The sequence below is a fragment of the Ammospiza nelsoni genome, chromosome 3 (assembly GCF_027579445.1).
Source record: "Ammospiza nelsoni isolate bAmmNel1 chromosome 3, bAmmNel1.pri, whole genome shotgun sequence".
In the NCBI taxonomy this organism is placed as follows: Eukaryota; Metazoa; Chordata; class Aves; order Passeriformes; family Passerellidae; genus Ammospiza; species Ammospiza nelsoni.
In genome coordinates this window covers 114,083,978-114,329,844 of record NC_080635.1, presented here as the reverse complement: position 1 = coordinate 114,329,844, position 245,867 = coordinate 114,083,978, and the positions used below count along the sequence as shown (strand labels likewise).

At 49.8% G+C, this 245,867-nt stretch overlaps 4 protein-coding genes across 5 annotated transcripts; 2 read left to right on the top strand and 2 right to left on the bottom strand.

Annotated features, from left to right (window-relative positions):
* Positions 1-3,691: 3,691 nt before the first annotated feature.
* Positions 3,692-32,139, top strand: SELENOI (selenoprotein I). 2 transcript variants are annotated; one of them, XM_059469082.1, is made up of 10 exons: positions 3,692-3,894; positions 19,292-19,360; positions 19,640-19,748; positions 21,978-22,052; positions 23,325-23,587; positions 25,557-25,665; positions 27,113-27,161; positions 27,552-27,732; positions 28,511-28,693; positions 30,373-32,139. In XM_059469082.1, the coding sequence occupies exons 1-10, from the start codon at positions 3,847-3,849 to the stop codon at positions 30,487-30,489; spliced, it is 1,203 nt and encodes a 400-aa protein (XP_059325065.1). In that variant the 5' UTR covers positions 3,692-3,846; the 3' UTR covers positions 30,490-32,139. The 2 variants fall into 2 exon arrangements, with proteins under 2 accessions (XP_059325065.1, XP_059325064.1); XM_059469081.1 differs by having other exon boundaries at positions 3,712-3,894; positions 30,373-30,438.
* An 8,865-nt stretch (positions 32,140-41,004) lies between these two features.
* Positions 41,005-51,773, bottom strand: LOC132070715 (interferon-induced very large GTPase 1-like). Its single transcript, XM_059467702.1, has 2 exons — positions 44,473-51,773; positions 41,005-41,050 (listed from the first exon to the last, which is right to left on the bottom strand). Exons 1-2 carry the CDS (start codon positions 51,771-51,773, stop codon positions 41,005-41,007), a joined length of 7,347 nt encoding a protein of 2,448 aa, XP_059323685.1.
* A 60,514-nt stretch (positions 51,774-112,287) lies between these two features.
* LOC132071282 (interferon-induced very large GTPase 1-like) lies at positions 112,288-119,644 on the top strand. The gene has a single exon (XM_059468783.1). It carries the CDS (start codon positions 112,288-112,290, stop codon positions 119,611-119,613), a length of 7,326 nt encoding a protein of 2,441 aa, XP_059324766.1. The 3' UTR covers positions 119,614-119,644.
* Positions 119,645-135,085: 15,441 nt separating this feature from the next.
* Positions 135,086-238,516, bottom strand: OTOF (otoferlin). Its single transcript, XM_059467950.1, has 46 exons — positions 238,438-238,516; positions 233,122-233,180; positions 228,838-228,926; positions 220,719-220,818; positions 214,276-214,487; positions 191,159-191,232; positions 189,425-189,551; positions 188,847-188,901; positions 187,864-187,995; positions 187,421-187,483; positions 186,531-186,615; positions 185,266-185,425; positions 183,922-184,108; positions 181,893-182,079; positions 180,513-180,736; positions 178,961-179,069; positions 178,315-178,498; positions 174,086-174,206; positions 173,044-173,144; positions 172,040-172,130; positions 170,763-170,879; positions 168,306-168,458; positions 166,948-167,137; positions 164,207-164,331; positions 163,571-163,705; positions 162,557-162,718; positions 160,963-161,082; positions 159,035-159,196; positions 157,972-158,134; positions 155,612-155,742; positions 154,900-154,929; positions 153,998-154,156; positions 152,933-153,038; positions 150,473-150,570; positions 149,539-149,673; positions 149,286-149,423; positions 146,495-146,622; positions 145,149-145,319; positions 144,429-144,589; positions 143,043-143,185; positions 142,214-142,302; positions 139,587-139,685; positions 137,370-137,611; positions 136,105-136,283; positions 135,872-135,972; positions 135,086-135,266 (listed from the first exon to the last, which is right to left on the bottom strand). Exons 1-46 carry the CDS (start codon positions 238,514-238,516, stop codon positions 135,086-135,088), a joined length of 6,057 nt encoding a protein of 2,018 aa, XP_059323933.1.
* Between the last annotated feature and the right edge of the window lie 7,351 nt (positions 238,517-245,867).

Genomic DNA, 245,867 nt, shown 5'->3' with positions numbered 1-245,867 from the left:
GAAGGGAAATGTGGCCGGGAAATTGGAATAAAAAGGAGGCTGTGTCCTCCAAAAATTGGAGAGACCCCAGGGGAATGACCCATGGCCTCTCCCTTTATTCAAATAAAGGCAGAAAAATGCCAGCCACTTGTTTTAAAGTTTTAAATGTTTAATAGTAATAAAATAGTTATAAAAACATTAATAAAAATTAGAGTAATAAGAATTTGGACAATTAGATTTAGGACAAGAAAGGACAATAGAAAAGCAAAGAATTACAGAAGTTGGTGCTCTGCTCTGCCACAGAACACATTTTGCTAACAAAGGATTAACCCTTAAAAGTAATAGCCTGTTGCATATTCATATATCTCATACATGGTGCAAAAATTATTTTCAATCAAAGGGTGTCTTCTGGTTATTTTCAACCCCCCCCATCTTATAAATCAATTGTCTTGGTCCCTCAAAGTCTGGTTCTTCCCGATTGCGAGGCAATAATTCTTCTCTTGGGATTTTTGGTGTCTTGTTACTGTTATCTCTCCTTGAGCTAGTTAGAAAAAGTATCTTCAATCACACAGTTTTTGTAGCCTAAAACGATATTCACCACACTACTTAAAAATATTAGTATAGCACCACTTAAAAAGGATTTATACAGCATAACTTTCTAACATAACACATATAGTATTGATTTTAATGATTGTGAAAAGCCAATAATATAACATGCATTTTTCACAAAAAATTTTGGACATAAACCTCTGATGTTTGTGAACTGATTTTCCCAACAGGTGTGACTGTAAAGCAAAGCAGGAGCTTTCCAGTGGGGTTTGTCTGCTGCACATGCTGAGAAGGACAGGCCAGGGGTGCCTGGCTGGGAGGAACTGAGATGGGTGTAAAAGATGGACATGATTCGGGCTAAATAAATTGTAACATTTTTCATATTAGAAAATATTTTTTAGAAAATAATGGTAATCCAATAATTAGAAAAAGTATACAATGTTAGCATTAAAGAGCAGGAGGGTTCTCTTACAGATGATTCTTGTGAGAAACAGGATATAGGATGTAAGCAGAATATTCAAAAGTAGAAATGGCCTTGAGGAGGAAAAATTCCCTACACATAGTTGGCAAAAGTTATGAATCCCAAAGCAAAATCGGCCTTGAAATGGACAGAATTGAAATGATTCCAGGTGTCTATGAAATAATAAGCCTTATTTTTGGAATATAATGCTGGCTTCTGTAACACAAGGCTTGGGCCTCGTGCCAGGTTACTCACAGGACAGTAAGGAAGACAATGAGCATTCCTCTGACAAGACCACCAAAGAGCCAGAAGACCCCTTGGAGACAAGTGGAGCACGGGCTGTAGGATGGTGATGTAGATTTCAAGAATCAAAAATAGGAGGAGATTTGTGGGAAAATATTGATGAATATGTATTAGCATGCTGTGAAAAATGCGTATTTTAGGATTGTCTTTTTGCAAATATTAAAATGAATTTTTTATGTGTTATGTTAGAAAGTTATGCTGTATTAATTCTCTTAAGTAGTGTGTTAAATCTAGTTTTAAGTTATAACATAATGTTAAAATCGAAACTATGCTATGTAAGATACTTTTTTTTAAAGAGAGGAAGGAGATACTGTCACTCAGATAGAAGCCACAGGACACGTAAATCTTTCAGAGAAAGAGAATTTATTGCTCCCTTATCAGAAGAAACGAGCTTCTTCCTGCCTTGCTCATCCCTGAAGATCCAGTTAGAATTAAGAGGAAGAAGCTGACACTGACCAGAGTCCTGTGTTTGAACGGAATTTATGCATCATGTATGAGGTGTATGAATATGCAACCGGTTATTGTTTTTAAGGGTTAATCCTCTGCTAACGTTTGTCAATTTTCTGGCTTATTTTGCCCAGAAAAAGTTACCCAGACATCCGTAACTCTTTGTTTCTATTGTCTCACATTGTCCTAATGCAACTTTTCCAAAATTTTTATTACTCTAATTATATTGCTAGTTTTATAACCATTTTATTCTTATTAAACTTTTTAAAATTTTAAAAAGAAGTGATTGGTATTTTTCTCAATGAATACATATTAGCATGCAGTATATAAGCTGTGTTTGGATCCTTTTGCCTTTGTACATGAAGCAGGGTGGGAAGCCCTCCCTGTACCCCAATCAATTGTTTTTTTCCTTATGCTTTTTCTGAACCACTGCCAAATTTCTTTTTGCAACGACTGAATTCTATTTGATTGTATTATTCTATCCCACTTAAAACCGCTGCTAAATTTTAAGTTTGTGGTTTATTAAATTAGACACATGGGACTTCATTTATAACATGGAGATGGAAGGGCAGGTGGGGAGGTCTGAGAAGACCAGTTTTGCTCTTAGTTTCCCTTCCTCCTCTTCTACTCCTTCCTTCCCCAGAGAAGCTGTGGCTGCCCCACCCCTGGCAGTGTCCAAGGCCAGGTTGGATGGGACTTGGAGCATCCTGAAACACTGGAATTTGTCCCTGTCCATGGCAGGGTGTGGCACTGGATGGGCTTTAGGGTCCCTTCCCACATAGAATCCATGAGGACTTAGGGAGATGAGAATGGTACAGGGATACCTTTGAGCCTTTTCTAGTCCCTAAAGGAGATCCAAGAGAGACTTCTCTTAGCAGGGCTGGTGTGAAATGTGCATATTTTATGACTGGCTTTTTGCAAATACTAACATGAATATTATATGTGTTATGTTAAAAAGTTATATTGTATTAATAATGTTCAGTAGCGTGTTAAATATAGTTGTAGGCTACAACATAATATTAAAATAAAAACTATACGATGTAAGATACTTTTTCTAACTAGCTTAAGAAATTTGTCACACAGAGATAACAGCAACAAGACACCAAAATCCCCAAGAGGACACCTTATTGGAAAAGACAAACTTTATTCCACCTCCTTCCCATCTTTGAGGTGCCAAGAGGATTAGGGAGGAAAGTTGAGAATAACCAGAGAAACCCCTAGTTTGAAAGTAATGTATGCATCATGTATGAGATATATGAATATGCAACAGGCTGTTGCTTTTATGGGCTAATCCTTTGTGAGTGATGGGCTAATCCTTTGTGAGCGAGCCACGCTTTCAAGGGGAAAATGTCTGAATATTCATAATTCTTTGCTTTTATTATCCTTTATTGTCCCAATTCTGACTGTCCAAATTTGTATTGCTCTAATTAGTATTACTATTTCATAAACATTTTATTACTATTAAACTTTAAAAGCTTTTAAAAGAAGAGATTGGCATTTTTCACAGTGGAGGCCTAAGAACACCAGTCTTGCTCTTAGTTTCCCTTCCTCCCCATGTTCTCCCTCCCTCCCCAGAGAAGCTGTGGCTGCCCCACCCCTGGCAGTGTCGAAGACCAGGCTGGACGGGACTTGCAGCACCCTGGGACAGTGGAATTGTCCCTGTCCATGGCAGAGGGTAAAACTGGATGAGCTTTAGGGTCTCCTTCCACACGGAATCCATGAGGACTTAAAGAGATGAGAATGGTACAGGGATAGCTTTGAGCCCTTTCTGGCCCCTAAAGGAGATCCAAGAGAGACTTTTTAGCAGGGCTGGAGTGCCAGGACACGGAGAATCTCTCCACACTGACGCAGGCCAGGCCTGGATGTGTTTTTTGGGATAAATTTTCCCGCTTTCCTGGCTCCCCTCACGCGTGGGGCCCTCCCGGCCGCCAGGCGGCGCCATCGCGGCGGGGCGGGGCGCGGTGACGTCACTGCCACGCCGGGTGGGCCGATGCGGCGGCGGCGGCACCGGGAGCAGCGGGAACGGCCCCGGGAACAGCGGGAACAGCGGCACCGGGAGCGCCGGTAGCACTGCGAACGGCGGCAGCGGCAACAGCGGGAGCGCCAGCATGGAGTACGTGAGCCCCGAGCAGCTGGCCGGCTTCAGCAAGTACAAGGTAGCGGCGCTGGCGGGGGCCGGGCTCGGGGCCTGGCGCTGTGAGGGGGGCGCTGAGGGGCGGCCGGGGCTGGGAGGGAAGGTTGGGCAAGGCTGGGGTGCACGGAGGAGGGGAGGCTCCAGCGGGGCCTGGAGCCGTGGTGGGATCTCCGGAGGGGCTATAGGGACAGCCGGGGCGTGGGGAGGGGATGTGGAGGGAGTCCGGGGGCTTGGGGCGGAGGGAGGGGCCGCAGTGAAACCTGAGATTTAAAGGGAGCGATGGGGAAGTGTAGGGCGGTCCGAGTGTTGGGAGGGTCTGCGGTGAGATGCGGGGTTTTGGGGTGAGGGGGTTTGCAGAGGTGTGCGGGGTTTTGGGGGACTGCAGTGAGACCTGAAACCCGGGTGTGGAAGGGGTGGGAAGTGCAGTGAGCCGCAGGGTTTGGTGGCTTTGCAGTGGCACCCAGGGGCTTGGGGACAGGGGGTTGGTGCTGCAGTGAGCCCCAGGGTTTGGTGGCTTTGCAGTGACACCCAGGGGCTTGGGGACAGGGGGTTTGTGCTGCAGTGAGCCCCAGGGTTTGGTGGCTTTGCAGTGACACCCAGGGGCTTGGGGACAGGGGCTTTGTGCTAAAGTGAGCCCCAGGGTTTGGTGGGTTTGCAGTGACACCCAGGGGCTTGGGGACAGGGGGTTGGTGCTGCAATGATACCTGGGATGGTGGCAGGAGGCTGCAGGGGAACCTGGAGTTTGGGGACAGGGTGTTGCAGTGAAATCTGGGTTTTGGGGTGAGGCTCCAGTGAGACATTGGGGTTACAGAGAGCTCTGCAGCGGAACCCCGGTTTGGGGGTGGTGGCAGGGAAACACAGGGTTTGGAGGGATGGCTGCAGTGGGACCCGAGGTTTGTGTGTTGGGAGGCTGCAGAGACACCTGGGGTTGTGTGGCAGAGGAATTGCAGTGAGTGAGAGCTGGGATTTGGGGGGCTGTGGGTGCAGCGAGGACCAGTGTGGTAAAGGTGGGACCATGTGTGACATGGGACCCCCCTTGCTGGAATGATCAGGGTGTGACTGGGAGCTTCTCCTCCTCCTGGGCTGGGGACCAGGGACACAGTGGTGACCTGTCCCTGAACACAGCCAGCTCTGGAGCTGTCCCCCCCAGTGAAGGGACTGGGGGTTTCCCTGGAGCAGGGCCAGCCCAGGAACTGCCCCCATGGAGCTCAGGACCACCATGCTCCTGCCCCGTGGGTGCTCCCTGCAGTCACACCCATGGAATCCACATCATTCCCATCTCCTCATGCCGAGCTGGGTCTTGTTCAAAGTGCTGGGAACCTTGGAAGGAATTGCTGGAAGTGCCAGCAGGCTCTGCCGTGGCGTTTAAATCCCTGGGGCCTGATTTTGGGCCAAAGTAGGCGACATCCTGAACATGGGGGAATGCTGGATCCTGTGTTTATGTGGAGAGGAAGGTTTTCCATATTTTCCATATTTTTTTCTTCTCCCACACTCTGCTTTTGTGAAGTGAAAAGGCTTCACCTCACCTTCTTTGTTTTGCTCTTGTGGGACCCATCATGTTCCAGTCATCCTTCCAGGGTGGCTTGTGGGGTGTCACTTAAAAGTGTGGGACAATCAGGACATGTCTGAGGCCTTCATGGAGCACAGCTCCTCCTGGAGCCATCCATGAGGGCTGGGGTGGCCAGGGCTTGCTCACACTCCTCTTGCACCCTGGTGAGGTGGAGAGAAATGGACCTGGGATGATGTGTCAGGGTGCACGAGATTCCCTGTGGAAGGCTGGCTGTGTGGGGATTCATCAGGAAAATGTCTGCATGTTTAGAAAGGCAGGGAACGACTGTGGGTTTGTGTGGGTGCTGGGGAAAGGTAATCAAAACACTCAGCTGTGAGCCAGGCCTCCCAAAGGGACTGGTTTGGCTCCTGCAAAGACAATTCTTTTGCTTCAAGAGGGAGACTGTTGGATGTTCAGCCTGTTTCCAGTCCTGCTGGAGGGATTGGTGGGGTTGCTGTTGTCCCTCTCAGCACCTGTGCAGGGACAAGGGGGTCCCAACTTCACCACCCTTCTGGATGGTGTGGCAGGGACCAAAACTGCTGCCAGGTTATTTCCTGAAGGCACCTCAGACGGAAACGCTGCTGCAGTTGAATGTGGGAGCAGAACCCTGAAAGGCACCCGGGGTGAGGAGGAAAGTCCCACACAGCACAAAAGCCTCAGCCACTCCCTGACCCAGTTAGGCGCTGCTGGGGTGCTCCCTGGCCTTGCTTTGGGGGCACAGGGCTGGAATGTGGGAGCAGGGCTCTGATGGAGCTGTGCCCGAGGACAGGAGGAGCTTTGCCCCAGAGCCTGTGGCTTTACTGAGTCAGCAGAGACTTGGACAGGAGTGGGTGGGTTCACTGAGTGCTCCAAGGGCAGCATCTGTGCCCCACTCGTGTCTCTGCCCTGCTGCCTTCCTTGATGCTCCGTGTCCTGTTTCCTTAGGGAGCTTTGTTCCTGGCTATTTTAGCCTTGGGAAAGTGGCTGATCCAGCACAAATCTCAGTACTGGGTCACCTATTCCAGCCTTGATTTAGGCATTGAGGCTTGGCATGCTCTGCCATTTGTGGCTTCCAAAGCTGGGTTACCTTGTCAGACTCACACATGGGGCTGGGAGGGACCTTAGAGCTCATCCAGTGCCACCCCCTGTAACGGGCAGGGACACATCTCACTATCCCAGGTTGCTCCAAACCCAGTCCAGCCTGGTCTGGAACACTTCCAGGGATCCAGGGACAGCCGCAGCTGCTCTGGGCACCCTGTGCCAGTCCCTGGCTGTGCCTCAGCCTCTGAGCTGTGCCTGGCAGAAGCTCTCTGGCCACACACCATCGATTTGGAGTAGAGACAGTGGATTTGAGGGAGTGTGCAGGAGGCAGCGTGTCCCCAACAGAGAAGGAGCCTGTCCTTGGAGAGGAGCTGGTGTCCCTGGAGCTGACAGAGCAGGAGCAGAGGAGCTTCATACAGGATGATCCCCAGCCCTCTCCATCCCTGGCTGGGTCACTCCTGCCATGGAGTCAGGAGTGCAGATGGTTTCAGTTTGCAGTGTGCAGGTTCCTGCTGGCTGGGGTGAGGCAGGAGTGTGCTCCTGCTGTGCCAGGCTGGCAGGGACAGAGAGGGAACGGTTCTCTGGCTGCTCCTGAAGGGACACTGAGGATCACCTGAGCCTGAGGAAGCCGTGCAGCACAAGGTGCAGTGCTGGCAGAGAGGGGGTCATGGTTTAATGGTGCTGAAGATTTCCTGGGTCTGCTGGTGTCAGTAGCTGGGCCCGAGCCCAGGTGTGCCAGAGACCAATGGCCCCTGGGCTGTGCCAGCTCTGAGGTGGCAGCAGGGCCAGGGCAGTGCCCGTCCCCTGTGCTGGCACTGCTGGGGCACCTCCAGTGCTGGGGGCAGCTCTGGGCCCCTCCTGCCAGGAGAGACCTGGAGGGGCTGGAGCGTGTCCAGGGAAGGGAACGGAGCTGGGAAAGGAATGGAGCCCCAGGAGGGGCTGAGGGAGCTGGGAAGGGAATGGAGCCCCAGGAGGGGCTGAGGGAGCTGGGAAGGGAATGGAGCCCCAGGAGGGGCTGAGGGAGCTGGGAAGGGGCTCAGCCTGGAGAAAAGGAGGCTCAGGGGGGACCTTGTGGCTCTGCACAGGTCCCTGACAGGAGGGACAGCCATGGGTGGTTGGGCTCTGCTGCCAGGGAACAGGGACAGGACAAGGGGAAATGGCCTCAGGCTGGGCCAGGGCAGGCTCAGGGTGGATATCAGGAGGAATTTCTGCATGGAAAGGGTGCTCAGGCCTTGGCAGGGGCTACCCAGGGAGGTTTGGAGTGCCCATCCCTGCAGGTGTCCAAGGTAGGCCTGGATGTGGCCCTCAATGCTCTGGGCTGGTGACAAGTTGGGGATCACTCACAGGCTGGACTTGATGGTCTGGGTTTATCCAACCTCAGTGATCCTGGGGTTCTGTGCCTGTGACACTCCTGCAGCAGGGAATTCTTTGGCTGGAGGAAATATCCCTCTGGAGACAGGCTCAGCTGAGCTGGGAACAGAGGGACCAAATCCATGCTGTGTAGGTGATGTGTCCCAGCCCTGCCTGGCAGCTGCTGAGGCTTCCCCCTAGGCTGCACAAATGCCAGCTGTGTCTGCTCCAGCACTTGTGACTTGTCAGCCTGGGGTAGGTGATGGCTGGTCCTGGCAGGCTGGAGGTCTCAGTATCCAAACTGCAGTGGTTGTTTTGAGGCCATGGAGCAGGATTTGTGTGTCCACATGCCCAGGAAAAAGCAATCCATGCACCCTGCTCTGGTTGGTGCTGAATGTCCTCTGCCAAACCCCAACACTGTTACTGCCAGGTGTGGGTGTCCCTTGCCAAGAAAGCTGCAGCCAGGCCCTGCTATTTTGGAGTGGAAACTTGCAGTTGGATGCCAGAGGTCGAGTTCTTAATAGCTGGCTGCAGATGGCCTTGTGGCCAGCTTCTGGGCAACCTCCTTCTGTAAATGTATGGGCAAGTGTGAAATGGGGCCCTTGGGAGTGTTCACAGAGGTGACTGCTCTGCTTTGCTTCCTCTGCTGGAGAGGGACTTTGGACATGGGTCTGCAGGGACAGGACCCAGGGAATGGCTCCCACTGCCAGAGGGCAGGGCTGGATGCGATGTTGGGAATGAGGAATTGTGCCCTGGCAGGGTGGGCACGCCCTGGCACAGGGTGCCCAGAGCAGCTGTGGCTGCCCCTGGATCACTGGCAGTGCCCAAGGCCAGGTTGGACATTGGGGCTTGGAGCACCTGGGACAGTGGGAGGTGTCCCTGCCATGGCAGGGATGGCACTGGATGGGCTCTGAGATCCCTTCCCACCCAACCCATTCCATGGATCGCTGTTTCTATGGGCTGCGAGGGCAGCTCAGATTCGTACAGACTGTGCCCCTGCAGGAGTGTCCCCTGTGCCAGCTCCTGCCATGTCCCTCAGCTCCTCTGCCACAGCCACAGTGGCTGTTTCTAGTGAGGGCATCCCCTGGATCCCTGGCAGTGCCCAAGGCCAGGCTGGACATTGGGGCTTGGAGCACCTGGGACAGTGGGAGGTGTCCCTGCCATGGCAGGGGTGGCACTGGATGGGCTTTAAGGTCCCTTCCCATCCAAACCATTCTGGGATTTGATGATTCTAAGTGAGGACACAGCTCTGCAGCTTCACGTGTCCTTGGCAGTTGCAGCCAGCTCTGATGGTTTGTCCCTGTCTCTCTGTATTCCAGTCACGTGCCCTGCCTCCTCTGTAGCCTTTTCTGTCCCAGCCTTGTCTGAGCTGCTTGTGATTCCACGTTGTCCAGCTCTACCCCAAGGGATCCTGTCCTCTGCTGGTGTCTCTGGTGTGATGGAGCCGCAGGTGACAATTCCAGGGGCTGTGATCCCTTTGTGGCTCTTTGATCCAGGTCCTGCAGGAGCAGGGAAGGTGTTGGGGTGACAAGTGTTGTCCAGGAGGCTCTGGCTGCACATGAGTATCTGCTGCCCTGGTTTCCTCCCTGTGAAGCACAAGAACAAGACTTTGTCCTGATGCCATGTGGGCCTCAGGCATTCCTGGGATCTTATCCTCAGGGATCTTGATCTGGGGCAAATGCCAGCGAAGGAGGAGGTGTGAATGCCACTCCTTACCTGAGGCACAGGAGGAATGGAGAGGGCAGGTGATGACACGTGTCATGTTTGAGTCAAAGGTGGACCATGCTGGTGGTTCACCCCAGAAGCTTCTGGAACCAGCGTGAGTTCAGCAAGAGGAAACTGAAATGAAACTTGGGAAGGACCTTTTATAGCAAAGCTGCTGCTCCAAAAACCCTCCATTCTTTGTCCAGCAGGAGCTGGTGGTGGCCTTAAGGGACCTAAAGATGCCCTTTGAAATGCTGTGTATTAGAGCTGACACTCTAAGGAGGGAAAAGTATGGATACTACATCCATTTGGATAGTGGGAATCCTGGGTGAGAGAGCAGCAAATGGGCCTCTGATCCATGGTATTGGCAGGCCTCATCTGCAGAAAATCCTTCCCACATTTGATTATTCAAATTCTTAAAGAGTTTTCTTACAGGGAAACAACTCTATTCCTCATTTCCAGTGTTAGATGGAAAGGATGTTCAGAGGAGAGCTTGGAGACCTGGGACACTGAATGCACCCAAGGGTCAGGCTTCAGGGATTGCAATTTATTGTGGAAAGCATTTTCCTTCTGGATGCTCTCTTCCCTTCCCTGCACCCTTCTTCCAGGTGGGAGCCCAGCTGCTGGTCCCATCTGTGCCCTGAAGAAGAGGGTGCTCTGCTCCTCAACCAGAAATCCCATTCCTCCAGACTTGGAGAGCCACAGGGAACTGGGCTGTGCAGATGCTGGGCTGTGGGAAGCAGATGGCTGGGAGCTGTTCCTGGCAGGATTCTCTAGGCTGCTCTGCAGATAGGAGCCCTGAAGAGATCCCTGCAGGGTGTTCAGAAACACCGATGGCAGCTCAGACCGATGGAACATCAACACCGGGAGCAAGGGAAGCAGGAAAGGGAAGTGTTTTGCTGCTGGGCCATGGCCCTGAGGCTCAAGGCCACAGCGATTAAAGGCCACCCCCCAGCCTTCCAGCTCTGCTTCTCCATAGCAGGCAGGATGAGAAGGAGGGGAAGCCTTTGAGCCCAGCTCTGGAATCACTTAACTCCTTCCCCAAGGGCTCCTCTAATTGCTCTGAGACAGCGGGGTGTGTGCCTGCCATTAAACACATGCAGCTTCCCAAGGTGCTGCCTGGCACCTGCTGAGCACCTCCTAGACTGTGTAATTTCCAAGTTAGAGCTGGTTTTATTCTTTCTTCTCCTTTTCTGTGATTTAATTCAGGGGTTTGAACCACTGCCCAGCTTAGCATGTCCCTTGCAGCTCTCGTGGTCTGAACAGTGCCGTGGCTGGAGGAGACAGCAGCAGCGCTCGTGGATTAACTGGGAGCGACTCAGCTCACGAGCCTTGGCTGAGCTTCTCCCCTGTGCTAAGCAATGAGATGAGGGGAAGGGATTTGTGCTGCTTTCTAGGGACACTTCTGACGTGCTGGAGGGTTTTGATGAGTGATGAGCTGGTGCCACTCCTGGGACTTGCTCTGGCTGTGTTTGCATCTCTTCACCCAGAGCAGCCCTGAAATTGCTGCTGAGGTGCTGCTGGTTTCTGAGCAGTGGCCTTTGCTCTACAGGGTGTCAAAGGTACTGAACCATGTTTTGGTGGGGGATTCCCAAACTCGCCTGTTTTAGCCACACAGTGGTGGTGATGAAGCTCTTTGTGGTCAGGACCTACTGCACCTTCAGTCCCCAGTGGGTCCTGCAGGGTTTTCAAGAGGAACTTCAAACCTTTGTGGGTTTTTGTATGAGACAATGACTCGCCCAGGCACAGGCAGCTTGTGGTTGTGTTGGCTGCCACACCTCCCCTGGACACTTCCAGGGATGGAACAGCCACAGCTTCTCTGTGCTAGGGCCTCACCATCCTCCCAGGGAATATTCCTTCCCAATATCCCATCCATGGCTGCCCTCTGGCAGTGGGAGCCATTCCCTGGGTCCTGACCCTCCATCCCTTGTCCCCAGTCCCTCTGCAGCTCTCCTGGAGTCCCTTCAGGCCCTGCCAGGGGCTCTGAGCTCTCCCTGGATCCTTCTCCCATCCAGGTGAGCACCCCCAGCTCTCCCAGCCTGGTTCCAGCCCTGGAGCAGCCCTGGTGCCTCCTCTGGGCTCTCTGCAGGAGCTCCAGGTCCTTGTGCTGTTGGAATGCCCAGGGCAGGTGGGCTCTCACCTGGGCACAGGGGCAGAATCCCCCTGCCCTGCTGCCCACACTGGGGAATCAGCCCAGGTCTGGGGGCTTCCAGGTGTCAGCACACACAGCCAGGTGCTGTCCATCTTCCTGGGCTCCTTGTCCTGTCCCACAGCAGGAACCCCCTGGGCTCTTCCCTTGGTGAAGGACACAGCTCCTGCTGCACACATCCTGCCGCCTCAGGCCCACCTGAAGCAGGAGGTTGCTGTTCCCAGCTGGTGGCTGGGGCCATCTGCTAAAAGCAGATTTCTCATGGATGTGAGCCCAGGGGAGCAGCAGGAAGCTGCATTGCCAACCCCAGCTGTCAGTGTGGGCACGGAGGGGCCGTGATGAGCAGCCACAGGCCTGTGGAGAGGAAGGAGCAGTTGAAGTGGTGACAAGTGCTGAGCCTGCTGGTGCCTTTGGCCGGGTGGCTTTTCCAGCACTCTCTCCTTGGCATGCAAAGCAGATCTGGGTCCCAGTTTATGCCTTGAGTGTTGCAAGGTGTGCATAACTCTCACTTAAACAGAGCGTGGGCTGCTTGTCAGCCCATCTTGGGGCTCTTTAATTGCGCTGAAATTTTGCTGCAATGTTTACTGGTGTCTGTTGAGTCTTGGCTGCAGGGAATTCCATCAGAAAAGTTACTCATTGCTAATGAACAGCAAGTCTTTGGCTGTCCAGAGGGTTTGGAAGAGAACTGGGAGGGCATTGTGGAAATTCAAGTATCACTTCCCGTGGCTGGCTCCAAAAGTGGCCACACTACAAGGGTTTGTGTCAGTGACCTGACCCACTCTGCCTCACATCTTGCACAAAGCTGGATGTGAAGTGTGGGGTTTTTCCTGTTATTGTGAATTTCTTCTTTGTGGAGAGGCAGGATGAGAGAGAGGCAGAAATGTGCTTTGGAAAAAAAGGTTAAAACCTTTGAAAAATGTTGAAACATGGGGGTAGCATTGCCCTTCTTCCCTGCAGTGCCTTTCTTTACCTGGAATCATCCCCTGATGTGTCTGGGCTTGTGGCTTCCTTGAATAGAAAAGTTCAACTTGATTTCTTTTTCTAGGGATTGTAAGAAATTCCCTTTTGTTCCACTGACTTGTGCATTGACACAGAATCCCAGACTGGTTTGGATGGGAAGTGACTTAAAGATAATTTAATTCCAACCCCTTACCATGGGCAGGGACACTTTCCACTATCCCAGGATGCTCCAAGCCCCATCCAGCCTGGCCTTGGGCACTGCCAGGAATCCAGGGGCAGCCACAGCTTCTCTGGGCACCCTGTGCCAGGGTCTGCCCACCCTCAAAGGGAATAATTCCTTCCTAAGGCCTAATCTCCCTGGAGGCTCATGGCCTCCGTGAGGGGCATCCCAGCCTGGAGGTGCCAGAGCAGCTCACTGACCCTGCAGGCAGCAGGTTTTGGGATATGCCCTTGGGGAGAGCACAGGGCTGTGGAAGTTTGGGGGTGGTGCGAAGCTGCTGCCTTCTCTGCTGTCACTGCCTTGCTCTCCTGGTCCCTCCTGTTCTCTTTGGGCACACAGGGATGGTCTGATCCCACTCTCAGGTACGTCCCCCCTATTTTTTTTGAAGCCCAGACCAGCTCTGGCAACATAGGAAACTCTTCTGGCTGTCCCAGTGTTATTGTAACAAGTTTCCTTTTCCTGCATTTTTGACTCTGCCCTTTTTTCCCCCTCCCCCAAGTCGCTGTTCTGATCCCTGGATTGCCACTCCAGAGGTTCACTGCTGACTGATCCTCTCCCCTGCACCCCTGAAGGTTCATCACTCCCAGCCCTGAGCTCACCATCTGTGCAGCCCTGTGCAGCTGATCACCTCCCACTGCAGCAGAAGCGGTGCTGACCCATATTCATGGATATTTGCTGCTCCCAAGCACAGGGAGCTGCTGGATGCAGCTGGAATTGGAAGGCTGCTTGCCAGAGCCTGCCATCAACATCAAGTGTTGATGTATCCATGGGGAAATGACTTCCCCTGCACCAACACAACAGTGGGATGGGGTCAGGACTTGGTCAGCTCCTTCCCACCCTGGTGTGATTCCAGTGCCAGGACAGAGCCACAGCCTGCTGGAAGGAGAGACTGCCCTGAATTCTGCCCTGGCAGGGTGGGCAGGCCCTGGCACAGTTTGCCCAGAGCAGCTGTGGAAGTGTTCCAGGCCAGGTTGGATGGGGCTTGGAGCACCCTGGGATAGTGGAAGTGTCCCTGCCATGGCAGGGGGTGGCGCTGGATGGGCTTTAAGCTCCATTCAATCCAAAGCAATCTGAGATTCCATGAATCTCCCAGCTGATGTCTGAGAAGCAAGGCTGTGAATATCAGAGTGTGTTGGCAGGGCAGGAATGTGCTTTTCCCAATGAATTAGCACGTGCTGTGGGGGCTGGGGGGGGCTTCTGCTGAGTGTGGCAGTTCCTTATTGAGGAATGGTGCTCTGGCCTTGCTGGGACCCTGCAGGTGTTCACTCCTGGGCTCCTGCCAACAAGAGAGAATTCTCTGCTGTTATTCTTGTAGGGAGCTTTGGGAAGAGAAAGTTGGATCCTGGAGCAGTTCTGGACCCCTCCTGACAGGAGAGTCCTGGAGGGGCTGGAGCGTGTCCAGGGAAGGGAACGGAGCTGGGAAGGGAATGGAGCCCCAGGAGGGGCTGAGGGAGCTGGGAAGGGAATGGAGCCCCAGGAGGGGCTGAGGGAGCTGGGAAGGGAATGGAGCCCCAGGAGAGGCTGAGGGAGCTGGGAAGGGAATGGAGCCCCAGGAGAGGCTGAGGGAGCTGGGAAGGGGCTCAGCCTGGAGAAAAGGAGGCTCAGGGGGGCCCTTGTGGCTCTGCACAAGTCCCTGACAGGAGGGGACAGCCAGGGGACAGGGACAGACAAGGGGGAATGGCCTCAGGCTGGGCCAGGGCAGGCTCAGGGTGGATGTTGGGAACAATTCCCACCTGGAAAGGGCTGTCCTGCCCTGGCACAGCTGCCCAGGATAGGGCTGAAGTATCCATCCCTGGAGGGATTTAAAAGCCTTGTGGATGTGACACCAGGGAATACTGGACAGTGGTGGCCTTGGCCATGCCAGAGCATGGTTTGACTCAATGTTTGGAGAGAACTTCTCCAGCCTCAGTGATTCTGTGACTTTATGCTTTATTTTGGAGCATCTTTCATTGCTGGATGTCTGAACCCTGCACAGTGCAACCCAGGCAGGAGGAGGGACACGCTGAAGCTGCAGCTGGGACACACAGCCAGGACATCCACATCCCTCCTGCAGCTTCCAAAGCCACGGGCTCATGTGGTGGGTGCAGCTCTGCACTGCAAACACTCTCCCTTCTGCTGCCAGCTGAGAAGTGACCTTGGAAAAGGCAAACAGGGCTCGAGTTAATCAGTACCATTAAAGGGTGAGGTGACTCCTCACACGCTAGCCAAGGGTGGGCATAGGGCAAACGTGCCTTGTTTTACCTGGCACGGCTCTGCTCGCTTCCATTTACTGGGATTGGTGGAGTTTTCTGCCTCCTGCCTTATCTTCAGCCTGAGGGGAGAAGGTTCTTAGCCTTGTGCCCTCTTTGTATTTAAGGAGATTTGCAGGGAGCAGCCTTGTGGTCTTGCTGGAGCTGCTCTGCTGAGTGCCCTGATCCTACTTGGAGCAAGATGGGATCCATGTGCAAATCCATCTTTGTTCTGTCCTCAGCCCAGGTGCCACCAGTGCTGTGCTGCCCCAGCCCACCTGGGTGTCACACCCCAACACCTCTGGGCCCAGACAGTGGTGATGGGGTGAATCACACCAGGCACATGGTGGGATTCTTGGCATGTCCTCTGCAGGGCCAGGAGCTGGACCTGGTGACCCACGTGGGTCCCTCCCAGCTCAGGATTCTCCAGGATTCTGTGGCAATGTTTGTTCTGCTGCTGGCTCTGGGTAACCAGATTACTTCAAAGCAGAATTGTTTTTTCCGGGACAGGAAGACCATTAGAAGAATCTGGGCTATAAATCTGTATTTTTTTTTCCTCTTTGGACACATAATTGGATCTCCCAGAGGTGTCCTGGTTGCAGGATTAATGTTGGGTTGAAGCCATACAAGCCATTTGTGTCTGTAAATCCCGTAACGACGCCAGCCAGCTCGTCTGCGATGGCACCACAGCCACCGGGCCTGTCCCCAACCCTTGGGGTGCCTGTGGCTCCCTGGAGCCATCCTGGCATGGACAGGAGGCTCCTGTGTGCTGCCAGGGATTGTTGCTGCTGGTTTTGCTCTTTCCCTGAGGAGCTCTGACCCCAGTCCCAAGGGAGCTGTCTGGGCTGGTTGGCTCCTCCCTGCAGCCGTGAGGAGAAGCTGTGTCTGTGAGCACGGAGCTATTTTAGAGCAGGGCCATTTACAAATACCTGACTGCTTTGGGAAGGAGACTCTGGGGTGTTTGAAATTCCTTCTGGGCACTTCTCCTTTTCCTTTAACCTTCTTTCCCTGAAAAAGGGGCAAAGGGGCAGAAATCCAGAGTCCAGGCTGGTGGGAATCACTGGTCGTGATAGAAGAACGATTTATAGAGGGATGTGAGTCACTAGACCAGTGTGTGGAGGTCCAAAATACAGGAGGTGACACTGATTTCCAGTGAGGATGAGGTGAGGGAATGATGGAGCCAGTGCCAGGCTCAAACACTGCTGGGTTTGGGGTTGACAAGTGAAGAGGTGGAAGGGACAACTTTAGTAGTTTGTAAGGAAGACCCTGCCAGGAAAAGCAGCTGGAGGAGGCTGAGCATGGCCAGGATGTCTTGGGATCTGTCCCTGAAGGTGCCTGGCAGCTCATTGGTATTCTGGGAGCAGCTGTCCTGGGCAGGCATCCGTGTCCTGGCTGTCCAGAGCACTGTCCCCAAGGGTGGCAGCCAGCCTGGCACCAGAGCTGCCCTGGTTCTGTCCCTGTGCCCCTGGATGTCCCCAGAGTGGGCACAGCATGGCTGGCCTTGCTCAGCACACAGAGGAGTGTCCTGGCTGGAGCCTGGCAGGAGCTGGGGGGCATAGAAGGGATCTGAAGCTGTGGCAGAGAATCCAGAGGGGCACAGACCCAATGGGGAAGGGTCTGCAGGGGGCACACAGTGGGCACTTGGCTTGTTCAGCTGGAGAAGAGACTGAGAGGAAGCTCATGGATGTCATCAGCTTCCTCCTGAGGGGCAACTCTATCTCTGGGACAGGGACAGGACCCAAGGGAACTGCTGGAGCTGTGCCAGGGAGGTTTAGGTTGGATATTGTGAAAGGTTCTTCCCCCAGAGGTGCTGGGCACTGCCCAGACTCCCCAGGGAATGGGCACAGCCCCGAGGCTGCCAGAGCTCCAGGAACATTGGGAGATGCTCTCAGGGATGTGCAGGGTGGGATTGTTGGGGGCCTGGGCAGGGACAAAGGTTGAACTCCAGCATCCCTGTGGGTCCTTTCCAACCCAGGATATTCCATGGTTGCATCAGCAAACCTCTGCAGAGCAGCTGCCCTTTCTCCAAGAAAGTGCTCTTGCCAGCTCTTTGAGTTCTGCAAGCAAGGTGGGGACATGTGTGGCCATGGGGAAAGCTGTTTATTGAATATTATCCTCAGCTCTTGCAGGGAGAGAGGGAAACTTCCCAAGCCATGAGTCTGGTGAAATTTCCCTGAGGTACCTTCCAAGCACAGGCATGGAGGCTCTGGAGCTCTTCCCCTGCCTCACTCCAAGCCTTGCATCTGTTTTCTTGTTCCAGGCTGTTTTGGGGATAATGAGATTAAATCAGTCTCTCCTCCTCCCCTAACTGGTGCTTCAAAATCCTATTATCTTGTAAAGCATTTGGAATTCTGCCCCCCAAAATTGCATTAAGCTGAGATTGGAAATTCCTTGCGGCTTAGAGTTGCCTCCATACGGCTTTGGGGTTTGTTGCTTCTTGCTCTGCTGCTCCTGTGGGGACACAGCCTCTGGGGCTGAATCCCAGGGAGATGGACTGGCCCTGCACAGGGAGGGGGTACAGAAATCCTTGCCAAGGATGGGATTCACCCAGGAGGGAGCAAATGCTGTGAAATGGGACCCCAGCGAGACCCATCTTGGTCCCTTATCCCTTCTTGGTCCTGGTGTGTTTCTTGGGGAGGTTTTGCTTTGCCCTTTCCCACCACTTCTGGGCTTCCAGGGAAAAGTGGGGAATGCAGACAAGGAGAGGAACAGGTTGGAGCAATCCATGGGTGCAGTGACAGGGGCTGGTTCAAGGCCATGGGCTGGAGGGATCACTTGGAGCTGCTCTTTGCTGAGGGGTTTCCTTTTACCAACCAAACCAAATGTGGTAGCTGTTGGAATGAGTCCAAAGGAGGCCACAGAGCTGCTCCATGGGCTGGGGTCCCTCTACTCTACTCTGGAGCCAGGCTGGGAGAGCTGGAGGTGCTCACCTGGATGGGAGAAGGATCCAGGGAGAGCTCAGAGCCCCTGGCAGGGAATGAAGGGGCTCCAGGAGAGCTGCAGAGGGACTGGGGATAGAGGGACAGGACACAGGGAATGGCTTCAAAGTGAAAAAAGAGAGTTAGGTGGGATATTGGGAAGGAATTCTTGGCTGTGAGGGGGTGAGGCCCTGGCACAGAGTGCCCAGTACAGCTGTGGTTGCCCCTGGATGCCTGGCACTGCCCAAGGCCAGGATGGATGGGGCTGGGAGCACCCTGAGACAGTGGAAGGTGTCCCTGCCCATGGCAGGGGCTGGCACTGGAGTTTCTGGAAGGTTCCTTCCCACACAAACCACTCTGGAATTCTGTGGCTGGGACTGGACTCAGGCAGATGCTGTGCTGGAGCTGAGGGTGCTGTCCCAAGCAGGTGGGTGAGCAGCAGGTTCTGCCCAGCCCAGCACCGAGCATGTGAGCCCAGGAGTTTGGTAGCCTATGGAATTGTTCTTGGCATTCTTATCAAAGTGTTCCTGGGAGAAGAGGACTTTAGCCAGGGTAATCTGTGTTTGGAAGGGGCTGTGAGAGCAGATAATGGCTCGTGCTGCTCTTGAGAGCCAAATGATGTCAAATTTTAACTTTCTATCTGGATGTTGTTTCATGCCTTGTCTAGATCATTGATTTTTATTTCTATTTCTATTTCCCCTACCACAAACACACCCTGAGCACCTCAAATGATAGGATGAGGGGTACGAGCTCTCCCTCCCCATTCCCAAAGCTGCCTCTGGTGAAATCTCAGCTCCTCAGTGGAGAGGGGACCTCTGAAACCCATCCTGCTCAAGGGGCTCCCAGTCCCACTGCTGGAAGTGAAGATGGAGACTGGGACCAGCAAGGGAACAAAGGGGTCACAGCAGAGCAGGTGACAGATGGCACTGTTGGGGGGACCCAGAGCATTTCTCCTCATCCAGGTGGGGCAGAGCAATTGGAAGCAGTTGAAAGGATCAGCATTTTGCTCCTTGCTTGTGTCCACTCAGAGATCTGGAGCTGGCATTTCCAGAGGTGACAGATGGCCTGTTGGGGGGTAGGACCCAGAGCATTTCTCATCATCCAGGTGGGACAGAGCAGTTGGAAGCAGTTGAAAGGATCAGCATTTTGCTCCTTGCCTGTGTCCACTCATAGATCTGGAGCTGGCATTTCCAGAGGCTGGGGGGTACATCAGGAGTCCTGTGGGGGTTCCACACAGATGTGGCTCAGAAGATTCCAGATGTCTGGCTGTTTCTGTACATTGCTGGAGCCCTAACTGTTGTTTTTTGTTTCCCTTTCCCAGTACAGCGCCGTGGACAGCAACCCCCTGTCCCTGTATGTCATGCATCCCTTCTGGAACGCCATTGTGAAGGTGAGTCCCTGTCCCACCCTGGGCAGGACAGCACAGCCCAGGTCAGCTCTGTAACACCATCAGCTGCTTCGTTTGTGGTGCCACTAATGAGTGAGGGGCTGCCTGCAGCCTGCCCCCAATCCCTGAACGCCTGCATCCCAGCCCCACGCTTCCTGCTGCCCCAGGATGCTCCTGGCAGTGTTGTCTAACACCCAGACAGTGCAACCATGGCTGGAGCAGCACCTGCTCCTCAGTCCATGTTTTAATGAGTTCATCTGTTCTTTTGCTGCTTTCCCATAGATCTTCCCTACCTGGCTGGCCCCAAATTTGATAACGTTTTCTGGCTTCCTGCTGCTTGTCTTCAACTTCTTCCTCATGGCATACTTCGACCCTGACTTTTATGCTTCTGGTAAGGCTGCATGTTCCTGGTCAGGTGGGAAATCTGTCTCACCTCCTCTGCTGGGAATTGGTGAGGCCTCTGGGTCTGGGCCTTCCCAGAGTGACTGGGACAGAGGAGGGGATTGAACTCTCTGGATTTTGTGACAAGGACTTGTCAGAGTGTGACACCTTCCCTCCGGCTGCCAGGGAAAGGTGCTCCTGGCTGGCAGTGGGTGGGACAGGGAGGAGGAGACAACTGGAGTCTTGGGTTGGAATTGGCTCTGCCTGCAGAGCAAGCAACCCAGTGCCCGTGTTTGAAAATCTAACAGGAAAATGTTAGGAAGTGCTGCTTCCCTGAAATCAGCTGGTAGAGCCTTGTTTTTCACATCCCGGCTCGTTCCCCTCTTGGCAAAACCACCAGCACATCAGACTAACAAGGCCAAATCCTCTTTCTGAGCTTCACCATTCACAGCTTTAAACTTTTCTAACAGTCCCCATGTTCATCTGTCTGCGAATCCAATAGTTCAGTCGTGTTCCTTTGCACATGGAGGAGTCCCAGGGAAAGCATTAATGCAGTGTGATAATTCTCAGGAGCTTCTCCTCTGTGTTTTTCTCTCCCTTAGACCCTGCCAGGTCTGGTTTAGGTTGCTCAGGAGAGTTTGTGGAGTTCTAAACTGGACCCATCATCAAAACACAGTTACATGGCAGAAATCTTGCTTTCTTGGGATTGCCTTTATTGGTAGATAAGTCAAAGCTGTTGAAGGTTCAGGTGACACCTGTGGCTGTTGGCCAGGGTTTGGGCTGTAAAGATCCATGAGCCATGGGAACAAAAGCTGTCAGTAGCTCAAGGTGAAAACCCCCAGGGCATCAGACATCCAGAATCATGGAATCCCAGAATGGTTTGGGTTGAAGGAACCTTAAAGCCCATCTAGTCCCACCTCCTGCCAGGGGCAGGGACACTTTCCACTATCCCAGGTTGCTCCAAGCCCCAGTGTCCCATCCATCCTTGCCCTTCGGCAGTGGGAAGCCATTCCCCCTTGTTCTGTCCCTCCAGGCCCTTGTCCCACCCTCTCCAGCTCTTCTGGAGCCTCTTTAGGCCCTGGAAGGGCCTCTGAGAATTCTCTGGAGCCTTCTGTTCTCCAGGCTGGACATCCCTAACTCTCCCAGCCTCTCAAAAATTGGCTTTGGAAGGATGGAGAAGCTGATAGGTTGGGACCCTTTCACATACATGTTTTACATGTCCTGCTTGGAGACAGAACTTCTCCTGGTGCTGCTCCAGAATTTTGTGCCTTCCCTCCTCCTTGGATGGCTTTGCAGATGTGGTACCCTCCTTCCCTTTGCTGCTGGAAGGGCACCATCCTGCTGCCCTGAGGAAACAGGAGGTGGCATTTCAGGGGATCACTGTTCCCCCAGAGACCTCCCTGTGCCCTCCTGCCTTTTCCTGCCCTTCTCTTTGGGCTCCCTGATTGCAGCCTACCACGATATCCATTAGGAAATAAATATTAACAGGGGAGAAAGGTGCTGGACAAGAATAATTAATTGTTACTCTTCTTCTACCACAACCAACACAGTGTGGGTATTAATCAGCATGCTGAAAGTGCCAAATTAGGTTTTATTTTGGGTAGTAGCTTGAATCTGGATCATGTTCACATTCATTCCATTTTTCTCATGATACAAAATACAACATTGTCCATCAGAGGAGAAATTGAAGGTGTGATCCGAGGAAATTCACAAAGCCTTGCTGCACGAGTGTGGGTATGGGGTGAAGTGCAGCCAGCTCTGCTGGCTCCCTGCCTGAGCCGTGCTGGAGGAGGTGGAGGTGCTGTTGGGGAAGAGCTCGGTTTCCATTGGCAGGATGGGACTGGAGACTGGGCGGGGAATCCTGGCATGTTCCTGCGGGGGCAGGGAGCTGCCACATCGAAGAGGCTCCACTTGATGCTCTGTGAGCCAGTGACTGACTGAGGAGTGTCCTCTGCACGCACTTCCACACAGCCTGCAGTGGCACTGCAGAACTGGCCCCAGTTCTCAGGTCCCATGATTTCAGAGAGCTGGGAGCAAAGGACAAATATGTCCTGAAAGGCAAAGTCCTCACTGACCTGGTTTCATGAGCTGATATGGGGCAGCTCTGCCATCTCATCCTGCAAAGCTCACATCCCAGATTCACTGTTTGAGTCCTCGTAGCTGTGCTTTTTGGGCCAAAATAAACCCTCAGGAAGCACATCGTGAACTGTCCTGACTCTGGTCTGTCTGATCCCTGCAGCTCCTGATCACCAGCATGTTCCAAATGGTGTGTGGATCGTGGTGGGGCTCCTCAACTTCATGGCCTACACGTTAGGTAAGAGTTTTCAGGGTCACCCACTCATGCTGTGATTCTTCCCTCTCTCCCCATGGGAAGTATTATGTTGTGTGCTCCCAGCAGTTTCTGGGAGCTGCTTTGCAATGTGGAGATAAGGAAGTTGTCCCTGGGCATCTGATGGGAAAGGAGGAAACTGGAACTGACTTTGAGATGAACTTTGAAACTCTGTCTTGGGTCTGCTCTAAATAATCAGAGAATCCCAGAATGGTTTGGGTTGGAAAGGACCTGCAAAATCCTCTGGTTCTACCCCCTGCTATGGGCAGGGACACTTTCCACTATCCCAAATGTGGGAAATGAATTTGTAGAGAATTCTTAAGGTCTCATAAAGGTTCACATAGTATGTATTTGCTTGTAAACAAACAAAACACGCCTGTGTAAACATGCCTAATCCAACACCAGGTTGCTCCAACCTCCATCCAGGCTGGCCTTGGACACTTCCAGGGATGCAGGGGCAGCCACAGCTTTTCTGGCCAACCTGTGCCAAGGCCTCAGAGCCAAGAATTCCTTCCCAATATCCCACCCAAATTTCCCTTTTTCCACTTTGAAGCCATTCCCTGTGTCCTGTTCCTCTATCCCTTGTCCCACGTCCCTTTCCAGCTCCAGGCACAGGAAGAAACTGCTCTAAGGAATATAAAGGAAACATAAGGGAATAAATATAATCTCATCAGACCTGTTGCATTTTCCAGCCTCCCATGGAGCAGGAGTGGGAAGTCCACTCACTGACTGAGGGTGGAAATGGGGAAAGCTGCTGTTCCCTGGCCCACTGCTTTGTGTGGAGTGTCCAGGAGAGCTCCATGTGTAGCAATGTGCCCCCTGTTGATGGAGTGACTAAATTATTCTTTATCTGCTTAAAAAGGCAAAAAGCCCAGAAGTTTCTCTCCCAGTTTGGTACAAAAGACACCTCATAGGACCTTTTGGACTTCCACTCAAACCTGGGGCTGTCTGATTAGACAGAGGCCAAGAGGTCCCACATAGGTAATTCACTAGATAAAGAAGAGAACAAAGGATGTGGGGTGTTTTAGCAGGAGCAAGAACCTCTTGCCCCTGGCTCATTTTTTCTCCGTAAGAGCTTTGTTAATTTGCCTTTTATTAAACCTTTTTCTGTTTCCAACACTACCTCAGAAGCCACCCTGCTAATTTTATGCCGTTCTGGCTATCTGAGCTATCTCAGGTGTGATGTATTTCTCTGAGAGCTCCTAAGACTTACCTCAAAGACTAACACATCATCCATTTTTCTCTCCCTCTTCCCAGATGGTGTTGATGGGAAGCAGGCACGCCGGACCAACTCCAGCACCCCCCTGGGAGAGCTCTTTGACCACGGCCTGGACAGCTGGGCCTGCGTGTACTTTGTGGTCACCGTGTACTCCACCTTCGGCCGGGGCTCCACCGGCGTCAGCGTCTTCGTGCTCTACCTCCTGCTGTGGGTGGTCTTGTTTTCCTTCATCCTCTCCCACTGGGAGAAGTATAACACAGGGATTCTCTTCCTGCCCTGGGGATATGACGTCAGCCAGGTGGTGAGTTGACGCCCTGAGAAGCTGCTGGGTGCAGTGCTGCCCACTGAGGGGTGTGTTCTGCTGTGGATCCAAAGCATTGTCAGTCATGGAGTCAGTCCATGGACAGGGACTCTCCATGACAAACAAGGCTTGAAGGATGGACATGGCCTTGGCTCTCCTCTCCCTGCTTCCTGCATGTTCTGCCCACTGGAATGGTTGCTTTATGTAGTTCCCTATGTGGTACCAGTGTGGGTAAAGCCTGGAAGTTTGGGATGCCTTTTGGCACTGGCAGCATCTTGCTCAAAAATTCAGCAGAGGTAATTGGTTTGTTAATTGCTGTTCCTGAAGCAAAGATCCCTGGGGAGGTGCCCCTCCAGACCATGGTCCCTGGGCAGTGGGTGTTGAGACTGATGGTGATGGACCCTTGGGGTGTTGGTGTGTCCATCCCTCCTTAAGGAATTCTCTGCAGGAAGCTCTTCCTGAAGAGAACTGGGACCTGGGGATGAGGCAGCTCACCTGGCAGTGCCTTCCTCCAGCCCAGGCTGCTCCAAGCTTTGTCCAGCCTGGCCTTGGACATTTCCAGGGATGAGGGAGCCACAGCTTCTCTGGGCAACCACCCTCATTGTAAAAAAGCTTCTTCCTTTTACCTCATTATCTTATGTCCATTTATTTATCCTCTGGTTTGTCAGATGCTGGGTGGGAAATGCAACGAGCTGGAAGGAAAGTTCAATTAATGCAGCTGCATTAATTGGAATAATCATTTCTCCTACTACAAGCAGACCAGAGCTGGGCCCTGACTGTACTCTGATCCTTTCTCCCAAAATGTTGCTTAACCCAGGTCTTTGAGCTGCCTGCTGGAGAAAGGCAGGGGTGGAGGGCAGAGCAGCGTGTTCCACCCAGCTTCAGGGGACTATTAAAGCTGAAATAGCCCTGGTGAGCTTCTCCCTGTAATCCAGCAGCTGATGGATAAGGAAGAGTCCCTGAATGACCCCTCCGGGGTCACTGCAACTTGTGTAAAACCTGTGCTGTGGTCACCTCGAGAGTTCAAGGCTGTGCTGGGGCATCTCTCCTGCAGCTCCTGGTCATGTCCTCCTCATAGAATCAGTGAGGTTGGAAAAACCCTCTGAGACCATCGAGTCCAGCCTTGTCCTCAGCACTGCCAAGGCCACCGCTGGCCCATGGCCCCAAGTGCCACTTCCACGTGGTTTTTATATTCCTCCAGGGATGAGACTCCACCATGTCCCTGGGCAGCCCCTGCCAGGCCTGAGCACCCTTTCCATGCAGAAATTCCTCCTGATGTCCACCCTGAGCCTGCCCTGGCCCAGCCTGAGGCCATTTCCCCTTGTCCTGTCCCTGTTCCCTGGGAGCAGAGCCCGACCCCCCCCGGCTGTCCCCTCCTGTCAGGGACTTTTGCAGAGCCACAAGGTCCCCCCTGAGCCTCCTTTTCTCCAGGCTGAGCCCCTTCCCAGCTCCCTCAGCCTCTCCTGGGGCTCCATTCCCTTCCCAGCTCCCTCAGCCTCTCTTGGGGCTCCATTCCCTTCCCAGCTCCCTCAGCCCCTCCTGGGGCTCCATTCCCTTCCCAGCTCCCTCAGCCTCTCCTGGGGCTCCATTCCCTTCCCAGCTCCCTCAGCCTCTCTTGGGGCTCCATTCCCTTCCCAGCTCCGTTCCCTTCCCAGCTCCAGCCCCTCCAGGTCTCTCCTGTCAGAGGTGCCCCCAGCACTGGAGGTGCCCCAGCAGTGCCAGCACAGGGCATGGGCACTGCCCAATCCAATCCCTTCTCAGCAGATCTTCCTTCCTACACCTGGTAACATGGGATATTTGTGGATTTGCTTTATTTTCTCCTTCCTGCTGGTGGGTAGGACTGAACATGTCATAGCTTAGAGCTGCCTTTCCCTGGAGCTGCCTGGCACACGCTTGGTGCTGCCAGCCAGGTGCTGCCAGACTTGCCCATCTCATTTCTCACCCCTGCTTGTCCTGTGCTTTCTTTCAGACCATTTCAATTGTCTACATAGTGACAGCCTTTGTGGGAGTTGAGGCCTGGTATGCACCTTTCCTGTTTAATTTCTTATATAGAGACCTATTCACTGCAATGATTATTGGTAAGAAACTCCATGTTGAAGCCTGTCTTTTAAACTTCACCTTTTTCCCAAACCCCTGCTAATGACCTGCTAACACTGCTCTGTTTGCTGCCCCCGGGCTGTTGTTGAAGTGACTAATTGAGGGTGTTCTCACAGCCTGAAAATCTTTCCCAGGATTTCAAAACAGGGTTGTCTCCTGCAGAGTTATTTTGGAGAACTTAACTCTGCTCTGCCTGGGCTGACTTCACTCCAGCCAAGCTTAGTTTGTCCTCAGTGAGAGCCTGGGGGTAAAACCAGTGTGGTAAACCCAGAGTTTCCAGGGGATAAAGCCCAATGTGCAGGGGGTGGTGGGACCTGGCTCTCAGTGGAGCCTCCCCAGCCTTGGGCTGGTTTGGAGGGGTCAGGACACTTTTGTTTTTCTGCTCTGGGGCTCCCTCTCACCCCAGAGCCCAAACACAGCGTGGGAGGGAGGTTGCAGCCATGGAGGTGGGTGGGAGCTCTGCTGTTTGGGGATCCTGCCCTCCATCCACCCACCTGAACATTACATCATTATAATAATAATTATAATAAAATTGAAATAAAGGCCCAGCCTCACTCTCTGAGTGTGGTCAGTCAAAATAAGCCACTGCAAAGGGTAGAGCTGAGCTGATGTTGTTCAATGCCATTGCCTAAATCACAAATTCTGCTCAGTTTATTTTCTGTTTCCCTTCAGGTGTTCTTTGTAATTGCTTAATTTTGAGTTAATTAGTGTGTTAAATGTACTTGCACTTTTATCAGGTAGATGTTCCCAGCTTTCCTTTGACAGCTGTGACTTGACCTGAATAATGAATGTGCTTTTCCTATATGAGAAATGGAGCCCAGTTCCCACACGGGGGAGAGGAGCTGGGTTATTAAAGCAGGAGTATTTCCAGCTCTGTTCACATGCCTTCTGCTGGATAAACAGGGAAGGAGTTGTGCTGGAATATCATGGATAAAGTTGATGGTTCTGATTTAGGTCAGGATTTTTCAGTTATTTGGGTGCTTTGTATCATTTATCCAGTTAAATGACAACTTTTTGGCAAGGTGGCCTCTGGAAATGTCTGCACACAGCCAGAGAAACAGCAAATTGTCTTTCTTGTGAAAACTTTTGTGCCCAGCCATGTCATTTGAGGAGTGTGCACTCGTGTCTCATTAGAGTTGTATTATAATTAAGCTTTGTCACTGTTTAAAAGCACAAACTCCGAGCTCCTTAATGCAGCCCTTTCAAATGGAAATGTCTTCAACTTACAGCAGACTTTAACTTTTAATTACAGCTCTTGGGCCAGACTTGAGAGCAGCTTCTTCCAAATGTGCTGAGCTATTCCTGGGGCACCAGGAGCTATTTTTGGTGCAGGGAATTTAAAGCAGAGCCCAGCCAGAGCCTCCTGTTCGGGGTGCATGGGGTGTCCCCTGTGCCCCGGGGCACTAACGTGGCACTTTTCTCTTCCAGCCTGTGCCCTCACTGTGACCCTGCCCATGAGCCTGTACAACTTCTACAAGTGAGTTTTGTAGAACCCCAGCAGGGTTTGGGTGGGAAGGGGGTGGAAAATTCATCCTGTGCCACCCCCTGCCATGGGCAGGGACAGCTCCCAGTGTCCCAGGGTGCTTCAGGCTCTGTCCAGCCTGGCCTTGGGCACTGCCAGGGATCCAGGGGCAGCCTCAGCTGCTCTGGGCACCCTGTGCCAGGGTCTCACCACCCTCACAACCAAGAATTCCTAATTCCCAACATCCCATCCATCCTTGCCCTTTGTCAGTGGGAAATCATTCCCCCTTGTCCTTTCACTCCAGTCCCTCTGCAGCTCCTGGAGCTCCTTCAGGTACTTACTGCAGGCAGCACCAGGGATTTCTCAGTCATTCCATGCATTTTCCTTTCTTTGCTTGTGTTTCAGGGCCTATAAAAATAACACCTTGAAGCACCACTCTGTGTATGAAATCCTGCTGCCCCTGGTGTCACCGGTGTTGCTGTTCCTGCTCTGCACCACCTGGATCTTCCTGTCCCCCACTGACATCCTGGAGGTCCAGCCCAGGCTCTTCTATTTCATGGTTGGAACAGCCTTTGCCAACATCTCTGTAAGAGCTTCTGCTTTATGCTTGAGGGACTGGAGAATTGGTTAAATTGAGTTTCCACATGTGCTGTGAGCAGCAAAGTGCTGATGGGAAAGGAGTTCCTGCCTCCTTTTGGGGATAAACTTAAAATGGGAGGGCTACATTTTTGGTCAAAATTTAATTTAGCTGCCTAGTGGTAGAATAATGGGAATGTTAAGGTTGGAAAAGCCCTATGAGACCACTGAGTCCAATTGTCCCCCAGCACTGCCAAGGTCACCCCTGCTCCAGGTGCCACATCCAGGGGGTTTTAAAATCCCTCTAGGGATGGGACTCCACCACTGCCCTGGGCCTTTTCCAATGTTTAACAACCCTTTCCATGGAGAAATTCCTCCTGATGTCCAACCTGAGCCTGCCCTGGCCCAGCCTGGGCCATTTCCCCTTGTCCTGTCCCTGTTCCCTGGCAGCAGAGCCCAACCACCCATGGCTGTCCCTCCTGTCAGGGACTTGTGCAGAGCCACAAGGGCCCCCCTGAGCCTCCTTTTCTCCAGGCTGAGCCCCTTCCCAGCTCCCTCAGTCTCTCCTGGGGCTCCATTCCCTTCCCTGAACATTCTCCAGCCCTTCCAGGTCTCTCTTATGTCAGGAGGGGCCCAGAGCTGCCCCCAGCACTGGAGGTGCCCCAGCAGTGCCAGCACGGGGGACAGTGTCACAGATCACACAAGTGACCATCCCCTCTGCTCTGGGGACAAACATCTGTTGCTCCCAGAGCCCACAGCAGGCTCAGGCTCTGTCCCTGTCCCCTCAGTGCCAGCTGATCGTGTGCCAGATGAGCAGCACACGGTGCCAGCCCCTCAACTGGATGCTGCTGCCCATCGCGGCCGTGCTGCTCCTGGTGGTGTCTGGGCTGGCTCCAGGCAGTGAAACGCTCCTGCTGTACCTGCTGACAGCCTTCCTCACCCTGGCACACATCCACTACGGGGTGGTCGTGGTAGGTGACACCTCCTGGGGCTGGGCTGTGGCTGGGAGTGCTGCTGCTTGGGGCAGGGAGTGCTCTGTGTGAAACTGGGAATATGGCTGGGAATGGTTCTGTGAGCCCTGTGGGATATGGGGTGGATTCCTTGTGGCTTGCATGGGATTGAAGGGGACTGCACAGGATGTGGCAGGGGCTGTCCTTCCCCTGGGGTGTGTCAGATGAGTGGGAAACCAAGCACAAAATCCTGGAATTTGGGTTGGGAGTGACCTCAGAGCCCATCCAGTGTCACCCCTGCCATGGCAGGGACACATTCCACTGTTCCAGGGTGCTCCAACCCCAGTGTCCAATCTGACCTTGGGCACTGCCAGGGATCCATGGGCAGCCCCAGCTGCTCTGGGAATTCCATCCCAGCCCCTCCCCACCCTGCCAGGGAACAATTGCCAATTCCCAAGATCCCATCCAGCCCTGCCCTCTGGCACTGGGAGCCATTCCCTGGCTCCTGTCCCTCCATGCCTTGTCCCCAGTCCCCCTGCAGCTCTCCTGGAGCCCCTTTAGGCCCTGCAAGGGGCTCTGAATCTCCCACTGAGGTCTCCAAGGTGCTGAGAGAGCCAGGCTGGAGTGGGGATTTTCCTGATGGGGGCAGTGGGAACACAGCAGCTCCAGGGCCTCCCTTCCTTCTGTCCATCTGTGCACAGATCCAGGGATTGGTTTCCTCCTCATGCTCTGAGTTTGGATTAACAGAACAAACTTGGAGAAGCCCAGAGTCCCACTGGGAAGCTGCTGAGGAAGGAGGACAAGGGGCCACGTGTCCCAGCTGAAGTGGGGACACCCTCCTTGGGAAGCCCCTTCCCCTGGGAGCCCCAGTTCCACCCCAGAGCCTGTGGAGTCGTGTGCCAGCTGTAATTACAGCCAAGGAGTAATAGCCAGGTTGCCTTGTCTTTCCAATTAGTGTAATGAGGCTTCTGGGCAAGAAGGATTTGAATTACTAAGAAGCTTAAATAAATTTGGTCTTGGAATCACAGCTGGAGATGGGGCTGAGCTGGTGGTGTAATCCTCCTGCCCATGCCCTCCTGGGAGATTCCCAGTGCTCTGCTCCTCTCTGCTCCCTCTTTCCCTCCCTCTGCCTTTCCAAGGGCCCATCTGTGCCAGCTCCTCTTCACTTTGAGCTGAAGAGCCTTTAAAGGCTTTGGGATTGGAGCTTAATCCCAAACTGCTCTGAATTTGGGGAGAATGATTAGGATTAAAGCCTCTGCCCTGACTGTGTCAAGCTCAGCCTCCTTTTGCAGGAAGTAAATTATCCAGCTCTGGCTTTGAATGGATTCAGGAATATTTTATAGAGATATCTGAGATGATCAAATGAATTTAAACAGGATAATGAAGGAGGAGGGTAAAATCCTGCAGGCCTGGGCTCAGCATTCCCAACTCCTGCCCCTGTGGAGGGGAAAAGCAGAGGGTGAGCCTGCTCCCAGATGTTGTTTGGGAAGGTTGGGAAGGGAGCAGGGCTGTTCCCTGAGGAAGCAGTGCCTGGGACAGGGATGGGGCTGGGCAGGGGTGGGCTGGGCACAGTGGCTGGCAGGGCCTTGGTGGGAACAAGGAGCAGGTCTGGGGCTCTGCCTGCTCTGCTGCTCATGCCTGGGAGCCGGGATAACCCCCCGGGATCCAGGATAACCCAATCCCGTGTCTGCCTTCCCCAGGTGAGCCAGCTGAGCAGGCACTTCAACATCCGGCCCTTCTCCCTACGGAAGCCCACTCCGGACTGACTGGGAGCAGAGGAGGAGAAAATCGGCCTGCGGGCTGCAGAAGGACTGTAAATACCTGCTGCAAATACCTGTAAATACTTCAGCCATCACCACAGATCAAAGTATCCTCTGGACAGGGCCAAGGACACGCGGGATCCGCTGCAGCCGGGGCGGGGCCGGGCCGGGGCGGCTCCTGCTGCTCTTCCATCCCTGCAAGCTTCGGGTTTTGGGTGGAGCTGGAGGAGGAGGAGCCTTTCCAGGTCGCTGTTACTGTACCTTAGACCAGCTGAATGTTCCCAGAGAAGCCTCTGACTCCGGCCCTTGCTCAGGGAAAGCTGCTTGGGGTTGCAAAGGCTTTACCTGAGCAAAGCACCTTGGCCTGACACCAAAAGCAACGCAGCTGATTCCTCCGAGGGCAGGGGGACATCCTGGTGGTGGGAGTAGTTCCTGGCTGTCCCCTGTGCTGCTGTCTGGACAGCCCCTGTGCTGGGCTGGTACTTTGGGAGCAGATGGTGACAGTTCTCCCACATTCTGTCCTGCCTTCCTGCTTTTGGGCAAACACTTGCTAGCACCTTTGTTGTCTTTTTCTTGTTTTTTTAAGGGGAGGAAAAAAGACACTCAAAACTTGTGATTCAATCCTAAATGGGGGGCTTGGAAAATCAGGGCTCAGTTTCCCATAGGAGTGGGAATGTGGCTTCTGCACATTGTGTGGTACCTGGGACCACATTTGACACGTTCCTGAGTGTCCGTGTGTGTTCCCAGTCTGGGAATGGGGTCTGGGCTGTGGAAGGTGGCTGAGACTACAGAGCCAAGCTCTCCCCATTCCTGCCATCATGGATTTGCTGTCATGGGTCGGCTCTGTGGGTCCTTTCCTGCTGCCTGAGCCCCTTTTCCACATCCAGGAACAGCCTGGCCCTTCCCAACTGCAATTCCACCGCTGGGAGAAGCACCTGAAGCCCGGTGTTGGTCGTGTGTGCACCTTCAGGGTGCTCCCAGGGGTGGGGAACCTTTCAGATCTCCCTCTCTTTGTCCCCAGCACCCGCGTGTCTCAGCCAGGCATCTCTTCGTTTACTGTCCACTTGTCAGAGATGTGTTTGCGTTGATTCTATTTTTTAATTTGTTTTTATAATTGACTTCTTCGAGTGGGGTGGTGAAGACTGAATGCTGATTTTCTTTCCTGTTGGCTTGATTCAATGAAGACCTGTGCTTGAATGAAGAGTGTAGCTTAAACCCAGGCTCTGGAAAGGCTGCATCCGGAAGAGAACAAGCACAGCCAATCGTGCAGGTGGAACTACCATGGGAACAAATTCCTTCAGACACTGATTGTTGTGCAACGTGGGGCATCTGACAGCTTGGTCAGAGCAATTTCCTTCTGCAGGGGAAGCCTCTTCCTGCTCTGGGAAGCCTTCAACGTGTAACTGCTATTTAATGCTTTTTCTTTTGGAAATTGGAATCACTGTCATGCCAAGACTGGAAGCCCTGAGGTTGAGCTCGTGAGTTCACGGGCTGCTTGGGCAGCCCCTGGTCAGCCCTTGGTCAGTCTTGGTCACCCCTGGTCAGCCCCTGGTCACAGTGCAGCCTGTGAGGAGCAAACTGGGCCCTTCCCAGGGCTGCCATCCCTCGTGGGAGGCTCTGGATCTCACGTGTCCCTGTGGCTGCAGCGGGGCTGGGAGAGGGGGCTGATGGTTTTTGGAGTTTATTTAATAAAGTAGCTTCCTCCAATCCATTTTACTGATGTTGTACAGAAAAAAAAAAAAAACAAACCCTCCATGGATAAATGACTTGGGCTGCACCTGAGTTTTTGAATCCTGCTATTTAATGAAATAGAATTATGGAGATAAATTTAAGTCCTGCTCGCACAGGAATTAGAGGGAATCTTCAGCTGGGACACAGCTTCCTGTGGGACTTGTTCAGATAGCAGAGCTGGGCTGGCAACACTGAAAAATGTTATGTTGGATGATTTTCTGTCTAGTTTTGTGTTTGCCCAAGCAGGGAAGAACTGAGCTGTTCCCTCAGGCTTCCAGCTGAACTCTGGGCTCCCAAACCTGGCACTTGCCTTGTCCTGTCTCTTCCCATGGCCATCACTGGCCCCTGGGGACTGGGATGCTGCTGAGGCTGGGAGGAGTTGTCTGAGCTTAAGTCTTGGTGTATAGGAAGAACATCCCTCTCCAAAACTGGAACTGCTTCCTCTGCACAGGCTTTATCTTGGGGGAGTTCTGGCTCTTTGGTGCCTTAATTTATTGCACCTTGAAAGTAGAAAAAAATCTCCTTAAATCAGCACTGGGGTTTGGCCTGGCTTGTACCTGGTGGGGACAGGGATGGGGCAGAGCCCACCCCAGTGCCCAGGCAACTGCTGGGGAGGGGAGTTCTCCTTTGCTCTTAGAAATCCAGTGATTTCTGCCCCTGGATTCTGAGAGAGGAATAGAAAAAAAATAGAGACCAAACCTTGTGTGGCAGTTGAGAACCAACTCTTCTATTGCCCACCATGGGTTTGGGTGTTAAGTATTAAAGTGTTCCTGGGTAACAGCCCCCGAGGGAGATGTTCTGTGCTGGTGGTCACTGGCTGGGCTCTGTCCTTCCCATGGGGTGTGCTCCTGGGGATGGGGAGGGCAGGCCCTGGCTCCTCAGCTCCTCCTGCCTGGTGCCCCAGAGCTGAGCTGTGTTGTCTCTTCTTCCAGGGAGAGGTTGCTCCAAGCCTGGAACCCTTCCAGGGATGCAGGGGCAGCCCCAGCTGTGCCAGGGCCTGCCCACCCTGCCAGGGCACAATTCCTCATTCCCAATATCCCATCCAGCCCTGCCCTCTGGCAGTGGGAGCCATTCCCTGGCTCCTGTCCCTCCAGGCTCTCTCCAGATCTCCTCTTGTTGGTCACAGCTGCCTCTCCTCACATCCCCCTGCCCCAGGGCTTTGCCAGAGCTGGGAGCAGTGCACTGGAAGTGGGAGCTCCCGAGGCTCTGGGAACATCTTTAAGCTCCTTAAACAGAGCTGGACTGGTGTCACCTTCTGGCCTGTCAAGGATCTGCAGCTGGCAGTCAGACAGAGCTGGTTTGATCCAGTGAGGGCCCTGAACTCTTCACTGAGAGCATCCATGCCTGTTTCTGACAGAGCTGGAAAGTCCTTAGGGAAGAGGTGCTTTTGGGAAACCAGCCTTGGCTCCTCCTGGTTTTGCCCACCTCTACCTCTGAGCTGTGTCAAAGCAGTGGCTGAGGTGACACAGAGGCTGCTCTTGGTGGGACAAGGACAGGACAAGGGGAAATGGCCTCAAGCTGTGCCAGGGGAGGTTCAGGTTGGATATTGGGAACAATTCCTTCTTGGAAAGGGCTGTCCTGCCCTGGCACAGCTGTGCAGGGCAGGGGTGGAGCCCCCATCCTTGGAGGGATTTAAAAGCCCTGTGGATGTGGCACTTGGGGACATGGGACAGCACTTTGGCCTTGGTTGTGCTGGGAATGGCTGGACTCGATGGGCTCAGAGGGCTTTTCCAACCCCAGTGATTCCATGGTGACAATGGGAGCCATGCTGACCTCTTTGCTTGTGGAAAAGACCCTCTGGCCTATCCAGGCATGGTCAGACCTGGCTGGAGAAGTCCCCAGGCTGATCTCCAAGGAATTGGCTGGGCCATCCATCCCTGCCCCAGGAGCAGAAGTTTTTGGGGTAATTTGCCTCAGCCCACAGCACCCACAGAGCCCATTTGGTCAGAGCTGGTTGGAGACCTCAAAATCTGCCCCCATCCCTCCCTGCCAGCAGGGACACATTCCTGCTCCTGTCCCTTGGGCTGAAGGGGACACTGGTGCTGGCAGTGGCCCCCAGTGAGGTGCTGTGATCCCAGGGGCCCCGATGGCTTTCCCAGAGTCCAGAGTCTGGGGGTTCAGGTACTGCAGTGGGTGTGAATTCCAGTCTGTTCAATGCTACTGCTGAAATATTTATTGTGTTTAAGCCAAACAGAAAACTAATAAAGTTCGGTAAAGAATAAAATTTTCCACACCTTTTACTGGTGTTTGTCTTTTTTTATCTGCTGAACGTGGTGAAGAGGAAAAGGTGGAGCGGGGAATGGGCTGGAGGGCAGTGAGCAGAGATGGAGTCAGCAAGTGGCAGAGTGATTTGGGTGGGAAGGGATGCTAAGGGCCAGCTCATTCCATGGGCAGGGACACCTCCCACTGTCCCAGGTGGCTCCAAGCCCTGTCCAACCTGGCCTGGGCACTGCCAGGGATCCAGGGTGGCACCCTGTGCCAGGGCCTGCCCACCCTGCCAGGGAACAATTCCTCATTCCCAAGATCCCATCCATCCCTGCCCTCTGGCACTGGGAGCCATTCCCTGTGTCCTGTCCCTCCATCCTTGTCCCCAGTCCCTCTGCAGCTCTCCTGGAGCCCCTTTAGGGGCTCTGAGCTCTCCCTGGATCCTTCTCCCATCCAGGTGAGCACCCCCAGCTCTCCCAGCCTGGCTCCAGAGCAGAGGGGCTCCAGCTCTCAGAACACATCTGCAGGATGTGAGGGAACAGCTGGGCTGGGGAGCAGCACGAGGGACACAGGTGACAGCAGTGACAGGGTGTGAAGGTCCCAAGAGCAGCAGAGCAGGCTGCAGGCTGGGGGCCAGTGAAGCACAGACAACTCTTCAACTAATTAAAGTTGAAAAGAAGTAATAAATAAACAGTAATAAATAGTGATAAATAGTATTATTTGTTATTAATTAATAGTATTATTAGTAATAAAAGAAATAATACATTGTATTTATTACAGCGCTGGATGCATGTGGAATCGTTTCCAAACCCATGCATGAGGAGTTGCAGACTCCTGCTCTCTACAGAAAAGGTTTTACACATCCAAGATGTTTCGAAGGATGCATAATACATAATCATTATGCTTTGTAATATAATCAGCTGAATATCCATGATGGCTGTGCAATTGTCCTCTTTAATTGGGTCAGTGGGCTTCTGGGGAGGAAGTAAAACATCTTCCTCATGGTAAACTCTTCACCCTTGTCAAGTTGGCAGGGCTTCTTGACTTGCTGCTCCAAACCTCTTCTCATTCTTAGAAGCCAGTGGTACTTATGGCTCCTGCACTCTTGGAATGCTTCACCTGTCATTCCCAACCTTGTTTCAGTTATCCCCACCTGGTATTGACTGATTTCCTTGTTAAGCTCTAATCACAGTATATGATTTTTACTAATTATATTTCTAATTTAACCCCTTGACTCAGCCAGCCCTGAGCAGAGCCCAGGAGCCCCGCGGCCTCTCCCGTGCCCTGGGCCGTGTGCTTCCCCCCGGGATAAAGCCTAGGTGTATTTAAACCATGCCTCCTCCTTCCTCATCCTCTCCACGGCTTCCCCTAAGCGGATTGCTGCGGTAGGTGTAATGGAATTAAGGGATTGCGGCTGACAATAGGTTTCGGCAGCGCACCGGGTGCCGGCGGCGCGGGCTGCTCCCACCTTCCCAGGTCTGCTCCCACTCTCCCGGGGATGCTCCCACCCTCTCGGGAATGCTTCCACCTTGCCGAGGCTGCTTCCACCATCCGGAGGCTGCTCCCACCATCATGGGGCTGCTCCCACCTTCCCAGGGCTGCTCCCACCTTCCCGAGTCTGCTCCCACCCTCTCGGGGATGCTCCCACTCTCCCGGGGATGCTCCTACCTTGCAGGAGATGCTCCCGCCCTCTCGGGAATGCTTCCACCTTCCCGAGGCTGCTCCCACGTTCCGGAGGCTGCACCCATCTTCATGGGGCTGCTCCCACCCTCTTTGGGATGCTCCCACCTTCCCAGGGCTGCTCCCACCCTTCCCGAGGCTGTTCCCACCTTCCCGGGGCTGCTCTCACCCTCTCAGGAATGCTCCCACCTTCATGGGGCTGCTCCCACCTTCCCAGGGCTGCTTTCACCTTCTCGGGATTGCTCCCGCCTTTGCGGGGCTCCTCCTAACTTCCCAGGACAGTTCCCACGTTCCCGAGGCTGCTCCCACCTTCTCGGGAATGCTCCCACTTTCCCGGGACTGCTCCCACGTTCCAGAGGCTGCTCCCACCTTCCCGGGGCTGCTGCCACCCTCTTGGGGATGCTCCCATCTTCCCGAGGCTGCTCCCTTCTTGCTGGGGCTGCTCCCACTCTCCCGGGGCTGCTCCCACTCTCCCGGGGTTGCTCCCACCTTCCCGAGGCTGCTCCAACCTTCCCAGACCAGCTCCCACCTTCCCGGGAATGCTCCCACCTTCCCGGGGTTGCTCTCACCCTCTCGGGAATGCTCCCACCTTCCCGAGGCTGCTCCCACCCTCTCAAGAATCTCCCATTCTCTCGGGAACGCTCCTACCCTGTCGGGAAAGCTCCCACTTTCATGGGGCTGCTCCCACCGTTCTGGGACATCTCCCACCCTCTCGGGAATGCTCCCACTTTGCCGGAGCTGCTCTCACCGTCCCAGACCAGCTCCCACCTTCCCGGGGGTGCTCCCACCCTGTCGGGAAAGCTCGCATCTTCCTGAGGCTGCTCCCACCCTCCCAGGCCAGCTCCCACCCTCCTGGGTCTGCTCCCACCTTTCCCGGGCTTTCTCCCACCTTCCCGGGGCTGTTCCCACCCTCCCAGGACAGCTCCCACTTTCCCAGGTCTGCTCCAACCTTCATGGGTGTGAAAAATGCCAATCACTTGTTTTTTAAAATTTTTAAAAGTTTAATAGTAATAAAATAGTTATAAAAATAGTAACACAATTAGAGTAATAACAATTTGGACAAATTGAATTAAGACAATATGAGACAATAAAAACAAAGAGTTAAGGACAGTCCAGATACCCCTTTCTGGGCAACATAAGCCTGAAAAAGGACCCATGTTAACAGAGGATTAACCCTTAAAAACAATAACCTGTTGCATATTCAACATCTCATCCATGATGCATAAATTCCATTCAAACACAGGATTCTGTCTGGGCAGTGTCAACTTCTTCCTCTTAATTCTAACTGCATCTTCAGGGCTGAGCAAGGCAGGAAGACGTTTGTTTCTTCTGATAACGGAGCAATAAATTCTTTTTCTCTGAAAGATTTAGGTGTCCTGTGGCTGCTATCTCAGTGAGAGTACCTCATTCCTCTCTTTAAAAAATATCTTACATGGCATAGTTTCTATTTTAACATTATAACTTAAAGCTATATTTAACACACTACTGAAAAAATGAATACAGCATAACTTTCTAACATTACACATATAATATTCATTTGATTATTTGCAAAAAGCCAATCATAAAATACACATTTTTCACACTGGGCACAGTGACCATGAATTGACTGAAATTTTCAACTTTCCATGAAATAAGGAGAAGCTTCAACAAAACCTTGAACTTCAACAAAACCTTCAGCTTCCAGGGGATGGGCTTTGTCTTGTTTAGGATACTGATTCAGAGAGTCCCTTGGGAAATAATCTTCAATAATTGAGAAGTGTGGAGGCTCAAAATCTACCACTGAGGCTACAACACCTCAATCCTTCAGTGGCAGAAAAAAGCTGGGAGAAACTTTCCTCTAAGGTTGGGGTGAGAACAGCTTCCCTCCCATGGGCCTCTGCAGGGACATGTTAATATTTCAAGTTTCATTGGTTCTCCCAATTGTTCCACCCCAGCCCAGCCCCCTATTCACCCTATATGTATATCCCCTAGAATGTTCTGCCCTTTCTCAATCCCTATTGGCCCCAGTTTGCTGCAGTGCTCCTCCCCATCATCCCATTGGTTCTTCTATTTGCTGCCCCTCCCCTGCACCATTTTTCCCTGTTTCCATTGGCCCTTCTCCCTCAGATCCACCGCCTTTCCCCCATATTTAGCCCTGTGCCCTCCGCTCTTCTGGGTCTTTTCTGGACCCTCTTCAAAGTGGTAGACAGCCCTTGGTTCTCCAAACAGAGACTTGTCCTTCATCTTTCTTTCTTAGCTCCTTTTAACAAGTGCTCCAGACCCTGAAAAGGCAGATCACTCTCAGGCATTTGCTGAAGCACAGAGCTTCAGAGAGGTTCAGGAGGGCTGGATGTGCTTTAAGAAGGAAAACTTCAAGGCACAGGAGCTGCCCATCAAAAGATGAGCCAGAGGGGGAGGAGCCCAGCCTGGCTGAACATGGAGCTTGGAACTCGGAACTCTTTCGGAGGAAGGGACAGGGAACTTGGGAAGAGTGCAAGGATCTCGTGAGGTCATGCAGAGAGAAAATTGAAAAGGTGAAAGATCAGCCAGGGCACTGCTGGGAAAGGTAATGTGAAAAGTCCTTATTATATGGTTGGCTCTTTCAAAATGTTATGTTGTATTATTGATATTAGTGTATTGACCTTTTTTAAATAGTGTGGTAAATATAGTTTCAGATTATAACATAATGTTAAAACAGAAATTATGCATTGTGAGATATTTTTTTAAACTAACTATAAGATAAAGAAATTCTTCACACAGAGATAACAGCAACAAAACACCTAAATCACCAATAAAAGAATTATTGCCTCCTTATCGGAAAAGACAAACTTTCTTACACCTCCTCGTTTCTGAGGCGCCAATAGGATTAAGGAGGAGAAGTTGACAATAACAAGAGAAGACCCTTTGTTTAAAAAGAATTTATGCATAATGTGTGACATATGAATATGCAACAGGCTATTGCTTTTAAGGGTTAATCCTTTGTTAATGTGTGTGCTTTTGGGGTTTAATTGCCCAGGAAGCATTCAGATGTCCATATTTGATCTTTATTGTCCTAACTCTGATTGTGAAATTCTTATTGCTCCAATTTTTATTACTATTTTTGTAACCATTTTATTTCTATTAAACTTTTAAAACTTTAAAACAAGTGATTAGCATTTTTCACAGTAACAAAGAGCATTTTAATAAATGTATCAACAACTAAATGAGAGCCAAGGAAAATTTCCATCCTTTTTTGGGATGCAGAGGGGATCATTGTCACCAAAGAAGAGGAAAAGGGTGAGGTACTTAATGCCTTTTTTGCCTCAGTCTTTAATATTAAGACCAACAATCCTGGGGGCAAACGGGTCTCTGATCAGGCAGCCAGGGATGGGGAGCAGAACAGATCCCCTGTAATCCAGAACGAGGCAATTGGTGACCTGCTGAGACACTTAAAAGTCTACAGGGCTGGATCAAATTCATCCCAGGGAGCTGAGGGAGCTGATGGAAGAGCTCCCCAAGCCATGCTCCATCATTTATTATCCATCCTGGCTCACCAGTGAGGTCCCAGAAAGCTGGAGGTGGGGCAGTGCAACACCCATCAACAAGAGGGCTGAAAGAAGGATCCAGGGAAGTACAGACTTGTCACCCTGATGTTGGTGCCCAGAAAAGCCATGGAACAGATGAGCTTGAGTGAAATCTGCATATACAGGATCACAGAATTACGGAATTATTTAGGTTGGAAAAGACCTCTGAGACCAAGTCCAACTCGTGACTGATGCACACCTTGTCACCAGCCCAGAGCACTGAATTCCATATCTGGTCCTTCCTAGGACACCTCCACGGATGGACACTCACTCCAAACCTCCCTGGGCAACCCCTTCCAAGGCCTGACCACCATTTCCAGGAAGAATTTCCTCCTGATGTCCAACTTTCTTGTAAATCACTTATGCAGAAGTCAGGACCAATGGAAAGTTATGTAATAGTGGTGGAATGCTGAGAGCTCTGGAACAAGTCAAACCACCCCAACCCATTTGGTTCAGAAACACCTTTGGCAGCTTTACAAAACCTGGGCAAAAAACACCATCTATGGAAAATCACCAAGGAACCCCAAGGACCCCCCAAGAAGACACCAAGGCAAAATAAAAAAAACCCCAAAGACATAAGGAAGATCCTGGAATCTCCTCTAACCACCTATGTAATGAGTATGGATTTTTCAGGTTAATAAGCGCCTGTAACCCCTTGAGCCAGGCAGGCACTTTAGGTGGGGTTATGCCCCTGCAACCAGTGCTGCAATAAAGTGATGCTGCTTCTTAATGCACACTGGGGTTTTGAGGGCTTCTTTTGGTGACAGTTTCTGGTGAATCAGATGGGACAGTGCTTCTGACACTCTGTGGTTTCACAGGATTGAAAGGACTCCAGCACTTACTGAATACTTTTTTGGGGAGATCCTCCATTGTCTGGATCTGGCGAGATCAGGGCAAGGCCCCTGTAATTTTACAGCATTACTAAACAGGATGAAGGGTGCACTTGTCCAAAATCATGGTGGAAAATCCTCACAGGATTGGATTAAAAGGAAGAGTAAAGGGAAGGCACATTATGAGTTGCAGTAGTCTTCCCTCCCAAGGTGCAGAAAACTGTGCTGGCTGTTGTGTAGGGAGCTTACACAGGTGCCTCGTTTCAAGCTCTGTGGTGTGTGGGTGGTAAATTTTATATTGCTGTAGTTTTGTATCATGGGATCAGGGCAATCTGTTGAAGGGGGAATTCTAAAGAACTTCCCTTTGGGCTGTATATTGAAACACTGGGGAAAGGGAGTAGGTGGAGATTACTTGGCAGGAAAACAATTGGTTGAATACTGTAACCATTGGTAGCCAATTTATGCATTAGACAATGAAGAAAAAAATCCAAAGAATGGTTTCATATTTAACACCTTATTATAATAAAAGTTGTTTTGTCACTGGGTAGGAAAATGGGATGGAGTATTGTATGTCGATTTATTTCTTACAGCCGCATTATCCAGTACAGCAGAAGGATGGTGGTGTAGTACCTAAAGATGTCATGGGGTTATCAGGGGAAAAAAAGCCTGAAAGATTTTCAGCCTGAGCTATAGGAGAGTGTTGTCTCGAAGCTGGAAAGATAGAGTGTCCTGGTTTAGCAGAGAGATGTCTGCCAAGGAAGGTGAGAACTTTCCTGGAATGGAAAGATGAATCCCTTACTCCAAATTATTATAATTTTGAAATTATTTGGCTTCTAGGCAAAGATATGGGGAAAGGAATACATGTTCTTTACTAGGAAAGACATGAACATAGACATAGACATAGACATAAATGTAGATATAGATATAGAAAAACAGTGTGGGAAATGTAAACTTAGAAACTACCACAGACATTGAAGGATTTGATTTTCAGTCTTGAAAGAAGCTTGGATTGATGTAAAAATAAAAGTACACAGACATTAAGCAGAAAAATTATAAACTCATGTTTCTATAGTTGCAAGTAAGAATATGCTTTAAGTAAGTAAGAAACTGTATTGGATAAGATGGTGAAGGGTTTTATAATGTAGTAATGTAATTGTATAGAGTAAGCTAAGAGTTTAGATGTTATAATAGGAGTATAACTGTGTGCGTGTAATAGTTGCCCATTGGATAAAAGTATCCACAGTGCAGCAGAATTAAGTAAAGGTGATAGGTTAGAAAAACAAAATAAACTTTGTGACAACTTTCCATTGGATGAGAACATCATGTTTTGCCTTGCAATGAAGAAACTTGTGACTACTTTGACCAATGGCCGACCATTTACTCCATTAAAATCTGTTGAATTTTGAGGCTGATGTTTATCTGAGTAATAAAACTGTTTTTTGCCTGACAGTAGTTCCATCCCTTCTGTAAGGCAAGAGGGACAAAAAACCAACAACCAAAACCAGCCTTTTCTTACTCATAAATTTCCTTTTGGTGTAGTTACAGCTACAACCAGCAGGGAGCGCTGTTGGCTCAGTCGAGGCAGTGAGGCTGCAGTGATTCCCCTGCAGCTCTAGGGGGCGCTGCTGGCTCCCAGCGAGGCGGAGGGGCCACAATGGCTCCCCTGTGGCTCAAGGAGCGCTTGAAGTGGGCTCAGAAACCTCCGGAGGTGGTGGCTGGGAGATGGTGATTGGCATCTCAAGCAAGGGGAAAAGATGGGAGATGGCTGTGTGTGGTGTGGGCATCGGGTGCCTGTCTTTCCTAATGTGAAAAACGACATTTGCTTTTGTTGAAATTTTGAAAGTTTAATAGTAATTAAAATAGTAATTAAAATTGGGACAATAAAAATTAGGATAATAAAAATTAGAACCATAAAGAAAATAAAAGAAAATAGAAACTAAAGAATTATGGATGTCTGGATGCTTGGTATTTTGCTAAAAGGCACACTTTGCTGATAAAGGATTACTCTCTAAAAGTAATAGTTTATGGTATATTAATTTATCTTATATTTGATTTAAACATTCTTTTCAAATTAGAGTGGTTTTGTTTATTTTAGCTTGCCCCCGATCCCTTCTTGTAAATTCAGTTATTTGGTTTTTGGAAGTTTGATTTTTCTCGATAAGCAGGTAATAATAATTTTCTTGGGATTTTGGTGTCGTTATTTTTATCTAGATAGGATTATGTGAAGAATTTCTTGGCTATATTTTTAAATATTTGAGTTAGTTACAAAAAGTATCTTATATAGTTTCTATTTTAATATTATGCTACAGCGTAAAAGCTGTATTTACTACACTGCTTAAAAGAGATTAACACAGGACTACTTAAAAGAGATTAATATAATATAACGTTGCAACATAACACATATAGTGTTCATTTCAATATTTGCGAAAAGCCAATACATATAATATGTATTTTTCACACCTCTGTGCCCCGCCTGTCTGCAGCACACAGAGCTTGAGTCACCACCAACTGTGGCTCCCCTGAACACAAAGGAGACACAGAGCAGTCCAAATCAACTCCTTTATTAGCACAGTGTGAAAAATGCCAATCACTTGTTTTAAAATTTTAGAAGTTTAATAGTAATAAAATAGTTATAAAATAGTAATAACAAATTAGAGCAATAAGAATTTGGGCAATCAGAGTAGGACAATAAAAGACAATAAAAAGTAAAGAGTTACAGACATCTGGGTGCATTCTACTCCTTCTGCCAAGCAAAAGCACACCTTGTTAACAAAGGATCAATCCTGAAAAGCAATAGCATATTGCATATTCATATATCTCATACATGATGCAAAAATTATTTTCAAACAAAGGGTCTTTTCTGGTTATTGCCAACTCCCCCACTCATCTTGTAAATCAATCATCTTGGTCCCTCAAAGTCTGGTTCTTCCTGAAAAGGAGGCAATAATTCTTCTCTTGGGATTTTTAGTGTCTTGTTGCTGTTATCTCTATGCGAAGAATTTCTTGATTCTCTTATCCATTCCTTGAGCTAGTTAGAAAAGTATCTTCCATCACCTAGTTTCTATTTTATATTATGCTATAGCCTAAAACCTAAATTTACCACACTACTTAAAGAGATTAATACAACATAACTTTCCAGCATAACACATATACTATTCATTTTATTATTAATGAAGAGCCAATGATATAATATGCATTTTTCACACAGAGCCTGCAGGGGATGAGGCTGAAGCAGCCCTTCAGCAGCTCTCCAGGAAGGCCTTGGCCCTCCCATTGCCAGCAGGGTTTCAGCACATGCACAGCAAAAGCCCCCACAGCTCCCTGGGGCAGAGCCAGCTGGTGCCACCTTCTCCAGAGCACGGCTCTGGTGCCACCAGCCTGCCTGGGCAGCACCAGCACTGCCCTGATAGCTGCTGCTGAAGGTGCTGCAGACAGGATTCTCCACATGGGGCATTCCAAAGGCTTTTGCTCAGCAGAGAGGCCAAGGGCAGGAGCAGCTCCTGCTGGGAGAACAGCCTCAGTTGATCCAGGAGGCTGCAATGAAGGAGGGAAGGATGACACCCAAAAGCAAATCACCCCAGCCTGCAGCCATCATGGAGCTGGCCGCAGGTCCTGTAGCCCTTTCTCCGAGCAGGACAGCTCCTTGCTGCAGGAAAACTGCCTTTGGGGCACTGTCCCTTCTTGTCTCACAGCAGCTGATCCAAGGGTTGCTTTGAGTGCTGCCTTTGCTCCATCCCTGCCCTTGGGCTCAGGATGGCCACAAGGCCGATTGCCCCATGGAGGGGGTTTGGTATAGCCCTAGGACAAAGCTGAGGGAAATGTTTATGGCAAGAAGGCAAGAGGATTCTGACTTTATCACAAAGGAACAAGTCAATGAGTAAGGGCTGCAGTAATGTATCTTACTAATGAAATTTAGGAGGAATAGGGAACTATAGTTTCTACGTGACATGAGAGTGTCCTAATGTGATTTTATCTTTTGGAGAACGTCATAAAAAGCTGTTTGAATTGTTGAACACCTCTTGTTTCTTCTTTTCTGTGGACACGGTCTATACTTGTCAAGATCAGACAGTACTTCCTGCTTGGTAAAACTCCTCCATGCTTCAGGGATTTCTCCTTTACCCTGAAATTTCCCATTATACAAAGCCTCCAGCTGTGTCCTGAAATGAGACACAAACCATTTCCAGTATGCCTGCATGGATGAATCAGGAAGAATATTCCAAGTGGAATAAGGAGGTCCAGCATCACGGTATTTCTTGTAGGGGATCAATTTGGTGTTATCAAACGTGAATTTGAGTTTACTTGTAACAAGGCTGGAACAAATATCAATGACCAGATGGTCTGTCCCAGGCCACATGGCTCCCATCAAAGCTTGTGGGCGATGTAAGACCACCTGATGGTCTCCATCATGATTCTGCATTGTGTTTGTGCAGACAGTGCCACAAAATGGACACTGTGCCCAGCACCCAGAAAAATGCTCTGCCAGGATGGTGTGAGGTTGCCTTGGAAATGAGCTCAGGTCAGCACCAGTCAATTCTTTCATGAGCCTTTCCCTCAGGTCATCCAGAGCTTCTGCCATGGCACTGCTCAGGAACTCAATGTCTGTGACCTCCTGGTGCTCGATGCCCTTCAGGTCACTTCTGGGCAAGTTGATCACCTCTGTCAGTTGCCTACAAAATTCATCCAGCCAAAGAGAGACTTTGTCTTTTCTGTCTTTTCTGTCTTTGACAGCTCGAGTTGATGAAGAAACAGCTGACAGGATGTTTCTATATAGATGATCAAGGCAGGAGTCTAAAAACATCCACAACATCCTGCTCCCATCTAAACAGTAATTCCTGACACGTGTCTCAATGTAACTCTCACAAAACTGTTTTGGAGATCTAAGGTACCATTTAAAATACTCAAAATTTTCCTGTTCTGCCAGGTATCTCAGGATGCAAACTTCCAGATTGGCTCTGCTGCCCCTGAAATCTGGGAATCTGCCCCTCATGTCCTCAGCGATGTCTTTAGCTGTCCCCTCATAGACTGCCCGGCGAAGAGCTGGTTCAATCTTGTCACAAAGGAAAACAGCAAAAGTTGTGACAGAAGTGGCTCCTTGGCAGGAAATCTGGAAACATTGGAAGAAATCTTCTCTCTTGCTGCTCAGGTACACAACTGGGTCATTTGCCGTGTGGAATGCTTCGTGCATGGCTTTAAACCTTTCTGCTGCCATTGTGCACAGATACAGAGACAAATCTATGCTGTACTCTTTGTTAAAAGTACATTTTGCATTGCTGGGGACAGAGTTCACACCTTTCTGTACTTCATTGAGTATTTCATGAATAAAATTTTGACTGTAATCCCGTTTCTCTTCTTCCTTCTTATCAATGTTTGCCTTCACACATGCTATGATATTTTCTGTGATGTGCTGAAAGTTGATCCTGTCAGCATTGAAAATGCTCCTGGGATCTGTGATAAAGCCTAAATACTTTTTCTTCATTATGTGTTTTTCTGGATCAAAAGAAAACCCTCTGCCTCTGGGAAATGACTTGATCCGCTCAGGGAAACCAGGCTCCTTAAAGTGCTCTAGAAGGACACCTTCAATTTCTGCATCAATATCCACCCCTTCTGGAGAAGGAGCACCATGGGAAACTTCAGCAATCCACTGGTTCCAGACAAGAGTAAAGTTGTCCTTCAGTTCTCTCTCACTGAGGCTCTTCCCTTTCAGAGTCACAGCCAGATTCCGACTCCTTTTCAGGAGCTCATCTTCATACTCCAACTTCCTCGCATCCAGTTTCTTCTGCTCCTTCTGTAGCTCAATGAGATTCTCACATTTCTTTTTTGTTTCATTAAGAAGAGTCTCTTTGAGTTCTTTCAGCTTCAGCTCTGTGCTTGATTTCCACTGGACCAATGTCTCACGATCTTTGTCTTCCCTAAAATACTCTTCAACTTTTTTCTCAATGTCATCACTTGTCTCTTGCACCAGTCCTTCAAGGTGTTTTATGGTGACATTTTCCAAATCCCCATTCCAAATTTTGTTGTCCAGTCTCATCTGTACCTCTAAGATTTGACTCCTCAGCCTCCAGGTCCACTGACTAAAGGCACTTTCCAGTCTCCTGTACACAGCAATCTCCAGGGAATTCTTGAAGCTGAACACAAAGTTTTCATTCAGCAAAGCATTCCAGAGGTCACCAATACGATCTTTCAGGCTTGAGAGCCTCAAAATGCTGCGCTGTGACTGCTCCTTGGCCTCTTGGAGGATTTTGCTCTTGAGCTGCTGGATATTCTGGCTGTAGTTTGGGTTGGGTGGTGCCATTGGGGGGTTTCCTTCCCACAGGTGAGCAAAGTAGTGAATGTGGGTGTTCACATCAAAGCGAATGACATCGCTGAAGGAGGAGATGTCACAGAATTCCTGCTGAGCAGCGACCACAGTCATTTCATCCAGCTTTTCCTGCAAGCGCCTTCGTCCTTCCATGTTCTGCTCCTTGGCATTTGCCTCTCCCACGTTTTGGTGGACAAAGAGGCAGCTTGGGGAAAGATTGACTTGCTTCATCCTCAGGAAAGCCTGCACAGCAATCTGGAGAACATCTTGCATTTCTGATGGATTTTCTCCAAAGATATTGATCATTGTCATATTGCCAACACCGATGACAAAGGTGGCCAGCTCGTTGTCATGGTTCAGGGACTTTTTATTTGCCATCTCGATGGCACGAAGTCCCTCTGTGTCAACCACCAGCACAAAATCAAAGCCCAAGTCTTGCTGCAGCTCCTCGGCCACTGGGATGAGCTGCATGAAGGCTCCGCGGGTGCATCTCCCTGCGCTGACGTTGAACTGCAGACCAAACATGGCATTCAGCAGGGTGGACTTGCCTGTGCTCTGGATGCCGAGCACGGAGAGCACAAACACTCGTTTGTCCCCCAGCCTCTCAATTAAGCTGTCAAAGATTGCTCCCACCCAGTGCAAGGGCAGGTAAGAAGCATCCCCATCAATCAGCTCCACGGGGCATCCTGAAACCATCAGATCTGCTGCAAGTTCTGGAAGTTTGCCAAAATTGTCATTCGTAGAGTTCATCAATTCCAGAGCTTCATAAATCTGCCCTACCTCCCTCAGAAGGTGCTCCAGGCCAATGGATGAATCATTGATTTCATCAGAGAGGGCATCCAAGCGACTCAGCGACTCATCATTGCCACTGTTTTTTTTCTTGCTTTTCTTTTCCATCAGGATTTTAGTCCATATCTTGTGATACTCTATCCCCAGTTCTTCAAGGCGACCACAAGACAGCTCGTCCATAAACACCTTCATCCAGTGCAGGAAGTATTTTTTCGTGTCTGCTGGCTGGGCCTGGAGAAAGCCAAGGAATGATTTCATCAGTGGTTTGAGAGGGAAAGCTTGCTCAAGTTGCTTTCTTCTTATGGCTTTCTTCTCATTTTCAATTTGGCTCCGATGATGCTCAACGCTCTTGTTCCTCTTCTCCTGTAAGCGAGTGAGTTCTTTGTCCTTTTGGCACCACTGGTACCACAGTTTTCCTTGAAGTGGCAGGAGCTGGGATTTGATCTTAGACAGCTTCTCTTTCTTCAGAAGCTCCACCAGCTCCTTTGCCTTTGCTTTGGCTGTCACACACGCATCTCGATCTGCATCCACTACGAATCCGTTCTGGCGAGCTTTGTCCACACAGGCCTCCAGGCTAAAACATGGACTAGAACCTTGCAGGAGATTCCTAATCGTATTGGTCAGCTCATCCACCAGTTCTGCTTCATTTCTGTTCTTGATCCCTATTTTTAAGGTTTTGCTTGCTTGTCCAGCTGCAACGTTCTCTTTTTCTGTGAGAAGACAAACCAAAGGCCTTTGTGACTGCCACAGGTCCTGCAGAAGCTTTCTCCCCCTGTTGTCCATGTGCTCCCAGTCAGACACAAGAGCCACGTTGACAGAAGATATCTCCTGCAGGAACTGCAGCTGTGCTCCATGATCCCTGGCGTCTCCATGCAGGTTACAGAAAGCCACGCAGCGCTCAAAGCTGTCATCAGGGATTCCATGGGGACAGTACCAGGCGATCTCCACCAGCCCTTCCATCAGCAAACGCTCTCTGGTGCTGCCTCTGCAGTGGCGGTGGAAGAAAGTGTCGTGTTTGCGTTTGCTGAGCAGAGCGTTCAGGAGCTGGGACTTGGAAGAGGAGGGTGAGCTGCCAATGCGGATGAAGGACACAATGGGTGTGTGTGCCTGAAAGATGAGTTTGTTGCTGAAACTCTTTGTTTGGTCCTCCTTTCCTGACTTCTCCACCTCTTTCCAATTCCTTTGGATTTGGCTGAGGGCGTAGAGTGGGAACTCGATGTGTGAAGTGCTTGGGTTGGGCACCAGCAGAGGCAGCGCCAGTTGGCAGAACGCCAGCTTGGTTGCCAGGGTCTGTCTCAGGAAGTCATCAGCACAATGGAAAATGGCCATCTGCAGGTCCATTGGGTGCACATGGCCGTCCCTGCTTGTGTGTTCAGAGGCTGCTTCCACCATATCATTAAAAAACTGATCAAAGGTGTCTGAGTGTTGGTGCTCTTTTGCTTTGGTTTCTGGCAGGCCTGCATGTTTTGAGTTTCTGTCATCCCAGCAAGTCAGATACCTCACTCGGTAATCCACAGTTAACAGCTTTTGCAAGAAATATAATTGCAGTTCCTTGTCCTGGCTGGGCTGGCTGTCCTGCAGAGATGTCTTGCAGATGGTGCGGAAATCTCCCATCCCCATTTTCCTTGGATAGTGACTTTCCAGTCCAAGGCGCTTGAGCAGCTGGAGAAACTCCTGGTTTAAAATGGCTTCATTTTCATTGGATTCACTGCTCTCCGACTTGGATTGGGACTGACTGGGGACATCAGGTGTTGGAAAAGTATCTTCCAGGTCACTGAGTATGTTCTGCATCCTCTGTTCATCCCATTTGTCATCCAAGCACCCACTGATCAAGGAGTTCAAGTCCCGTTCCAGCCTCTCCCAGTCTTCGTCTCCACTGTGCTTTTGGAGGAGATTCTTTATCCGTGTGGACCACAAGCCTTTCATGTGATCTTCCATGAAAGCTAAACGCTCCCTCTTCTGCTCAGGGGACAGCTTTTGACTTTCAGGTGTCACAGTCAGACCTGTCAGCAGGAGGGAGGCCTCAGCTCTGTCGGCATCTTGCTCCTTCAGGTTGACGTACTCTTCATGTGCTGCTTCCATTTCCTTGGCCATGTAGTGAATTTCTGGGTGTCCAAGGAGGTGCTGAAAAGTGCTGCTTTCCACCTGGTATCCTGTGCTGGTCACAATCAAGAGCACCAACAGTTCTATGTCCTTCTGAGCCTGTTCCTGGAGAGACTGGAGTAAGGAATAAATGGCCAGGCTGATGGTCAGGGTGGCTTTTATCTTTGCTTCATGAACATCAGAAGCAGAGTTTCCAGGTGCATAGGTGACAGCATGGATGTGCTCCTGCATTTGCTGCAGTGTTTTGATGAGCTCTTGAAGCTCAGAGACTTTGGGAGATCTGGGAAGTGGGTGCTCAGTCTGGAAGACCCATTGCATAATGAAGGAAGCCTCAGGGAAGTCCTTGACAGAGTAGATATGAGGATTCAGGAGGCTCCTCAACATTGCCTTGATAGTGGTGGTGTTTTCTGGAGGTGATTCCTGGCAGCCCCGCACAGTGTTCACCAGGAAGTCCTGCAGGGCTTTGTCTGACAAGCACATGTTGATCCATACACTGGGATTCCTGGTTTTGGCACTCAGATCATCTTTTAGCTCCATCAGCATGAGCAGCTTGTTTTCATCCACTTTTGTCACCTCCCAGGCCTTCACAGTCTCCATGAAATCTCTGGCCTCTTGCACTGCACTGCCCAGTTCCTCTCCAAAAACAGTGTCAATGCTCTGATTTGTCAGTGCTTTGTACCCAGCCCTGAGGGCTGTGCTCATCTGACCAACAGACTTAAAATCCCCACAGTGATTGTACAGGATGATGTCCCACACTGGGATCAGCTGAAAGCCACGGTCGATAACGCACCACGTTGTATTATCAGACACAAGCCCCGTTTTCCACTGAGGAAGGGAAGATGTGTCTGCTGGGCCCCCTGTGTTGACCACGCACAGCTGAATTTCTGTATGAGAACTTTCTCTAGCTCTTCCTTGGAGAGAAACCTTTGATCTGGGTTTGGAAATATCCAAGGCCCCTCCAGCACTAGCCAGAAAGTCACCATAGCTCTTCCTGACAAAGCTGTTCAGTGCTTCAAACGTTTGTCGCTTCATCTCTTCCCGCTGCTCAGCTCGAAATCCTTCTGTAGATGCCTTCCACCACAGTATCCCCCCAAAGTGGATGGGACCCTGGTTTATGTGGGACCCAAACCTGCTGAAGAAGCTCTCACACATCTTCATCAAGGTGGAGTTGTCTTCTTCCCAGCTGAAGCTCAAAAGCTGCTCCATGTCTTGCAGCTCTCGCAGAGCCGCATCCGAGAGGCGAAGGTGATGCCTTTGGAAGTAGCAGGAGGCCAGAGGGATGTACTGGTACTTGGTGATGCAAAAGTAGCTCTGCTCAGAGTGGGACTGGTGGGTGTCCTGTGACTGCAAGGAGCTGCTGTGATCTACACCTGCTCCCAGATTAATCCCCCAGAATGAGGATTTGGCAGAAACGCTCATGCTGAAGCCCAGCTGCTCCATGGACTTGGTGAAAGTGGATTCTGCTGCAGAGGAGGAGAACTCCTTCCTCTCAAGCAGCGATCCTTGCTCTGGACTGGCAAGCTGGAACCCCTCAGGAACCCTGAGGAGCTGCTCTCGCTTTGCCAGCACATCTTCAGGTCTGCTGGTTCTGTAGATGCCCCGCAGGGCCAGTCCCCCTGATGCCCGCCTCAGCACCTCTGTGTCCGGGATGTTCTCCCTCCTGCCTGCTGACAGCTCCTGCTGCTCCAGCTGCTTCTGGATGCTCTCCAGCATATCTGCCAAGGGTTTCTTTGGTGCCGGCCAGAACTCTTTGGGAATCTCCATGGCTTGCCACAGAGTCTCTGCTTTCTCCCTCAGAGCATCCTGGCTGCGGCTGTGGCTGTTGAGCATTTCTGTCAGATCATTCAGAGCTTGTTTGGCCACTTCTTGTCTTTGCTTTGTCTTCTCCAAGTGCTCGTTCTGCACCTCTTCAGCGGTTGTTTTGTGATCTGTTATTTTCAGGAGTTTCTGGAGTGCCTTTTTCTCCCAGGGGTGCTGTACCTCACACTCCAGCCTGAGGTAATCTTCATATTCCAGATGTTGCAGGACTTCTCTGCACTTGATTCCCAGGATCTGTGAAGCTTTGGGCAGCCAGTATCCAGCATCCAGTTTTTCCTTCTGGAATGCCTCTGCCAGTTGTTGTGTCTTTGCATCCCCTTCCTGTGTGTCCGCCTCTGAAGCCATGGCTGTGGAGGAAGAACAGAGACTTTCCCTTGAAATGGAGGTTTTGGGAGTTCTCTTAGATTAGCAATATGTGATAAAGATTTAAATTTTAGCTTTTAGCATTTTAACCTTTTACTTAAGAAAGCTCTGCCACTTAAGAAATCTCTACAAAAGTTAGTGGAAAATGCAAATTTCTGAAGCTTCTTGCGATAATTAACAATTTTAGGAAAAGACAAGAAATGCAAGAAACCCACATAAAAGAGCTCCTCTGTCTCCAAACTGATCAAATTGACAGATGTACTCAGATAAGCACCAAGGGACTAAAGTGCACATGCAAAGGAGAAAAGTTCAGAAGTTCAGTCATGAGGAAAACCATGGCCTTCAGCCTCAGAGACAACCAAAAGAACTCTGCACAACCACCATTGTGAATAACTCCCGCCCAGAAGGTTGTGGATCCAATTACCATGCGAGGCAAGGACAGGCAGAGCCAGGGGTTGAATATGCATGGGAAGGTTGTGTAATGTATTGCATATGGAACACCTTTGTGAATAAAAATGTAGCTCAGACCAGGGCTCGGGGCACAAGTTTTCATGAGAGCTATCTCACTTGTGCCCATGCCAAACCTCCTTCAGGTTGTGGAGTCTATTTTATCCGCGTATCGGTTCACCCTAAGGTGAAGGTGTTGTCAAAGGCCCCAGGCTCCTGGCAGAGTCTGCAGCAGCTGCAGCTCTGGAGATTGCTCCCACCCGGCTACTGCAGCATGGCCTGGGATGGCACAAGAGCCAGGGTCTCCTTCCCAGCACCCTGGATGTGCCTGTTGCTTTCCTGTTTGCAGGATCAACCCTGAAGCTGAGTGTGTATTCCAGAGACTACACAGAGACATAGAGACTCAAACACCGACACAGAGACACATACAGACGCAGACACACAGACACAGACAGACACACACACAGATTCACTCAGCCACACAACCTGCCATGGACAAGGTGCTGCCTTCACCATCACCCACATCCTCCCAGCACAACTCCTCCATCCACAAGTGCAGACAGCCAGGGCCATTCCTGGCTCCCTGGAGCACTGGCACAGCCCCTCTGCCCATCCAACAGCCCTGCCTGCATCCTGCACCCTCTGCCCAGCCCACGGCTGCCCTGCTCGCTGCCTGGCCCAGCCTGCTGCTCCCAGCACCCGGAGGCAGCGCTCACACACTCCCACCATGGGCACCCCACACTCCCCAGACACACTCCCCCCATGTCCCCCACGGGCTCTGAGCTGTGCTCCTGCTCCAGCTGCCAGCGCAGCCCTTCCCTTGCCCCTCTCCGGCCTCTTCCCAGGAGCTGCTTCCTGGCACCCTCAGGGGCCCACCCCAGTGCAGGGGGAAAATCCACCTTGTCCCTGCCCACAGCTGTGCCTGGGACATCCTGATGAACCATCAGAAGATGCTGGGATCCAGCTCAGATAGGTGTCCTCTGTGATCTGCAGCTCCTTAGCACAGAGGGTCTCATCAGCCAAGTGCCCATTGGTGGCCATCTTGGCTACAGCCACCACAGAGACATCAAATATAAAATCTCTGGTGATAGGAGGAAACGTGCCCAGCAGACCTTTAGCCCTGGCCTTGAGGGGAGTAGACTTCACGCTTCTCAGGAGCGAGTTACAAAGGGCCCCTGGAAAACTGTTCTGAAATTTGCTGGGATTCATCAGTGCTGCTGCTCACTTTTGATGGAAAAATCTCTGAAGGACAAGTCAGTCATGGGTCACAATAAGCACAGGCTCAGGAGGTGAACTTCTTCTTGTCAGACTGAATTTCTTTTTGTTATAGATGAGTAATAGGATGGTTGGCTCACACAATTAAGGTGTGAACATTACATGTATGTTAAGAGAAGTTTCATAGATGTATAATTATGTTACTGTAATATGTGTCCCGTCCTAGTCCCCATGTGGTATCATGGTATGGCCTTGGTAGTCAGGGCATTTGGGGAAGGTTGGCTTGTTCCTATGGTAACACCTGACCTCCAGTCAAGATGGAAGAAAGTGATCTCTACCACTAGACAGCAAGGAAGGAGTTGACTGACAAGGCTCTAGGAGGAGCTCAAGATATAAAATGGAGAGCATCCATTCTGAAGAGGAGCATGTGGCTGGTAGTCACAGGGGTTCCCACTGTTGAAAACCTTTTCCTTATTCATTCTTTGTTGTAATTTTTATTAAGGTTAAATAAACCTTTTAAATTTTAAAATTAAGCAGTTGTTTCTCACAATGGTCTCTTATCTGGAATAAAAACTTCATCTCTGTGGCTGTAGGAGATTTCAAAAGAGAAGCACACCCTGCCACAATTTTGGCAGCTAGGTCAAGTTCTACTGTGACCACCGGTGAGTGCAGCTATCCCCAGGGACAGCAGAAGACTAAATAACAGAAAAGAAGAAGGGTACAAAAAAGCAGACAAAAATTGTGAGTATTTGCATGTGTGTGAGGGTCAGAGAGTGCGCTTGGAGTGTGTGTGAGTGTTACCAGACTCAGAGGTGCTTAAGAACACCTGGGATGTGCCAGACTGAGAGCCACAGGACTCAGGTGTGCTCGAGAACACCCAGGGGAGCCAGGTTGAGAGCTGCCAGACTTGGGGGTGCTCGAGAACACATGGGGGACCAGGTTGAGAGCTACCGAACTTGGGGGTCATCTCACCATATTTGTGCAAGAGGTAAAAGTTCATTTAGGGTTCCACGTAGTGTAGTGGCTCAGGCAGCACCCGGGGTGGGAGCTGACTCCGGTGCACAGCTTGTGTATAATTTTCAGAGCCAGCCAAGGCTGGAGTCATGGTGGGTCAGCTGCTGAGTGGGTATGGGGGCGGAGCAGCCACTCACCGCAATGGAAGTGGGGCAGAGATGCCGCTTGCTGATCTGGAAGCAGAGCCACAGCTTGCTGAGCGGGGAGAGGGGCAGAGCAGCCACTCTCTGCTATGGGAGTGGCACAGAAATGCCGCTCGCTGAGCTGGAAACAGAGCCACAGCTTGCTGAGTGGGGAGTGGGGTGGAGCTACCAATCATCGAGGGGAGCGGGGAGTAGGGGGAAGATGCCACTTGCTGAACCTCATCTGGGGTGGGGCCGCCACTTGCTGAGAGAGGAGCAGGGCAGACGCTGGGCTGTACCAGCTCCCCTGTAACACCTGCTGACATAAGGCCATGGGACCAGAACATCAAGCTGAGGAGGACAGGAATGGTAGGGACGAATCCAGTGATATGGAGGCCCCTGGATCATAGGCAAGGGGATCATTTTAACTTTTTGGAAGAGAGATAAAGTTTTTTTCTCTCTTTTCTTTCCTTTTCTTGCCTCCTTTCCTTGTTTTGTTCCCTCCTTTCCTTGTTTTCTTCCCCCTCCTCCCCCCCACCCCTTTCCTTTTCCCTTCTTAAGAAGGTGGGCCTTGCTTGGAGAGCTTGTGGTTAGCCAACTGGGGAGGTGGGCTCTGCTGGGAGAGCCTGCGGTTGGAAAGGCAGGCTCTGTCAGGGGGAAGACCTGTGATCAGCCTGTCAGGATGGGACTATGGGTACATAGGATATCCCCAAGCGGAGAAGTAGAAATTGAGGAGGTACTAATAGGTATACCTCCATTTAGCTGCTGGGAAGGAAACTAGCCTGGCAGAAATATGACCCCAATACCAGAGATAAGGGCAAGCTGAAAATAATTCAATGCTGCATAGTAAAATGGACCAGAAAGGAAATTAGGAACAATCATGTATACTGGCCAAGATGTGGTTCAGAAGAAGGATGGCTATGTCGACCATTAAACATATATATAAGAGCTAAGAAACCATTCAACCAAGAAGACAGAGCTATGCTGCCTGCTGGGAAAGAAAGGCCTCACCCTTGAAGGTGAGCATATTTAAAGTATCAGAGAATAAAGAATGGGATGCTGTTGTGGTGCTTTTTTATTTTATGGATTGTTGAAGTCAATAGCCTGTTCTGGTTCACTCCCTCTATTTTGTATTTCCCTAAGCTGGACTATTCCCACGTTATATCCCTCCCCTTTTACCCTTCAATCATTGCAATCCCCACCCAGTATTCCAGTGCCTTCCCTATCCATCACTGTAAACTCTGCCCACTGTCTGAACCCTTCCCTGTCAGTCTCCTGCAAACCCTTCCCCCATCAGTTTTGCCTCCTGGAATTCCCCTAATGTACCATGCCCCATTGGTCCATGTGACCTTCCCTCTCCACCCCCTTATTCCCATTGGTCCCTGAATTTTATTCCCCTCCCGTCGCTCCTCCCTCCCGGATTCCCTATTGGTTTAGAGATTATACTCTCCCCCAGTTCTAGTGCTGTATAAAATCCCAAACACACTGGTGCTTGGGGCTCTTCAATTCCTGTTGCCTTTGGTGAATAAGTCTTTCTTAGAATTTCACACCAAAGGCCTCCCTCTCCTCTTTTGTCCACTCCCTGACACTGACAACCATTCTAGCTGTAGAGGAGACGGTTCTAAAGTTCAGCTCTCTCTATTTTGAGGGGAAGCTATTCCCCACTCATGGCACTGCATTGCCCCTGAGCTAGCTGAGGACTCCAGTGCAGTATTAGCTGGTGCCCAACATGAGGCCTCCCCTCAGGTCCCAGACCCCACAAAGAGATTTTGTGCTTGTCTGTGGATTACAATTAAACCCTTTGGCCATCAGCTGTCCCAGTTGTAGCAGGCTGGTTTCTGCCCAGCAGTGCTCCTGGGGTGGAGATGAGAATCCTTAAAGCACTGAGGACCATCTCTGGGAGAAGAACTTCATCTGTAGTGCCTCTGTCAGGTCAAGACTAAAGGTGAGTATACCTCAGTGGGGAGGGATCTTTAGGCAGGGAAGGGTATTTCATTTCAGGGAACCTAAAAGCCACATTGTGTAGTTGGCTGTGGAATATACCCTATCCTTTGGGATAGTCCCCTGGACCCACATTTTGTTGTGACTGGAGTTAGGCATTGCTAAAATGGGTGCTAGGTTATCCATGTGGCATGGAGGGGCTTGACAGCAGGCCTGCAAGCAAAGCTGAGTTAACAGAAGAAATAACAATTGATGATTTTTGAGTGTATCCCTAGCAAAGAAGAAGACACGAGTCAGCATGGAAACAGATTAGAAAAGATACATGAAAAGTTTTGTAAGCTAGACTATGCGCATAAGTAGATGTGTATAGGTGCATTTTTAAATTTCTGTAAAACTTTTGCTAATTATATTGATGCTATTTGCTTTGCACCAATGAATATCATAAGTTATTGTGATGTAGTTAATATATTAGGATCACCCATTGTTAAGAGTATATTAGCTGGAGAACATGGAGAATAAAAACTTCTTTCTTTTTGGACCCTCATCACGTGTGTATGTCACGTCAGACATACTAGTGACATTTGGTGACCCAAACGTGATGGAACTGCCGGGCGAGGGGCAGTGAGGTTGCAGCCCAGCAAAGCTGACAGCTGCAGGGTGCAACTGCCAGTCCAGACCTGATTTTCACACTTGGAATAGAGGTGGAACGATTGAAGAATAGGAATATGAACAATAGGAAATAATTTAACAAGCAAAGAACAGGTTGTTTTATCTCCATGGAAATCTTTGTAAAAAAGAAAAAAAGAGGTAAAACTACAGACTAATTACAGAGATTAAAAAGTCTGAATTAATGCATACTTCTGTTTGCTGTAAAACTGGTAATAGAGATAAGCTTGGTAAAACTAGTAATAGAAATAAGCTTAGTGTTTTAAAAACTCTGCTTTCTGATTATGTTATTGTAACTGTTCGTCAGTCTTTTTGGTGTTGAGAATATGTTAAAAGGAAAGCAGTTTAGACAGGACACTAAAATTTAGTAAAAAAAATAAGCCCACCAAAAGGCTCAGTTGCTTTTGATATAGATGTTGCAATGGTAAAATAGCTTTTCCTGTGTTTAAAACAATTCCTAATCCTATAATAGCACCTTGTGTTATCCAGGTGTTTTGAGATCTCCCCGATGTGACAGGCGATTCCTTCAGCTGGACTACAAAGGATTTTGTCTCTACGTTTGGTAGCTCTATTCCTCTCTCTCTCTTTCTCCCCCTTCTTTTCTATTCTTTTCCTTTCTCTAATTCCTTTAACGTATTTGCTGTGGCCATCCAATAAAGGTGCATTTGTTTTGATTGATGCTGAAATCCCCTTTCTGTGTTGGTTTTTGCATTCTGAGATCAGTAAAATGAACCATTGCGACTCCCTGCTCATAGAGCGGATTGTGACACAATGGGGGGAACCATAAATTCCCTAGGAAGACCACTAATTGGCACAGACTGTTACTCACTCAAGACTGTGTGAAATATCTGGATTTAGAGAAGAAGAACAGAGACACAAGGAAAAAAAGAAGGGAGGAGGGGGTATACATTAGAAGGGGATCTGTATCAGGCATTTCGGGAAGTCTGTACAATTCAAGTTCCTCAGTCAATGGGGAAAGAGAGAGGGAAATGCAGCTGGAAAATTAGGATAAAAAGGAGGCTGCGTCCCCTAGAAGTTTTGAGAGACCCCAGGGGAAATGCTCAATGGCCTCTCCCTTTATTGGAATAAAGTTACAGGACTCTGTCTCACTTTGGACATAAACCTCTGGTGTTTGTGGGTCAATTTTCTTGAGAACACAGTAATACAACTCTAAGAATTGTGCCAGTATCAATTCACTCAGATACTGGAGAGATTTATTTAATGCACCAACCCTTTCCTAGAATTCAGCCTTCCATCCCACCAAGGCCACAAAGACTGTTACCAGCGCAAGAATAAATTCCAGGGACTTGGACTCATGTATAGATTTGAGGGCTCCTGCACCCTTCCAGAGCCTTCAGGGGCAGCTTTCCCTCAGGAACCCCTGCAGATTTGGGCAATCTGAGCAAGGGCTGTGGGCTCTGATTCCCCTCACCCACCTCACAGCAGATGCTCCCGTTGCTCCCAGCCTTGGCTTCCCAGCAGACACCGGCAGCCGAGGGCCCCAGCTCAGGGGACACAGCACCGCAGCAAGGGCAGGCCTGGCGTACACGGTGGGTGTGGAGAAGAAGATGGGAACCCCTTGGGAGCTCAGGGCAACAAGCAGCAAGAGGGAAAGGCCCAAAGCCTAAAGGAGAAGAGCAGGCAGTCAGGAGAAGGCAACCCGTGAGCAGTGAGGATTCATTCCAGGGAGGACTGGAGGCCAACCCTTCTGCTCTACTAGGGATTGTCCAGGCAGCAGAGACTCCAGAGGGCTTTTCTGGGGAGGTGACCAGAGCAGGGTTTCACCTGGGACCTACATCCATGCTCCCCCACCAGAAGGAAGCTGGACATGCTGGAGAGGTGGGACAGAGCAAAGCCCCTGGAGGTCACCAAGGCCAAGTGCAGGTGCTGCCCCTGGGTCGGGGCAATTCCAGGCCCAGACCCAAGCTGGGAAGAGAATGGATTGAGAGCAGCCCTGAGGAGAAGGACTTGGGGGTGCTGATGGGTGAGAGGCTGTGTGGGAACATCTGTGCTCTGGGGGCAGCAGACAAGGTGAGGAGGGGGCAGAGCCAGGGGAACAGCACTGCCAAGGGGGCAGCAGGGCCCTGTCCCACCCTTGCCCACATCACGCAGCTGCTGCTGGGGGGAAGCTCAGGGCCCCGCAGAGGGGGGAGAAGCAGCGCTGGGCTTGGATCCCAGCAGGCCCTGAGCCCCCCCAGCATCTGTGTGCTCCCACCAGCAGGATGGGGACAGGAGGGGGACAGCAGAAACAGGAAAAGACCCTGGCTCAAGACAAGGGCAGTTCAGCACCAGAGGAAAGCTGATGTGCTGGCAGAGCACAGGAAGGATTTCAGACACCAATTGTTTTCCTAGCTCATGTGAAAAGTGCATATTATATGGCTCTACACAGATATTTACTACATGTATTCTGTTGTATTGATTAGTAGTGCTGTATTAACATTTTAATTGTATAGAAAATGTAGTTTTGTAGTTAAAACTATGTATGTGGGATATTTTTTTAAGAAAGCATTGAGGTACTTACACCAGATAGCAGCCACAGGACACCTAAATCTTTCAGAGAAAATGAATTTATTGCTCCATTACCAGAAGAAACAAACTTCTTCCCACCTCGCTCAGCTGTCAAGATTAAGAGGAAGAAGTTGACACTGACGAGAGAGTCTTCTTTGTTTGGATGAAGTTTATGTATTGTGAGAAATAAAACCCTGGAGATGGGAGCTCTTTTTCAGAGTGGTAATTGCTAGTTGATGTTGACGAAGTTGATAGGGTCTTAATTTGAAGTGTTGGTCTGTTGTTGAATATTGAATGTGAGAGTTCTGGGACTTGCCTTTGGTCGCCATTGTTAAGTGTTACTATCTTACCCTGTATTTGTATCCCTTTACAACAGGAACCACTTCCCCTGCTCCTAGAAGGATTTGCACCCAGACTGAATTTAATGAGGGGCTGTTGGTACTATATGGACCCTCTCAAAAACAACAAACCAGCACATAAATTATGACTTTAACCTGGAAGAACCACAGGAAATCACCCACCATTGATGAGAGCCAGATTCCCTCCTGTCACCATAACTTTAATAGTACTCAGTTTGGATGACACCTCTAAATTATGAGCCAACTTTGTCTTCCTGGGCATGTCCATGAGGACCGAAGTCCCAGTTCTGCTGTGAAGCAAAACTGTTTAACTCCTCCTCTGTGTCGCCAAAGGGAGCAGTGGCGGTGTGCACAACCCCCTTGGGCCCTCACCAAGAGCTAATCACTTAATAAAGGCATTCAAAAAGAGTAGGTTTCCTTGCATATTTCTTTCATGTATCATGTATGAGATGTATGAATATGCAACGGGCTATTGCTGTTAAGGGTTAATCCTGTGTTAATGTCGGTCCTTTTTCGGGCTTATTTTGCCCAGAAAAAGGTACCTGGACCATCTGTAACTCTTTGTTTTTATTGTCTCGTGTTGTCCTAATCCAAAATTTTCAAATTTTTATTACTCTAATTATATTACTATTTTTATAACCATTTTATTACTACTAAACTTTTAAAAGTCTAAAACCAAGTGATTGGCATTTTTCACAGGCTCATGTCCAGCTGCTCCCTGGGCAACAGAGCCTCAGTGCAGGATGGCTGCTCAGGAAGGGAACTGCTGGCTCAGGGTCACTTGTCCCAGCCCTGTCCTCTCCCACATTCTCTCACACTGGAGCACTGCCAGAGCTGGTTCAGTCTCAGGAGCCAGAGGCTGCCATGGACAACATTAACTCCAGCGCAGCCATATCCTGAACCTTCCACCAGGTTGGGGGCACTCCCTGCACGGCTTCCCAGAGCTGCAGGAATAGGGAAAAAGCCCCATGCGACTGTGTCAGTGCTTGCAGAGAGGCTCTGAGCACATTCAGGGCGTAACTCGGGACCGAATTCCTCCTTGGAAGCAAAGGAGGGAGGCAGCAAGGCTGGCAGCAGGACCTGCCATGGGAATGCCTGCACCCCGTTTCACAGGAACTGCCCCCCGAGAGTGTTTTCCGCAGCCCTGGCCCAGGGAAAGGGGCTCTGAGAACACTGCTGCCTTTGTGGGGCTGTCCCAGGGACCCGAGCGCTCGGGGTGGTGATGCTTAGAGTGTAAGAGAGGAGAATCCCACCCTCCCTGCAGGGGCAGGAAAAGGAATGATCCCCCCGGCTCCTGCCCTCAGGGGAGCGCAGCCATCCGGCCCCGCCGCGGGGCTGGGGGTGCCCGGGCCGGGCAGGGTCGGCCCCGCCTGCGGGGAGCGTTTCCCGGCCGGGCACGGGCTGGCGGCAGGGAAGGGGCTCCGCTCGCCATCTGTGCCCGGCCAGCCCCGCTGCCGGCTCTCGGGACAGCCTGTGCGCCTCTGCAGCCTTCCCTGTGCCCCTCCATCCCCGCATCCCTCCTCCTTCCCCCGCCGCTCCGCTCCCACCGCTCTGAGCCCGGGGCCCTCCCAGCTCAGCCCCCGCAGCGCACACGGCTCCCCCGAGCTGCCCAAAGCGGTGCCAGCAAAGGCGGCTCCCTGCAGCCCACGCTCGGAGCGCACAGCGCCCGCCCGTGCCCTCAGCCCCCTCTGCTCCTGCCCTGCCATCTCCCCAGCCCTGGCAAAGCACAGGGAGCAGGAGGCAGGAAAGCAACAAGATCCCGCTCCCGGCTGCTCCCGGCTCCCAGCCCCGCAGCTCATCCCCATCCCCATCTCCATCTCCATTTCCATCTCCATCTCCATCATCTCCATCTCCATCTCCATCTCCATCTCCATCTCCATCTCCATCTCCATCTCCATCTCCATCCCCATCCCCATTCCCATCTCCATTCCCATGCCCTACCTTCCCACTCCGGGCCCTGCAGGTCCTGGGCTAGGAGAAGTCCAGCACAGCCCAAACAGCTCCGGCTCTTTTGTGGGGAGCTATACCCCCTTTTATGGGGGCAGTGGGCGAGCAGCTACAGCTTTCCTGTAAATCATGTGATTTTCTGCAGTAGTGTGAAAGCAAAACTGCTGCTGCATGTTTTGGGGTGAAAACGTTTCTTGTAAGAGGTTAACTTGAGGATGTTGGAGGTCTTTTCCAGCCTTAATGATTCTATGATTCCATGGATGGCAGCAGGAGCTGGGCAGAGCCTGGGGATCCTGGCTGGAAACCACTCACCCTGCTCCCTTTAGCCTGGACCATGGAATCCCAGAACTGGACATCCTGTTCCAAGGCCTGTCCACCCTTACAGGAAGGAATTCCTAATTCCCAATATCCCATCCTGGAAACCCTTCAGTCCCTGGAAGGGGCTCTGAACTCTTGTTGGAGCCTTAATCTCTCCAGGTGAACACCCCAAGATATGAAGTGAGGAGGGATGGGGGGGATGCATGTTTGTGCCATCACATCAGCTCTGTGCTCTGAACAACTGAGGGACACCAGAGGCAACCTCCAAAACCATCAGCCCCTGAGCTTGTGCAGGAATTCTTCCCTGGGAGATTTGTGAGGGGCTGGGATGTTATTCCCAGAGAAGCAGTGGCTGCCCCATTCCAGGACAGGGACACCTTCCACTGTCCCAGCTTGCTCCAGGCACTGTCCAACCCAGCCCAACCACACCAGCAGAGGAAGCAAAGCAGGAACAGGGCCTGGCTGCAGCTTTCTTGGCAGGGGACACCCCACACCTGACAGTAACAGAGCACTGGGGTTAGGCAGAGGACACTCAACACCCAACCAGAGCAGGGTGCCTGGATTGCTTTCCCTTGGCATGTGGACACACAAATGCTGCTCCACGGCCTCAAAACAAGCACTGGAGTTTGGATACTGAGACCTTCAGCCTGCCAGGAGCAGCCATCACCTGTCCCAGGCTGACAAGTCACAAGTGCTGGAGCAGACACAGGTGGCATTTGTCCGGCCTCAGGGGAAGCCTCAGCAGCTGCCAGGCAGGGCTGGGACACATCACCTACAGAGCATGGATTTGGTCCCTCTGTTCCCAGCTCAGCTGAGCCTGTTTCCAGAGGGATATTTCTTCCAGCCAAAGAATTCCCTGCTGAAGGAGGGTTACAGGCAGAGAACCCCAGGTTGTAAAAGCCCTCCCAGATAATTGAGTCCAACCTGCAACTGATCCCCATCTTGTCCCCAGCCCAGAGAACTGAGTGGGATGTCCAGTCCTTCCTTGGACATCTGCAGAGATGAGAGTCCACCACGTCTCTTGGCAGCCCCTGCCAAAGCCTGACCACTTTTTCCACGGAGAAATTCCTCCTGGTGTCCAACCTGAGCCTGCCCTGGCCCAGTCTGAGGCCATTTCCTCTTGTCCTGTCCCTGTTCTCTGGGAGCAGAGCCCGACCCCCCCCTGGCTGTTCCCTCCTGTCAGGGAGGTGTGCAGAGCCACAAGGTCCCTCCTGAGCCTCCTTTTCTCCAGGCTGAGCCCCTTCCCAGCTCCCTCATCCTCTCCTGGGGCTCCATTCCCTTCCCAGCTCCCTCAGCCTCTCCTGGGGCTCCATTCCCTTCCCAGCTCCCTCAGCCCCTCCTGGGGCTCCATTCCCTTCCCAGCTCCCTCAGCCTCTCCTGGGGCTCCATTCCCTTCCCTTCCCAGCTCCCTCAGCCTCTCCTGGGGCTCCATTCCCTTCCCAGCTCCCTCAGCCCCTCCTGGGGCTCCATTCCCTTCCCAGCTCCATTCCCTTCCCTGGACACGCTCCAGCTCCCGCAGGTCTCTTGTGTCAGGAGGGGCCCAGAGCTGCCCCCAGCACTGGAGGTGCCCCAGCAGTGCCAGCACAGGGGACGGGCACTGCCCTGGCCCTGCTGCCTGCCCAGAGCTGGCACAGCCCCATTTATGAGCCTGACAAGGTAACCCAGCTTTGGAAGCTGCAAAGGGCAGAGCATGCCAAACCTCAATACCTAAATCAAGGCTGGAATACGTGACCGAGTATTGAGATTTGTGCTGGATCAGCCACTTTCCTAAGGTTAAAATAGCCAGAACAAGACACAGCTTGGCACCAGAAGATGGGAATGATGTGGATTCCATGGCTGCGACTGCAGGGAGCACCCATGGGGCAGGAGCACAGCAGTCCTGATCTCCATGGGGGCAGTTCCTGGGCTGGCTCTGCTCCCAGGAAATCCACAGCCCCTTCTGCAGTCCCTTCATTGTGGGGGACAGCTCCAGAGCTCACTGTGTGCAGGGACAGGTCACCACTGCCTCCCCGGACCCCAGCCCAGGAGGAGGAGAAGCTCCCATTCACACCCTGATCATTCCAGCAAGGGGGGTCCCATGTCACACACGGTCCCACCTTTACCACACTGGTCCTCACTGCACCCACAGCTCCCCAAATCCCAGCTCTCACTCACTGCAATTCCTCTGCCATACAACGCCAGGTCTCTCTGCACCCCCCCAACACACAAACCTCAGGTTTTAGTGCAGCCATCCCCCCAAAACCTGTATTTCCCTGCAACCAGCCCAAACCAGGGTCCCACTGAGGAGTTCTCCGTACCCTGAAACTCCAATGCCTCATTGGAGTCTCACCCCAAAACCCAAATTTCCCTGCAATATCCCATCCCAAACTCCTGGCTCCCCTGCAGCCCCCTGCCAAAATCCCACGTCTCACTGCAGCACCAACCCCCTGTCCCCAAGACCCTGGGTGTCACTGCAAAGCCACCAAACCCTGGGGCTCACTGCCCCCCCCACCCCCCTTCCAAACCCAGGTTTTGGTTCTTACTGCAGCACCCAAAACCCCCAACAGTGCACTGTCAAAAAAAATCCACAAATGCCGGAGGTTTATGTGTGAAAAGAAGACAGAAGCAGCCCCAAGGGTGGTAGGCCAAAGCTAGGGGTGAAAGCCTCAGCTCTTCACAAGTACACGTACACCAATGCACACAGCATGCATAACAGGAAGAGCTGGGAGCCATGGTGCAGCAGCAAGGCTATGATGTGGTCACCATCACAGAAACATGGTGTGGGAAATTAATTTGTAGAGAATTCTCAAACCTGACAGCAGGTTCACATAGTGTGCATCTGTATGCAAACCTTCAGATAAAGAATGATGATTTAGAAATGTTGTGGAATTGGAAATACATTGTTGAGAGAGAAATGGAACTAGAAACAAGTTTCGAAAGATGGCCTTGGAAATAAGACTGGATGCTTTGGAGAAATGGAACTGTGACAGATGCATTGTAGTAAGACCCATGAGGAGTAATTTTAGATTTTTGGTTTTAAGGCAACTAGAACATGGTGTGGCAAAAGCTGATAGGCCAAGAAACACAGTGTATTGTGATTAGGGAATAGTTGGCTTCTGATTGCAATGGCATGAATTATAACATCGGTATTGTCTCACCCTTCACATGAGACTGAAAATGGAGTAAAAGTTTTTAAAATGCCTCTCAGTTGCCCCATCTCTGGGTCAGAAAAGGGCACAATCTGACATGGTGGGACGACTCCCACAGCTGGAGAGCTGCACTGGATGTCTACAAGCTCTTCAGAAGAGACAGGAGAGGGACAAGAGGTGGAGGGGTGACCCTTTATATTAGGGAGACTTTGGATACCGTAGGTATTGAAACTAATGACAATAAAGTTGAGTCTCAGTGGGTAAGAATTAAGGGGAAGGCCAGCAAGGCTGTCATCCTACTGGGAGTCTGTTCTCATTCACCCAACCAGGAAGAAGAGGTGGACAATTTGTTCTACAAGCAGCTGGAGGATGTTTTGGGATCACCAGCCCTTGTTCTTGTAGGTGACTTCAACCTTCCAAACATCTGCTGGGAACTTAATACAGCAGAAAAGAGGCAGTCCAGGAAGTTCTTAGAGGGTGTGGAGGACAATTTTTTGTTAGGATTATGGGGTTATGGAATTATGAGATAATGGGATTATGGGATTATGGAGTTATGGGATTATATGATTATGAGATTATGGATTTATGGGTTTATGAGTTTATTGGATTACAGCATTATGGCATTACAAGATTATGGGATTATTGGATTATGGCATTATGGGATTTATGGGGTGGGATAAAGGGATAATGGGTTCATGGGTTTATTGGATTATGCGATTATGGGATTATGGGATGGGATAACTGGATTATGGGATTATGGGATAATGGGATTACAGGATTACGGAATTTGGTGTGAGAACATCTGCGAGGGGGGAACAGGAACAGAATGGGATAATTGGATAGTGGGATAATGTAATTATGGGATTACAGTATTATGGGATTGTGGGATGTAAAGACCCAATCTTCTGAAGACCAATGTGGTGGTTGGAGGCTGTTTGGAGCACAGTGATCATGAAATTATAGAGTTCTCAATACTTGGTGAAAGAAGCAGAAGCATCAATAAAACTTTCACAATATAATTGCGGAGGGCTGACTTTGTCTTATTTAGGAGACTTTTTCAGAGAGTTCCTTGGGAAGCAGCCCTTAAAAACAAAGGAGTCCAGGAAAGGTGGGTGTGCTTCAAAATAGAGATCTTGGGGGCACAGGAACAGACTGTCCCTGTGTGCCCAAAGAGGAGTGGATGAGGCAGACATCCAGCCTGGATGGGCAATGAGGTTTTGGAGGAATTTAGGCATAAAAAGAGGATCTATCATCTTTGAAAGGAGAGATTATGGGATGATGGGATAATGGGATTATCGATTTTTGGGCTATGGGATTATGGGATTATGGGATCATGGTATATTACAGTGACCTGATGAAGGTCTTCAGGGTGAGAGATGGACAAGAATCTTGTTTCATGATCAGAAGGCTAGATTTATTGATATATGATATATAATACATTATTACTATACTGAAAAGAATAAGGAGAGAAGTTGCAGAGGCTGCTAAACTAAGAATAGCATAGGAAAGAATGAAAAACAAAGTTCTGTGTCCAGCAGAAAGCAAGGACAAACTCTCCTGTGAGTGGTCAGCAAATCCAAACACTCACAGAAGCCCAATCACTGCTGCACCTGTTGCATTCCACACCAGCCGATAACCATTGTTTACATTCTTCTTCTGGGGTCTCAGCTTCCCAGAAGATGAACAAATCCCAAAGAAAGGATTTCTATGAAAAAATGTCTGCGACATCTCAGCTTTCTAAATTGTATAAATTAAAAAGAAAAATGCTGATGTGAAATGAACAGGAAATTTCTTCACCTGTAAAATATACAATACTAACAAATCACTAAAACAATCCTACAATCTAAGAAAATGCAAAAAACAATGCAAAGAAAATTCAAGTCCAAGCAGCTGAGTTTCAGGAACAGTCCATGAGCTGAAGTTGTTTCTCTTGGACAAATCTGAAAATCCTTTTTGGTCCTGAAACAGACTTGCTGCAAAAGTCCCATCAATAGTTATCAAAAACCATTGACAGTCATAACACAATTTCACACAATTTCAAACAATTTGAACAACTTTAAGAATGTCCTTTTCTGGCCCTTCAATTCTTCAGTGCTTCAGAGCTGCTGCGCGCTATTTTCAATCTTTTTTATTTAATTTTTTTTTTTTTTTTTATTGAAAAGGAAAAGAGCAGCTGCCGAGCAGAACAGTGCCAGAGAAGGAAAAGGCCCTGGGGGCCCTGGCCCATGATGGACCAGGAACCCCAAAACTGGCCCACAAAAGGGGGGCCAGGACCGGTAGGAGAAACCCCAGAAACATCAGGAGGCCAAGTGATGGCCCTGGCCCAAACCCATGACACAGGCTCTGCATTCCCACAGGCCTGCACCCTGCTGCCAGTACAATGGCAGCATGGGTGGTGACACGCTTCCTTTCCCTAAAATCTCTGAGGCATGCCAGCAGCAGGGAAATAGAAGCATTCCCCAGAAATCCCATCTGGGGTCTGGAGATGTTTGTTCCCCACAGCAAACCAGCTATGGTCTCCTCCATCTGTGCCCTCTTCCCCTGCAATGCAAGTGCATCAGGTGTATTTTCTATCCGCCCCATGGCACCATCCCCACTGGGCTGGGGACCAGAGGCAGAGCTCTCAGGACCCACCTGCCCCCTCACCACTAGGGCGCAAGAGAGGCGGCAGAGATGGCAGCCTCCATGGGACAATCCCCGAAAAAACACCCCCAACCCGCCAAGAATGCTGATCTTGAACGCAGGCAGACACTGCCCCCACAGTCAGCTGGCGGGCACCCCCCGCTCCACGGAAGGGGAGGCCAGCCTCTGGGGCTGCTGCTACAGAGGCAACCGGACTGGGATGGTCCGAGCTCAAACAAACAGCCATTTCCAGGGCAGTCTCTGATGCCGACACAGAGGACAGAGTCTCCGACAGTGGCAGAACTGCTGGGGCAGCCGGTGTGAGCGGCGGGGGGGCCAGAACCGGGGAGGGAATCACGCTGGATGTAGGAGCGGCCGCGGGCTGTTCCAAGGTCCCGGGGGTTCAGCGCTGTCTTCAGCACCATCCTGAACAGGGACCGTCTCGGCTTGAGGTGGTGAGGAGGCCGGTGGAAGCGGCGGGGGGGCCAAAGGGGCCGGGGAGGACCCCTCCTCTGCTGAGCAGGAAACTGGAAACGCGTTGTCATCACCTAGCAAATCAGCAGGCATAGGAAGCGCTGTTTCTGCATTCTCAGACGCAGGCGGGGAAGCCGGTGAAGCCACAGGCGGGACCGCCTGGAGAGGCGGAGACGGGATCGCCCGGAGTGGCGGCCGCGCCGGCGGAGCGGGTCTTGGAGGCGGCTGTGGGGCTTGCAGCACAGGTCTTGGAGGCGGCCGCAGGGGCCCGGCAAGCGGGGGTGCCTTGGGAACCAGGGCCACCCCCATCTCTGAACGCGGTGGGGTCCGAGAGGCCGACTGGAGAAAGGCCTGCCGGGCTTCCAGGGGCGGCACCAACGGTGCTGGCTTGAGCGGCGCCGCCTCCTCCCATCCCCCCTGCGAGGGAGAAGGAGGGGGAAGAGAAGGTTCCATCTGCGCATGCTCCGAACAAAGAGTAAAAAAAACTTCTTTGCGTGGCGAATTTTCATCCCCCCCCACCGTGAAGCAGGGGGGGCTGGGAAGCCCCAACTCATCTCCCACCGGGTCTTCTCCCACTGGGGACGGTGGAAACGGGGCCAGCCCATAGCAGTTAGAAATCCATGGAAAAACAGCTGCTCTCCATTTCAAAACTGGGAAGAGCTTTCTAAATGCTGGGTAGATAGGAGGGAAGTCGCGCCTCTGACCCCAAACATATCGGAAAATGGAATCCATGCACTCCCACACGAAAACATCCAAGGCATATAGGATATCAGTAAAGAACCCAAAAAGCTTTGCCCATCGAAAGAACTCATAGAGATCTGTTGCTGACAGAAAACATCCATCTTCTCTACACCATTTTTGCCAGAGGGCAATAAGCTTCTCCTCTGAAGGAGAGAACTGAACCTCTTCCTGCAAGGCATGTGTCCACCATACGAACAGCCACAAACTACGAAGGGCTGAATCCTCAGGGATAGAAAAGCCAACGGTACCTTTTGAAAGAGTCCAGCATGCTCTGGCCCGCTCCATGGTTCTGCTGCTCTTTCCAAACATCTCCCAGAGGGTTTTCAGGTTCTCTTTGTGGTCAGCCTTGGCTGTGAACTCTGTCCAAATCAGGATCTTCAGTTCTTCAGCTCCTGGCTTGAATCCACTTCTGTGGTCACTTCAAAGCAACCATCACATGCTACACATACAGGATTTTACCCAGTGCAACAATTTTGCTCCTCTGGTCTTATCAAATTAATTTTTGCTCTGACACGAGGGGTCACCAAATATTACAGCAACCTGATAAAGGTCTTCAGGGTGAGAGATGGACAAGAATCTTGTTTCATGATCAGAAGGCTAGATTTATTGATATATGATATATAATACATTATTACTATACTGAAAAGAATAAGGAGAGAAGTTGCAGAGGCTGCTAAACTAAGAATAGCATAGGAAAGAATGAAAAACAAAGTTCTGTGTCCAGCAGAAAGCAAGGACAAACTCTCCTGTGAGTGGTCAGCAAATCCAAACACTCACAGAAGCCCAATCACCGCTGCACCTGTTGCATTCCACACCAGCCAATAGCAATTGTTTACATTCTTCTTCTGGGGTCTCAGCTTCCCAGAAGATGAACAAATCCCAAAGAAAGGATTTCTATGAAAAAATGTCTGTGACAATGGTATTAAGGGATGATGGGATCATGGTACTATGGGATGATGGGATTATGTGTGTATGGTATTATGGGTTTATGGAATAATGGGATAATTGGATTATTGTTTATGGGAATGTGAAATTATGGGATAGGATGATGAGATAATTAGATTGTGAGACAATGGGATTATGGGATTAAGGGATTATGGTATAATGTAATTATGGTATCATAATAGAATTATGGTAATACAATGATGGAATTATGGTATTAATACCATAATGAAATTATGGTACTAATTAATTAATTAATTATGGAATTATGGGATTGTGCCATTATGGGATTACGGGATTATTGGATTATGGTATTATGGGAAAATGGCATTATGGGATTATGGAATTATGGGCTGGTTTTCCAGGCAGAAAGGGACCTGGGGGTTATGGAATTATGGGGTAATTTTCCAAGAAGAAATGGACCTGGAGGTCAGCAGACTCAGCAGAGACATGAGGACCCATTTCAAAGACATTAAGACCCATACCTTCACCCACCAAATTATTTGTAAAGACATGAGCACACATCTTTCCTCTCAATCCCTCCTTTTCCTGTTTCTCAATTTGTCTTTACAAACTGTGGTGGTGCAGTCTCCCACAATTTTAGCACAATTTGTTTGGCACAAAACCCCTAGTTCTTATTAACTTAACCCTTTTTAAGGTTAAGTTAAAAGACCTAGAATGTTTGTAATACCCCATCCCCACTTTTCTACATCTCGTCCCTACACCAGGTGTGGCAAATTCTGTTCATTTTGCACAGCCCAGTTTTTGATAGCTGGAGGCCACATGTGTGTCTTCCCTGAGAAGCTGCTAGAAACTTCCACCATGTCCAGCAGAGTCAATCCCTGATAGCTCTGAAGATGGACATGCTGCTGGCCAAAGCTGGGCCCATTAGAGAGGTTGGTGATGCCTCTGTGATAACAGATTTAAGAAGAAACCCAAACCAAAGTGGGGTACATGCAGTTTTCTCTAGCCAGAGAGGAGGAGAGAGTATGTGAGGGAAACAACATGGTCACACCAAGGTCAGTGGAGAAGGAGGGAAGAAGGTGCTCCAGGCACCAGAGCCAGGATTCCTCTGCAGGCTGTGATGATGACCATGGTGAAGCAGATTGTCCCCTTGCAGCCCATGGATCCATGGGAGATGCAGAGATCCACCCACAGCACATGGAGGAGGTTCCAATGCCAGAGTGGGTGGATGCCTGGAGGCTGTGGTCCAGTGGAAGACCTGGATGAGAGAGGAGGCCCCTGCTTCTGAATCCTAAGCGGTTTTGTCCTGTTTTAGGTCAAATTTGGGAGAAAACCTCCAAAAGGGGGCGCCTCCAGAAAGCAAACCCACACAGCTCTTCCCCCCAACTGGTTTGGGAAGCATTCCTCAGAGAGAAGTGGAGAGAACCTGTTTATTTAACAGGCACAGCACCCCCCAGCACACAAAATGAACAATACTGGATGACACCATTCTTTCACTGCTCTGAAAATAATGACAAATTCAGAAAGTCTCTCTTGGGGGTGGTCACTCTGTTCTCCGTCCCTCCAGTGCTGGGGATGGCTGCTGCAGCCACAGGGTGCAAACTCTCAGTGTTTCCCAGGTCCCAGTCCAGAGCAGGTTCGAGTAGGTCCAAAAAAGGGAAAGGAGAAACAGTCCAGGAAAAAATTTGGACTGCTTAGCTAAACTAACTAATGAGCAGAAGCAAAAACCAAGAGCAAAGCAGGAGCAAAGCAGAAGCAAGAGTGAGAGCAAAGCAAAAAGCAAAGCAAAAATCAAAAGCCACACTATGTACTGCCTCATCTGTGTATCCTGCCAGCCGTGGGGGCTGATAACAAAACCCAAACAAAACTTTCACTCTTCAAAGCCAGTCTTGAAGGCACACAACACAATATCCAGCACAAACAGACCACAGGAATGGGGATACAGGCATCATAATGTCACCCTAGGACAGGTATGTTGTAGGAAAGACATTCTGTGCTGTTCTTGTGAGCCAGCAAAGGCCTGAAGATAAAGGGAAGCCCTGTATCTCTCCTGAGGAAGACACCAAGGTTGTCACCATGGAGATGTGATGAAGGACAGAAAGTTAAGAGATACGGACTCTTGCTGGCTCACAGAATGATGTGGCTCCTGGGTCACCCACTGAGAACTTTGTTTCTTTCCTATAACCAATGGGCAGTAAATGTGTATGTTGAGGGAATGTAAATATCTTGAAATAGTATAAAAGCAGCATGTTGCTATAATAAATCTGTCTTGCACCCTTCTGATGGAGTCATGGTACTTAGTGCTGTGTCATGCTATATAGCGACATCTGGTGACCCCAAAGTGATTGCAATGGGACTGTAAAATGAAAAAAAATTAAAGGATACCCTAAAAATGAGTGATGGCAGCAAGGATGGTATGGAGGTCCAGACCTAATTCAGATGTCTGATTCGAGGTGAGTGATTAGGAAAAATAATAGGAAATACTTTATCAAATGAGGAATAGACTGTTTTGTCCACGTGGAAAACCTTACTGAAAAGAAAAAATGTTCAAGGTTCTGATTATGCTCTTCATAGCTTACTGGTATGGTGTAAATCACAGGTCTTTGAAGCTGATGCCAACACTGCCTTCACTGTCTGGGCTTGAAAAAATGTTGGGAAGAGCCTATGGGAAGTGATATCTAAGGGGCATAAGACGGTTGTCATTTTGGCTACTATCTGGAGACTTGTATGAGGCATTGAAGGAATGGAAAGCAGAACAAGATAGAGGAGAGGAATTGGAGGAGCAGGAATTAGAGCAAGAAACTGAAGTAGAGGAATAGGAAGAAGATGAGGCTGAGCCTGTTGATGAATCTCCCCCTGAGGAGTCTGCTGCAGTTGCTGTGGAGCTTTCCCCAGAGTTTGCTATTGTAAGAATCAAACAACCAGGCTAAGATTATTCCTCAGTATTTATATCCAAAAGACTATGTTAAACCTGTGTATACTTCGCCTGCTCAGCAGTTAGCTGAACTGACTACTAAACCAAAGTATCTTACACTTGCACCGTAATTACCAAAAATGAAGTTACAGAAGAAGCAAAGTGAAAAACAGGCTGGGTCATCATCCGTTCTGTCTCTCCCTGGGCCGTTTTCTCCCTCCTCACCCTCCTGCAGATCGGCTGCTCCACCCTTACCCGTCCCTCGGTCAGCTGCTCCTCCCCCACCCTTGTGGTTTAGTTGCTCTCCCCCTCCCCATTTTCCCTTGAGCCATTCACCCCTCCTCTGCCCTCCTTCAAGTCATCTGCCTCCTCTCCATATTGCCTTGAGCCATCCACCTCCAGTCTGGCCCCCTTCGAGTCATCTGCCTCCACTCCACCCCCCTTGGGCCATCTGCCTCCTCCCTCCCTCCTGTACTAATTGAACAAATGCAATCTTTAACAGTGTGTCCTTCCTTGTCTAGTGATAGTTCTGTCTTGGTTTGAAAAGACAGGAATCTGCTAAGGAAGGCAAGAGCCTCCCCTGAAGTGGAGAATGTGAACCCTCCCCACCCCTCCCAATTGCTATAAATTTTAAATTAAGGAGCTCTCAGGCAAAAATATGGGAGCAGGAAATAACAGTTCTTTAATAGGTAAGAAAAAAAAGGATAAAATAAACAATGCAGCATACTGGAACAACACTGACAGAGTCAGAACCTCACCTGACACCCTGTGGGTCAGGGTGTTGGCAGCAGTCCCATTGGAAATGTGGCTTCAGTCCTCCTGGAGTGTCAGATGTGGTTCTGTTGGAGCAAGGGGGTCGTGTAGAGAAGGATGTATTCTTCCTCTGAAGATCCAGTGGAAGAAGAGACAGGTGCTGTTCCTCTGGGGAATCCCATGGAGAAAGCCATGCTGGTGTCTCAAAAACCTCTGGATTATAGCTGGGTAGGAATGCTTGGCTCCTCCCTCTGGGTGGAGCATCTCACAATGGGATGTTATAGCTCTTATCAGTCATGCAGTGACATTCAATAGCCTGTTATCAACAGATGTCTCCTCTGATGGGAGGAATAAATGTGGTCAATCAAAGAGAGAGACAAGATAATCTTGATGAGATAATCTGCCATACAGATGGTAATAGAAAACATCTTGCATCGCAATCTGGAACAAATTCTGATGATAAACTGCCGATTATAAGTACACCTAAAATACGCAGGAATCTGTTTCTGTTAGACCTCGTAGCAGATCCAGGCCTGCTATTTCTTGGACTTTGCCTCCTTGCCAGGTGGCTATGACTCCTCAACACCCTTTGCAGTTTTGGGAACATGTGAGAATGAAAGCAGCTGAAGTGGGAGATTGGAATTTGTTAGAGAAAATAGGTCCACCTAAAAGATGCAGATGGTTGCTGCTGCTGCTTCTGGTGGGCCTGTGGCTTTTCCTGTTTTCAAAGCTGCTCCTAATTTGGGACAACAAGATAGCCATCAGATTTTTGCATGGAGGGTTGTGCAGGATCTCCTGTCAAAAGCAGATCAATATGGTGTTAACTCTTTGCAGGTGATGCAAGTGATTCGTGTTCTAAATGCTGATGTACTTGCGCCTTATGATATTGTTCACCTTGCTAAGATTCTGTTTCAGCCAGTGCAGTATGGTGTGCTTCAAGCTACCTGCAAACAAATGGTTGAAAGAGTAGCATTGGACAATATGCAGTTACCTCAGCACGATCCACATCATGCTATGGCAGTTGATGCCTTGCTGGGCAATGGACCATTCTCAAACCCAGATTTACAGGCAAGATGGGACCCCCTGGTTCTGGCACAGGCCCAGCAGCTGGGTATGAGTGCCTTACTTAAAACAATGGAGATGGCAGCTCCTAAACCAAGGTGTATTACCATCCAGCAAGAAGTGAAGGAACCTTTCCAGTAGTTTGTGTGGAGAGGGTTGCTGCAGCCCTTGAGAAGCAAGTAGAAGATGATAAGTTGAGGCAAATTTTACACAGACAGCACAGGACAACGCAAACGATGATTGCAGAAGAATTACTGATTCTTTACCAGGAGATCCCTCGCTGTCTGGTCTTGTAGTTGCTTGCTCAAAGGTTGGTTCAGTTGAGCATAAAATGGCTGCTTTGGCAAAAGTCATGAAGTCCTCACCAAGATGTTCTGCTTGTGAAGAATCAGGGCATGTGAAGACCCAATGCCCTCAAACTGCTGGACCATGTGTAGACTCTAGTTGGTTTGGTTATTGCCCCAGAGAAAGTTCAAAGAAGGATGTATTAGAAATATTTGGGATTGGTAATCACCAATACACAAATTGTGCCTCAACCTGTAAAATTGGAAACTGAAATTAAAACCATTGGTGACGTACAGAAATTGGTCGATGCAATAGTTGGCTTAGGCCATATTTGGGGACGCAACATTTGTTTGGCTTATTATCAGGGATTACCTCCTTCACCGATGAGAGACATTTGACCGCTGCAGCAAAAAAAGCTGTAGAAGAAGTTGAATTGGCCTTGACATCCAAATTTGTTACCAGGATAGATGTTTCTGTTGGTGTGTAATTATTTGCTTTGAGACATGATGAAAAACCTTGGCGATTGTTGCATCAATGGAATGATAAATAGGAAGATAAATTGCATATTTTGGAGTGGATATTTTTGTCTTTCAGGTCCCAAAAACAGCTGCAGGTCTGTATGAGCTTTTTGCAGACATCATTATCAAAGGTCGCAGATGCTGCCATGAAATCTTAGTCCATGACCCTGAAACTGTTGTCATACCGGTACAACAATGGTATTTTGAGCAGTTTTCAAAAGAATCATGACCTGCAATCTGCTTTATCTTCCTTTACAGGTCAAATAGCATACCATTTACCTTCTCATCCTATTTTGAATTACACTAAGAGGATTTCCTTTCAGGGGAAACAACTTTGCTCTTCCTTGTCAATGAAAGGTGTGACAGTTTTTACAGATGGATCAGGAAGAACTGGAAAAGCTACTGTAGCCTGGAAGAAGGACAACCACTGGGAATATGAAGTAATGGTTCAATAAGGGTGTCCTCAGTTAATTGAACTTTGTGCCATACTCTTGGCCTTTATCTTATTTCCTAGTTCCGTAAATACAGTTACTGATTCTGTTTATGTTGCTAATTTAGTGAAACAGTTGGATCAAGCTGTATTGTATAATGTAAAGGAGAAATCATTATTTGTTATGTTGTTGAAATTGACATTTGCCTCCAGTTCGTCTTTATCAGAAAGAATTCCTGGGTCAGGCCGGCCTGCCCTTGCAGTAGTTTCTGTTTTTCTTAATCTGTCTCACCCTGTCTCCTCATTATCTCTGTCCTGCAGTTTTCCCTTTAGCTTCGGCCTTACAGACTTTTCACCCTTTCTGGACATTTCACCTGATTCAAAATGGATTTTTACTCTGGGGGATTTTTCACTCTGTCTCATTCCCCCCTTTCCTAGAAAATAAGTAAATTTTTTACTTAATGCAAACCCTTACAACAATAAGTGTCTCTTAATGCTTTACCATGTACGTTTGATGAAGAAGTTAATACAGCTATTCATTGTAGTATTCTCCAATTCCAAATTAGCCATATCATAGATAATCTTAAACTTATTCCAACTAATATTAACAAAACTACAATGGGATGACACAACTTATTAAAGATTCTGTTTGCAGTTGGTGACCACCTAAAGATCACATCCCACCAGAGATGATACACATTTTGTTTTATTCTTTGTAGAACTGTGGTTATTTCTTTTGTGTCATGTTGGACAGTAATTAAGGTTTTCTTTCCACTTTCTTGGATTTCCTTCAAGATCTCCAGTAGGTCTTGATACTTAATTATTTATTTTACCAATGTAAGATCCATCCCAATAGGGGTAGGTGATAGTCCGTGATACATTGTATAATTGGTTTTAATCAGCTGGTGGGATGTCACAGGGGCCAAGTACGAAAAATCACACTCGATAATCTTAACAAAATTAAAAATACAGAAATTAGAATGATTTCTACTAGACAAAATAACATAATTGCTATCAATTTTTACAGCATCACAAGCAGTTCTCAGCCATACACCCCCTTTTCCAGTATATACGGGCACAGTTTTCTGGTCAGTGACTGGATGAATTTCAAAGTGGCAAATACTCTGTTCAGTGTCTAAACACATATCTTGGGCATTGATAGTATTGCTTTCACAAATGAATCTCATCTGTTCTCTGTGGGATCTCAGCACCTCAGGATGGAGGTGCAGAGAGGCCGAGACCACCCTTGGGGGGCTCGGGAATCCTGGAATGTTGCCAGAAGTGTCTGGTGGCAGGATTTTGATCCTACACAGGAGATGAGACCTGTATGAAGACTGGGAGGAATTCACTGGGTGAATGGTGAAGGGATAAGTTAGTTAAAGTGTAAAACACAGGGTTTAGGATTTTGGTACAGGGGGGTCTAAAGAAGTAAGATGGAGGAATTGGGGCGTGTCCTGTCCTTCTTCTTCTTCTTCTTGGCCTCCATCTTCTGTGGTGGTGGTGGCACTTGGGGATTGGTTGTTACTAGAAGTGCACAGGTTAATAAGAGTAGAAAGTATTGGAGAAAAATGATAAATATTGTACACGTAACTTAGGGTATAAAGATAAGTGACCGCCCGGGGGCTTGGGGAGTGTGCCCATGGCTGACTTGCTGTGCAGACCTCTGTCGGGCTGAAAGAAAATCTTTTAGATAAACAATTAATAAACACCGAGACCGAGACAAGATCAGAAGTCTCTCCTCGTTCTTTGAAGCGTCGGCTTCCCAAGGACATCCTTGAGAATTCCAGCACACCTAAACAGCAAAAAAACACAGAAAACTAACAAGCGGCGTCCCTGAAATAGCTCTGGACATAAATCAGCCCAGCAAAGAGAAAAGAAGAACGCCAAGAAATTTACAAGTGGCGTTCGCTGCGTGGGCACCCCCCACCAACCCTTTCGGGGGGGGATCAGCCCTGAAGAGCTGAAGAGCTGAAGAGCTGAAGAGCCGAGAGAGTAGTTCCTGAGGAGAGAAGCTTGAGAAAAAAAAAAAAAAAAAAGGAAAAGAAGAAAGAAGAAAAAAAAAAAACAGCCAGAAGAGTCTGCAAAAAAACAGCAGTCACTGAGAATTCCATCTCTCAGCTTCTGCCGAAGGCAGTTCGCAGAGCAGCCCGGATCGGAACCAGAAGGCGCCTCTGGATCCTTCTCCTGTGACCTGCTGGACAGAGACAGGAGCCTCCGGACAGCTCTGACGACAGAGTCGGTGAGAAGGCCAAAAAATAAGAATATGGGGGGTACACTGTCCCAGGAGCAAAAACAAATTTTGTCCGCCTTACAAGGCGTGGCTCAAACATATACAGAAAGGATCTCAAAAGAAAGAATTAAAACAGCTGTTGTTGTGGGCAAGGCTTAATTACTCACTGGCCGAAACATGCCTGCTATTCGAAGTGGGGTTTTGGCAGGAAATTAATAGGCACTTATATTTTTTAGCAACAAAGAAGGACGAGACAGCGTTAAAGCTGCTCTCGTCGGCAAGATTGATGCCAGAAAGGCATCATCTCGGCGCAGTCGAAAAGACTGGGAGAGCAACGAAAAGTTGCCGGCACCCTCAGAAGGAGGGTGGGGAGCAAAGCTCCAGGAGAAAAAAAAAAAAAAGAAAAAATTTTAATTAGTTCTGGCCTCAAGAAGCCAGGGGAAAGGGCTCTCGAGAAAAGAGAGCAGGAAATAATATTAAAGCCCCCGGTCCCAAAACCCAGAAACCCCAAGAAGCTCCTAAAGCGTCCTAAAACTCCGGAGAATACAAGGGAGTCAGGATCGGAGGGGGGGGTGCAGGGGGAAGAGAAGGGATCGGGGGGGGAGGCGCTTCCTCGCGGGGGGCACGGCGCGGCAGCGACGGAGCTGGCGGGGAGCGCGGGTGAAGAGACAGAAAAGGGAGACATGAGTGCAGACGCGGCTTTTATCAGCGCGGCGCCGGGGGGTGGCGGCCGCTCCGGCCGGCCGGCAGAGTAGCGGACACGCGCGCGGCGGGCAAAACTCGCAAAAACCCGGGAGCGAAGTCGGGTCGAATTGCGGGGCGGGCCCGGGTGCCGGCGGGGGGCGGGCTGTACACACCGGCGGGAGGAGCCAGGGACACAACGTCAGAGGGAGAGGAGACAGAGTCGGGACAGACCGAGGGGAGGAGATTCGGAGGTGGAACGAGGGGGAGAGAGTGACGTCTCGGGCGAGGAGGGGCCGTGCTCGGGATCCTATGTCCCAGCGGCTCCACACCCTCCTCAGACTTGATGCCTCTGGTATAACCCTCGGAGTCCCAGTCCCTTCCCTTCAAGGGAGACGTTCTGGTGTTCAAGCTCCATTTTCAGCTGAATTAAAAGCCAAGCAGACATGGTCTCAAATGAGATCACGAACACGGCAGTCGACAGGACAGGGGCGGTAGAGCTCATGCTGTCATCCGAGCTGGGGAGGCCGGTGACAGCGCCACCTAGTGGGGGGCAAGGGTTTCGCTTGTATCTCCACAGATCGAGACGTGGGTGTCGGCACGACACGTGAAACCATTTCGAGTGCGAGAACATGAAAATGCGGATCCCAGAACAAAGATCCAAGAAAAAAAAAAAAAGAGACGAGTACTCAAACAGGGGTCGAGACTCAGATTGCCAAGACGACTCGGAAGAGAAATAAGAAGAAACTAAGGACTTTGGGGGAATTCTCTGTTAAGGTCCTGAATGAAAAGCAAAGCAATGATCTCAAACAAAAGTGAAGCCATGAGTTTCATGATGCTTATGCGCATCATTCTTTCATTCATTGAAATAAGCAATGGGGGTAATTTACCTATTAATCAGCCAAAGCAAAATGTAGGGTAGACTTCTTTGACATCTCTCCCATTTGGAGAGGAATTTTAAGAGTAGGATTCTATGTTTTAATAATTCTCCTATTCCTCATACTTGTCATCCCATGCATATTTGCATGTTTAAAACACGCTATGAATCGGATAGTAAAAGAGATCTTCCTGGTGCAAACAGAAGGGGGAGATGTGGGATCTCAGCACCTCAGGATGGAGGTGCAGAGAGGCCGAGACCACCCTTGGGGGGCTCGGGAATCCTGGAATGTTGCCAGAAGTGTCTGGTGGCAGGATTTTGATCCTACACAGGAGATGAGACCTGTATGAAGACTGGGAGGAATTCACTGGGTGAATGGTGAAGGGATAAGTTAGTTAAAGTGTAAAACACAGGGTTTAGGATTTTGGTACAGGGGGGTCTAAAGAAGTAAGATGGAGGAATTGGGGCGTGTCCTGTCCTTCTTCTTCTTCTTCTTGGCCTCCATCTTCTGTGGTGGTGGTGGCACTTGGGGATTGGTTGTTACTAGAAGTGCACAGGTTAATAAGAGTAGAAAGTATTGGAGAAAAATGATAAATATTGTACACGTAACTTAGGGTATAAAGATAAGTGACCGCCCGGGGGCTTGGGGAGTGTGCCCATGGCTGACTTGCTGTGCAGACCTCTGTCGGGCTGAAAGAAAATCTTTTAGATAAACAATTAATAAACACCGAGACCGAGACAAGATCAGAAGTCTCTCCTCGTTCTTTGAAGCGTCGGCTTCCCAAGGACATCCTTGAGAATTCCAGCACACCTAAACAGCAAAAAAACACAGAAAACTAACAAGCGGCGTCCCTGAAATAGCTCTGGACATAAATCAGCCCAGCAAAGAGAAAAGAAGAACGCCAAGAAATTTACAGTTCTCTAGTAATGCAGGATTCTAAGTTACTGTTTGCCGCTCTTCATTCACGTTTTGTGCCCACACTTTTTGTTCTGAAGGGGAGAGTATTGTTTTTTCATGGTTTAATCCTAGTGCAATGATGGGATGGATAACATAAACACTGGCATTATGTATGGTAAGCACAAAGGCAGTGGCCACATTAGAAACAGGATCATAGGTGAAATTTACCTTAGTCCACCAGGATTGAAACTTCCTTTCAAAATCAATCACATTATCTCAAGCAATTTTCCAAATTTCAGCTGGAAAATTACCTTCACCTCCTTCCTGTATGATCAGGGCTGCTGTTGCCTGTATCCATAACTGTGCTTGTATACAACTGAAAGCTAAAGGCACAAAATGTACTAAGTGCTTCTACTATCAGCTTGTGGTCTTGGTCTCCAGCTGTTTCTCACTTTGGCAGTACTTTTGAAATCTGCCACTGGCTAGTTCCTAATGCTAATAGAGATGACTGTAAAGGCCGCTTCAATTTTGTTAAGAGACTGGCTGCAGTGTCCAGTTTATTCATCAGTATTTCTGAATCAATTCCATTTAAAACTCTTAATACTGTCCCTAATATCCCAGTTAGACCCTTTCTTACTCTTCTCCTGAGATATGCCTGTCTTTGTAACTACATTGTCCAGCTTCAAAGGATGTTTTTAGGACAGAAGAGCAGGCTGGTTGGATTTTTGAGATGTTAATTTGCATTATCAACTCAACAGGCTTGAGAGGCCATTCTGGATTGAACAATAGTTGTTGTTCACCCACATTCCTCACTACGTAGGGGCCTATTTCATACACTTCAGGTTCAAGTTTGGGTTGAGTCTGAACTATTTGAATCCTAGTGTGGGTTGTATAAGGTCCTGCTGTTGTAAAAAGTGCAGTGTCTAATTTGAATTTAAATGAAAGCCCGAAAGCATCTCGAGGTCAAAGGCAAGTCACTTCTACTGGCTGTATCAAAGTGAAATTACACCAACAGTCTGATTCACTTAGGCTATCACAAACTTCCTGGTGTTGGTATACACTAGGAGAGGTTACGACACTAATTTCATCTGTGTCCCATTGATCATCCAGCACTCTACATTCATTTCTTCTCCTCTGATCCCTTGAAGTATCTACAATTCCCGTTCTTGCCGTTCCTGCTCCTCATATACCTGATCTCCATGAATTACTACAGTGGATATGTTTAAGTCTTTTATCTCAGAAAGCTCTCCCATGGATCCAGTATACTGATTAAACACCTGGGACCAAGGCCATTCAGCATTGCTTTGGATAGAGGTACTCTCTAGCTCTAAAACTTCAGTTATAATTACATACAAAACAATTCTGTAAACCCAAGTATGAACTACCCCCAACCGCAATATACTCATTTTGCCTGAGTAAGTTTTAGTTTCAGCACATTGTCTCCTGGTGTCACTTGCCAAGGGGCTTCTGTGCCTTCTTCACTCAAGAGTGATGGATCCAGGCTTTCTGCTCCTTGATTTTGATAGCAGTGAAGGTGGTGAGAAGCACTTGGAACAGACCCTCCTACTGTGGTTCCAAAGTCTTTTCTGTAAGAGACTTAACATATACATAATCTCCAGGTTGTATGTTATGTACTGGCCCATCTAGCTCCCTGCTCTGAGTTCCAGCCACATGTTTCTCAATTTCTCTGAGCTGTTTGCTTAAGGCCACCATGTAGGTGGCCAGTGTTACTTCTCCAATGTGGGTGGACATTCCCTTTTGTATTTCATATGGTTATCCATAGACTGTTTCAAAATGGCTCAACTTTTCTTTAGCTTGAGGTTTAGTTCGAATTCACAATAGTGTCAGTGGAAGAGCTTGGGGCCAGGGTAGATTAACTTTCTGCCCCAGTCTTACAATCTGCTGCTTAATCAAATGATTCATTTTCTCCACCTGGCCACTTGATTGGGGGCAGTATGGAGTGTGAAGTTCCCAATCTATGCCCAGGTGGCTACTAATCTGTTGCACTATTTTGGAAATGAAATGTGATCCTCTATCCGAGGATATTGTGGCTGGAACTCTGAAGTGTGGTATTATTTCTTGTAATAATACCCTGGTCACCTCTTGAGCTTTGACAGTTCTGGTGGGGAATGCTTCTGGCCACCATGAAAATGTGTCTGTCAACACCAGTAAATACCGATACTCCCCTTTCCTTGGGAGTTCTGAAAAGTCAACTTGCCACTGCTGTCCAGGCCCATGGCCTCTCCCAGTCTGACTGGGTCTTGGCCTGGGGGTATTTTTGGGGTTAGTCTGGAGGCAAGGATCACACTGTCAGGTCACTTGAGTAATAGTGGCATATAAATTCCTAGCAACGATTCGTTCAATCAAGTAGGTGCATAGGGCATCAATTCCCCAGTGTGTTTTCTGGTGTTCTTCCCTTACTAGTGACCACAATAAATGGGAAGGGATTACCAGCTTCTTTTCAATGGTAACCCACCCTTCCTGGTTATATGTCCCTCTTTGATCTTCAATCAATTTTCTATCTCTCTTATTATATTCTGGCTTACCTTCAATGGAAATTTGTCCATCTGGAATTAGGACTCCTTCAGTAGTTACCTCACCTTTTGCTGCTTCTTTTGCCTCTCTATCTGCCAGCTCGTTTCCTTCTTCCAATTGTGAGTGCTCACTCTCTGGTGTGCCTTAATGTGCATAATTGCTACCTTTTCAGGCAGCTGAACTACTTCCAGCAGCTGGATTATCTCTTGTGCCTGTTTGATGTTCCTTCCCTGTGAGTTCAGCCGTCCCCTCTCTTTCCAGATGGCTCCATGTGCATGTACAACTCTGAATGCATACCTCGAGTCTGTGTAGATGTTTATTCTCTTTTCTTTTGCCATTTCCAAGGCACGGGTGAGGGCAATTATCTCAGTCTTCTGCACAGAGATACCTGTTGGTAAGGGTCTAGACTCAGTTACCTCTCTGGAGGTGGTCACTGCATACCCAGCATGTCGCTTCCCATTGGCAACGTAGCTACTTCCGTCAGTGAACCAAGTGTCTGCATCATCCAAAGGAGTGTCCTTTAAGTCTGGGTGGCTGGAGTAGGTAGCTTCAATGGTCTCCAGGCAATCATGGTGTACTGCTTCTCCTTGATTTCCTCTGCGAAAGGAAGCTGGGTTGACAATATTAGTTACAACTATCTCTACATCATCTTGCTCTACCATGATGGCCTGGTATTTCAGAAACCTCTGTGGTGAAAGCCAGTGGCCACCCTTTACTTCCAGTACTGCGGACACTGTGTGGGACACTACTACAGTCATTTTTTGTCCGAGGGCAAACTTGCGTGCTTCTTGAATATTCAGCACAACTGCTGTTACAGCTCTGAGGACACCTGGCCATCCTTTGGCTGTTGCATCTAGTTGCTCGGAGAAGTAAGCAACTGCCCTCCCATATGGACCCAAGTCCTGAGCCAGTATTCCCAGGGCAATTCCCTGTCTTTCATGGGAAAATAGGAAGAAAGGTTTACTTACATCTGGAAGTCCCAAAGCTGGAGCTGACATGAGAGCACTCTTTAGCTGGTGAAAGGCCCGTGTGGCTTCTTTTGTCCACTGGAGATCTCTGTTTCCATCGGCAATAAGAGCACAGAGGGGTCTGACAAGCAGTACATAATTATAAACCCACAGTCGGCACCACCCTGCCATGCCTAAGAAGGTTTGGAGTTCCTTTATTGTCTGGGGTTTCGGGGTTTGGCAGATGGCTTCCTTGCGAGCCTACCCTAAAGTCCATTGCCTAGCACTCACGTAGATTACTTTCTGTTTCACTACCTGTGCCTTTTTCTTTGATACTCTGTATCCTTGGAGTCCTAGGAAATTCAAAATTCTTACCGTCCAGGCCACACATGCTTCCCTCATCCAAGTGGCCACTAGAAGATCATCCACATACTGCAAAAGCCTTCCTTCTTCCTGTGGAGCTTCCCAGGACTCCAGATCTTTTGCAAGTTGCTCCCCAAACAGAGTGGGGCAATTTTTGAAACCCTGAGGCAATCTCGACCACATGAGCTGGGTTTTGCGCCCACTTTTAGGGCTTTCCCATTTGAATGCAAAGATTTTCTGGCTGGCTTCATGGATGGGGAGGCAAAAGAAGGCATCTTTTAGATCCAAAACAGTAAACCAGGTTAGCTCAGGTGTTAGACAAGTTAATAAAGTATATGGATTGGCTACCACCAGATACAAATCTTCTGTTATTTTATTGACAGTCCTCAAATCCTGTACTATCCGGTGTGACCCATCAAATTTCCAAACAGGTAAAATGGGAGTACTGAAATCAGATTGGCATTTTTTCAGTAACCCTGACCACAGAAAATTTTCAATTATTGGGCTGATTCCTTCCCTGTCCTCTTTCTTTACGGGGTACTGCTTAATTCTCACTGGTTGTGTCCCCTCCTTAGTTTAATTATAGTTTAATTACTATAGGGGAGGCATTTTTTGCTCTGACCAGTACATCAGAGGCCCATACCCCGTGAAATACCTGACTTAGTATTTCTTCATCAATTTCTTCCTTGATTTCAATAGCTGTTAAACTTAATACCTCTATGTACTTTTGATCATTCACCTCCAGATTAACTTCTCCATTTTTGAATGTAATTGTTGCTTGTAACTGCTCTAATAAATCTCTGCCTAAAAGTGCCTTTGGTGAATTGAGCATGCACAAGAATTTATTAATACCCCATTGTTTTCCCAATTTATACCTCAAAGGTTTGCAAAAATATGCCCTTTCAGACTGGCCCGTTGCCTTTTGCACTACAACATAATCATTTTCCTCAGGTACTAAAGCTTTATTTAAAACTGAATATGTAGCTCCTGTATCAACCACAAATTCTACCCTTTTCCCTTCTTCCCCCAGGCTCATTGTTGTAACTAGTGGATCCGCTGGGGCAGAATCCCCCGGTCCTCCTCAGTTGTTTTGTATGTGTGCAGCCATTTGTTGGTCACCCCGTCCCCGTTCTGGGAATTGGTCTTTCCAGTGAGCAGTTCTTTTGTAGATTGCACACTGGTTTCTGCCCAGCCGAGGTGGTCCTTGTCTCGGTGGTCCTTGGTTGTCTTTTCTTTGCCTTTCCTCCTGTACCACTGCCACCAACCTTTTCATTCCTTGTTTATATCCTTCTTCTTGGTTACTAAATACCCTCCAGGCTTCCTCTAGCAAGCCTTTGAGATTTCTCCCTTCTGGTCCCTGAATTTTCTGAAGTTTAAGTCTAATATCTCCAGCAGACTGCCCCAAAAATGAATTAACTAGTTGATTTATCCCTATCTCAGACCCTGGATCCAATGATGTATTATGATGCACAATATCCCTTAAACGCTCTAGAAACTCAGATGGAGTCTCAGAAGGCCCCTGCTTAAGGGAATATAAGGCAGACCAATTTATGGTTTTTGGAATAGCTCTTTCCACCCCTGTTGCTATCCGCTCTTGATAATCTGCTAATTTCTTTACTTTTGCTGATACATTAGGATCCCATTCTGGGTCTTGGAGGGGGAAATGTCCATTTACATCTAGCTGTGTGGCCTTGCAGTAATCTTCTGCCAAAGTCCCTGCTGTCTTTAAGATCACCTGTTTTTATGTTTCAGTGAAAGCATCTAGTAGTAGCTGGATGTCAGCCCAATCTGCATTGTGTTGTTTGATAACATATCGTAGACGTTTGGCAGTAAGTATCGGATCAACACAGTAATTCCTAGCAATCCTTTCCCATGCCTCTAAATCAAGAGTGGTAAATGGCACTTTAATCATTAATTTCCCTCCTTCTGGTCCCACTGCCTCTCGCAGAGGGGCCTGCAACACTACTTGCCTCCTAGTTCTAGATGCAACTGGACTACCAGGGGTGGGGTGGGTTCTAGTGGATGTGCCTTCCCCACCTGAGTCCTCCTCCTTTTTGAGAAAGTTCCCTTCCCCTTCATCCTCATCCTCAGCTTCAGCCTCAACCTCCCTCCTTCTAGAAGGAGTTTTCATCAACTCAAATGTATCTCGTTCTTGCTCCTCAGAATGATAAACCTTATCTGATCTCATACACCATTGTCCTATACTACATGCTGAACAACAACGTTTGATTTACCCTCTTTTTGCCTTGTTTTCCTTTTCAAGAGCCAAGACCAGTGGATCTGAAGGTGGCTTGATCCCACAGTCCCTTTGCCATTCTTGGTGATTTCTTAAAACAGAAAACATATCAACATACGAAACCTCATCCCATTTACCTTCCTGTCTTAAAAACAGCATTGACTGCAGTAAGGTATCATACTCTAGGGTTCCAGTGGGCAGCCACTTTACTCCGTCCTCTAACCTGTATAAGGGCCACTAGCATGTGCAATATTGGATTAGATCCTTTTTATTCTCAGAGCCCCCCTTGCTGGTGACTTCCTTCCAGTGGGCCAAAATGCACCCCAAGGGGCTAGCCCGAGGAACTTCCTTGCTCTGGTTAGTTCCCATTATCTACTTCTCCTTGCCCTATCTCGCTTCCACACAAACCTCTCCTCACAGAGCTTCACATTAGTTTCCCAGTCTTCCTGGGAAACACAGCTCCAGGTGGCAGGTATCATATGTGATTTCCCACACACAAGCTTTAAGACCTTAGGTTCTGAATCAGCTTGATCAGGAAACTTTAATTTACACTTGGGACATATGCCCTGAGCCTTATAAGAACAGCAATACCAATATCTCTCACAAACACCGCACTGCAATAATACCAACGCAGCGTGCCAGCCTCTTGATGCACCAAAGGCTCCCAGGAATTGCCCGCAAAGGCAGGCTATTCCATTCATTACAGGGAATGCTAAATCCTCTACGGCAGGCTGTTCCCAGTCCAGACTTGCTATGGTACCAGCTGAAGTCCGGTAGAGCCCCTCTAAATAAACTCCTTTGTCTCCTCTATCTATCCAATAATTCACAGGATTCACAAATTCACAGGGTTGGAGTCCAAACCGCCAGGGCAGAGGAACCCCTTGGGTTCGTCTAACCATGGTGAAAGTATGCACGATCTACACCACAATTTACCACCTTTACTCAATAAACGTCCTCACCCATCCTTTTCCACTGCTTGCTCTATTTTTCTCTGCCAGGCGCTTGCCGCTCCCACAGCCTGCCCCGGCCGGTGCTCGCTCGGCCCCTCCAGTTGCGGGTAGGAAACTCCCCCCCGCACTGTAGAGCACTGTAGATCTACTCTTTTTTATGCACCATACACTTATACACTTGCATGATTACAAACACAGTGCACTGACCACACAATGCATAAACCATAGAGTGATACAGTGTCTGGACACCACACACACACACACACAAACACACAGAGAGGGGTTCACTCCACCCGCCCCCAGGGTCGCTAGTGGTTCGCCGTATCAGAACAATGAACTCCTGTCTCTAATCCAGCTGCTCCATCAGCTGCACCCAGATGTCTCTGAGTGATTTACTCCCTATCTCTCTCTTTTCACCCAGGGGCCCCTCAATACATACCGTATGCTCCTCTGCATGCCAGCAGGTCCTTGTCTGTCCTCGCAGCAGGCAAATTGGGACGAGTGGAGCCTTCTCCAGGAAAATCCTGGGGTGCGCCTAGGAGTGCTCTCCGTTGCCCCTGCGGGGACAGAGACAGAGACGGAGACCTCCTCCTGCAGCTGGCTCGCCAGAATGTTTTGCGGAGAAAAGAAAAGAACTCCACAACTTCGTAAATGTTGTAAAGCTGGTATGTTTATTGCAGCACTGGATGCATGCGGAGATTTCTCTCCCTAAAAGGGCATGCGTGCATCTGAGAACTTCAGATCTCCTTTAATCTCCCCTTCCAAATACATATGCATACAGTTTCATAATAGGCTCATATATATTCATTTTTATGGACTCTGTGTGACATTTGCCTCCAGTTCATCTTTATCAGAAAGAATTCCTGGGTCAGGCCGGCCTGCCCTTGCAGTAGTTTCTGTTTTACTTAATCTGTCTTGCCCTGTCTCCTCATTATCTCTGTCCCGCAGTTTTCCCTTTATCTTCGGCCTTACAGACTTTTCACCCTTTCTAGACATTTCACCTAATTCAAAATGGATTTTTACTCTGGGGGATTTTTCACTCTGTCTCAGCACTACAGCAGCAATTTAAATTATCACATAGTGATGCAAAGTCAATTATTTCTTCTTGCCCAGGTTGTCATACGTCTCATGTTTCACAACATTACGGTACCAATCCTAGAGGTTTACGCTCTTTGCAAGAATGGCAAACAGATGGTACAAAAATTGCCTGGATTTGGCCATCTAAAGTGTGTTCACATTACAATTGACACCTTTTCTCATGCCATGGTTGCCTCAGCATTGGCAGGTGAAACAACTCAGGATGTTATTAATCATTTTTGCCACGCCTTTTCCATCATAGGGGTTCCATCACATGTAAAGATGGATAATGGCCCAGTGTATGTTTCAAAGAAATTTCAAGTGTTTTTTCATGCCTGTGGTGTTGGTCATTCTTCTGGTATCCCTCATGCTTCAACAGGCCAAGCAATTATTGAACGTGCTCATGGTGTGTTGAAGCATAAAAACAAAAAGGGAATGCAGATGGAGTCACCTCAAGTGAGATTAGACAAAGCCACTTATGTGCTGAACTTTCTGTATCCTCTACCTGACTTACAATTGCCTCCTATTCTATCATTTTTGTCTTTGAATTCAAAACAGCCAAACTTTCAGAAAGGTATTAAGGTATGGGTAAAAGATTTTATCATGGGAAAGTGGACTGGCCCAGTGGAATTAGGAACATGGGGAAGAGGATATGCACGTGTTTTAACAGAAAATGACCCTCCTTGGTCTCTGCCCATTGTGTTAAATCTTATTTGGAGCACACAGAAAAGGACAGGATGGGTGGTTCTACAGTCGAAGTAAGATGAGTAGGTAATTGCATTGGTTATTAGGTAGATGGAAGCACGGACCCTCAAAGAATGTGTGGTAAAGATGGTAATTCAGGACACAGTAAAGGGAATCATAGGCTTACGCTGAAAATCCAAAATTGAAGTTAGTGGATGTTACTTTTGTTTCTTTCCCTTGAATTCTCTTATAGAGAGGTTGGTAGTCCTGAGAAATGTATCTTGTACCATTTCTTTTTGCAGGGCTCCAACAGTCCCAAAATAGGGGAATTTGATGTACCTAAGGGAGAAGTGTTGCCTTTGCAAATTAGTAGCTGAAGTCCACACTTTGAGCAACTAGGTTGGTTGCCCATTGTGATAGCAGTAACCAGTTGTAAAGTTAAGTGTGTGGGAGAAAGTTATTTGACTAGAGGTGAAGGTGTCATTCTGCTACAAATATGTCATGTGGAAATTGCCAGGTCCATAATGGTATTTGGAAATCTATTTTTATGTGCCTTGTTTGTATATGCATGTTAAGATTGTGAGGGTGTGTTGTGGAGTTGTTAGAAGTTGATTATCTGTAAGTGAATGAAGAACGGATCCTCCATCTGCTTGGATTTTTGCAAGGCCCCTGCAGAAGTCCTTAGCAGTTGTGTTTGCTGGTCAAATACAAAAAGGGGGAATTGTAGGAAAGACATTTTGTGCTGTTCTTGTGAGCCAGAGAAGGGCTCCTGATGATAAGGAAAGCCCCTTGTCTCTCCTGAGGAAGACACCAGGTTGTCACCATGGAGATGTGATGAAATAGACAAAGTTATGAGATACAGACTCGAGTTGGCTCACAGAATGACGTGGCTTCTTGGTCACCCACTAAGAACTTTATTTCTTTCCTATAACCAATGGGTAGTGAATGTGTATGTTGAGTGAATATAAATATCTTAAAAAAGTATAAAAGCAACACGTTGCTATAAGAAATCTCTCTTGCACCCTTCTGATGGAGTCGTGGTACTCTGTGCTGTGTTGTGCTCTATAACAACAGAATGTGTAGGAGTTCCAGATGCTGAGAATTTTAGACTTTCTGTGCTGACAGACTCTGAGGCCCAGGAGAGCCCTGCATTTGACCTGAGGCCATGGAGAAGGCTTCCAGAATTGATTAAGAGCACTGAGATTGCCGGTGTGGAGTTGGTTAGAAGTGTGTAATATCACAGTGTGGAAAACTTCAAGTTTGGGGTTTTAGAATACAGTAATATATATAGAGCTAAGATGGAGGGTTTAGGGTGGTGGCTGGTCCTTCTTCTTCATCACCTTCTTCATGGGTTTTGGATGGTATATTGTAATTGGACAGAAAAGTCCACATGGTGGACTTCAAGTGATTAGTTATTGGGTTAAAAGTGGAAACAATTTAGGTTTCTTTTTTTAATTGGATAGTTTAGTCTTAAAAGACCTTGTAGGGAAAGATAGTTGGCCATTTTGTAGCTTGTTCAAAGAATGCTGTAGAACTCACAATCTGTAATAGAGTTAAGAAATAATAAACATCTGAGTCCGAATGCGAACTATCATCTCAAGTGACTTCAATCCCAATCTTGAAAAAGAAAAAGGAAGCTGAAAACCAGCCATATGTAACAAAAGGTTAACCACAAGTAGTATTGTATCAAGAAGTGCAGGTAAAGCAAGCAAGATAGCAGAGCAAATGAGATAGCAGAGCAAACAAGATAGTGGAACAAACGAAAGCAGAGCAAACGAGATAGCAGAGCAAACAAGATAGCAGAGCAAATGAGATAGCAAAGAAAGCAAAATAGCATGGCAAGGAAGATAACAAAAGCCATCAAGAGCAAGATAGCTAGTTTAATAGAACTTGCAAACTGCAAAATTAGCTAAAAACAAGTTAGACTGAAAAACAAGAAGCACCAGGCATGCACTGAAGATAGTAGTAAAAAGATCAAACATGAGGAAGACTACAGAAGCCTTCATCAAAAGACCACCAGAAGACTGATGACCACCATAGAAGAAACTGACATATGTGAAAGCAACAAACTGTTATAAAACCATGACATACCTTTATGCAATGATGAGTATGCTAATGATACGTTGTAATTGTGACATTGAGTGGAAGGACTTTTAAAATGTAACCATAGGCTAAAGAAAATTGACTAAGTTTTTGGCGGAGAGATCCCCTCCGTGCCAGCACTAAATAAACCAGTACCTGCTCTGAAGCTGTCTGACTAAAGATTTTTATTTTCTTGCCCAGTTTTGGGCCTCATGAGCAATGATTGAAAATACTGTTTTCTCCAGGACCCTAAAGTGCCCATAAATTGTTGTAATTCTTTCTGAGCTGATCACGATTCCACATGCATGGTCCCACCATTCAGTCCAGACTGAAGACATCGTGTGGAGGAGCACTGGGGCTAGACTGGGAGGGCTGTGGGGAGCAGGGAACTGAGATGCCATAGTGGGGGAGCAGCTGCTGCTTTTCCAGCTGTGCTGTGATGTGGACAAGCTTGTCCGCACCCATTAAGAGGTCTGGGAGTAACAGAGCCCTGGGAATTCTCCTCATCTCCTCCTTCTTTGTGACAGACACCAGAGAGCCCTGACTTGGGAGTCCCTGCCCAGCTGCCCCCTGGCCCAGGGCAAAGGGAGAGGCAGCAGGAATTCCAAAAGGACATGTTCAGGAAGCAGTGGGACAGAGCAGACAAAGACAAAAGGCCTGGAAAATTGGCCAGTGCCGAGGGGGTTTCCCCACTGTATTGGGTTTTACATGGCCTAGTTTTTGGTAGCAAGAGGGCCACAAGGTTAGTTTCTGTGAAAAGCCCCTGGAAGGTTGTGATAATCACATATTCTCTAAACAGAGACATAGCTCTCTCCCAGGATTTTCCTGGGAAGCTGTGAGAAAGCTGTGAGAAAGCTGTGAGAAAGCTCAGAGAAAAGAATGAGAAACAATTCTTATCTCCACATGCTGCACCTGTTGCTGTGCACATGTGAAGTGTGTTATGGAGATTATTTACCAAAGGGTGGTTTCTTAATTGGACAGTGGCTGGTGTTTGATTGGACTGACCAGTTAGGTCAAAGTTGTATTGGACTGTCTGTAAGGGTTATGAGCTTCTTAATAAGTATAGTATAAGACACAGTTTAATAGAATAAAGCAATAGATCAGCCTTCTGCAGTCAATGCTAATTATTGCCTGTCAGGGGTCTGCAGCGACAGAAGCTTCCACCATGTCCGGCAAAGCCAATCTCTTCTGGCTCTGAAGATGCTGCTGGGCCAGTAAGACAGGTTGGTAATGCCTCTGTGATGACATGTTTAAGAAGAAATTCAAAACAGCACTCAAGCAGTTTTTTCCAGGGCTGGTGCAGCAGTCAGGAATGTGTCCTCCAGCTGTGATTTTGGCAGGGCCTATGGGGAGCTTTGTCTGGCAGGCCGCCCTTAGCCAGCCACTCTGTGGGCAGAAGGGCAGGGGCAGCGGTGACTTTTCCTTCCCAGCATCCCACATGAAGAGAGGCGTTAAATAGCACCAGTGCCGCAGCACCCATCAATACCCATACGGTGGTGGCAGGGTCCATGTGGTGGCTTGTTGGAACCCAGGGCACAGGGAATATTTCTCTGCCTGCCCTGAGGGGTCCTGACCCCCAGGAAAGCACTGCTTTTAACCTTTGCCCATGGAGAAGGCTTTCAAGACTTTGGGATTGTCACGAACCATCCTTACGAAGGGGTTTTGTGATGGTTCGTGGATTGATCTCAGAGTGCTAAAAGAACCGACATGGCACAGGGAGTTTGCAGTGATAATCAAAACAAATGCACCTTTATTGAATGACCACAGCAAAATGTGATAGATTATGTGAGAGAAAAAGGTAAAGAAAGAGAGAGAAAAGAGAGAGAGAAATAGGGGGATATAGCTACCAAACGTAGAGACGAAGTCCTTTGGTCCGGTCCAGTCGAGAATCTGCCTGTTATGTTGGGGAGATCTCAAAATCTCTAGCTAACTCAGAGGTTTTTATTATGATAATTCTATTGAAAATTGTGAAGGAGGGGGAAACAGATACAATAAGGAATAGATGTAACAGGCAGTCCATGTTGTCAGCAGTAAATGAGAGCCTTTGTTTTCGTGGTCCAGTGGTGACAACCTGCAGGCAAACATCTCACTTTGGTCAGCTTGCCTCCCCCCCAACACGTCCCCCGGCTTGGGGGTTTCAGTCCCAGTCCTTGGAAGGAGGAGAGGGGCCTTTTCACACAGGTGTTTCATGTCTCAGTCCTTGATGGAGAGGCTTCTTATATGTCAGTCTGTCTGTCGCTGTGGTTGCAAACGAGTGAGAGGGGTCTTCTGCAGGGGACCACCCAGAACTCAGGAGAAGTCCAGCCAGGCCGAGAGGTGGGACAACTTCCAAGGCTATTGTTGCAAAAGGGTATGGTGCCCCCTTCTTTGGGCTCAGCGTAGCATACAGCACACAACACCTGTGAAAACAATAGCTTAGCACTGTGCTCAGGTCTCAGGCCTGTGGCATCTGTAACTTTCTCCTACAGAGAAGACAGGGGGGTCTTCTCTTCAGTGGTCCCCAAAGGATGATCATGAGGCAGATGAGGGAAAATTTGGACACACTGTCACAGCTATAGCACCACAGGACACAGCGCAGGTGGCAAGAGCTGTCCCCGCTCCCACCAAACAGCTGCTTCCACGGAAAACCCATGGCTGAGCCTAAGTAGTGTCAGCCCACAGCACCAGGGCTGAGGATGGGCACGCAAGACCAGTGGGCTGGCAGTCCTGCTGGGGGATGGCTCAAAACCGCAGTCCTGTCAGCGAAACCACTGCCCCCTGCCCACTTGCAGGGCCCAAGCCACTGCCTCTCCTCTGGAGGCCCCACTCTGACAGTGCCTGCAGGCCTCAGCTGAGAGAGACCCCCGAGAAAAAGCCAGGTGTCAGAGCGGCCGTCAGCACTGGGAGCAAGACGAACCCCGCGTGGCAGTGCACCAACATCAATAGCAACAACACGTCCAGCAACACAAACACAAACCCACTGGCAAAGGTAAAAAAGTCCTTGCCGTGAACATTTTGGGGACAATGAAATGGTTCAATGTAAAAAGCAGATATGGCTTCATAACCTGGAATGATAACAAAGAAGATGTGTTTGTTCATCAGACTGCTATAAAAAAGAACCCCTGAAAATACCTCTACAGTCTAGCAGATGGAGAAATTGTGGAATTTAATATAATACAAGGAAGAAAAGTCCCCCAAGCAGCCGATGTGACAGGACCTGGTGGAGTTCAAGTGCAAGGTAGTAAACATGCACCAAACTGTGAACCTGCAAAATATTACCCACATCATAGGAGTCTTCCACACTCCTACCAAGGAAATAAAACCCAAAACCAACAACCAAGCCCCAGCAACAGCCTAAAAGCTGAAAGAGCACAGAACACCAATGAGCCGTCCTCCATCCAAGAGTCCACCACCATAATGAAAGAACCTTCTAGTCCAATAAGTCCCACTTCTTCTATTACCCTTCCCCAATTCCTGTGGCCTCCCTGCCCCTCTCCCATTTTCCCCTTTGCCTTTCCATTATCCTGTTACCCCTTTTTTATGTTCCCACAAATTCCTACCACTTTTTCCCCCTTTCCATGGCCTCTCTCCACTAATCCCTTCCCATTGAGTTCCTTCGTAATACCAGAGGGAGGGTGAGTGGGAGGGAAAGAAAGGAAAATTTCCCTAAAATAACTGTCTTTTTCTTAAAGTTAATGATTCCTACTTGGAGTTTCCAGCAGACACACCACCACTTACTTTACCTTGCACAGAGCCAATTATAGCCAACATTGCCACAAGTGGCAGAGAACCAGTCCCTGCAGGAACTGGCTCTCTGCCACTTCTCCCGACTCCGGAGAAGTCAGGACAATGAATTTCTCCTGACTTGGTTTCCTGATAAGCCGTGCTAAGAAAACCCCACATTCTTCCTGCCAGCTCTAAGACACTCCAGGAAGTCTGTTGGGGCATTGGGAACTCAGAATTGTTTGCATTTTGAAAAATTGTCTTATGAGTGCTTTTGATTGTTTTTGTCATTTTGTGTTGATTCAGTGGATCCTTCAGAGAAGCTTTCTTAATAATATAAAAACCAGGGAACTGTAGAGACCCTGGAGAGGCATTCCCTGGTCTAGGGAGACACAAGAAGCTTTCCACAAAAAACTGTTAGGCCCCATTGGCTCCTTCCCCTGTTCCTATGTCCCTGAGACACTCCCCAATTCCCTGATTGTCTGTTATCTTTGTACTGTCCCAAGAGCAGGGTCAGCCCCCGACCCCTGGGGAGAGAAAGCTGGACTCTGAATGTGTGCGTGTCTGGGACCTGATCATCTCATCCCGTGACTGAATTAAATATCTGTGGATATTATGAAAAGGTCGATTTTGCTTCCTTACTGTGGACTATGCTAGCAGCAATTCAGCATGCTGCACCCTGGGGTATGGACTAGTGTGGACAGTTTACCTTAACGTGACTTTGTGTCCTGGTTTTGCAAGGGAGACATTTACAGAAGTGATACAAAGCTTTTACCCACTAGAAAGCAGTACATGTCTCTGTGAAAAACCCATGTTAAAGACTAAAGAAACCTGGGAACTTCCTCTTCTCCTTCTGGCCTGGGAACAGAAACAAGTCCTGGCTGGCCTCTGTCTCAGCTGGGCCAAATTGGGGAGGCTCTGCCACAGATCCAGGCTGCTTTGCAGTGAGCCCACCGAGCTCCGTCCTGGCTTGGCCAGGCCCTAGCAGCTGCCAGGCAGGGAGTGGGAAATCTGTGGGGGCTCTGGCTGAGACAGGACTGGGCTGTGGCTGTTAATATCTTTTTGCCAGGTCCCCTCCCCAGTGCTGCCACCTCATGAGATCATGTGGCTGAGACCAGAGGCAGTCCTGCAGCCCATGCAGAGTGGCCCTGCAGCTGGAATAGAACAGAGCAAAAACCAAAGACCAGCCATGCAGCCAATCCTGACACAGCCCCAGCTGCAGCTCCTGCCCCAAGCTACTGGCCAGGATCAGGTGACCATCTGCAGGCCCTGGGGGAGATGTTAACTCTTTCAGTGCTTCAATCCTCCCTCAAGTGAGGAAAAGAAACAGAATGCAGGCACATAAAGGAGCAACATGAAGACATCGAGGTCAGTGAAGAAGACATTAAGTACCAGATGGGAGGGATGAGAAGATGCCTTGGTCTTGGGGCTGAAATCCCCTTGTAAAGCTATGGAGAAAAGACTCTCTTTCCCTGTAACTCATGAAAGCATGGGGACATGAAGGGTTCAATTTGATATCGAGCAAAGGCCTCCATGCCAAAGTAAGCAGATGTTAAGGTAGCTGTGATCCTTCAAGAAGTTTAAACAGAGAAGGAGGGAAGAGTAACCCTGTGCCTCCAGGAGGAGAAGACTTCTGTTCCTAGAGATGAAGATGATTGTCGAGATAGATAATGAGAACTTTTACCTTTGAACAACTAATCTTTAAAACACAAGTTAACAAGGCCCATAAACACAGCTATGGGAAAAGCTTGTGGAAAATGGGAGGGACTATGGCCAGCAGAGCCAATCCCTGAAGGCTCTCATGACAGACCTATTGCTAGTCAATGACAGAAGTTTGTAATGCCTCTGTGCGGACATATTTAAAAACTAAAAAGAATGGTATATACTGTCTTTCTTCTCTTATGACCAGGTCTCATCCGGACGCAGCTGCCGGGGCCCATCTGGTTGTGGCTGCCAGGGGACCATCTCAGCACAGCCCCCAGGGGCTGTCCCAGCACCATGAGTGGCCATGCAGCTGGGACCACTGTGGTAGACAGGGAAAAGGCGCTGCGGAAGATCACGCGATGTCACAGAAAGCCAGGACCCTTTGTTCCTCTAAGATAAGAGATTACCCTAGGAATGTGGCCCCACTAACAGTAGGAATGTTGCCCCACTAACAGTAATGCCAGTAACTTTCCATTCCTTACCCAGTACTTTTCCATTCCCTACTAACCATAGATAAGAAGGACAAACCCCCTTTTGACGTAAAGACCCCTTAGACTATAAGACCCCATGAGAAGAAGTAATAAATGCCTTTTGACCGTCCACCATATTGGTGTCTGCGTGTGTCATTGGCCCGAACGGCCCTGGAGAGTGGGCCGTCGTGCTGTACCTCAGAACCAGGTCGCCTGCCTTGATCCAGAAGGCAACAGACCACACAGCTGGAGTCAGTGCCAGGAGTCCCCATGCAGCTGTGGCTCTCTCAGCACGGTCTGTAGTGAACTGTGCCTGCTTGACCACTTTTGACCAGCTGTGCTGTGGACAGAAGGGCAGGGACAGTGGCAGCAGCTTCTCCTTTTCAGTGCCCTGCATGAAGAGAGGTGCTGAATGGAGGCAGTGCCATGGCAACTGGCACCACCCAAATGGCAGTAGCAGGGACAATGAGACCCACAGCAAGGGGCATGATGAGTAATTCCCCAGTACAATGCGCAAGCGAGATCAGCCTTTCAGTGGTGCAAACCCCTAGAAGATCTTTTCAACTAATTGAACCTGAGAACAAACAAACCTACGGATAACATTTTTCTCTGGAGCCACAGAAAAGGAAAAGGTGAAGACACATGAAGAGAACAACGTGACGACATTAAGGTCAGTGAAAAGGAAGGAGGAGGAGGTGGCACCCCAAATGAAAGAGCTAAGATTCTTCTGCGAGCTGTGGTGAGGACTATAATACCACAAACTGATTTTCCCTGTACTTCATGAAGTGCATGGAGGGATGCAGAGATTCACTCGCAGCCCATGAGAAAAGGTGGTCACACTGCAGTGAGTACATGCTGAAAAACTGTAATCTAGTGGGAAACTCACAGTCTCTGGATGCCCCTTAATTTTCTACGAGCATGGACTCCCACCTTGGGCTCCCCATTCTTCGATACTGAACGGGGGCAGCCAGGGTCTGCAATCTCCCTGCCATCTCCCAGTCACCCTCCCTAGCAGCTTGTTCCTGCACTTCTGCCCAGTGATCCTCAAGCCCAGCATCAGAATCTGAGGAGTCACTGCTCTCATCCTCCAAGAAGGATGGAGGGCACTGTATTAGAGCACAGGGCTTTGTTGGGCAGACTGGATTTGCCACATAGTGAGCGCCACTGGAAACCAAGATGGATTCCTTCCAGTCACTATCACTGACATGTCTGGTCTGGATGCTATAGGGACCAGGAGGGGCTGGCAAGTGGGGGGGGACCTAACAAAGGAAGAGAAGGATACTGAAGGAGGGGTGAGGTCTGTGATGGGAAGGGAATTTCTGGTGGAAGGGAAGGGTCCTGACGCTGTTACACCCATTGACGTGGAGGAAGAGAGGAGTCAAGCACAATGGATGGAAAGAGTGGAGGAGAGGCAGGAAAGTGGCTATTTTGAGATGCCACAGTGGGAAAACTTGGAAGAGGAGACAAGATGGCTGGGTTGGCCATGTTGTCAGCGCCATTTTGTGGGATAACAGTAGCATGGGGAGATGGAAAAGGGTACATGAACATAAGGAGAAGGTTGAGGGGAAGCTCCAAGGTGGCATGGCAAGTGTCCTCCTGGCAAGGGGAGAGAGGGGGTCAGGAGGTATCAGGGAGATGGTAGTAACCCCTGTGCAGAGTAGCAACATCCACCTGCCGATCACCCCTCTGAAGGGAAAGCTTGGGAAAAGGATGAAGGGGAAGGGGTTTTGAACTGGAGACCTGAAACATTTCCTGAATCATTCCCCAAATCATTCCCCATTTTTACCTTTGTATTAATGATAATGTGAAACAAAGGGTATAACTTCCCAAAATGAATGAGAAAGAACAGAGTCATAGTAAAGGTTAGAAATCTCTTATGATTCCTCTTAGAAAAAATAAATTTCCCCTTGACAAGGGCACCTGCAACTTGGAGATAAATGTCCCTCTGAGAAGAGCTAAGTTTAGGATGGGTAAGTTGGTTGCCCATCCTCAGGCTTCTCTCCCAGCAGTAAAAGGGGAGAAAGAAAAAGTGAAAAACGTGACCCCAATATATTTAGGAAGCTTACTGTCTTTCTTCAGGTCAAATTCAATCTGCTGGGTGAATGGTTGCTTATTGACCAGCCTCTGGTTCTGTTTCTGGCTTCTTTAGAGGTCCCTGGTTGCCCTGTGGATAACACTCACTAGAACACGAGTGGTTCCCCTCAAGGAAGTGGCTGTCCCGAAAGCAGCTTGTGTCCAGCAGCACAGGGCGAGTGGAGATGCTTCTCTAGGGACCCCCTAAACAGGGTCCCTGTTCGGGCGCCACTTGTCATGGCAGGCAGAAAAGGTAGAGTGCCACGACATTTTCAGAAAGGCGTCTTTAAAAATGATGTTCTGGGTGCACAGGCACATCTCACTCTCACTGAGTGATTTCAGCTCATGGGTAAATTCAGACACAAATGATGCAGAAGGAAGGGACGAAGCATTTGTTTGGGATTCCATGGAGGGCCTTTATTGAGCTCCCACCACAAAGGGGTCCAGGGACAAAGAAATCTCCAGTCAGAGAGAGCAGGAGTGTATATAGGGATCCGGGGGGGGGGGGGGGAGGGGGCAGAACATCAGAAGAGATGAGATGAGATGAGATGAGATGAGATGAGATGAGATGAGATGAGATGAGATGAGATGAGAGCACAGGGGTGGAACAAAAGGGAAGGGCCAATGGGATACATAGAATCAACATACAGCAACAATGCAATCTGGGGGAAGATTTTTTTTTCCTCGCCAATGTTTTGCAGAGAAGGCGAAAAGAACTCCACAACTTTGTGAAAGTTGTAAAGCCGGTATGTTTTATTGCAGCGCTGGACACATGCGGAGATTTGCCTCCTAAAAAGGCATGCGTACCTCTGAGAACTTCAGATCTCCTTTTATCTCCCCTCCCAAATACATATGCATACAGTTTCACAATAGGCTCATACATATTCATTTTTATTGATTTTGGTGACATTTGACGCTAGTTCCTCTTTATCAGAAAGAATTCCTGAGTCAAGTTGACCTGCCCTTGCAGCACTTTCTATTTTTCTTAATCTGTCTCACCCTGTCTCCTCATTATCTCTGTCCTGCAGTTTTCCCTTTAGTTTAGGCCTTACAGACTTTTCACCCTTTTCAGACATTTCACCCAATTCAAAATGGATTTCTACTCTGGGGGATTTTTACTCTGTCTCACCATGACTAGGGAGGTTGTTGCTTAAGGGTTCTCCCTCCAGGGGAGTGTGGTAAGCTTCTCCTCAGCCAATTTACCACCCTCCACATTTGCCCCTCCTCTGCTCAACTATAGAAGAGGAGAATGAGTGAATAGTTTTCTTCATGGGTGCCTGGTTTTTGGCTGGTATCAAACCATGACAGGAAACCAGGGTTTGGTGTGAGGCTCCAGTGAGACATAGGGGTTTCAGGGTATGGGGAGCTCTGTGGTGAGACCCCAATTTGGGAGTGGTTGCAGGGAAACAAAGGGTCTAGAGGAATGCCTGCAGTGAGATATGAGGTTTGTGGGTTGGGGGGCTGCAGGGAGAACCAGGGTTTTGTGGCAGAGGGTGTGCATTGGGACCTGGAATTGGGAGAGCTGCCCAGGGACATGGTGGAATCTCATACCTAAAGGTGTCCAGGGAATGCCTAGACATGGCACTCAGGGCTCTGGGCTGGGGACAAGGTGGGGATCAGTCACAGGCTGGACTTGAGGGTCTGGGAAGTCTTTTCCAACCTCAGTGATCCTGAGGTTCTATGCCTGTAACACTCCTGCAGCAGAGAATTCTTTGGCTGGAGGAAATATCCCTCTGGAGACAGGCTCAGCTAAATGGGGAACAGAGGGACCAAATCCATGCTCTGTAGGTGATGTGTCCCAGCCCTGCCTGGCAGCTGCTGAGGCTTCCCCTGAGGCCGGACAAATGCCACCTGTGTCTGCTCCAGCACTTGTGACTTGTCAGCCTGGGGTAGGTGATGGCTGCTCCTGGCACACTGGAGGTCTCAGTATCCAAACTCCAGTGCTTGTTTTGAGGCCATGGAGCTGCATTTGTGTGTCCACATGCCCAGGACAGAGCAATCCAGGCACCGTGCTCTGGTTGGGTGTTGAATGTCCTCTGCCAAACCCCAACACTGTTACTGTCAGGTGTGGGGTGTCCCCTGCCAAGAAAGCTGCAGCCAGGCTCTGTTCCTGCTTTGCTTCTTTTGCTGGAGAGGTGTCCAAGGAAGGCCAGGTTGGACGGAGCCTGGAGCAAGGTGGGACAGTGCCTGGAGCAAGGTGGGACAGTGGAAGGTGTCCCTTTTTTGGAATGGGGCAGCCACTGCTTCTCTGGAAATTCTGTCTCAGCTCCTCACAACTCTCCAAGTGAATAATTCCTTCTCAATATTTCATCTATCCCTGCCCTGTGGCAGTGGAAAGCCATTCCCCCTTGTCCTGCCCCTCCAGGCCTTTCTCCAAAGTCCCTCTCCTCCTTTTTTTACATGTATGCCTATCCAACTATCACAGTTTACAGCATTATTATCAGCAATCAGTACAGCAGTTAACAATCAGAGGTCTGCAAGTGTTGACTGTGAATTAGTGTGGAATTTCGACCCTAATTCAATTATCTGACTCCAGAAGAGTGGTTCCACTTTCACTGCTGCAATAAAACACATGATTTCCTGGAATTACCCCACTGCCTTTGGAACAGAGCTGGGAACCTCACAACCACCCGAGAGCCAGGGCTGGAAAAAGAGGGGCTGGGATGGGCTCCTCCCAGCCCAGGAGCTCTGATGTATAGAGACCTGTGGGGGAATTTTAATAAGAGAAGAAAGAGCTTTTTGCTAGGAAACAATGAACTCTTAAGTCATGGCAGGAAAGATGTAATCAAGTTTCTAAAATTTGACAAGTAGCAGAAGCAGGGTAGTTTTTCAGAAGAAATTTTTATACAAGCGCTTGTCATACAGAAAAAAGAGCTGATGTCGCCACTAGGGAATTGATCATGGATATTATTGGTTAGCAGACATTTGTACATTTATAATACTGGCTATGCAGGCTTACACTATTCTCACCTGATAGTGAAAATATCATAAAGCTGTGTATGCTTCTAATAAATGTTTCTGAATGCACCACATCTGGGGACTGTACATCATTTATACATTGGAAATGGTGCTCAAACAGGGACTTAGAATCTCCTAAAACAATCCTAGACCTGCAATGTATCCCAACTGTACCAAGGTGGTCTTCAGGGATCATTGAGGAAGAACAGGCTAGCCTTGCAAGCGGTCAGGAAATTTCCCCATAAGATGGACATCAATATAACTAAACTGGAAACTTTCTGTAAAGACTGTTTGTTGCATATAGTGAGAGAACACCGCTTTAAAATTCAGGAGTGAAAAATCATACAGCTTCTTATCTGGGTGAAAACTTGCTGTCCTTGATATCCCTCTTGTGGAATCCTTTGAAACCCTCAGGGAAATTCCCAGGGCCTTGCCTTGCAGGAATATACCATAGAGTCTCCACCTAGGCTGAAAGAGAAGATTTCCCCCATGGAGCCTTCCAAACACTCTGATTCATCCCAATTACTTTCCCGATATGTCACAAATTCTCATGGTTTGTCCTTTCCCTGTTTCCTCACTGGTTATGGTATCCCTGGTGGCCGGGCCCATCTTCCCTCTAGGGCAATGCCTTTGTCCTGCCCCTTGTGCCACCTCCATGCCCTCAGATCATTGGCTGCTGACCCCCACTTAACCTTGTGCACCCCACATTGCCAGGTCTTTTGTCCCTGGTTTCCCTTGGGTGTGCTAGAATAAACCTTCACTGGAATTTATCATACAAAAGGCCCATCAGTCTTTCCTCACTGAGAGTGAAGTGTGAGTGTGGTGTGTGCACTTGACTGCTTTGCCTGAATGCCTCCCCAGGTGGCCTTTCCACAGATGCTCATTGGGAAACAGCCAGCAGCATCCACCATCTAAATCCCTGCACTGATGCAGGCAGGGACACCATCCACTATTCCAGGTTGTTCCAAGTCATGTCCAGCCTAGTCTGGAACAGCTCCAGGGATCCAGGGGCAGCCACAGCTCCTCTGGGCACCCTGTGCCAGTCCCTGGCAGTGCCTCAGCCTCTGAGCTGTGCCTGGCAGAAGCTCTCTGGCCACACACCATCGATTTGGAGAAGAGACGGTGAATTTGAGGGAGTGTGCAGGAGGCAGCGTGTCCCCAACAGAGAAGGAGCCTGTCCTTGGAGAGGAGCTGGTGTCCCTGGAGCTGACAGAGCAGTAGCAGAGGAGCCTCATGCAGGATGATCCCCAGCCCTCTCCAGCCCTGGCTGGGTCACTCCTGCCATGGAGTCAGGAGTGCAGATGGTTTCAGTTTGCAGTGTGCACGTTCCTGCTGGCTGGGGTGAGGCAGGAGTGTGCTCCTGCTGTGCCAGGCTGGCAGGGACAGAGAGGGAACGGTTCTCTGGCTGCTCCTGAAGGGACACTGAGGAGCGCCTGAGCATGAGGAAGCCATGCAGCACAAGGTGCAGTGCTGGCAGAGAGGGGGTCATGGTTTAATGGTGCTGGGTAAGATTTCCTGGGTCTGCTGGTGTCAGCAGCTGGACATGTGCCCAGGTGTGCCAGAGGCCAATGGCCCTGGGCTGTGCCAGCTCTGGGGTGGCAGCAGGGCCAGGGCAGTGCCCGTCCCCTGTGCTGGCACTGCTGGGGCACCTCCAGTGCTGGGGGCAGCTCTGGGCCCCTCCTGCCAGGAGAGACCTGCAGGGGCTGGAGCGTGTCCAGGGAAGGGAACGGAGCTGGGAAGGGAATGGAGCCCCAGGAGAGGCTGAGGGAGCTGGGAAGGGAATGGAGCCCCAGGAGGGGCTGAGGGAGCTGGGAAGGGGCTCAGCCTGGAGAAAAAGAAGCTCAAGGGGGACCTTGTGGCTCTGCACAAGTCCCTGACAGGAGGGGACAGCCAGGGGGGGTCGTGCTCTGCTCCCAGGGAACAGGGACAGGACAAGGGGAAATGGCCTCAGGCTTGGCCAGGGCAGGCTCAGGTTGGACATCAGGAGGAATTTCTGCATGGAAAGGGTGCACAGGCCTTGGCAGCGGCTGCCCAGGAAGGTTTGGAGTGCCCATCCCCGGAGGTGTCCAAGGAATGCCTGGATGCGGCACTGAGTGCTCTGGGCAGGGGACAAGGTGGGGATCAGTCATGGGCTGGACTCGAAGGTCTAGGACTACTGAACCTCAGTGATACTGGGATTCTATGCCTGTAACACTCCTGCAGCAGAAAATTCTTTGGCTGGAGGAAATATCCCTCTGGAGACAGGCTCAGCTGAGCTGGGAACAGAGGGACCAAATCCATGCTCTGTAGGTGATGTGTCCCAGCCCTGCCTGGCAGCTGCTGAGGCTTCCCCTGAGGCCGGACAAATGCCACCTGTGTCTGCTCCAGCACTTGTGACTTGTCAGCCTGGGGTAGGTGATGGCTGCTCCTGGCACACTGGAGGTCTCAGTATCCAAACTCCAGTGCTTGTTTTGAGGCCATGGAGCTGCATTTGTGTGTCCACATGCCCAGGACAAAGCAATCCAGGCACCGTGCTCTGGTTGGGTGTTGAATGTCCTCTGCCAAACCCCAACACTGTTACTATCAGGTGTGGGGTGTCCCCTGCCAAGAAAGCTGCAGCCAGGCTCTGTTCCTGCTTTGCTTCCTCTGCTGGAGAGATGTCCAAGGAAGGCTAGGTTGGATGGTGCCTGGAGCAAACAGGGACAGTGGACGGTGTCCCTGTCTTGGAATGAGGCAGCCACTGCTTCTTTTGCAATTCCATCCCAGTACTTCACAACTCTCCCAGTGAAGAATTCCTTTTCAATATCTCATCTATCATCATCTGTGGCAGTGGAAAGCCATTTCCCCTTGTCCTGTCCCTCCAGACCCTTGCCCAAAGTCCCTGTCCTCCTTCTTTTACATGTATGACTATCCAACTATCAGAGTTTACAATATTATTATCAGCAATCAGCGCTGGAGTTCAGGGTCAGAGGTCTGCAACTGACAAGCTTTGACTGTGATAGAGCCAACTGAATTACAGCTCGTGTGTAATTTCTACACTAATTCAATTATCTGATTTCAAAATTGTGGTTCTTTCACAGCTGGCTGCAATAAAATGTCTGATTTCCTGGAATTACCCCATCACCTCTGGAACAGGTGAAGCCGCACCCCCTGGAGAGCCAGAGCTGGATAAAAAGGGGCTTCGATGGGCTTCTCCCAGCCTGGGAGCTGCGGGGTCTGGAGGGAGAAGGTAGGGGATGGGGATGGGGAAGGGGATGGGGATGGGCATGGGCATGGGGATGGGGATGAGCTGCGGGGATGGGGATGAGCTGTGGGGATGGGGATGGGGATGAGCTGCGGGGATGGGAGCCGGGAGCAGCCGGGAGCGGGATTCTGTTGCTCTCCTGCCTCCTGGATTTGCCCGGGCTGGGGAGATGGCAGGGCAGGAGCAGAGGGGGCTGAGGGCACGGGCGGGCGCTGTGTGCTCCGAGCGTGGGCTGCAGGGAGCCGCCTTTGCTGGCACCGCTTTGGGCAGCTCGGGGGAGCCGTGTGCGCTGCGGGGGCTGAGCTGGGAGGGCCCCGGGCTCAGAGCGGTGGGAGCGGAGCGGCGGGGGAAGGAGGAGGGATGGATGCGGGGATGGAGGGGCACAGGGAAGGCTGCAGAGGCGCACAGGCTGTCCCGAGAGCCGGCAGCGGGGCTGGCCGGGCACAGATGGCGAGCGGAGCCCCTTCCCTGCCGCCAGCCCGAGCCCGGCCGGGAAACGCTCCCCGCAGGCGGGGCCGACCCTGCCCGGCCCGGGCACCCCCAGCCCCGCGGCGGGGCCGGATGGCTGCGCTCCCCTGAGGGCAGGAGCCGGGGGGATCATTCCTTTCCTGCCCATGCAGGGAGGGTGGGATTCTCCTCTCTTACAGTGTAAGCATCACCACCCCGAGCGCTCTGGTCCCTGAGACAGCCCCTCAAAGGCAGCAGTGTTCCCAGAGCCCCTTTCCCTGGGCCAGGGCTGCGGAAAACACTCTCGGGGGGCTGTTCCTGTGAAACGGGGTGCAGGCATTCCCATGGCAGGTCCTGCTGCCAGCCTTTCTGCTTCCCTTCTGTGCTTCCAAGGAGGAACTCGGTCCCGAGTTTTGCCCTGAATGTGCTCAGTGCCTCTGCGAGCACTGACACAGTCGCATGGGGCTTTTCCCTTATTCCTGCAGCACTGGGAAGCTGTGCAGGGACTGCCATGGGTGCCTGGGGGCAGTATCAGGGTATGGCTGGGCTGGAGTTAATGTTGTCCAGAGCAGCCTCTGGCTCCTGAGACTGAACCAGTGGGAGAGAATGTGGGAGAGGACAGGGCTGGGACAAGTGGCTCAAGTGGACGAGCTCCAGCAGTGACCCTGAGCCAGCTGTTCCCATCCTGAGCAGCCGCCCTGCACTGAGGCTCTGCTGCCCAGGGGGCAGCTGGACATGTGCCCAAAGAAAACAGTTGGTGTCTGAAATCCTCCTGTGCTCTGCAAGCACACCCAGCTTTCCTCTGCTGCTGAACTGCCCTTATCTCAAGACAGCAGCTTTTCCTGTTTCTGCTGTCCCCCTCCTGTCCCCATCCTGCTGGTGGGAGCACACGAGCAGCTGGGGGGGCTCAGGGCCTGCTGGGATCCAAGCCCAGCGCTGCTTCTCCCCCCTCTCCGGGGCCCTGAGCTTCCCCCCAGCAGCAGCTGCGTGCCGTGGGCAGGGGTGGGACAGGGCCCTGCTGCCCCACTGGCAGTGCTGTTCCCCCTAGAACAGTAGTTGCCGTTATCTTAGTTACTGTCCTTACTCCCTTCTCGTCTTTCTGTATATATACTTTCTGCACTTCTTCTAATGGATCATTTAGCTTCTTATTTTGTCAGCCTGGCTTAATATGAATGATGAAAGCTATCTTAGATAGGGCTTGTCTAGTTTCTGTATTATGGTCTATATTTGAAAGATATATTGCTTTATATTTTTTAAATTTCTCCTCAGCTGGGGCCTTCCCCTTCCTCTGCTGCTCAGAAAATGTCTCACGGGCAATCTGAGCGCATGGGGTAGCTTCCTCAATCCCCCCAGTAACTACTGGTCGACAATTTTCCATGTTTTGCTTTGTCTCTGGAGTCCTCTCATGGCTTGCCTTGTGTCTCATTCCCTAATCTCTGGGGACCAACTGCTGACTTTTTACTCACTATTTTAATTACCTTTCTTGTCATGACTCGGTCACTGTCTCTCACGAAGCAGTTCTTACCGTTGGATTGTTTACTTTTTAAAGTTTTACAGAAATTAAGACATTTCAATGCCCGATTTCTGATTCTTAATTTACTTTTTCACATTCTCAGCATCAGGCAGTCTGTTGTGTGAAAGTTTAATACTATTTCCTGTGATAGATTTTACACTCACACTATATTCAGAAGTTTGCAGCTGAGTTCACAACTTAAACAGAAATTTACAACACAAAGTCTTTACATTCATCAGTTACACAAGACATAAAACATACACATATACTCTCTTAACTTTCTATTCACGCATTCACACAACACTGAGGTATCTCTGTTGTTTAATTAATATTTTTATAGGTCCTATCCATCAAAATGCTTTAAATTTCTGCAGAACCCCTCTTGTAAAATGTCTTTTTAAGTGGAATAACTTCCATTAAACTCTCAATTTGAGTCTCCCTGGATAAGGATATGAACTTCTTTGTGCCCCGCTTTTTGTGGCTTGCTGTTCTAACAACTGTTTCTCACACAAATATCCTTAATCACTCCTGTTGGAACCCTGGATGCTGAGAATTTTAAACTTTCTATGCTGAAAGGCACAGACCCACAAGTGAGCACTGCATTTGACCTGAGGCTGTGGATAAGGCTTCCAAAATTGATGGATAGCACTGGGATTATGGGTGTGTAGTTGGTTAGAAGTGTGTAATATCAGAGTGGAAAGCTTAGAGTTTGAGGTTTTAGAATATGGTAATAAGTATAAAGATTGAGCTTTTAGAGCGGAGACAGGTGGTTCTTCTTTGCCTTCTCCTTCCTTCTTCATGGGTTTAGGTGGTATTTTGTAATTGGACAGAAAAGTCCGCATTGCAGGCTTCAAGCGATCAGTTATTGGGTTAAAAGGGAAAATAATTTAGGTGACTCACTTGGCCGTAAACTGAAGCACGGACTTACAGTGTCAGGCTGAAGCTCTGATGTGCATCAGGTCTGGGCCCAATGCAGTACTGACAGGAGCTGTTGCTCCTACACATGGAATTTTTCTGGGATTCCCTCGGTCGCCCCCTTTCACTTTGTCCCTTTGCTGGCCAATCCCCTTGCAGGGATACAGAACCATGGCTAGAAGGATCTCACACTTCCTTCACAGATCTGGATGATCCAGTCCACGTCACACACACACCATTCACTCTCCTGGCATTCGCAGCCCGCCCGCACTATACTTACCTAGGTCTAGGTCTTCGGGCACTGTTTAAAGGCTGACAGTTGCCACGGTTTCTTGGAGAACTTTTTCTTCCCCTTTTCTTTTTATCCCTTTTATCTACCAAATGTCAGACCTGCTATCACCGATAACATCAGGAGAAACTTGGTTAAGCTGAGTTTCATGAACTCAGCAGGGCACCTCTCAGGATCTCCTGGAGTTATGAAAATGAAATGTGATCTCAGTGAAACCTCCAAATTGTAATATGGCTCAGTATTTAAAATTTTTATAAAAGTTTATTCAGGGATAAAAGGGACAAAATCCAGCACTGGGGTGACTGGCTATTTGCCAAAAGCATACCATTAACTTAAACTATGTTCTCTATGTACTGTTACACTACAGGGGGTAAATGCATATTCCAAAGAGTTTATACATATTCAGTCATTCCTTTGAGTTTAGATGTTCTTTTAGGGGTTTTAACCCTTGACTTGTCTTCATCTTGTAGACTAAAGTAATAGATTTTATTTCTTCTTGCGGTTCCATTCTGTTGTATTTTCACTTCCTGATAATGAGAGACAATATATTCTTCTTTTTCACAGTGCTCTAGTTTCTGTTTCCATTTATCTTGCCTTTTAGATAAGATAGTCCCCAAATATAGGAAATCACATAATTATTTTACACCATTTTCTGAGTTTGTTACATGACAAATCACTTCAGCATTTCACAGTCTCTATTATGCTATGGTCTAAAATAGTATTCATTACACCACTATTTCTAAAAGCTATGCCATGCTTATATAAACTGACAGATTATGCTGTATCAAAAGCAGTAATTAAGAATTGTACTATATCAGGATTTTTGTGATCAATAGTAACTAGCAAAACAAAAGGTTTTACATAAATGTGAAAGCAAATAATTATATTTATTACTTATAACACTGTGGCCAAGACTGCCACCAATGGGCACCTGCCTGATGAGACTCTCTGTGCTAATGAGCAGCAGATCACAGAGGGCACCTCTCTGAGATGGGTCCCAGCATCTCTAGTCTCTCCTGAAGGACCACCAGGATGTCCCAGGCACAGCTGTGGGCAGGGACAAGGTGGATTTTCCCCCTGCACTGGGGTGGGCCCCTGAGGGTGCCAGGAAGCAGCTCCTGGGAAGAGGCCAGAGAGGGGCGAGGGAGGGGCTGCGCTGGCAGCTGGAGCAGGAGCACAGCTCAGAGCCCCTGGGGGCATGGGGGGAGTGTGTCTGGGGAGTGTGGGGTGCCATGGGGGGAGTGTGTGAGCACTGCCTCCGGGTGCTGGGAGCAGCAGGCTGGGCCAGGCAGCGAGCAGGGCAGCCGTGGGCTGGGCAGAGGGTGCAGGATGCAGGCAGGGCTGTTGGATGGGCAGAGGGGCTGTGCCAGTGCTCCAGGGAGCCAGGAATGGCCCCGGCTGTCTGCACTTGTGGATTGAGGAGTTGTGCTGGGAGGATGTGGGTGATGGTAAAGGCAGCACCTTGTCCAGGGCAGGCTGTGTGGCTGAGTGAATCTGTGTATGTCTGGTGTGTCTCAGTGTGTCTGTGTGTCTGTGTGTGCGTGTGTGTGACTGTGTCTCTGTCTGTGTTTCTGTCTCTCTGTGTCTGTGTTGTCTCTGGGATACACCCTCAGCTCCAGGGTTGATCTTTTTCTCATTTTGAAAGACAGGTGTCTGCTAGAGAAGGCAGTAGCCTCCCTTGGAACGGAGAATGTAAAGCCCCTCCTCGTAATTATTATAATTTTGAAATTAAGAGTCTCCCAGGCAAAGATAAGGGAATAGCAGTAACAGTTCTTTACTCGTATGTATAATAAGGCAAACAAAAGAACAACAACTGGGCCATTAATAATAACAGAGCAGGAACCCAGTCCATCATGCGGGGGGTGTATATATGGGAAAATATATGTCCAATTGTGTCAGGAACCCACGCATTACCAAGGAAACCATGGGCCGCGGCAACTACATCCAGATATGGACAACACTGGACAAACCAGACCAGTGAAGAGCTTTTTTTTATTTTCAGCACATCAGTCTCAGGACATTGTTAGACAATGGAGACAGGATGTTAACAGCTCGCTGATCCACAGGGAATGCCAAGGAGGTGGAGTATTACAGAATAGCATAAAACCATCTCAGCCTAGATTTCAGCCAATCATACATAGAACAACACATATTGACAAGCATTCTATCCAATCTTATAAAACACACGTAATGGTAGTTAAAACAAAGACTGGTTCATAAGAGACAAAGAACAGAGCTCTATTCATGCTAACCTTCTAAAGATATACATTAAATAACCTTGTTGCCATCCATAAGCCAATTCTACAGAGGCCTATTGTTATTTGTCACGTATGCTCTACTGCTTAAGAAACTTTTCTGCTGTATTTGCAATGCTAACAAAACTTCAGTCTGAGGCCTATACTTTTTTAACCATTTCTTAAAAACCCTCTAACTTTATGGATTCCAGCACGTCACAGCGGCACTTTCCCCTAAAGTGTAGTTCCGGGCACAGCCAGCAGGGGCGCTGGTGCTCCCGGTGGGCAGGGCAGGTGCAGAGATCCCCACGGGGCTGCAGGGGGCGCTCTGGCGCCAGCTAGGGGAGCACATGGCGATGGTGGCTCAGCTGAGACAGGGAGGGATGGAGGAGAGGCTTCACTTCACAAACCCTGGGGCAGCCAATCCCGGGGCCCCAACAGGACTCTGGGAAGCAGCAGGCTGGCATTGCGGAAATGAGCAGAAAATCCCAGGGAGGGGGTTGAGATGTCTAGGTGGGGCAGGGGTGCAGGGGCCTAGCAGCAGAAGGAAGGCCACTCTCGTTGGGTTTATAGCAGTGGTAGCAAAATTCCTTTCCCCAAGCATCAGCTCAACCATCCTCCTCCGAATATCAAGAGTATTCATCTCATCTTTTTTTTCCTGCCTCTATTCTTGCAGTATCTCTGTCCTGTCCAGTCCCATGCACACCTTCCCCAAGAAAAACTCCCAAAAAAACAGAGCAGTTGCTCCTTCCCACTATCTCAAGCACCCAGCCATCAGTGCTTCTTACCAACTCAATGGGAGAAAATTCCACGAGTAACAAGGAAAGGGAAAAAACCCAACCCTCAACAATTCTGCAAACGGGAAAGCAACAGGCACATCCAGGGTGCTGGGAAGAAGACCCTGGCTCTTGTGCCATCCCAAGCTCCGGCAGCCAGGTGAAAGCAATCCCCAGGGCTGCAGATGCTGCAGAACCTGTGCCAGGAGCCTGAGGCCTCTGACAACACCTTAGGGAAAGTCTCTGTTCTTCCTCCACAGCCATGGCTTCACAGGAGGACACACAAGAGGTGGACATACAGGCACAGCTCCTGGCAGAGGCATTTCAGAAGGTAGGACTGGATGGTGGATACTGGCTGCCCAAAGTGACACAGATCCTGGGAATCGAGTGCAGAGAAGCCCTGCAACATCTGGAATATGAAGACTACCTCAAGCTGGAGTGTGAGGTACGGTATCCCTGGGAGAAAAAGGCACTCCAGAAACTCCTGAACATAGCTGATGACAAAATGACCACTAAAGAGGTGCAGAAGGAGTACTTGGAGAAGACAAACAAGATACAAGAAGAGGCCAAACATGTCCTAAATGATCTGACAGAAATGCTCAACAGCTGCAGCCACAGCCAGGATGCCCTGAGGGAGAAAGCAGAGACTCTGTGGCGAGCCTTGGAAATTCCCAAGAGCTGGCCATCGCCAAAGAAGCCCTTGGTGGATGTGCAGGAGAGCATCCAGAAGCAGCTGGAGCAGCAGGAGCAGTCAGCAGGCAGGAAGAGGAACATCCCTGACACAGAGGTGCTGAGGCGGGCGTCAGGGGGACTGGCCCTGCAAGGAATCTACAGAACCAGCAGACCTGAAGACATGCTGGCAAAGCGAGAACAGCTCCTCAAGGTTCCTGAGGGGTTCCAGCTCGCTGGTCCAGAGCAAGGATCGCTGCTTGAGACAAAGGAGTTCTCCTCCTCTGCAGCAGAATCCACTTTCACCAAGTCCATGGAGCTGCTGGGGTTCAGCCTGAGTGTTTCTGCCAAATCCTCATTCTGGGGGATTAATCTGGGAGGGAGTGTTGATCACAGCAGCTCCTCACAGTCAGAGGACACCCACGAGTCTCATTCTGAGCAGAGCTACTTTTGCATCACCAAGTACCAGTACATCCCTCTGGCCTCCTGCTACTTCCAAAGGCATCAGCTTCACCTCTCAGATGCGGCTCTGCAGGAGCTGCATGACATGGAGCAGCAGCTTTTGAGCCTCCCTCAAGAAGACAAGGCCCCCCTACTGAATAGATGTGAGATGTTCTTCAGCAGGTTTGGGTCCCATGTAAATCACGGTCCCCTTCACTTTGGGGGGATATTCTGGTGGAAGGCGTCTACAGAAGGATTCCGAGCAAAGCAGCAGGAAGAAGTGAAGCGACAAACATCTGAAGTATTGAACAGCCTTGTCAGGAAAAGCTATGGTGACTTCCTGGCAAATGCTGGAGGGGCCCTGGAAATTTCTAACTGCAGCTCAAAGGCTTCTGTCCTGGGGAAAGCCAGAGAGCGTTCCCATACAGGGATTCAGGTCTCCATGGTCAACACCGGGGGCCCAGCAGACACATCTTCCCTTCCTCAGTGGAAAACGGGGCTTGTGTGTGATAACACAACGTGGTGCGTTATCGACCGTGGCTTTGAACTGATCCCAGTGTGGGACATCATCCTGTACAATCACTGCAAGGATTTTAAATCCGTAGATCAGATGAGCAGAGCACTCAGGGCTGCGTACAAAGTGCTGACAAATCAGGGCATCGGCATCACTTTTGGAGAGGAACTGGGCAGTGCAGTGCAAGAGGCCAGAGATTTCATGGCAACTGTGAAGGCCTGGGAGGTGACAGTGGATGAAAGGAAGCTGCGAAGGCTGATGGAGCTAAAAGACGATCTGAGTGCAAAAACCAGGAACCCCAGTGTGTGGATCAACGTGTGCTTGTCAGACAAAGCCCTGCAGGACTTCCTGGTGAACACCGTGCGAAACTGCCAGGAGTCACCTCCAGAAAACACCACCTCTATCAAGGCAATGTTGAGGAGCCTCCTGAATCCTCATATCTACTCTGTCAAGGACTTCCCTGAGGCTTCCTTCATTATGCAATGGGTCTTCCAGACTGAGCACCCACTTCCCAGATCTCCCAAAGTCTCTGAACTTCAAGAGCTCATCAAAACACTGCAGCAAATGAAGGAGCACATCCACGCTGTCACCTACACACCAGGAAGTTCTGCTTCTGATGTTCATGAAGCAAAGATAGAAGCCACCCAGACCAGCAGCCTGGCCATTTATTCCTTACTCCAGTCTCTCCAGGAACAGGCTCAGAAGGACATGGAGCTGTTGGTGCTCTTGATTGTGACCAGCACAGGATACCAGGTGGAAAGCAGCACTTTTCAGCACCTCCTTGGACACCCAGAAATTCACTACATGGCCAAGGAAATGGAAGCAGCACATGAAGAGTACGTGAACCTGAAGGAGCAAGATGCCAACAGAGCGGAGGCCTTCCTCCTGCTGACCGGTCTGACGGTGACACCTGAAAGTCAAAAGCTGTCCCTTGAGCAGAAGAGGGAGCGTTTGGTTTTCATGGAAGATCACATGAAAGGCTTGTGGTCCACACAGATAAAAAATCTGCTCCAGAAGCACAGTGGAAGTGGAGATTGGGAGAGGCTGGAACAGGACTTGGACTCCTTGATCAATGGGTTTTTGGATGACAAATGGGATGAACAGAGGATGCAGAACATACACAGAGACCTGAAAGACATTTTTGCAACACCAGAAGCCCCCAGTCAGTCCCAATCCGAGTCAGATAGCAGCAAATCCAAAGCAAATGAAGCCATTGCAAACCAAGAGTTCCTCCAGTTGCTCAAGCGCCTTGGACTGGAAGGCCACTATCCAAGGAAAATGGGGATGGGAGAGTTCCGCAACATCTGCAAGACATCTCTGCAGGACAGCCAGCCCAGCCAGGACAAGGAACTGCCATTTTACTTCTTGCAAAAGCTTTTAACTGTGGATTACCGGTTGAGGTACCTGACTTGCTGGGAAAGGAGCAACCCAGGACTTGCACCTGTGACACAAAGCAGAGAGCAAGAACTCCAACAATCAGACTCCTTTGAAAACTTTCATGATGATTTGGAGGAAGCAGCCCATGAACGTGCAAGCAGGGACAGCCATGTGCACCCCATGGACCTGCAGATGGCCATTTTCCATTGTGCTGATGACTTCCTGAGACAGACCCTGGCAACCAAGCTGGCATTCTGCCAACTGGCGCTGCCTCTGCTGGTGCCCAACCCGAGCACTTCACACATCGAGTTCCTGCTCTATGCACTCAGCCAAATCCAAAGGAGCTGGAAAGAGGAGGAGAAGTCAGGAAATCAGGCCCAAATACAGAGTTACAGCAACAAACTCATCTTTCAGGCACACACACCCATTGTGTCCTTCATCCGCATTGGCAGCTCGGCCTCCTCTTCCAAGTCCCAGCTCCTCAACGCTCTGCTCAGCAAACGCAAACACAACACTTTCTTCCACCGCCACTGCAGAGGCAGCACCAGAGAGCGTTTGCTGGTGGAAGGGCTGGTGGAAATCACCTGGTACTGCCCTGGTGGAAGCCCAGATGACAGCTTTGAGCGCTGCGTGGCTTTCTGTAACCTGCATGGAGATGCCAGGGATCACGGAGCACAGCTGCAGTTCCTGCAGGAGATATCTGCCATCAACGTGGCTCTTGTGTCTGATTGGGAGCACATGGACAACAGGGGGAAAAAGCTTCTGCAGGACCTGTGCCAGTCACAAAGGCCTTTGGTTTGTCTTCTCACAGAAAAAGAGAACATTACAGCTGGACAAGCAAGCAAAAACATAACAATAGGGATCAAGAACAGAAATGAAGCAGAACTGATGGACCAACTGACCAAGACAATTGGGAATCTCTTGGAAGGTTCTAATCCACATTTCAGCCTGGATAACTGCGTGGACAAAGCTCGCCAGCATGGATTCATAGTGGATGCAGATCGAGATGCGTGTTTGACAGCCAAAGCAAAGGCAAAAGAGCTGGTGGAGCTTCTGAAGAAAAAGAAGCTGTCTGAGATCAAATCGCAGCTGCTGCCACTTCAAGGAAAACTGTGGCACCAGTGGTGCCAAAAGGACAAAGAACTCACTCGCTTGCAGGAAAAGAGGAACAAGAGCATCGAGCTGCATCGCAGCCAAATTGAAAACGAGAAGGCAGGAATAAGAGAAAAGCAACTTGACCAAGCTTTCCCTCTGAACACACTGATGAAATCATTCCTTGGCTTTCTCCAGGTCCAGCCAGCAGATAACAAGAAATACTTCCTGCACTGGATGAAGGTCTTTATGGACGAGCTGTCTTGTGGTCACCTTGAAGATCTGAGGGGAGACTATCACAAGTTATGGTCTGAAACCCTGAAAGGAAAGAAACACCAGGAAAAAACCCGTGTCAATGCTGAATTGTTGAGTCGCTTGGATGCCCTCTCTGATGAAATCAATGATTCATCCATTGGCCTGGAGCACCTTCTGAGGGAGGTAGGGCAGATTTATGAAGCTCTGCATTTATTGAACTCCACAAATGAGAGTTTTGTCAAACTTCCAGAAATTGCAGCAGATCTGATGGTTTCAGGGTATCCCATGGAGTTGATGGATGGGGATGCTTCTTACCTGCCCTTGCGCTGGGTGGGAGCAATCTTTGACAGCTTAATTGAGAGGCTGGGGGACAAACAAGTGTTTGTGCTCTCCGTGCTTGGCATCCAGAGCACAGGCAAGTCCACCCTGCTGAATGCCATGTTTGGTCTTCAGTTCAACGTCAGCGCAGGGAGATGCACCCGCAGAGCCTTCATGCAGCTCATCCCAGTGGGTGAGGAGCTGCAGCAAGACTTGGGCTTTGATTTTGTGCTGGTGGTTGACACAGAGGGACTTTGTGCCATCGAGATGGCAAATAAACAGTCCCTGAACCATGACAACGAGCTGGCCACCTTTGCCATTGGCATCAGCAACTTGACTGTGATCAATATCTTTGGAGAAAATCCATCAGAAATGCAAGATGTTCTCCAGATCGCTGTGCAGGCTTTCCTGAGGATGAAGAAAGTCAATCTTTCCCCAAGCTGCTTCTTTGTCCACCAAAATGTGGGAGAAGCAACTGCCAAGGAGCAGAACATGGAAGGAGAAAAGCGTTTGCAGGAAAAGCTGGATGAAATGACTGTGGTAGCTGCTCAGCAGGAATTCTTTGACATGTCCTCTTTCAGTGATGTCATTGGCTTTGATGTGAACACCCACATTCACTACTTTGCTCACCTGTGGGAAGGAAACCCCCCAATGGCACCACCCAACCCCACCTACAGCCAGAATGTCCAGCAACTCAAGAGCAAAATCTTCCAGGCTGCCAAGAAGCAGTCACAGCGCAGCATTTTGAGGCTCTCGAGCCTGAAAGATCATATTGGTGACCTCTGGAATGCTTTGCTGAATGAAAATTTTATTTTCAGCTTCAAGAATTCCCTGGAGATTGCTGTGTACAGGAGACTGGAAAGTGCCTTTAGTCAGTGGACCTGGAGGCTGAGGAGTCACATCTTAGATGTACAGATGAGACTGGACAACAAAATTCAGAATGGGGAGATGCAGAATGTCACCAGAGAATACCTTGAAGGGCAAGTGCAAGAGACAAGTGATGCCATTGAGAAGGAAGTGGAAAAGTATTTCAGGGAAGACAAAGACTGTGAGACACTGGTCCAGTGGAAATCAGGTACAGAGCTGAAGCTGAAAGAACTAAAAGAGACTCTTCTTCATGAAACAAAAAAGAAATGTGAGAATCTCATTGAGCTACAGAAGGAGCAGAGTAAACTGGTTGCACGGAAGCTGGAATATAAAGATGAGCTCCTGAGAAGGAGTCGGGAGCTGGCTGTGAGTCTGAAAGGGAAGAGCATCAGTGAGAGAGAACTGAAGGACAACTTTACTCTTGTCTGGAGCAAGTGGATTGCCGAAGTCTCCTGTGCTGTTCGTCCTCTGGAACGGGTGGATATTGATGCAGAAATTGAAGATGTCCTTGTAGAGCAGTTTAAAGAGCCAGGTTTCCATGCACGGATCAGGTCATTTCCCAGAGGCAGAGGGTTTTCTTTCGATCCAGAGAAACACATCATGAAGAAAAAGTATTTAGGCTTTATCCCAGATCCCAGGAGCCTTTCCAATGCTGATGTGATCAACTTTAAGCACACCACAGACAACATCATAGCACGTGTGAGAACAAACATTGCTAAGAAGGAAGAGGAGAAACGCGATTACAGTCGAAATTTTATCCATGAAATACTCAATGAAGTACAGAAGGGTGTGAACTCTGTCCCCAGCAATGCAACCTGTACTTTTAACAAAAATTACAGCATGGATTTGTCTCTGTATCTGTGCAGAATGGCAGCAGAAAGGTTTAAAGCCATGCATGAAGCATTCCGAAAGGCAAATGACCCAGTTGTGTACCTGAGCAGCAAGAGAGATGATTTCTTCCAATGTTTCCAGACTTCCTGCCAAGGAGCCACTTCTGTCACAACTTTTGCTGGTTTCCTTTGTGACAAGATTGAACCAGCTCTTCACCGGGCAGTCTATGAGAGGACAGCTAAAGACATCGCTGAGGACATGCAGGGCAAATTCCCAGATTTCAGGGGCAGCAGAGCCAATCTGGAAGTTTGCATCCTGAGATACCTGGCAGAACAGGAAAATTTTGAGTATTTCAGGCAGTACCTTTGGTCTCCAAAGCAGTTTTGTGAGAGTTACATTAAGGAACAAGTTAAGAAGCACTGTTTAGATGGGAGTAGGAGGCTCAGGGTGTTTTTAGATTCCTCCCTAAATCTTCTCTATCAAAACATCCTGTCAGCTGTTTCATTATCAACCCAAATTGTCAAAGACAGAAAAGATAGAGAAGACAAAGTCTCTCTCTGGTTGGATGAATTTTGCAGGGAACTGACAGAGGTGATCAACTTGCCCAGAAGTGACCTGAAGGGCATTGAGCACCAGGAGGTCACAGACATTGAGTTCCTGAGCAGGGCCATGGCAGAAGCTCTGGATGATCTGAGGGAAAGGCTCATGAAAGAATTGGCTGGAGCTGACCTGAGCTCATTTCCAAGGCAGCCTCACACCATCCTGGCGGAGCATTTTTCAGGGTGCTGGGCAAAGTGTCCCTTTTGTGGGGCTGTCTGCATAAACACAATGCAGAATCATGATGGAGATCATCAGGTGGTCTTCCATCGCCCACAAGCTTTGAATGGATCCACATGGTGGAAATGTTTTTTTGGCTTCGAGTATGATACACACAAACTGGTCATTGACATTTGTTCCAGCCTTGTTGCAAGTGATTGCAAGTTCAGAATTCATGATGGCCGATGGATTCCCAAAAAGAGATACCGTAATGCTGGACCTCCTTATTCTACTTGGAATATTTTTCCTGATTCATCCATGCAGGCGTACTGGAAATGGTTTGTGTCTCATTTCAGGACACAGCTGGAAGCTTTGTACAATGGGAAATTTCAGGGCAAAGGAAAAATCCCTGAGGCGTGGCGGAGAATTACCAAGCAGGAAGCTCTGTCTGAGCTGGAAAAGCATTAGGCCACATCCGTGAGGAGGAAGAACCACAACAGCTTTGAGTTTAGGAGAACTTTGTACCAGGCTCTCTACAAAATGCAGTTACAATGATGATGCTCTCAAACCATGTTCAGATAATGATATAAAATTTTTCCCAAATTTGGTGAAATAAGGCGCATTATTGCATCCATCACTCAGCAACTCCCTTGCTTCATGAGAAAGGCATAATTCTCCTGCCTTCCTGCCATAAACATTTCCCTTGTCTTTGTCCTAGAGCCAAACCAAACCCACTCCTTGGGGCAATCAGCCTCATGACCAAGCCTGAGCCCAAGGGCAGGGACAGGGCAAAGGGCAGCACTCAAAGCACCCCTTGGATCAGCTGCTGTGTGACAAGAAGGGACAGTGCCCCTAAGGCAGTTTTCTTGCAGCAAGGACGTGCCCTGCTTGGAGAAAGGCCTGCGGAACCTGATGCCAGCTCCACGCTGGCTGCAAGCTGGGCTGCTTGGATTTTGGGTGTCATCCTTCCCTCCCTCATTGCAGCCTCCTGGATCAACTGAGGCCGTTCTCCCAGCAGGAGCTGCTGTGCCTGCAGGCTCAGGAGAGCAGTGACATGACTGCCCCAGGCTCAGGCAGTGCTTTCACTCCCTGTCTCAGGGGTGCTGTGTCTCCATCCAGGGCAGCCGCTCCTGCTCAGGTGCCTGGGGCTGCTGCCCTTCCCTCCAGCCCTCAGCCCCAGCAGGAGCTGCTCCTGCCCTTGGCCTTGCTGCTGAGCAAAAGCCTTTGGAATGCCCCATGTGGAGAATCCTGTCTGCCAGCACCTTATGCAGCAGCTATCAGATTCAGGGTCCTTTCTCTCTTTGATTCAGCTTTTTCTAAGGTGTGTGCCCAGGCAAAGCAGCTCCTTCAGGTTCAAACTGAACATCTCCTGTTGATTTCCTGACCTCAGACCAAAACAAAGCCAAACAGTTCAAGGAAAAAAAAGCTGCTCCAGGATTGCTGCTGCAGCTCCTTCAAGGCCAGGGAAAGGGAAAAAAAATTCTTGCTTCAGCTAACAAAAAACCAAGCCAGCTAAGCAAGAATGCAATGCTGTCACAGGGCATCCAATCCAAGGACACCCAGGAGTAAGGCTTTGAACCAAGCCTGCAGAAAAGCCCCAAGGCTCTTGTTGGTGCCTTGAAGTGGCTACCTGGAACACAGGTTAGACAAGATTAAGAAAATAAAAGCAGGCATTTATTAAAGCATGGGGAGGTAGCTGGGCAGTGGAGCAGGCAGTAGTGTGGAGATGATGGATGGTCCAGACATCTTGGCTCTGGTGAGGAAGACACCATGGGAAGTTCAAACAGAAATGTAAGTGGGGAAGCAAAAAGGAATGTAGTCATGTAAGACTGCAGGTGCTTGGGGTTAAGCAATGTAGCTAAGAAACATTAGGAATGTGATTACTGCTTGGCAATGGAAAATTTTATCTAAAGCTGTTAGACTATATATACCCAGCTGTAGAGATAATAGACAACTTCATGGCTTCACTCTATCAACAATAAACAACTTCTTGCTGATACCTACGTGGAGTCCTGTCCCTCAATCACTGACATTAAAGGCCTTCAATGGGGACACAATGGGCAGACAGAAGCCTCCCAGAGGCTACACCCAAGATGGATGATGGTCACAAGTTTTTCATACAGTTATAAGTTTGGTCCATTTGCATATCAGAGGTTAATCCTCCAATTACACCTTCAAGTAATGAAGTCATTTACCCCCGGTTTGCTCCTCCCCAACTCCCTTCTGTATATAATTTTTGGGGCCTGAGACAGTAGGGTGTCCTTGACTTTAAGGTCTAGAGGAAATGTTTTGTCTGAATAAAATGCGAAAACAGTAACTGACAGGCTACTGGAGTTTTAGAGTTATACCCTAAAGTTGTACAGGATCAAAAAAATGTAAAAGCTAAATCGTAAGGCATTACTGTCCCTTCTCTGGACCCACCTTAGAGCTACAGGAACCATTTCTGGGCATAGAGCATGGAGCAGAAAATATGGGAATGGGGTATCATCATAAAATCACCCCATTTCCTTGCAAATAGCATACTGATCTTTTCCTAATGGTCATCATTGAAAATGTCTTCAACATGTTCTGCCTCTTCCCCAACAGCTCCCCTGTCTCCTCTGGGACCCATTAGAGCAGCCATCATTAGTTCTCCATCTTTACCTCCCCAAGCCAACCCTATGTTATTACATAATTTCCATGCAGTTTCTAACAATTTATTTACATTTCTGAAGTTCTCTGCCACCAGTCTCTCTTTCTTGTAATGTCTAGAGCCAATTGTTCCATAATTGTGGCTGCCATTTGTAACACGTCCTTCTCTGTCAGAGTCCATGTTAGCAAACTTCCCATCTGCATCCATTAATCATTGATGGAAATTGGAAGGAGACTCATTCTTTCCTTGGATTACGTGATAAAATTCTGACATAATTATAGCCTTTGGAATTTCATACAAAAAGATGGTTAATCTCTGATACCTGGTCAAAAGATCCCTGTGTCCTGGTTGGTTGTGAAAGGAATGAGGAGGAGGTGTCTTTACAAACAAACTTTGGGCCTGCTGGTGAATAAAGCCAGATACTGAGAGGGGAAAGAAGCAATGGAGTGAACCATAAATTCCAGAGGAATTCCACTAATTGACACTGACTGTTATTCACTGAAGGCTGTAGTAAATCCCTGGACTTAAAGAAAAAGAACAGAGGAAGGAGGACAACGAAGAAGTAAAGTGGAGGCAGGTACATATTAAAAGGGGGTCTGTATTAGGTGATGTGGGAAATATGTACCTGTCAAGTATTTCAGCCAATGAGGAAAGAGAGAGGAAAATGCAGCCAGGAAATGAGGATAAAAAGGAGGCTGCCACCTCTCACAATTTGAGAGACCCCATGGGAAATGCCCAGGACCTTTCCCTTTAGTCAAATAAAGCAGCTGGACTCCTCTGTCTCCTTTTGGGGCATGAACCTCTGGTATTTGCAGGTTAATTTTTGTGACAGTTGGGATCCAGTTTTGGATCAGCAGGTGAAAAACATTGATCTGCTTTTCCTGGTTGCACATTTTAAGCATGAACTTATTCTACCTCTTCCCTTGACTTTGCTACCATGATTGTTTTCTCATCTACATTCAGCAGTGTATCTTAAACCACCTGGATATCATTCCAATCAGGACCCTGGTTCCTTACAATGGTCTCAAAACCTTACTTGCATTCTCAGGAATTTCCCTTTAAGTCCCTGCCAAGTCCTTCCAGGACCTCAACTCAACTAAGAAAGGCATTGTTACCATGACCAGTCCATCTGTACCTACCGCCCACCTTAGAGGGGCTTGAATTTCCCCCTTTCCTCATTTCTTCTCTCTCCTCCTGGGCATATTCTCCCTGCCACTGGAATAATTTCCTCTAAATCTGTGTCTGCCCTCCTTCCTCTTCATCCACAGGCTCGGGAAGAGGCTTGATTTATTATTTTATGATATATATTATATTAAAACTATACTAAAAGAATAGAAGAAAGGATTTCATCAGAAAGACAGCCAAGAATAGAAAAAGAAAGAATGATAACAAAGGCTTGTGGCTCCAACTCTCTGTCTAAGCCAGCTCACTGTGATTGACCATTAATTAGAAACAACCGCATGAGACCAATCACAGATCCACCTGTTTCATTCCACAGCAGCAGATAATCATTGTTTACATTTTGTTCCTGAGGCCTCTCAGCTTCTCAGGAAGAAAAATCCTAAGGAAAGTATTTTTCATAAAAGATGTCTGTGACAGATCACCCTTTTTATTTTAGTTAAATTACAAAGAAATGTGTAATTTTTTTCTGCTGGGCTCATGCAGAAGAAAGAACAAACACTTGACAGGCTATTTGTTGCCAATCAAAATCTCAGTCAAGTGCTGATGTGGAATGATCAGGGAAATTCTTCACTTGTAGAACATAAAATTCTATCATATCGCTAAAACAATCTTACAATATAAGAAAAGGCAAAAAACAATGCAAAGAAAGTTCATTGCTTTGCGGCGAGGGTGTATCTGGCCTGGGATGGTCAGTGTCTGGCTAGCAGTGGGCAGGCCAACACCCTGCTGCAATTCAGTGCGAGCACCCCTTGGGGTCTGAGGGACTCGGGCTGAGCTCGCACTACGGACCGGTCTCACCGCCTAGGCAACTGTGGAAGAAGGAGCTGGACTCTCGGTGGGGTTAAATCCGGTTTAATGAAAGAGCCAAGATAACATCCAAGGAGTAGCCACAGGGTAGGATCCGAAGGAAGAACCCCAAGGAAAGACCAAGAAATGGGAGTGACACGAGGTTATAAAGGGGGTGGGTGTGCAAAGGAGGGGTTTACATTAAACCAATCATGAAGGATGGAGGGATGAACTTAACATAATTGACATAAAGGGGAAACCAATAAACACAAAGTAAAGGAGGGACCCCGGGACCACAGCCAACCACAACCCCCAGAGAGGAGAAGATTCTGGAAAGTTGGGAGGAGTGGGGAGTGATTGACTGGGCCCAGGGAGGAGAGAAAGCCTACAAATAAGGGAATAAAGGGGAGGAGGAACTATATAACTTAGGTGACTGACACTAACCAAGGGCAGGGGTAACCATAGTAACATAACTGTCAGTAGGGCTAAGGTGGGAAAACTGGGGAGGGCAGAACCATTTACATTGAATAGGGGGAAACAATACATAAAATGGGGGAGCAATACAAGAAACTTAACAACACACTACAACATTGCTTCAAGTCCAAACAGCTGAGTTTCAGGAGAATGTCCATGGACAGAAAATGTTCCTCTTTGACATCTCTGAAAGTCCCTTTTGGTCTTGAAACAGGCTTGCAAAATCCTGAAACAACAAATTGCTAAAGAAAATCATCAATGATTATCAAAAATCCATTGACAGTTATCAAACAATTTTGAGAAAATTTCTGGAATGTCTTGGCCACAGCCCTTTATTGAACCACTTGGGCTGAAGGTAATTTTTGGCTCTTCAATGCTTTTGATGAGCTGCTAGTAGCTCTTTCAACTCTTTTAATTTAATTTTTTTTTTTTTTTTTTTTTACAGGAAAGAGCAGCAGCAGAAGCAGAGGAGCCTCTGAGGCCCTGAGGGGGTCCTGACCCACATGGAAGGATCAGAAACCCCAGACCTGGCCCACAGAATGGTGGCCCAGGTCCTGACGGGGGAGGCAAAGCCCCCAAACCCAACAGCTGGCTGGGCAGTTGCCCTGGCCCAGGGAATCGAGCAAAACGGCCCAGACCCAGCCTGCGAGGCCGGCTCCGTGGTCTCACAACCCGGCACCCTGCTGCCAAAGCCGGGGCAGCACCAGTGACCAAGCGCTTCCCTCTCCCTGGACTACCGGTGCAGACCGGCACATGGGGAAGAGAAGCTTTCCCAGGAACCACCACCCCAGTTCGAGGTGGTTTTTTCCCCACAGCAAGTTTTGTCCCCACAGCAAGCAAGCGATTGTGACTTTTCGCTCTTTCTCCTGCCTCTGCCAAGCAAATGCCAGTATTCTCGCTTCCTGCCCCTTAGCACCACTCCAGCTCCCTCTGGGCTGGGGACCAGAGGCAAAACTTTCGGGAGCCACCTCCCCCACGCCAGTGGGGCACGGGAGGGATGGCACGAATTGCAACACCGAAGGGGGAGCCACCGACCAAACGCGAACTGGTCCGCGAAAAATGCTGAGTTTGAAAGCAGGCAGCCGGGCTGCACCCGCAATCAGCTGCCGAGCCACGCCTCCCCCATGGAGGGACAGGCTGGCCACCGGAGCCACAGCCCCAGCCGCTGCCACAGGCGCAAACGGCTCGGGATGGTCCGAACTCGGACATGCCACCGGGTCCAGGGCAGCCTCTGATGCAGATGCTGACTCGGAGGATGGGGTCCTTGAAGGCAGCAGGACCACCGGGTGGGGGCCGGTGGGGGCAGCAGCGGTGCAAGAGGTGCACGGGAAAGTGCCGTCGTTGCCTCTCTCGGCTGCAGGAGCGGCAGTGCAGGCGCGAGCTCTGTCCCTGCGGGAGGAGTTGGCGGGGGCAGCACGGGGTCGGCCCCTGCCGGCGCCGCTGGCACAGTTGTGAATGCAACTGCCAGCTGTGATGCAGAGGGAGTGGGCACAGGGGTGGCAGCAGCTTCTGCCCCCGGCTCCAGGATTGGCCACACGGGCGCAGTCACTGAAACAGCTGGAGCCGTGGGCAGGGTTGCACGGGGAGGCGGCCACGCCTGCAGGGCTGGTCAGGGCAGCCCCATGGGCCCAGGAGGTGGCGCCGCGGGGACTGGTGCCACCTGCATCACCCACCAGGGCAGGACCCGCGCGGCTGGCTAGGGAGGGATGCACGGTGCTGGCCGGGGTGGGACCCGCAGGGCTGGCTCAGATCCCCGCTGAGGGCAATGAAGTGGGGGGAAAGCGGCTCAGTTTGAGTATGCTCCAAAGGCGCAGAAAAAAACTTTTCCTCGGCTGCAGGCAAAACCTCGCCCCCCTGCTGCATTTCAGGGGGGCTGGGAACCAGCAGTTCGTGTTCCTGGAAAGGGTCCTCTCCTTCTGTGCCCAGTGGGAAGGGAGCTTGACCTCTGCAGTCAACAATCTACTGAAATGAAGCTGCTTTCTGTTTCAAAACTGGGAAGAGAGTTCTGAATGACGGATAAATCCTAAGAGATCCTAAACCTTGGGAAGAAATCTCTCTAATGATGAATTCCATGCATTCCCATACATATGAATCAAAGGAATAGAGCACATTCATGAAAAATCCAAGGAACTTTACCGATTGGAAAATCTCATAGAAATGTCTCTTCACCATAGAAACTCTGTCCTCATGACCCCATTTTTGCCAGAGGTCAATAAGTTTCTCCTCTGGTGGGGAAAATGGAACCTCTGCCCCTGTAGGCACGCTCTGCCAAATCCCAGCCCACATTCTGTGAAGGGCAGCATTTTCAGGAAAGGAAGAGTTAGCAGTACCTTGTGACAGTGTCCTCTGGGGTTCAGCAGTCTGCTCTGTCCTGCAAAGCTTTCCGGACATCTTGTCTGAGAGACTTTTCAAAAGATTTTCTGTGGTCAGCCTTGGCTGTGAACTCTGTCCAAATCAGGATCTTCAGTTCTTCAGCTCCTGGCTAGAATCCACTTCTGTGGTCACTTGTGAGGTGACCATCAATGCCACACACTTGAGGTTTACCCAGTAGCAATGCTCCTCTGGGGTCTCACCAAGTGATGAATTTCCTCAGTCACTCGGGGTCACCATAGGTGACCATGTTCACAGGGGTCTTAGGATGAGGGAAGAGACGAGGATCTGATTCCATGTTTCAGAAGGCTTGGTTTATTATTTTATGATATATATTATATTAAAACTATACTAAAAGAATAGAAGAAAGGATTTCATCAGAAGGCTAGCTAAGAATAGAATAGGTAAGAATGATAACAAAGGCTTGTGGCTCAGACTCTCTGTCCAAGCCAGCTCACTGTGATTGACCATTATTAAGAAACAGCCAGCATGGGCCAATCACAGATCCACCTGTTTCATTCCACAGCAGCAGATAACCATTGTTTACATTTTGTTCCTGAGTCCTCTCAGCTTCTCAGGAGGAAAAATCCTAAGGAAAGGATTTTCCATAAAAGATGTCTGTGACAAGTTTGGTTTTTTTACGGGAACTTTCTCCCATCTCTTATCTGGAAGAAAGACACTGTGAGGGTAGGGGGTTATCCAGGAGATTGTCCTAGGGTGATGTTATGATGCTTGTATCCCCATTCGTGTGTTCTGTTTATGCTGGATATTATGTTCTGTGCCTTCAAGACTGGCTCTGAAGAGTGGAAGTTTTGTTTTGGTTTTGTTATCAGCCTCCTCCCCCATGGCTGGCGGAACACAGAGACAGGGCGGTACATAGTGCTGCTTTTGCTTTTTTTTTTTTTTTGCTTTTCGCTTTGCTCTCACTTCTACTTTACTTCTGCTTGCTCTTGCTTCTGCTCATTAGCTAGTTTACTCAAACAGTCCAAATTTCTTCCTGGACTGTCTCTCCTTTCTTTTTTTTGGACCTACTCGAACCTGCTCTGGACTGGGACCTGGGAAACACCAAGAGTTTGCACCTTGTGGCTGCAGCAGCTACCCAGCTACCCCCAGCACCAGAGGGACTGATAACAGAGCGACCACCCCCAAGAGAGACTTTCTGGATTTGTCATCTTTTTCAGAGCAGTGAAAGAATGGTGTCATCCAATATTGTTCATTTTGTGTGCTGCGGGGGTGCTGTGCCTGTTAAATAAACAGGTTCTTTCCACTTCTCTCTGAAGTATTCTTCCCAAACCGGTTGGGGGAAGGGGCTGTGTAGGTTTTCTTTCTGGAGGGGCCTCCTTTTGGAGGTTTTCTCCCAAATTTGCCCTAAACCAGGACAGAGGCTTAGTGAAGGAACAATTACTAGCTGGACGTATTGAAAAATCATTTAGCCCATGGACTACACCTATGTTTGCAATAAAAAAAAAATCTGGTAAATGGAGATTTTGCTCAATTTGCAGCGGATAAACGCTGTGATGGCTGCAATGATTGCTTTTCAATAAGGTCTCCCAACACCTACAATGATTCCACAAGGATGGGAAATAATTATCATTGATTTGAAAGATTGTTTTTTTACAATTCCATTGGCTGATCAGGATGAGGAAAAATTCGCCTTTACTCTGCCTTCTTTAAATCATGAGGAACTGGGCCAAAGATATCAGTGCAGGGTTTTGCCTCAATGAATGAGAAATTCTTCAAGTGTTTGTCAATGGTTTGTGGCACAGACTTTATCTAAGGTGAAAGAGTGATTTAGCAATTGTTTATTGCTATCATTATATGCATGATATCATGTTGGCATCCAAAAATAAACAATTGTTGGCTCTTGAACAATGTGCTGTGAAAAATTTAGAAGCCTTTGGTTTGGTTATCGCCCCAGAGAAAGTTCAAAGACAGATGCCTTGGAAATATTTGGGATTGATAATCACCAATACACAAATTGTGCCTCAACCTGTAACATTGGACACTGACATTAAAACCGCTGTAGACGTACAGAAAATGGTTGGTGCAATAGGTTGGCTTAGGCCATACTTGGGGATAACCAATCAGCAACTGCAACCATTTTATGACTTCCTATCAGGGATAACTTCATCTGCTGATGAGAGACATTTGACCGCTGCAACAAAAAAAAGGCTGTAGAAGAAGTTGAATTGGCCTTCACATCTAAATTTGTTGCCAGGATAGATGTTTCTGTTGGTGTGCAATTATTTGTTTTGAGAGATGATGATGCAGATTGTTGTGTCAATGGAATGATAAATTGCATGTTTTGGAGTGGATATTTTTGTCTTCAAGGTCCCAAGAAACAGCTCTGGGTCTGTATGAGATTTTTGCGGACGTCATTATCAAAAGTTGCAGACACTGCCATGAAATCTTAGACCATGATCCTGAAACTATTGTCATACCAGTACAACAATGGTAATTTGAATGGTGTTTTCAAAGGAATCATGAGCTGCCATCTGCTTTATCTTCCTTTACAGGTCAAATAGCATACCATTTACCTTCTCATCCTATTTTGAATTTCACTAAGTGAAGCGGTCAAGCTGGAGAAAGATTGTCCTTCTTGGACATCCCAGCTAGCTATCCAGCACCGCTAGCAGTAGGAGGGCACTATCCCGATCTCTGTGGTTCGGGACAGGACCTAAAGCAAATGCCCTGTGCTATGACAGCAGTGCTACCTTGTGGTAGGACGTGGCTTGGTTTATGGCTGCAGTCATCAGAAAAAGAGAGCACTCTCCAGCTCTGGTGAATCCAGGTTTATTGGGTCCCAGGGAAACTGACAGCTGAAGAGGAAGTCAGGGAGGTTGCAACAGCTTATAAGGAGGGAGGGAGACAGGGAAGGAGTCGGTCCTCTGGCGAATAGAGTTTTAGAGGGCAGTGGAATAAAATAGATGACTTAGGGAGAACGCCAATGGGGATAACTTGAGGGTGGGGCCCTGGCCCCTGAACCAATCACTCAACGCTCTCCCTGGAAGTTTCTAGAGAGAAAGTTGGGAGTGCCAAGTGACAGACAGGGCACCGGGGAGGGATTTGAGAAAGGATACATTAGTCTCCAAGGCAGCTGGGGAGGAGTTGGGATAACTGGCAGCACAAGGGAGGGAGGGGAGAACCAGGGCAGAACCATTACATAAAAAGGGGAAACAGAACAGTCCAACTTGTACAAACACAACACAACAACTAAGATGATTGCCTTTCAGAGGAAACAACTTTGTTCTTCTGTGCCAGTGGAAGGGCGACAGTTTTTACAGATGGATCAGGAAGAACTGGAAAAGCTGCTGTAGCCTGGAAGAAAGATGACCAGTGGGAATGTGAAGTAATGGTTCTATAAGGGTGTCCTCAGTTAATTGAACTTTGTGCTGTACTCTTGGCCATTACCTTATTTCCTAGTTCCGTAAATACAGTTACTGACTCTGTTTATGTTGCTAATTTAGCGAAACAGTTGGATCAAGCTGTGTTGTAGAATGTAAAGGAGAAATCATTATTTGTTATGTTGTTGAAATTATGGACAATTATTAGTAATGCAAACCATTCTTATTTTATTATGCATATTCGTAGCCATACATCTCTACCTGGATTCTTTGTTGAAGGTAACACCTATGTGGATTCCCTTGTGGCTGCCTCAGCAGTAAAAACAGTGCCTAATGTGTTACAGAAAGCTGTTCTATCTCACCAATTTTTCACCAGATTGCTCAGGCACTACAGCAGCAATTTAAATTATCACATAATGAAGCAAAGTCAATTATTTCTTCTTGCCCTGATTGTCCTATGTCTCATGTTTCACAGTATTATGGTACTAATCCTAGAGGTTTATGCCGTTTGCAAGAATGGCAAACAAATGTTACAAAAATGCCTGAATTTGGCCGTCTAAAGTATGTTTACATTACAATTGAGACCTTTTCTCATGCCATGGTTGCCTCAGCATTGGCAGGTTAATGAAACTGCTTGGGATGTTGTTTGTCACTTTTGCCACACCTTTTCCATCTTAGGTATTCCATCACATGTAAAGACAGATAACAGCCCTGCGTATATTTCAAAGAAATTGCAAGGTTTTTTTCATGCCTGGGGTGTTGGTCATTCTACTGGTATCCCTCATGCTTCAACAGGCCAAGCAATTATTGAACGTGCTCATGGTGTGTTGAAGTGCCAGGTGCAAAAACAAAAAGGGGGAATGCAGAAGGAGTCGCCTCAAATGAGATTAGACAAAACCATTTATGTCTTAAACTTTTTGCATCCTTTATCTGACTTACAAGTCTCTCCTATATTCTACCAGTTTTTGTCTTTGAATTCAAAACAACCAAACTTTAAGAAAGGTATTAAGGTTTGGGTAAAACATTTAATTACAGGAAAATGGACTGGCTTGATAGAATGGGGAAGAGGATACACATGTCTTTTAACTGAAAATGGCCCTCGATGGGTCTCTGCCCGTTGTGTCAAACCTTATTTGGAGCACACAGAAAAAGACAGGATGAGTGGTTCTGCAGTGGGAACAAAATGAGTAGGTAATTGCATTGGTTATTAGGTAGATGGAAGCATGGATCCTCAAGGAATGTGTGGTAAAGATAGTAATTCAAGACAGAGTAAAGGTAGTTACAGGCTTACACTGAAATTCCAAAATTTAAATTAGTGGATGTTACTTTTGCTTCATTTTCTTGAATTCTCTTATAGAGATGTTGGTAGTACTGAGAAGTGTGCCTTGTACCATCTCCTTTTGCAGATCACCGACTGTCCCAAAATAGGGGAACTTGATGTACCTAAGGAAGAAGTGTTGCCTTTGCACAGGAGTTGAATTAGTAGCTGAAGTCCACACTTTGAGCAACTAGGTTGGTTGCCCATTGTGATAGCAGCAACCAGTTGTAAAGTTAAGTGGATGCTACTTAGTTCTGAGTGGTGACTTAGCAGATAAATTGGTCTCTGACTCTGTGTGGGAGAAAGTTATTTGATTAAAGGTGAAAGTGTCATTCTCCTACAAATGTGTCATCGGGAAATTGCGAGGTCTGTAACGGTATTTGAAGATCTGTCTTTATGTGTTTTGGTTGTATATGAACCTTAAGACTGTGAGGGTGTGTGTTAGAAGTTGGTTATTTGTAAGTGAATGAAGAATGGATCCTCTGTCTGCTTGGATTTTTGCAAGGGCCCTGCAGAAGTCCTTAGCAGTTGTATTTGCTGGTCAAATACAAAAAGGGGGAATTGTAGGAAAGACATTCTGTGCTGTGCCTGTGAGCTAGCAAGGACTTTCTGAAGATAAGGAGAAGCCCCATGTCTCTCCTGAGGGAATGCCAAGGTCATTACCCTGGAGACCAGAGGAAGGAGAGAAAGTTGGAGATATGGACTCTCGCTGACTCGCCGAGTGACATGGCTCTCTGGTTGTCTGCTGAGAACTTTGTTTCTCTTTTATGGCCAATGGGCACTGTACATGTGTTAGATGGGTGTTAATATCTGGAAGAACTATAAAAACTACATTGGTTTAATAAAATATCTCTCTTTCACCCTTCTGATGGAGTTGTGCATTATTGTTTTGTGTCGTGCTCTATAGTGACAGAGAGCAATCTGGGAGAATGGGACTGCATAACCTGGAGCTGTAATTGGACAATTAACCCCAATATGGAAATGGGCCAAAACTTATAAAAGGGAGAACATTCATGACCTGGCGTCCATCGTGGGTATAGCCACAGCCGGGCTCTTGCACTGCCCAAGGTGTATCCTTATAAAGCCTTTTTAATAAATATCTACTTTATTTCTTTAACACTGTCCAGCTTCTGTTCTAGATGGCCTCTCAAGGCATCATGGAGAGGAGCCTGCTGGATGAGTGAACAGCACGTGATCACCCATGTGTAAGGACATTAAATTATGTTGCTGATTTGGCAATGTGTGATAGTGAAGAAATACCTTATAAGGAAATACTGTATCTTGAAGAAGTGTGTAAAACCAGCTTTTTTCTTGCAATAAACATCTCAGTACCCCCACTGATCTGAGTCTGTGCATTAATGGTTCACAGGAAAGAGGGAGGGGCTGAGGGGGAAAAAGAGTGTTTTAAAAGCTTCTTTTATTTCTCATTAGCCTTCTCTGACTCTGTTAATAATAAATTCACTTTATACCTTTAAATTTGAGCCTGGTTTGCCCTTAGAATGTTTTTCTTCTCATCCTCATCTCAGTTTATGACCCTTTTTAAATTTTTTTTCTGAAGGAATGTAAACATACTTTTGTAGATGCCTGGTGTTTGCTCAGAATCAAACCACAAGAGCCCAGACATGAAACTGATTTTTATTACTGATTGGAATAGTAATATCCTCATTAAAACATGTCTGAGATGTCCTCAGTTCTTCAGTGGGGGTCTCGTGCACCGGCAGCTGGGAAAGGCAGCTCTGCAGCAGCTGGATATCGTGGAGAGCCGAGGACAGAGCCCGTCCTGAGGACACACGGCCAGAAGGACTCCAGCCACAAAATTACCAAGCCAAACAAAATACACAGAGAATCCAGAATGACGCCGGGAGCTCACACTGTGCCGGAGGAGCTGTGAGCCCTGGGGATGTCCAGCCACAGCCACCTCTGGGTGGGTGATGCTGGGAAGATATTTGAGCTGTGGGACATGTCCCAGTCTCTGCTGGAGCTGTGGGCACAAAGGGCAGGGTCTGCCCCTCTGACCCACCCCAGGGCTCTCTGCAGGACCTGCTGGGCACTATGTCCAGCATTCCTGAGGTGGGAGAGATCCCTGTGCCAGGGAACGTGACCTCCAGAGCTCTGAGTGGAGTGGGGACAGGCACTGGGGATGCTCTGCATTTTCTCACACTGCTGGGCACTATGTCCAGCATTCCCAAGGTGGGACAGATCCCTGTGCCAGGGAATGGGACCTCCAGAGCTCTGAGTGGAGCAGGGATGGTGCTGGCAGTGGGGACAGAATATGGATGTGACAGCCTGGTCGGAAAGCGAGAAAATCAGCTAAGTTTTCTCCTAGTGGACTTGTGAGGAGACTTTAGGGAGTTGTAGAGAAACAATGACAGCTTGTTATTATAAACAACCTGCAGATGGTGTTTTCCTTCTTTCTGCCTTCCTGTTTTTCTCAAAGACTGTTTATAAGAAAGGTGTTTTTGTTAATTAGCCAGTCAGGTGAAATGTATTGATTGATTGACCAATCTGGTCTGAATGTATTGGAACAGTCTATAAAAAGAGGGAATTTTCCTATTAAAGCAGCTGCTATGCAAACCAGCCTTCTGGTGAGTCTGTCATTTCTTACTCAGTAGTGACAGACAGGCACTGGGGATGCTCTGTGCCCTCTCACTCTGCTGGGCACCATGTCCAGCATTCCCGAGGTGGCACAGATCCCTGTGCCAGGGAATGTGACCTCCAGAGCTCTGAGAAGAGCAGGGACATAGTTTTCTCTCATGATTTCCCTGGGAAGCTGTGAAACAGCTCAGAAAAAGTAATGGGAAACAATTCTTATTTCTATTTGCTACGCCTGTTGTTGTATACATGCAGAATGTGTTATGGAGATTGCTTACCAAAGAGTAGTTTGTCAATTAAACACTGGTGATGGTGTTTAGATTGATTGGCCAATTAGGTCAAAACTGTATCAGACTGTCTGTAAGGGTTATGAGTTTCTTAGAATAGTATAGTATAATGTAGTATAGAAGAATAAAGCAATTAATCAACATTCTACAATCATGAAGTCAATGCTCATTATTACCAGGCCAGGAGCCTACAACAACAGGGACAGGCACTGGGGATGCTCTGTGCCCTCCCACTCTGCTGGGCACCATGTCCAGCCTTCCCGAGGTGGGACAGATCCCTGTGCCAGGGAATGTGACCTCCAGAGTTCCCAGAGGAGCAGGGACAGGCACTGCGGATGCTCTGTGCCCTCTCACTCTGCTGGGCACCGTGTCCAGCACTCCAGAGGTGGGACAGATCCCTGTGCCAGGGAATGGGACCTCCAGAGCTCTGAGAGGAGCAGGTATGGGGCTGGCAGTGGGTTCAGGCACTGGGGATGCTCTGTGCCCTCACTGCTGGGGCTGGCATGTCCCCAGCTGCTCCATCCCAGCTGCTCCATCCCAGCTCCCTGCTCCATCCCGGATTCTGAACATCCCTCCAAGAAGCCTTTCCAGAATGCTCCCACAGCACCAGTGACACAGCCCCAGCTCCCCTCTCCTTCTCCTGATTCCCAGGAAGGCACCAGCCACAACCTCAATGGGCAGAGGCCTCGGGGACTCCCACAGGAGCCAGCTGGGCACCTCTCCCAGCCCCAGTGTGGGATGCAGGGTCTGGGGATCTTTGCCATGCTCCCGCCCCATTTCCCTGGCCCTAAAGCCTGAGTGGGACCCACAGAGAAGAAATGCAAAGAGGAGACCCAGCAGCAGCAGCAGCAGGGAGGAGATGCCCCCAGGGCTGCCCAGAGGTCACAGGGAGGAGAAGGACACGGAGCTGTAAGGTTGTGCAGCGGGCTGGGGACACGGGAGAGGCTCCAGCCCTTCATGCTCCCAGCAGCTTCTTGACCATGTATCCGGGCATGCTGTAGAGGAACAGGGCCACCATGATGAGGAGCAGCAGGGCCAGCACGATCTTGATGATGAGCCACTTGTAGCGGGTGCAGATGAGGTATTTGATGGACTTGAGTGGGTTCAGGAACCAGATGAACGACGTGTCCGGGCGGCTGCAGGGGAATCAAACACCCATCGTTAATCCATCACCATGGGAAAGGGATTCATGGACCTTAAAGTTAATCTTTGTTTTTTTTTGTTTCGCTCCTTGCCAAGGGTAGGGACACCTTCCACTGTCCCAGGTTGCTCCAAGCCCTGTCCAGCCTGGCCTTGGGCACTGCCAGGGATCCAGGGGCAGCCACAGCTGCTCTGGGCACCCTGTGCCAGGGCCTGCCCACCCTGCCAGGGAACAATTCCTCATTCCCAAGATCCCATCCAGCCCTGCCCTCTGGCAGTGGGAGCCATTCCCTGGCTCCTGTCCCTCCATCCTTGTCCCCAGTCCCTCTGCAGCTCTCCTGAAGCCCCTTCAGGCCCTGCCAGGGGCTCTGAGCTCTTCCTGGATCCTTCTCCTCTCCAGGTGAGCACCCCCCAGCTCTCCCAGCCTGGCTCCAGAGCAGAGGGGCTCCGGACTCAGAACACTCCTGTGGCCTCCTCTAGACCTTTTCCAGCAAGTCCACATCTTTCCTGTTTTGGGGCTTGGAGCTGGATGCAGCACTCCAGGTGGGAGCAGAATCCCATAATCCCAGGTCCCTGCTGCAGAGAGGCTTCTCCCACTCACTTGGGTTTCTCCAGGGGATCAGGCTCATTCCGAGCCAGCCCAGCAGGGGATTTCTCAGCCTCCTCTGCTGTCAGAAGGTGCAGCTCAGCCTCAACTTTGCCCTGCAGGGAGGAGAGAGCTGTGCTGAGGCCTGAGAGCACATCCCAGGAGGAACAAAGCCCTGCGGGGGAAGCAGGGTGTCCACAAAGTGTGCAGTGCCCAGGAGGCAGACCCTCCCTTTTCCCCATCCTTACAGTGATCTCCAGCTCATCGTTCTCATCTCTGGCCACGAACGGCCACCAGCCCTTGACCCGCTTCTGCTTGAAGATGGAGATCATGGGCAGCTCAGCCTCGTTGGTCACCATCTCCAGGCTGCACTGCTTGGACGTCTTGGCTCCCCGGGGGAAGCGGTTCAGGTCCAGCTCGATGGCCCCTGGCAGGACAAAGGGGAGGACAGAGGTTGGCATGCCAAAAAGACAAAGTCCTTGTCTGGAGAGGGGTTGGCATGCATCTCCTGCCTGGGGAGCAGCTTTGAGCCAGGTCTGGGAAGGAGAAATGGGGTGTCTTGGCTACAGGAGCAGTGGAGAAAAGGGATCTCAGAATCATGGAGACATGAATGTTGGAAAAGACCTCTGAGATCCTCGAGTCTCACCTGTGACTGATCCCCACCTTGTCCCCAGCCCAGGGCACTCAGTGCCACATCCAGACCTTTCCTGGACACCTCTAGGGATGGGCACTCCAAACCTCTCTGGGCAGCCCCTGCCAAGGCCTGAGCACTTTTTCCATGCAGAAATTCCTCCTGGTGTCCACCCTGAGCCTGCCCTGGCCCAGCCCGAGGCCATTTCCCTTTGTCCTGTCCCTGTTCGCTGGCAGCAGAGCCTGACACCCCCTGGCCGTCCCCTCCTGTCAGGGACTTGTGCAGAGCCACAAGGTCCCCCCTGAGCCTCCTTTTCTCCAGGCTGAGCCCCTTCCCAGCTCCCTCAGCCTCTCCTGGGGCTCCATTCCCTTCCCAGCTCCCTCAGCCCCTCCTGGGGCTCCATTCCCTTCCCAGCTCCCTCAGCCCCTCCTGGGGCTCCATTCCCTTCCCAGCTCCATTCCCTTCCCTGGACACGCTCCAGCCCCTGCAGGTCTCTCCTGGCAGGAGGGGCCCAGAGCTGCCCCCAGCACTGGAGGTGCCCCAGCAGTGCCAGCACAGGGGACGGGCACTGTCCTGGCTCTGCTGCCACGCCAGAGCTGGCACAGCCCAGGGGCCAGTGGCCTCCGGCACACCTGGGCACACCTGTACTCATGTCCAGCCTCTGGCACAGTACCCAGTCATTCCCACCCCCCTTTCCCAGCCTGAAGTGCTCAGTGGGGTTGGTGTGACCTCAGCTCAGGACCTGGCCCTTGTCCCTTGGCCCATGGATCCAGCCTGTCTAGAACCCGACTCCTCTGCACACCCTTCCTGCCCTCTCACCCCACCTGCTCCATCCAGCAGCATCTCAGGGGGTTTCTGGGGTGCTCTGGACCCTGCACGTACCCAGGAAATCATCGGCCGAGAAGTGGTCGGCATCCCAGACCTGCAGGGTGAGGCGGGCCGGGATCTTGTACTCCGTCTCATCCCAGGAGAACATGGACTCCTTCTTGGAGATCACAATCTTCTCCTCGGCCATCAGGTAATCGAAGGGGAAGATGTAGCGCCAGTTGAAGTTGCCTTCACCAGTGAGGGAGTGGTAATGGACATCCGTGTCCTGCTTGTCCTCCTGCTGCCCCTTCAGCCACCTGCAGAGCCCGGGAGGGTGAGAGGGGGGCACAGGTTTACATGGGGCAGGAGAGGGGACAGGACCACCCCGTCCAGGCAGCCAGGGTGTCTCCAGGACTGGAAAAACCTAAAAGTTATGAACAAGGGGATGGGGCTGTGTGGATGCCGTGTGACAGAGAGAGAGAAACGGCAGGCGTTTCTCACAGCGGCTTGTGAGAAGTTTTAGGGAGCTGGAAAGATGCGATAACTTGTTGACTATAAACAATTTTCAGGTGGTGTTTTTCTACCTTTTTTTTCCTGTTCCTCTCAAGGACAGTGTGTGAGAAAGATGTTTCTGTTAGTTAGCCAATAGAATAAAATCTATTGTACCACTCTTTATTCTTCTGAATAAAGCCTTCTTTTGCCTTTTCTACAATCCTGCCTCTCGCCTCTTCCTGCCCTGACCTCGGCACAAGAGTGACAGGGCTGCTCCAGACACTGCAGCAGCAAATCCAAGGGACAGGAGGATCCCAGAGGGAGCAGAGAAATTCAGGAGAAGGAGATTCAAGGGGGTTGTCTGAGGGCTTACCCTGGGTGAGGAGATGTGAAGGAATTGTAGAGGAGCTGGGAGCAGTCATGGACATATTTTATGAAAAATCCTTTTCTCTCCTCAAAAACTGAGAGGCCTCAGAAACAAAATGTAAACAATAATTATCTGCTGCTGTGGAATGCAACAGGTGCATCTCTGATTGGTCTCATGTGGTTGTTTTTAATTAATGGCCAATCACAGTCCAGCTGTCTTGGACTCTGGTCAGTCACAAGATTTTATTATCATTCCTTTCTATTCCTTTCAAGCCTTCTGATGAAATCCTTTCCTCTGTTCTTTTAATATAGTTTAATATATCATTTTCTTTTAATATAATATATATAATAAAATAATAAATCAGCCTTCTGAAACATGGAGTCAAGATTCTCATCTCTTCCCTCATCCTGGGACCCCTGCGAACACAACCACATTTGGTGACCCCAAGTGAAGAAGAATTCCACATTTGTTGAGTCCCAAGTGAGGAGCACAACCACAGGTCACTCTGACTGCTCTGAGGGGAGAAGATGTAACAAGGACATCGCTGGTGCAAGAAGATGTAACAGGGACTTCATCACCAAAAAGATTGTGTGGCTAAGGGAACGGGGGCAAGGGGGTCAGAGTGGGAAATTTTGTGTGAAGTTAAGGAACTGTAAATATTGGTCATTAGTGTAATTAACTGGCTTTGCTTGCATAGCATGGTCCGTGTCTCTCAGCTCTGCAATGCCAGGCATCTCCTCTCCTGCCAGGAAATTGTCACGTTGCAAAACCACCCCAGTGGAGCTCCAAACAAGCACCCACAGCTCCAAGCAGGGCCCACTGGATGTGAAACCAAGAGGAGGGCGAGAGGAAGGAAACAGCACAGGAAATGCCAGCAGTCTCTTTGGAATTTCACCAGAGGCAAGAAAGAGACTCTAAGGAAACACCACCAGCAAAAACCTGGCCAAAATGCTGAGACATCCATCCCCTTCCCCTTGTGTCCTCTCCATGCTGGATTCTCCCCAGAGAGAGGGGATGAGGACCCCCAAACTCTCCAGTCCCACCTGCAAGCATGGCACAGCAGCAGATGAGAAAACATCCACCCAGTCCTGGCTGGTTTTGGGTCCCCCAGCACTGCTCATATCCAACCTCAGCAAAGACTGACACCCACCCTAGGAGAGGCAGAGGGGGTACCGGTGAAATTCCAGGCTGGACCTACTCCCCCGACAAAAATGTCACTGGATTTCTCCCTGGTGGAATTCCAAGCTGTACCTACCCCCTGACAAAAATGCCACTGGATTTCTCCCTGGGGTAGGAAGTACTGGTGGAATTCCAGGCTGTACCTACCCCCTGACAAAAATGTCATTGGATTTCTCCCCAGTGGAATTCCAGACTGTACCTACCCCCTGACAAAAATATCACTGGATTTCTCCCTGTTAGAATTCTGTACCTACCCCCTGACAAAAATGTCACTGGATTTCTCCCCGGTGAAGTAGTCGTCGTCCTCCAGGATAACCTCGTCCGTGTTCCACACGATCACCCTGAGCTCGTACCTGCCCAAGGGATGGAAAGGGAGGTGAGGCACGGGAGCAGGAAATGGGAGCAGGGAATGGGAACAGGGAATGGGAGCAGGGAATGGGATAGGTGGATGGAGTGGTGCTGCCAGAAAGCAGAGCCGGCTGCCAGGAACAGGGAATTGCTCACAGGGATCTCTCCCAGGGATCTGGAGGTCAGGATCAGGGAAAGGAGGGGATCTCAACCATGGAGAGGATTACAGGGATGGGACTCCTCCTATGGGGATAGGCTGGCTGAGCTGGGAATGTTCTCCTGGAGAAGGCTCCAAGGGAGAGCTCAGAGCCCCTGGCAGGGCCTGAAGGTGCTCCAGGAGAACTGGAGAGGGACTGGGAATGAGGGGTGGAGGGACAGGACCTAGGGAATGGCTCCCACTGCCAGAGGGCAGGGCTGGATGGGATATTGGGAGTTAGGAATTGTTCCCTGGCAGGGTGGGGAGGGGCTGGGCTGGAATTCCCAGAGCAGCTGTGGCTTCCCCTGGATCTCTGGCAATGTCCAAGTCTTGGATGGGGCTGGGAGCACCCTGCGATAGTGGAAGGTGTCTCTGCCCATGGCAGGGGAAGGAACTGGATGAGCTTTAAAGCCTCTTCCAACCCAAACCATTCCATGATTCCATGGTCTCCACATGGTCTCGGATCAGCCTCACCAGGGTGAGCCAAGCACCAAGGAGAATTTTCCCTCCTCTGCTCCCAACCTCTGCAAAGATCTTGCCAAAGGCTCAACAGGGCAGCCCAGTCTTGAATTTTGGGAGATTTCTGACCAAAATTGGGTCTGCAAAACAACCAGAGCCCAACTCTGTTCCTGCTCTCCTCCCTTTACTCAACAGGGCTGTGATTCCACCCCAAAATGGGCTCAGAGTCCTCCTGAGGACCACAGGAGGTTCAGGGGTGTCCAGGGAATTCCCAGCAGGCTGGGGAGCTTCCCATCACCTCTGCTTGACTGGGAATTTCTTGATGGTGAAACATAAACCATAAATATAACCCATAAATGAGCTGTGGGAAGGCTTGTGGAAAATAAGGAGAACTTCATGACAGCAGATTTCCCCTGGGCGGCTGCTATTTATGAGTTTTCCCACAAGAAAACTGTTTTTCTCGTGCAAAGTAGTCTCCATAACATTAACAAGAAGGACTTCTCTCCCTAATAAACTTTTAAAAATAGACTATTTTAGAGGCAGTAAACTGACTAGAAATTTAAAGTTTTGTTTCTTTACATTATCAGTAGGAAAAAAAAGTTTTAGGGAGAGTAAAAGTGTTTAAAAAAATCTTGTCTTAATTCTTACTATTTTTTTTCTTTTAATCACTAATAATAAAATTTTCTTTATACCCTTTGAAAGTTTTAAGCCTGCTTTACCTTTCTCCTAATCCTATCTCACAACAAGAAATAAGTACACTAGCAATTAACCAATACAAAATCTACCACACTCTTCAGTACTTTGAAATCTTAAAAGAAGAAACTTTGAAATCTTGAAATCTTAAAATTAACAAACTCTCAAATTAGCAAAAAATCTTAAAATTAAGAAACCCTCAAATTAGCAAAATTAACAGACTACACAAAATTAGTGTTTCTGCCCAGTTTCAAATTAAAACCTCCACAGAGGAAGTGGGAGTGGGTGGAGGAAGAGCAGAATCTTGGCTCCTGCAGCAAGAGGAGGCTGGAAGGTGGCTCAGGACACATAGCCACAGCACCTCACTGGATGTACCAGGAGGTCTCCAGGTGAGAAAAGTGGATTTACATCTTCCTTAAGCCCCTCCTTTGGGATCTCCCTCTGGCAGTGCCCCAGCTGAGCCCATCCATGGGATTCCTCAACCTTTTCCTTTTCTCCTGCCTGTCTTGTGCTGTGCCTCTCCCAGCTGGGAACCAGGGATGTTCTCTCCACCCAAGGCATCGGCTGACTGGGATGTGCAAGAGGCTCCCATTGGGATTCCCAGTGCCATCCCTGTATCCCGGCCCTGGGGGCAGGAAAAGGAGCCCAAAGACCGAGGCCAGCAGGGTGACAATGGACTAGAAGGGATATTGAGGGAAGAAATGTCCTTCTTCCCCCACCATGTGCTGTTTGTGCCTGCTCTTTCCTGCTTGGAATGCTGTCCCAGGGGCCTCCTTCTCTCCATCACATCCTGGAAAAGCCCAATCCAAACTGTCCAAAAAGCCCAATCCAAATTGTCCTGGGATAGCCCTGCCCCTGCCCAGGAGAGGCTCAGGGCTGGGCACTCTGCTCTGCCCAGGGAACGATGGAATTTCCCAGTTCACACAGGCAAGAAAGATCGGGATCTGCAGGGGATGAGGAAATCTGGGATCCCACCCTCAGGAGCAGCTCTGGAACTGCCTCTAGTGTTGGGATCTTTGGGAATGGCAGCATGGATGAGGAACCCAAGCAGAGGGCTAGACTGGCCATGGAGCAGCAGCAGGAGATGGGAGAAGCCTGGCTCCATCCCCAACCTCCATTTCCCTTCCCCATTTTTTGGCTGGGCTGCCAACCAATCCCAGTAAGTTCCTTAAGTAAGTTCCTTACTTCTTTGGTTTCCTGGGAGAAATATCGATGGCGGGGCCGGGCGCTGGCATGTCCTTGGGGAACATGTCCACCCACATCTCCAGGCGGCCCTGTGGAGTGGGAGAGGCACAGTCAGCTCCCCTTGTCCCCTCCCCACCAGTGTCCCCATCTTCATCTCCCCAGCCATGCTAGATGTGGAGTGGGACAAGCTTCTCCCATGCCATGGATCCTTCTCCACCCCTGCAGAAATAGCTCATGGAGTGGGTGAAACTGGATGGGTTTTAAGGCCCTTCCAGCCCAAACCATTCCATGATCTCCATGTGAGCTTGGATCAGCCTCACCAGGGTGAGCCGAGCACCAAGGGGAGCTTTCCCTCCTCTGTTCCCAGCCTCTGCAAAGAACTTGCCAAAGGCTCAACGGGGCAGCCCAGGCTTGGATTTTGGGATATTTCTGACCAAAATTGGGTCTGCAAAACAACCACAGCCCAACTCTGTTCCTGCTCTCCCTCCTTTACTCAACAGGGATGTGATTCCCCCCAAAATGGGCTCAGAGTCCTCCTGAGGGTTCCAGGAGGTTCGGGATCTCCAGGGAATTCCCAGCACTGCCTTTTGTGCATGGCAGCCTGTGGGTTTCCAGTCCCTTCTGCTTGGGAATGCATTGGGAATTTTGCTCCCATGTGCCCGGACGTGGGGAATCAGGAGGGATTGTGGAATGTGAAATGGATGAGGATGGATCGGGAGGCACTGGAGATTTTCTCTGCTGGCCTCCCGGGGTGACTTGCCCACCCTGAGGTGGGTTAGGGCTGCGCTGGCCCCCATGGGCTGTCCCCATTCCCATTGGAATGTCAGACCTGCTCGATGCCTGGCTTGTCAGGGTTGAGCAGCGGCCGCGTCTCCACGTGCTCGGGGACGAGGCGGCAGCCGGCCCGCGGGATGTCCTCCCAGTGCCGCAGCACAGCCAGCGCCAGGTGCTCATCCGTCGGCTTCTTCTGGCCTGGAGGAGAAAGGAGAGCTCCGACAGCTGGGACAGAGACACAGGGACAGCAAAGCATCCAGGGCCTCCACCTGTGCTCCAAGGTGCAGAACTGCCTCATTCTCTCCATCCTTTGGGACAAAGTGTTCCCAAGGGCTGCAGAACTGTCCCGAGGTGCAGAACTGCCTCATCCTCTCCATCCCTTGGGTTGCAGAACTGTCCCAAGGATTGCAGAACTGCCTCATCCCATCCATGCTTTGCAAACATTTTGTCCCACGGGTTGCAGAACTATCCCAAGGTGAAGAACTGTCTCTTCCTCCCTATCCCTTGGGACAAAGTGTTGCCAAGGGTGCAGAACTGTTCCCCAAGAAGTAGAACTGCCTCATCCTCTCCATCTCTTGGGAACACTTTGTCCCAAAGATTGCAGAACTTTTCCAAGGTGCAGAAATGCCTCATCCTCTCCATCCTTTGCGACAAAGTGTTCCCAAGGGCTACAGAACTGTCCCAAGGTGCAGAACTTCCTCATCCTCTCCATCCCTTGGGACAAAGTGTTCCCAAGGGTGCAGAACTGTCCCAAGGTGCAGAACTGCCTCATCCTCTCCATCCCTTGGAAACACTTTGTTCCAAAGGTTGCAGAACTGCCTCATCCCCTCCATCCCTTGGGAACACTTTGTCCCTCAGCCAGCACTTCCTAACTCCTCTTGCCTCTCTCCAATCCCTGTAGAAGGTTCAGATCCCCATTCATTTTTCCCTGTCTGAACCAATCCTATGTCCACTGACCACATTTTCCTTCTTTCCCTCACCCCTCCTGGGCTATTTCCCTCTTCCTTGGGCACACATGGGTGTGTTGGGACACAACCCTCTTCTCCCATTGTTTGGGAATGCATTCCCATGGATGACAATTCCCCAAATGCTGGAGGTGTCTCCATGGCTCTTGGGACATGCACTGCTCGGAGGGCATTTCCAGAGGCAGCTTTGGGTGTCTATGGATGTCCTCAAGTGATTCCGAGAGGAACCCACTGATCTGGGGGGTCTGTAGGACTCTGTAACTGGTCTATACTGGGATGGTGCCTGCAGGGCTGGGTGATGAGCCCACCACATCTGTCTGGGAGTGTTGGACTGGACGACCTTCAAAGGTCCACTTCAAACCACTCCATGATTCAAACTACTCTGAGACTCCAACCCTGGCTGATGAGGAGACCCCTCCAGACCCCTGCTCTGCTCCAGAACCTCCATCCCATGGGATGATCCCACAGGGCCATACCATTTTCATCCTCGATCTCTGTGGGGCCGGTGAAGACCCTGTTGGCAACTTTCACTCTTCCTCCCGGCCCGAAGTGCGGCCCATCCACTTTTCCCTCTTTGCACAGCTTGGACAGGATTTGGGAGGGCTTCATGGGGTCACGCCAGGTGTTGTACCCGTGGCTGGGAACAGGAGGGCAAGATCAGACAAAAAAAGTTGTGAGGACAAAGAAATTTTTTTCCCTTTTGCCAGGGAAAAAACCCCACTGCACCACGAAGCACCCAGAATTCCCAGGGAAAGAATTTGAGGCAGTAAAGGTGAAACTTAAGAGGAAATTTGATTCCTCTGTGCCCCTTTTTCAAACACCATTCACCCCACTTTGGCTCAGACCTGGAATTCCCAGTGCATCCCTGATGCTCAGCATTGCCCCATTGGCTCTGATCCCATTTCAGCCCTGATCTCACCCTTCTTCCGCCAGTACCCCCAGTCCCTCCCTCCTGCCCTGGGCTTCTGATTGCCCATTCCACCACTCCCTAATGCTGGTGACAAAACCAGGGATAGCACAGACTCCTCCATTCATCCCTGCCCCTTGCAGGGTTGAAAAATTGTGAGGTTTTTCCCAAAACAAATCATTCTGGGATCAGCAGGCAGCCAAAGGGGGAGATTCCTATGGGATCCCTGGGTGGGAGGTGACACAGAGGAGGGTCCAGGTGTGAGGGACAGAGAAGGCTTTTCCCATACATGGAGTAGGTCTGGGACACGCCACAGGTCGCCCGGTGCTTGCTGTAGAAGCGATTCTCCAGGTCAATCTTGGTCTCCCCAATGAGGTCATCAGTGCCCACCAAATCCCAGTCGTACACAGCCACGGTCAGCATGGACTCCATGGGGAAGGTGGCCTCGATGTCGAAGGATCTGGGATTGGGGGAAGCAGAGGAAAGCTACTGCAGGGTCTGGTGGCCACTCAGGACAGAGGCGTGTCTGCTCCAGTCCATGGCTGGTGTTCTGTCTACATCCATCACTGCAGCACGTCTGAGGGTTAAACTCAACCACCAGCCCTTGACAGGAGGGAAAATCCTTGACCTGGCTGTCCCAACACCCCTGAGGCTGAGTGTTCCAGATTGCAAGGCAAGACATATTCTATTACCACCTGTATGGCAGTTGTCTTTTGTCGAGTGGGCAGTTTGCCTTATCTCTCTCTCTGAGTGACCACAATCACTCCTCCCTCGGGAGGAGACAGCTGCTGATAACAGCTATTGAATGTCACTGCATGACTGATAAGAACTACAGCATCTCATTGTGAGATGTGAGCCCAGAGGGAGGAGCCAAGCATTCCTACCTAGATATAATCTGGAGATTCTGGAACACTAGCACAGTTTCTCCACTGGATTCCCCAGAGGAACAGCAGCTGCCTCTTTTTCCACAGGATCTTTGGAGGAAGACTCCACTGTTTTTCTACAGGATCCTTGCTTCAGCAGAACCACCCCTGACACTCCAGGAGGGCTGCAGACACAATTCCAATGGGACTGCTACCAACACCCTGACCCACAGGGTGCCAGGCTGTGTTCTGACTCTGTCAGTGTTGTTTTAGTTTACGGCATTGTTTATTTTATCCTTTTATTTTCTTCCCTATTAAAGAACTATTATTTCCTGCTCCCATATTTTTTTGCCTCAGAGCCCCTTAATTTAAAATTTATAGCAATTCGGAAAGGTGGGGAGGGTTTACATTCTCCATTTCAGGGGAAGCTCCTGCCTTCCTTAGCAAATTCCTATCTTTCCAAAGCAAGACACTGAGTTTGTGTCTTATTCTCACTCAAATTTAGGTCTAATGATTCCTAAGCGGGTGTTTCACTCTGATCAGATAAATTTCAGCTTCATGTCTTAAACACCTGGTGCTATGCTGACCACATGCTGGCGAAGGAGGACATCCTGGAAGGACATTCACTCTGTGGGTTAAATCCCATAAATTATAAAGATAATTAATAAATAAAGATAAATCCAGCTCAAGGAGCAGCCATGGGACACCTCAGCTGCAGGTATGAGGGCTGGCAAGCTCGGGCTCAGCTCAGCAGTTCCAGGCACAGACTTACTTCCCAAAAACAGGGTTCAGCTGCTTGGAGATGTAGTTCTCCTTGTCCTTGATGTCCGTCTTGCCCAGCTTGATGGCGATGTAGGGATCGGCTTTCCCGTTGATGTCAGCTGGGTGGAGGTCCGTGGCCTGCAGGGAACAGGTGGGATGGGTCAGCGCTGTCCACAGCAGACAAGGATTCAGGGATGTGCCCGTTCTCCATCCCTGATCATGGATTTCTCTTTGGGCCAGGTCTTATGAGCTCTCAGAGAAGCCATCACACCCAAGATAGCTCAGCTACCCCAAACAGCATAAAATTAGCAGGATGGCTTCTGCAGTAGTGCTGGAAACAGAAAAAGTCTTAATAAAAGGTAAAATAAAGCTCTTTCAGAGAAAAACCCAAGCTAGGGGCAAGAGGTTCTTGCTCCTTCTAAAAGGAGCAATAATTGCTCCACAAAAGCAATTATTTCCTTAGATAGCTCAGCTACCCGGAACAGCATAAAATTATCAGGATGGCTTCTGAGGTAGTGTTGGAAACAGAAGAAGGTTTAATAAAAGGTAAAATAACAAAGCTCTTACACAGAAAAGCCCAATCCAGGGGCAAGAGGTTTTTGCTCCTGCTAAAACACTCCACAAAAGAGATTATTTCCTGAGATAGTTCAGCTACCAAGAATGGCATAAAATTATCAGGATGGCTTCTGAGGTAGTGTTGGAAAGAGAAAAAGTCTTAACAAAAGGCAAAATAAAGCTCTTTCAGAGAAAAACCTGAATCAGGGGCAAGAGGTTCCTGCTGCTGCTAAAACACCCCACAAAAGCAATTATTTCCTTTGTTCTCTTCTTTTTCTAGTGAATTACCTAGGCGAGACCTCTTGGGCTCTGTCCAGTTGGCAACCCCAGGTCTGAGTTGAAGCCTCAAAGGTGCTATGAGGTGTCCTTTTACAAACTGAGGCGAGAAACTTGTGGGCTTTTTGCCCTTTTAAGCAGACAAAGGATAATTTGGTCACTCCATCACATTCCTACACCCTGAGAACACCCGGCCACTTCAGTCCCTAAACAGAGTGTCTTGGATTGAAATGGGGATGAAATAGTGTCTTGGATTAAACTGGGAATATTCCTGCCTCAGGTAAATCCCTGTCCTGGTTTAGGGAGAGTTTGGAGCTGGCCTTGTCCTGAGATGTCACCACAGTGACCTTTGGAATCTCACCCAAGGCAAGAAAGATGGTGAGGAGGAGACTCTAAGGAAACACCCCCAGCAAAAACCTGGCCAAGATGCCGAGACATCCCTCCCCTTCCCCTTGTGTCTTCTCCATGCTGGATTCTCCCCAGAGAGGGGTGAGGACCCCCAAACTTTCCAGTCCCACCTCCAAGCATGGCACAGATGAGAACACATCCACCCAGTCCTGGCTGGTTTTGGGGTTTGTTGACCAAGCTGGTGTCTGCTATTCCAGCCTGGTGATGGATAGGAGATTCCATATCCCAGAGAACCAGGCTGGTGGGAAATGGAGCCAAAAGTAGGTTCTGTTTGTAACACACTGGGACAAGGTGGTGGCAAAGGGCAGCCCAGGTGCTTCCAGCAGGATGGAAATCCCTCCCAAGAGCCCGGCTGCAGAACCCCACACTTGGGGACAGAGGGATGACCAGTTCAGGGGTCAGGAGGTGATTTTTCCCAGAGCACATTCCACATATAGAGGAAAAAATGTGCATTGGCTGGATCACGTCAGTGATCACAGAAAGCGTGTTCAAGGAGGTGCCATGTCCTTCACAAGGACCTCCTCCTCCTGCCAGATCCCATTCCACCCTTTTTCTCCCATTCTTTCCCATCCTGAACCATCACCAGGGTGGTGGCGTGGCTGTGGAACAAGCCAACACCTCACACTACAGGCTGATCCAAACTATCCATGGGAATTGAGCACCAGGACACACCGGTCCATCCCACCTGCTGGAGAGATATCTCTGGGTCTGGCAGGAGCATGGATGTGTCCTGTTCCCAGTGCTGGGAGCACATGGCCCTGGAGACAGCGTTGGGTCTGGATATCCTGGGATGTCCCTGAACAGCTTGGGATAGTGGGAAGTGTCCCTGCCCACAGCACGGGGTAGAGCAGGATGGACTTTAGGGTCCCTTCCCACCCAAACCATTTCATTCCCATTCCTTCCCACCCAAACCAAGGAGCTGCTTCAGTCCTCAAGCTGCATCCTGTGTCCTGAAGCACTGGTGATGCCTCAGGTTTGGCTTTTATTATTTTTCAGATTCTGTGCTGCTTTAGTGTGTGGGTCTGGGCTTCATATTATGGGATGGTGAGCTCTCTGCACAGAGCAGGGAGACAAAACAATTCCTGCTCCAGCTGGGCACCAAGGACAAATGATCCAAATCTCAGCCAAAGAGCACAAACAACGTGGAATGAAGAGAGAAAAACAAGCAGGGTGGGACTTGATGGGCTAAAGCTGGAATTGGACAATGAACTCCAATAGACAAATGGAGCAGAACTTATAAAAGTGAGAGACCCCATGAGTGGTTGTCCATTTTTCGACCATTTTGGTTCATCTTGGGTTCATTTTGGAACCATTTTGGTTCATCTTGAGTGCAGCCCTGGCTGGGCTCTTGTGCTGCCCTAGGCGGATCCATAGAGGAGATCCTTTTAATAAATCCTTGCTTTATTGCTTAGCTCTGTCCAGTCTCTGTTCCAGGTCAGCCTTCTCAAGGCATCAGTGCTGGAGCATTGGAACTGAATCCCACCATCCCTATGGCACCAGGACCAGCTCCAGGTGGAAGGAAGTGACAGATCCCGCCTGCCACACCCCAAATTCCCACTCACCCTCACAATGTAGACTCGGACCAGCACATTGATAGGGTCATTGCTTGGGATCCCCTGGAACATCCCAAAGGTGGGGTCGTATCCTGCCTCCTTGCTGATGTCATCAGGGAGCGGTACTTTGTAGACACACATGGAGCCCTGGTGCGAAGGAGGGTATGGACCAACTGAGTCCTGCTGCACAGAGCCTCCGTGCAGGCAAACCCATCCCAAAACACCCTCCCCAAAATCCTGGCCAGAATTCCTAACCACTCACCTTGAACCTCCCCACTATCCGCTCCTCCTCCGTGGCATTGTCGTCGTTGTCCCCAATCTTCCCCCGGAGCAAGTTGAAGGTATGCAGCCAATCCTCAAAGTTGTCAAACTCTGATTCCAGTTCTTTGTTGAAGACCTGAGATGAAAAAAAGAAAAAATTACAGGAGGGAATTTGGGATAAAAACAAAGGTGAGGAAAAGATGTGGGGAGTACTCAATCAGCTCAGAAGGAATGAGGGGCGGGACAAGAGGAAATGCCTCAAACTGTGCCAGGGAGGTTCAGATTGGATATTGGGAATAATTCCCTCATGGAAAGGGTGGTCAGGCCTTGGAAGGGGCTGCCAGGGAGGTTTGGAGTCCCCATCCCTGGAGGCGTCCAAGGAATTCCTGGATGTGGCACTGAGTGCTCTGGGCTGGGGACAAGGTGGGGATCAGGCACAGGTGGGACTGGGTGCTCTGGGAGGGCATTTCCAGCCTCAGTGATCCTGGGATTCTGTGAACATGAACACCTCAGCTCCCAGTGGTTAATTTTTCTAGGAAAGAAGAAGGATCTCCAGCATTATTGAATTGGAAAAGGGGAATCTTGGAGCAATAGGTGGGGCCATTGCTCCCCCTCTGTGAAAGATCCAGGTCGAAAGCCTATCTGAACCCCACAAGCACCAAGTGACATGAATCCTGAGAAATCCTTGGGATCACTGAACCAGAGCCCAGCCCTGTCCTGAATCCTGGCTGGGCCAGCAGGAAAACCCTCCCTTGGACCTGGGACACCTCCAAGCTGCCCCAGGGATGAGCCTATCCCAGGACAATCCCTTTTCTCATGATCTCCAGCTATGGAGAGACTCAGGGAAGCCTCACTCCAAGATAAATCCCTAGGAGAGATGTCCCAAAGCACATCATCCCCACAATCAGGTACTTCCTCAGAAGCACCCCCAGTACCTTGAGTTCATCGATCTTCTGCTTGTTCTTCTTCTCGGGGAGCTCCGGGACAGGCTGCTGCTTCTTTTTCTTGTCATCTTTGGGTGCCTTGGACTTGTCTTTGTCCTTGTCCTTATCCTTGTCCTTGTTCTTCACCTGGGCCTTGGAGCCTTTCATGGGAGAGTCACAAAGTTTGGCATCACTCCATGTCTGGGGGGAGCAGTGCAGAGATAGGAGATGGAAAGGAAGGGGGGAGGGAGGGAGGGAGGGAGGCAGGAGGGAAGGAATGGAAATGAGAGTGAGGAGAGGTAGGGAAGATCTAGAAAGGCTTGGATAAGGTCTTCAAAGAAGAGGAGCATGAAAGCTACCAGCTGCCACTGCCTGCAAGTCCCATCCCAGCCCTGACCTGTCATTCCTTGGCTCTGTATCACAGTGTCTCCAGCAGCCTGGAGTTCTCTGTGCAGGGAATTTCAGGGCTGACCTGAGCAGGAATCACTTGGAGGACTACAAAACATCACTTGGAGGACTACAGAACATGGGCAGAGCCCTCTGACAATGGTGACAAAACCTGGTCCTGCCCACAGCAGGAATGGTGTGGCCAGCAGGAGCAGGGAGGTCATTCTGCCCCTGTACCTCGCACTGGTGAGGTCACACCTTGAGTGCTGTGTCCAGTTCTGGCCCATCAGGTTGGGAAGGATGTTGAGAACCTGGGGAGTGTCCAGAGGAGGCAACGAGGCTGGAGAGGGGCTGGGAACACAAACCCTGTGAGGAACCACTGAGGGAGATGGGGGTGTTCAGCCTGGAGAAAAGGAGACTCAGGGGTGCCCTCATCACTCTCTACATCTCCCTGAAAGGCGCCTGTGCTCAGGTGGGGCTGGGCTCTTTCTCCAGCAGCACTGACAGAACCAGAGGACACAGCCTTGAGCCACACCAAGGGAAATTTAGGTTGGATATCAGGAAAAAGTTATTTACAGAAAGGATGATAAAATTCTGGAATGTTCTGCCCGGGGAGGTGGTAGAATCACCATTCCTGGGTGTGTTTAACAAAGCCTGGATGTGGCACTGGGTGCCAGGGTTGAGTTGAGGCATTGGGGATGGGTTGGACTTTACGGTCTTGAAGGTTTCTTCCAACCCAGTGATTCTGTGAATTCTGGGAATTTTGGGAATTCCTGGGGACCAGGGATGTGATGGGGTCACTATCCCTGGATGTGTTTAGCAGAAGCCTGGATGTGGCACTGGCTGCCAGGGTTGAATTGAGGTGTTGGGGCTGGGTTGGACTCAATGATCTTGAAGGTCTCTTCCAACCCAGTGATTCTGTGAATCTTGGGAATTTTCTTCCTCCTACCAGACTTCTCCTGCTTTATGGAGCCTGAGGTGTGGAACCCCAGCCTGGGAATACAGAGGGGACAGTGCTTGATGCTGCTGCCCTTGGATTGTCTAGGACCAGCTGCAGCCACCGTTCACCAGAGTCTCGTTTGGAGCAACCACCAGCCACAGAAAGCTGGGAAGAGGCTGCTGGAAAAGGTGGATTCGAAGGAAACTCCTTCCCCTCTCTGCAATCCCTGTCCCTTGGTGTCTCTGCCAGCTTTCATGAGGGCTGGACATTATCCAGTGATGGGGACAGACAGACAGATGGAAAAACATGGATGAGGAAAGGGGGAAGGAGTGGTAGAGCCAAGGGAAATGGATCATTCTAAAAAGAAATAAAACCCCAGAGGACACCAGTGCAAGCCCAGAAGAATCTGCTCAGAGTTGTCTCAAAGCTCAGTCAGACAAGACCTCATTTTTTCCAGGATACAAAGATTGATCTTCCAAAAGAAACCAGGCTCAGAATTTTACTCAGCTGAAGGGTTTTGCATCACCTGGGCACAACAACAACCCCCTGTCGTGGGGACATGGGGCACATGGAGAACAAGGGTGGAATTCCTCAGGGATACCCTTCCCAGCCCTGCTGGTGGCATGGTCATATGGACAAAGTCATCCTTGACCAGCCACTCCCAGGATCCTTGGCTGGCAAAATTTTTGGGACAAAATGAGTATCCCCGAAATTTAGGCAAGGTCAGAATCCCACCTGACCTACAGATCTGAATTCCTTCAGAGAAAAAAAACATTTATGGCATCATTAATCTCATTATTTTATAAAATGATAATAAGTGAAAAATAATATATAATATAATATAATATAATATAATATAATATAATATAATATAATATAATATAATATAATACATAATAATGTATAAAATTATATAAATTGATAAGTTAGGTGAGAGAACTTGCCCTAAATTGTGAATTTGTATTCACTGCCCACATTAGGACAGCAGACAAAGAGTTCAACATGGAGGGGAAAACCCTGCAAAAACCCACAAAAATTGGCCCTTTTTGGGATAACACAACATACTGGGAGTGTCTGGTTTGTCTGGAGAGCTGAGGCAGATTCTCAGAGGGATGTCCAAGCACTGAGAGGAATTCTGGTCCCACCTTCCCCTGCTGTGTTCCCTCTCTCCCTCCCAGCCTTACCCTCTCCAATCTCCATCTCCTCCTTCTCCTCTGCTTCTGCCGCTGCCGCTTCCTGCTGCCGGAGTTGCTGGGGGAGAAAGGAAACCACTGGATAATAGGAACAATCCTTTCCTGGAAAAGCTGCCCGGGGCAGTGGTGGAGTTCCCATTCCTATGGGGATTTGAAGCCACATGGATGTGGCACTTGGGGACAGAGTGGTGGCCTTGGCAGTACTGAGTAATGGTGGGACTTGATGGTCTCCAAGGGCTTTTGCAGCATGAACAATTTTGGGATTCCATAATTGTTGGAACCCAGGGCACAGGGAATGTTTTTCTGCCTGTCCTGAGAAGTCCTGACCCCCAAGGAGAGCACTGCTTTTAAACTGCATACACGGAAAAAAGCTTCCAGGACTTCGGGATGGATTGGAATCTACGAGTGTGTGAAATAGATAATAGTGAAGTTTATCATGGGGTGAAAAATTTAAGAGTTTTGTGTTTTTAGTATGGAGGTGGATAGGAGACAACATGGAGGATTTTGGTTATTGTCTGATCTCCTTCTTGTCCTTCATCTACTCCATTTTCTGCAGTGTTGGTGGCACAGAGGGATTGGTTAGAAAGAGCCGCAATGCAGATGTTGCATGAACAGACAAATAATTAGTTATTGGTAAAAAGGTAGAAATAAAATATGTTCTAAGATTAATTGGACAAAATAGCTTTAAAAGACCTTGAACCTGTGTGTCTTGTGACTTTTGGTGCCTTTCTCTTTGTATGCTAAGTCTGAGATTTAGAGGGAGTGCTGAGCTTCTGATAAGAGAAAAATAAACAACCACCTGAAAACTGAAAAAACCAAAAGTCCTGTTTGTCTCTCAATTCTGGCACAGAACTTCTTGGGGTATCCCCATCAGGGGGATCCTCAGGGCAGGATGGGGGGGTTTCTACACATAATGAAGCACAGCACCAAGGCTTTGGAAGGAGCTGGAATTAGGGGAGACCTCTCAGGAAGGGAACCATCTCCCCTGGATGCCCCTCCCTGCTGCTCCTCACCCACCTCCTTCATCGTCTCAATGGAAGCGAAGTACTTGGACCACCAGTCCAACATGCTCTCGTCCGGCTCCTCCTCCTCCACTTCCTCCCCACCTCCTCCTCCTCCTCCTCCTCCTCCTCCTCCTTTCTTCTTCTTCTTCTTTTTCTCCTTCTCTTCCTCGGTCTGAAGGGACAAGGGAAGAACAGACAGGGAAGGGGAGGGATCAGGTGAGAGGCAATCATTTCTGGAAGTACCAAAGTGAAGCACCCAAGGAGGGAAAACCCCCCAGATTTGGGAGCCTCATGAACTTTCTCCCTTTCACAGCCACAAAACACCCAAGGGTGACCAAGGTTTTAGAGAAAGTGCCAGAATCATGGAATAGTTTGGATGGGAAGGGACCTTAAAGCTCATCCAATGCCAATCCTGACATCTTCCACCATTCCAGGTCATTCCAAGCCCCATCTAACCTGGCCTTGGATGCTTCCAGAGATGGGGCAGTCCCACAACACCTCCACATTTTCATCATCCTATTTATCTGAGAATTTCCCAGGCTACATCTCTGGAATCTTCCATGGCAAGAGTCAAACTGTGCCCAGCAAAGCACCTTGTGTTCCCTTGGTGGGGAAAGGGAACCTTTCCCAGCTGGTACCCGGTTGTGGTGGGAATATCCAGCATCCCTCCCCCTATACTGGGACAGATGGGATGAGAAATCCTGACCCAAAAGAGCTCCCCAAACTGCAGGGACGAGGCCACTGCCACATCCCTTGAGGGGACAGTGCTGCTGTGTCTCTGTTGTGGCACAGAGGGGTGATGTCCCTGCCTGGCTCAGGCTGGGGTGGGTGCCTGGTCCATCGGAAGTGGCATGGAAGGGCTGGAGAGGGAGCAGTGAGTTGGGAGCAGGGATGCAGAGAAGATCCATCACTTACCACATCCACCTTCACCACTGCATCGGAATTCTGCCGTCCCGGGATGGAAGGGAGCAGAGAGAAGGAGAGTAGGTTAAGGATGCACCCTCAGCTGAGTGCAAATCATCATTCCCAGGGTGGTTTGGGTGGGTAGGGACCTTAAAGCTCATCTCATCCCACTCCCTTCCATGGGCAGGGGCACCTCCCACTATCCCAGGTTGCTCCAAGCCCATCCAACCTGGCTTTGGACACTTCGAGGGCTCCAGGGGCAGGCACAGCTTCTCTGGGAATTCCATCCCAGCCTCTCTCCACCCTGCCAGGGAACAATTCCTCATTCCCAAGATCCCATCCAGCCCTGTCCTCTGGCACTGGGAGCCATTCCCTGTGTCCTGTCCCTCCATGCCTTGTCCCCATTCCATCCCCAGCTCTCCTGAAGGCCCTTCAGGCCCTGCAAGGGGCTCTGAGCTCTCCCTGGGTCCTTCTCCTCTCCAGGTGAGCACCTCCAACTCTCCCAGCCTGGCTCCAGAGCAGAGGGGCTCCAGCTCTTGGAGCATCTTGGCAGGAATCTGTTTTTGTGGAGGAAGCTCTGGAGCAGAAGGGTGGGAGAAAGAGTCGGAATTCCCATTCTGGGCACAAAAATGGGCACAGGCACACTGCCTCCCCAATTCAGGCTGAAATCCTTCAGAAATCCACAATTCCATGAGGAAAGAGGTGCTGCCACATGGATACTCACAGCTTCCAGCTTCACCATCGTGTCCATCTTCTTGATGGGGACCTCAGGTTCCATGTTGACCACAATCTCCCCTGTGGGGCGAGAGCGATGGGCCCTGCTGGTCATGGCCAGGTAGCCGTTGAGGTGTTTGGCTGGACAGAGGACAGAAAAGGAGAAAGAGCAAGGGAGAGGGACAGTGGAGAAGAGATACTGACAGTTCAGGTGAGACCCTGTAGGATTCAGGCCAGAAAGTGAGAATTTAGGCAAGATCTTACAGGAATCAGGCCAGAAATTGAGTTCAGGTGAGATCCTACAGGATTCAGGCTGGGAACCAAGAGTTTAGTTGAGATCCTATAGGATTCAGGCCAAAAAGTGAGAGTTCAAGTGAGATCCTACAGGATTCACTTGAACAGCCTAGGAACTGAGATTTCAAGTGAAATCCTGTAGGATTCAGGCCAGAAACTGAGAGTTAAGTTGAAATCCTACAGGATTAAGGTCAAAAACTGAGATTTCAAGTGAGATCCTACAGATTCAGGCCAGAAGATGAGCTCAGGTGAGATCCTACAGGACTTAGGCCAGAGCACAGTGGGACCACCTTGTTTGGAGCAGTGGAAATGAGCACAGAGCCTTCAGCAGGACCAAAATCCCACCAAAGAGCAAAGGAAGGTGGAAGAAAAGCAGGAAATATCCAAAGGAGAAGAGGCAGAGAAGATTGTCCTGAAAGCCTCCGGTGGCTGGGACACAACACCTAGTCCAGGTTTAGGGATTGGGAATGGGATCATGCTGGGAAGGGCTGTAGGGATTAGGGATGGGATCATACCGGGCAGCAAGGATTAGGAATGGGATCATGCTGGGAAGGACAGTAGAGATTAGGAATGGGATCATGCTGGGAAGGAAAGTAGGAATTAGGAATAGGATCAGACTGAGAAGGTTGAGAGGGAAATTAGGGATAAGGAATGGGATCATTCTGGGAAGAACAGTGGGGATTACAAATGGATCATGCTGGGAAGACTGGTAGGGATTAGGAATGAGATCATGCTGGGAAAAACAGTCAGGATTAGGAATGGGATCATATTGGGAAGAGGAGTAGGGATTAGGAATGGGATCGTGCTGGAGAGTAGGAATTAGGAATGGGATCATATTGGGAAGAGGAGTAGAGATTAGGAATGGGATCGTGCTGGAGAGTAGGGATTAGCAATGGGATCATACTGGGAAGGGCAGAGGGACCAGACTTGTCTTTGGGAATCTCGCCCAGCCTCCAGCCCCAAAACTGGGAGGAGAGGACTAATTCCCAAGGCTCCCAAGTCCTCGGCTGCTGAGATGGGTGGGAAGTGGGTCTGGGATGGGTTTTCCTGCAGGTGCTGATGGATTGGGGTGGTTGGGGTCTGGAGGGGCCTGGACCTCTGATCTTTACAGCCACCACAGGGGCTGAGTGTGGCCAAATCCTGCCCCAGTCCTGAGGAACATCTGAGGACTTGAGTCCTAAGATGCAAGATGCTGGAGGTAAACCTTGTTGGAGCTTGGGGTATAGGGAATATATTTTTGTTTGTTTTGAGAAGTTTTGATTTTTTGAAGAATGCTGGTTTTAATCTTGGTTTATGGAGAAAGTTTCTAAGACTTTGGGATAAATTGGAATTTATGAATGGGTAAAATGGACATAGGAATTTATAGGTGTGTAAAATAGATAGTTTATTATAGGTTGAAAAAGCTTAGACTTTTGGGTTTTAGTACAGAGGTGGGTAGGAGATAAGATGAACTATTTTGGGTGTTGTTTGATCTCCTTTTTGTTTTTAATTTATTCTGTTTTTTATAGTGTTGGAAGTATGAAGCGATTGGTTAGAAAGAATCACAATGTAGATGTGGTGTAGGTAAACAAATAATCAGTTATTTGTAGAAATAAAGTATGTTTTAAGAATTAATTAAATAAAATAGTTTTAAAATACTTTAAATTTGTGGTTTGTAACTTTTAGTGGGTTTTTTAATATGCTAAGTCTAAGATGTAAATAGTATATATAAATATAAGTGCATAGATAGATATATAGTGCATAGATAGATATATCCACATAAGTAGATATATTGATATATAGTGTATATATAAATAGTGTATAGAATTTTTAATTAGAGAAAAATAAACAATAATGTGAGAATCAAAAGACTAAAAATCCTATTTGTTTTTCACTTTTACCACAAAAAATTTTAGGGGCATCCTCACACCGCTTGGAACCACAAAACTGCTGAAGTTGGGGTTTTCTTGGAGTTCTGGACCCAAAACCAGAATTTCTGCGGGTTAGCCAACCATCTCACGGTCTCACAGCCCATCCCACCTCCCTCTTCTCCCCGTGGACATTCCAGACCAGGTCCCTGTGTCCCAATCCTGGTACCTGCCATGTTCCAGTGCTGGGCTTTCTTGTCAGGCGGGCGGTAGATGAACTTGCGGAGGGAGCTGACGGTGTGGGAGCCCACCAGGGTGTAGCGCCCAAAGGCGCGGCAGTCCACCACACGGATGTTCAGGGGCGGGTGCAGCAGCTCGTTCTCAGGGAGGTCCTGGGGAGCAGGGCAGGGGTGGTCATCAGGGAATGAGAGTGCGTGGTTTGGGGGTTGGGAAAGGCAGGTGGGATTGGGAATGGGATTGTGCTGGGAAGGGCAGTAGGGGATAGGAATGGGATCATATTGGGAAGGGAGTGGGGATTAGGAATGGGATCATATTGGGAAGGGCAGTAGGGGTTAGGAATGGGATCATGCTGGGGAGAAGGGGTTAGGAATGGAATCCTGCTGGAAAAGACAGTAGGGATTAGGAATGGGATCAGAGTGGGAAGAATGGTCAGGATCAGGAATGGGATCATACTGGGAAAAACAGGAGAGATTAGGAATGGGATCATACTAGGGAGTAGGGATTAGGAATGTGATCAAACTGGGAAAACCAGTAGAGATTAGGAATGGGGTCATGCTCAGAAGGAAAGTTGGGATTGGGAATGGGATCACATTGGGAAGGGCAATAGGAATCAGGAATGGGATCCTGCTGGGAAGGGCCGTAGAGATTAGGAATGGGATTGTACTGGGAAAAACAGTAGAGACTAGGAATGGGATCATACTGGGGAGTAGGGATTAGAAATGGGATCATGCTAAGAAGGGCAGTAGGGATTAGGAATGGGATTATACTGGGAAAGACAGTAGGGATTATAAATGAGATCATTCTGGGAATGACAGTAGAGATTAGGAATGGGATCTTGCTGGGAAGGGCAGTGGGAATCAGAACTGGCATCATGCTAGAGGAAGAAGTCCAGAGCTGCTCCAGCAAAATGTGGCTTGGGAGACCTCAGGTGAAGGATAGGTGTCCATGTGCTTCATTGTTTTGGGAAAACTAGAGCAAAGGGCTTGGAGCCATGGTGGGCTCCAGAAATTACGGGTTCCAGCTGAGGGATCAGAGGGAAGGGCCACACTCACCACCTCGAACCACTTGACCAAAGTGCTGAAGTTGGGGTTTTTCTTGTAGTTCTGGATCAGGGCAGACTGGACGCCCTTCCCGGCACACTCGATGTCCACACGGGGCCGGTCCACCTGGGCCAGGTTCACTCTCTTCAGGTCCCTGAGCCCCCAGAATAAGATCTAGGGCAGGAAGAGAAGGAGGAGGAGGAGGGAGCATGTGAATGTGAGAGGGATGATCCCTGGGAGCTGATTGAGGAGGAGGAGGGAGAATGTGAATGTGAGAGGGATGGTCCCTGGGAGCTGGTTCTCCATGGAAAGGGATCCCACTGCTGATGTCATCACAGGGCAGTGGTGGATCCCTGAGGTGTCCCCTCCTGACACCCTGCAGCCCAAGACCTCCATCCTGTTGCCCTCGGCATTTTCCTGCTTTTCTCCTTTCCTGGCCTTTTCCTGCCCTGGGAATCCAGCTCTGTCCATCTGTGGTGGCTCTGGATCCAGCACTGATATCCCCCCATTGTCCCCATGGGATCAGTGTCACTGAGGAAACTTCCCTGTCCCTACCTGGGATAACAGACTGCCACCATCCAAATTTCCCCAAAATGGAGATTTCCCCACTTCCTTATTCCCCATGGCTGAATTAAAATTATGAGGAACATTTATTGTGATGCAAACATGTGGAGAACCAGGAGCCAAAATCTCTTTGGAGACCTGGTCAGTGGTACCTCACCTGAGCAGAGACACCTTCACTCAGGGCTGAGATGTGCCCTGAACATCCCTGTGGGCCTTGACTGGGTCACGGATGTCCACCAGGACCTCCAAAGGACACATCACAAAATCATGGAATAATTTGGAAAAGCCCTTCAGGACCATCGAGTCCAACCTGTGACCTGTCCCCACCTTGTCTCCAGCCCAGAGCACTCAGTGCCACATCCAGGCCTTCCCTGGACACCTGCAGGGATGGACACTCCAAACCTCCCTGGGCAGCCCCTGCCAAAGCCTGACCACTCTTTCCATGGAGAAATTCCTCCTGATGTCCAACCTGAGCCTGCCCTGGCCCAGCCTGAGGCCATTTCCTCTTGTCCTGTCCCTGTTCCCTGGGCACAGCCCGATTCCCCCCTGGCTGTCCCCTCCTGTCAGGGACTTGTGCAGAGCCACAAGGTCCCCCCTGAGCCTCCTTTTCTCCAGGCTGAGCCCCTTCCCAGCTCCCTCAGCCTCTCCTGGGGCTCCATTCCCTTCCCAGCTCCCTCAGCCCCTCCTGGGGCTCCATTCCCTTCCCAGCTCCCTCAGCCCCTCCTGGGGCTCCATTCCCTTCCCAGCTCCCTCAGCCCCTCCTGGGGCTCCATTCCCTTCCCAGCTCCCTCAGCCCCTCCTGGGGCTCCATTCCCTTCCCAGCTCCCTCAGCCCCTCCTGGGGCTCCATTCCCTTCCCAGCTCCATTCCCTTCTCTGGACACGCTCCAGCCCCTCCAGGTCTCTCCTGTCACGAGGGGTCCAGAGCTGCCCCCAGCACTGGAGGTGCCCCAGCAGTGCCAACACAGGGGACAGGCACTGCCCTGCATTGTGCCCACACTATTTTGGATACAAAATTCTCCTTTAGATATCCATGGATACATGAGGGTCTTCCCATCCTCGTTTCCTGAGGTTGATGGGATAGAGAACACCTGAGCTACAGGATTGCTTTGGGAACAGATGGTCCCGCTCCATGTCCATCTCTAACATTCCCTGAGCTGCATCTCAGCCCAGGTGCTGCTCACTCGCCGTCCAGCCCAGGTTTGACAGCAAGGAATGATCCAATTCTCTGGATTCCCTGTATTTTTTAGGGATGCTGCAGCCTGATTCCCAGAACAGCCATGACAGACAGATTCTTGACTCCCAGCCCCCTCTTGCCCTTCCAACACCCTTGGAGATTTTCTCCAGCCCCACAATGCTCCACATGGACATTGGTTACCTCCACTCTGTATCTGCTCAGCACCGGCCGAATTCCCAGAGGCACCGGCAGGATGGGACCTTGGTCCATGTCTGTGGGGCCGTCGATGGGGGGCAGGTCCGATTTACCCCCAGGGCCAATCTGGAAGAGATGGATCACTGGTTAGGATCTGCTCCTCTGAGCTGCTGGGAAGCAGTTTTTGGTCCTTCTCACAGAATTGTGGAATCACAGATTGGTTTGGGTTGGAAGGGACCTCAAAGATCAGCTTGTTCCAACCTCTGCCATGGACAGAGACAGATTCCAGAGGGAGCTGGGCTGTGTCTTCAGCTGGATCTGGTTCCAGTTGTTGGATCTGGGGTGTCTCAGAGGGCTGAGAGCCCAGGGCAGGTGCTTTGGGAGGAGGAAAACACAGGAGCAGAAGGTGCTGGGAATCCCACACAGAACAGTCTCCAGAGCAATCCAAACTTCTCAGCCCACCAATGCAGCCCATCCCAGGGCTGTTCCATCCCAGAATTGCACCTGCTGGGCTGTGTGTGAGGAAATGGAGATGTGGTCCCAGATCTCAACCCAGGAGCAGGTTTAAGGTCTCATTTCCAGCCCAGGGCTCAGTAAAGATCAAATATCTCATATGAGCCATTCCCCAAGTCCAAGGAAAATTGGGAGAAAAAGGCTTGGATGAGCACCTGCCCTGGCAGAAAAAGGAGATGGGGAAAAGCATTTCAGTGGATAGAGCACACAGCAAAAAAGTGGAAGAATTTAACTCTGTTATTGCCCCAGACTATGAATCACTGAATGGTTTGTGCTGGGAGGGACTTTAAAGACTATTGAATTCCAACTCCTGCCATGGGCAGGGACAGATTCCAGAGGGAGTTTGGCCATATCTCAGCTGGATCATCTGGTCCCAGTTGTTGGATCTGGGGTGTCTCAGAGGGCTGAGAGTCCAGGGCAGGTGCTTTGGGAGGAGGAAAACACAGGAGCAGAAGGTGCTGGGAGTTCCACACAGAACAGTCTCCAGAGCAATCCAAACTTCTCAGCCCACCAATGCAGCCCATCCCAGAGCTGTTCCATCCTGGAATTGCACCTGCTGGGTTGTGTGTGAGGAAATGGAGATGTGGTCCCAGAGCTCAACCCAGGAGCAGGTTTAAGGTCCCATTTCCAGCCCAGGGCTCAGTAAAGATCAAATATCACAGGTGAGCTATTCCCTCAGTCCAAGGAAAACTAGAAGGAAAGGGCTTGGATGAGCACCTGCCCTGGCAGAAAAGGAGGTGGGAAAAGCATTCCAGTGGATGGGACACGAGGCACAAAAGTGGAAGAATTTAACTCTGGTACTGCCCCCTGCCATGTGGTTGGAATTCAAGGGTCTTTGAAGTCCATGCCACCTTTCCAGGCGGCTCCAAGCCCCATCCCACCTGGCCTTGGACCTTTCCAGGTGTCTCTGATGAGCAACAAGTGGTTGATCATCCAAGGGGAACTACAAGGGTCCAGCAGACCAACGACCAGGCGAATAGAGGGGCAGCTATTCCCAGTTATTCAGAGTTACCCAATTCTCTGTAAGTTAACCCCTCTCCCTTCCAACCCTGCATCCATTCTTCCCATCCCTTTGTCCCACTGGTACCTGGAGCAGCTCAAAGGCAGCCAGCAGGTCCCCGGCTGTGGCGTTGCCACGGTAGATCTGGTAATATTCCAGCTGCGGTGGGAAGCGTGGCGGGCAGTACTCCTCATCTGACATCTTCACCACTGGCTTGGCAAACGTCCGGCCCATGAAGTCAGCTTTTCCCTAGGGAAAGAGCCATTGGGGTTGGGGTTCCAACATGGGAATTCTAAATTTAGCCCTGTGGTTCTCTCCAGGAGAATTTGAGGTTCGGAATCCAACATGAGAATTCCAAAATTAGCCCCATGGTTCTCTCCAGGAGCACTTGGCGTTGGGGGTCCAACATGAGAATTCCAGATTTAGCCCTGTGGTTCTCCTCAATAGCACTCGGTGTTGGGGTTCCAGCATGGGAATTCGAAGATTAGCCCCATGGTTCTCCCCAGGAGCCCTTAAGATTGGGAATCCGGCATGAGAATGCCAAGATTAGCTCTGTGGTTCTCCTCAGGAGCACTTGAAGTTGGGGATCCAACATGGGAATTCCAAATTGAGCCCCATGGTTCTCCCCAAAAGCACTTGGGGTTGGGAATCCAACAGGGGAATTCCAAAATCAGCCCTGTGAATCTCCTTCAGGGCACTTGGGATTGGGGATCCAGCACAGAAATTCCAAATTAACCCTGCAATTCTCTCCATCGTGGTCGAAACAGGAATGGGATCAATACTGTGGCCTTGGGATGCCAAAGCTCAGGGATAACTTTCAGTCCTGACTCCTTGAAGGAGGTTTGGGACAGCTGAAGATTGGGACAGCAAGGAGACCGGGGATGAGCACTTTTCCCAAATGGAAACCCTCCTTGGCTACAGCCTCTTTCTTCCCTCTCCAAAAACAAGATTCGTCTGAGATTCATGAGCAGTAGAGGCTCCGTGGGAGATTTGGAAGGAGCATTCTCCATGGATCAGGGAAAAACTCCCCAAATCCTCTGCCTCCAAATCTGGACAGATCCTGGCTTCCAAACCACGCACAATTCCCTGGGATTTTCTCACCACAGTGTCCTGATCGTAGATCTCGATGACGATGATGGGAGGGTCATCCCGCATCTCGTGAGCTTCCCCATACAGCTCCACGTTGTCGAACACCAGGAGCTGGTCCCAGGTCGGACACAGGGTCTCATTGAGAACCTGGGGAAATGGGAGAGATTCCTACTGCTCCAGGAATGGACCAGGGTCCTGGGAAAGGGTGGCAGATAGGGTTGCTGTGTGTTTTTTGGATTGGGAATCACCCAGGGATTCTTCTGAGGAAGAAAATCCATTTGCAGATGAGCAGAGCTGGGTTATTCCCAGGCTTCCTAAAGCTTGGCAACCCTTGGACTGGGAAGGGAAGACTAAAAAAATCACTTTAATATGACCCAGTTCTGCCAAAACTGGCAGAAAATCACTGGGAAACACAAGTAATCATATAGAATCGTGGGGAATTGCAGCCACCAGGATGTGGGACAAAAATTGGGAAGGGGCTCCTGAGGAGAGATCTCCTGGAAACCAGCAGTGCCCAGTTCCAGAGCTGCTGGGGTCCTCCTACCGCAGGAGCCCAGGACCAGCCTGATCTTCATTGATGGCATCTGTGCCACGGGAACTTACAGAGCCAGCCATTCCCACACCCCCAGGAATCCCAGGAATGTTCACCTCAGTGCACTGGCTCTGGGAGATGAAGAAGACCCGAGCAAAGGGATCTGAGAGGCCGCTGCTGTCGGCTGCGAACAAACTCCTGGCTTGGTACATGTGGGCTCGCAGCTGGAACACCTGTTTCTCTGGAAGAGAGAGGGAGTAGGATGGGATGGGATGGGATGGATGGCCTTTGGGTTCCTGTCCACATATAGATGCTCGTGTTGAATCATAACTTTAAAGGGTTAAGATTTTAGCTGAAGGTTAGAACTAGTTCATATTGAAGTTAGATGCACCAACGATAGGTTAATGATTATTAGATGCTTAAGCTAAAATTAATTGTTATATTATGAGCTCATTTGTATAAGGAAGTGGAGCAAGTGAACCATTATAGGAACATACTACGTTGGGAAGGACGAAAGTTTGATGAGAAAATCTCACACATATGTATGCTTGGCAGAAAGATTTTTGAATATAGAACCTGAAGAAGTAATAGAGATGGAAGCAAGTTTTGATATAGAAGAAAAGAATTGCTGAGCCAGTCCTACTGGATAAGCAAGGAGGCAAAGGGTTTGTTAGAAAGGGTTTTTATGACTTGGAGCAAAGGATAAACCCACCTGAAACAAGATGTTTTTACCAAGCAGAAAGAGAGCACAGGCAAACAAGCCTGCCAATGTGGCAAGTAGAAAAAAGGTCTCAGAATTTTCCACTGCAAGAAAACTGAAAAACAACTTCTAGCTTAAACTGTAATGTACTGACTGTTAGTGACAGAACAGTAACATGAATATGGTAATTATAGTAGTTATTATAGGCTATAGGTAAAAGTTAAGGTATAGATTGGTTCTGCTGTATTAAGATGCTCAGCAAAGAAAAGAATATAATGCATTTGTAGCCAAAATTAGAGTCTTCAGGCTTGTCTGGAGTTGACAGCTGTAGGCACAGGCTCTGTTGCCCACAGCCTTGGACTGCTGTAACTCCTGGATGTAATAAACTGCACTTTGAAGAGCTGCCTGGAGTCCTGCATCTCTCATTTGAGCTTTTACAGTGGCGCCCAACGTGGGGCACCATTAGTAAGAGCCTGAATGAGGGATGTGGGTCTGCAGGCCTGCCTGCAGCTGGAGCTGACAGCTGCATGCACAGACTCTGCCACCCACAACCTGGACTGCTGTAACATCTTGGATACAATAAATTCCATTTTGAAGAGCTGCCTGGAGTCCTGCATCTCTCATTTAAGCTTTTACAGTGGCACCCAACGTGGGGCACCATTAGTAAGAGCCTGAATGAGGGATGCAGGACTCCAGGCCAGCCTGCAGCTGGAGCTGACAGCTGTGGGCGCAGGCTCTGCCACCCACAACCCTGGACTGCTGTAACATCCTAGATGTAATAGACTCCATTTTGAACAGCTGCCTGGAGTCCCACATCCCTCATTTCGGTTCTTACTCTACTGAAATCAGTAGAATAATGCCCAGCACCTGGACTCTGTGTCAATCCATCATGATGCAGGGGAGTTTGAATCATGCCAGAGGGTCACAGAGACCTGACCAAGACCTTGCTGACTTCATCCCTGGGACCACCGACCCAATTCTAGACCATTGACCCAATTCAAGAGAAGAACTGTACATTCGTAAAGGACTAATAACCTCATCTTAATACAAAGTGGGGATGGGAGGTGCTGGGGTTGTGCACATGTATTAATTTGGGAAATCAATAGAAGGCAAAAATCCTTGTGGGGTGCGGTCACGCATTGTGGGGACAACCTCCTTGCTGCCCGCCAGTGTAATAAACACACCACTTTCTACCTTTGACTAATTAGAGAGTCTTTGTCTGTGATTTTTGGTTTTAATGATTCAGTATCCCCATTCCTCTGTTTAGCCCAGAAATAATTTTTGCACTTTTAAGATTGGTTCTGAGGGCCAAGGTGGGGAAGAAGAAGTGTTCACTTTGTTTTCAGACACTGCACTCACTCCTCTACATCTCTGCTCCTGGACTGTGCTGTCTGTGGGTGGACAGACAGCAGGACAGAGCTCTCCTTTGCCTTTAGTTAGTTTTTAGCTAGCTGAGGCAAAGAAGTTCCCTGGACTGTGGTTTTTTCTTTTCTTTGGAGCTGTTTAAATCTGCTCTGGACTGAACACCCAGAGGAGCACCAGCAGCTCCACCAGTGGCTCACTGGGCTGGGCCTGGGCTGTGGCATTTCCAGTGCCAGAGGGACTGATAAGAGACTGAGTGAGCTGAGCTACAGCCCACAGAGGGACTTTCTGAGTCTGTCATCTCTTTTGGAGCAGTCAGAGGTTTTATTGTTTGATATTGTTCATTCTTTGTGTGCTGGTTAATGCTTTGCCTGTTAAATAAATTTTTTTTTCCACTTTTTTCCAAGGAAATATTTTCCTGAACTGAATGCGGGAGGGGCCACTTAAATCTGCTTTCTAGAGGAAGCCCCTTTGGAGGTTCTCTCCTAGATTTGTCCTAAACCAGGACAGAGCCCATCCAAGGCACGTCTCAGGAGCCTGGATTTGCTTGTGGCTGAAGGATCTCAACTCAAAGCATGAATCCCAAATGGATATGGAATTTCCTTGGCATTCTGCTTGTTGTGCGCACAACAACTCTGAACAGGTTTGGGATGAAGGGACACAATTCCCACCCCTATCTCTCATGGGACAACCAAAACAATGTCCCCCTTGGCTCCTGGAAGCCCTTGGAGCAGGAGATGTCCAGCCTGGCTCCCTCCCACTCCCTCCATGCCCCATCCCATGGGAACTCCTTACTGGTGTACAGGAGGCTGATGGGTGGGAAGGAGGGCAGGTTTTGTCCTCGGGGGGTTTTCTTCTCCTCGAACCCACAGGGGAGGCCGCTCAGGAAGTCCTTGCGCTGCTTGTTGAGGCCCAGCCACAGGTAGATCTCCATCTTGGCCTGGACTGTCCAGCCAGCAGGGCCGAAGCCCCTCTTCCCAGGGAGCTGAGCACAAGGAACAGAAGAGTTCACATGGATATCGGGAATATGGACAGACAGACCCCTCTTGGAGCACCCAACCTCTTTGGGGCATTGTGCTGCTGTTCCTTAAACCCAAGGATCCTTTGGGTGACACTGCTCTGGCTCAGGCATTGTCCTCTTCCCACTGCGGTTTCATTTTCTAGAGTGTCTTAGGTTGGAAATGCAAGGTGTGGCTGGGGGTGTGTATTCTATTTTCCATCTGTTAGAGGTGGGGCTGTTATCCTCTGTTCATTGGGCAGTTTTCTTTACCTCTTTCACAACCACTCCTCCCTCCAGGAGGTCTCTTCTGTTCATGGGCCATTCATTATTCATTATCTTCTGTTAATGGGCCAGTGAGTGCCCTGCATGGCTGATAAAATTCCATCACCCTATTGGGAGATGCTCCACCCAGGGGGAGGAGCCAAGCATTCCTACCTGGATACAATCTGACTTTTGGAACATCACAGCAGCCTTTGCCCACTGCATTCCCAGAGGAGCAGCTTTCTTCTCCCCTGCATTCCCAGAGGGAGACCAGGCCCATCTCCAGCAGCCCTGGAGCTGCAGCGGAAAACTCCCCCCTTGTGCAGGATCCCTGCTGCAGCAGAACCACAGCTGGCACTGCAGGAGGGCTGAGCCACCATGGCATGGGACTGTGCCACCACCCTGACACACAGGGGGTCAGGGCCTATTCTGACTCTGTCAGTGTTGTTTTGTATTATTTTATTTTATTTTATTTTATTTTATTCCTTAATAAAGAATTGTTATTCCTGCTCCCATATCTTTGCCTGAGAGCCCTTTAATTTCAAAATTACAATAATTCAGAGGTAGGGGGTTTGCCCTCTCTATTTTCAGAGGAGGCTCCTGCCTTCCTTGGCAGACATCCTTCTTTTCAAACCATGACACTAAGCCAGAAATTCGCGGGATTTCCAGGAGGATCAAACACCTACCTCTTTCCAAACATTTCCCACTTACCAGGACTGGCTAATTCAGTGCTTCACTCTCCCTAGGAGCTGATTTCCACCCCTACCAGCAGAGTATGGATCGCATTTCTCCAGTATTCAAACACCATAAAAAATGGATGCAACACTCTCATCCTCATCTCCTAAATTCCCTCCTCTTGGCTGCAGCTCCCCTGGGCCAGAGGGATCCTCACCTTGAGGAAAACCGTCTTCACTTTCGCGCAGTCCTTGCCCATCTCCTCGTCCACGATGGAGTACAGGATGTCCTTGGAAGGGATGCGGGCGTAGGCGATGCGCTTGTTGTTGCTCATCATCCAGATGAAAACGTTGGGAATTGTGTGCTGGGGCTGGGAATGCCACAGGAGAGCCCCGTCAGTGCCTCAGCTCCGACCACTGAGGCACTGGTGGGGCTGGAGACCTGCTGGAGGCAAATCCAACAGATTTCATGGAAGGTGGATCTTGCCTGTGGCCACTCTGGGGGCACTGGAATTGTTTGGAGACTCCCACTCCAAAAACACTGCTCAGGGATAAGCCTCTCAGGAAAGAAACTGGGATTTATTGATGCAGTGAAGTGGAAAAATTATAAATGAAAGGCTTCATAAAATCAGGCCTCCTTTGTTAGGTCTAGCTTTGTCAAGCTAGCACTTTGCAAGTTCCCATGTGAAAACAATCCCAATGTGAGCAGCTCGTTAACTTAACAATTTATTCCTGGGCGAAAAACAATTAGCACCTGCATGAACATTAAATCTATCCCATGAAAATCAGTGAAGAAAATAAGAGGAAAATAATTTAGGAATAATAATTTAAATAAAGATATTTTATGGACAAGTAAAATACCTTTTACTACCCAATAAAGCAATTGGCAAAAAAAGCTCCCAACCAATTGGAGTCACACACGAGGTCTTTAAAACTGTATAAAAATGAGTTGTGTGAAAAAATAATTGGTTTTTTCCAGTTTTTTTGGCATGAAGAAAATAGAGTCTTGTGATTGGGATTGAAGGTAATTGAGATTATAGTTTGTGTTTAGATTTAGGTGTTAACTGTTTTTTGTTAATGTTATAGTTTCACAGCTGTGAGTTTTGTAGTTTTTTATTAGAAAGGTATAAAATGGCTAACTATTTTTTGTTATAAGGTCTTATAAGGTTAAACTATATAATTAAGAAATGATACCTAAATTATTTTCTCTTTTAATCCAATAACTGATTACACAAAGTCTGTTATGTGGACTATTCTGTTTAATTACAAAATACCACTTAAACTCATGAAGAATAAGGAAGAAAAATGTAAAGAAGAACAACTTGTTTTTGTCTTAAAACCTCCATATTGCTTTATATTTATCATTATATTCTAAAACCCCAAACTCTTAAGTTTTTCATCTTGTGATATTACATACTTCTAACTAACTCCACACCCACAATCCCAGTGCTATCAATTTATTTTGGAAGTCTTCTTTACAGCCTCAGGTTAAATGCAATGTTCTTTTGTGGGTCTGTGCTTTTCAGCACAGGAAGTTTAAAATTCTTAGTATTTAGGGTTTCAACAGAGTTTCGTGTGATTTATTCCGATAATTTATGTTGGTTATAAGTTTTAAAAGATACAAATTTGTGCATAGAAGACTGAAGGTTTTTGTTCTCTCCTCCTTCAGTGGACCTGGGATGGGAAGGGCAGCGGCCATTCCTCATCCCTTTGTAGGGAAGAGGTTCCCAGTCTGGACTGGGCCCCTCACTCCTCACATCTGGGCTGGGTCAGGACCAAGGAAGGCCTAGCTTAAATCAGGGATGGAGCTGGGAGCTTTCCATGAGAAACGGAAGCAGGAGGTGGAACAGCTGCAGCACCAGGGAGGGACAAGGACCCCCTGTGAGACAGTCCTAAACTGGAAAAATGTCATGGGAACATTCTGGAGACTAAAGGGGCTCCAGGAGAGCTGCAGAGGGACTGGGGACAAGGCATGGAGGGACAAGACACAGGGCATTGCTCCCACTGCCAGAGGGCAGGGATGGATGGGATGTTGGGAATTAGCAATTGTGCCCTGGCAGGGTGGGGAGAGGCAGGGCAGGGCTGGAATTCCCACAGAAGCTGTGGCTGCCCCTGGATCCCTGGCAGTGTCCAAGGCCAGGTAGGACACTGGGGCTTGGAGCACCCTGGGACAGTGAAAGGTGCTGGGGTTGGATCTGGATGGGATTTCAAATCCCTTCCCATCCAGTCCAGGATTTGCTATGTCACCTTCCAATTCTTGATTTCCCAGGGATTCACAGGAGCTCTTCACAGCTGGGACTGACTGAAACATCTCCAGCTCTGCTGCAGGAGGACCCAGCTCTGTTCCTGCCTGGGAAACCCTTGAATTTCTTTTACATTTGGTAAAAGGAGTGCACTCCCACCCAGGAGTGCACAGGGATCATAGGGCAGCTCATGGACTTGGAATGGCTTATTGCAGAGGGAGCTCTGCTGCCCTTGGAGGTCTCCATCCATCCATCCATCCGTCCATCCATTCGTCCATCCGTCCATCCATCCGTCCGTCCATCCGTCCATCCCTCCATTCCATATCATTTTTCCATCCATTCCATCCCCCATCCATCCAATCCATCTCATCCCAGATTTCTATCTCCACAAGCTGCCCCAGCCAGAGCCACCTCTGCTCGTGAGGGACCCACCTCGTCCGCCAGGAACCGCAGCTTCTGCAGGAAGTTCTGCACCAGCTTCAGTTTGTCCTTCATGGTGTTCCTCTTGACCTGGGAGCGCAGGGTCGTGGCCTGCTGGGCCATGTTCTCCTGTGGACAGAGCCAGGACATCAGGACACAGCTCGGACCGAGGAAAGGCACATCAATCCCACCACGTCAGGATGGACACCTTCAGAAACCCTTTTGTTGACCTTGGCATGGCAGAGCCCCTGAGACGGCAGAGACAGCCCAGGAGAAGGTGACACCACAAAGGTGTCACCTGAGCTTGGAGAACTTTGGGGTGGCTTCAAGAAGGTATCTCTCCTCCTGGAGGAGCTCTCCTCTGTGGGGTTCCCAAAATCATCCCAAATCTCTTTCTCTAGGGCAGCTCTGAAAGGACTCCCAAAATCACCCCCAAACCTCTGTCCATGGAGGAGCTCTGCTCCATGGGGTTCTCAAAATCACCCCAAATTTCCATTTGTGGGGGAGCTGTGCTCTGAAAGGGTTCCCAAAATCACCCCCAAACCTCTGTCTCTGGGGGAGCTGCACTTTGGGGGGTTCCCAAAATCACCCCAAATCTCTGTCTCTAGGGCAGCTCTGCTTTTTGGGGTTTATAAAAGTCACCTCAAACCTCTGTCCCTGGAGCAGCTCTATTTTTTGGGGTTCCCAAAATCACACCTAAACCTCTGTCCCTGGAGCAGGTCCACTCTTAAAGGGCTCCCAAAATCACCCCCAAACCTCTGTCCCTGGGGCACCTGTGCTTTTTGGAGTTCCCAAAATCACCCCCAAGCCTCTGTCCCTGAAGCAGCTCTGCTCTGTGGGGTTCCCAAAATCACCCCAAACCTCTGTCCCTGAGGCAGCTCTGCTCTGTGGGGTTCCCAAATTTCCCTTTCCAGCTCTGTGCTCCCAAATTTCTTTCCAGAGTCTGTTGGAGTGGAGCCGGCAGAGGCAGAGGTGACACCTGGGACTTTGCTGAGACCCAAGTGGCCTTTGGGTTCAGAATTAAATCCCAAACCCTTGACCCACTAGGACTGGAAACCAACATGTCCATGGACCTAATTCCAGCATCTTCTCAGGAATCTTCCTCTGCTTTTCCCAAAGCTTCCCTGAACAACCCATACCAGGATCTGCCCAGCCTGCCAGGGAACAATTCTTAATTCCCAGTATCCCTCTGGCAGTGGGAGCCATTCCCTGTGTCCTGTCCCTCCATCCATTGTCCCCAGTCCCTCCCAGCTCTCCTGGAGACCCTTCAGGGATTGGATCCCACTCACCAGCTCCCTCATGCAGGATTTGAGCCTCTCCCGGTCCAGTCTGGTGCGGGACGAGTGATGCTGGTCCTTGTCAGCCAAGGTCAGGAATCGCCTGTGGGAAAACGGAATTCCCATAGGAATCCTTCCCAGGGTTCCCTCCCACCCCACCAGCCTGAACACATTCCTGGAAAACGCTCAAATTCCCACCAATCTCCAACAAAACTGTGGACGAGGGGCTAGTATACACAGTGGACTCAGGAAGGGACAGTTGGTGTCATTAGGTGTCACCAGGTGCCACCCAGAATTCCCAAAATTTCCAGAATTCACAGAATGACCAGGTTGGAAGAGACCTTCAAGACCATCAAGTCCAACCCAGCCCCAATTCAACCCATCTCAACTAAACCCTGGGATGCAGTGCCACATCCAGGCTTTGTTAAACACACCCAGGGATGGGGACTCCACCAGCTCCTTGATCCCCAGGAATTCCAAAAATTCCCAAAATTCCCAGAATTTCCACAATTCACAGAATCACTGGGTTGAAAGAGACTTTCAAGATCATCAAGTCCAACCCATTCCCAACACCTCAACTCAACCCTGGCACCCAGTGCCACATCCAGGTTTTGTTAAACACACCCAGGGATGGGGACTACACCACTTCCCTGGGCAGAACATTCCAGAACTTCATCACCCTTTCTGTAAAGAACTTTTTCCTAATATCCAGCCTAAATTTCCCTGGGTGTAGCTCAAGGCTGTGTCCTCTGGTTCTCTCAGTTCCTGGAGAAAGAGCCCAACCCCACCTGAGCACAGCCACCTTTCAGGCAACCAGCCTGTGAAGACCACAGGACTGAGGTGTCTCCCTCTGCTTTGGGGTGTTTGGGGTGCAAGATGGAAGCACCAAAAGATCCAGCATGATGCCAGTGTCAGGGAATGTCATTGTCCTATCATCCCCAGGACAGGGCATGGTGAGGTGACATCCCCCTGGGAGCAGGGACCTGCACGGTGTCACCTTCCCACGTGTCACTCACAGGCAGCCACTGCTGAGCTCCTCCAGGACCCCGCGGAGCCGGCGCTCCGGGTGCGGCTTCTCCGTCTTGATCATCTCCTGCACGTCGTTGAGACCCTCCTCCTGCGGCACCAACAGGGACAGTGTGAGGGACAGGGGGCTGGGAACCGCCTGGGATCACCTGGAGTCATCTGGGTGGGCTGGGAATCACCTGGGAATCATCTGGGATTACCTGAGCTGGGAACAATCTGGGGATCACCTGGGCTGGGAATACCTGGGATCACCAGAGCTGGACTGGTGATCACCTGGGTTCTTCTGGGATCACCTAGGTTCATCTAGGATCACCTGGGCTGGGCTGGAAATACCTGGGATCACCTGGGAATCACTTGGGATCACCTGGGATCACCTGGGGATGACCTGGGATCACCTGGGCTGGGAACTACCTGGGATCACCTGGGCTGTGCTGGGCATCACCTGGGATCATCTGGGATTACCTGGGCTGGGAACCACCTGTGGATCATCTGGGCTGGGCATCACCTGGGATCACCTGGATGGGCTGGGCATCACCTGGGATCATCTGGGATTACCTGGGCTGGGCTGAGCTGGGAACCACCTGGCCTCCCCACCCTCACAGGGAAGAATTCCATGCCAATATCCTGCCCAAATCTCCCCTTTCCCAGTTTGTACCCATTCCCTGTGTCCTGTCCTTCCATGTTTGTCCCCAATCCCTCTCCAGCTCTCCTGGAGCTCCTTTAGGCTCTGGAAGAGGCTCTGAGCTCTCCCTTCTCTGGCTCTGCCACATGAGTGCTTCACCCCTCCAGCCCAGGTGACACAGCCTCCCCACCCCTGCTCCCTTTTGTGGGGACATCTGGATCTGACCCTCAGAATTCTCAAGGAGCTGCTGGAATTTGATGATTCCTCACTGGGAATGTTCCTCTTATCAAGCACTGTCTACCCCTGCTTTGCTTTTCCCTGGCTGTGGCTGTGCCTGGTGCTAGCCCCGTGTCCCAGCAGTGTCCCCCTGTCCCTCCACCCCTTCCTGTCCACCCCTGTCCACCCCTGACCAGCTTGTCCGCAATCTTGTCCATGATGTTGGCGTTGTAGAGCCGGCGCCGCTGGTCCTGCCACCAGCTCCGGATGTAGATGCAGGGCTTCTTCTCCAGGTAGGGCAGGTAGAAGTAATTCCTGCAAGAGGAGGCAGGAGAGACACTCTGTGAGGGTGACAATCCTGGCCTGGAGCAGCCCCCATTCCACCCCTCAGCCAGGAGGCAATGCAGTGGTGGGAAGGGGGATATGGGGGATCAAGAGTGGGAAGGAGGAGGCCTCAGCTGCATCCTGAAGAGCAGAGGCTCCATTTTTCCCGAGGCCATTCCCAATCCCAGGCCCAGGATGGATGGGTACACTCCCAGGGTCTTCCCCATCCATACTGGGAGTGTCTAAGGCCGGGTTGGATGGGATTTAGAGCAATCTGGGATGTGGCAGCAGCTTTCTGGTCATAGAGAGCAGCAGACAAATTTCCCAGGCATGGTTCTGGGAAAAGGCTGTGAGAAGATTAGAGAAAAGAATGGTAAACAATTCTTATCTTAACCTGCTGCATATGGTGTTGGTGAAATGTGGAATGTGTTATGAAGATTTGTTTACCAAAGCGTGGTTTCTTAATTAGCCAATGGTGACGGTGTTTAGATTGAAGGGCTAATCAAGTCCTGCTTTGGACTAGGAATCACCTGGGACCACCTGGGTGTATGGTAACTGTCCATTAAAACAATGAGTTCCTTAATAAAGATTAATGGAACCAAGGCTCCATTTTTCCTGAGGCCATTCCCAAAGCCAGCCCCAGGATGGATGCGTGCAGTGCCCAAGGGCTTCCTCATCCATCCTGGGAGTGTCCAAGGTTGGGTTGGACAGGGTTTGGAGCAATCTGGGATGTGGCAGCAGCTCTGTGGCCACAGAGAGCAACAGATGACTTTCCCAGGCATTGTTCTGTGAGGAAACATGAAGAAAGATCAGAACATGAAGAAAGATCAGAGAAAAGAATGATAAACCATCCTTATCTTAACCTGCTGCACCTGGAGTTGTGAACATAGGGAATATTTTATGGAGATATGTTTACCAAAGGGTAAACACCAGTTAATTAGCCACTGGTGATGGTGTTTCATTAAAAGGACCCATCAAGTCCAGCTTTGGACAAGGAATCACCTGGGATCGCCTGGGTGCATCGTAACTGTCTATAAAAGAAATGAGTTTCTTAATAAAGATTAATGGAATGGAGGCTCTGTTTTTCCCAAGGCCATCCTGGGAGGAAGGGGAATCCTGCTGCACCCGCCCCATCCATCCTGGCAGTGTCCAAGGTCGGTTTGGATGGGGTTTGGAGCATTCTAGGATGTGGCAGCAAATCTCTGGCCACAGAGAGCAACAGACGACATTCCCAGGCATTGTTCTGTGAGGAAACATGAGGAAAGGCTGCGAGAAGATCAGAGAAAAGAATGAGAAAATATTCTTATCTTAACTTGCTGCACCTGGTGTTGGTGAACATGTGGAATGTGTTATGGAGATTTGTTTATCAAAAGGTCATTTCTTACTTAGCCAATGGTGATGGTGTTTAGATTGAAGGACAAATCAGGTCCAGCTGGATCATAACTGTCTATAAAAGCAATGGGTTTCTTAATAAAGATTAATCTGTAATCATGGAGTCTATGCTAATTATTACCCGACCAGGTAATACTGAGACAGTGGGATGTGTTGGGGCTGGAACTGGACAACCTTTAAGATCCCTTTCCACCCAAACCATCCTGGGATTATGGAACCTCCCAATTGCTCCAAGCCCTGCCCAACCTGTCCTTGGAAGAGCCGAAGGAAGGGTGATCCACACTTTTGGAATGCTGGCTGTGAGCCAGGATCCAGCACCTAGAAAGGGGAATCCTGCTCTGCTGCACCTGGGCAAGGGGAACCCTGCTGCACCTGGAAAGGGGAATCCTGCCGCTCCTGGGATCACCAGGAGTCACATCCAGCTCCAGCCCTTCCCGGCTGTTCCCACCAGATGTCAGCAGAGCCCCTTGGTTGAGCAGGGTGGGGGACAGCTGCCAGAGGATGGAGATTTTTGGATGAACAGGGTGGGAGAGGCCCCAAAAAAATTGGAACTTCTATTCTCCCCTTGGGATTCAGCTGGAGAAGGAGGTGAGGAACAGAGGAGGGAATTCCAGGGGGATTTATCTGTGCTGGATATTGATAAAAGCAAGGGAAGGAATTCCAGGGGATTTATCTGTGTTGCATATTCATGGAAACAAGGGAGGCAATTCCAGGGGGATTTATCTGTGCTGGATATTGATGGAAACAAAGGAGGCAATTCTAGGGGGATTTATCTGTGCTGGATATTCGTAGAAACAAGGGAGGGAATTCCAGGAAGACTTTTCTGTGATGGATATTCAGGGAAACACGAAAGGGAGGGAATGCCAGGGGATTTAACTGGATATTGATTGAAACAGGGAGGGAATTCCAGGTGTATCTTTCAGTGCTGGATATTCATGGAAACAGGGAGGGAATTCCAGGGGGATTTATCTGTGCTGTATATTGATTAAAGTGAAGGAGGGAATTCCCGGGGGATTTATCTGTGCTGGATATTCATGGAAACAAGAGAAGGAATTCCAGGGAGATCTGTCCTGGATATTGATGGAAACAAGGGAAGGAATTCCAGGGGATTTATCTGTGCTGGATATTGATGGAAGCAGGGAGGGAATTCCAGGGAGACACCTATCTTTACTGGATATTTTTTCCCAACTGATTTAATCAGACAGTGAATTCAATTAGCACCAATCTGCTGCTAAAACTTTATAAAAATCCACTTTAATTAAATCTCATAATCTTAAATCCAATTATCTTTCTTGGTATGCAAATCCAGACCTGCCCGGGCACATCTCAGGCAGAAGGTTTAAGCCTTTTTATCCCAATTTTCTGCCCAATGCATTTGTAGATTTTTCCAGCAGTTTTTCCATCTGGTATCTCAACACTGCCGAGGCCACCACTGACCCATGTCCCTAAAACAGGACAGTCCCCAGGAGCCACACAAAGTGGACACACTGACCTAGTGCTCAGGTGGACACACTGACATGTCTGTGACCAGTGGGACACACAGATCACACAAATCTAGGTGGACACACTGACCAGTCTGTGCCCAGGTGGACACACAGACCTGTCCAAGCCCAGGTGGACACACTGACCACACAAATCCAGGTGGACACACTGACCTGTCTGAGACCAGGCAGACACGCTGACCACACAAGTCCATGGGGACACACTGACCCATCCATGCCCAGGTGGACACACTGACCACACAAATCCAGGTGGACACACTGACCAGTCCATGCCCAGGTGGAGACACTGACCCAGTGCCCAGGCGGGCACGCTGACCTGTCTGTGACCAGGTGGACACACTGACCACACAAGTCCATGGGGACGCACTGACCCATCCATGCCCAGGTGGACACACTGACCACACAAATCCAGGTGGACACACTGACCTGTCCATGACCAGGTGGACACACTGACCCAGTGCCCAGGCGGACACGCTGACCTGTCTGTGACCAGGTGGACACACTGACCACACAAGTCCATGGGGACGCACTGACCCATCCATGCCCAGGTGGACACACTGACCACACAAATCCAGGTGGACACACTGACCTGTCCATGACCAGGTGGACACACTGACCCAGTGCCCAGGCGGACACGCTGACCTGTCTGTGACCAGGTGGACACACTGACCACACAAGTCCATGGGGACGCACTGACCCATCCATGCCCAGGTGGACACACTGACCACACAAATCCAGCTGGACACACTGACCTGTCCATGCCCAGGTGGGCACACCGACCACACAAATCCAGGTGGACACATTGACCTGTCCGTGCCCAGGTGGACACATTGACCTGTCTGAGACCAGGTGGACACACTGACCACACAAATCCAGGTGGACACACTGTTCATGCCCAGATGGACACACTGACCTGTTTGTGCCCAGGTGGACACACTGACCTGTCCGAGACCAGGTGGACACACTGACCTGTCCGAGACCAGGTGGACACACTGACCTGTTTGTGCCCAGGTGGACACACTGACCAGTGCCGAGGTAGACACACTGACCCAGTGCCCAAGTGGACACACTGACAACACAAATCCAGGTGGACACACCGACCAGTGCCCAGGTGGACACACTGACCACACAAATCCAGGTGGACATGCTGACCTGTCCACACCCAGGTGGACACACTGACCCAGTACCCAGGTGGACACACTGACCTGTCTGTGATCAGGGGCTTCATGGGCGGGGATGAAGAAACGGAAACCAGCTCTCCATCCTCGCCAACTTCATCGTCACTGGAATTCTGGAGCAGCTCCGACTCCTCCTCGTCCCCATCCCCTCCCTCTTTCTTCCTCCTCAGGAGAGGTTTGCTGGAGCCATCCACCTGGTTGCCATAGTTACCTCGAGGAGAAAAAAAAAAAAAACAAAAAAAGAAAAAAAAAAAGTGTACTTGATTCACAGGGTTTTAGCTCCCAGCTCTGGGATTGAATTCAGGTTGGCAAAAGTTTCCTCTGCTGAAGTCACAGAGAACGTTGGAGTTTGACTTTCTGGAACCACATCCAGGAGCTGGAAATTAGGGAGAGGTGTCTGTGCCCTGCTCCTGCCCCCTCTCAATCCCCTGGGAATCCCCTGGCATCTCTGGAGGGTGAAACCAGGATGGAAGAGAGGGATCAGCTCTACTGGGCAGAGCCCACCAGGAACAAAATGGGATCCCACATCCCTCATGCCCACGAAGGAGCCATTCCCTGCTCCCCAAACCTGCTCTAGCAGGGGTTGGAATGGAAAATCAGGACTAAACCCCACCCCCAGCTTTGGATTCTGATTTTCACCACCATCACAACTCCCCCCAATAAAACAACCAACCTATGGTGACCTCAAAATTAATGGGTTTGTCCCCAATCTTCCTGTCGATCATGGTGGCCTCCAGGAAGGCTCCGAAGAGGAAGAATTCCTCCATCTTCCCACTGCAGTTCTGAAGGAGAAAAGAGATCCCAGGGCTGAGGGTCGGGGTCAGAGGGAGAGACACATCCATCCCTCAGGATGCCATTTCCAAAGGGATGGGGAGGATTTTGTCTCCCATCTCCTGGCTCATTGTAAAGAGTCTTTAATTGAAGATTTAATATCTTTTTATTAAAGATAACCTTGAGCTGGAATACAAGCCTTGGTTCAATTAATTGATCAAACCACAAAAATCCAGGTGCCTGGATGCTCCCATGGAATTGGAATGGTTCTGTTTCCAGGTGGTTTCATTCCCCTGGGCTGGGAAATAAAGGAGATTGGCTTCTTGGTTTCTGATTGAAATCTTGGTTTCTGATTGAAACCCATCCGGATAAGAGTGAGATAACTGGAATTAGGGGATGACTCACTGCCCATGAGTAATTCCCACTTGGGGAAACATCCCATAGCTCAGGAGATGATAGAAATCATGGAATGGTTTGGGTGGGAAGGGACCTTAGAGATCATCCAGTTTCATGGGCAAGGTCACCTTCCTCTATCACAGGGTACTCCAAGCCCTGTCCAACCTGGCCTGGGACGCTTCCAGGGGTGGATCAGCCACAGCTCCTCTGGGAAAGCTGTGCCAATGACAAACAATGTCACTGACATTCCCAGTGCTCCTAAGGGAAGTGAGCGCTGGAATGAGCCTAAAACCTGAAATCTGGCAAGATTTACTTCTGTTGGTCTGTGAGATCCAGAACAGGATCTCACACTTGAAATCACAAAATTCACAAAATTCCCAGAATTCACAGAATCACTGCGTTGGAAGAGACCTTCAAAATTATTGAGTCCAACCCAGCCCCAACACCTCAACTCAACCCTGGCACCCAGTGCCACATCCAGGCTTTGTTAAACACACCCAGGAATGGGGACTCCACCAGAACATTCCAGAACTTTATCACCCTTGCTCTAAAAATAATTTTTTCTGATATCCAGCCAAAATTTCCCTTGGTGCAGCTCAAGGCTATGTCCTCTGGTTCTGTCAGTTCCTGGAGAAAGAGCCCAGCCCCACCTGTGCACAGCCACCCTTCAGGGGGTGTAGGGAGTGACGTGGGCACCCCTGTGTCTCCTTTTCTCCACCTCCAGCTCCCTCAGTGGTTCCTCACAGGGTTTGTGTTTCCAGCCCCTCTCCAGACTCGTTGCCTCCTCTGGACACATTCAAGGATCTCAAGAATCTCTTGGGAACGTCCTTCCCAAACTGAGGGGCCAGAACTGGGCACAGCACTCGAGGTGTGCCCTCAACAGTGCTGAGTACAGGGGCAGAATGACCTCCCTGCTCCTGCTGGCAACACCATTCCCGATCCACAAAAATCCTAAATTCATGAGACCAAAGGCAACAATCCAATATTCCATAAACCCCAAACTGCCCCCAGGATCCTGTGGGGTCATGGGGACACCTGTGGGGTCACAGGGGACTTACATCAGCCACAGCCGTGGCCTGTTCCACCTGGACCTCAGTGGAGCTGTTGATCTCGGGGTTGGTGGTGTCCAGGATCTCCACGGCCAGGCCCAGCAGGAGCCGGGCGCGGAAGGAGACGCCCTCGCCCAGGCCCTCGTTGAGCTCCTGGTGCTCGTCCATGAGGGTGTAGTTCCGCGTGGAGCCATACATGTTCACCCAGGCGGGGCCGAAGGTGGGCAGGAAACCTGAGGAGGTGGGAAGGGGATGGAGAGGGAAAAGGGAATGTCTTGCCAGCCGTGGTTGGCATCACTTTCCTGGTCTCTGTGTGGTGACACAGACTGGGATGTGTTCTTGTGTGTCCATGGATGTGTGGTTGCTGCCATCCATGGAGACAGTTTTCAGGGAATCCCAGGATGATTTGGGTTGGGAAAGAGCTCCCAGCTCATCAAGTCCAACCTGTGCCTGATCCCCACCTTGTCCCTAGCCCAGAACACTGAGTGCCACATCCAAAAATTCCTTGGTCACCTCTAGGGATGAACATTCCAAACCCTCCCTGGGCAGCTCCTGCCAAGGCCTGACCACCCTTTCCATGGGGAAATTCCTCCTGGTGTCCAACCTGGCACAACCAGGGTGAGTGGAAAGATTTAAGTCTTTCACCTCAATCTCCTGCCAAATGCATTTGCAGGAGATTTTTCTGGCAGTTTTTCCACCCGATCCCAGCACTGCCAAGGCCTCCACTAACCCATGTCCCCCAAAAGGATGTTGCCACATCCAAATGGCTTTTAAATCCCTGCAGGGATGGAAACTCCCCCCGTGCCAGGGATCAAAAGCCATTTCCAGGAAGGAATTTTCCAGATATCTAACCTGAACCTGCCCTGGCCCAGCCTGAGGCCATTTCCCCTTGTCCTGTCCCTGTTCCCTGGGAGCAGAGCCCAATCCCCCCTGGCTGTTCCCTCCTGCCAGGGAGTTGTGCAGAGCCACAACGTCCCCCCTGAGCCTCCTGAATTTTTTGGGGAAAATTTGCAGTCAAGGCAGTGGTGGGAACTGGGCAGGTCTTTGGCAATTCCCCATTTTGAGGTTTGAGGAAGAAGAACCCCCCATTAGTCCCTTTCCAGTCCCACATCTGGTTTCCCATCTTTGCCCACAAATGCTCATCCCTCCGTGGAAATTTTGGAAAAGCAAATTGTTCTGGGGTGTCTTTGCTTTCAGGTATTTGCTGAAGGTTTGTGACAAATCTTGGTTTTCAGGGCATTGGCCCAGGAACCTCTCATATTTGAGGACCTCAAGATCTCTCCTGATGAGCACCCAGGAATTCCAGGGGCGGGAAGGAACCTGGAAAACTTCGGGATCTCTGCTAAAGGAATGCCCCTGTAGCTTTTATGCCCCCCACTTCAACTTTACCTTTGTCCCCCTCGTTGGAGACCTTCCTCAGGTCGATGAAATGGGTCCCGATGGCCACGTCGTTGACCTTGTCTGAGTCCCGGATCTGGATCTTGATCCGCTTGCACAGCGGGGGAAACATCTCTGTGAAGATGATTTGCTCATTCCAGAGGGGCTCATAGCTGCTCTTCTGTATGGATGTCTTTCCCTGGGAATCGAGAGGAGACGGATATCAGACAAGGGTTGAGTAAGAGATGAGAGATGTGGGACTCCAGGCAACTCTTCAAAACGCAGTTTATTGTATCCAAGGTGTTACAGCAGTTCAGGGTTGTGGGGTGTTGGAACCCTGGATGCTGAGAATTTTACACGTTCTGTGGTGAAAGGCACAGACCCACAAGCGAGAACTGCATTTGACCTGAGGGCTGTGGAGAAAGCTTCCAAAACTGATTAATAGCACTCAGATTATGGGTGTGAAGTTGGTTAGAAGTGTGTGATTTCACAGGGTGATAAAACTTAGATTTGGGGTTTTAGTATATGGTGATACATGGGAGTCAAGATGGAGAATTTTGGGTGGGGGTTAAATGTCTTTTTTACACCTTCTTCTTCCACCACATATCTGGGTGGTTTTCTCTAATTAGATTAAAGATGTCCACATTGTGGGTTTTGGGTGATCATAATTGAGTTAGAAGCATAAATGATATAGATGTCAACTGTTTATTGGGTAACTGGGACTTAAATAGCCTTGAACAGATGCCATTTTAACTCACTTTTTAGGGAGAGCTCACATCTGGTGAGTTTGTAATGGATAAGGATAATAAACTTCAGAGTGAGACTTTGAAAACAACATCTCCTGAGTTTTAGTCACCCTGACCTTGGAGCAAGAAAGAGCCTGGAATTCCAACATGGGTGACAGAGCCATGCCTACAGCTGTCAGCTCCAGCTGCAGACAAGCCTGAAGACCCTTTAGTTTTGGTTACTTGCATTATATATTTTTCTTTGCTGAGCATTTTAATACATAATCAACCAATCAATACATTTACTATTACCTGCAACCTGTCATTACTATCATTACCATATTATGGTCAATAATATCCAGCCACATGAGTTAGAATGTTACATTTTAAGCTTAAAGTTGTTTTTCTTGCAGTGGAAAATTCTTAGATCTTTTTTATACTTGCCACATTGGCATGTTGCTTGTCTCTGGAATCTTTCTGCTCTGTAAAAACGTCGTTTTGTTTGCGGTCAGCTTATCCTTTGCTCTAAGTAATAAAATCTCTTTCCAACTCGACTTAATCTTTGCTGTCTTAGGTGTCAAGCAAGACTGGCTCAGCAGTCCTCAATTTACACATCTGTTGTTCTTTTATATCAAAACTTGCTTCCATCTCTATTCTACTCTCAGCTTCTACATTCACAGATCTTCTGCCAAGCACAAATATCTGTGAAAGTTTCTTGTCAAACTTTCATCCTTCCCAACAGGTTGGATCTCACAAACATCATCCCTCAACACCAGAGCTGCTCCCTTCCACTCACTGTGCCCTCTTCTGAGAAAGGAATTCTCCTCCTCAACTGGAGAGGGCACAAATCCATCTCGGAGAGCAAAAACAAGGTGACACCATGCCCACCTCGATGCATCAGGTGAAACCACGCCCCTCTCAACAGGCCAGGTGATACCACGCCCATCTTGATGTACCAGGTGACACCACACCCATCTTGGTGTATCAGATGACACCACACCCATCTCAATGTGCCAGGTGACATCATGCCCATCTAGATGTGCCAGGTGACATCACGCCCACCTCAATGTATCAAGTCATACCATGTCCAGGTTGATGCACCAAGTGACACCATGCCTATTTGGATATGCCAGGTGACACCACACCCCTCTTGATGTGCTGGTGACACCACGCCCATCTCAGCCAAGGTGACACCACACCCATCTTAACATATCAGGTGACACCATGTCCATCCTGACCTTCAAGGACAACTGAGACAATCTATGGCCACCTGCTGGCTTCACCTACTGTGGTCACCCTGGCACCTCCCCGCTCACCTTCTGCCCTGCGAAGGCCACCTGCACGTAGGGGTCCACCAGGTCCTTGTTCTCGCCGATGAGCGCCTTCTTGACGTTGGCCATGATGCTGGTGTTCATGCGCGGCAGCCCCTCAGCGCGGTAGATCTTGATGTAGAACCGAGCCCACTGGCGCTCTGGGGGGACCCCGTCGGGGAGCAGGAGGTTCCTGGAATGTGGAATGTCAGGATGGGGTTGGGAACAGCTGCTGGGGTGGGATGGTCAGTGAATCCCATCCCAGTTGGATGGGACAACCTCCATCCAACCTTTGTGGTTCCATAAAAGACCAGAGAGGAGCTGCTCCATTTTCTGAGCACTGACTCCTTCCGCTTCCACTCCATTCCACGGAAATGGAATGAATGGGATTTTGGAAGAGTTGCTTTTTCCTTATCAAGGGGATGTTGGAGGATTATTTTGGGGATGAAATTAATTCCATCCATTGTTTTGGGGTTTTTTTGGATATGTGGCTTTCTTCCTCTGCAGATGGGAGTGAACAAAATATTTCTAGGGAAATTCTAGGAATTGCTGGAGTTGTCCATGGCTGGTGGAAGGTGTCCCTGCCCATGGCAGGAGGGTTGGAACAAGGTGATCTTGAAGATCCCTTCCAAAAACAAACCATTCCAGGATTTTAGGAATGAGTAGGAGAATCACTACAGCATGGAATGAAGCCCAGAGTTCTGGAGGTGGTTCCTCAAACCCCAGCAAGTCAGGAGAGCTGTACTGCTGGTTTCTGACTGTTAATGGCTGGACTCAATCTCAGAGGTCTTTCCCAACGTAAACCATCCCCGGATTACATGTGGGGAGAGCCTCAGAGGCAGGTTTAAAATGGAGATATTAATTTAGCTGGAAAGGTTTTGGGGCTGGAACCAAGCCTGAAAGCTCCTGATTTTTGGTCCGGGACCTTTGAGATGTTCTGGGCAGTCCAAGACATCTGTTCACACACGCAGCTGGGGAAACCCCATCCAGACTTCCCTGCTCTGCCTTGGGGTGTGAGATCCCATCCCATTATCCCATCTCATCCCATTTTCCACCCATCAGGAACATCAGGGGACATCAGGCTGCTTGACACCAGGCTGGTGCTGCTGGAGAGTTCAACCACCAGCAGATGGTCTGACCCCACAGGAAGGACAACTCTGTGCTGGAGATCACCTGGAATTGCACCAGGACCATGCATTCCCTCCCAGAAAACCACCGGATTGGTCCCTCTCCCTTTCACGGCTCAGGGTTTGCCACCAGGTTTGGATCCTGTGATCCCACCCAAGGGAAAGAGAGGTGGAAAGGATTCCCGAGGGAGCTGGGAAGAAGCGGATCCCAGCCGATCCCTACCCTTCAATGTCATCCTCCTCTGTCTCGTTGGCCTTGTGCGGGGTCTTGATGTTGTCACCTTTGCCCACCACGGCGATGTCACACTTGAGATAGCCCTTGAGGCCAGCTGTGAGGTCCTCAGGGTCGGACAGGATGGCCCATTTATGGTAGAACTGGTGCTCTGCAACCCAGGGGACAAGAGAGACCTTTGTCACCACCAGACACGGCCAACGCCACCAGGACACAGCATTCCATGGAGTGGGACCTGCCCTGTGTGTGAGGGATCCAAAAAAACACCTGGAAAATCCACTGGGAAGGGGTGTCTGGTGTTGGAGATGGAGAAACAACGGGATAAGCTGGATGAGGGTGGAGTCTCAAGTCCCCACCCTGGAGGGGTTTAGAGCCGTGTGGATGTGGCACTTGGGGACATGGGGAAGTGATGGTGGCCCTGGCAGCATTGGGGATGGTTGGACTCGATGGTCAGCAGCTCTAATCAACCTCTCCCTCCTTTCCAGGCTTGGGTGAAATGTGGGGCAGGATCCAGCCCTGGACATTACTGTCTGGAATGTTCACGTCCTGTCTGGGAATGTCACCCAGGGCTTCTTCCTGGGCAGGGCAGGGATGGACACCAGAACAGCCAGGAGGGATCTCAGGGAGATCTGGTTGTCAGGGTCAGGGAGATCTGGGAATCTGTCTTGGTAGAGCTGCAGAAGGGAAGGATCCAGGGAGAACTCAGAGCACCCTCAAGGGCCTCAAGGGGCTCCAGGAGAGCTGGAATTTGGGAAAGGACTGGAGGGAGCGAGGGAATGGCTTCTAGTGGGAAAGGGGAGCTTGGGATGGTGGGATCTTGGGAAGGGATTCCTGGCTGGGCTGGAATTCCCAGAGAATCCCTGGATCCCTGGCAGCATCCAAGGCCAGGCTGGACACTGGGGCTTGGATCCACCTGGGACAGTGAAAGGTGTCCCTGTTCATGGCAGGGGTGGAATTAAATTATCTTAAAGTCCCATCACACCCAAACCATCCTGTGATTCCAGGATGGAATCCCTCCAGGATGGAGATCCTTCTCCAAAGGTGCCAAGAGCTCTTCCCTGACCTATGAGTGACTCCAGGTGACTTTTTATATCTTGGATATTTACACCTAATCATTTTCAATCAATTTCCAATCATTTAATACTTGGAAAGCATTTTCCAAGGAATCCAGCCCCTGCCTCACTCCTTTGCCAGGAATTTTACTCCACTGAGCAGCTGCATGTGCCTGGGAATCGTTACAAACGACATTCACGTACCAGGCTGGGTGTAAACGGTCCCAACATCCATCTTGAAGGACCCCACCAACGTCCCACTCCTCAGGAGGTTTTTGGAATGGATCACCTGGAAATCAAGAGGGGAAAACCACTCAGGAATTCCCCCAGGACCTGGGAGCCCCAAAGCCATTCCAGAGGTCTCCAGGATGGGATGGGAAAGGAGTTGAGGAGTTTTCCTTGGTCTGGGGAGGATTCGAGGACACCAAAAGGCCCCGTGGGGTTGGCAGGTCCTGATTAGTGGAATTGACAGGAAGTTTGCATTTGGAATGAACAAAAAATGCAAAGAAATTAATCTTTGGAGGAAGATCCCTTTTCCAGACACAGCAGGAAACACTGGGATATTTAACTGGGGTAAGAGCCTTTAAAATGCTCAGAATTTGAGGAAAAATGAGAGAAATTGTGCAGCCAGTCTGTGCACAAGGATGGATATGGATGATCCCAATTAATGTGCCCTAATTGGACAGGGAATCTGGAAGTCTTGTCCATCACCTTCCTGGTTTTGGGTGGGCTGAAATCTCAGCTTTCCTCTCAGCATTCCAAATCCTGGATTTCCACAACAGCTCTGATACCCCAGGAATTTCCCTGGCTCTGGAAGGTCTTTCTTCTCCACAAGAATAAATAAATAAATTCCAAGGTTTGGTTCTAATAAATAAATTCCAAGGTTTGGTTCTAATAAATAAATTCCAAGGTTTGGATCTCTGGAATACCAGAGATCAACCCATGAAGGGACACCCATGAAGGAAACAGACTAGGGGTCTGCAGAAGAGAATTCCTGTTGGGAATCTCACATCAAGGACCTTAAATCCATCCCAAAAATGGGTGGTTTGCTTCCAAAGCCCCCCAAAAAGGACAAGGATATTGGGGTCACTTACGGAGAGCTTGATGATCTTGTCGAACATGACATCAGGGGGGACGTGGAAATCGAAGACGAAATACTGGAAGGGAAAATGGAATGGTGAGAGGTGGGATCCATCAGGTTTGAGAACGCCCCGGAGAAGCTGTGGCTGCCCAGGGGTGCCCATGGCCCAGCAGGGATGGATCCCTCTGATCCCAACATTGAGCATGGGACCACATGGATCACCGATCCCCCACCGAGTATGGGGAGCCAATGGAAGCTCAGATTTCTGGGAAAACCTGGGAATCCTTGATCACAAAATTCCAGAGGGCAAGGGGTTTGTTTCTCCTCATGGTTTGAGATTTCTCCTTATTCCAGCAAGAATTTAACCCCCAAAACCCCCGCAGATAAAAAATAAATCACAGGATCGAGGGTGGAGTAAACCAGAGGGGTAGGGAGCAGCACCAGGGCCGGACCCACCTCATTGTAGTAAGGACAATTGGTGGATTCCTTCATGGACGTGTATTTCTTCTCCTCCCCCACCTCCACGCACACCACGGGGTCCATGTTGAGCCCCACCAGCTGCCGGGCCTCGATGATGGTGATGCTGACCTGGGCAGAGGAATTCCCAAATTTCCACATCCCGGGAGCATCTCCAGGCTGCCTTCACCCACCCCCCTACCTCTGACCGAGGGGAATTCCCAGTGCAGTGGGGTCTGCTGGTCCCACTGGGACATGGATGAGGAGGGGCTGGCAATGGTGTGGGATGCAGGAGATTCCAGGAATCCTGGTTGTTCCAGCCCCAGGGTGTGGGCACTCCACCCAACATGGACAATCCAATAGATTTAACCTGATCTTTGGGATCAGAGAGACCGATCCCATTAGCTTCACTTCTGTTGGAAAATCCAATGGGATTTAACCCAAGCTGTGGCATCAGAGACTGATAGCTTTGGCTTCACTTCCGCTGGAAAACAGAACAGGATTTAACCCGAGCTATGGGATCAGAGAGACCGATCCCATTGCCTTCACTTCTCCTGGAAAATCCAGTGGATTTAACCCAAGCTTTGGGACCAAGGGAGACCGATCCAACTGGCTTCACTTCTCCTGGAAAACACCATGGGATCACGGAGTGGTTGGAACTGGAGGGACCTTAAATCTTAATCCATTCCACTCCCTGCCAGGGGCAGGAACACATTTTGCTATCCCAGGTTGCTCCATGGATGAATTCCATGGAGACAACCTCAAAAACAGCTTAATTCAGGCTCTCTGGATTTCACATGCTGGACGACAAACCCAGTCAATCATTTAATCCTGAGTTTATGGCTCCACCAGTGAAATTCCAGCTCTTGGGATGCCCTGGATCCAATCCCAGTGAGTTGAGACCCACCAGGAACTCAGTCCCTGCAAACGGTGTCCCCAAGCCCAGGTTGTGACCCTGAGGGCCATACCCAGGTGTCACCTACCTGGTAATCCATGGGCCTCCCAGCACTCGGCTCCATCCTGATGTCGGGCTTGGACCTTGGGAGAGGGAGAAGAAACCCTTGGTCAAACCACAGGTGGAATTCATGGAATCATGGGATGGTTTGGGTTGGGAGGCACCTCGAAGATCATCCAGAGCCTGACACCACCAATCCAAGCCCTGTCCAACCTGGCCTGGGACACTTCCAGAGATGGGGCAGCCACAGTTTCTCGGGGAATTCCATCCCAGTTCTTCTCAGGGAACAATTCCTAACTCCCAGTATCCCATCCATCCCTGCCCTCTGGCAGTGGAAAGCCATTCCCTCTGTCCTGTCCCTCCAGGTTCATGTCCAAGGTCCCTTTCACTACAAGGGCAGGGCCACCCTCAATGCTCCTCCAACACTGAGAGCTGGGAGGCTCCACAGAACTTTGGTGATCGCTGCTGTGGGTCAGATATTCCAGAAAAACATCCCACTGGTTCTGTGGGACAATGATTTCCAACATTCCCTGTGTCAGGGATCACTCATTTTTTGGGGTGTCCATCCTCACCTCCTGCTGGCACAATCCCAACCCCAGATCTCACCTTTTGTTGGAGACATTGGTGGTGACAGCGGTGACAGAGGCCAGGGAGATGGTGTCTGGCTCCAGGCCTGCTCCGTATCTCATGGCCTTTCTATCCAGGTCTTCTGTTTCCAGAACAGCCGGATCATCTGCGGGAAGGGGACAAAGGAATGGCTCCGGTTTTCATTTCCACCGGTGAATAATTAAAGGCTGGGAGAAGGGAAACCAATCCATCCCCTCGGCTGGCAGCACAAAAACAATGGGGACCAGGTCGGGTCTCGGGCAACCTGCTCGGAAGAGGGGTTATCAAAGAGATGACATGGAATTCCATCCGGGCAGAATTCCTGTGGAGGGTCTTAAGGAAGAAAAATAAGGAATAATGACAGCACCCCGAATTTAGGGGGTGAAAAAGCATTTGAGGAAGATCTGAGGAGCACATGAGTTGGTGCAAAGACAACCCATTCCCTGGTTTTGAGGAAAGAGGGGTGAAAAAAATGGGAGAAATGGGTCATTCCAAAAAGGAAAATCCACTGCAGATCCCCTTGACACGTCCCCATGCCTGGGTTTCTATTGGAAGAAGTTGCTGGAATGTTCCTTTCCTGAGGGAAAGGGGGTCCTTGACTCAGCCAGGAGATTAAGACTGAGCCAGGATCTGGGAATTGCTGTCTCCAGCTCTGGGATCCTTGGCATGGCATGATCATGGAGCTGCTGGAGTTGGTCCAGAGGAGACCATGGAGCTGCTCCAGGCCTGGAGTCCCTCAGCCATGGAACCAGGCTGGGAGAGCTGGGAATGTCCAGCTGGAGAAGAGCTTGATTCAGAGAAACCCCAGAGCCCCTTGCAGGGCCTAAAGGGGCTCCAGGAGAGCTGCAGAGGGACTGGGGACAAGAGATGGAGGGACAGGACACAGGGAATGGCTCCCACTGGGAAAGGGGAGCTTGGGGTGGGATCTTGGGAAGGAATTCCTGGCTGGGAGGGTGGGGAGGGGCTGGGCTGGAATTCCCAGAGGAGCTGTGGCTGCTCCATCCCTGGAAGCGTCCAAGGACAGGTTAGAGCTGATCTAAGCTGGAGAAGAGTCTGGATGGGAGGGAAGCACCCACGGAATGTTGGGAATGCCGGCTTGGCCAGCAGGCAGCAGGTCCAGGACATCCACCCATCCCTTATCCAGTGGCCAAGGGTTGGGATCACCATCCCAGCCCAGGGACACCTGGAGGTTCCGGGTAAAGGTGGGACCAGGAGCCTCCCAGCCCTGCAGCACTGCCCACACCACACAGTGAGCATTCCATGACCATGGATAAATCCAGCCTGTGGAGATGCTTCCATGGGACCAACAGCTCTGTTCATTTGCATCCTGGGTGTTTTCCCATGGTCCTGCTGGAATCTTTAATCACAAAGGGAACATGCAGGTTCTGGGAAGAGCATCCAGGCTTCCATGCCAGCATCCCAGGCAAAATTCCCTTTTCCTAGCCTGAAACCTGGCTGGGAAATGGGGGAAGTTTTCCCAGAACCACAGCCCAAACTTTTTCCAAGGCTTTTCTCTGCCTGTAAACGCACATTCCTGCTTTTCTTTGCTGTGGAAAACTGATCCTTGGCTCTGAATGGAAACAGCCATGAATTTCCAATCGCTGCCCTCTCCTGCCTTTCCAGAGGTGTCCAATTCCAGCCCCACCTCCGTGTAGAGCCCAGGGAACAGAACAGGCAGCCCTTCCTCTCCCACCGCTGCAATTCCAGGAATCCGCCGTCATTCCATGACTGTACCTTGTTTCCGATGCTCATCCTTGGACGGACGTGTCTTTCCAAGCTTCATGGCTGAAAAAACTCCTTTGCCAGCTCTGGATGAAGAGAGGGAGAATAAAAATTCCCGTTAATTTCTGTATTTTTTATGTTTTCTAGGATGTGGGAACAGGAGGAGGATTTTTCCAAAAGGGAAAGAGGAAATATCAGCTGAAAAACAGAGCAGGAAATATTGCAGAGTGTCAGAATAGAGAGTGGAATTCACTGCCCTGGAATCTTGGATCCCATTTTTTATCTGGGAATGCCTCAGCTTGGGATAACCCCCTGCTGGGGGTCCCAGTTGTGTTCCTACTCCTCATCTCTCCCGACCAGTCCATGGAATTTCTTTCCAAGACACCAGAAAATGAAACTACTAAAAATGAAACACCCCGAAATTCAAATACCCTGAAAATTCAGACAGCCAAAAATTCAAATACCGCAAAATTCAAACACCCCAAAATTCAGGTACTCAAAATTTCCAACACCCCAAAGCTCAGACATCCCAAAATTTAGACATCCCAAAATTCTGGCACCCCAAAATGCAGACACACCAAAATTCAGACACCACACCCCAAAATTCAGACACCCCAACACTTCCCCCACCCATGAAAAAGGAATGTTTTTAATTGGAGAATTCCCATCACTGGAAAGGGAGGAACATTTGCAAGTTTGCTGAAGATGTTCTTGGAAGTAACAGGGGACCTCCAGCCAGGATCACACCTCCAGCCTGGACCTCACCTCCAAGAAGAACCTCATCTCCAGCTGGGACCTCATCTCCAGCCTAGGACCTCATCTCCAGCCTGGGACCTCATCTCCAGCCTGGGACCTCATCTCCAGCCTGGGACCTCACTTCAAGATCAACCTGACCTCCAACCTGGACCTCCCCTCCCACTGGGACCTCAACTCCTGCCTTGACCTCACCTCAGAACTGGACCTTTCCTCACCTACGGCCTGACCCAGACCTCATGTCCAGGATGGAGCTTTCATCACCTTCAGTCTGGAGTTCACCTCCAGCTGGGAACTCACCTCACCTTCAGCCTGGACACCTCACCTCCAAACTGGTATCCCAAGCTGGGATCCACTTCCAGCTAGAACAAAAAGTCACGTCCAACCTGGACTTTTCCTCACCTCCAACCCAAGCCTAATCTCCAGCCTGGACCTCACCTGCAGCCTGGATCTACCTTCCAGCCAGGACCTCACCTCCAGCCAGGACCTCACCTCCAGGCTGGCACCCACTTTCAGCCAGGACAAAAAGTCACCTCCAACCTGGACTTTTCCTCACTTTCAATCAAAATCTAATCTCCATCCAGGACCACATCTCCAGCCTGGACCTCACCTGGCTTCCAGGCCAGGGGATCCAGAGTTCCTGGATTCTGCAGGACTGGGATGTCGTTCCAAAAGGAAACCATAGGGACCCTGTGGGATTTCCCAGTCCCACCTCTGGATGGAGCCGAAGGGTCACGTTTTAACCTTGGGAATTTTTTCACTAGGAAAAATCCCTGGAATTGAGTCCTGGTTGGAAATCACCTCCAGAAGTCTCCAGGCCACAGAGAGAGCCAGAGAAAGCAGGAAGAAAATTAAGGAGAGTGGGAAAATAACATATCTGAGGGAGGGGATAAGGTTGGGATAAGATTCAGTATTTAAATATGGGACTAAAGCAGCGCTCAGGCCTATGGAAGCTGTGATTTATTCCCAGGATGCTCCATTTTTTCCATGGATTGGAGGAGAAAAGTTAAAGATGAGGATTCCATATCTGTGATTCCACCAGGAAGCACCCAGCAGATGGGACCCTTTGGAGATGTTTTCAAACTGATTTATTTATTTAATGAGGAAATGTTGGAATCATGGCTCAGGCTCTGGAATTCTGCTCCCAGATCATTCTCTGCCCTTCCAGCCAAACCTCCCGGTTGGTTGGATTACATTCCTTTATTTTCCATGAAATTCTCAAAAATTGAGAGAAAAAAAAAATCCCTCTAGTCCCAGAGCTTCCATTTGTTAAATGGATTGGATAAAATTAATCCAATTTTTATCAAGTCCATTTAACAAATGGATTTGATAAAATCACTGTCCTGGGAATTTCTGAGGTTTCTTTGGAAGGAAAACCAAAGTGAGGAGCAGCTGGTGATGGACTCAGCATGGAAAATTCCATCAGGGTCCTCTCTCAGCTGCCAAATCCACGGAAAAAAAGGGTTTGGATCCCTCAGATGTTCCTGACAGTAAAATGATGATGGTGGATTTGGGGTGATGCGTGGAAAAAAACTGGGATTAATCATCTTATCCAAGGTGTGGAAAAACCACACCTGGGAATGGTAAAAATTTGGGACATCCACAGGGTGAGGTGGATCGGAGGGAAAAATCCAGAAAATAAAAATATAGAATAGAGGTCCAGGTGCTGTGTCCGTGCCCAGCAGGGAATGGAATTTTGGGAAGGGAATAAAAGGGTTTGGAGGGTGCTGGGGAAAGGTGAAAAAGGAAAGAAAAAAGAGGGAAAGAGGAAAAAAAAGGGAAAAAGAAGAGAGGGGGAGAAGGGTTAAAATGAAAAAGGTAAAATAAAGAAAATTGGGAAAAGTAACAAAAAAGAAAAAAGGGGAAAAGGGGAAGTAAAGAAAAGAGGAGGAAAGGAAAAAGGACAAAAAGGTAAAATGAGAAATGAGAAAAGGAAAAAGAAAGGAGGAAAATTTAAAAATGGAGGGGAAAATAGGGAAGAAAAGAAACAGGGAAAAAAGGGGGGGAACTGTGAAGGAAAAATGGGGAGGCAAAAATGGAGGGGAAAAACAGAGGAAAAATTGGGGTGGGGGAATGAGGGGGGGGAATAGAAAAGAAAAAGGGAAAATCACAGAAAAATTTAGGAAAAAACCCTAGGAGGAATAAGCAGGGGGAAAAAAAGAAAAAGATGGGGGAAAAAAATAGAGGGAAAATAAAATGGGAGGGAGAGGGGGAAAACCTGAGGGAACAGCAGGAAGAAAGTGGAAAAAAGAAAAGGAAAAATACTCAGAAAAATTTGGGAAAGAAAATCCAGGAGGTATCAACAGGGGGAAAAAAGGGGGGAAAAATAGATGAAAGAAAAAACTTTGGGAAAGAAAACTGTTGGGATAAAAAAACCTGCCAAGGATAAAGCAGGAAAAAAAACTCCAAACAAACAGGAGAAAGCACCAGGGGAAAAAAGGGCAGGAAAAAGGGAGGGAAAAAAAAAAAAAAAAAAAAAAAAAAGGAAAAATGGAAGGGAAAAGGAATAAGAGGAAATAAAAAGAGACAAAGAAATAAATTCTGAAGCAGCGAGTTTTTTGGTGGGTTTTGTAGAGTTCTGAGGGTTTTGGTGGATTTTGGCAGCACTTAGCAGGTGCTGGGAAGAACGGAAGGAGCAGGATGAGGATGAAGACGAAGCCATCCCAAAAGTTCCCGAGCAGCATCCCAGTGCCTCATCCCAATCCCCAGCCCCTTCCCGATCCCCACCCGTCCCTTTCCCAAGCTGGGCAAGCCCTGCCCAATCCCAAACACCTCCCCCTTCCCATCCCGACTTCTACCTTCACCCAGCCCTGCAGGAGAAGGTTCTGGAATATCCGAGGTGGGAACGGCGGAGCCTCTATCGTGGGACATCCATCCCAGTGCTGGAGGGGACGGAGCAGGGATGGGGGATCCCTCCGAGTCTCCTCAGTGGGCACAGTGGGGTTTTTGTGGGATCTTCCCAATGCTCCCGCCACGCTCCCGACGGCGCCGGTGGGACGCCGGGGCTGGCGGAGAGCTGACACCGTCTCCGCATGAATATTCCATGAGGATCCGCGCACCTGCGGAACCTGAGCTGCCGCCATGGCACCGAGAGCCCTCCTGGGCCATCACCCGCCCTTCTCCCACTATCCTGAAGAACCCAGGCTCTGGAAAAGCTGCTGCTGCCCCATCACAACACATCCCACCTGTGTTCCAGCAAGTTTGGAGTGTGAAGAACTTCCAAGAAAGTTTAAATCTATGTCAGACACCAGAGATTCCAGCCAGTCCCTTCCCGTGGATTTTCTGGGGTCTAATATGAGATTGGGATTGAGCATGGATCATTGCCACTTCCACAAGCCTGCTCCTTTTGTCCTTCAGGATTTCGCCAATGGGGTTCTCCAGAATCCACAGGGATTCTGGAGGCACAGCAGGCATTTGGGAGCAGCCTCTGTCCTGGACAGCTTCCAGTTAAAGATCCCATTACTGGTGAATTATCCATGGTTAAAAGGACATTTTAATCACTGCCCTTCACTGGGAGATGGAAGAATTTCCAAGGAAGTTTAAATCCATGTTAGATGCCAGAGATTCCAGCCAGTCTCTTCTCATGGATTTTCTGGGGTCTAATATGGGATTGGGATTAAGCATGGATCATCTCCAGTTCCACAAACCCTCCTGCTGCTCCTCTTGGCTTTGTCCTTTAGGATTTCACATTGTGCAGATCTCCAAAATCCACAGGGATTCTGGAGCCACAGCAGGCATTTGGGAGCAGCCTCTGTCCTGGACAGCTTCCAGTTAAAGATCCCATTACTGGTGAATTATCCATTGATAAAAGGACATTTTAATCACTGCCCTTCACTGGGAGATGGAAGAATTTCCAAGGAAGTTTAAATCCATGTTAGATGCCAGAGATTCCAGCCAGTCTCTTCCCATGGATTGTCTGGGGTCTAATATGGGATTGGGATTAAGCATGGATCATCTCCAGTTCCACAAACCCTCCTGCTGCTCCTCTTGGCTTTGTCCTTTAGGATTTCACATTGTGCAGATCTCCAAAATCCACAGGGATTCTGGAGCCACAGCAGGCATTTGGGAGCAGCCTCTGTCCTGGACAGCTTCCAGTTAAAGATCCCATTACTGGTGAATTATCCATTGATAAAAGGACATTTTAATCACTGCCCTTCACTGGGAGATGGAAGAATTTCCAAGGAAGTTTAAATCCATGTTAGATGCCAGAGATTCCAGCCAGTCTCTTCCCATGGATTGTCTGGGGTCTAATATGGGATTGGGATTAAGCATGGGTCATCTCCAGTTCCACAAACCCTCCTGCTGCTCCTGTTGTCCTTCAGGATTTTGCCTTATGGGGAACTCCGGAATCCACAGGGATTCTTGAGCCACAGCAGGGAGCTGGGAGCAGCCTCTGTCCTGGCCAGTTAAAGATCCCATTACTGGTGAATTATCCATGGATAAAAGGACATTTTATCCACTGCCCTTTACTGTCAGTCGGAAGAACTTCCAAGAAAGTTTAAATCCATGTTAGACACCAGCCAGCCTCTTCCCATGGATTTTCTGGGGTCTAATATGGGATTGAACCAGGATCATCTTCTTGTGGGGATCTCCAGATTGCACATGGATTCTGGAGCCACAGCAGGGAGCTGGGAGCAGCCTCCTTCCTGGCCAGCTTCCAGTTGAAGATCCCATTAATGGTGAATTATCCATGGATAAAAGGACATTTTAATCACTGTCTTTTACTGGCAGTTGGAAGAACATCCAAGGAAGTTTAAATCCATGTTAGACACCAGAGATTCCAGCCAGCCTCTTCCCATTTATTTTCTGGGCTGTAATACGGGATTGAGCATGGATGATCTCCAGTTCCACAAACCCTCCTGCTGCTCCTCTTGGCTTTGCTCTTTGGGATTCCATCTTGTGGGGATCTCCAGAATCCACAGGGATTCTGGAGCCACAGCAGGAAGCTGGGAGCAGCCTCTGTCCTGGCCAGTTTCCAGTTAAAGATCCCGTTACTGCTGAATTATCCATGGATAAAAAGACATTTTAATCACTGCATTTTACTGGAGGCTGGGAGCAGGGAACAGAATTCCCATGGCTCGTTTCCTTGTGGGAATTCCACCTGCCAGGAGTTCTTCCAGAGGACAGATCCCACTGCTGGGTCCATCCTACACCCTTAGGAAGATCCCAACCCTCAATCCCTTGGTGCCTCTTCCCAGAGGAAGGACCAGAGCTGGGGGATCTCTTCCCATTTTTCCTGACTCTGCTTCAGGACATTTCCCTCCTTCTCCACCTCATCTCCACCTCCTGCTTCATCCCATTATTTGGGAGGATCCATCCATGGGATGTGCCATGAATTGATCCCAAAACCACAAAACAAGGAATAGGAACCAGGAGAGGTCTCTCAGATGGGGAAGTCCCCGGGGATGATTCCAGGATCATTCCCTGCAGCTGAGTTTAAATTTGAGCCAGAGGATCAGGGTTTGGGGGGAACATCCCAGTCTGGAATCCATGAAAATTGTTGGGAATGAAAGGAAGGCAGGAGCTGAAGAAACCTGGCAGCCTAATGTGGGCACAGGAGCTGTCGGATCATGGAATTCCCAAGTGGAAAGGAACCAAACGGGATCATGGATCCAACTCCTGCCCAGAACACCCAAGCAATCCCACCCTGTCCCTGCCCATTGCTCCTGGAGCTCTGGGAATGTCACCATTCCCTGGGGAGCTGTTCCAGAGCCCAGCCAGCTCTGGGGGAAGAACCTTTTCCTGATTTTTCCTGAAATCCAAAGAAAAGCTGGATCTAAGTCCTGTCTGCATCCAGACTTCTCCTGTCCTGTCCATGTCCAGCCTGGGAATCTCCCTCCATCCGATCCCTATGGATCCCTCAAGGTCTCTCAGTTCCCTTCAGGCACTGCCATACTCCAAAGATTTTGCTGGATAAATTTTCCTTGGTTTTTTTGATAAATATTCCCTGAGGCCACACATTCAAGAAAACCAAGTTTTTCCAGGTTGGATAGGTCTGGCTTTAGAGGAAGGCAGAGCACAGCAACTGGATCAGCTGGGAAAAGTGGGAATGAAGAGGAGGAGAAGGAGGAGTAGGGAGAGCAAACCAATCAGATCAGCTGGGAAAAGTGGGAATGAAGAGGAGGAGGAGCAGGAAGAGCAAACCAAGTGGATCAGCTGGAAAAGTGGGAATGAAGAGGAGGAGGAGCAGGGAGATCAGACCTACTTGTTCTCCTTGGTCTTCTCCTTGCCTTTGCTGGAGCCGGTGGTGGAATATTGAGGGAATAAAAGGCAAACAAACTTCAGTGACTGAGGAATCAGGGAATCATGGAATGCTTTGGGTGTGAAGGGACCTTTAAAATCCATAACCCCACCCCTGCTGTGGTGGGTACAACTTCCAATATCCCAACATGCTCCAAACCCCAATGTCCAGCCTGGCTTTGGACACTCCCAGGGATCCAGGGGCAGCCACAGCTTCTCTGGGAAATCCATCCCAGCCCCTCCCCACCCTCACAGGAAAGAATTCCTTCCCAATATCCCGTCCAAACTTCCTCTCTCAGCTTAAAATTTAGGTGGGAAATGTCCCTGCATGGCTTAGAAGATCCCAACTCCCAGCAGCGGAGCTGGAAGTGAGGGAAATTCCCTGGATTTTTGTTTGGGGCTGTCAATGCAGGACAAGTGGGATTCCTGGATTTTATTCCTGGGTCTGGGAAGCTGTTTTCTTCTCCAGTCTTTCTCTCCTATTTATTTTCCTCTCTGTTTTCCTCTTGGATCCCACTTCTCTCCATTTTTCCTCCCTGGACCTGCCTCCCTCTATTCCTCCCTACTCTCCTCCCTGTTTTCTTCCAGGGTCCTGTTCCCTGTTTTCCTCCCTGTGTCCTTCTCCCTGTCTTCCTTCTCTTTTTCTTCCCCAGTCCTGTTCCCCGTTTTCCTCTTGGATCCCACTTCTCTCCATTTTCCTCCCTGGACCGGCATCCCTATTTTCCTCTCTGTTTTCCACTCTGGTCCTGCTCCCCTCTTTTTCTCCCTGTTTTCCTTTCTATTTTCCCCCATATTCCTTCTGGGTCTTGTTCCCTGTTTTCCTCCCTATTTTTCTCCCCGTTTTTCTCCCCAGTCCTTCTTCCCTACTTATTTTCCTCCCTACATTCCTTCCTGGTCCTTCTCCTCTGTTTTCCTCCCTACTTTCCTCCCTGTTTTCTTCCCAGGTCCTGCTTCCCTCTTTTCCTCCCCTGTGCTTCTTCTTTATTTATTTTCTTCCCTATTTATTTTCCTCCCTGTTTTCTTCCCGACTCCTGCTTCCCTATTTTCCTCCCCAGTCCTTCTTCTCTATTTATTTTCCTCCCTGTTTTTCTCCCCGGTCCTTCATTCCTATTTATTTTCCTCCCTGATTTCCTTCCCGCTCCTGCTTCTCTCCCCGTTTCCCTCCCCTCCTTATCTCTCCCCCGTTCATCGCCCTCATTGTCCTGCAGCAATCGGGGAGGAGAAAGCAATTAAGCAGCTCAGGAAGTAATTAAGGAGCCTGGAGTTAATTACACTGGCTCCTCCGCCCGGTTGGGGACAGGAGACAAGGGACAGATTTCAGAACCTGAAATTCCAACTCCTTGTGCCCGAGCTGCTGGAAAACCATCCAGGAAAAAAATTAAATAGTGAAGTGTTGCTGGATTTTGGGTTTTGGGAGAATTCCAAAGGAATTCAAAATAAAACGGGGCATGGGAGGGAAACGGGGAAGAGCAGCACGGGCAGGGATCAACCTGCTCTGATCTCTGATCCAAGAATTCCTGGTTTTCCCTGTCCCGACTCCTGCTGTGGGAGCAGAAAGGGGAAAGTGATTCCCTTGCCAGCTGAGCTCCTCCTGGGAGCACCGAGCCCCAGCTCAGCATTGCCAGGAGAGGAATTCAACTATTCCAGGCTTTCTCCTGGAGCTCAGGAATCTGGTCCAGGTCCTGCTGGACACACACTGGAGATGGGATTCAAGGCAGGGATCACATCCCGCTGATCTCATTGGGCAGGATCCTTCCCTCCTTCCACATCTTCTCTGGGAATTCCTGCTCAGCCCCTTCCCACCCTCACAGCCAGGAATTCCTTCCCAATATCCCACCCCAAGCTTCCCTTTCCCAGTGGGAAGATTTCCTCGTGTTCCTGGCCCTGTAATTCCTGGTATCACCATGTGAGATACGGTGCAGAGGGAGCACAGGATGAGGCTGAGCTGGATCCCAAATCCTGGTTTTATGCTGGGTCCAGCACCTGTCTGTAGGATGTGGGATGGGCTGGAATGGAAGTAATCCCTCAAAATGCCAGATCCCACCCCAAAATCTGGGATCCTTCCCTCCTTCCCTTCCCCATCCAAACTGCCCTGGGGGGGGCAGAGGGGCTGGAATGTTCCCTGCAGTCAGGATGGGATCCATCCAAGGGTGGGAAGAGAGGCTGGGATGTCGCACCCCTGGTTGGGCAGAGGGGCTGGAATGTCCCATCCCTGAGGATCCATCCCTGGGTGGGCAGGGGGGCTGGAATGTTCAAACCCTGAGGATCCATCCCTGGGTGACCAGAGGGTCTGGGATATCACGTCCCTGGATGGCAGAGGGTCGGGAATGTCCCATCCCTAGGTGGACACAGTGCCTGGGATATCCCACCCTGGGTGGGAAGTGCTGGGATATCCCATCCCTGGGATCCATCCCTGGGTGGGAAGAAGTGCTGGGATATCCCATCCCTGGGATCCATCCCTGGGTGGGAAGAGGGTCTGGAATGTTCCCTGGAGTCAGGACGGGATCCACCCTGGAGTGGGCAAAGTTGGGAATGTCCAATCCTTGGGTGGGCAAAGAGTTGGGAATGTCTCATCCCTGGGTGTGCAGAGGGTCTGGGATATCCTGTCCCTGGGATCCATCCCTGGGTGGGCAGAGGGGCTGGAATGTTCCCTAGAGTCAGGATGTGATCTGTCCCTGGGTGGGCAGAGGGTCTGGGATGTTCCCTGGAGTCAGGATAGGATCCATCCCTGGGTGGGAAGAGTGTTGGGAATGTCCCATCCCTGGTTGCTCAGAGGGTCTGGGATATCCCATCCCTGAGGATGCATCCCTGGGTGGGCAGATGTTCTGGGATCTCCTATCCCTGAGGATCCATCCCTGGGTGGGCAGATGTTCTGGGATCTCCTATCCCTGAGGATCCATCCCTGGGTGGACAGAGGGGCTGGAATGTTCCCTGGAGTCAGGATGAGATCCATCCTGGGGTGGAAAGAAGGGCTGAATGTCCCATCCCTGGGATTCATCCCTGGTTGGGCAGATGTTCTGGAATGTCCAATCCCTGAGAATCCATCCCTGGGTGGGCAGAGAAGCTGAAATGTTGCATCCCTGGGGTCCATCCCTGGTGTGGAAGAGGGTCAGGAATGTCCCTTCCCTGGGTGAGCAGAGGGTCTGGCATATCCTGTCCGTGAGGATCCATCCCTGGGTGGGAAGAGGGGCTGGAATGTTCCCTGGAGTCAGGATGGGATCCATCCCTGGGTGGGCAGAGGTTCTGGGATGTCCCATTCCTGAGGATCCACCCCTGCGTGGGAGGAGGGGCTGGGATCTCCTATCTCTGAGTGGGCAGAGGGTGGGGAATGTCCCATCCCTGGGTGGGTCAAAGGGCTGGAGTGTTCCCTGGAGTCAGGATGGGATCCATCCCTGGGTGCGAAGTCCCTGAGGATCCATCCCTGGGTGGGCAGAGGGTCTGGGACATCTCATCCCTGGGTGGAAAGGGGGTCTGGAATGTTCCCTGAAGTCAGGATGGAATCCATCCCTGGGTGGGAAGAGGTTCTGGGATATTCCAATCCCTGAGGATTCATCCCTGGCAGAGGGTCTGGGATATCCCATCCCTGGGATCCATCCTTGGGAAAGAGGCCAGGGAAGTGCAGATCCTGTGCCCTTTCCCTCTTCCTGCAGGGAAATCATGCCCTGGGTGGGGGATGCAGGAACATGGCGCATTCCAAGTGCTTCCCTCTTTTTCCTCTGTTTCCCTCCTCCTCCTCCAAGTGTTTCCCTGCATCTCTTTCCTCTCCTGATTCCTGCATCCACTGCATTCCTGGCACTCGGATCAGGGTGTCCAAGTGGGTGTCTGCACTTCCTGAAGGATCCAGGATCCTTTCCCAAGGTCCTGGTGGAGCAGCCAATGCCAAATTCCCCTCTCTCCCTCCTTTCCTTTTTCCAGGGCCCTTCCAGTCCAACTGTCCTGCCAAAGGTGACCACAGACAGTCCCAGCCTGGGCACAGATGGAAAATTTCCATTTTATCCCTCAAACAACTCAGTTGGGAGCACTTTTCTTGGCAAAATGGACTCACGGTCCTGCCCTGCTGCTGTTCCTAGGGGATGGAGCCTGGAGCCAGAGGGTGCCCTGGGAATCAGGGATCAGGGAATTGGGATACCTGAACGGCAACGCCAGGTGTTTTTTCTCTTTCCCTCTGGCCTTGGCTCTGCAATCCAAAGGAGCGATTCCATGAGTTGTGATCCAGGGATGGCCTCTGATCCACCTTCTCCCCAAAAACTTATTCACATGCACGGAGCAAACCAACAAAGGCAATCCAGGAGGGTCCCGGACGGAGAGATCCCTGTGCCCGGGATTGCCAAGGATCCCAGGGAATGGGAACAGGGATAGGACAGCACCGGTAGGGATGGGATCAGGGATGGATGGAGGGATGGATGGATGGAATGGGTGAAGGGATGGATAGATGGATCCATGAATGGAGGGAGGGATGGATGGAATGGGTGAAGGGATGGATAGATGGATCCATGAACGGAGGGAGGGATGGATGGAATGGGTGAAGGGATGGATAGATGGATCCATGAATGGAGGGAGGGATGGACGGATAGATGGATGGATGGATGGATGGATGGATGGATGGATGGATGGATGGATGGATGGATGGACGGACCCAAGGATAGGTCTGTGCATGGATGGATGGAATGGGTGAAGGGAGGGATGGATCCATGGATGGATTGATGGAAGGGAAGGGAAGGGAAGGGAAGGGAAGGGAAGGGAAGGGAAGGGAAGGGAAGGGAAGGGAAGGGAAGGGAAGGGAAGGGAAGGGAAGGGAAGGGAAGGGAAGGGAAGGGAAGGGAAGGGAAGGGAAGGGAAGGGAAGGGAAGGGAAGGGTCCATGCATTGCTTAGAATGCAGACAAACATGACTCTGGGAGCCCCTTCAGCAGTGCCTGACTGGAAGGAGATTTGTCCCTGCTGGGATTAGGAAGGACAGAGGGAATCCTGGGGTGGGTAATCCCAGAAAAGGCCCTTTCCCTGGATCCAAACACCATGCAGGGACTCCTCCCCTCCATGCACACACCATTCCCAAAGGAAATCAGGGACACCATGTCCCGTACCTGGGATCTTCCGGGTCTTCGCTGTTGGGAGGAGACGGAGCCAGGAGGAGGAAGGTGAGGAATTAATGAACATTCCCAACTGGACACAGCGCATGGGAGTGGGAGCAGGACAGGGGGAGGGGCTGATCCTCAAATCCCAGGAATGGGGTGGGTGGGAGGAGACCTTAAGGATCATCTCATCCCAATCCTAAAACCTTCCACTATCCCAGGGTGCTCTGACCTGGCCTTGGACACTTCCAGGGATCCAGAGGCAGACACAGCTTCTCTGGGAATTCCAGCCTAGCCCCTTCCCACCCTCACAGCCAGGAATTCCTTCCCAATATCCCACCCCAAGCTTCCCTTTCCCAATGGGAAGATTTCCTTGTGTCCTGGCCCTGTAATTCCTGGTATCACCATATGGGATACGGTGCAGAGGGAGCACAGGATGAGGCTGACCTGGATCCCAAATCCTGGGTTTATGCCAGGACCAGCACCTGTTTGTAGGATGTGGGGGCCTGGGATGGACTGGAATGGAAGCAATCCCCCAAAATCCCAGATCCCACCCCAAAATCTGGGATCCCTCCCACCAGGACATTTTGGTACCTTGCCACTGCCTTGTATCCATCGTTAAACTTAATCCTGGGTGAGGCAGAGGAGAGAAAGAGAGGAAAAAAAAATCCAATCAAATCCCAACATCAGAATTCCTGAGGGAGCAGGGACAGCCCTTCCCAGGAGGGTGGGGCTGTGTCCAAGCTCTGGGTGCTCCAGGGAGGGAATTCCAGCTGTGCATCCAGCCCAGAGTGTTCCACTTCCCCTATTCCCAGGAAAAAGCCGGCTGGAGGCTGGATCTGCACTTCCAGCATTGTTCCTGCTCCATCTGGCAATCTCCTCCACCAGAATAGGCTGGGGGCAATGTGTATTCCCAGAATCCAGGAAAAATCTCCAGGTTCTGAAAGCTCTGCCCTGGGACCCACAGCAGAACCTGCTCCATTGGTTTGAACATTTTCCTGATTTTCAGGATCCTCCAAATGCAATATTTTCCCAAGGAATTTAATGGCACATTAAATGATTAACATAATTAAATTAAATTTAATGAAGGAGTTGGGGAAAAAAATGGAAAACCTTGACTGGGACTTTTTATTCCCAGGATGGAAAAGATCCTAAACTTCCTGTTCATCCTGGTGGTGGCACTGTAACATCCCAAAGATCTATGCCCAAATTTCACATGGATTTGGGAATTTTGGACCATTCTTACCTCTTTGGACACGGATGAATTCCCCACTATCCCAAATTCCAGCCATTCCCAGCCATTCCATGTCCCCAAGTGCCACATCCACATGGGAACGGGAATGGGGATTTTCATCCCAATTTCTCCCAGGCCTGGCACAGATCCCAGCTTTGGAGCAGGTGCCAGAGGGATAATTAGCAACAGGCAGTCGGACAAGGCTCGGATCCGCCAGGGACACAGAAGAAAAGCTTCCATCAATAATTCACCAGGAGCAGATTCCTTTCGGCTCCCAGCCCTGTCCTGGCCATGAATATTTCAAGGACAGCCCCTATCGGGTGGTGCTTCCCGGGATCTCACTTTCCGAGGGGTTGGGAGCTGGGCTCAGACGGGTTTTGGCAATTCCTGAACTACCTCTGGAAGTGTTCATTCCTCTTAATTTTTCCTGGTGAGTCTAAATTGGTGAATAAATCATGGGATTGTAAAATTTCATAATGGTTTGGGTAGGAAAGGGTTTTAATCTCATCCTATTCCATGGGCAGGGACAATCCCACTATCCCAGGCTGCTCCAATCTCTTGGACATTCCCAGGGATCCAGGGGCAGCCACAGCTTCTCTGGGAATTCCATCCCAGCCCCTCCCCACCCTCACAGGGAGGAGTTCCTTCCCAATATCCAAATTTTGCTCTTATTTTCTGCTTTCCTCATTGGAACTCAAGTCTAGCTTTTTGAAGGATCCTGTCCTGGTTCTAACATCCTCCCGTCTCCCGGGATTTTTTTTTAAATCCAGGTTGCATTTTTTATCTCTTTATTTCCTCATTCTGGATCCTTCCCTGTGATTTTTTTTCATGGATTTGTTTGGTTAAAGTTCCCAAAGGATCAAGGATCCAAAGCCATTCCAGGGATGTGGCACATGGGAAGGCTCCGCCTCCCATTCCTGGCTCCTTGATCCCTGGATTCTGTGTGGGATGAGCAGATTCCAAACTTGGGATCCCCAGGGAAATACAAAAATGGAATTTATTACATCCAAGTCTTGATGTGGATCCTGGATTTAAGGAATTTTCCTTGGAAAGCCGAACTTTGGAGGTGGATCAGCCCTGGAAGGGGAGGGGGGGATCTGCTGTGGGAATTTACCTGGAATGCTGATCTTCTTCCGCTTCATCTCCAAGGCTTGGGAATTTACAGGGAGAGAGGAAAAATTCCGGCTGTGATGTGAGGACAAAGGGCTCTTCCATTCTTTTCTAAACCAGGAAAAACTTGGGAACAGTCCGGCACAGCAAACCACTCCATGCATGTTTGGAATCCCAGGATCCCCTTCCTGTTGTGTCCACAGCATTTCGGTTTGTCCCAGACCAGATTTTGGGGATATTTGGCCAATATTCCACCTTTCCCATGTAGTTCCCTCCTGCCTGACCTCCTTTTCCCATTCCTTCCTTTTCTTTGGGATGGATTTGCTCAAACCCCAAAGGAAAAGTGGGAATGGGTGGGTGCTGTATCCTGTGCCAGGATTCTTGGAAGGTGGAAAAAGGAATTCCCAGCCCTTGGAAAACCTTGGGAAGCTCTGTCATCATCCCAGTGATGGAAAGCTCTTCCCATCCCTTGGAAAGCTGCAGGATTTCTCCATGGGGAGCATGAAATTGATTGCATGGAAATTCCCCAATTATGGGAAATTCCCAAGCAGACAAGTCCACGTGGATCTACAGACACAGGAGGGTCACACGTTCCCTGGGAAAGAGGGGATAAAGGTGGAAAATTCCCTGTGTTCCCAAGGGATCAGCCTGGATCCAGCAGAGGCCTAGGAAAAGCTGGATCTGCTTTCCCTGGAATTGGCAGCTCCACAGGAGAATTCCCAAAATCCTTGATGTGGATGCTCCATTCCATAGGAATGGGACAAGGCTGTCCTGGATCTGGCAGAGAGGGATTTTCGCTGCCAAAGTCCGAGATCTCCAGGATATCTGTGGGATATCCATGCCCAAATCCCAGGGGATTTTTCGGGTAGAAAAGGGACTCCAAGCTGGGAGTGGGGTGGGAGAGAGGCAGAACAGGGAAGGGAATGGCTGGGATAGTGGGATAGGTCATTGGAAAAGACGAAAGTTTAAGCAGGTCCCCGTGGCCTGGAATGGATTTTGGATAAGGGATGGAATGCCAGGAAAAGGGGGAAAGGGTTTAAGCCGCAAAGGGATGAATTTGGATGGGATTTTGGGAAGGAATTCTTCCCTGGGAGGGTGGGGAGGGGGTGGGATGGAATTCCCAGAGAAGCTGTGGCTGCCCCTGGATCCCTGGGAGTATCCAAGGCCAGGCTGGAGCAGCCTGGGATAGTGGGACGTGTCGGGTTTGGAAAGGGATGAGCTTTAAGGATCCTTTCCCACCCAGAATATTCCATGGTTCCACAATTCCCTGTCTCCAGGACTGTGGCCCATGGTCCCTGAGGCTGCTCCTGTGACATTCCAGGGACAGGGAATTCCATGCCCTGTGTATCCCACTTTTCCTTGTGTATCCTGCTTCCCTTTTCCTCCCTATCCCTGTGCACAAACCTTCCATCCATGTGGAAAACAGGGAATCCAGAGGGATCCCCAGGCTGGAGGAAGGGCAGTGGGAATGGGATTGGGAATGGGAATGAGGAAGGCTGAGATAGGCCCCAAAAGGAGCCCTTCCCATCCCACTGAATTTCCTGTCAGGTCTGGAAACACCAGAATTCCTATTTTTATTCTTATGATCCAAGTTTTTCCCAGATGTGGGATCTGTAAGTGATGGAGAAGGAAGGGCCTTCCAAAGGGGCCGGGACATTTTTGTTCCTTAAGAAATTTTAAACAAAGCCCATCCTTGGATTCCAAAAGAATGGTTCACATCCTTTGGAATGTGAACCATTTTTGGATCCTTCCCAAAAGCTGGAATGTGGAACCTCTTTCCTTTCTTTTATTCCTTTTATTTTTGATTCCTCGTAAGTTCCAGATGTGTTTGCTAAAACCCAAGCCAGATATTCCTTGGAGCAAAATCCTCCAGGAATTCTCAATGAAAACAGAGATAATGCCCCATGGATGATCCCCAGAGGTGCCGAGACCTGGGAATTGTTTGGGATGGGGAATAACCTTTCCCATCCCAGGAAATTCCCTGTATTTCCAGTATTCCCTGCACCATCCCCATCCTGCTGCTTGTATGGGTGCCTCTTTACCTAAAACTAGAGGTTTTATCTCTAAAAACCTCATTTAAAAGGCTTGGCCTTGGGAATCTCCCTCTCCCAAATTCGTCCTCGTATCCCTGACTTCCATGAGGAAGGGCTGAGGGAATTCCTGCCCCTCCCAGCCAGAATCGATCCAGGCTGACTTGGAGTGCTGGAATGGATGATCCAGGATGATCCTGGACTCTGCCCTAAGATCCAATGGAATCCATGGGCCAGCCAGGGAAAAGGCAGGGTGGGATAATGGGATGCGATAATGGGATGATGGGATGGGATCCATGGAATGGGATAAAGGGATAATGGGATGGGATAATGGGATGGGAAATTGGGATGGGATGGAGATGGGAGGGGATGGGAAATTGGGATGGGATGGGATGGGGTGGGGTGGGGATTGGATAGGGATTGGATTGGATTGGATTGGATTGGATGGGATGGGATGCATTGGATGGGATGGGATAATGAGATAATGGCATAATAGGATAATGGGATGGGATGGGGATGGGATAATGGGACGGGATGGGATAGTGGGATAATAAGATAATGGGATGGGATAACAGGATGGAATGAAATGGGGATGGGATAATGGGATGGGATGGGATGGGATGGGATGGGATGGGATGGGATGGGATGGGATGGGATGGGGATGGGATGATGGGAAGATGGGATGGGATCCATGGAATGAGATCCATGGGATGGGGATGGGGATGGAGATGGGATGGGATGGGATCCATAGGACGGGATGGGATCCATGGGATGGGATGGGAAATTGGGATGGGATGGGATCCATTGGATAGGATGGGATAGTGGGATAATAGGATAATGGGAAGGGCTGTGGCTGGGGCTGGAGGTAGGATGGGATGGGGAAGGAGATGGGATGGGATCCATGGGATGGATTAGGGTGGGATATTTTCCATTGGCCCACAGGGACCCACAGGGATCACCTGGTCCAACTCTGCCCTATCCAAAGCAGATCCAGTGTTAAATCCTGTTATTATGAGCCTCTCCACATCCTTTCAACCATCCCTCATCCCACAGGAATCCAGGAGCTTTTCCCAAAATGCTCCTTCCTGTGGCTGAGCTCCTCCTGGGATGATCCTTGGGATTTTACCTGAAATTCCCTTTCTTTGGCTCCTTCCCAAACTCTTTTGTCACGCCGAGAAAAGCCACAGCAAACAAACTTCCATGCACACGCAGGGAGCTCATTCCCATGGGAATGGCTGATCCCGGGATCTGGGGACAGGACATGGAGACAGAAAGGCACAGCAGTGTCCCAATATCCCGATCTCCATCCAGGATCCCATTCCAGGGCTGCTTTTCTGGCTGTTCCACCACTTCTCCTCCCCACCAGCAGCCCAGGAACGGGAATTCAGGGTCAATTCCTGTGGGAGATCCATCGGGAAAAGGCACGGAGCAGCCACAGTACTGCGGAGCCTCTCCCTACCTCGTGTCCAGGGACCCCTGGCTCAGGGAATCCCCCTCTCCCAGGAGCTCATCCTCGCTGTGGAAATACATCTCGTCCTCTTCCATCCTGGTGGGAACGCCATGAACATCAACCCTGTCCTTCCCAGGAGTCAGGATTCCCAAATCACAGAATCACTGAGCCCTTTGGGTTGGAAAAGCTCTCTGAGTCCTACCATCCCCAGCGCTGCCCAGGCCAGCCCTGATCCATGTCCCCAAGTGCCACATCCACAGGGATTAGAAACACCACCACGGATGGGGGCTCCAGCCCTTCCCTGTGCCAGGGATGGGCAGCGTTTTCCAGGAAGGAATTGTTCCCAAAATCCAACCTGAAGCCCCCATCCAGGACACGACTCTGCACATCCCACGCTCGGCAAACGCCACAACTCTTCCTAAAATGGGGCAGCCACAGCTCCTCTGGGAATTCCAGCCCAGCCCTTCCCTACCCTCCCAGCTGGGAATTCCTTCCCAACATCCCACAATCCCAAGTTCCCCTTTCCCACTGGAAGCCATTCCCTGGTTCCTGGCCTTCCATCCTTTTTCCCAAATTCCAGCTCTCCTGGAGCTCCTTGAGGCTTGGGAAGGGGCTCTGAGCTCTCCTCAGATCCCTAATTTTTCTGCTTTAATCCCACAGAGCTGCATCCCACAGGATTCACCTGATGAGAAACTGGGAAAACCCGTCCTGGAGCCATCCCAGCAGCATCCTTGAATTCCCTGGAATACTCCAATTCCCTGGAATCCTCAAATTCCCTGGAATCCTCAAATCCCAGACTGGTTTGGGTGGGAAGTAACCTTAAATCCCATCCAGTCCCACCCCTGCCAGGGTCAGGGACAACTTGCACTATCCCAGGGTGCTCCAAACCTCATCCAACCTTTCTTTGGACACTTCCATGAGGAATGGAGCATCCATCCCTGCATCCCAAAATTCCAGTGGCACAGTCAGGACTTGGATATCCCATCCCAGCCAGACTGACCTCCTGTCCTGGGTTGTAAAATGTGATTTGGGTGTGTATTCTATTTTCCATCTGTCAGAGGTGGGGCAGTTCTCTTCTGTTCATTGGGCAGTTTTCTTTATCTCTCCCACAATCAACCTTCCCTCCAGGAGATCTCTGCTGTTAATGAGCCATTAATTATTAATTATCTTCTGTTCATGGGCCAGTGAGTGTCACTGATAAAATTCCATCATCTCATTGGGAGATGCTCCACCCAGGGGGAGGAGCCAAACATTCCCACCTGGATACAATCTGACACTGGGAACACCACTGTTATAGACGTGTTTTGTGAAAATTCCTTTTGCCAGGATTTTTTTCTCCTGAAAAGCTGAGAGGCCTCAGAAACGAAATGTAAACAATGGTTATCTGCTGCTGTGGAATGCAACAGGTGCATTTGTGATTGGTCTCATGTGGTTGTTTTTAATTAATGACCAATCACTGGTCCAGCTGCATCGGGACTCTGAGCAGTCACAAGATTTTATCATTCATTTTTTCCTTGCTAGGCTTCTGATGAAATCTTTTCTCTATTCTTTTAGTGTAGTTTTAACATATAATTTTCTTTTAATATAATATATAGGATAAAATAATAAATCAACCTTCTGAAACATAGAGTCAATATTCTCATCTTTTCCTCATCCTGGGGAGGGATATCACCACACACCAGAGCATCCTCTGCCCACTGCATTCCCAGAGGAGCAGCTTCCTTCTCCACTGCATTCCAGAGGAATTCCAGGCCCATCTCCAGCAGCCCTGGAGCTGCAGAGGAAAACTCCCCACCTTGTGCAGGATCCCTGCTGCAGCAGAACCACAGCTGGCACTGCAGGAGGGCTGAGCCACCATGGCATGGGGCTGTGCCACCACTCTGACACACAGGGGGGCAGGGCACGTTCTGACTATGCCAGTGTTGTTTTTATTTGTTTGTACTATTATGTTCATATTTTTAATTTTCCCTAATAAAGAACTGTCATTCCTATTCCCATATCTTTCCCTGGGAGCCCCTTAATTTCAAAATTATAATAATTCAGAGGGAGTGGTTTTACATTTTCCATTTCAGGGGAGGCTCCTGCCTTCCTTAGCACCCTTTTCAAACCAAGACCCCTCTTCTTCCAGCTGTGCCATTCCCGGCTCCCTGCCCGACATCCCCCTGTTCAATCCATCACCACATTCCCACTCAGCCTCGTCCCGGCTCACTGAGCCAGGAAACAAAACCATGCCAAGTTTCCAATTTGCTTTAAAATTCCCTGGATTCAGCCCAGTTCCCACAGTTAATGAACTGCCTTGGAGGGATGTGAGCAATTAGAGGGATATTCCCTCTGTTTCCCATTTTTTCCTTTTTTTGGCCACAATAAAGTCATAATCCCAGATGGAATGTGATCCAAAATGGGACAACCCTGAGGGGGGGAATGGGATGGAAAGAGCAGCTGATTCCAAGGCTCTGTTTGGCTTCCCAGCTCCAGGCTGGCATCCCCATGTGGATTTAAGGATTTGGCAGCCTTGGCAGAATGCTTGGACTCGGTGCTCTGAGAGGGATTTTCCAGCCTGAAGTTTTCTGGTATTCCATGATTTGGGAATGCAGGGATTGTCCTCATTTATCCATCCCCGTGGAAGAGGTGGATCCATGAGGAGCAGACAGGGAATGTGGTGTTCCCGAGGGAGATGTGGGCGACATCACGGCCCAGCTCTGCCTTCACTGCCCCCCTCTCCCACTTCCAGAGCCTTCCCTCCACCTCCATCTCATTCCTGAAGCATTCCAGCAACTTCAGGGCTTTGATGTCTCCCTTATTTCCAAATGCTCCCTTTCCCAATGGATTCAAGAGCTCCCAGAGTGGGGACCCATGGACAAAGCCACCCTGGACAGCACAATTCCAAAAACTGTGGAAAGTTGCCTGAAAATTCTGTGATTCTGTGAAAATGTACTTTAGCATTCCATGAATCCCCTCGTGGCTGCAAATCCTGAATTTACAGAATCCCAGGAGTTGGAAAATCCCTCCAGGGTCATCGAGCCCCAGCTGTGCCCGATCCCCACCTTGTCACCAGCCCAGAGCACTGAGTGCCACATCCAGGAATTCCTTGGACACCTCTAGGGATGAGGACTCCACCACCATCTAAGGATCGTGCCCTGAGTATCCATAGCCTCATGGAGAACTGGTTCCAGCTTGGATTCCATCCCAATGGAGTCACCTGCAGCATTCCCAGTCAATCCCATTGGGCTGGGATTGCAACTGCTTCCAGCAGCTTTGTGTCATTCAGTCCCTGGGATTGTTCCCATCCAGGAGCAGATCCCAGGAGCCCACAAAGACACCCAAGGAAAGCTATGGATCCCTAAATGAATGGAAAACCGGAATTCCCTTGGAAGAACTGGAGGTGTCCCACCTGCCACAGTGGGTTTCCTCGGGAATTCCCAGCAGGAATCACCTGGTGAGGGATTCCACTTATTCCACTTATCCACTTATATCCACTTACCCAACATCTGCCCTGGGGCCACCTCAGTCCTGGGAGCACCATGTGCTCCATGGACACCGGGGATTCCACCTGGACCTAAATCCCACCAGTGAGGCCTGACCCAGAGCCAGACCCTCCATCCCCTCAGGATCAGGATGGAATGACACTTCCTCTCCAAGTGCTTCAATCCTGGAAGTCCAGCTCTCTCCAGGTATGGTGGAGAACCAGGAGCTGCTGGAGGCCACCTGGATCCCACTCTCACCTATTGGATCCACTTCACTGGTAGATCCATGGAGTTGTTCCATGGATACACCAGTGAGCCCTGACACCCATCCAGACTTTTTATCCTGTTGAGATCAGGACGGAATGATGCTTCCTGTCCATGTGCTACACTCGTGGAACTTCAGCTATCTCCAGGTGTGGTGGAGCACCAGGACCTGCTGGAGGCCACCCTCACCTGAAGCCATTCCATGGATCCACCAGTGAGCCCTGACCCCCATCCAGACCTTTGATCCTCTCAGGATCAGGATGGAATGACACTTTCTGTCCAAGTGCTACAATCCTGGAATTTCAGCTCTGTCCCCAAGCACCAGGACCTGCTGGAGGCCACCTGCCATCCCACCCTCACCTGGAGCTGTTCCATGGATCCACCCATGAGCCCTGATCCCCATCCAGACCTTTGATCTCCTTGAGATCTGCATGAAATGACACTTCCTGTCCAAGTGCTGCAATCCTGGAATTTCAGCTCTGTCCCTGAGCACCAGGACCTGCCGGAGGCCACCTGGATCCCACCCTCATCTGGAGCTGTTCCATGGATCGACCAGTGAGCCCTGAACCCCATCCAGACCCTTCATCCCTTCAAGATCTGCATGGAATGATGCTTCTTGTGCAAATGCTACAATCCTGAAAGTTCAGCTCTGTTCTGGAATACTAGCACCTGCTGGAGGCCACCTGGATCCCATGCTCACCTGGAGCTGTTCCATGGATCCACCAGTGAGCCCTGACACCCATCCAGACCCTTCATGTCCTCGAGATCTGCATGGAATGACACTTTCTCTCCAAGTGCTACAATCCTGGAAGTCCAGCTCTCTCTAGGTGTGGTGGAGCACCAGAACCTGCTTGAGGCTACCATCACCTGGAGTTGTTCCATGTATCCACCAGTGAGCCCTGACCCCCATCCAGAACTTTCATCCCCTCAAGACCTTCATGGAATTACACCTTCTGTCCACATGCTACAATCCTTGAAGTTCAGCTCTATCCTGGAGCACCAGAACCTGCTGGAGGCCACCTGAATACCACGCTCACCTGGAGTTGTTCCATGGATCCACCCATGAGCCCTGATCCCCATCCAGACCTTTGATCTCCTTGAGATCTGCATGAAATGACACTTCATTCCAAGTGCTACAATCCTGGAAGTTCAGCTCTGTTCCCGAGCACCAGGACCTGCTGGAGGCCACCTGGATCCCACCCTCATCTGGAGCTGTTCCATGGATCGACCAGTGAGCCCTGAACCCCATCCAGACCCTTCATCCCCTCAAGACCTTCATGGAATTAAACCTTCTGTCCATGTGCTACAATCCTGGAAGTTCAGCTCTATCCTGGAGCACCAGAACCTGCTGGAGGCCACCTGAATCCTATGCTCACCTGGAGATGTTCCATGGATCCTCTGAGGGCAGGAGATGCCCCTTGGAGCAGCGCTGGGATGACGCCACCCTTTCCCAACAATCCAAGCCCTCCCAATCCCCCCACAATCCCACATCCAGGATCTCTGTGTCCCGTTACCTCCTGAAGCTCCTCTCCGTGGATTGCTGGTTGGATTTCCCAGGAGAGACGTCGGAGCTGTGCCGGTGGCCGGACAGGAGGCTGTCGGTCTCCAGGGAATACCTCCCGTCCCCCTCCGAGTGCACGCTGGGCGTCTCCAGGAATTCCTTGTCATTCCAGGTGCCCACTGTCCCATCCAGAGCCTGGTAGCGGATTTCTATGGAGATGCTGGTCTGGAAGACAGGGAGACACCATCAGCACCCTGAGGAATATTCCAGGAAATCCAAAAAGCAGGAAGAACATTGGCTGTTGAGTGTTTTAGCCTTGCTGATCCTAAAGTTTCATTTTTCCTGGATGACGATTCTTTGCTTCTTTTCTTCTCCCAAGGTCGGGATTAAATTGTGAGATGGAATTTCTTGTTGGGACTCAGGTGTTTATCTTATCTATGTTCTTATCTGTTCTTATCTATCTTATCTCACAATAAGTGAGATAAGTTCTGCAACACTTCACCAAACCAAAAATGGAGCCCCATCTCTCTCTCTCTCTGCAAGGCCTTTTAAGAATAAACTGTTTAATTAAGAAATGACACCTAAATTATTTTTACTTTTTACCCAATAACCAACCACCCGTGGCCTGCAATGCAGTTTTTTATCCAATTACACAAAACCACCCAAACCCTTGGAGGAGAAGGTGAAGAAGGTTATGAAAAAGGTGAAGAAGAAGGTGAAGAAGAAGGTGAAAAGTTGGTGAAGAAGAAGAAGATGCAGAAGAAGGTGATGAAGAAGGACCGGCCACTATCCTAAAGCCTCCATCTTGCCCCATATTTATTACCATACTCTAAAACCCTAAACTCTAAGTTTTCCACCCTGTGACATCACACACTTCTTCCCAACTCCACACCCACAATCCCAGCGCTCTCAATCAATTCTGGAAGCTTCTCCACAGCCCCAGGTCAGATGCAGTGCTCTCCTGCGGGTCAGAGTCTGTCAGCATAGAAAGTCTGGAATTCCCAGCATCCAGGGCTCCAACATCGGGACACCTGGAGAGGAGCTTTGGGCCTGAGAGGGATCTGACCATGGTCCTGATTCACTGGAACTCCTGGTGCACCCCAGACCAGCGGCAGCAGAGCCGGGAGAAGGAAAAGCCCGGAGGAGCTGCAAACCCTGGGTGCAGCTGGAGGCAGCAGGAGCAGATGGAGCCGGTTCCTGGTGGAGCTGGTCCACCATTTTGTTGGGAATTCTAGCCTGGGATACTGCTAATCCATGGATTTGTGGTGCTTCATTCCATACTGGTCCTGTCTCCTGCCAGGACAAGGTTTTTAAGGAATGGGCATCCCTGGGGAGCCTTGGGGAGCAGTTGGAGGCACCCTGGTGGAACTGCATTCCCTGGTCCACCACTTTGTTGGGAATTCTACCCTGGGATACTGCTACTCCATGGATTTGTGGCACTTCACTCCAGCCTGGTCCTATCTCCAGGTTGGGCACAGTTTTTTAGGAATGGGCATCTCAATCTTAGATTGGTTCTGGTTTGAGCCTCCCTGTCTGGCCATGACCAGCCCAGGTGGGGCTTGGGGACACAAAGGGACCTCTCATGGCCGTGTCCAAGCTTCATCTCAAGCTTCTCATGGATCACAGAATCCTGAAATGGTTTGGGTGGGAAAGGACCTTGAAACTCCTCCCATTTCCATTCCACCTTCCAGGGTGCTCCAACCCCAATGTCCAACCTGGCCTTGGACACTCCCAGGGATCCAGGGGCAGCCACAGCTTCTCTGGGAATTCCAGCCCCACCAGGAATTCCTTCCCAAAATCCCACATCCAATCTCTGATCTAAACCTCCTTGGATGAACCAGCTCCAAGAAAGTTCCTCTCCCTTTTCCATGTGGCCATTCCCAACTTACTCCAGGTTGCAGCAAATTTGAGTTTGGAGCTTTCAAGTATTTTTCTCACCAAAATCTTTCTTTTTTTCTCCCTAAAGTCGTTCCTTTTCTTCTCCTTATTTCCCTTTTTTATCCCTAAAATATTTCCCTTTTTTTCCCCTAAAATCTTTCCCTTTTTTCTCTCTAAAATCTTTCCTTTATTTCTTCCTAAAATATTTCCTTTTTCCTCTCAAAAATCTTTCCCTTTTTCTCCCTAAAATAGTTCCTTTTCTTCTCCCTATTTTCCTTTTTTCTCCCTAAAATATTTCCTTTTTTTTCTCCCTAAAATCTTTCTTTTCTTTTTCTCCCTAAAATATTTCCTTTTTTTCTCTGTACAATCTTTCCTTTTTTCTCCCTAAAATATTTAAAATATTTCCCTTTTTCTCTCTAAAATCTTTTCCTTTTCCCCCTAAAATCTTTCCTTCTCTCTCCCTGAAATCTTCCCCCTTTTTCTCCCTAAAACATTTCCTTTTTTCTCCCTCAAATCTTTCCTTTTTCTCCGTAAAGTATTTCATTTTTCCTCCCTAAAATATTTCCCCTTTTCTTCCTAAAATCTTTCCCTTTTCTCTCTAAAATATTTCCTTTTTCTCCTTCAAATCTCTCCTTTTTTTCTCCCCAAAATATTTCCTTTTTTCTACCGAAAATCTTTCCCTGCATTCCAAATGGAATCAAATCCATGAGATTTCATCCCACTGCCTTTGCTCTCGTGGTCAAAATCTTTCTAAAAGCTCAGATTTGGACAAAGCAACTTGGGGGGAAAAAAAGAAAAAAGCCAAAAAGCAATTCCCAGTTCATTCTCCTGGAAAATGCCTCTTTTGAAAACCCATCATCTGCTGACAAGATTAAAGTACAAGGAAAAAAAACACTTTTCCACCTCCACTCTGCTTCCATGGAGAAATTATCTGTTATTTTGGGTTCAAAACCAACTGATTTTAGTAAAAAAAAAAAAAAAAAAAAAAAAAAAGAAGAAAAATGAAAGAAAAACAAAATGTTAAAAAATGGGGAGTGGGGAAATTTCTTACAGAAATCCTCCTTTTTCCATGTTTTGCAGCCTTCCCCCCTGGTCCAAACAAGGGGATGTTGGAAAGTTGGAAAATCCAAGATTTGGGAAAAGAACAACAATTCCAGAGGGATTCTGTGCATCCCGCACATGACAGCTGAAGGGTGACTCAGTCCCAGCTGGGAATGGAGATCTGGGGGAAGGTTTTGATCGATTTATATATTTTTTTTTTTTTTTGCAAAATCTGAATTTGAGTCAATCACACCTAATTTCCCCCCCCCTCCAAAGCTATTAGAGAACATAAAAAAAAAAAAAAAAAAAACACCAAAAAACAAAAAACAACAAAATGAAAAACAGGGATCAAAGTTGGAATATTCAGTTTTTTTACATTTTCAGACATTTTGGGGTTAAAATCTCCTTTTCCAGCTGGATTTAGGAGTTAAAAACTCCTTTCAAGGCAGGAAAAATTAAGGATATAAGAAAGTGAAAGATCTGTGGGATGAGTGGGATCACACCTTGGAAGGGCAATTAGGAGGATGTGGGTTGGAATTAGGAGAAATTCCAGTTGGAAACAATGGAATGGAAAAGAAAATCAAGGAGAAAAATTCCTGCAGAGCTGGGAGGAGTTGATCTTTCCCTGGGGATTTTAAATTGATTTTTAATGGATTTTTTTTCCTGCTGTTGAGAGAAAAAAAATAATTCTGAGCCATCCTGGCTTTTCTGTTGTAGGAGAATGGACACAGCCAGAATTTTGCTCCTGGCTCCGGCGTTCCCAGAGCTTTTAATCTCCTGGAGAAGGCAATAAAGTCAGGAGGGAGGGTGGGAGCTGCCAGGGATGATACTCAGCCAGCCCAGAAAAAAGAAAAACAATTTCCAAATTTTGTTTTGAGTTCCATTATGGAAAAATGAGGCTGTTCCCAGAAATTGCCTCGGGATGGATGGGAAAGGATCGTTAATCTCATCCCATTCAAATCCCAAAATGTCCCACCATCCCAGGGTGATCCAAACTCTCCTTGGACACTGCCAGGGATTCTCTGGGAATTCCAGCCCAGCCAGGAATCCCTTCCCAAGATCCCACCATCCCAAGCTCCCCTTTCCCACTGGAAGCCATTCCCTGCCTCCTGCCCCTCCAGCCCTTGCCCAAATCCCAGCTCTCCTGGAGCCCCTTTGGGATGGGGAAGCGGCTCCAAGGATTCCCTGGATCCCGCCCTGATCCAGCTGCACATTCCCAGCTCTCCCAGCCTGCCATTGGATCCACCCCCATCCCAACTCCTCTCTGGGAAGGAATTTCAGGAATAAGGGGGTTCACTCAGAATCTCAGGACTCCAGGGCTTGTCTCCCTTCTCTTTTCCATGCCTGAATTCCATAAAAATCCCTCGGGATGGATCCTGAGTGTCTTTGATCCCAGAATCCTGGAATGGTTTGGATGGGATCCATGGACTTTCAGTCTCATCCCAGGGACACTTCCCACCATCCCAGGGTGATTGAAATCCATCTTTGGACACTGCCAGAGATCCAGGGATTCTCTGGGAATTCCAGCCCAGCCAGGAATTCTTTCCCAAGATCCCACAAACTCAAGCTCCCCTTTTCCAGTGGGAAGTCATTCCCTGGCTCCCTGCAGCCCTTTCCCAAATCCCAGATCTCCTGGAGCCCCTTTCGGATGGGGAAACAGCTCCAAGGATTCCCTGGATTTTTCCCTGATCCAGCTGCACATTCCCAGCTCTCCCAGGCCTGGAGCAGCTCCATGCTCGCCTCTGGACTCTGACTGTTTTCCCAAACCCTTGGATCACATGGAAAATCCCTGTGGCACCTCCTCACCTGGAATTCCACAATTTCCACACCCCTCTGGGAAAACGAGGATAAGAACCACCCCCTCCCCGGGTCTGGGAGCCCTGAGCCCCCATCCCGAGGTTAAAATCTCCCCCTTTTTGGAAAAATCTTTCCCTTTCTGGGGCAGCCGCCGCTTCCCTCGCTGCATTCCCACCTCCCGGGAGCCGTTTCCCATGGAAACGGAGTTTAGGAACTGGCTTGGAAACGCTGCAATTTCTGATCCTGATATCCAACCCCGGGGGTTCCATTAAAAATCAGCCTCCCCCCTTCCTTTTCCCGGGAAGCCGCCGCCTCATCCAGCACCAAGGACAGGGACGGGTGAGGGGAATTCTTGGAATTGTCAGGGAGGAGAGCAGGATTTCATTAAGTGGCTTCTCCTGGGGGGGATGGATGGAGCGGAACCAATAAAAACCGGGGATGCAGTCCTGAGGAGGGAGGGGAAGTGCAAGGAGTGCAGATGTGCTTGGGAAAAATAATTCCAGCTGCTCGCTGGTTTATTGGGAATTTGCCTGATGAAAATCATTCTCCAAAGGAGGAAAATGCCAGATTTTTAGGATTTTTTGGTGTCACAAAGGGCAGAGAGGGAAATCAATGGATGGAAGTTGAATCATCCCAAATTTCTGGTGGCAAAGTAATTCCTGATGGCCTCCTGGCCTGGCCAGGGCTTGGGATGGGATCCTGGAATCCCAGACAGATTTGGGTGGGAAAGGACCTTAAATCCAATCTCATTTCAGCCCTGACAATTCCCACTGCCCCATCCAGCCTGGCCTTGGACATTCCCAGGGATCCAGGGGTGGCCACAGCTTCTCTGGGAATTCCAGCCCAGCTCCTTCCCACCCTCCCAGCCAGGAATTTCTTCCCAATATTCCCCCTATCCCTGCTCTCAGCCAGAGGATGGAACTGGATGAGCTTTAAGGTCCATTTCAACCCAAACCATTCCATGATTCCTTGATAAATGACACTCAGGATCCATCCAGAGGGATTTTTATGGAATTTGGGATGGAAAATGGAGGAAGGAGGAAGGGAGACCCTTCCTGGAGTCCTGAGATTCCGAGTGAACCCCCTTGTTCCCAAAATTCCTTCTCAGAGAGGAGTTTGTGATGGGGCTGGATCCAATCCCAGACTGGAATTGTGCAGCTGGATCGGGGAAGGATCCAGGGAATCCTTGGAGCTGCTTGCCCATCCCAAAGGGGCTCCAGGAGAGCTGGAATTTGGGCAAGGGCTGGAGGGGCAGGAGGCAGGGAATGGCTTCCAGTGGGAAAGGGGAGCTTGGGATGGTGGGATCTTGCGAAGGGATTCCTGGCTGGGCTGGAATTCCCAGAGAATCCCTGGATCCCTGGCAGTGTCCAAGGCCAGGTTTGATCACCTTGGGACGGTGGGAGGTGTTGCGGTTGGAATGGGATGGGATTTAAAGTCCCTTCCCATCCAAACCCATCTGGAATTCCCTGATTCCACCCTGCACTCTGCTTCTCCCTGTCCATGCTCGGATCAAACCAGGTCCATTCCTGCTTTTCCCCCACCCCAACTTCCCACGCTTTTCCAATCCGAGTTTCCCTGTGCACCCTCTGGACATTCCCGGCCGCCTCATCCCTTCAGAGCAGGAGTAACAGGATCAAGGCAAGGAACACCAATATCCCTGATCCCACAGGTTCAGCGGAGACACGGACACACAGACACACGGATCTGGAAATGATGGGAATGTTGGCCTCGGTGACCCACCTGGATGGAGGAATTGTTGTCATCGATGAGCGTGTCCGTCACCTCCAGCTGCCCTTCCGCCACCACCTTCTGCAGGACCATCCGGAACGTCCCGATGAGCCTGCGGAGCAAAGGACAGGGAATGCCGGGAGTTCTCACCCACCAGGACCGGGTTTTCACGGGAAAAGGGATTTGCTTCCTGTTTTCCTTGGGAGGAGGAGGGAGAGGTGACATTCCAGACTGAGGCTCAGTGGAGGTGATAGAACAAAGGAGAAGCTGAGAGAGGAACCATTCCAAGGGAATAGGAAAGAAGGAGATTTGGGAACCATCACTCTTAAATTCCTGGGATGCCACTGAGGGATCCCAAAGACTTTTCCATATGGAATCTCCATAGTGGACGGACACCTTCAATTGTGTGATATCCCTAAATTTCCATGCTGGTGATTCAAACAAGGAGCAGGGATTGCTCCTCATCCATCTGCACCACGTCATGGAATCATGGAATGCTTTGGGTGGGAATGGACCTTGGAGCTCATCCCAATTCCTTCCACCATCCCAGGCGGCTCCAAACTCCAATGATGTGAAGGAATTTTTCCCAATATCCAACCTGTTGCCACTCAATCCTGTCCCTGTTCCCTGGGAGAAGATCCCAATCTCCTCTGGCTCCTCCCAGGGAGTTGTGCAGAGCCACAAGGTCCCCCCTGAGCCTCCTTTTCTCCAGGCTGAGCCCCTTCCCAGCTCCCTCAGCCTCTCCTGGGGCTCCATTCCCTTCCCAGCTCCCTCAGCCTCTCCTGGGGCTCCATTCCCTTCCCAGCTCCCTCAGCCTCTCCTGGGGCTCCATTCCCTTCCCAGCTCCGTTCCCTTCCCTGGACACGCTCCAGCCCCTCCAAGTCCCTGCAGGATTTCCACCTCCATCCCTCATTTTCCACATTCCAAGCACGGATCCACCCCTGCAGAGCTCTGTCTCCAAGGTGCCCCGCAGGATATTGAACAGGAAAATCTTTCCTTTGTTTGCTCCTGAATTCCCAGCCCAGAAGAAATAATGCATCCCATGGAAACGTCCTTCTTCTTCCCCAAGATGAGGAAAAAGCTGCTGCATCCACCTGGATTCCAGGGTTTGGAAAACAACATTATTCCCTTTCTGCCAGAGCAGCAGCACTTTTGTTTTTGAAAGCATTCCTTGGGTTTATTTCGTGGAATATCCTGAGATGGAAGGCTCCCACAAAGATCATCCAGGCCAATTCCAGCTTTTCCTCAGGACTGGAGCCTTCAGGGCCCAGATTCCTGCAGCTCTCCCTGTTTTTTTAACCTGTTTGGAATCCAGAACATTCCCTGCTCCTCTTGGATCCAGGTGGATCCAGGGGCTTTTGGCTCCCAGGTGCTCAATGCTTGGAGAGCGCTGAGGAAGGAAAAGGGAAATTCCTCCTGGGATATTTCCCCTGCAGAGCTGCTCCAGATCCAGGATCCAACACTGGGATCTGGAGCTGCGGGTACGAGTCCAAAGGAGGCCCTGGAGCTGCTCCAGGGACTGGGAAGAGCTGGGAATGACCACCTGGAGAAGGGAAGGATCCAGGGAGAACCCAGAGCCCCTTGCAGGGCCTCAAGGGGATCCAGGAGAGCTGCAGAGGGACTTGGGGACAAGGCATGGAAGGACAGACACAGGGAATGGCTCCCAGTGAGAAAAGGGAGCTTGGGATTGTGGGATCTTGGGAAGGAATTTCTGGCTGGGCTGGAATTCCCAGAGAATCCCTGCATCCCTGGCAGTGTCCAAGGACAGGTTGGAACAGGCTTGGAGCACCCTGGGATAGCGGAAGGTGTCAGGGTTGAAACGGGACAATCCTTAAGGTCCCTTCCATCCCATGAATCCCTGACAAAACCACGTAATTCAGAGCCATTCCAAGCCCTGTAGCAGAGGGAAGGGGACAGGTGGGACCTTGGGAAGGAATTCCTGGCTGGGCTGGAATTCCCAGAGAATCCCAGAGAATCCCTGGCAGTGTCCAAGGCCAAGTTGGACAGAGCTTCGAGCACCCTGGGACAGTGGAAGGTGTCAAAGCTGGAATGAGACAATCCTTAAGGTCCTTTCCCACCCAAAGCATTCCATGAATCCCTGACAAAACCAGAGCCATTCCAAGCCCTGCAGCAGAGGGCAAGGACAGATGGGACCTTGGGAAAGAATTCCTGGCTGTGGAGGTGGCACAGGTTCCCCAGAGAAGCTCCTGTCCTTCCTGGGATCCTTCCCAAGCCGCTTCCCCCGGCAGGATCCGAGCAAGACGGAATTAAAAATTCAGGACCTGTCTGAGCCGCCGTTCAATTCCGAGTGTTCCATAATTCATCAGGGCCCTGCTCCCTCCCTTCCCTGCCGTTTCTGCTGATGGAAAAAAGGGAAATTTTCTGGGTCATCCGTAATTTTATCAGCCCTGAGGAGCAGCTCCGGTTTCCAACTCCAGCCAGGCTGGTTCAGCACCTGGAGCTCGCTCAAATCTTGGGATCAGGGAGTCCAGGATGCTCCGAACCCCGGGACACACCAGGATTTGCCCTTATGGTGTATCCCAACTTCCAGGGATGCCTCTCCTGTATCCCTGAGGGGATTCCAGGGACACTGTGGGGATGGTGAATCCCATTAATCCGGTCAGGCTTTGCCAGCACTGAAGTTTTCCAAGGGCCAGAATTTCAGGTCTGTGCCAGGGCATCCTCCAGCCCAGGAAATCCCATTTTTCTGCCTCTGCTCCCTCAGCCTTTGGATGCTGCTTGATCCATGGGCAAGGAGTGTTCCTGAAGCCAGGGAGAGGCTCTTTTTTGGGAATGACATCTCCATCCATGGATCCATTAATCCATCCCTCCATCCATTTATGGATCCACGAATCCATCTATGCATCCATGGATCCATCCATGGATCCCTCCCTCCATCCATGAATTCATCCCACCATCCATCCATGGATCCATCCCACCATCCATCCATGGATCCATCCCATCATCCATCCATCCATTCATGGATTCATGGATCCATCTATTCATCCATGGATCCATTAATCTATCCATCCATCCATGGATCCATCCCTCCATGGATCCACCCCTCCATCCATCCATTCATGGATCCATCCCTCCATCCACCAATCCATCCATCCATCCATCCATCCATCCATCCATCCATCCATCCATCCATCCATCCATCCATCCATCCCCTGGAACTGACAAGAGCCAAATCCTGGGACCTCCATCCCAGTTTGTTCCCCACTTCCAGAAACCCCTGGAAAGGTGGGATAAGCAAAGCAGAGGGATTCCACACCTTTTGTCCCCTTTTCCAGGGAATTATCCTGCTGAACCCTCATGGAATTGCCCACGGCCAGGTTGGATGGGGCTTGGAGCACCCTGGGATGGTGGAAGGTGCCCATTCCAATTTGGAACCTGCAGCTGTTCCATGGATTTCCAAAAATCCTGATTAATCACAGTCAATCCAACACCTGCAATCCTGATTAATTCCAGCTCCTTCCTCTTGCAGCTCCCACCTGGAGCTTTCTCTGGAGCCTTTTTTCCCCTCTCCAGCCAAATTGCAGCTTCATCTGGAATTGTCTCAGACCATGGAATTAGAGTTTCTAAAATCACTTCCCTCCTAATTATCCCCTTCCCACCACTTTGCAGGAGCCCATAATTACTCCAGGTTCATTTTTTCCTGGAATACCTGGAGAAATGTGGGACACTCCAGCTGCTCCACCTCAGCAGCCTGCTGGCACTAAAAGTTGCTCCAGCCAAGTTTTTTCTCCCTTTTTCCTTCAGGAATCTCTTGCAGAAATTCCCAATAAATAGAAATTAGTTTTTCTTCGGAAGGTGAGTAAAGTTTGTTCCCCCTTTTTCTTTGGGAAACTCTTGCAGAAATTCCCAATAAACAGAAATTATTTTTCTTTGGAAGGCAAGGGGATAATGAGTGAAGTCAGACCTGGGTATGAAAATATCCTGACAGGAAATTTAATTTGGGATGAGATTTTCAGTTTGGGTGTGCTCAGGCTTCTGCTCCGTGTTTGGATCAGTGTTGCTCCAAGTTTGGATCCAGAAATGAAAAATTCCACAAAATCCAGCACGGTTGGAGCTGAAGGGGTCACACCCGAGGGGCTGCAGGCAGGGATTGGGCACCGAGAATTCCACCCTGGAATCCCGGAATGCTTTGGGTGGGAAGGACCTGAAAGCTGATCCCACTCCAACCCTGAGCTTCTGCAATCCCAGATTGCTCCAAGCCCCATCCAATGTTTTTTTGGCACTTCCAGGGATGAGACAGCTTCCCTGGGAATTCCATCCCACATCCTCACAGTCAGGAATTCCATCCCAAAATCCCACGTAACTGCTCCGTGTGGGGAGGGCAGTCGGACAACAGGGAACCCTCCAGCTCCAGAGTTAATTTTTTCCATTCTCCTGCTCCAGCAGGAAATCATTTTCCCTGGATGATTTTCTGGACAATTTTCCATGGATGATTTTCTGGGTAATTTGCCATGGAAAAATTTTATGGATAATTTTCCACGGATGATTTTTCTGGATAATTTTATGTGGATTATTTTTTTCCAGATAATTTCCCACTGATTCTTTTCCCAGATAATTTTCTGCAGATGATTTTCTGGATAATTTTCCATGGATTATTTTTCTGGATGATTTTCCACATATTATTTTTCCAGATAATTCTCATATTATTTTTCTGGATAATTTTCCATGGATGATTTTTTTTCAGATAATTTCCCACTGATTATTTTTGTGGATAATTTTCCGTGGATTATTTTTCTGGAAAATTTTCCAAGTATTATTTTTCCAGATAAATTTTTGCAGATGATTTTCTAGGTTTATTTTCCACTGATTATTTTTACAGATTATTTCCCACTGACTATTTTTCTGGATAATTTTCTGCAGATGATTTTTCTGGAAAATTTTCCACATATTATTTTCTGGATATTTTTCCACAGATTATTTTTGTGGATAATTTTCTGCAGATGATTTTCTGGAAATTTTTCCACTGATTATTTTTCCAGTTAATTTTCCACAGATGAAACAAGGATCCCTCCGGAGACACAAAGGACTCGAGCTGTGCCAGGATCTCCATGGCTGGAGAAGAACAAAGGATGGGGCCAAGCTCTGTTTCCATCCCGGACACTCCAGGGATGGATTTAACCCTTCGGAATCCGGATCTTTGTGTCCCTGTCAGGTAACAGAGCAGCTCCCACCTTTTCTCTGTGGGATGGGTTTTCCATAGGAAAATTATCTCTGCTCTGGATTTGGAATGTGGATTTGGGCCTTTGGCTCCAAAAGAAAACAGGGACAAGGAGGGGACAGAACCCCCCCAGAGAAAAAGCTCCTGGGTTTTGTGCACATTCCTTAAGGATTGGGATCTCTGCCTGGTGTTATCCCTGCATTCTGCACAAGGAAAACCTGCTCAGAAAGGCTCAAAAGTCCCAAAAGTTTGGGAATGGGACCACAGGCTCCATAGCCACTGAATCACGGCTGCCTCTTGGATCCATCCCTGGTTGTGTCTCTGCTTTTTTCACTGGATATTCCCCTTGCCTGGGTGTGATTCCCATTCCCACATCCCTCAGGAGTGTCCTGTGGTGGCTTTTTCTGCTCAAATCCCAAAAAATTTGGGATTTCAAATTTCCTCCATCCAGCCTCTCCCAGGGCACAGAACCATGGGAGAACATCCCAGGGACTTTCTCCCATCCCAGAGTGGTTCTGAAGGTCTCCCAGGAGAACAGAAGACCACGGAAAACACCTGAATTCCAGCAGGATCCCGGTATTCCCACCCAGGTCATCCGTCCTCACACCAGGATTTTCCAGGAGGGGTTTTGATGGATTATTCCGTGCCATGGGAATCTCCTGGGTGTTATTCAGGATGTGGAGGCCCCACAATTTTTCATCCTTCCCCCTTGTGGAGATTTTCCAGTGGGAATTTCCACCTGGGAATGACCCAGGGGCAGGATGTGGCTCCTGGATGCTTTGGATGTGTCCTGGAAAGATTCCCAGCCCGGAAATTCCCAATCCAGGAGCTGGGGGCAGGATTTTTGGGATGCTGTTGCCCATCTCGGGGGGTTAGGAGCTTCTCCCTCGTCCCTTTTCCTTGGATACTCAGCACCCTGGGAATGCTCTCGGGGACCCTCCGGAACCGGGATGAACCCACCAGGATCCAGAGACACCTGGATGAGCCCAAACCGGGATCACATTCCCGGGAATTGTCTGCTGGTGACAGCCACAGGCACAGGGAACAAAGGGAGCCGCCGGGACGTGACTCCCTGCTCATTCCGGAGGGTCTGGATCAGGCCCTGGATCAGGTATCCCGCCTTTTTCCAGGCCTTTGATCAATGGCCTTCATCAGCGGCTCGTGAATTATTCATGGAGCGCCCGGATCAGCTTTCCCAAGCCTCTCCCTCCTCCTCCTCCTCCTCCAGCGGATTTGGAGCTCCAGCTCTGCCTCTGTTTTATGGGAATTCCTATTCCAGACATTCCTTCCTGGAGAGGTGTCCCCAATCCTCTCCCTCCTCCCTCTTCCAACTCATTTCTGGGCAAGGAGGATGGGCTGGAATTACAGACCACGGGAATTCTTTTCCTGCATTTTTACCAGCATTCCCAGAGGGTTGTTCCCAAAATTCTCCCTCCTCTCCCCCAACTGATTTGGAGGATGGGCTGGAGTTCCAGCACTGCCCTGTTTTAATGGAATTTCTCTTCCCATTTATTCCTTGCATTCCTGAAGGGATGTCCCCAAAAATATCATGACCTCATCTGACTTAATCCTGGATAAGGAAAACGGGCTGGGATTCTGACATTTCCTCAGTTTAGTGGGATTTCCTATTCCAAATATAACCAGCATGCCTGAAGGGATGGTCCCAACTCTCTCCCTCCTCTCCACTCTCCTTCTCCTTCAACTTATCCCTGGAAAAGGAGGAATTGCTAGAGTTCCAGCACTGCCTCATTTTAATGGGAATTCCTATTCCATATATTCTCAGCGTTCCTGGAGGGACATTCCCAGCACCAGCTCCTCTCTTCTCCTCGCAGCCCTCCCAGCCAGGAATCCCTTCCCAAGATCCCACCATCCCAAGATCCCCTTTCCCACTGGAAGCCATTCCCTGCCTCCTGCCCCTCCAGCCCTTGCCCAAATCCCAGCTCTCCTGGAGCCCCTTTGGGATGGGGAAGCGGCTCCAAGGATTCCCTGGATCCTTCCCTGATCCAGCTGCACATTCCCAGCTCTCCCAGCCTGCCATTGGATCCAGCCCCATCCCAATTCCTCCTTGAGAAGGAATTTTGGGATCCAGGGGCTTCACTGGAAACTGGGGACTCCAGGAAGGGTCTCCCTTCCCTTTTCCATCCCTGATTCCATGAAAATCCCTTGGGATGGATCCTGAGTGTCCTTGATCCCAGAATGCCAGAATGGTTTGGGATGCGATACATGGACCTTCAATCCTGCAATCCCAGGGACACTTCCCATGATCCCAGGGTGATCCAAACTTTCCTTGGACACTGCCAGGGATCCAGGGATTCTCTGGGAATTCCAGCCCAGCCAGGAATTCCTCCCCAAGATCCCACAATCCCAAGCTCCCCTTTCCCACTGGAAGCCATTCCCTGCCTCCTGCCCCTCCAGCCCTTGCCCAAATCCCAGCTCTCCTGGAGCCCCTTTGGGATGGGGAAGCAGCTCCAAGGATTCCCTGAATCCTGCTCTTGTCCAGGTGTCCTCCTGGATCCATGTGGGAAGGGACTTAAAATCCCATCCCATTCCAAGCCAACACTTCCCACTATCCCAGGTGGTTCCAAGCCTCATCCAACCTTTCCTTGGACACTTCCAGGGATGGGGCAGCCCCAATTTCCCCAGACACAATCAACCCAACACCCGCAGGAATTGGAAAATCCAGGAAAACAACATTCCAGCATCAACTTCTGCCTGGACAATCCACCAAAAAACTCCAACTTCCTTTAAAACATGGAAATTTTACAGAAACACATTGCACAACTTGGGAAAAACTCGGTGCTGAGCACCACGAAATTCCTGGGGTGGATTCCTCACCCCCTGACATCAGAAATTCCCAGGAAATTGGGAATTCCCTCCTGCCTCCAAACGGAAGCAGAGCTGCCTCTTCCTGCGGGATGAGATTCATGTGGGCCGTGGGAAGCAGGGACTCACCTGTTGGTGAAGACTTTGCTGTAGTTGAACACTTGGATCTCCAGGATCTCATTCCCGTCGATGTTGGTCGCCACCGGCCAGCGGAAAGTCTGGGAAAAGGAGGAGAGGGATGAGCTGGGAGCTTTCGGGAAAAGGAGGAGAGGGATGAACAAAGGTTCATTGGGAAAAGGGGAGGGAAGAGCCAGGACTGGTTGGGAAAAGGAGGAGATGGATGAGCCAGGATCAGCTGGGAAAAGGAGAGGGAAGAGCCAGGACAGTTTTGGGTAAAGGAGGAGATGGATGAGCCAGGATTGGTTGTGAAAAGAAGAGGGAAAAGGCAGGAGGGTTTTTGGAAAAGAGGAGAGGGATGAGCCAGGATCAGTTGGGAAAAGGAGGGGAGGGATGAGCCAAGAGGATTTTTTGAAAAGGAAGAGATGGATGAGCTAAGATTGGTTGGGAAAAGGAGGAGAGGGATGAGCCAGGACCAGTCTGGAAAAAGGGAGGGAAGAGCCAGAATTGTTTTGGGAAAAAGAGGGGAGGGATGAGCAAGAAGCATTTTGGGAAAAGGAGGAGAGGGATGAACCAAGAGTGCTCCAGGGAGCGGCAGTGGAGGGGATGGGGAAAAGCCTCTTTTCCCAAGAAAAAGGCAGTGGGAATGTTTTACAGGGATGCCACTGAGGATATGCCCAGTGCCAACTATTCCATGGACTCACACGTGGAAAATATGAGTACAGACATTGGATGAGGATGGGAATACGGAACCAGGCTGGGAGAGCTGGGAATGTGCAGCTGGATCAGGGCAGGATCCAGGGAATCCTTGGAGCCGCTTCCCGATCCCAAAGGGGCTCCAAGAGAGCTGGAATTTGAGCAAGGGCTGGAGGGGCAGGAGGCAGGGAATGGCTTCCAGTGGGAAAGGGGAGCTTGGGATTGTGGGATCTTGGGAAGGGATTCCTGGCTGGGCTGGAATTCCCAGAGAATCCCTGGATCCCTGGGAGTCTCCAAGGAAAGGCTGAAGCACCCTGGGACAGCGGGAGCTGTCACAGTTGGAACAGGATGATCCTTAATTTCCCTCCCCTCCCAAACCATTCCATGATTCCACAAAATATGATCCCTTTCCTTTTTTTTTTTTGTTTTTTGCTTCCCAAGGCAAATCCCTCTGTCAGCCCAACCCTCTGGATTCACGGATTTCCAAACCCCCACAACTTCCAAATCCCCCCTTCCCACGCCACTCCTGGTGCACCCCGGGTTGGGAACGTGCCAGAGGCAGCGGATCCGGGATCCAGGATCCCTCCCAGGAGCAGCAGAGCGGGATTGAAAACCACGGGAAGAGAATTTGCTCATCCAGCAGATTCCCAGGAAGGAACCGGTGCCTCCTCAGCACTTCCCGAGCTATTTATTCCCGGGTTTAATTGGTCTGCAGAGTCAAGGAAGCAAAGGGAAAATTACTGGGATATAAAGGGAAATGGGAAATGGCGCCAACGGATCCTGCAGCAGGATTTATCCCGAGCTCCCAATGTGGGGATGGAATTTCTCCTTGGTTTTTTCCCAAATATTTTGATGCTCCAGGGATTGGATCCGGTGATCAAATCACCCAGAAATCCCAAGGTTATGGAATCAAGGAGTTGGAAAAATCCTTGTGGATAACTAAATCCAAGAATTCCCAGCGCTGCTGGGGCCACCCTTGGTCCATCTCCCCACATCCATGTGGATTGAAATCCCTCTGGGAATTCCACCACTGGACAGCCCTTTCCAGGAAGGAATTCTGCAGGAATGCCAAATCTCTCTGGCCTGAGGAGTTGTCCTATTCCCACTTTTCAGGGCTCTGCACCAGGAGATTTCCCAGAGAGAGGAGGGGAAAAATGGGAATTTTCCCAGCCAGATTCCCTTGTCCCTGTCCAACCTCCATCCAAAAGGTGCTGGATGTGCTTTGGGATCCACCAAATCCCAGGAAATCAACTCTAAATCCAAGGAAAGACAGAGGAAGTGGCAGCAATTGTAGGGGGTGACGTCTGGGATTCACTAAATTCTGGGATGGCGTTTGCCAAAGGAAAAGCAGGAAAATAACCCTGGAAAAGTTGTGGCTGGAGCCACAGCTTGATCCCAGGGGTTTTCCAAGTGCTGGGAAAAAAACAATGGGAAACTGGGAAGGTCCTGGCACAGAATTCCCAGAAAAGTCGTGGCTGCCCCTGGATTTCTGGAAGTGTCCAAGGCCAGGCTGGACAGGGCTTGAAATACCCTGGGATCAGGAAAAGTGTCCCTGTCCCTGGAATGGGATGGGTTTTATGATCTCTTCCCATCCAAAATTCCATGGTTTGTGTTTCCTGGAATGATCAAAAAATATTTCCCTGTCCCTGGAATGGGATGAGTTTTAAGGTCTCTTCCGACCCAAAATTCCATGGTTTGTATTTCCTGGAATGATCAGGAAAGGTGTCCCTCTCCCTGGCATGGGATGAGTTTTAAGGTCTCTTCTTGCCCAAAATTCCATGGTTTGTGTTTCCTGGAATTGGCAGGAGCAGCTCCTGCCTCAGGGCCTGTCTGAAATTATCCCAGGGAATTTCATCTCCCAGGAATTTGGGCTCCTTCACTCCCAGAGATTCCCTTCCCTCCCAGGCTGTGGGGGATCTGCAGGAAAAGCCTTTCCAAGACTAAATCCTTCGGGATTTCAGCACGGAACACAAACATTCCTGATTAATTGGGGAGCTGTGCACAGCCTCTGGAATATTCCAGGATCCGGGGCAGCAGAGGGTTTGCAGAATTCTTTAAGGAATGAAAGAGAAAATAATTGGAAAAGAAACGGAGTAGAACCAAACAAATGGAAACTGCCGGGGTTTGAAATCCAAATCCTGCCTGGGGGCGGATCCTGATTTATGGAAAAGAGGGAATTAACAAGGAAAAGAGGAAAAAAGGGAATTAACACAGAAAAGAGGGGGCAGGAAAAAAGGGAATTAACATGGAAAAGAGGAATAAAGGGAATTAACATGGAAAAGAAGGGGCAGGATAAAAGGGAATTGACACGGAAAAGAGGGGGCAGGAAAAGAAGGAATTACCACGGAAAAGAGGGGCGGGATAAAAGGGAATTGACACAGATTTCCTCAGCTCTGAGATCACACAATCCAGGGATTACCAAGATGGAAAAACCCTCTGGGATCATCAAATCCAAGATGTGGGAATAGGACAATTCCTGGAGTGCCACGTCCAGGAATTCCTTGGAAACCTCCAGGAATGGGGACTCCAAACCTCCCTGGGAACCCCTCCCAAGGCCTGGCTGCCCGTTCCATGAGGAATTATTCCCAAAATCCGGCCTCAAATTCCCTGGCACAGCCTGAGGCCGTTTCCCCTTGTCCTGTCCCTATTCCTGGGAAGCAAAGCCCGACTCCTGTCCTGCTCCAGGATTTGGGATCTGCCATGGATAATCCGAGTGGTTTGAACTCCAAATATTCCCAGGAATTCCCTGTGCCCACAGGAGGGTGGAGATTCCCTGGATATTCCCCCGGCAGGAAGGATTTGATCCAGGAATGCCCCTGTGGCATCGCAGAACCTGTGGCTGCTCCAGGAGGGATTTTCTTCCCTGAAATTTCTGGAATTCCAGGCTGGACACAGCTCCTGATCCAAACACGATCCCAACCATTCCCAAATATGGTTTTCCAATGGCATGTGCTGAATGGGGTGGAAAAATAATCCCAGAGGGCTGGTGGGAGATGGAGTTGGATGGGGCTTGGAGGGGGAAAAAATTCCCAAAAATTTGGGATGTTCCAGCCCTGGAAGTGTTCACGGGATGGTTTTGGCAGGAAAGGAATTTAAATCCCATCCCATTCCATGGGCAGGGAAATTTCCCTATCCCAGGTTGATCCAAGGGTTTTCCTTGGACACTTCCAGGGATTCAGGGGCAGCCACAGCTCCTCTGGGAATTCTGTGCCTGAAGGAAAAAGAAGGAATTTCAGGGGGGGGAAATCCCAACTTTTTCCTCCTGAAACAAAGGAAAATGGAGCCAAAATCCCAGCGGGATTTTCCCACTTTGGAAGAACAATTTTTCCTGAAATTCAGTGCAGAAAACATGGAAAATTTTATATTCTTAATTTATCCTCTTCCTTGGAAAATTCCATGGGGATTTTCCCACCTGTGTCCAGCCAGGAATCCCATTTGGCCCCTGCCAGGAGAAACCTTGGAGCAGACAATGAAGACGCCAAGAAAAATTTGGACCAGGGATTTCACCGGGACTGGGAATCCTGGGTTTTCACTTGAACAGGGAATCCTGGGAAAACAAGTCAGATTTTTGTGATAAAAAAGATGGAAAACTTCTCCTACCTCGTCAAACTTGGCCTCGTCCTCGCAGTTTTCCAGCACTCGAGTGTAGAAGGAAAGTCCTGGAAAAGAAAAAGAGGGAAAAGAGGCAGATATAGGGCTGGGAGACTCTGGGACACCCTGGAATTTTAGGATCTGGGAACACTGGATGGAAAAACTCCACCGGAATTCCACCTCCTGGGAGAGACCCCTTAATCCTGTGGCACCTCCCTGCTCCAACCCTTCCCAACCCAGGAGCATCCCGACTTTTCCTGAAGGTGGAATCGTTATCCGCCGGTTCTCCAGGGGGTATCCATGAGTGATATCCCTCATTTTCCAGCCCCATTCCCGAGAGGAAACCTCTCCTGGCAGCTCCTTGTGATCCATTAACTCCCAGCTCCCTAATTAGCCCCATACACAAACGCAATTAAGCCGGGATGAAGTGGGAATTCCCATGGGAAAGCGACTCTGGAGCAGAGCTCAGATCCTGCTGGAGCTTCCCAAAAAATGGGCCAGGTGATGGAAATTCCCCGTTTTCCTGCCTTTTCCCCAAAGCCAGGCTGAAAAGACGGAATTCCCAGAAAATCCTGGAGTCATCCCTGGTTTTTTCCATGTGTTCATGGATCTGGGAGCCTTTTGGAGCTGCCAAGATTTGATCCCATTCCCAAATCCCTGATGGAAAACCGGGACAATCCTAAAGGCAAAGCTGAAAGCAGAGTCCCTTGGGAATGTAGGACTCAAATCCAAAGCTGTGGATGGAGAGGAATCCCTGATATTCCAGGGTTTTGGGAGTGGATTTTGGCCACAGAATCCACCCATCCAAAGCCAGAATGAAAATTCAGAATTCCCAGAAAATCCTGGAGTCATCCCTGTTTATTTCCATGTATTTTTCCGAATGGATCTGGGAGCCTTTTGGAGCCATCCGGGCACAGTCCCATTCCCAAATCCCTGATGGAAAACTGGGACAATCCTAAAGACAAAGCTGAGCCTCCACTCTGGATCCTCACAGGATCCCTTGGGAATCCCGTGGGATTCCCTTGGGAATGTGGGAGTCAAATCCAAAGCTGTGGATGGAGAGGAATCCCTGCTATTCCAGGATTTTGGAGCAGATTTTGGCCATGGAATCCATCTTTTCCCTCCACTTCCAGAGCAGGATCCACCTCCCACCCTCCCTGGCTGCTCCCGTGGATCCAGAATTCCATCTGTGCCTCAGTTTCCCCCATTTGGAAAATGCTGCAAATTCCCAGGAGAGGAGGAGCAGCACCACTTCCCACTCCAGCCTCGGGAATGTTTTATCCCGGATTTCTCTCCTTCCTCTCCCACCCGGGAGCTCCGGCGGATCCCATTGTCAGATAGGGCTGGGATGGGGAAGGGAATCCCATCCAGGAAAACCTGAGGAATGAGGAATATCCATCTGGGAGCTGGGATCCTGAGCTCCTCATTCCATGCTCAAGGGTCCAAAGCTTTTCCAGAGGCACTGGAAAAGCTTTTCCCAATGGATTTTGCGACTGAACGCCAACCGGAAACATTCCAGGCCTGGAATTCCCGGTCAGTGCAACTGGAACCCACCCTATCCCACCCCAGGGCAGGACAGGGCCTGGATTAAGGAAGGAAACGTGGAAAATTATTTTGGAATTATTTTGCTTGGAAAACCCCTCTCGGACTGAGTCCAACATTCCCTGATCCATGTCCCCAAGAGCCACATCCAAAGGGATTTCAATCCCTTTGGGAATGGGGATCCCACGGCCCTGGGCTGCTCCTTCCAGGCAGGAATTATTCCCAAGGAATGATTCCCATGGGCACTGCCCCTTTACAGGCAGGAATTATTCCCAAGGAATGATTCCCATGAGCACTGCCCCTTTACAGGCAGGAATTATTCCCAAGGAATGATTCCCATGGACGCTGCCCCTTTCCAGGCAGGAATGATTCCCAAGGAATGATTCCCATGGGGCTCAGGCCAGCGTGGGTTTAATCCAAGGGCCAAAATTCCATCAGGGATTTAAGGAATCGCTTGGAGAGGACCAGGACACTTCCCAGGAAGCATTCCCAAATTTTCCTGGAGCGAGGGGGCAGCAGAGCATTCCCGGGGAAACTGAACAAGGGAGGAGCTCTCAGGGGGGTGGATTGGGACGAGCTTTAGGATCCCTTTCATCCCAAATCATTCCATGATTCCAAGATCATCCCAAATTGGGATCCCTTTCATCCCAAATCATTCCATGATTCCAAGATCATGGAAAACTCCTGTTTTTCTGCTCCAGAATCCACGGCATGGCAAGCAGATCCCAAAGGATTATCCCACTAATTTATCCTTAAAGATTTTTCCCATCTCCTCATCCTGAGCCAGCTCCTGCATCCCATGGAATATTCCAGCCCAGATTCCATCCTGGATTCCGGCCCCAGAGCTCTCCCACATTCCAAAACATTCCAGCTGCGTGTCCAGGAGGTTCCCAGAGATCATCCCTGGAATTCCCAGTCTGCACAGAGTTGCTCCCTCAGTTTCCCGTTGGATACAAGGAATTTGGGAAAGACACCCACAGCCTTTGGAGCGGAATTTTTATCCCTATGGATCTGAGGTTTGGTGCAGTTTTGGAGCTGGGAATGAGCCCAAATCCTGCTCAGGAATTAGGGAAAGATGTGAGAAACTTTGGAGCTGAAGGTTTTCCTCGCAGATCCAAGGTTTGCTGAGCTTTGCATGAGCCCAAATCCCTCTCCAGGCACATCCAAGGGATGGATCCATCCGGATCCACTTCTCGGATCCAACCACATCTGGAATTGCTTCCCGAGCTGCTTCCAGCCCCTTTTAGCAGCTGGATTTTCCTGGCCAGGGCCTGGATGAGCCTGGGAAAAGGAATTCCCGCCTGGAAGCATCAGGCATTGGCTGCATCCTGGCATGACCCTAAATCCCCTTTTCCATGGGAATTTGTGGATGGAAAAGGGCAGGAAAAACCCTCAGGACCCTGATCCAACCATCCTGGAACTTCCTTCCTTGGAATTCCAGAATCCCAGAATGGTTTGGGTGGAAAGGGACTTTCAATCCCATGATCCCGTTCCAATCCCAATATCCCAGGGTGCTCCAACCTGTCCTGGGACACTGCCGGGGATCCAGGGATTCTCTGGGAATTCCAGCCCAGCCAGGAATTCCTTCCCAAGATCTCACAATCCCAAGATCCCCTTTCCCAGTGGGAAGTCATTCCCTGTTTTCCAGTCTGGACCCAAAGCCGGGACAGATCCCAAAATTCCCGAAGTCCCGCTGGGAATTTGGGCTGGATTCGGGAGCAGGAATGTCCAGAACCAGAAATTTGGAATCACCCAGGGCTCCATAGTGGGTTTCCTGGGAATTCCACTTTTTTCCAGGGATGTTCTTGGAGCTGGAAGCACGACAGGGAGCTGATAGTTAATTATCCCTGATTAATGATCCCGAGCTCATTAAGAGCAGGGGAAGCTGATCCAGGCTGGCGATGGAATTCCTGGAATTCCCCTGCTAAGCTGGGATCACCGTTCCGCCTTTTTTTCACTGACGGAATTAATTGAATTCCTCGGCTGAGCTGGGATCCCTGTTTCTGTCTTTTTTCTCACTTATGGAATTCCTGGAATTCACCTGGGATCGCTGTTCCCGCCTTTTCCACCCCAATGGAATTCCTGGATTTCCCCTGCTGAGCTGGGATCGCTGTTCCCACCCCCATCCCACTCTCCCTCCATGCATTCCCGGCCTCTGGAAGAGCTGGGATCCCATCCCGAGACTTTCCCAAGCCTTGGAAAAGCTCCGGCAGCTCCGGAACTTCCACAGCCCCGGGGGAATTTTTGCTCCTTCCCAAGGAAATCTTTGGAGCTGCTGCGGATCCCGGTGGGAATTTCACCTTGGGAATTCACCCCCCTTTTCCCTGGATAAACCTGAGGGGAGGGGATCCCAAAAAGAGCAGGTTTGGGGTAGTGCGTGGGGAAACTGAGGCAGGGATGGATGCTGGGATTCCCCAAATTCTGTCCCTCAAATTCCACCCCCAAATCCTGTCCCTCAAATTCCACCCCCAAATCCGGACCCCAATTCCCGAATTGCCAAATCCTGTCCCTCAAATTCCACACCCAAATCTTGCTCCCCAAATCCTGCTCCCCCAAAATCCTGTCCCCAAATCCCACCCCAAAATCCTGTCCCCAAATCCCACTCCTCAAATCCCGATCCTCTAAATCCTTTCCCTCAAATCCTTCTCTCCAATTCCTGCACCCCAAATCCCACCTCCTCACAATCCTGTCCCCCAATTCCTGCCCCTCAAATCCCACTCCTCAAATCCTTCTTGGCCAATCCACTCCCCCAAACCCCACCCCTCAAATCCCTCTCCCCAAATCCTGCTCCACCAATCCTGTCCCCAAAATCCTGTCTCTCAAACCCTGATCCTCCATATCCTATCCCTCATATCTGTCTCCCCAATTCCAGCCCCCAAAATCCTGTCCTCCAATTCCTGCCCCTCAAATCCTGCACTCCCCAAATCCTTCTTCTCCAATCCACTCCCCCAATTCCTGTCCCCCAAATCCTGCCCCACAAATCCTGCACCTCCAAACTTCACCCTCTAAATCCTGTCCCCGATTCCTGACCCTCAATTCCCACTCCTCAAAATCCTGCACTTCCAAACCCTGCTTCCCACTCCTCAAAATCCCGATCCCAAATCCCTCCCCCCCAATTTCTCTCCCATAATCCCTCTCCCCCAATTCCTGTCCCTCAACTCCTGCTTCCCAAATCCTGCCCCACCAATCCTGTCCCCAAAATCGTGTCCCCCAATCCCTGCCCTCCCAATTCCTGCCTCCCAGTCCCTCTCCCTCAGATCCCGATCACCCAATTCCTGCTCCCCCAATCTCTCTCCCCCAAATCCTTCATCCCCAATTCTTGCCTCCCAACCTCTCTCTCTCAATTCCCAAATCCTGATCCCTGATCTCCCAAATCCCGATCCCTGATCCCCCAAATCCCTCTCCCCCAAATCCTGATCCCAATTCCCACTCTCCAATTCCCAATCCCCCAATCCCTCTCCCCCAATTCCTGCCTCCCAGTCCCTTTCCCCTAAACCCTGACCTCAATTCCCACTCCCCAATTCCCGACTCCCCAATCCCTCTCCCCCAATTCCCGATCCCAATTCTCGATCCCCAAACCCTCTCCCCCAGATCCCTCATCCCCAATTCCGTCTCCCCAAATCCCTGTTCCCCAAATCCCGATCCCCCAGATCCCTCATCCCCAATTCCGTCTCCCCAAATCCCTGTTCCCCAAATCCCGATCCCCCAAACCCTCTCCCCCAGATCCCTCATCCCCAATTCCGTCTCCCCAAATCCCTGTCCCCCAATTCCCTCTCCCGGTACCCCGGAACGCCGCCTTGGCGATGCGGTCGCCTTTGCCGCGGAGGCCGGAGACGGAGCGGAGCTGCAGCACCAGAGCCATGGCGGGACCGTGCGGGGCTGGGGACGGAGCCGCGGCCACCGGGGCGGGCTCGGCGCCGGGCCCGTGCGGATCCAGGCGCTCGGGGCGGGCCCGGGGCGGGCTCGGAGCAGAGCCCGGGGCGGTTCGGGGCGCTCGGTGCGGTGCCGGTGCCTGATGCGGTCCCGGTGCGGTGCCGGTGCTCGGTGCGGAGCTCGGTCTGGTCCCGGAGCGGTCCCGGTGCAGAGTCCGAGGTGGTCCTGAGGTGGTCCCGGTGCCCGATGCAGTCCCGGGGTGGGCTCGGAGCGGAGCCCGAGGTGGTCCCGGCGCCCGATGCGGTTCCGGGGTGGTCTCGGTGTAGAGCCCGAGGTGGTCCCGGTGTCCGATGCAGTCCCGGGGTGGGCTCGGAGCGGAGCCCGAGGTGGTCCCGGGGTGGTCCCTCGCCAAACGCGGTTCCGGGGTGGGCTCGGAGCGGAGCTCGAGGTGGTCCCGGGTTGGTCCCGGTGCTCGATGCCGTCCCGGGGCGGGCTCGGAGCGGAGCCCAAGGTGGTCCCGGGGCCGCCCCGATGCGGTCCTGGAGCGGTCCCGGTGCAGAGCCCGGTGCGGACCGAGGTGCTCGGTGTGGTCCGGTGCAGTGTCTGGAACCTGATGCGGTCCCGGTGCGGAGCCCGGTGCGGAGCCCGAGGTGCTCCCGGGGCTTAATGCGGTCCCGGTGCCCGGTGCGGAGCCCGGTGTTGAGCCCCGTGACGTGCCTGGAGCCTGACGGGGTCCCGGTCCTGGTCCCGGTCCGGTGCGGTCCCTGGGCCGGTGCCGGTGGCGGTCCCGGTCCTGTTCCCGGTGCCGCGCTCCGGAGCTCGGCTCGGTGCGGTCTCGGTGCCGGTGCGGAGCTTCCCCCGCTCCCCGCACTGAATTATTCAGCAGCGGGGCCGCCCCTCCCTCTCTCCCGCCTTCCTCCCCTTTCTCCTCCTCCCCCTTTCCCTCCCTTCTCCTTCCCTTCCTTCCCTCCCCTCTCCTCTTTTTCCTTTCCTTTCCTTTCCTTTCCTTGAAATTTCCTTGAAATTTCCTTGAAATTTCCTTACCTTTCCTTTCCTTGAAATTTCCTTTCCTTTCCTTGAAATTTTCTTTCCTTGAAATTTCCTTTCCTCATTTCTCCGCCCCTTTTCCCCCTTTTTCGTCTTCCCCTTTTCCCTTTTTCCCCTTTCCCCCCTTTCCTCCTTTTCCCTTCCCAGCTGCAGAAATTTGGGAATGGGGAAACTGAGGCAGAGCTCCGTGGGATCCGCACTCCCCGCCCTTCCCAAAAAAATCCCGGGAATGTTGTGGAGGAGCCGAGCCCGTGGGGAGGAGCGTCAAGCACCGGAGGGCAAGGAAAAGAAACCTCGGGGAATCCTGGAATTCTTGGGGCTGGAAAAGCCCTCGGAGCCAGGACCTGATCCAGGTCTCCTCAAATCCACAGGGATTTGAAATCCCCCCAGGAATGGGGATTTAAACCCATTCCAGGCAGGAATTGTTCCCGATATCCCGGAAAGCTCCCCTGGCACAGCTGGAGGCGCTTCCCTCAGCCCATCCCTCGTTCCCTGGGAGCAGATCCCGATCCCGGCTGGCTCCGATCTGCCCGGATTCCCGCCGGGAATTCCCCCGGGAATTTACAGTCCTGGGGGGGGACGGGGAGGGATTCCCAAAAAATCCCAAACCCCATGGAATCACAGTTAGGAATGCCCAGGTGTGTCCTGGGATGGGGCGGAATTCCCAAGAAAATCACAGATCCCAAGAATTCACAGTTCGGAATGTCCAGGTGTGTCCTGGGATTCCCAAAAAAAAGCCCAAATCCCATGGATTCAGAGATGGAATGCCTAGGTGTGTCCTGGGATGGGGCAGAATTCCCAAAAAATCCCAAATCCCATGGATTCATAGCTGGGAATGCCCAGGGATTCCCAAAATATCCCAAATCCCATGCATTCACAGTTGGGAATGCCCAAGTGTGTCCTGGGATTCCCAAAAAAGCCCAAATCCCATGGATTCACAGGTGAGAATGTGGGATGGGGAGGAATTCCCAAAAAATCCCATGGATTCACAGCTGGGAATGCCCAGGTGTGTCCTGGGTGGGGAGAATTCCCAAAAAAGCCTAGATCCCATGGATTCACAGGTGGGAATGTGCAGGTGCATCCTGGGGTGGGGCAGAATTCCCAAAAAACCCACAAATCTCATGGATTCAGAGGTTGCAATGCCCAGGGATTCCCAAAAAATCCCAAATCCCATGGATTCAGAGGTGGGAATGTGGGATGGGGCAGAATTCCCAAAAAATCCCATGGATTCAGAAGTGGGAATATCCAGGTGTGTTCCAGGGTTCCCAAAAGAGCCCAAATCCCATGGATTCAGAGATGGGAAAGCTGGATGGGGAGGAATTCCCAAAAAATCTCAGATCCCATGGATTGACAGGTGGGAATGTGGGGTGGGGCAGAATTCCCAAAAAATCCCAAATCCCAGGGATTCACAGCTGGGAATGCCCAAGTGTGTCCTGGGATTCCCAAAAAAGCCCAAATCCCATGGATTCACAAGTGGGAATGTGGGATGGGGAGGAATTCCCAAAAAATCCCATGGATTCAGAAGTGGGAATACCCAGGTGTTTTCTGGGATTCCCAAAAGAGCCCAGATCCCATGGATTCACAGGTGGGAATGAGGGATGGGGCAGAATTCCCAAAAAAAACCCCTCAAATCCCATGGATTCACAGGTGGGAATGCCCAGGTGTGTCCTGGGTGAGGAGAGATTCCCAAAACCCCCACAAATCCCATGGATTCCCAGGTGGGAATGCCCAGGTGTGTCCCGAGATGGGCAGGATTCCCAAAATCCCAAATCCAAATCCCAAACAGGGCAGGATAAATCCGGCCCCATTCCCTGGGATTGGGCTGGAAAATCCACGAAAGGCTTGGGGAGAGGCAAAAGGAAATCTGGGAATCTGGGAATCTGGGAATCTGCGCTTGTGCCTGGCAGATTTTACTGGGAAAGAGAAAAATCCCTCGGGAATTCTGAAGCTGCTCTGGCTTTCCTTGGAAACTCCCTGGGAAATTATAATTTATGGTAATTAGATCTTATTGCATATTCATGAGCTTTTATGGGAATCCCGCCCCATCCCGGGGATGGGCATTCCCACCTGAAAATCCATGGGATTTTTCAGGAATTCCTCCCCATCCTGCATTCCCACCTGTGAATCCATGGGACCTGGGATTTTTTGGGGAATTCTGCCCCACTCAGGACACACCTGGGCATTCCCAGCTGTGTGAATCAATGGGATTTGGGATTTTATGTGAATCCCTGGGCATTCCCAGCTCTGAATCCATGGGATTTGGGCCTTTTTGGGGGAATTCTGCCCAATCCCACATTCCCACCTGTGAATCCATAGGATTTGGGATTTTATTTGGGGAATCCCTGAGCATTCCCACCTGTGAATCCATGGGATTTGAGATTTTTTGGGAATTCCGCACCATCCCACATTCCCACCTGTGAATCCATGGGATTTGGGATTTTTTGGGGAATTCTGCCCCACTCAGGACACACCTGGGCATTCCCAGCTGTGTGAATCAATGGGATTTGGGATTTTATGTGAATCCCTGGGCATTCCCAGCTCTGAATCCATGGGATTTGGGCTTTTTTGGGGGAATTCTGCCCAATCCCACATTCCCACCTCTGAATCCATAGGATTTGGGATTTTATTTGGGGAATCCCTGAGCATTCCCACCTGTGAATGCATGGGATCTGGGATTTTTTGGGAATTCTGCCCCATCCCAGGACACACCTGGGCATTCCCACCTGTGAATCCATGGGATTTGTGCCTTTTTTGGAAATTCCTCCCCGTCCCACATCCCCACCTGTGAATCCATGGGATTTGGGACTTTTTTAGGAATTCTACCCCACCTCACGATGCATCTGCATATTCCCACCTGTGAGTCCATGGGAATTGGGATTTTTTGGGAATCCCTCCCAATTCCGCATTCCCACCTGTGAATCCATGGGATTTGGACTTTCTTAGGAATTCTGCTCTACCGCAGGACACACCTGGGCATTCCCAGCTGTGAATCCATGGGATCTGGGATTTTTTGGGAATTCTGCCCCATCCTAGGACACACCTGGGCATTCCCACCTGTGGATCCATGGGATCTGGGATTTTTTTGGGAATTTCTCCCAATCCCACATTCCCACCTGTGAATCCATGGAATTTTTTGCTTTTTTGGGAATCCCCACCCAAGGATTTTTCTCTCCCCAGCCCCATTCCTGTTCCTTTCCTTTCCTTTTCCCTCCCTCTCTCCCACATTCCCATTTCCACAAAATCCGATTTTTTTCCCTCTTGGCTTTGTTGGCTCCCAAATTCCAGAGATTTTTTGGGATCATTTTAAGGACCAGGATGACCCCCCCAAAAATGAGGACAAATGCCAAAATAAAAACCCAAAATCAGGATAATTCACCCCAAAATCGCCCCCAATTTGGGGTCCAGCCAAAGCCCCCCCTGATATTCTGGGAAACAGCGGGGAAAAATGAGGAAAAAAGGGAAAATTAAGGAAAGGGGGAAAAATGGGGGGAAAAAGCAGCAAAATGGGGAAGAGAGAAGGAGAAGGGAAGAAGAGGGAAAAAAGAAGGGAAAGGTGGGGGGGAAATGCAACAAAATGAGAAAAAAATAGAAAAATGTGGAAAGAAAATTTAAAAAATGAAGAGCAACTTGGGAAAAAACAGGAGGGAGGAGGAAAATAAAGGAAAACCCAGGATGGATCTGGGAATTCTTTGGGATCTTTAATGGGAAGGGTGGAATTTTTGAGTCCTCCCAGACCAGGATCTGATCCCGAAGTTCCAGGGATGTTCCCACCTGGATCGGGCGATCCCAAATCCTCCTTTGGGTCCGGACCCGCTCCCAGCTCAAACCCGAGACTCCCAGGGAGGAATTTTCCGGTTTTTCCAGGGATTTCTCCCACTCCCGGGATCGCTCGGCAGCTCCTCCCGATCCAGTCCTTTAGAGGGCAGCAAGAGCTCGGGAATTGCGTCCCTGGGAGCTCCCGAGGGAGGAATTCCTGCCCAAAATCCCAAAATCCCTCCCAGCCCTGCCCGCTGGCACGGGGGGTTCCATTCCCGGTGTCCCGGCATTCCAGGATTCCCTGTTCGGGTGGGATTGGAGATCCCGGGAAAAGGGCGAGGCTGGAATGTCGGGATGGAGCGGGGATTGTGGGCAGAAATCATGGAAAGGAAGAGTTTTAAAGGGAAAAGTTTGGGATTTTGGGAAGGAATGGAATTTTCTCTGGGAATTCCAGCCAGAGGATTCCATTCCTGTCCCAAGGAATGGAAGGAATGGAATTGTCTGGCTGTAATTCAGAAGAATCCATGGAAAATTTGGAGCGCCCTGGGATTGTGGAAGTGTCGGGGTTGGAATGGGATGGGATTGAAGGTCCCTTCCCATGCAATCCCTTCCAGAATTCCACGAAATTCCCAAATCCCAGATTTTGGCCCTCCAGGATGGAATTGTCCTCTCGAGGATCCACATTCCCGGTGTCCCGGCATTCCAGGATTCCCTGTCGGGGTGGGATTGGAGATCCCGGGGAAAGGGCGAGGCTGGAATGTCGGGATGGAGAGGGGATTGTGGGCAGAAATCATGGAAAGGAAGAGTTTTAAAGGGAAAAGTTTGGGATTTTGGGAAGGAATGGAATTTTCTCTGGGAATTCCAGCCAGAGGATTCCATTCCTGTCCCAAGGAATGGAAGTAATGGAATTCCCTGTCTGGAATTCCCAGAGAATCCCTGGGAGTGTCCATGGAAAATTTGGAGCACCCTGGGATTTTGGAAGTGTCAGGGTCGGAATGAGATGGGATTGAAGGTCCATTCCCATCCAATCCCTTCCAGAATTCCACGAAATTCCCAAATCCCAGCTTTTGGCCCTCCAGGATGGAATTGTCCTCTCGAGGATCCCCATTCCCGGTGTCCCGGCATTCCAGGATTCCCTGTCGGGGTGGGATTGGAGATCCCGGGGAGAGGGTGAGGCTGGAATGTCGGGATGGAGCGGGGATTGTTGGGGGGAAATCATGGAAAGGAAATGTTTTAAATGGAAAAGTTTGGGATTTTGGGAAGGAATTCCTGGCTGGGCTGGAATTCCCAGAGAATCCCTGGGAGTGTCCATGGGAAAATTGGAGCACCCTGGGATGGTGAGAGGAGTCCCCACATATGGAATGGGGGTGGAACTGGAAGATCCTGGAATCCTATTCCCACAAAAACCATCCCAGAGGATGGGACCCCTGGGATCATCCTACAAGGAATGTCCCCCCCTTTCCTGTTCTCTGGATCCTCCCGTTCCTGGGAAAGCAGCGCCAGCTGGGAGAGTCCCATTGTCCATAAAATCATGGAATTGTGGAGCCTGGAAAAGCCCTTGGAGCCCTCGGATCCAACCATTCCCAGCCCTGATCCCTGCTCCCCCAAATCCAAGGGATCCCAATCCCTCCGGGAACGGGAACTCCACCTGCCCCGGGAAGGGGAAGGGCTGGAAAACCTTTCCAGGTGGGAATCGATCCCAAAATCCAACCAGACATCCCTCGGTGCAACGGCCAGGGTCCGAATTCCACCTGGAAATTCCACCTGGAAATTCCACCTGGAAATTCCTGGGAATGCCGGTGCAGCGCCTGCCCTGGAGTTTTTTCCATAAAAATTCCAGCTCGGAGCCAGGAATGAGACATTCCTGAGGGAAAACATCACTGGGAAAACCTTGGGAAGGGAAATTCCTCCTGGAAACTCCTCATGGAATGCTCTCCATGGGTGGAAAGAAGGAAACCCAACCCCATTCCAAGGGCTGGGTTTCCTTCCCCGATCCTGGGGTGATCCAGCCCATGGCACATCCCAGGGATTGGGAGGATTTGGGATTTTTTTCCCAAGCCTGATCCGGCTTCTCCTGCCCAGGATCCGGAGGTTTGGGATCAGCTCTGGGGCTCTGGGTGTCTTTTCCCGCCCCACATTCCCAAATAAAGGGCTCGGATCCACCACTGCTCCCACCTGGAGTTCCTCATCTCCGAGGGCTTTTCCCACCTCGGTAATCCCAGAATTCCATGGAATCGTTTGAGCTGTGATGACGCCAAAAGTCATTCCCGCCTCCGGAGCAGTTTTTATTCCATATTAACTCTTTTTAATCCCTTTTTTCCTCCCTCATCCCACTCTTCCAGCAGAACCCAGAGGAGCAAGGCTGGAATCCAACCTGAAGCCACCACGGATGGAACAAATCCATGGATGGAAACTGAAGAGGAGGAAAAGCAGCAAAATTCTGCTGGAATCTCCTGAAATCCAGGGAAATATTCCCAAATTCAGCTTTTCCTGGAGAAAAGACAAATCCAGGCCCTTCCCTTCATCCCGGATTGTCA

Excerpts from the sequence above, each read along its gene's own strand:
- SELENOI (XM_059469081.1), top strand. The coding sequence starts at position 3,847 with ATGGAGTACGTGAGCCCCGAGCAGCTGGCCGGCTTCAGCAAGTACAAG. Across the intron at positions 19,361-19,639 it reads TCTGGAACGCCATTGTGAAG|ATCTTCCCTACCTGGCTGGC; the intron begins GTGAGTCCCTGT and ends GCTTTCCCATAG. Across the intron at positions 27,733-28,510 it reads CAGCCTTTGCCAACATCTCT|TGCCAGCTGATCGTGTGCCA; the intron begins GTAAGAGCTTCT and ends CTGTCCCCTCAG.
- LOC132070715 (XM_059467702.1), bottom strand. The coding sequence starts at position 51,773 with ATGGCTTCAGAGGCGGACACACAGGAAGGGGATGCAAAGACACAACAA. Across the intron at positions 41,051-44,472 it reads GTACTGTCTGATCTTGACAA|GTACTACACCACCATCCTTC; the intron begins GTATAGACCGTG and ends TGACATCTTTAG.
- LOC132071282 (XM_059468783.1), top strand. The coding sequence starts at position 112,288 with ATGGCTTCACAGGAGGACACACAAGAGGTGGACATACAGGCACAGCTC.
- OTOF (XM_059467950.1), bottom strand. The coding sequence starts at position 238,516 with ATGGCTCTGGTGCTGCAGCTCCGCTCCGTCTCCGGCCTCCGCGGCAAA. Across the intron at positions 168,459-170,762 it reads TGCGGTTCCTGGCGGACGAG|CCCCAGCACACAATTCCCAA; the intron begins GTGGGTCCCTCA and ends TGGCATTCCCAG. Across the intron at positions 143,186-144,428 it reads AGAGATCGAGGATGAAAATG|GCCAGAAGAAGCCGACGGAT; the intron begins GTATGGCCCTGT and ends TTTCTCCTCCAG.